General features: G+C 36.6%; 1 protein-coding gene across 1 annotated transcript; it reads left to right on the top strand.

Moving 5' to 3' along the window:
* Window positions 1–84,992: 84,992 nt before the first annotated feature.
* Window positions 84,993–251,492, top strand: LOC135232241 (diacylglycerol kinase beta-like). The gene is made up of 3 exons (XM_064290030.1): window positions 84,993–85,278; window positions 92,879–93,074; window positions 251,049–251,492. Exons 1-3 carry the CDS (start codon window positions 85,189–85,191, stop codon window positions 251,171–251,173), a joined length of 411 nt encoding a protein of 136 aa, XP_064146100.1. The 5' UTR covers window positions 84,993–85,188; the 3' UTR covers window positions 251,174–251,492.
* Window positions 251,493–288,358: the final 36,866 nt, after the last annotated feature.

Here is a 288,358-nt window from a genome sequence, read left to right as displayed (position 1 = left end):
ATGAATGCTGTGAGTGGGAATTCACTTGATGGGAAATGGGTGTTAGTTCTGTACTGGTATGTAATTGCTGTTTTAATTTAGAATTCACTAATGATATATGATGTTGAACACCTTTTTGTATGCTTATTTGAATGTCTTTTCATAGGCTATTTGCCTCATCTTCTTTGGTGAGGTATCCATTCAGGTGTTTTGTACACTTTTTAACTGGATTTTTCATTTTCTTATTGTTGAGTTTTAAGTATCCTTTGTATATTTTGCATGTAAGATCTTTATCGATATGTTTTTTGCAAATATTTTTCCCCAGTCTGTGACTTGTTTTTTCATTCTCTTAATGGTGTCGTTAGCATAGCAGAAGCTTTTAATCCTAATGAATCATTTAACTTTTTAAATAACTTCTCCTTTTCTGAATTTTAGTCTAACTTTATATGGAATCAGAATGTCATAAGTTAAATTTTGAAAAGCTATTGCTAAGTCTCTCAAAATTATTTTCAAGCCAATTTTATGAATTACTTAGTGGTAATTACAGAGTTAAATAATAACTTTTATGTGTACCTAGATTAATTGGCTTTTCTATACTAATTATGGGTTGGTTGATATTTGAGCATCTATTTGGTAAGGACTAAAATGTAAGAGGTATGAAGCCATTTGAAACTCCTTAAATGTCAGATAATTTTATTAGATTTATGTAGTTAATGTTCTGTTGCTGATTTCCAAATGTAAATAACAGTATTCTCTTTGACAATTATTTTAAAGATAGGCCGTTTTTCACCTTACATTTCAGAGTTAACTAGCAAAGTATGTAGTAAGTTTAAAGACTGTTCCTAAAAGGGCAAAGTTATATTCTGAATTTGAAAAAAATGCAGAGCAATTCTGTTGTTCTGTACTGCTTAGCAATCTGACCATCTCACTGGCTAGTTGTTCGTCTATAATCTTAGTCCGGCTATTCTTTTTGTGTTAGCACATTTAATTTAAAAAGATCATAATGGCTTTATTCTAGAGAGTAGAACTTGATCATTAAAGACTATAAATTATTTCCCTACTCTGCTACTGATTAGTTGTAAGATAGTGTGTCAGTCATTGCATTCTTTAGAGCCTAGTTTCTCATCAAAAACATGCATGGACTTCATAGAGTTATTTTGAGAATTTAATGAGACAATGCATATAAAGAACTTAACGCTATACAGGCACATAGAAAGTACTCAATAAAGGGCGCTTGCTATTGTGACTCCTTGTATTATTGTTATTACCTAATTATCATTATTATTTATTAGTAGTAGTAGTAAATTTAAAGAATCTATTCTATCTGCAGCATTTTTAATGATCTAACCTCATTGCGTGATAGACCATAGGATTAAGTACTAAAAAAATGCCTTTATGTGGAGAACTTTTCAGCAGTCAAAATTAAAAAGAAAAAAAAAAAATCCTGTGAGAGAAATAGAATGTTAAGATTACATTATCAAATGAAATACAACAAAGGCATTTCCTTTACTAGAGGTGTTTGATATTTGAAATTAATAAAACATGGTAGGTCTTTGTTTTCTTTTGGTACTGTTTATGAATAACTGTGGAAAAATTGTATGGTCTTTTATCTGAAAAAAATGCCTGTGGATTTCAAGCTTTCCTGATTGTAAAGAAGTCATCCAAAGACACCCTACGTATTTCTTATCAAGCCTCACTATTTCTTTAATTCAATAGAAGCATTTTGGTTGCACACAGTTTTTACAAGAGAAATTCACAACAGTAACAACACAACAACAAACTTCAGAAGGATAAACATGAGATTTTTCCCGTTGAAGGGGATCGGCCCCTCTCCTGACTTTTTAGAGACGTCAGAGCCCTGGTGGCACAGTGGTTAAGAACTTGGCTGCTAACCAAAAGGTCTTGGGGGTTCGAACTCACCAGCCACTCCACAGGAGAAAGTTGTTCCAGTCCGCTTCATTAAAGATTTCAGCCTTGGAAACCCTATGGGGCAGTTCTACTCTGTTCTGTAGGTTCGACTTAATGGTAATGAGTTTTAAGCAAATTCTAAAGCTCAGCGATACTTCATTGACAGTAGATTAATCATATTTAAAAACAATTGAAAGGATACTGGATTTCATTGTATATTTCCATTTAGGTTAATGGAACTGAATAAGGTAATATGATTCAGCAAATTGATAAAGGAGATTAGTTGTCACAAGTGCATTTTTAAAAATAGGTAAACACAATATGTCAATATTTTTATATATACATTCTATAAATATGCTTATTACTTTCCCAGGAGGCTGCAATAGCTGTTTTTGCATGCCAAGGAGTGCCTGAAGTGAATTTTTATGGCCCAGTTATAAACTTTTAAAAGAAGAGTTTATAATGGAAACACAGCGAGACATTTAATATCGGCACTGAAATAGGCACTGTTGAGACCCATATTTGTTTGAAAATAGTAACAGCAGTTCAAGCTTCTCCCAGAGGTATATGTCTAAGTGTGTCTAATTAGAGCAGTGCTCTTTGTGCCTATTCAATGTTGATACTAAATATTGTTTTCCATTACACCATATTCTTATTTTAGAGCTTTTAAAATGTACTCTACCCAATAAAATATCTGTGGAAATTACATTTTGAGATTGAGTGAAATGTTTTCCATTGATAAAGGTTGAAAGGCAAAATGTTTCCTTCTTTTTTAAACAAAAATTGTAGAGGCAGTAGACCAAAGACATCTGAATAACTTACTTTAGAACAAATATTATCTACTTTATCTGGCTAAAAAAAAGAATAATAACAGTAATTCATATACTAGGTAATTGCAGTTTAATAAACACTTATAAAATAAATTATTTAATTTAAGCCTGAGCAAAATCCTGTGAGATGTGATATCTTTATTATCACTTTATTGACTTATTTATTTATTGACAGAAGATGAAAAGTTAACAGCTAGTAAGTGGGAGATACAGGTGATTTGAAACCATTTGAGCATCAAAGCCTCTGTTTTTTAGAGTGCCATTCACTTTTCCAAGATACTAGATGGTGTTTTGATAAGTAAACAGGTCAATTCCATTAAAATATTTTAACAATTAAAATCAGCATATACCTTTGTAAAGGATGAGCAATTTGTTTCCGTCCCATCAACCAGATAAAGATTTAGTTTTTTAATAATTGAGTCGAAATACGTCATTATGTATAGTTGAAAACTTAGATTTTACGTTTAAGGTAAATAAACCTGTTGTAGTCCATATCTTTAATGATTTCCAAGAGAACTGAGATGCCCACATTTATATCATGGATGGAGTAGAAGATTAAGGAGAGTAGCAATTACTTTCACCTTCAAATCTGTGATGGTTCATGTTTCAGTTCAGATGTACAAAGGAAAACTAGATTCTGAAAGGTATATGGATATAAATGGAATTGCTGTTGTTAGGTTCCGACTCATAGTGACCCTGTGTACTACAGAAGGAAACACTGCCCAGTCCTGCGCCACGCTCACAATCGGTATGCTTAAGCCTATTGTTGCAGCCACCGTGTCAATCCATCTTGTTGAGGGTCTTCCTCTTTTTTGCTGACCCTGTATTTCACCAAGCATGATGTTCTTCTCCAGGGACTGATCCTCTTGACAACATGTCCAAAGTATGTAAGATGAAGTCTCGCCATCCTTGCTTCTAAGGAGAATTCTGGAATAGAGACCACAAAAATCCACTTACTTACTTTATAGTAGTAATATTTTACCCGATTTTTCTCTGAAGTGCTTTTCTAGAAGTTATATTGGCAAACTAACTGAAACAGAAAATCATCTTGCAGATTTTCTCTAAAAGATGGAACATCAATGAGAAAAGGTTTCCTCAGAAGATTCAAAATGTATTTTTGAATCATGTCACAATGAAAATATTGCCATCTGAATTCATCTTGTAGATAGATATTTGATTATATTATCTATCTACAAATAGATAATACTTGATTTTTTTTTCCATAAAATCATTTTCAGGAACTATAGTCTTATTAGAATATTAAGCTTTTTAACACCAGTTTCCTATGCCTGGGCTGATTTGAGTTAGAATTCTTAAAATATATTTAAATAAGTAATAATATTGATATGTGCCCCTTGTTTCAGGCTAGACATATTCAAAGCTTGAAATATACATGTCAATTAAAAGAGCTGCAATAAAAAAATTGACATTGTTTAAGAAGTTGGGTTTTTTCCCCTTGTGAGTCGATGCCTGTTAAGCTCTTTGGCCTTTGACAACCTAAGAACCAAAGTGAGGAGTATGGGACCTCTGGAGATATTGTGCACATCTCACAAAACAAGGCCAATGATTTGGTATTTAACACTCAATTTTAATGTAATTGATAACTTGATAGTGAATTTCATTTTTATAGTTAATTGGGAGCCAGAAGCAGTGTAAATCTAGTGAGATTGTTCGCCATTTTCCTGCTACTAGTTCCAGTCAGTGTAGCTGGAACTATATATATGTATATATAAGTATATATGTGTGTAGATATGTATGTATATATGCATTCCTATATATTTATTTATTTTTAAATGAAGCTTCTTTATTTTGAATAATTCCAACACAGCCCCAAACATGTTCACCAGAAAATACAGTCCAATTTCAAAAAGAAATGGACATTTAAACGTCATCATTTTATATGATATATATCATGTATTCTTTAAATTATACACTTATTTTAACACATGTACTTCTAGAAGCACATCTTTTAACTTGTAAACTTATTCTCTACTAAATTCTACTGTGTTTTTCTGTTTGTTTTTGCTTTTTTGTCTAAACAGAGGTCACAACACAAAGTCTCGAAAAGGTTAGCTGCCTTCTTCAGAGAACTGGAATTTTATGTAGCTGTTAAAAATTATGTGCACAAGAGATAGGATTTTAATGGGTAAATTACACAGAGAATAATGTCAAATGGTTCAGCTTATCAGAAATGTTAAGTGCCCTTCACACCTCTCTGAGGCTGGAGAATGTCATTTCACACCCCTGCCAACCTATTTAGAATTAAGTCAAGGAATGTGTGGAGTTTTTTTTTTTTTTCTTTCCCTCATTTAAACAGAGACCTACAATAAAAAGTTCTAATAATATCATGCCATACAGATACTTAAGGTTATATCAATATATATTTTTTTCTTGTAACATATGGTTCCTCTTCTGTTGGTTTATAGAAGGCAATGTTGTAAGAGACTTACAGATACTGTAGAGAAACTCTTTAATTACACCTGTTAAAGAAACTAAAATTCAGATTAATTAAATGATCTATCCAAAGTAACCGCCTTTTTACTGGTAGAGACAAGGTGCCTGGTTCCTGACTTGTAGGGTGGGCTGCTTTCAACTGTACTGTGCAATCCCCAGAGCAATTTGTATGTTATATAATATTGAAATGTCCTTTATATGAAAGATTTTTTTTTCTCTTTTATTTTTCATTGTTCAAATAAGCTTTTAAATCTTCCTAAACCCTGCTCAGTCCTGGTTGCAGAGTGAAAACTTTGTGTAACCACTCTAGATTCCTTATGCTCACTTATTTCCAAACTGTCCCATCACAGTCAGTCTCTCATGATGAGCTTCACTTTCTAAGCTCTTGACATCTGGAAAGGATACACTTCTCTCCCTAATTTTTTTACTTTACCTATACAGAGAGAGAAAATGCACTTTTTTTACTAGTATGTATTCACTCTTTCTTGGATTATCTGAGGAAGACTATAGCTCTGTAAGCTTAAAGGATGTAAGAGTCTGTCTTAGTCATCTAGTGCTACCATAACAGAAATACAAGTGGATGCCTTTAACAAAGAAAAATTTCTTTTCTCACAGTCTAGTAGGTTACATGTCCAGATTCAGGGTGTTGGGTCCAGGGGAAGGCTTTCTCTCTCTGTCAGCTCTGGAGGAAGGTCCTTGTGCTCAATCTTCCCCTGGTCGAGGAGCTTCTCAGGTATAGGGATTCCGTGCCCAAAGGACGCGCTCTGCTCCTGGTGCTGCTTTCTTAGTGGCATGAGGTTCCGAACTCTCTGCTTGCTTCCCTTTCCTTTTACCTCTTGAGAGATAAAAGGTAGTGCAGGCCACACCCCAGGAAAACTCCCTTTATCTTGGATCAGGGAGGTGACCTGAGTAAGGGTAGTATTAGGATCCCATCCTAATCCTCTCAACATAAAATTACAGTCACAAAATGGAGGACAACCACACATGGCCTAACCAAGTTGATACACAGATTTTTGGGGGGACATAATTCAATCCATAACAGAGTCATTAAAAACACTGTGCGTATTGTTGAAAATAAAGTAGTAGAGTTTTTTTTTTTAATTGAATAGCACAGGTTGATGTAGATTTAACCTTTAAGACCAAATCTCTTTTGTTAATGTACTCAAATCTCTCCCATTTAAAAACAAACAAATCAGTCCCTGGGTGGCATAAATGGTTAAGTGTTGAACTATCAGCCAAAAGGTTGGCAGTCTGAACTACCCAGAGATGCCTTGGAAGATAGGCCTGGTGATCTGCTCCTGAAAGGTCAAAGCCTTGAAAACCCTATGGAGCAGTTCTGCTAGGTACACTGGGGTCACCAGGAATCAGAATTGACTTGAGGGCAACTAACAACAACCAGCACCACTGGCCAAATGTGGAACAATTGAAATATCAAAATAAAAAAACATGGCAACTAAAGGCAATGTGTGATCTTGGAATGAATCCTGGACCAAATAAATAAATAAATCATAGTTTCTTTTGGCTTGTTTATGCCATTCTAGTTAATATTCTTTATTGTTCCTCCTCTGTGGCCAAAACACTTTTGGTATATTCTGTTTGCTCCTTTCATTACTCAAGTCTGATCCCATCTTGGCTATGCATTCGTCACTCTTGCTATGAACATCAACGACACCCACCCCACGTTATTCAATGGTACTTTAACTCCACCTCACGTGAGCTCTTTGCAGGATTCGATACAGTTGGATATATCTTCTTGAACACTTTTTTTTTTTACATGGCCTCTGTGCTACCGTATCTCTGACCACTCCCACTCTATCTCTTCTTCAGCTTTAAAAACCCCAAAAACCAAACCCACTGCCATTGAGTCGATTCAGACTCATAGCAACCCTATAGGACAGAGTAGAACTGCCCCATAGAGGTTCCAAGGAGTGCTTGGCAGATTCAAACTGCCGACCCTTTGGTTAGCAGCCATAGCACTTAACCACTACGCTACCGGGGCTTCCTCTTCAGCTTTATCGTACTTTGTTTGGTCAACAGTGGTTGGAATGCCTAGAGATTTGTTACTAGGCCCTTTAACCTTTAGCTTTATTGACCACGTAAGTGACTCTGAAACTTTATGTGCAATTCAGACCTTTCCTCTGAGACCCAAGTCCATTTACCAGCTACCTCATTGACATCTCCTCCTGAATGTTTTGAAGTTAACTCAAGACCAGTAAACTTAAACCTGAATTTGTGATCTTCCTTTCTTTCAAACTTGATGCTGTCCAACATTTCTTGTTCTACATTATTCATCGAATTATGCAATTTAGGACCTGAGATGCCACCCTCATTGGCTTCTTCTCCCTCAGTAATCACTAATATTGATCCCTTTATGTGACTGGCCCTGTGCTGAGTGCTTAAATGACTTGTTTTTGTTTTAATTCTCATAACAACATGAGGCAGATTTTATTTTATTTCCATTTTACATTCTCCATATCCAATTAATCTCTAAATCATGTTAGTTTTGCCTCCTAAATAGACCCTGGATCCATCATTTCATTCCATCTCTACCAACTCCATCCTAGTCCAGGCTCCTGTCATCTCTCTCTTGCATTACTAAAAACGCTTCACAGCTCTCGTCTCTGACTTTTGTTCTCCTTGAATCTGTAGCCAGAATAATGTCTTCCTAACACAGCTCTGATCATTTCACCTATACAACCACCTCCTTAAAACTGCTCAATAAAGCCTTATGCAATCTGCCACCCACCTGATTCTCCAGGCTAACATATTAAAGCCACACCAAATTATTTTACTTCGTCCCACTAAAGGGCTAAGCTAAGACTCATGGAGGTGAAGTAAGTTGATGAAGTTTATATGCCAAGCGAGTGGCAGTCCAACAATTTGCCCCCAAGCATGTCTGATTACAAAAATACTTGTTAAATCATAGATTATACTCATTTTAATATTTTTGATGGTTTTTGTCAAATGACCTTCTTATAGTAATCTGTACTTCTGTATGCAGGTATTTTTCCATCATTGGGTATTATTATTATTTTTAACTACCATTCAAAGATATAAGAACTCATTTGTTAATAATTTTTATATATTGAATACATGTCAGTTTTGATATATTATATTTTTTTATTTGTCTGATTTTATCTTTTAGTCATTTTTCTATTGGAATAAAGTTTTTGTACAATTGATCCATCATAGTTCTTTATATATTAAGGATATTAACTCTGTACCCCATATATTGCAAATATTTTCTCATATTGTTAATTTCCTTTTAATTTAGAGTATGGTGTATGAGTGGACACTGTGTGTGTACATTTAAGGTTATAGTCATTTTAACCCTTCTACTCAACCAAATTTATTAAAATTCATAAGACTTTACCATATTCTAGATTTTACTTTTAAAAATATTTTAATGATGGATAAAAGTTAAATAATTCTTGAAAGAAATGTGCTTGGAAATATAAAATATAAATATGGTTGGTTATATAAGTGAAAGTAGATGAAATCTATTTTAGATGTGTCTTGCTGAATAAAAATGTCCTAGAGATAGGAATAGCGAAAGGTTTTGGAAATAGAGTGAATGTACACATGAGATGAATTTGGAACAAAATGAATAGATAGTTACGCAGAACCAGACTTTATAAAAATATACAGCTATATTATAAATTTTTAAATATGTTAAAAGCTTCTTTTGAAAGAAGATTGTAAAAGAAAATGAAGTAGATATATTATTGGTATAAACAGGCTTGACATAAATGGTTATAAAAATTGATAGAAGGATATCATGAGAGATTTGAGCGTAAGGTTAATTGTGATATCACCATGCTTTTTTTTTTTTTAAACTTTTTCTTTGTGTATTTTAATGATTGCAATCCGATGACTATTGACTATGGCAGCGATGAAAAAAAAAACAAGATATTTTAAAAATAAAAAGCAAAATTAATCAGTTAACTAGAATAATAAATAAAATCATTGCCATCAAGTTGATTCCTACTTATAACCACACTATAGAATAGAGTAGAACTGCACCGTAGGGTTTTCAAGGTTGTAAATCGTTACAGAAGCCGACTGCCACATCTTTCTGCCATGGAGCAGCTGTTGGTTTCGAACTGCCAAGCTCCCGGTTAGCAGCCGAGAACTTAATCGCTGTGCTACCAGGCCTCCTTCAAACTAGAAGAATCGGATCATGAAATAAGTTAGAAATGGCAATTGTCCCCTGAATTTGAAAGGTTATTCTTAGACCTCAAATGTAATAAATTGTTCAAATGTACCCTGTTTAATCTGAAAATTGGAAACATTGATACTATGTCATTTTTGCTTTGATACAGTGATTAGGCCGTGAACCCTGTGAAAATGAGTGCTTTATCTATAATCTTACCATAGTCCCCATTACTGGAATCACAGTGGTCACCTCCCAGTAATTATATAAATAATTGCTTATTGATTTGAAGTTTCCTTATTTCTGTACCTACTCTACCCAAGATGAATACCCCAAGTACTCCTATAATAATTGACCTGGTTCCCGGTGCTTCTCCTGCTTCTAATACCCAGGCTTATTGTTGCCAAGCTCTCCAAAAGCCCAATCCTAGTTGCTCTGTTAGGCCTTCAGGGCCCCCCCCAGCTGAGTAAATGAACACCAAACCATGCAGCACAGATTTGCTTACTTACTACCATACTTTTTTCTTCATAATTCTTTTTGCTAAAATATGTTCTGCCTTCTTAAATAGAGTATGGGTTACACAGTGTTAACTCATGATGACTACTAATTATTAGTATGCACTCCAGGGTTTTCAAAGGGGTACCTTTCAGAGTTGTTGGACTTTGTGTTATTGTTAGTGATTCCATTGCTTCTAAAGCCTATCAGTGGCAATAGCCATACTTTCCAATAAGAATATGTTATCGTTCACGTACCATTTATACACTACAGAAGAAAATGCAGAAGACAAAGTTAGCATAAAGTCTGCCCCCTCTGAATTTCTTGGTTTGCAGTAGGGGTCAGGGAGTAGCTTTTATTCTTTACTGCCCTATCCAGACCTCTATACTCCGTGGGGTGGCGGGGGTGGGAAAACATGTTTTTGTTTTTGTTTTTTGAAGCTCCATACTTACTTCTGTCTCTACTTGCTGCCTGTGTCTGTTGACCTCCAATTCATTTCCCAATGGTCTTAAAGGACCATTGAAGTGCTTGATTTTTAGCATTTGTCTTCATTCCTGTTGAATATATATATTTGAAATATTTAACCCCTTTATATCCACAGATTTTGCCATATGGTTTTGTAATACTGTACATTGGAAAGGCTATTGTATTTTTCTATTCTAGTCACATGATTTCTTTCAGCCAATGAAATGTTAGCAGATATGGATTGAGTGGAGGCTTTAGTTTCCTTGTGTGTTTTGGCTTTCTTCCTGTGCTCTTGTAACCCACAATAAGAAGAGCATGCCCTCAGGTAGCTGATTCTTAATCAGCCTAGGCTCTAGAATGAATGTACGTAGAGCAGACCTAAATCCTGAAGCCAAGTCCCCAGTCCCAAAACTTGGGGCAGAGTGACCCAGATGAGCCTCAGTCAACTGAACCCACAGACCCATGGTCATGAGGAAAATGTTTGTCATTGTATAGTCATTGAGATTTTTGTAGTTGTTTGTTCTACTGAAAACTGCTTAATACATATAAAAATTAAGTACTTAATACATTTAATGAGTTAACTCTGGATAAATTGCAAATCCAAGTAGGTAGCTTTCTAATTCCCTAAGTTGCAATTCCTCAAACACTTGAATTAAGACTATCATTTCTGCTTCAACTGCTCTCTGTCATATTTATATGCTAGAATTTGTTTTTACCCTTAATCTCTGACATTTACTTCATATTGTTTTAGCTCTCTCCCTCCCACACTCCTTCTAAATCTGCTCTTTAACCTCATGGAGACCTCACACACTTGGCCCTCACGATTTATCCCATAAGTATCAGTTCCTTCTTGAAATAAATTTTCTGCTAAATATAGAATTCGTAGTTAATCATTTGTTTATATCCTCAACCAACCTGTTCCTCTTTCATTTGCTAAGTTTTCTCTGGAAACGCCGAACATAAATCTACCCTACAATTTATCCTCTTCACTTGTACATTCAGACCAGTAATAAAACTTGGAAAAGTGTGTATGATTTGAAATACAAAATGGTATGCAAATATGGTTATATATTATCCAAATTAATTTTTGAAGATGCCACTTATCTTAATAGCAGAAAGTTTAGGATTTTTTAGAGATTTCTTTTATTCAGTACAAAACTCCTAAATTTAGACACCCCAAAGTGGGCCAGTCCATTTTTTCCTAGAAACAGAGGTCACCATTGAAATTTCTTCCTAGTTTCCCATACACAGCCACTTTTCAAGATGTCAACAAGATGTAGAGTTTCTAAGCCACATCTTGACTAAGAGTCCTTCAACTCATAAACTCATAAATCTAAAAAGTATGATTTTCACATTTCCTTGTTTTAGGTGTCAAGCAAAGTTTTTCTTTTTTTTTTTATATATATCCCTCAAAATATAACATTAGTGACTTTATCTCCTTTCTCTGAACAGTGAAGTTACTTGACCAAAGTGTTAAAAAGAGTGACTGTTAATGATTTCAAGGGTTCTATGCTAGCTCTGGACAAGAGTGGGTGGTGCAGTGGTTAAGCGCTTGGCTGCTAACTGAATGGTCGGTGGTTCCAACCCATCAGCTGCTCTGGAGAGAAAGATGTGACAATCTTCTTCTAAGAAGATTATAGCCTTGGAAACCCTATGAGGCAGTTCTGCTGTGTCCTGTAGGGTCCCAATAGGGTTGCTATGGGTTGAAATTGACCCGAGGGCAATGGGTTTGGTTTTTCAGGTGTTAGTTCTGAGCCCACTTGCACTCACATCAATTCCTTTCCCTTTGCTTTCTCTATTGGGTATATGTTGTTAGGCACCTTCTAGTCGATTCTGAATCCTAGCTATACCTTGTGACAGACTAGATTTGCCCTCTAGGGTTTTCTTGGACATAATCATCATGGAAGCAGATCTCCAGGTCTTTCTCTCATGAGCTGCTGGATGAGTTCCAACTGCCAACCTTTCAGTTAGCAGCTGAGTGCTTAACCATTGCACCACCATCCTTCTCCTGGATATATAAGGGGCAGAATTCATAGGCTGCATTGGCCAGGCGATTGTATCATATGCCATCTTATTTGATTTGTCCATTGAGAGTCACTAGTGGGATAATAGAGGAAGGGCTGAAGGAAAAAATAAGAGATCTTTCTCTCTCTCTGAGACAGAATCTCTAGCAGTAGCTGTATCTCCTCATTGACTCCCAATTTCCCTTGAACAGACCAAATAAGATTCTGTCTTCTGCCCTGGTTTCTAGCAATATCCCTTCCTCTGTTTATTTCTCCAGGCTAGAGGTAGTAATGGTTTCCTATTGTTGGTAATTTTAGGTTGCTTCACAATCTCAGTTTGGATTCTGATCTATTTCTGAAAGACACCAAGCTGTTTGTTGCCTCAGTTTCTTTGTCCTTCCTGGGGCCTCTGACTAGAATGGTGGTTTTAAAATCTCTTTACATGGAGAGGTCCTTCTCCTTCAGGTCTCATTTCCAATACCGTCTCCTTGCCAAGTTGTATGTGGCTTCCATTACTCTGTACCACACCTTCCTCTATATTTCTTTCATTGCATGAATCATAATCTACATAGCTCAAACACTTATTGTTTTACTTGTATTTTACACGTCTTTGCTAATTTGATTATAGCTTTTCTATGATAGTTAGAACCTGGTCTGTCTTTTTATCTCCGATCCCCACCACCTACAATGGAACATAATAGACTTTCAATACATTTCTTGATGGAGTCATTGAAAAAATTAATGAAAAAAACCTAATTGTTCTAACTTCCCCAGTATTGTGTAGTATCTTACCCTTCACTTGACCAAGGCAAAGTCATAGAAGCTTAATAGACACATCCAAACTCCCTCAGGGACGGAGTTACTGGGCTGAGGGCTGGGGACCATGGTTTCAGGGACACCTAGCTCAATTGGCATAACATAGTTTATAAAGAAAATGTTCTACATTCGACTGTGACACGTAGCATCTGGGGTCTTAAAAGCCTGTGAGTGACCATCTAAGATATATCTACTGGTCCTGTCCCTGCTGGAGCAAAGGAGAATGAAGAAAACCCAAGACCAAGAGAAAGATTAATCCAAAGGACTAATGGATGACAACTACCTCAGCCTCCACCAGACTGAGCCCAGAACAACTAGATGGTGCCTGGGTGCCACCACTGACTGCTCTGACAGGGATCACAATAGAGGGTTCTGGACAGAGTGGGAGGAAAATGTAGAACAAAATTCAAATTCACAATAAATGAGACCAGACTTACTGGTCTGACAGAGATTGGAGAAACCCCAAGAGTATGGACCCCAGACACACTTTTAACTCAGTACTGAAGTTCACTCTTCAGCCAAAGATTAGACAGGTCTATAAAACAAACAATAACACAACTTAGGAATGTGCTTCGAAGTTCAATCATGTATATGATACAAAATGGGCACACCAGCCCAAAAGCAAAGACAAGAAGACAGGAAGGGACAGGAAAGCTGGATGAATAGAAATGGGGAACCTGAAGTGGAGAAGAGGAGAGTATTGATATACCAGTGTTGCCACCAATGTCACAAAACAATTTGTGTATTAATTATTTAATGAGAAAATAATTTGCTCTGTAAGTTTTCACCTAACACTCACATACACGCACACAGACACACACAAAGAAAACCTAGTTGTGATCTTTAGGAAGCCTATCACATTTAATTCTTACCACAAGCTCATGTCACAGTTACTAATATCATCCAGATTTAACAGTTGAGGAAAGTGACATTTATAGAGGTTAGGTGGCTTGTCATAAGAGTTATTTCAGAAGTCATGAGATTAAGTAACATATTATAGAGCTAATAAATGGTGGAACCTCTATTAAAAACCAGAATTTTGTGATTCCCTTGCTCACATTCTTCACCAAAATTCATATTAAAATGTCATATGAAATAAAGACACTGGCAAGGCCAAGTAGAATATTTTTCCCTCTTTATTTTCTAGCATATATAATGTCTTTGCTGCCCAGATATGCAATGATGAGTAAGATTACCAGTTTTGAGAACTTTGGAATGGAGTAGATTTGAAACGCAGAAATCAAGAGTTTGGGCATAAACATGTTAGATAAGAGATCTAAATGGTGATGTCAAAAACCCTCTGGAGTTTGGGCTTTTAGATGTGTATCAAGTTCCATGTGGTGCTTTCAACCTTGGAGCTATATGAGATTACCTAGAGATTATCCAGAGAGGATGTAGACAAACAGCACTGGACTGAAGTTTGGGCTACACCAACATTTAGTGTCTAAAGTGAGAAGGAAGAAGAAACAAATAGACTGGTATGGAGGAATGAGTAGAGGCAATGGAAAAACGTGGACATGTAGGCTTACAGACAAGTGCAGGAGAGTAACTCCAAAAGAAGGAATTGGGCAATTGCAATAAATTTTTTTGAAAGCAAAGTAAGATTAGGGGAAAACAGGAAAGAGCAATTGTGGTGTAGTGCAGGAGACTGAAGCAAATGGATTGAGTGAGAATGTGGTAGGAAGTAAAGGTAAAAGTATATCAAGTCCATTGTATTGAGATGTTTTGTTAGGAATTGAGGCTGCAGCTCTATTTCCACCATTGAGCTCAGTTTCTGGTATATGGAGACTACTCAGTAAATGTCCATTATACTCAAATAGATTGAATTAGATATCGAGTAATAATTTGATTTGAGGAACAATTTATAGTTGAGTGAGCAGGTGAGTGTACAGTTAATTTGCTGTTAGGGGAATGAACAGTGAGAAATAGTCAGTTTTGGGATTTGCCCTTTTAAGTAATCATTTGGTTTCCAATGAACTAGAAAAGTGTGGATGAAATACCAAGGCTATTTATAAATTAGGAGAAGATAATGATAATATTCTGGTTTCAGAAGCTTGATGGGGAAAGAAGATGTTGCATCTAAAGGAAACAGTGGGGTTAAATGGAGATATCTGAAACATATGTATTATGTATCTCAAAATGTCAGCTTTGAACAGTTTATAATCTACTCCACTCTGTTACTTTTGACCTACTGTCTGCATTTTAGTATGAGAGAAAAGTAAATATCCAGACTTACTAAATCGGTAAGTACAATTTTGCAGGCTACACTATGGATTCTCTTGACCTAAAAGTTGTCCATGTCTTTCTGACATGATAAAATGCATAGATTTTCTGAAAACTTCTTTCTTTAAAGGAACTTTTATTTGTGGTTTCCTAGGAGGTTTTATTCTGGTGACTAAGGAACTGTGATTATTAGATAAGTGGGATATTACCATAATATAACATTAATTTTACTTTGGATAAAAGTAAATAACATAATCAGTAGGTGAATTATGAAAGCTTACATGAGTACCACAGGTGCTGATTTTTGGTGTATTTGTCCTGCCAGATCCCATAGTCCTGTGGGATTTAGTGGTTTCAGTAACAGTATTCATCAAAGGATATTTGAAAAGATAAAGTCAATGTGGTGGTTAAATGAATGCTAAAATAGTCATATGTAAATAGTTTCCAAGGTCTTTACAGGAGAAGTTTGCTTCCTTATTGAAAACTAATAGATACTATGGGATGCTAATTAGGGTTTCCTAAGAGTTCTCCTAAGGAGCTGCACTGGAGTTGATGTGAATTGGCAGAAAGCATCATAAATTGATTTGATCACTAAAAGGTCTTGCATTTGGGGCTTTTTTTTTTTTTAATGGAAAATGGTTCCCCAAAGAAAATATATATCATAGGAGACTGAGAGGAAGAGAAGATAAAGAAAATTGAATGTTCGTCACTGATCAATTATTCAGAATCAATTATGGTTTGCTAAGGAAAGCATGTTGTGCCAAAGCCAAACCAAACTCAAGCAAGTATGAGGATTAGTTACTCTCATACTTGTACAAGGCTAGTGGAAGGGGGAGGTGGTATGTATTGGCAGAAGTTAACTGCTCTCTAGGAGGAGAAAACAAATGTGACACAATGAGAAAGACCATGCTCCAGAATGTCAGGCCTTTTGTTACTGAGGTGGAGATTCTGAATGCAGTTTATGGGAGTGGCATGTAATGTATATAGTTTCTTCCAACAAATTCCTACTATACCTACTTTTGGCCCAGGATTGTCCTATGGATTTTAACGTCTCACATTTTCACTATTATTTTAACACATTGACATGATCATAAATTTCATGTGCTCCTTACAACAGTCTTGTGAGTTAAAGGGGACAGAAATTTTTATTCCAATGACACAGATCATTGAAAGAGTTTTAAATTGCAGTTTGAAGTCCGTATCCAATGGCGTAGTAAATTTTATTAACAGTTAATAAGGAAAATAAAAATTAAACTCAGTGAGAAAAAAATATTCCTGAAATTAAAAGTAGGGTGGGTAAGATGTGGGTAAGATCGTCATCTTTATCATTAAATTTGAATTTTTCTATGGATTAGAAATTATAAACAACTCTCATTTAGCTTGAAATGTTTTCACTTATGGAAATGTTAAGCTGGGATCAAACAGTTTTAATAGGAAGAATGACACTGTTCTTTTGAAGAAATAAGCATTGAGTATCATATAAGAAATGAAATAGATAAATCTATTTCTGTCATATAATCTATAGTCTATATATCTGTATCTAGAGAAAGAGGGAAGGAGGGGAAACAGAAATTAGAAGTCCCTACCAAAGAATATGAAGTACCCTTCCATTTAAGAGAGATTTAAAAGGTAAAAGGTCATGATTTATATTTCTTGAATAGAATATGTGTGTGTGCACATGTGTGCATATGTGTGTGTACAAATTATTTTTTAACTATTAATTATTTATTAAGGAATTAAATATACTATCAGTACTAAAAATCTTCCCCGGCAAGGCAGTATTTCCCTTTCATATTCAGCTGTCATTGAGTGGAAATCTTTGGAGCTGAAAGAGATTGAAGGGTCGCTGTTATTTTTAGAGGGTGAATTGGTTAACTATAATGCTAGAAAGAAACTATTACACCAATTATTTGAAATGTATAAAAAGTGGCCTAATGCAAGTGATTATGTTTGGAGTTAATGAAGCACTGATTCCCCTAACGTAGTTGAGTAAAGGAAAGAAAGATCTTTTGCCAATAAAAATCTCATCAGGTGATGGCCTTGACAGAACATCCCACTATTCCTGTCAGCTAGAGCTGTCATAAACAAACCACTGATGAGACAATGACAATAATTAACACAGTGTAAATGGGATATGGAGCCTCACAGTTATTTTTTCAGCTACAATGAACTGAATGAATGCCAAGCAGTGCACATGGCTTAACATCATAACATGTTTCTCTGTTATTTACTGTGGTTATGTTGGCTCTCTTGTGTTACAAGATATGCTTTCTCAAGCTCATGGGATGGTAGATAAGGAAACTAGAAGCAGGAAATCCAACAACTATGCTGACATTACTCTTAAAGGTTGGGAGTGAAGATGTTGGCTTAATCTGGATTTTGTTAGATAAGACTATGGTAATTTGGCTCTGCACAATGGAAGACATTTTGGATTATGATTGTAACTCCAGGGGCAAATATTATTAAAAAAAAAAAGAAAAGAAATTTGAACCTAAAATTAAAATAATTGGAAGCAATGGATTGATTAGAAATGTTATCACTGGTTGAATCTGATTATCAAGGTCAGAAGAGGTGTCAGGTGCTGCTGCTGAAGCACATCTAGTACAGGCTAGCAAAGTGAACTAGAGAGCAGTCAAGGATACATTGGCACAGTAGTTCCCTGAAACTCCATACACTGCAAATCTCTGGACCCATCACTTCGACGTAACCTACTTACATTCCACTGTATTTTCCAATGTATATCAAAGAGTTCTCCCTCTGTCTTGGCATTGCCGCTCTTCAAGAAGATATTTTTGTAACACATGAATACTTCCTTAAGCCACATTTCACGCTTAATAAATTTCATCTTAACAAGGAACAAACATGGTACGTCTAGACAGATTTTTTTTTTTTCATTTTAGCTTCCCTGCTTGAACTCAAATCAAAGGAAATAGCTGCATTACATAAAATGCATTCACTTGTGGAAATGGAAATGTTTTGATCTCTATTAAATACTGGGGGGAAAAAAGAAGTTTGAATGTACTCTGAAAAGTGGGATTATTTTTACCAGCCTGAATGACAAATCTTTCTGAACAGGCTTTCCAGCAATTAGTCTTGCTCTAGTGCTATTTCTACACTGGCAAGATGAAGTCTGTTACTTGCCAGATCTCTGGAGAATATGGTGCTTTCTGTACATGCACCAGCGTTTGTCCAAATGCCAGAGTATATATGCTTGTACTTGGCCAGTGTAGAAACAGCAGAAGAGGTCTGAGATACTCGAACCTGGATGGGATTTGTTGGGTTATTTCTCTGAGGAATCACTGTTTAACTTCTCTAAGAGTCACAAATTATTAAACATAATGCAAGGAAGTCTGCGGGTTCTTCTGACTATTTACTGAATATGCATTATGTTTGGCATTACTGAGAGTCAAAGGAAGTGAAAACCATGCTCCTGACTCTAAGGGAGATCATAAAAGGTGTTTTCTTCTTAATTTAATTGATGCTTTCTGAAGTTTAATTGAGGAACTTTATATGGCATTTCAGAATGGATTTTTAGAAACTATTTTTTGTACACACTTCGATGTATACTTTCCTAAAAAGTTGTTAAATACTTGTATTGAACTTCCCTTAAAACACTTTGAAAAAAAAAATCCTATTGTTCTTGCCAAAATTCATGGTGGTTTTCATAATAATCTAAAATGTTTCTTAATATTGTTCTTCTGTATCTATCCAATCAAACGGAAATAAAAAATCTGGCAGTATATAAGGATTGTTAAAAAATATAAATTTTTTTAAAAAAAGCTTTCATTTTGTTAGATTCAAAGGCTTCGGAATACTCTGTTAACTGATCTGTCTCTTTTTGAGAAGTTCAAGAGAAATGGCTTTTTCAAGGTACACCCTGTAGAGGTAGACTTTTTTTGCCATTCCAGAAACATAATTTAAATGTTATCCAATAGTCTCTTTCAATTAAATCACAATGACTCTAGTTTTGTTTTTTCTTGGGCCAAAGTCAAAGCTTATTTTTTCATGGAAATAAAAATATAAGATGATCACTGTACATGGTAATCAATTTACTTTTTTTTCTTAAGCATTAGTACTTGGATATAGAATTAATTTAGAAGATTATAATGTGGTTCAATATGGATTTTAAACGTTCATCCATGTTTCTATTTTAGATTTTTTTCCCTCAGGATTGAAGTTACTGTGAAAACTCTAAAGTGTTAATGCAAAAATATTGTCTTGTTTCTGAAATAGTAATGGCGGTGTTAGAGACAGGGATGCTCCCATTCTTGCCAATAAGAAAATGAGGCTTAGAAAAGTTAAGATTTATTCAGATTTGTATGTTTTATATGTTGCAAAGCAAACTAAGGTGCCCATAACTCTTGATCCAAATCTCTTAGTTCACTAAATTCACTAATTTCATAACAATCATTCTTCCTCCTTGTCCATTAAGTGTAAGTAGAATTCCCTAACCTGAAGGATTTTGAAGCCTATCTCATCTCATAGGACTTGCGGAAGTTATACTCAAGTAGTGCCTAGATCAGTTTTCCTAGTATTTGGCTGAACCCACCCCTGACAATCAACTTGAAAACTTTAATGAACTTTCAAAATCATGGAATTCTGCAGGCCAGTATCTTGCCCCTGCGTTTTTTCAGTCAGACATCGTGTGTTAAAATCCTGAGCTCACATTCTTTCATAGTCGACTTCAGATAATAACTGTCAACCACCATTTACACTAATTCCATTCCTGTAATCTGTTTGTTAACCTCTATTTTGGAAGCATCCTCTCTCTGGCTCCTCATAGATAAATTACTACTATATCTTTTTCTTCTGTACATGATTCACTTAGTTGAGAATAGCAAAATGATAATAAAAACAGAGTTCAAAATTTTGCCTTCACATATGTCAATTAGTTTTCATTTTTATAAAAGTAGAATTTTATAGTTTTGCCTCACTGTTCATTTTGAAAATGATAGTGTAAATGTTTAAAAATCATAATATATATTTGTGCTCAAAGCATTCATCGCCAGTTGCTCAGTCTTTTTAGTGAACTATGCTTTTAGGACCATATACAGATCTACTCTTGTTCATTATAAATTGTTTTTTCTATTTTTCTAATTATTCATCCTGTATTCACAAGGGCATATTCAAGGTCTCAACTCAAGGAAGCATAGGAGACTATTTATTGGTAAATGTGGTTTAGCATAATGTTGTGCAATAGATACTATGAAACTTGGCATTTCTTCATTTTGCCCATCTTTAATCTTTTCAACTGGTCCTTATCATTGATCAAAATCATTCAAGAGGATTAGATTAAAGCAGATATTCAGGTAATTGCAGCAGGTGAGCATTTATGGTGCCTATGTCAAACTTCCCCAAGGCATAAAGCATTCTTTGAAGTGATTCCAGTGTTTATATCAATGCTAAGTGTTGCGATTTCAATAAAATTTTAGTATCTAAAATCAGACTTTTGCACTCCCATTCACCCTGAACACACATAAACATAAAATAAGGCCCCTAAATTCCTTGATAGTAAACTCAAACTGATGAGTATACTCAGGAGCAATTAATTTTTCTAAAAGAAGCAAAAGACTCAAAGATCATACTTGATATTAGAAAGAAATCATATAATATATTGACTAGCTTGCAATGCTCATGAAAACCAAGAAGCATGAGAGAAACAAAGAAAAGTGAAAAACGTGTCATGAAAAAGGGGGAACAGAGCAAATATGAGTTCACTGTGCTGTGGTAGTAATGATACAAGTGAATGGTAGGGGTAGAAATAGTTGATAACACTATATAATGCTGAAAAAAAATCAGCAATGAAGAGACACAATAGGAAAAGCAGCTTTGTTGACTAGAAGGACACAGCAGTTCTGGACTCTAACACTCAATGGAAAACATAAATAGAGGTCATCTTTACTACCTTAAAGGAAGGAAAGGAGCAGAGTTCAATAACCACAATGGAGTCTGAAGGCTCACTCAGAGAATATTTCTAATGACTGTGTAATGGAAAAAGGGAAGGGTGTAAATATTCACTGATATCCCTACACCCTGAAAATAGTCTGCCATTTGAAAGTAGGCCAACCGCTGTGGATAAACAGTCTGAGAGAACATCAAACCTTCAGAGCCCAGTGCAGTGGCAAGCCTTATCCCCTATTCAGTCCTATACCAACAAAACTGATGTTTGTAACCTCATTTAGTACAGCACAACTACTAATGCTAATAACATGATGCTCTGTTATCAAGAGTGTTTAAATCATGATCTGTCTACCTATGTTAAATTGCAAGAAAACATAAATTTTACAGAGGCATCCAAACCACCTCAGTTTCTTGTGTAATAAAATAACACACACACATACATAAATAAACCGTCTTATGCAGAATAATTTTTTTTAATGTCTCCATGTAACATAATTTCTGTAATAAAAAGTATGGAAATTAACTGGTAGATAACTTCTCAACTTTAGTTCAGAATTGGAAATTCTCACTCCATTGATTCAGTCAGATGTGGAGAATGGAGTAATATACTGTATAGTCTTTGACTCAGTGAAAAACCTGTGCTCATTAATTTTGTCCTTGATCTTTCAAGTTTTCCTACTGTACGAACTCAATTGATATTTGCATAGCATGACAGCATCAACACTGCAAGAACTGGGTATGGATTGGAGCTTGTTGTCACTGTAGTATGAAATGCAGTCAGAATGTACTTTAAAATATAGTGCTTATAGCATTTTTAAAACAGAATACTGATTCTGTTTAAATATACTGTTTTCTTTGATCTCTATGTGACCAATGTTGTTGAATATCCTGTTTCTTGGAGAAGATCCATTCAGCAAATGAAAGCTCATAGCAGGTCTATGGCAATAGAGCTGTAGGTTCTTCCAACATTGTGGTGAGCTTCAGTATCATTTTTGCATTAAAGTCTACTGAGCAAGGTTTAACATCACAAATAATGACACGAATAATGAATCCAAAATTAATGGTATTGCTGATGGTCAGCCAACATAGCTTTCTATATCTAGAAAGTATAGTCTTTTAATAATTGAGATTAATGGCCCAAATTTTTTTATGTAAGTTTTTAATAATTTAATCACCAGTGCAAAGCTAGACTTCCGTGCACCTTATTTACAAGTTACATTTTTTAAAGTTTTCATCCTTGCCATTGATTGTTTTTTTCAAATAAATATATCTTCAGATACATTTAGAATGCTATTTGAGAGTTCTCCAAATTACCAAGTAGTAGCTTGCACACAAACAAGACTTTGGATCTTTTCATATTTAATTAATGTATTTAAAAAGAGAGTTTTTCCTAACCTATGCACTTCCTCTCTCAGAAAAAGAAGAAAATCACATCCTTACTGACTTGTGAGATTGACCTGCCCTATCATCTTTGATGGCATGGTCACCTAATTACAATCCAGGGCAATAATCTTCAATTCACTTACAGATGGCTCAAAATGAGAACACTTTTATTGAAACAGCTCTTCAAATGTATATTTTATAACCTAGAAATTTCACGTTATTGGAGTGAGATATAAGAGTGACTCATATTGCTTGCAATGAAGTCATCTTAGGAGAAAAAATATTTACCATTTATCTTGGAGATGCCAGGTAATCCAATAGGTTAAGCATAGATGTTGAAGTATTTTATCTTCAATCCACTGAGTTTATTTTATTGTTAATTACATAACTTATATCTCAAAAATTGCATGTTTGGTATTGTACATTTTTATATGTATACAGAAGAGGCATGTATAGTAAGATATTAATTTAGATAAGATAGTTGTTTAAAATTTTTACTTAGCAGGGTGTCAGAATGCTAGAATTATTGTTTAATGCTCATCACTATAGGGTATGAACCCTGTCAATTTATGATAAGCTACTGTTGAAATTTTACCTGGATCCTCCACTCTAAAATGGAATGTTTTTCCTTTTTGCTACATTTCTCCTAGAAACAATGTTAGAATATTGCATAACAGTTTTATCCATCAAAACAAAAAGCACAGTAATAAAACTGTGATGAAATAATTTTTAGCCAATGTTTGCTTTGAATTACAAAAATTATTTTAAGGGTTTTCTAATTTGTGAGAAAGAACAATAGCAAAAGATGGGATGGGAGTGCATAAGAGTATACTAGTGAGAACATTTCATCATTGTATTCATTACTATAAATCAAAGCCACTGTAAGATTTGCCTTTATGTTTTGAAGAACAAGCTTTTTATTGACTGTCTTTCATAATTAATAGCATTTACTCTTTAAATCAAATTAGTCTACTTTTCCTATTAAAGCTTATAGTAGAATCATTTTTTAAAGCACAAAATGACCTTGACAAAAATGAAGGATCAATAATATGTTGATTAGCAGTCCGTTCGTTTTAATAGCAAATACTTCCTTGTCATTAGTTCCTGTTGCAACACTCTCAGAGGTTGTAGTTCATTGCTATCTCCTGGCAGTGGTATTTTCTACATACAGAAAAAGTTGACCCTACTGAACAAAAAATGCAGATGGATTGACTTAGTCATATATATGGATTTTCTTAATACTTCTTTAATCAGCTCATTTTGGGATTCAAGTTTGTGTTACAGGATATCCATCAATTGGGCAGGAAGAAGAGAACAATATACTGTTGAACCTAGCATCCTCAGAATTTCTTGAGTTAGACTTAATCAATGAGGGGTATGGGAGCCATGCTTTATTGCAGAAAAACAAAAGCTTAATGTGATTGAGGTTTCAGAAAATCAAAATATGAACATCAGTAGGGAAATGGATAGCAGGAAGAAAGCGCAGATGTTATAGCAAGTTCTAGGGGGCATTCATGGTTCGATGCGTTGAAAATTGAAGCTAGAAAAAGGTGGTACCTTCCTTGCTGATTTTAGAAACTTTTCTAAGTAATATGACAATGTTTATTAGAAAGGGATCTCCTTTCCATAGGAATTGAGGAAAAACCTGAGCAAAGGAACACAGTATTTCAGCAATAACACAGCTAATAAACAGAAGCCATTAACGGTATACTCTTTATCAATAATGTATGTGAACTAGTTCGTCTAAAATAAATCTAGTCAAAGGAAAAAAAAAAAAAAAAACTTTTGCTTTGGGTAGCCAAAGGGAATAAAGGACAAATGAGATGCAATTAAGCAGAGAACAATTTAGTATAACTTTAATAGCAAAGGCTTTAATGATGCTTTGGTACGGATGAATTTGATTTAGAAATATCTCCCGAGTTAAGTTGTGGAAACCCATCTCTTCAGTCACTTACATTTGGACAGGGCAAAGTTAATATGCTGAATGAGAAAATTGGAACGTTGGAAAGGGACTTAAATGACCTAATTGATCTTCTTTTCCATCACTGATTTGTAGATACCACTATGAATTAAACGAAAAAGGTTAATTTTTTGCTGTATAAGATAAAAATAAATGGAAGGAACTTACAAGTGCTTACATTTTTTTCCTTCCCCATATTGCTGCATCTACAGATAGTATAATCTTCATTTTCCTGTGTCATGAAGCTCATGTTATTTTTAGTCAGGTGGTGCTGAGGGGGTATACAGAATCTTCACGTTATATGAAGGTGTTCGGAGAGTTTGCTTACAGTTTTTCTACACCTAAATAGGAGACATGGAATTTCCAGTCCTGATTTAGAACAGTGAAGTCCTTAGATACTAAAAAAACATTGTCCTTGACTGTTTAGTAAGGAGGGAGTGAAACAATAATAAATGGTGCTAGGAAGGGAGGGAAAGATGAAGCGGCAAAGACGTTTTATTAGCTAAATTAGCACTGTAATTGTGTTTGATCCTTAGAAAGCAGTGTGATATCCTGGAAACAGGGACCAACAAACTTTTTCTGTAAATGGCCAAACCAAAAAACCAAACCCGTTGTCATTGAGTCAATTCCGACTGATGGCAACCGCACATGTTGCAAAATAGAACTGCTCCACAGGATTTTCTTGACTGTAACCTTTACGGAAGCAGACTGGCAGACCTTCCTTTCACAGCACCACTCGGGGGGGTTTGAACTGCCAACCTTTAGGTTATTAGTCAAGTACAAACCATTCGTGCTACCCAGGGAGCCCCCTATAAATGGCCAGTTAGTACATATTCAGGTTGTGCAGTCCAAGAGGCAAAATTAAGGATATTATACAGATGCTTATATAATAAAAGAGAAAATGAATTTCTACCCATTTTTATTGATTAAATTAAAAAATAATAATAATTAGATGTGAATTTTTTCTAATACAGATCTAATGTGGAGAATGGAATTCTCTTTTGGGAAGAAAATTTTAATTGGGGTTCATAGGTAGTGTTCCCTGTCATCAAATTGATTGCAAATGTACAGGCTATGCAAAAATGGGCCAGTTGTGGTCTGTAGGCCATAGTTTGCCCACGCTGTCCCTAGAATATGTTTGACCTAGAGAAGAGCTAGTTTTTTGAATGTTTATCTGCTGTATGAGATAATTTTAGGGGAATTCTTATCCCAAAGTTATCTTGATATATAGAATAAAGGTTTTCTAAATAAAGGAGTCTGGTAGCACAGTGGTTAAGAGCTAGGCTGCTAACTAAAAGGTTGGCAGTTCAAATCCACTAGCCACTCCTCGGAAACACAGAGCAGCTCTACTGCGTTCTATAGGGTCACTATGAGTTGGAATGGACTCAATGGCAATGGGTTTTTGGTTTTGGGTTTTTTTTTTTTTTTTTAGGTAAGCAAATGCAATTGATTAAATATCCTTGATTTTTTCTGGGAGGGGGTTGTAGTTGTATATCAAAGTCACTTTTTAACCATGGAATTTGGAATTTCCAATGGGATTTGACCAAAATTATTTGTTATCAATCACTGTCTACTCTCTGAGTGGTGATGACAGCACTAAATAGGCTTCATCTTGGGAATTAAAGCTTTATTCTGTCAATACCTATGGATACCCTGGTGAGGCCTGTGGATCTACTGATAAAGGGTCTAAGCTTCTGCTGAAAAAACAAAAAAATAATGTTAATTTATATTTGTATATTTATTCATTAATTTGTTCACACATTTTTTTCAACTATCATGTGTTGGATACATAGTACATTCCATTCACTGGTAATTATGAGAATATAGGAATATTTTCATGATTTTTTTCTTAGACAAGTGATTTCATCATATTAATTTGTCAATGAAGTGAACTAGATTCTTTGCTACCATTTTGTGTTAGCGCTGTCATCTATTGATGACAACTCCCTGCTAAAGGCTATAATATTAAAAGATTTTGACTGGAAAATGCAACCCTATTTATGTAGCACTGCATTTCTATATAGATTGGTGTTTTCAAACATCAGAATGTAAAGAAAGAAAATTAAAACAGAGAAAAAATTTGCATGTATTAAAATTTCCAAATCAGCGATTATCAAATGTATAGAATTAAAGTTACTGGACAAGCAATGGAAACACTGGTGGCATAGTGGTTAAGAGCTACAGCTGCTAACTAAAAGGTCAGCAGTTCAAATCCACAAGGCACTCCTTGGAAATCCTATGGAATAGTTCTACTCTGTCCTACAGGGTCGCTATGAGTTGAAATCGACTTGACAGTAGTGGGTTTGGTTTGGTTTTTTGGGCAAGCACTAAATGGTCAAGTAGCCTTGTACTGTCAGACTACATTCTCTCGGGAACCCTGTGACTTTATATAGTAAATATCTATGAGTTATAGTTCTAATACAAATTTTGAACAATCTAAGTAAAATTTTAACAGTGATATTCAAATATAATCAAAGTTTAAAATGAACTCATTTTTGCAAATAATTTCATTATTTGTCTAACTTTCATTTAATATTAGTAGAGCCTCTCAATATTTCCAACTCACTGTAAAAATAATGAGAATATAGTTATCATTCTGTAATCATTTTTTCTTTAAGCTTATGTATACTACTAAAGAATTTAAAGTACATGTTTTAAGTGTCCATATAGTGTCTCTGACAGATAGAGAACAGACCCTTTTCCATTACTTTTTCAGTTACCCTTTTCTATCCTTCTTGCGTCCTGGAGAGTATGAAATGGAGTAGACAGAAAAAGTTGACTTGACTTATTAGAGGCAAGCTAAGAACTTATGCATTCAGGCTATCTTGTGTAGACTTATTCAAAGTACAATAAAAGAAGATAAAATTGTATCTTCCCAAACAAAGTTAATTTTAATTGAATTCTTAAAAGTGATTTTAATGTGGTAGTAATAATTATTAAATTTATTATTTTAATCACAAAAATACCTCTCAGCAAATAGAGATAATAAACTTGTCAAAATGAAGGTAGACTGGTTTTATGTTAATTTTTTTTCCAAGTAACAGATTTTTGAAATAATTAAATATTTTCTGTAATGTAACGTTAAATGGTTTTAAAATTTACTTTCACTTGCAGCTAAAAAAAACTTTCTGGAAATGGAAGAGGTAAATCTTAAAGAAGGAAGCAGCAAAAACCTCTCCATGGAACAAGTTGGTTTGCCTACTCTAACTTAACGTTACTTGATTAATGTACTTTCTTTCCTAAATGAGTATGTTTTGCATACATATTCCATATTCCATCGTCTAAATTCTGCTAGGGTTATTTTATTTAAATAACTATATTTGACCTTATGAATTCTGCTGTGATAATTTCATTTAAATAAAATCAACAAAAAGACACAAAGATTGAATGTATAAAATAGTTCAAAGCTAAATTAATCCTACATTGTAACTTTCCATTGTAAGCCTAAAAACATGGATGGCACTTCAAGGAGAATCTCAGTGTATCATGTTGAAAAGGCAAGTGAAAATTCATTTCCTCAAGGAATTACCTTTTTTCCAGGATTCTCTTTTCCAAAAGCCTCAAGAACCTATTGCCAAGTTATCATTAAAAATTATTAAAATGAAATTAATAAGAATATGAGAGATCGATTCCCACTTGCTGACATGGAGAAGGGGAAGCATTTTGGTTTATGACATCACAGAAGAAGTAAATTCTGACTAGCTTTTACTGTTCATGATCACAATAGTATTTAAATAGAAATATTTGAGAAGGATTAATAGGAAAAATGAAAGATTCTATAGTATGTAGTCTTATGTATATCTCATGGTTTACCTCAGAAATGGGTAAGTAGCATTTGCTTTCTTCAAACAGCAGTAATATATGCCTCATACTCAAATTACTGCCTGTGCCCCCACTTAGAATTTTTAGGTCGTTTGCCAACTAGTTGAACTATGAGTTATAATTTCCGCCCTCACTATGTTGGAAGTGTTTCACTATAAAGGAGGTTGAATGAGATGCCCTCATCCTTTAACTTTAACAAGGGCCGCTGATGGATGTGGTCCATTTAAATGTACAACAGAGGGCTGAACTAGATAACGAACTTATTATCCCTCTCGGAGGATTATAGGTTAGTCCCAAAGGAGTGCAGTAAGCCAGAGCAAATCCATACCTACTGGCTAAACAATAGCCAGAAGGCTGACTAGAAATATTGATTTACTTTCTCTGCCATTTAGGCCTTAATGGCGGAGAAAAGCTGAAGTGCTGTTTACTTTTCTGCCAGAATCGACCAAACAACCAGTCCATTTTTTACAGGTTTTTGATTGATTTCGCTTAGAGGAATTAAGGGTGATTTATTTTTAAGCTGAAAGCAACTCGTAAATATCTTCAACTGCACAGGTTCCCTGAAAGGAAATGTTAAGTGGAAATACTTATTGAGAAAAGACTTTGTTGCAAATCAATGGGAACAGGTACTATGCTTCACTGTGAGCAGTCAGGTGTCAGACACCTTTCCAGAGCCCTGTCAGGACTATAATCTCATCCTTCAGCTACGTTCCTTTTGAAAGCTCTCAAGTTCACCAGGCTTAAATAAATTTGATCGCCTGACTGAATTTCAGCCAGATGCACCCTGCTGACTTTCAAAGGGTCCTAGATGGGACAACATAATGGTGTGCAAGGCTCATATGGAGCATTTCTGATGTTTGATGGGTGAAAACAGTAATTTATCACACAAGTGGCAATTTTCCACAATTCCTCAATCCCACACACAGAACATGTGTAACTCCAACAAAGGAAGAAGCAGACACACAAAAGAGGGCTCATCCCAAATGCTACCATATTAGTCTGACTTTTAAAAATATACCAAATCTTACATTAGTGATTATATTGAAAGATATGCTTCAACAATAAAAAATGATTTGTGATTTACTGTGAAAGCTGGCAAGGTGTGAGGAGACTATAATGAAAGGGCAGTTAGTGTTTTAAATGATCTTTCCAAGAGTGCTTGCCTTCATGCTTAGAATGAGTTAACAAAGGGGTAAAGGACAGCACTTGAAATTCTATATAAAGACTGTTCCATGTCGGCAGGAGAGGGAGAATGGAGTTCAGCATGCCTCTGATTTCATATCTGTGCCCTCTTCTAAGTTGTCACCACCACATCCATCATCTTGTAAATTTTTGAAATGGTGTTGTCTTGGGAGAGTTGTCAGTGTTCTTATTTTTTCTTCACCTTGCTGAAGGAACTTTAAAATTCACAATATTTCCAATAAAAATCAATTTTGAGCCTTTGTCATTCATCCGTTTAAATTATGCTTACAGTTTGAAAAGATATACAATAATTTTTATCTCATACTATTTATTCATACTATTTCCTCCTCCTGACAAAAACAAAGTTTCATATTGTGGAAAATGTAGAAAATATCTAAAATTCTAAATGTCAAAAATTAATTCCCTGAAATCACTTCACCCTGGAATACACACTGTTGTCTTTTTGGTAGTGTTATTTCTTTCAGTCTTTTGTCTTTGCTTAGATATTTATATTTGCTTATTTATTTTTTTCTTAATTTTGGAATAACTGTATATGTATATTGTTTCACTAAGTATTATGTCAGGAACATTTTACCTAATCTGTAAAAGAGAATCCTCCCTTGAATCATAGCACTATCATAGCAGTGGAATATTAAAAAAAGACACTTCTCTAACTGCCAATACCTGTATAACTGTACAATGGGAATGATAGTAGTAACTACCTCATAAGATTTTTGAGAGGACGAAAATGTAAAATAATGTCATAGGAATGATGACCATTCATTTGAATGTTTTATTAAAAGAGAAAGGTCTTACACAAGTCTCTAATGTCTTTTGCTTTCACAATATAAAATTTAGCTTCATGCTTGATTTCTATTTCCTATTATCACTGAAATAGCAAGGACCACTTAGATAAACCATAAAATAGATAAATCATAAAATAGAAGTAATAAATATAAAAACTAATTTTAATAATGTTCATAATCTCTTGGATTTTTTTGCCCCTCCCCCCCCCCTTTTTTTTTGGATCACTTAGAAGAGGCCAAGCCTCTTGAGAGTGGAGCTGTCCTCCATGTGTATGCTGATAAGCCTGAAAGACCACATTTGCTGGAGTTCACCAGAGGGACAGTTAGCTGCAGCTTTGCTGTAATTACTGTAGACCGAGGGCAGCAGTAATTTATGGACTGACAATTTGCACTTACTTTCTCACTTATCTCTTGCTTTACACTAAAATCTGTGCAACTATTTCAGCAACTGGCACATGGTTGTGATATGATCCTTGTGGCAAAAATCACCTTATCACCACAGGCCTTTCTTGATGAATGAGGTTACTTAATTAGAAAGGAATTATAGTTGATGCAAGAGTCATGTATTGGAGCAAAGGGCACAATCGGCCTAGATTCCCCCTAAAAGTATAACCACCTAAGTGTAGAGATGTGTGACAACTCATTTTTCTTCTCATCTTGGGAATTTAAATGGAGATATTTGTTTGGAACAAGTATGAAGCTTAAAGAGATTTTAAAAAGAACAGAATTCTGAATGGAGATATTTGCTAGGAACAAGTATGAAGTTTAAAGAGTTTTTCTTAATTCTGAAAGTGAAATATCTTAGTAAAGAAAACAACAGTTGTTATCATGGAGTTGCACTGGATTTGAAAATGCTACATTAGAACAATGATTATAAAGCCGATACTGCATTACTCCGTTAGGAGCTTCCAGGCCTAAAGCACTAGTTCAGAGCATAATTTCCCACATGTCATGTGGAGCTATAGTTTTGAAATATCTTAAAAGGCTTCATAGTCAAGTAAGTTCAAATAAATGCCACCCCCTTACTCTTAGAAAGTCACAACATTACAGTTTACAGGCTCTGTGTTGTCTTACATCTTACTTTTCACTAACCTGTCCCTGAAATTTAGAATTGCCTTCAATGTGAATGAAAACAACAAGCTCCAGTAATATTAGCAGTACCTGTGACTTTGTCCCCCACCAAAAGTTACAGATATTTTCAAATCACATTACAAGTGTTGCAGCTTTCTTAAAATGTTTATACCCATTACTACGTCAAAATTGAAAACCCTGGTGGCGTAGTGGTTAAGTGCTACAGCTGCTAACCAAAGGGCTGGCAGTTCAAATCCGCCATGCGCTCCTTGGAAACTCTACGGGGCAGTTCTACTCTGTCCTATAGGGTCACTATGAGTCAGAATCGACTCGACCGCACTGGTTCTTTCTTCTTCTTTTTACTTCAAAATTATAGTAGTAATTAGATCCATTACTTGATCTCACTGAATGTGTTAGTAAAGAAATACTCATGTTACTATATTATAAATTTATTTTTATATCTTGATAGTTGTACTTCATTATAAATACTTGCCTTTGAAATTCTATACATTTTATTTTATGTACAGTCATGCATCACATAACGTCCATTCAGGCAACATCCGACTGCATATATGTCCCAAATTCCTTAAGGTTATTTGAGACCCATAAGTCCCAAAAGAGAACGATCCAGACAGCCCTCCCACCCCAGTGGTGTGCTCAGGTGTCTGCAAACAGCAGGCAGGCCCCCTAATGTGGCCAAGAGCAGTGGCTGTGCCACAGGGCTGAGGGGCCCTGGGGTGGCCAGCCATGACCTTCCAGCACAGCAAGGCGGTCTTGGTGGTGTTGAACGTGGGTGGCGCCCAGTACTCGCTGTTCTGGGAGCTGCTGAAGGACTTCCAGCTGCTCCAGGTGATCCAGGTGAGCCAGATGCATGGCTGCCACTGGGAACACCACACATTCAAAGTGCATGATGACTGCAACCGCAAGTGCAGTAGTGCAGGCACTTGGAAGCCTTCAGCTTCATCCTGCTGTACATAATATTGTGTTCACACAATGTCCAAATCACATAATGTCCTTGTTTCACAGAATGAATCAGGGATGTTAGGTGACCCATGACTGTATTTAATATTATTCTGAAAAGAGTTATTTGACTGGCAAAGTGTTCCATCACACAAAAGGCTAAAAAAATTCTGCTACAAACAAATTCACTAAACTGGATCTAATCCAGTAAACTCCTAACTGTTTCCTGAGGAATCTTTATTTTTCGTGCTTATGACCACATTCAAATAAGTCACCTCTGGAACACTGTTTAGAACATTCTGGTAGGGCTTTCTCTCCGTTGACCCTAGTGCATGGTCTCTAGAACTCTACACACAAATGGCTGCCTCAACAGGTTCAACATATCCAGAGTTCACATTTTTTTTTACAAAAGGACTTGTCAGAACCTTTAAAATCCTTGTACACAGTATGGGAATATTATAAGCATCCTCCCCCTTGTCACTTTGATCATGGTGTATTTCAGGAAAAAAAAAAAACAAAGAGCTGCATTTAGCATGACACCCATGTGTGAAAAATTGTGTTGGTGCATAAGTGATTAATGGAAACTTTGGCTCAGTACAGGTAAAAATGTAGTTTTTATTTATATGGGAAAGAAGTAAGATGAGGAATGCAGCAAAGCTTCTACCACTGAGCAGAATATCAAAAATGCTTTACTTTTTGAGGAAATATTACTGCCGAGGGAACGGAGGCTCTCTGGACTCAATGGGCCCTTGTCTTTCTTGGGTTCAGCTCTAACAGGTTTATTTTACTTGTGACAAGTAAAAGGAGTCAGTGGGGGCTAATGCCTCTTCAAAAGACTGACTCGAAAAGGAAAGCAAGGCTAGGGCTTATATGGGTTCAGTGGAGACAATAGAGTAATTGATATTTAGTGGGTTTCTTTCAAGGGGCGAGTACTTCTCAGAATGGTGGTGCATACTAATTAGGTTGTGTGTGCATCTGGAATGCAAGATGGAACCTGCTGATATTCAAGATGGAGTCCTCTCAGCACTAATTTTGTTCCACCAGTACAGTTAACCCTATCTGTCTCAGAAAGTGATACCGTTTTTTGGTTATTGTCAACCACCTGTTGAGTCCCGGTGAGTTTTCTCTTGAAGAGAGGTTTCTCAACCTCAGTACGATTGAAATATTGGACTGCTAGTTTTTTTTTTTGTTGTTGTTGTTGTTGTTGCAGGAGGCTCTCCTGCACATTGTAGGATGTTTAACAATATCCCTGGCCTCTATTCATAAGATGCCAGTATTTCCCCACCCCTCCACCCTCCTAGTGAAGAAATATCAAGGACCTCAGGTTTCAGTATTGATTACACCTCAACACGAAGAAAACAAAAAGCCTCACAACTGGACCAATAAGCAACATCATAGTAAAGAAAAGATTGAAGTTGTCGAGGCTTTCATTTTACTTGGATTCACAGTAAACACCCCTGGAAGCAGCAGTCAAGAAATCAAAAGACGCGTTGCATTGAGCAAATTGGCTGCAAGAGATCTCTTTAAAGTGTGAAAAAGCAAAGATATCATCTTGAAGACTAAGGTGTGTTTGGTCCAAGCCATGGTGTTTTCAGTCGCCTCATATGCATGAGAAACCTGGACAATGTATAGGGAAGACCAATGAAGAATTGATGCCTTTGAATTGTGGTGTTGGTGAAGAGTACTGAATATACCGTGGACTGCCAAAAGAATGAATGACTCTGTCTTGGAAGACATACAATCAGTATGCTCCTTAGAAGCAAAGATGGTGAGACTATGACTCATATACTTTGGATTTGTTTTCAGGAGGGATCATGCTTGGGAAATGGAACTTGGCAAAAAAGAGGAAGATCTTCAACAAAATGGATTGACAACACAGTGCCTGCAACAGTGGGCTCAAGCATAACAATGATTGTGAGGATGGTGCAGGACCAGGCAGTGTTTTATTCTATTGCACATAGAGTCGCTGTGAGTCAGAACCAATTCGACGGCACCTAACAATAACAACAACCATCCTCCTAGAGTTGTGACAACCAAAAACCTCCAGTTAGCGCCAAATGACCCCTGGAGGGCAAACTTACTTCCAGTTGAAAAGGACTGATTTGGAGTAAATGTTTAGTTTGTAAGAGAAAGGAATTTGCCATTCTTTAGAAAAGAATCATAGACAAAAACTGATTAATCTGCCGATATACTTAAATACTATATCTATAAAAGCAATTTTATAGATACTTAAATAATATATCTATAAAAGCAATGGCCCAAACTTTTAAATATGAGGAAAATTATCATTTCCTGTATTTGATTGTGCTTTATACTGAGGGTAGGCAAACTTTTTCTGTAAATGTCCAGAAAGTAAATATTTTAGGTTTGTATGGCAGACACACTGTCTGATAAAACTACTCAATTTGGCCATTGTAGGATGAAAGCAACCATAAACAATATGTAAGCAAATGACAGTGGCTGTGTTCCAATAAAACCTTACCTACAAAAAGAGTAGAAAGCCAGATTTGACTCGTAGACTGTATTTTGTCAACCCTTGCCATAAATATTATTTATTAATTTTATGTCTAAAATAAGGAAAACTTATTTCTAAGATAATAAATGTCATTTTATTTATTGATATACATTTAACTATCATTAAGCCTTGCTATTTTTCAAAATTGGAGTTGTCTCATATCTAAAAGCTACCTTATATAATAGACTAGAAATCCCTTGGCCCATTCCTCAAAGATTTGTTAAAATCTTGGTATCTTGTGCCTGAAATTAGTGTAGAAATAACTAAGTGGGTTTTTACTGAATTGTTAGGCAATGCATATCTCATCTTTAAAAGCCTCTCAGTGCATAATTGATGATTACCAAGGACAGCCACAAAGCACAGTCAATCTTGGTTCTTGTAAACAAACTACATACTTTATTAAAACATCAGTATGAATGTCAATTAGACAGGCTATGTTAAATTGTACCCACCTAATAGCTCTGCTCCCCTTCTTCTTTGGTATTAGAACCCTGATTTTTATTCAGGGTTAAAATTCACTCAGCTAAAAAAAACTACATTCCTCAGCCTCTTGCAATTTTGTGTAACCATGTGACTAAGTTTTGGCTTTTGAGACATGTGCAAAAGTGGTGTGTGAGACCTCAAAGGAGGATACTTAAAGAAAGCTAACTCAGCTGTTTTTGATCTCCTTGGCTTCTTCATTTTTCTGGCCTGGTACATTGATTTGAGGACTACAGCTATAGAAGCCATTTTGGTCCATAAATATAGAAACCACACTTTGAGGGTGGCAGAGGGGAAAGGTAGAAATCTGGGTTCCTGATGACACTGGAAAGCCAAAACATAGGACCACCAACTTCTGACTTCTAAGTGAAAAAAGAGTAAACTCCTGTCTTCTTTAATGTAGTTTTGGAGTTTATGCTCTATGCTGTTAAATGTGATCAGAACTGATTTAATTAGCCATAAGGTTGACACTGATTCTAAATCTCACTTTGTGATCATACAAAACCTTGACTTTCTTAGTGTTGTTTTGGGAACTGGTATACTTCAGACAGTCAAAGCATCAGTCCCAAAAGAGAATGGCTGGGGATAATAAATGACATTTGGGGGCCCTGGGCTTTCCCAAGATGTTCTTCCTGAGAATGAACAAGCAAAATATTACCAAATGGAAAATTAGAACAGGAAAATATTATTCAATTTCTTTCCTTACCAGCACATTTAATCTCATTTTCAAAATCCTAAAGCATTTTTCTTGGCCTTTCCTCAATTTCATTGCACTGTCACTGCCACTGGGCCCCATGGTGCTGCACAGTCCACCATTTAGAATCATCACTGTTGGCCTTTCAAAAACTCAGAGAGATCTGTACTCCCAGCCAAGTTTTCATTTTTACCTTTCAGGCACCTCTGTTACTTCTATTGAACAATTCAAAATATTTGTCTTCCCAAGAGTTGTTATTCTGATTCCCATTATTTCCTTAATAAGCTTTCCTACCTGACCATGCCTACCAGTAGCTATATATACATACTCCTCACTTATCAACTATCTTGTTATATGACAGTTCGAATTTATGACAAAAGTAAAAAATCTGCTGTCCAACCATTGTGCACATTTATGACGTACATTCAGCAGTAACGAATGCCAAGATGCAAGGTGAGAGTAACGCTGACTGTGATGGTAAAGGTTATGTGTCAGTTTGGCTGGGCCATAATTTTCAGTAGTTTGGCAGTTATGTAATGATGTAATTTGGCAGTTATATAACAATGTAACCATCCTCCATTTTGTGATCTGATGTGGTCATCCTCCCTTCTCACATACCACTGATTTTCAGATAATGACCTTGTTTTTGGATTTTAAAGGATTTTAAAAGTTAACCATGTCAATAAGTGAGGAGTAGGTATATAAAAATACCCTTGTGAGTAAGATCATTTCTTTTCCTTCTATAAGGCAACATATACAACATCACCCATTTTAGGTTTTACAAACGTGTGCATGTGTGTGTATAAAACGCTAAAAAGGTAATAGCAATTGGTAATTATAAATGCAAAATAAAATGTATTTTTGAGTGAATAAAGAGGCATCTTTATCTCTATCCATTGGCATTGAATAACCCTTTGGTGGAGAAAGATACCCTCTTTCGAGGACCTGTGTACAAGATTTTGGATAAATAATTCATAGCAGGCATGCTTCCACTTCCTCTTTTCTAAGTGTGCTCTTTCCTACTGCATCCACATGCGGTCCTACCACCTCTTCAGCAGAGCCATCCAAGTAGCTGCTAGCAGCCTTTTGTTGTTAGGTGGCATCAAGTCAATTTTGACCCATAGGAACTCTATGTGATGGAATAAAATTACCCCATAGGTTTTCTAGTACATAACTTTTAGGGAAGCAGAGAGCCAGGTCTTTCTCGTGTGGAGCCACAGGGTGAGTTCAAACTACCAACCTTTTGGTTGACAGTTGAGCACTTAACCATTTCTGTGATCAGGGCTCCTTACTAGCAGCTTATCAGAAGTGAAATTTAAGAAGAAAGCAATTTATAGTTCACCACACATCTGTCAGTTTTTGGTGGCTTGCATGTTGCTGTGATGCTGGAAGCTGTGCCACTTAGTATTTCAAACACCAGCAGGGTCACCCATGGTGGACAGGTCTCAGCAGAACTTCCAGACTAAGGCAGATTAGGAAGAAGGACCTGGAGATCTACTTCTAAAAAAAAATTGGCTAGTGAAAACCTTATGAATAGCAGCAGAACATTGTCTGATATGGTGCCAGAAGATGAGCCCCAAAGGTTGAAAGGCACTCAAAATTATAACTAGGGAAGAGCTTTCTCCTCAAAGTAGAGTAGACCTTAATGACATGGACGGAGTAAAGCTTTCAGGATCTTCATTTGATGTGGCACGACTCAAAATGAGAAGAAAGATCTGCAAACATTCATTAATAATCAGAATGTGGAATATACGAATTACAAACCTAGGAAAATTGGAAATTGTCAGAAGTGAAATGGAACACATAAACATCGATAACCTAGACATAAGTGAGCTGAGCTGGACTAGTATTGGCCATTTTGAATTGCACAGTCATATGTTCTACTATTCCAGGAAAGACAAATCGACAAGGAACAGTGCCACATTCATCATCAAAAAAGAACATTTCAGCGTTTATCCTGAAGTACAACACTGTCAGTGTTAGTATAATATCCATATGCCTACAAGGAAGACCAGTTGATATGATTATTGTTCAAATTTACATGCCAGCCACTAATGCCAAAGATGAAGAAATTAAAGATTTTTACCAACTTCTGCAGTCCAAAATTGATCAAAAATGCAATCAGGATGCATTGGTAATTACTGGTGGTTGGAATGTAAAAGTTAGAAACAAAGAATAAAATTCATTAGTTGGAAAATATAGCATTGGTGGTAGAAATGACATCAGAGATTGCATGATAAAATTTCACAATACCAATGACCTATTCATTGGAAAAACCTTTTTTCAACAATGTAAAGGGTTTTTATACACATGGACCTCACCAGGTGGAATAAACAGGAATGAAATCAACTACATCTGTGAAAAGAGACAATGGAGAAGCTCAATATCATCATTAGGAACAAGGCCAGGGGTCAACTGCAGTATAGACCATCGATTGCTCATATGCAGGTTCAAGTCGAAGCTGAAGAAAACTAGAACAAGTCCACAAGAGCCAAAGTGCAAGCTTGAGTAGATTCCACCAGAATTTAGAGACCATCTCAAGAATAGATTTGACCCACTAAACACTCATGATGAAAGACCAGATGAGTTGTAAGATGACATGATATGTAAAGAAAACAAGAGGTCATTAAAAAGACAAGAAAGAAAGAAAAGACCATAATCGATGTCAGAAGAGATTCTGAAACTTGCTCTGAATGTAGAATAGCTAATGTGAATGGAAGAAATGATGAAGTAAAGAACTAAACAGAAGAATTCAAAAAGTGGCTCAAGAAGACAAGCTAAATTATTATAATGAAATCTGGAAAGACCTGGAGTTAGAAAATCAAAAGTGAAGAACACACTTGGCATTTATCAAGCTGAGAGAACTGAAGAAAAAAATCACGCCTGGTGTTGCAATATTGAAGGATTCTATGGGCAAAATATTGAATAATGCAGGAAGCATCAAAAGAAGATGGAAGGAATACAGAGTTGCTGTACCAAAAAGAATTAGTCATTGTTCAGCCATTTCAGGAGGTAACATATGAGCAAGAACTGATGGCACTGAGGGAAGCAGTCCAAGCCGCACTGAAGGCTTTGGCAAAAACAAGGCTCCAAGGATTTACTGAAAACCAACTGAGATGTTCCACAAAAGGGATGTAACACTGGTGGTTTACACTAGTCTATGCCAGGAAATTTGAAAGACAGCTACCTGGCCAACCGACTGGAAGAGATCCATATTTGTGCCCATTCCAAAAAAGGTGATCCAACCGAATGAGGAAATTATCTAACAATATCATTAATATCACATGCAAGCAAAATTTTTCTGAAGACCACTCAAAAATTGTTGATGTAGCAATACATCAACAGGGAACTGCCAGAAATACAAGCTGAATTCAGAAGAGGACATGGAATTAGGGATATCCTTGCTGATGTCAGGTGGATCTTGGCTGAAAGCAGAGCATACCAGAAAAACAGTTACCTGTATTTTATTGACTAGGCACAGGTATTAGATTGTGTGAACCATAACAAATCATGGATAGTATTGTGAAGAATAGAAATTCCAGTACACTTAATTGTGCTCATGCAGAATCTATGCACAGATTAAAAGGCAGAGCAAGTGAATACTTTGTGATTGAAAATCTAAAAGGTGTGTGTCAGGGTTGTATCATTTCACCATACTTAATCTGTATGCTGAGCAAGGACTATAAGAAGAAGAAATCGGCATCAGGGTTAGAGGAAGACTCATTAACAATATGCGACATGCAGATGACACCACCTTGCTTGGTGAAAGTGAAGAGGACTTGAAGCACTTACTGATGAAGATCAAAGACTACATCCTTCAGTATGGATCACACCTCAACATAAAGAAAACAAAAATCCCCTCAACTGGACCAATAGACTACATCATGAAAAACGAAGAAAAGATTGAAGTCAAAGATTTCATTTTACTTGGATCCACAACCAACGCCCATGGAAGCAGCTGTCAAGAAATCGAAGGACACATTGCATTAGGCAAATCTGCTGCAAAAGACCATTTTAAAGTGTTAAAAAGCAAAGATGTCACTTTGAAGACTAAGATGCACCTGGCTCAAGTCATCGTATTTTCAATAACCTCATATGCATGCAAAAACTGGACAATGAATAAGGCAGATTGAAGAAAAATTGATGCACTCGAATTATGGTTTTGGTGAAGTATATTGAATATACCACGGACTTCCAGAAGAATGAACAAATCTGTCTTGGAATAAGTACAATCCGAATGCTTCTTCGAAGTGAGAATGGTAAGACTTCAGCTCACTTACTTATTATCAGGAAGGACTGGTCCCTGGAGAAGGACATCTTGCTTGGTAAAGTACAGGGTAATCGACAAAGAGGAAGACACTCAAGAAGATGGATTTGACACAATGACTACAACAATGGACTCAAACATAGCAATGATCATGAGGATGGCACAGAACTGGTCAGTATTTTGTTCTGTTGGACGTAGGGTTTCTAGGACTTGGAACCGACTCGAAGGCACCTAACAACATCAAGCTAAATTGTTTTATGTAAATAAATGGTGAAGAAAGATGACCAAATTAGAATCCATGTGAAATGGGGATGTATGGATCCGACAGGCATAATTGCCTAAATAAAATTATTTTACTACAAAGAGTTTGCAGAAGCAAGAACCAGAGCTGCGAATTGCTGGGATTGGGTGCTATTACACTTTATGCACAGATGAAAACCATGGGAAACAGCATCATCACTTCCTCTGAGACTAATATAATTTAGAATAAGCTTTGTGATTAGGCCTTGGCTAGAAACAGGAGGAAATTGGGAAGGTTACCCATTTCCCGAATGTGAGAAAAGCATTCATGATATCGCTGTGTGACTAAAGTGTCAATCTACTAGTAAAATCGTGCTACTCCTGTAATTTCCATTTTCTCATCTCTGAAATGTGCACCGTATAGGAATTGTCCCTACCTCAAAGGGTTTTTTTTTTCCCCCCAAAGGCTTATTATCTGAGTTAAATAAAATAGTTCATGCAAGGCTCTTTGTATCGTATTTGTTATATAGAAATCACTCAATAAATATTAGTCATTAGGATTATTTATCTTCAGGACTCCCCTGAGATTTGCAGCACCTGAATGAAAAGTAGGACTTGAGATCCATATGCCACATATCTAAATATTTAGAAGTTTTAAATCAATCTAACCAACTTGCTTACTGATTATAAATAAAATATATTCTATCTGATTAGCTCTGCATAATGACATAGAAGGCCAGGTTCCAACTCCTGGTGTTTCTCACCTTGAGATGATAGTACATAGAGAATAAGGCCCTGCAGTCAGCTCTCAGCCAGTGGCTTCCTCCCTTCTTTTCTTACCTCTATCATGTACTATGAAGAGCCTCACCTTCAGGGCACACCAGTGTGCACACATCTCCTGTACATAGCAGCCCTAACTTAGCCAACCTTGGGCCTCAGGACATATACACTAGCACTTTTCTGTACTCAGGGAAGCCGACTGTGTTAAACTCTGCAAGTGAGCTTGTGTCCATCTGGTCAGGATCTCGGTGGCAGGAGGCCCAATGACTCTTGGCCCCACAGACTCCTTATTCTGGGCTGGACGAAATATCATGACTAGGGGAGGACTTGCACAAGGCTCTGCAGTGTACAAGCCCAGTGCAGGGATCTCTTTCTCCCAAGGCATAAAGACTACTATAATTTACCCTAAAATGGATAAGTTTACAATTCATTTTTAGGGATAAAAATGAAAGACTGGCTTGGAGGGGACAGGAAAGTTAGTAATAGGGAACCCAAGGGTACTAACCTTTAATGAGAAGCTAGTATGTTCTGTAAACCTTCATCTAAAGTACAATAGAAGAAAAAAAAAAAAAGACGGACCTGCTACTATTTTATTTGGAATGTTCATTATTTTAAAAACATTTGAAGATAAACCTCAAATGTTGTATTTTCCCATTTTTTTTCAGCCACCACCATGTCTATATTCCATGTTTACTGCTTCTGTTGTCATAAACTTAGCAACTTACAACAGAACAAATTTGTTTCTCACAGTTTCTTTAGATCAGAATTCTTGGTGGACTTGGTTGTTTTCTTGGTTCTGGGTTCCCCAAGCTAGAAATCAAGGTGTTGGCTAGCTGGAATGTCCTCCCAAACTCATTCAGGTGTTAGTAGAATCTACTTCAGGTCGGCTTGTCGTACTGCGGGGGCTTGTGTGTTGCTGTGATGCTGGAAGGTATGCCACCAGTATTCAGATACCAGCAAGGTCATCCACAGAGAATAGGTTTCAGCTGAGCTTCCAGACTAAGACAGACTAGGAAGAAGGACCCAGCAATCTACTTCTGAAAAGCATTAGGCAGTGAAAACCTTATGAATATTAGCAGAACATTGTCTGATATAGTTCTGGAAGATGAGCCCCCCAGGTTGGAAGGCACTCAAAAGATGACTGGGGAAGAGCTGCCTCCTCAAAGTAGAGTCGACCTTAATGACTTGGATGGAGTAAAGCTTTCAGGACCTTCATTTGGTGATGTGGCAGGACTCAAAATGAGAAGAAACAGCTGCAAACCTCCATTAATAATCGGAACCTGGAATGTATGAAGTATGAATCTTGGAAAATTAGGAACCATCAAAAATGAAATGGAATGCATAAACATCGATATCGTAGGCATTAGTGAGCTGAAATGGACTGGTACTGGCCATTTTGAATTGGACAATCATATAGTCTACTATGCTGGGAATGACAACTTGAAGAGGGATGGTTTTGCATTCATCCTCAAAAAGAACGTTTCGAGGTATATCGTGAAGTACAGTGCTGTCAGTGATAGGATACTATCCATATGCCTACAGGGAAGACCACTTAATACGACTATTATTCATATTTACATAACAAACGCTAGGGCCAAGGATGAAAAAACAGAAGATTTTTTACCAGTTGCTTCAGTCTAAAATTGATCAAACAGCCAATCAAGATGCACTGACAATTACTGGTGATTGGAATGCGGAAGTTGGAAACAAAGAAGAAGGCTCAGTAGTTGGAATATATGGCCTTTGTGATAGAAACAATGCCGGAGATCGAATGATAGAATTTTGTAAGACCAACGACTTCTTCATTGCAAATACCTTCTTACACCAACATAAACAGCGACTATACATATGGACCTCGCCAGATGGAACACACAGAAATCAAACTGACTACATTTGTGGGAAAAAAAAAAAAAATTTGTGGAAAGGCGATAGAAAAGCTCAATATCATCAGTCAGAATGAGGCCAGGGGCCGACTGTGGAAAAGACTATCAATTGCTCATATGCAAGTTCAAGCTGAAACTGAAAAAAATCAAGAGCCAAAATATGACCTTGAGTACATCCCACCTGAATTTAGAGACCATCTGAAGAATAGATTTGACTCATTGAATTCTAGTGACCGAAGACCAGACGAGTTGTGGAATGACGTCAAGGACATCATACATGAAGAAAGCAAGAGGTCGTTGAAAAGACAGGAAAGAAAGAAAAGACCAAGATGGATGTCAGAGGAGACTCCAAAACTTGCTTTTCAACATCGAATAGCTAAAGCAAAAGGAAGAATTGATAAAGTAAAAGGACTGAACAGAAGATTTCAAAGGGTGGCTCGAGAAGACAAAGTAAAGTATTATAATGACGTGTAAAGAGCTGGAGATGAAAAACCAAAAGGCAAGAACACTCTTGGCATTTCTCAAGCTGAAAGAACTGAAGAAAAAATTCAAGCCCCAAGTTGCAATAGTGAAGGATTCTATAGGGAAAATATTAAACGATGCAGGAAGCATCAAAAGAAGATGGAAAGAATATACGGAGTCATTGTACCAAAATGAATTAGTTGATGTTCATGAATTTCAAGAGGTGGCATATGATCAGGGACTGATGGTACTGAAGGAAGAAGTCCAAGCTGCTCTGAAGGCATTGGAGAAAAACAAGGCTCCAGGAATTGATGAATTATCAATTGAGATGTTTCAACAAACAGATGCAGTGCTGGAGGTGCTCACTCGTCTATGCTGGGAAATATGGAAGACAGCTTCCTGGCCAACTGACTGGAAAAGTTCCATATTTATGCCTATTCCCAATAAAGGTGATCCAACCGAATGTGGAAATTATAAAACAGTATCATTAATATCACACGCAAGCAAAATTTTGCTGAAGATCATTCAAAAATGGCTGCAACAGTATATTGACATGGAACTGCCAAAAATTCAGGCTGGTTTCAGAAGAAAACGGGGAACCAAGGATATCACTGCTGATGTCAGATGGATTCTGCTGAAAGCAGAGAATACCACAAGGATCTTTACCAGTGTTTTATTGACTATCCAAAGGCATTCGACTGTGTGGATCATAACAAATTATGGATAACATTGCAAAGAATGGGAATTCCAGGACACTTAATTGTGCTCATGAGGAACCTTTACATAGATGAAGAGGCAGTTGTTCTGACAGAATAAGGGGATACTGCATGGTTTAAAGTCAGGAAAGGTGTGCATCAGGGTTGTATTCTTTCACCATACCTATTCAATCTGTATGCTGAGCAAATAATCCGAGATGCTGGACTATATGAAGAAGAACCAGCTATCAGGATTGAAGGAAGACCCATTAACAATCTGATTTATGCAGATGACACAACCTTGCTTTCTGAAAGTGAAGAGGACTTGAAGCACTTACTAATGAAGATCAAAGACCACAGCGTTCAGTATGGATTGCACCTCAACATAAAACAAAAATCCTCATAACTGGACCAATGAGCAACATCATGATAAACGGAGAAAAGATTGAGTTGTCAAGGATTTCATTTTACTTAGATCCACAATCAACAGCCATGGAAGCAGCAGTCAAGAAATGAGAAGACGCATTGCATTGGGTAAATCTGCTGCAGAGGACCTCTTTAAGTGTTGAAGAGCAAAGATGTCACCTTGAAGACTAAGGTGCACCTGACACAAGCCATGGTATTTTCAATGGCATCATCTGCGTGTGAAAGCTGGACAATGAGTAAGGAAGACCAAAGAATTGATGCCTTTGAATTGTGATGTTGGCGAAGAATATTGAATATACCATCGACTGTCGACTCGACGGCACTGGGGGGTTTTTGGGCCAAAAGAACAAACAAATCTGACTTAGAAGAAGTACAACCAGAATGCTCCTTAGAAACAAGGATGGCGAGATTGTGTCTTACATACTTTGGACGTGTTGTCAAGAGGGATCAGCCCCTGGAGAAGGACATCATGCTGGGCAGAGTACAGAGTCAGCAGAGAAGAGGAAGACCCTCAATGAGGTGGATTGACAGAGTGGCTGCAACAATGAGCTCAAGCATAACAAGGATTGTAAGGATGGCTCAGGACCAGGCAGTGTTTCGTTCTGTTGTGCATAGGGTTGCTATGAGTCGGAACCTACTCAACGGCACCTAACAACAACAACAATTTCAGGTGGTTATAGGTATTTTTTTATAGGTATAGGGACCGCTTTCCTTGTTGGAAACACTGATGGCATAGCTGTTAAGAGCTACAGCTACCAACCTAAAGGTAAGCAGTTTGAATCCACCAGGCGCTCCTTGGAAACCGTATGGGGAAGTTCTTCTCTGTCACTATAGTGTCCTATAGTATAAGTTAGAATCAACTCAACGGCAGCAGGTTTGGTTTTTTTTGTTGTTGTTGTTTTCCTTGCTGAGTGTAATGGATTGAATTGTGTCCCCCAAAAATATGTGTCGTCTTAGTCAGGCCATGTGGTGTTGTCCTCCATTTTGTGATTTTAATTTTATGTTAAAGAGGATTAGGTGGGATTTTAACACCACCCTTACCCAGGTCACATCCCTGATCCAATGTAAAGGGAGTTTCCCTGGGGTGGGCCTGTACCACCTTTTATCTCTCAAGTGATAAAAGGAAAGGAGAGGAAGCAGAGAGCTGGGGACCTCACACCACCAAGAAACTAGCACCGAGAGCAGGGCACATCCTTTGGATATGGGGTCCCTGTGCCTGCGAAGCTCCTCGACCAGGGGAAGATTGATAACAAGGAATTTTCCTCCAGAGCCGACAGAGAAAGCCTTCCCCTGGAGCTGACACCCTGAATTTGGACTTGTAACCTACTAGACTGTGAGAGAATAAATTTCTCTTTGTTAAAGTCATCCACTTGTGGTATTTTTGTTATAGCCAACCAACCAAACCAACCCAGTGCCATTGACTCGATTCCAACCCACAGCAACCCTATAGGACAAAGTAGAACTGCCCCATAGAGTTTCCAAGGAGCACCTGGTGGATTCGAACTGCCAACCCTTTGATTAGCAGCCGTAGCACTTAACCACTATGCCACCAGGGTTTCCGATATTGTTATATTTGTTATAGCAGCACTAAATAACTAAGACACTGGGGAAACTCTGGTGACATAGTGGTTAAGTGCTATGGCTGCTATGTTGGCAGTTCAAATTCACCAAGTGCTCCTTGGAAACTCTTTGGGGCCAGTTCTACTCTGTTTTATAAGGTGGCTATGAGTTGGGGTCTACTGGACAGCAGCAGTACTTTTTTTTTTTTTTTTTTCCCTTCCTGGATGTTGGCTGGAAGTTGTCTTTAGTTCCTAGAGGCCTCTTTCTGGTCCTTGAATGCTTGCCCCTCCATCTCAGAGCCAACAACAATATGTCAAATGGTTCTCATATTTGGAATCTCTCTGACTTCTCCTTCTGCTCTAGCCTGGGAAAGTTCTGTGCTTTTAAGATCTCATGTGATTAGATAATCTCTCTATTTAAAGTTCCTAACCTTAATTATATCTTGAAAGCCCCTTTTGTCGTGTAACATATCCTATTCAGAAATTTTGGGGATTGGGTCTCGATAGCCATTAAGCCTACCACAATGTAAATAGAATTAAAATGCAATCCATTAAAATGCTTTGATTGCTAAGCAAATGAGGCTTTCAGAAAAAATTTGAAATCAATGTATGATTAAAAAGATGAGTATTCCTTATTTTTGAATTTGAGTTTTCTAAAAATCATAAAATATTTAAAATTTAAAAGACTATATTGAGATCATTAACCATATAATTATACATTTAGATGATGTGTAGAGCTGATAAGAAGGCACAAACAGTTTCACTCAACTACTAACCTACAAGTTGGCAGTACAAACCCAGCAAGTGGTGCAAAGGAAGAAAGTCTTGGTGACTTGCTTCCTTAAAAATTACAGCCAACCCTGACAGGGAACACAACAGAGAACCCCTGAGGGAGCAGGAGAGCAGTGGGATGCAGACCCCAAATTCTCATGAGACCAGACTTAATGGTCTGACTGAGACTGGAAGGACCCCAGTGGTCATGGCCCCCAGACCTTCTGTTGGCCCAGGACAGGAACCATTCCCGAAGCCAAGTCTTCATACATGGATTGGACTGGACAGTGGGTTGGAGAGGGACGTTGGTGAGGAGTGAGCTTCTTGGATCAGGTGGACACTTGAGACTATGTTGGCAGCTCCTGCCTGGAGGGAAGATGAGAGGGTGGAGGGGGTTAGAAACTGGTGAAATGGACATGAAAAGAGAGAGTGGAGGGAGAGAGCGGGCTGTCTCATTAGGGGGAGAGTAATTGGGAGTGTGTAGCAAGGTGTATATGGGTTTTTGTGTGAGAGACTGACTTGATTTGTAAACTTTCACTTAAAGCACAATAAAAATTATATATATATAAAAAAATACAGCCAAGAAAACCCTATGGAGCAGTTTTATTCTTTAGCACATGGGGTCATCATGAGTCGGAACTGACTAAACAGCAACAGGTTTTTCTTTTGGTAGAGCTGATAAATAGCCTCATTAAACACTTAAGCCAGTACAAATTAAAACAATATGAGGAATATTTATTATATAGTCTAATAGTAACTCATGCCAAAAATAATCTGTATGATTATTTGCCAATATGTTTATATCACACTGGTATTGTTTACAGGATTTTGTATTGAGAAGAATTTCATTTTCCTTAGAATATTTTTTACAATAATCACTTTAGAATAATAATTGATCATTTGATTTTTATCCACTTTCCCTCACCTATCCTTCACAAATTCTCTTCATTTTCCAGTTATTGTTGTTAAGTGCCATCGAGCTGGTTCCAACTCATAGTGACCCTATGTACAACAGAGCGAAACACTGCCTGGTCCTGTGCCATCCTCACAATCTTTGCTATGCTTGAGCCCCCTGTTGCAGCCACTGTGTCAATCCATCTCCTTGAAGGTCTACCTCTTTTTTCAATGACCTTCTACTTTACCAGTCATAATGTCCTTCTCCGGGGACTGGTCCATCCTGACAACATATCCAAAGTACATGAGACAAAGTTTCACCCTCCTTGCTTCAAAGAATCATTTTGGCTATATTTTGTCCAAGACAGATTTGTTCATTCTTCTGGCAATCCGGGATATATTCAATATTCTTCACCAACACCATAATTCAAAGGCATCAATTCTTCTTAGGTCTTCCTTATTAATTGTCCAGTGTTCCCATGCCAATGTGGCGATTGAAAATACCATAGCTTGGGTCAGCCACACCTTGGTCCTCAAAAAGACATCTTTGCTTTTTAACACTTTAAAGTGCTCTTTTGCAGCAGATTTTCCCAAAGCAATATGTTGTTTGGTTTCTTGACTGCTGCTTCCATGGCCACTGATTGTGGATCCAAGTAAAATGAATATCTTGACAGCTTTAATATTTTCTCCATGTATCATGATGTTGCCTATTGGTCCAAATTAAGCATAAAAAAAACTCCTTTTAATCTGAAACAAGGACTCTTTTTTGTTTAATCTCAAAATGTAGTGCTTTATTTTGAGATTAAACAAAAAAGAGTCCTTGTTTCAGATTAAAAGGAGTTTTTTAATGTAAAGATTTTTTAAAAGTCTTTTAGGGCTGGGCTATGAAAGCTGTTTTAATCACTGAAAGAAAATTTCTGCCAGATTTGAATGTAGCAACGTGTATAACACGTATTGAATCACATCAATGAGAATATGACTATAACAAGTGAGAGCTTGAATATATATGGTTTCCACCGTTGCTTTAGCTGAACTTTGCAATCACCAAAACAAATGTCTGCCAGAAGGCTCACAATGAATTTAGACCATGAATCATTGTATTAAAAGCAATTGCTTAAAGCCAGCTGAAGTCATCAACAAGAATGATACTCAACACCAATCAGGACGCTCCCCACTGTCTTTCTTCCTTCTTTGAATCAGCAAATTTCTCAAGCACAGAAAAGAAACAGAAATGGGGGAGGGAGTAATCACTCTATGATTACTGTAAGCTACCTAATGTTGGATTTCATTGTAGAATTTCTAGTAGCAGTGGTGCGTGAACTGGAAAGTTGGTTCAACAAAAATGATTTTGTACGTGGTTAAGGACTTAGAGTTGATGAAAAGAAATGGGAGCTCTTATTTAGAGAGGGTTTCAAAACAAACACTCTGAATTTAGCATAATGAGTTAAGAAAATGAAGCCAGAGAAATGAATTTGATTTACAAATAACAAATTTAGAAAATGAAGAAATCTGGTGTAATGGGAAAAGTCTTAAAATGTGTATGTGGCATAATTGTCTACAGTACTCTCAAAAAAGGATGTTGGCAAAAACTGAAAAAAATAATTTTTTTTTCCTCAGATGACATTTCCCCCATCTCATTGTGGCTTACCTTATTTTTAATCAAAATGTTCTAGTATCCTTCCAAATCAGTTTTGCTAACAACCACTTATACTTCAGCAAAATTTGTAAACATTTATAATGAAAAAATACACAAACATATTTTTTCACCTTTTAACTCTATTTCCATAATCGCCTAGTGAAAAGGAGGGGTGAAGAAAATGAGTAGGTAAATGATTTTGAGTCCACAGCTTATTTAAAATAACGGCTCTTTTTGTTCCCTTTGAGTTTTTAAGTTTTCTGTTACATGTCCTAATTCACGTATCCCTCTAAATCTATGAGTGTTTTATACAGGAATATACGTTGGTTGAGGTATTTGATGTTAGCTTCTAATGGAAATAGCCAATGTACCTAGGATTTAAAAAAAAAAAAAAAAAAAACCTGTTGCTGTCGAGTCAATTCTGATTTATAGCAACCCTATAGGACACAGTAGAACTGCCCTATAGGGTTTCCAAGGACTGGGTGGTGGATTCGAACTACCAACTTTTTGGTTAGTAGCCATAGCTCTTAACCACTGCACTACCAGGGCTTCATCTAGGATTAAAAAAAAAAAAAAAGGTATTAGATAATTGTCCACCTTCTACAAATACTGATTACATCATTCTTTTTTTTTTTTTTTATAACTTTTATTAAGCTTCAAGTGAACGTTTACAAATCCAATCAGTCTGTCACATATAAGTTTACATACATCTCACTCCCTACTCCCACTTGCTCTCCTCCTCTTGAGTCAGCCCTTTCAGTCTCTCCTTTCTTGACAATTTTGCCGGCTTCCCTCTCTCTCTATCCTCCCATCCCCCCTCCAGACAAGAGTTGCCAACACAATCTCGAGTGTCCACCTGATATCATTAGCTCACTCTTCATCAGCGTCTCTCTCCCACCCGCTAACCAGTCCCTTTCATTTCTGATGAGTTGTCTTCGGGGATGGTTCCTGTCCTGTGTCAACTGAAGGTCTGGGGAGCATGGCCGTCGGGATTCCTCCTGTCTCAGTCAGACCATTAAGTTTGGTCTTTTTATGAGAATTTGGGGTCTGCATCCCACTGATCTCCGGCTCCCTCAGGGGTCCTCTGCTGTGCTCCCTGTCAGGGCAGTCATCGATTGTGGCCGGGCACCAACTAGTTCTTCTGGTCTCAGGATGACGTAGGTCTCTGGTTCATGTGGCCCTTTCTGTCTCTTGGGCTCTTAGTTGTCGTGTGGCCTTGGTGTTCTTCATTTTCCTTTGCTCCAGATGGGTTGAGACAAATTGATGCATCTTAGATGGCCGCTACTTAGCATTTAAGACCCCAGATGCCACATTTCAAAGTGGGATGCAGAATGATTTCATAATAGAATTATTTTGCCAATTGACATAGAAGTCCCCGAAAACCATGTTCCCCAGACCCCCGCACTTGCTCCGCTGACCTTTGAAGCATTCATTATATCCCGGAAACTTCTTTGCTTTTGGTCCAGTCCAATTGAGCTGACCTTCCTTGTATTGAGTGTTGTCTTTCCTTTCACCTAAAGCAGTTCTTATCTACTGATTAATCAATAAAAAACCCTCACCCACCCTCCCTCCCTCCCCCCCTCGTAACCACAAAAGTATGTGTTCTTCTCAGGTTTACTATTTCTCAAGATCTTATAGTAGTGGTCTTATACAATATTTGTCCTTTTGCCTCTGACTAATTTCGCTCAGCATAATGCCTTCCAGGTTCCTCCATGTTATGAAATGTTTCACAGATTCGTCACTGTTCTTTATCGATGCGTAGTATTCCATTGTGTGAATATACCACAATTTATTTACCCATTCATCCGTAGATGGACACCTTGGTTGCTTCCAACTTTTTGCTATTGTAAACTGAGCTGCAATAAACATGGGTGTGCATATATCTGTTTGTATGAAGGCTCTTGCATCTCTAGGGTATATTCCTAGGAGTGGGATTTCTGGGTTGTATGGTAGTTCTATTTCTAACTGTTTAAGATAACGCCAGATGGATTTCCAAAGTGGTTGTACCATTTTACATTCCCACCAGCAGTGTATGAGAGTTCCAATCTCTCCGCAGCCTCTCCAACATTTATTCTTTTGTGTTTTTTGGATTAATGCCAGCCTTGCTGGTGTGAGATGGAATCTCATCGTAGTTTTAATTTGCATTTCTCTAATGGCTAATGATCGAGAGCATTTTCTCATGTATCTGTTGGCTGCCTGAATATCTTCTTTAGTGAAATGTGTGTTCATATCCTTTGCCCACTTCTTGATTGGGTTGTTTGTCTTTTTGTGGTTGAGTTTTGACAGAATCATGTAGATTTTAGAGATCAGGCGCTGGTCGGAGATGTCATAGCTGAAAATTCTTTCCCAGTCTGTAGGTGGTCTTTTTACTCTTTTGGAGAAGTCTTTAGATGAGCATAGGTGTTTGATTTTTAGGAGCTCCCAGTTATCGGGTTTCTCTTCATCATTTTTGGTAATGTTTTGTATTCTGTTTATACCTTGTATTAGGGCTCCTAGGGTTGTCCCAATTTTTTCTTCCATGATCTTTATCGTTTTAGTCTTTATGTTTAGGTCTTTGATCCACTTGGAGTTAGTTTTTGTGCATGGTGTGAGGTATGGGTCCTGTTTCATTTTTTTTCAAATGGATATCCAGTTATGCCAGCACCATTTGTTAAAAAGGCTATCTTTTCCCCAGTTAATTGACACTGGTCCTTTGTCAAATATCAGCTGCTCATACGTGGATGGATCTATGTCTGGGTTCTCAATTCTGTTCCATTGGTCTATGTGTCTGTTGTTGTACCAATACCAGGCTATTTTGACTACTGTGGCTGTATAGTAGGTTCTGAAGTCAGGTAGGGTGAGGCCTCCCACTTTCTTCTTCTTTTTCAGTAGTGCTTTGCTTATCCGGGGCTTCTTTCCCTTCCATATGAAATTGGTGATTTGTTTCTCTATCCCCTTAAAATATGACATTGGAATTTGGATCGGAAGTGCATTAAATGTATAGATGGCTTTTGGTAGAATAGACATTTTTACTATGTTAAGTCTTCCTATCCATTAGCAAGGTATGTTTTTCCACTTAAGTATGTCCTTTTGAATTTCTTGTAGTAGAGCTTTGTAGTTTTCTTTGTATAGGTCTTTTACATCCTTGGTAAGATTTATTCCTAAGTATCTTATCTTCTTGGGGGCTACTGTGAATGGTATTGATTTGGTTATTTCCTCTTTGGTGTTCTTTTTGTTGATGTAGAGGAATCCAAGTGATTTTTGTATGTTTATTTTATAACCTGAGACTCTGCCAAACTCTTCTATTAGTTTCAGTAGTTTTCTGGAGGATTCCTTAGGGTTTTCTGTGTATATAATCATGTCATCTGCAAATAGTGATAACTTTACTTCTTCCTTGCCAATCCGGATACCTTTTATTTCTTTGTCTAGCCTAATTGCCCTGGCTAAGACTTCCAACACGATGTTGAATAAGAGCGGTGATAAAGGGCATCCTTGTCTGGTTTCCGTTCTCAAGGGAAATGCTTTCAGGTTCTCTCCATTTAGAGTGATATTGGCTGTTGGCTTTGCATAGATGCCCTTTATTATGTTGAGGAATTTTCCTTCAATTCCTATTTTGGTAAGAGTTTTTATCATAAATGGGTGTTGGACTTTGTCAAATGCCTTTTCTGCATCAATTGATAAGATCATGTGGTTTTTGTCTTTTGTTTTATTTATGTGATGGATTACATTAATGGTTTTTCTGATATTAAACCAGCCTTGCATACCTGGTATAAATCCCACTTGATCAGGGTGAATTATTTTTTTGATGTGTTGTTGGATTCTATTGGCTAGAATTTTGTTGAGGATTTTTGCATCTATGTTCACGAGGGATATAGGTCTATAATCTTCTTTTTTTGTAATGTCTTTATTTGGTTTTGGTATCAAGGAGATGGTGGCTTCATAGAATGAGTTGGTTAGTATTCCGTCATTTTCTATGCTTTGGAATACCTTTAGTAGTAGTGGTGTTAACTCTTCTCTGAAAGTTTGGTAGAACTCTGCAGTGAAGCCGTCCGGGCCAGGGCTTTTTTTTGTTGGGAGTTTTTTGATTACCGTTTCAATCTCTTTTTTTTGTTATGGGTCTATTTAGTTGTTCTACTTCTGAATGTGTTAGTTTAGGTAGGTAGTGTTTTTCCAAGAATTCATCCATTTCTTCTAGGTTTTCAAATTTGTTACAGTTTTTAGAGTACAATTTTTCATAATAATCTGAAATGATTCTTTTAATTTCATTTGGTTCTATTGTGATGTGGTCCTTCTCATTTCTTATTCGGGTTATTTGTTTCCTTTCCTGTATTTCTTTAGTCAGTCTAGCCAATGGTTTATCAATTTTGTTCATTTTTTCAAAGAACCAGCTTTTGGCTTTGTTAATTCTTTCAATTGTTTTTCTGTTCTCTAATTCATTTCGTTCAGCTCTAATTTTTATTATTTGTTTTCTTTTGGTGCCTGATGGATTCTTTTGTTGCTCAGTTTCTATTTGTTCAAGTTGTAGGGACAGTTCTCTGATTTTGGCTCTTTCTTCTTTTTGTATGTGTGCATTTATTGATATAAATTGGCCTCTGAGCACTGCTTTTGCTGTGTCCCAGAAGTTTTGATAGGAAGAATTTTCATTCTCGTTGCTTTCTATGAATTTCCTTATTCCCTCCTTGATGTCTTCTATAACCCAGTCTTTTTTCAGGAGGGTATTGTTCATTTTCCAAGTATTTGATTTCTTTTCCCTAGTTTTTCTGTTATTGATCTCTAGTTTTATTGCCTTGTGGTCTGAGAAGGTGCTTTGTAATATTTCGATGTTTTGGACTCTGCAAAGGTTTGTTTTATGACCTAATATGTGGTCTATTCTAGAGAATGTTCCATGTGCGCTAGAAAAAAAAGTATATTTTGCAGCAGTTGGGTGGAGAGTTCTGTATAAGTCAATGAGGTCAAGTTGATTGATTGTTGTAATTAGATCTTCCGTGTCTCTATTGAGCTTCTTACTGGATGTCCTGTCCTTCTCCGAAAGTGGTGTGTTAAAGTCTCCTACTATAATTGTGGAGGTATCTATCTCGCTTTTCAATTCTGTTAAAATTTGATTTATGTATCTTGCAGCCCTGTCATTGGGTGCATAAATATTTAATATGGTTATGTCTTCCTGATCAATTGTCCCTTTTATCATTATATAGTGTCCTTCTTTATCCTTTGTGGCGGATTTAAGTCTAAAGTCTATTTTGTCAGAAATTAATATTGCTACTCCTCTTCTTTTTTGCTTATTGTTTGCTTGATATACTTTTTTCCATCCTTTGAGTTTTAGTTTGTTTGTGTCTCTAAGTCTAAGGTGTGTCTCTTGTAGGCAGCATATAGATGGATCGTGTTTCTTTATCCAGTCCGTGACTCTCTGTCTCTTTATTGGTGCATTTAGTCCATTTACATTCAGGGTAATTATAGATAAATAAGTTTTTAGTGCTATCATTTTGATGCCTTTTTATGTGTGTTGTTGACAATTTCATTTGTCCACATACTTTTTTGTGCTGAGGCGTTTTTCTTAGTAAATTGTGAGATCCTCATTTTCATAGTGCTTGACTTTATGTTAGTTGAGTTGTTACGTTTTTCTTGGTTTTTATCTTGAGTTATAGAGTTGTTATACCTTTTTGTGGTTACCTTATTATTTACCCCTATTTTTCTAAGTAAAAACCTAACTTGTATTGTTCTATATCGCCTTGTATCACTCTCCATCTGGCAGTTCAATGCCTCCTGTATTTAGTCCCTCTTTTTGATTATTGTGATCTTTTACCTATTGACTTCCATGATTCCCTGTTATGTGTATTTTTTTTTTTTAATTAATCTTAATTTGTTTGTTTTTGTGATTTCCCTATTTGAGTTGATATCAGGACGTTCTGTTTTGTGACCTTGTGTTGTGCTGATATCTGATATTATTGGTTCTCTGACCAAACAATATCCTTTAGTATTTCTTGTAGCTTTGGTTTGGTTTTTGCAAATTCTCTAAACTTGTGTTTATCTGTAAATATCTTAATTTCTCCTTCATATTTCAGAGAGAGTTTTGCTGGATATATGATCCTTGGCTGGCAGTTTTTCTCCTTCAGTGTTCTGTATATGTCGTCCCATTCCCTTCTTGCCTGCATGGTTTCTGCTGAGTAGTCAGAACATATTCTTATTGATTCTCCCTTGAAGGAAACCTTTCTTTTCTCCCTGGCTGCTTTTAAAATTTTCTGTTTATCTTTGGTTTTGGTTAGTTTGATGATAATATGTCTTGGTGTTTTTCTTTTTGGATCAATCTTAAATGGGGTTCGATGAGCATCTTAGATAGATATCCTTTCGTCTTTCATAATGTCAGGGAAGTTTTCTGTCAGGAGTTCTTCAACTATTTTCTCTGTGTTTTCTGTCCCCCCTCCCTGTTCTGGGACTCCAATCACCCGCAGATTATCCTTCTTGATAGAGTCCCACATAATTCTTAGGGTTTCTTCATTTTTTTTAATTCTTTTATCTGATTTTTTTTCAGCTATGTTGGAGTTGATTCCCTGGTCCTCCAGATGTCCCAGTCTGCATTCTAATTGCTCGAGTCTGCTCCTCTGACTTCCTATTGCGTTGTCTAATTCTGTAATTTTATTGTTAATCTTTTGGATTTCTACATGTTGTCTCTCTATGGATTCTTGCAACTTATTAATTTTTCCAGTATGTTCTTGAATAATCTTTTTGAGTTCTTCAACAGTTTTATCAGTATGTTCCTTGGCTTTTTCTGCAGTTATCCTAATTTCATTTGTGATATCATTAAGCATTCTGTAAATTAGTTTTTTATATTCTGTATCTGATAATTCCAAGATTGTATCTTCATTTGGGAAAGATTTTGATTCTTTTGTTTGGGGGGTTGGAGAAGCTGTCATGGTCTGCTTCTTTAAGTGGTTTGATATGGATTGTTGTCTCCGAGCCATCACTGGGAAACTAGTTTTTCCAGAAAATCCACTAAAAAAAAAATGCAGTCAGATCCCTATCAGAGTTCTCCCTCTGGCTCAGGCTATTCAGATGTTAATGAAGCCGCCTGGGGAGGGTGGGGGAGGGAACAGAGAGATAGGAGAGTAGCACCTCAGAATATAGCCAGAGTTGCTTGTCTTGCTTGGAATGGCTATTATATCTGAGATTCCCGCGGGCGCGTCGCCTATGTGTGCTGGCTGTGTGGAGATTGCCCCCGGGGGCTCTGGCCCCCTGGAGTCACAGTCAGATCCTCCGCTTCCAGCCCCACGCCCAGCGTCAAGGCTCCCCTACTGGGACGGTGCACTCTCGACTCCAAAATCAGTCGCTGCCTCCCGGGGACTTCTCGTCCCTCCAGCCACGTGGCCGTGCCGCCTCCGAGAACCAGTTGGGCCTCCTCCCGGGGTTAGTTCAGATGGGTGGAGCAGCTCCCCATGCTCGTGCCGTGACCGAGTGTCCCGGCTGGGACGCTGTTCTCCCCGCTCCAATACCAGTCGCTGTCTCCCGGGGACTTCTCCTACCGGCTGCGTCCCACGCTGCCCGCGGGACCTGGCTGGTCCCCTTCCCGGGGTTAGTTCAGGGGGGTGGAGCAACTCTCTGTGTTTATGCTGTACCTGCGTCCAGTCCAAATCCCTGCAGGACAGTTCCCCCGCTCGGACGTTGCTCTTTCTGCTCCAAGACCAGTCTCTGCCTCCCGGGGACTTCTCCTACCGGCTGCGTCCCACTCCGCCTGTGGAACCGGCTGGTCCCCCTCCTGGGGTTAGTTCAGGGGGGTGTAGCAGCTCTCTGTGCTTGTACCGTACCTGACTGGTACGCTGGCTCCAGGCTCTGGAAACAATTGCTGCTTCCCCGTATTAGTTCGTTCTCCATCTCTAAATCTGTGTTTGTTGTTCAGGGTTCGTAGATTGTTATGTATGTGATCGATTCACTTGTTTTTCCGTGTCTTTGTTGTAAGAGGGATCCGAGGTAGCGTCTGCCTAGTCTGCCATCTTGGCTCCGCCTCTCTGATTACATCATTCTTGAGGACGTATTTGACTTTTTGAATTATTGACGATAACCTCTACCATTCAGAAATTTTTAGAATAATTTTATATTTAAAGAAAGAATTGAAAAGATAATACAGGTAATTCCTTTTCTTTAAACCTGTCTCCCAGTTTCCCCTAAGGTTAATATCTTACACTAATAAGTTTGTTAAAACTGAAAAATTAACATTCAAACCACACACATTAGTATGTTTTATTGACTTTATGTATATGGATAAATAATTCAAATAGCATTCTCTCCTCCCCTGGAAAAGACTGAACCTCCAAAGAGTGAGAGAATCAATGTTCATAAAGAGGTCAGCTTCAAAATTAGTAGGGCTCCAAGAGCCTAGAATTAAATTCATTTGTCTTCTATTATTTTCTGTTTCCAGTAGCACCCTTTTCACCTGTGCGGCCAGAAAATTTACACAATTTTGGCTGGGCCGTCCTGGTGAAATCTAAACTAGCTAAAGGAGCCCAGGGATTCAGGAGAGTAACACAGCCAATGTATGGTACATGACTAGCAATGAGGAAAGAAAGCTTCATCATTCCCACAGACAACTTGGGGTCCTGGCTAGCTATATGGCTGTCTTGATATAACTGTTTTAATATGCATCCTTTTTTTGACTGCATTTATCACCAAGGCATAAGTACATATCACAAGCTTTTATTAAAATCACTTGAGTCAAGTGTTTTCATGCTTGGCCTAGAAAGATAGGAATGTTCACTGAGGGCTTTTAAAACAGAAGACAAAAGCAAGGCCTGCAAAGAAAGTCCATACTTTAAATCATAAAGCAAATCAAAAAAGTTTAACAAGAGTACCATCAATGCAATTCTTCATTTTAAATTAAATCATGGGAATAAAACAATTTTCCTTTTTCCTTCTCTCTTAAGAGCTTAGTACATTATAATAGATATGACATTGAGTGATTGCTAAATTAATGAAACCATTGTTAGAGTTCTCTACAAGTTTAGAGAGAGATTTATAAAAGGTACATTTGGCTGACTGGCTGCTTAGCCCTATTTTTTGTCCATTTTAAGCTTTGAAACAGCCTAATCAGGAAACAATTCTGCACAATGGGCCAAAGGATAAAATCCCTTGAGATAGAGCATAAAACGTCATGGGACAAAATCTTCTCAAATTTAGGGATTCGCATGATTCAGAACACTTTTTCCGTAACTCAGGTGTTCTAACATCCTATTATTTGAACTCGCAAAATGCAGAGACAATCGTTGACTTACACTTGCCAGAAATTGGCTGAAGTTAAAAAGTCCACAATGCAACCTTGTGCCATGGGTCTCTGGGAAAACTTCCTCGTGATTTTGGGGGCTCGTGGGGAGCCCCAAACTCCCAGCCATTAGCAAAATCTCTCTTCTAAACTGTCGTTTATAGAAAGCTTGCTTCTGCTTCTAGAAGCAAGATTATAATTTCATTCTTTGGTCAACCCCTCACAATCCGCCAGCATGGAAATATTTGGATGCTCCTTAGTCACCTTAGAAAAGTTATTTAGCACAAAAGCATTCACAAATTGGCTTTACATAGGTTAGTATTCAAACAAACAATGCACGTGCTGCTGCAGAAAGGGCAGGTATTAGACAGAGTCACTGTTTTATAATTCTATCCCCTGAAGTTTAGAGCACTGTAACAATGGTTTCATTAATTTGCAAATCATTCAATGTCATCTCTGCTATAAGTAGCAGCCTTTTAATGAATTCAGGAAAAGGAAAATTGTTTCTTTGATTTAATTTAAAATGAAAAATCACATAGTGACTTTGTTAATTTTTTGTACACAGACAGTAAAATTTTCATCTGATGAGCAGGCAGAATTTTGCAGCCACTCTGTTTTGGCCCTCCTTCTCTTCCCACCTTCATAGTCCTGTAGCATGGGGGCATTCTCCCTGTGTCTCAGCCACCTCAGGTACTGCACTGCTCCTCTTCAGCCCATGTTCCTTCTGAGATCCCATGGGAATGCTTGCTCTGTACTTCTGCTCAGACCTACCTTGTAAAGATGCTGCCTTTAGGAATCTTTTAAAAAAAAAAAAAAAATTTAAATAGAATAAAAGAGACCTAGGGTTCCCTACCTATGAGTGCCAAGGGCCAATAACCCTGGCCAGAGAAAGGCATTTGTCTTGTGTAGAGGCAGAAGGATGACCTAAATGACCTATTCAGGTCTCTTCCCACCATCTTTTTGTCCGTGGTCACCCCACTTACTTTATGGTTACGTGCTAGCCAGCAGCATTTGTGTTGTTGGATGGTCACTGTCTATGACCCTGGACTAGTGTGCTTTTATCTGGCCTCAGTCTGTCTACTAGTCATCCAGCACCTCTGTGGGTCTCTTGCCATGGAGTAAGGATTTCCAGACTTGGGCTTACAGAACCATCTGAATCATAATTCTTATTAAATACAGAAAGTCTCCTAAGTATTGTCAAAATAAAAAGTGGAAAAAGAGAGGCTTCCATTTCAAAACTGAGGCTACCCTCAAAATTCTAATCTGGCTTTCCGAGTTCAAGGACAGATCCCTCCTAGTCTGAACTCCTCACAGCTCATATGCCAGAGTGATGGACCAGAATGATCCCAGCCAGTGTGTGCTAGTTGTGAGTCAGCATCCGGCCAACCTATCCCTAAAGGAGGGGTGGAGCTGTGTCCTTTCATGCCTGAGGACCCAGTGTCACTATGCAGGGCATACATGTTTGGCACAGAAAGTCATCTCAGATTTATCGTACTAAATGTAACAAATTACTTTTTAGGTCCTGAAGTTTATAATAAAATTACTTTACCTTCCCTGATCACCCAAACTTGATGTTTTAATTGTGCTTTCTTTTTGACATTTGTTTTATTTTCTTTTAAATTAAACCTTCCCCATTAAAAAAAAAAAAAAAAAAAAACACTGCCATTGAGTCCATTCTGACTCGCAGTGACTCTTTAGGACAGAGTAAAGCTGTCCCATGGGGTTTCCAAGGCTGTAAATCTTTATGAAAGTAGACTGCCACATCTTTCTCCCGAGGAGCAGCTGGTGGATTCAAACCGTTGATCATTTGGTTAGCAGATAAGTGCTGTAACCATTGTGCCAACAGGGCTCCTTCTCCCTAAAGTAATACTCTTTAAAAGGTGGTCAAAAAAAAACCTGAAAGTATATTTGTGTCTGTTACAGCTCTATGATGCAATGTAGCTTTATGTTCTGAGTTTAGTGCCCCATTTTGGAAGTGATGTTTTTAAGGGTTTGGTGCATCTTGGTTGATAACTAGAGATGAGGGAAAAAATGGTATTAGTGAAGTAAAGAACTCCCCCCCGCCAAAAAAAAGGTTTTTTTTTTTTTTCCCATCTTATATAAAATTATTTTTGTGATGATAGTATACATCTGTTTCTATAATTTTTGAAGCAAGTAGGGAGAAAATATATTTAAAATACAGCATGGAAGGTTTAGGTTAGTTATCCAAATTAAAGATGATTTTTTAAGAAATATGAAGGGTTACCCTGGTACAGTATTGTAGCAAATTACTTTGACATTTCATGAAATATCCTCTTGACTCACCTCTGATTTCAGCTGCAGCTACTGTGGACATTCCATGGCAGCTCAGGCTCACCTCAAGTTGGCAGTCTTCCATCAAAAGAACAAGCTGGATATCTACCTTCTTCTGCCTCAGTGCCTTTTCTTACACCATAAGGCACCTGCTTAGCTGGCTCACAAACAGCCATAAAGCACCTACTGGACTGGTTGAGAATGGAGGACTCCCGGAACTATTGCTCTAAGATACTCTTCAAACCTTGAACCAAAACTAACTCCTGAGGTCACCTTGGAGCTAAATAACAAATTGACCCAAAAATAATGAATATTATCCATAAGTACTGTGCTTCTTTAAAAAATCACCTATATGAGACCAAATGGTCAACAATTACTTTCAAACAAAGATGGGAAAATAAGGGGGCAGGGAAACTAGATTAATGGAAAGGGAACACCAGAACAGAAATAATGAGAATGTTCCTGCATTGTGCAGAATGCAACCAATGTCACAGAACAACTTGTATAGAAATTTTTGAATGGGAACCTAAACTGCTGTGTAAACCTTCACTGAAAAGACATTTATTATTATTATTTTTAAAGAACAGCCCTAAATCAGAGGAGATTACCACCCCCCCACCCCCACCCCCCACCAAGGAGGAAGCCCTTAAATATAAAAAAATAAATAAATAAGGACAGAAAATTCTGGAAGGCATTAAGCTTCTCAGAAGGTTTCTCAGAAGTCCCTGCAGAACACAGTCCCATCGTCCCCAGAAGTTGCCTTAATAATATCCTTTAATTGACTTTTCCTTCTGCTCTGCTTCTTGCTTCCTAATCCTTGACTTCTACTTCCTGAGATCACTTCCCAAATAAACCACCTGTGTCAGGCTCACATTTTAACTAAGAAAGTAGAAGTTATGGACCACCCTGGGTAGAGCATAGAGTGAACATGAGAAGTGGCTTGGTAAGCACTGAATTTTCTCTGTCTAGTAAAAGATAGGTACTGAATATCTAATTCTGAATTGCCTATATTTTTGGTTTAAATTTTCCACTCTTGGATACAACACATTTTATACTGAGAGAGTAAAGAATAAGTAATTGTCTTTTTTTTTTTTTTTTCCTTTCAGTAGAATAAGCCATATGTGTGTGTATAAAATTTTTGGACATTTTATTTTTTTTATTAAATTATAGTGTACCCTGAAAGTGTTTAACAATTATTTACCTCTCAAAACTTTTTTCTTGAGATGGTATATTGTGATCTATTAAAATTTTTTTTTAATAATAATTTTCCAAATTAATGCACATCTTTATTCTAGATAGAGCGTAATATTTTGGTAATTGTAAAAAAAAAAAAAAAGTGGCTAGATATCATATAAGGACAAATTGGTTTTTTGATTAATTCATTCAGCAAATGTTTATTGAGTGCCTAATAAATACTGGGCACTCTATTAAGTGCTGGTGATACAATGGTGAGACACTGCTATATCCTCATAGAGACTGAGTAGAAAAAAGTAGATTTGAAAAAATAGTCACACAAATGAATAAATAATTACAAATTGTGATCGATGTTACTGTATTTGGCCCAATTTACTTCATTAGGTTCATCTCTCTCATTTGTATCATTAATTGCTTAAGCACCACTGGCTGTTATTAGCAGAAAGATAATAATATCTCCAGGGTGCACACTCACCTTCTGCATAACCTACCAATGAAATGAGGCCTTCGCTTACCCGGCTACTTACAAAGACTTCAGGGTTATCAAACCCCTGGGTTTCAAGGAATAAAAATCTTATATTACATCCCCATACTCTTCAAGTGTCCACAGAATACAACCAGCATGCTATGTCGGCTATTCTAAAAGCACTCCTAATGCCAAGTGGCACACATTTGGAGGGCACCAGCTCTTTCCTCACTTTACATTTTAAAATCAGAGCTGTTGGTGCCCAGAAGGCTATCCTTTTAGCAAGTCTTCTGTTCATTATTATGCTGAAGGTGTCTTAGCATACCAAATATGTGTCGTGTACCAAGCCTGAGACATATCTCTTTAGAACAGGGCTTTGGTGGGGAGAGAGATGGAGACAGGATTGTAAAACATCCACATAGTCACAAAGGAAAAGTGAAGGACATGATGCTTTCTAATAAGAGTTGATTTCCTTTAGGAGAGTCCTTTAGGGCTAAAGATGAGTAGGGATTTTCTAGGGGAAGTATGAGAAAGGAAGACTTCTAAAAAAAATCATGTGTGAAGTACTTTGCAATTGGGGACAATTTGTTCCCCACTTCCAGCCCCAAGGGACATTTGGTGATATCCAGAGATATTATTGGTGAGGAATATTTAATATACCATTGACTGCCAGAAGAATGAACAAGACTGTGTTGAAAGAAGTACAGCCACAGCGCTCCTTAGAAGTGAGGATGGCAAGACTTCGTCTCGCCTACTTTGGACAAGTTATCAGGAGAGCCCAGTCCCTGAAGGAGGACATCATGCTTGGGAAAGTAGAGGGTCATCTGCTTCCATAAAGCCAAGAAAATTCTATGGAGCTGTTCTACTCTGTAAGATATGGAGTCACCATAAGTCAGAACTGACTTGATGGCAACGGATATTTTTGTTTGTTTTTCTGTTAAGACAAGAAGAATCTAGATCATATAGGTCTATATGGGTTTAATTAGATGGATACTAAATTCAAACAAAGTCACCGAAGAATTTTAAAAAGTGTGAGGGCTGCAGCAGGGCTGGGGTCTGGGACATGGGGGAGGGCAGACAAGTGGAGTTGGCACTCTCTGACTTACATTTGGAAAAGATTATTTTAATGGTAATTTCAGCATAGGCACATTCTAAAGAGATGTGCTACAGCTGAGCAAATTTGAGGACTTAAAACACACTACTGCATCGAGGTATAAAAAACCTGATGGTGGAGAGTGGACGGCTTTTGAAAAGGATGGCTCTGCAGGCAGATATGCTGTCAGGTTCACTTCACTCCTCCCAGTTGGGCAAGCTCTTGCCAAGCCCTCCAAACCCAAAGTCAAGACAGAAGGTTGAAGGATCTTATATATGTCCACTGCATTCGCAGGATACCGTTTGTGACTCACACCTGAGGGATGTAAAGGCATCTCTTTCATTTAGATGAAGTGGCTATTGCCAGCAGAGTAGAGGACTGCAGTTTGGGGCAATATTGTGCTCCTCGAGTTTGCCAGGGCTAAACATGCATCATGATGGGAGGATGTGTGAACTCTGAGGGAGAGAAACAGAGAGAGAGAGGCAAAACAAACGTGAGTTGCTTTAGAGCTGCTTTAGATCCTTCTGAAAGGCCAATGGGACCTCAGCAGAAGGAAATGGAAACTAGATTGGCAGATGACAAGGGAATGTGGGGGAGGTCACAGTGGCCAGCTGAAGTGGCAACACATTTGATCATGTCAAGGGACCTTGGTTGAGATATCCTCAATATTGGGAAGCATGGTAGAGGCTAGTGTAGGAGGTATCTCTGAAGAATGAAAGTAAGGGTCCCAGAGAAAAGTCAATTTTAAAAATATGGAAAAACTAGAAAGTACTATTGGAAGTTTTTCTTCATGGGTTCAAACCAAGTAAGAACTATCCTACTCCTCATGCCTCTTCTGCCCACCCCTTACTCCAACCTGGGAGGGTTTAAAGAATATGCAATTCAAGGTGAGAGGGGAAGAGAAGAAGTCCTATGTGAGAAATGAGTGAAGAAGCGAGCCTTTGCCCCTGTTTCTCTTTTGCAGTCTTTCTTCTTGCAGCAGCTCTGAGCTATGGTAGGGAAGAAGACTTGACTTTAAATCAGATTAGTAATTTTGATGAACTAACATTTTAATTACTGAATTGAGACTACATTTTGGTGAAAGGACTAAATCTACAGAATAAGTTTAATGACGTAAATAAATTTTAAAAATTATTTGCTTCACAAAACATTCCTGCATTAATTTTTATTCAGTTTAACAGTTACTACGTCACAAATTGAAAAAAAAAAAACACGGCTCCTTTTTGCAGAATGACTTAAGAGTAAAGCAATATGTTTGGGAAGACACATTAGAACGTTTTTTAACATGACATGAAGGGCTAAGCCAAGGTAATAAATGACCCCAAAATAACAGTGACTTCAAACCACAAAGGGTTATTTTCTATCAAGTTCCATGTCCTTTGCAAAAGAAGCAGTGAAGCTTTCTTGATTCAGTCAAGGACTCAAGTTTACTTGGATAGTCGGGCTGCTAACTTGAATCTTGCCATTCAGTATGCAAGAAGACAATTCCAAAGGATCTCACTTTACGATTAAATGTTCCAGCTCTGAAATGACCTACATCATGTTCACTAATATTTTGCTGATCAGAACTAAGCACATGACCTGACCCCGTCCAACCATAAAGGGGCCAGGGGGTCTAATCCAACCCATCTTCCACGAAGGAGAAGAACAGAAATATCTGTCAAATTACATTGATGGAGTAGTCAAACCCAGCGATGATAATACTTGGACTAGAGTAGTAGAAGAAGATATAGATTAAAAAAAAAAAAAAGGGCAGATTCAAAAGATGTACTTGAATGAATTCTTAAACAACAACAACCCTATGGGGCTGTTCTACTTTGTCCTGTAGGGCCACCCGTGAGTTGGAATCAACTCAATGGGAACATTTTTTTAAATTTTATCATTTATATATGAATATGTAAATTTAATATAATTTATATTCAGTACCTATTAATTGCTCTAGGAAATCATCATTACTTGTAATACTTTTTCTTATGTAAGTCCTTCATAATGGTAAAGGTTTCACAAAACTAATAGAAGCCAAGTCACAAGGATGCAAAGATACTTTTGATAGCAGTTCTTTGGCATGTGTTTCTTTGACTTATCTGCCACTTGTTACTACAAGTTATGATTTACTTGTATAACAAGCTGTATCACAAACAGTATGTTCCTTCATATTTTGTCTTTAAAGAATTGTCAAAATTCTTTAACACAATAAGGTTTATAATTATGAAATTATGCTCTCTATTCTAGAGGAAATTTTTGAAGCACACTTGAAGTTCTATTCTATACTAGCATCTATTTCTAATAATAATTTATTATTTTAACATTCTTAATAATAATGTTAAAAGCCATAAAATTCCATCTCAGTTGAGATTATTTATTGAATCCAGAATACCTGGGATTTGGCTTCAGGTACAGTAGTTTGTGTTATGAGACAGAAGTTGGTCAGTTCTTTGCCATGTATTAAGATAAATGAAAGAGAAGAAAGGATAAAAGTAAAAGTAAAAAGATGTAGGATAGATATGACAATGTTCTTCTCCCTAACAACAAATTAGGCTCTAACAGGTCAAATGACAACTTATTTGGGATATTAAAAAAAAAAAAAAAAAAAAAACAGTGAGGTAATTTTGCTGGAGCAGAAGTATGGACTAGCTAGCTTCTAAGGATTAAAGCCCACTCATCATCAAATATAAGCACCTCTAATTTTGTGAATTCTTATTAGCATAATGTATTAGTTTCCTAAGGCTACCCTAACAAAATCCCATAAACTGGGTGACTTATAAAAACAGAGAGTTATTATCTCACAGCTCTGGAGGCTAGTAGTCTGAATTCAGAGTGTCAGCAGGGTCGTTTTCTCTCCAGAGTCTTTAGGGTATAATCCTTCTTGTCTCTCCCAGCTTCTGGTAGTCCCAGACATTCCTTGGTTTACAGCTGCAGCATAAACCCATCATTATATGGCCAATTTCTGTGTATGTTTGTGTCTGTGTCTCTTCTCATTTTTAATAAGGACACCACTGAGAATGGATTAGGACCCACCCTACTCTGGTATGACATCATGTTAACTGATAACATCTTCAAAAACCCTATTTCCAAACAAGGTTATATTCCCAACCACCCCAGTGCCATTGAGTCGATTCTGACTCATAGCGACCCGATAGGACAGAGTAGAACTGCCCCATAGAGTTTCTGAGGAGTGCCTGGCAGATTAGAACTGCCGATCCTTGGGTACCAAAAACCAAAACCCACTGCCATCAGTTTGATTCTGACTCCTAGGTACAGGGGTTAGGAAATCAACGTATCTTTTGGGTAACACAATTCAATCCATACATATAGCATGGCAGTATGTGAATATATTTCTGTGTATCATGCCCCTAAATATCTATTAAATGATGACATTCGTCTCTGTTCTTAGTTTTAAATAAAAAGAATCATCATTTTGTTTTATGTGGCTTTTATACAGATATACAAGACATGGTTTGAAAATTATATTTGTGACCCAGCACAATAAATGCTAGTATCAAATAACTTCAAATAAGAAATCAAAAATTTACATCCCAGGTCTGTAATTTACAATGCAAATGCCTAAAGTCTTTGTTAATTCCCAAGTTTTCAAATGCCACTACAGTCAGGACTTTTAACCTGGACTTACATAGTCCTGGAAATGGAGTCCCAGTGTAGATGAAGTAAATGGTTAAGTGCAAAATGTTGGCCATCTCAGTCTACCCAAGAATGTCTAAGAAGAAGAGTCTAGTGATTCTACTTATGAAAAATCAGTCATTTAAAACCCTACAGAGCACAGTTCTTCTCTGACACACATGGGGTACCTTAGGTCCTAATCGATGGCAACTGTTTCCTTTTTTTTTTTTTTTAAACACTATAAATAGGTTTCAGGAAGATTGAAATTTCAAAACCCCTGTGTATATGTGGTTTATATTTCAGGGAAGAAGATTCATGATTCTCACTACATTCTCAAAGTACCTATGGCCCAGAGAAAGTTAAGAACCATTGTTGTAAATATTCGCCTCGTGTAATTCATAAAGCTATTTACAGACTAAGAAGCATCATTTAACATTTCCACTGTCCTTTCACTAATATTGATTCCACCACTTTTTACAAAAGTGAAGGAAAAGCCTTTTTAGCACTTCACTGGGATTCTGCATATACAACAAGTGGAGAATGATCACACAAAGTTTAGCTGGGGATGCTGGAGAATTTCTCTTGTCTCAAGTGTTAATAAAGATCTCATACCCCATCTTTACATGTGTTTTCAGATCTTGCTTTTGTATTATTGCAATTGTTAAATATATTTAATAATCATGGGAATAGGAAAGCTCTATCTTTAATGCCAGCTGAGTCAATCTTTTGTCAACTCAGATTTAATTTTTTTTTTTTTTTGTGACACAGAATTTGTCTTTTATACTGAGATTCTGTGATGTTCCTTTTGCCTCTACCTCTATCTTGCTTCCTATTGCCCATATCACCCCAACAATGATTGAGCAAGCCATGAACTTGGAGATTATGACTGAGAGGCAAAATAATCTTAGAAGATATAATCATGATGATTGGATCTCAGTAGACTTGGGACTAATCTCATGTCTGACACTAATTCTATACAATTTAGTCCTGGTTTCCTTATCAACTGTCAGGGATGAAAATGTTCAAGACCTTTCTGTACTGAAAGCAGGATTCCAGAATCAATCATTTTATTCTCATCACTAATCCTTCAAATATAAGTACAAAGCAGTATGGAGGAGATGAAAATAAAATTGGTGTGGACAGCCCCTACCTTCAAGATGTTGATAGTCTAGGAGGAGATTTAAAGCCATAAATGGTCACTGTAATACATATTTGAAAGTGCTATTTCAAAAGAAAGATACAGATTCGATGTTTACAGCTAGTGCCATAAAGTGGTATTAGGACTACCAAATATATTCATTTATGTGATACATTTGCAGATGGTGACCTTCTATATGATAATCTTGGTGCATTTCCTTAGAAAACTCTGTTTTCCTGAGGTCTGTTGTTCCACGACTTTTGGTTCTTGAGATTTATGCTCCTGTGCAGTCTGGGCCTGAGCTTCATTAGCACCTGATTTACCATGAGTGCAGATGGTTATTGGAAATAAAAAGTCAGCCATTTCCTATGATTAAATCTCTCATGGGCGGCATCTCCCCCTTAGCTATTTCCTTACTATTGCATGTGATTCATTCTGAAGCAGAACAGTGATTATTATATGATTGTTAAATCTAAAGTGGAAAGAAAAGTAGAATATTAGAAAAAGTCTAGTAGCTTATTAATATATATTATGTGCTACAATGAAAATGATTTTACCTAAGTATTAGCAAGATGATAGATTTATGGATGATGAGAGAAAATTACTCTATTGTGATGATTGAATATAACAAAAAGAATTCAGATTTTTTTTTTTTTTTTGCATGCCTTACATTAAGGGGTTATTGCTTAAATCCATAATCCCCAAAATGCCTCCTCACCCTGGTTACCTGCCAGTAATTCTCTACAGTAATTTTATTGTGAGTCCAGAGAAAGGGAATTCCTTGAAATGTTCATTGCTTTGTCTATATTTTTTGAGCTTGGAGGAAAGCAAGACTGTTTTCAGCAAAAATATCTCACTAGTTTTATCTTGATGCTTTTCTTTTACATGAACAATAAGCATTTGAGAAATTTTATCAATACTTCCTAATATTAAACTGAATTGATAAACTTGATAACCACATAGTACAGAGTCAAGCCATAACAGGAACTTGTTGCTTTGCCTGGTTATTACCGTATTTAACCACCCTATCATTTAACATTTTGTCCCCCAAAGTATCTGTCAACTTGGCTAGATCATGATTCCAAGTATTGTATGATTGTCTACCATTTTGTCATCTGATGTCATTCCCTATATGTTGTAAACCCTGTCACTATGATGTTAATGAGAGGATTAGCTGCAGTTATATTGATGAGATCTGCAAGATTAGTGTCTTAAGCCAATCTCTTTTGAGATATAAAAGAGAGAAGCAAGCAGAGAGACATGGGGGCCTCATACCACCAAGAAAGTAGCACTGGGAGCAGAGTGTGTCCTATGTTCCCGGGGTTCCTATGCAGAGAAGCTCCTAGTCCAGGGGAAGATTGATTGATGGTAAGGACCTTCCTCCACAGCCGACAGAGAAAGCCTTCCCTGGAGCTAATGCCCTGAATTTGGACTTCTAGCCTACTAGCCTGTGAAAGGCTGAACTTCTGTTTCTTAAAGCCATTCACTTGTAGTATTTTGTTACAGCAGCACTAGATAACTAAGACACATTTCTTATACACAAAAGCATAGTTGTTCAGTTGAAAGGCAAATACAACCATAACCGCCGAAGTCCATTTTTCTCTAAATTTGTTATTATTAAATGTATTTGTAGTTGATTACTTAGTTTCTACTCTGAGGATTTGTTTATGCAAGATTTTTCACAATAAAGTTTAAACCAAGCTTCTGCAAATTTTTTTAAAAACGTGTATGTTTTGTTGCCTTTCCCTGAATGCTCGCGCAGCAAATAATTGCATCAAAAAGATAAATTGTACCTATTAAAAGATGCTTACACGTCATATGTATATGTAAAAACCCATTGCCATCAAGTCGATTCCAACTCATAGCAACCCTTTAGGACAGAGTAGAACTGCCCCATAGAGCTTTCAAGGAGTGCCTGGTGGATTCAAACTGCCAACCTTTTGGTTAGCAGCCATGGCACTTAACCACTTTGCCACCAGGGTTTCCATATATCTATCTATATGTATATATACACACACATACATATGTTTATGCATACTTTTTTTCTGTATATCCACTGCAACTAACAGTATCCACCATAACACAAATATGCTCTATAGCTAAATGCCTGGTCCTAACCTACCAACATAATCTTATCTCACAATGATCTAATACCACCTCTCTTTATCCTAGGCTCTGTGGCCTTCTTCCCATTGGTTTTAGGTATTTGCTCCTTTCTACCACAGGGCTTTTGTGCTTACAAGCAACTAAGCCAAAAGTGGACTTCCCTTCTAGTAATTATAAATTGCCATGAGATATTTTACTTTTCCTCCTTTCATGTATTGCCATGTTAATTTCACAATATTTGTGTATTTGAGAAATTACTGTCTCTCCCACTATACTGTAAGGCAGAGAACTATGAGCAGAGCTACAATGACTTTTTTATATGTTGTGCTGAACATAATGTCTGGCACATAAGTTTTTGTATCAGTTATCTATTTGTATAGAATGTACCACACCAAAACTTAATGGCTTTAGACAATTGTTGTTAGTTGCCGTTGAGTCTATTCGGACTCGTAATGACCACTTTTGTGCAGAGGAGAACTGTGCTCTGTAAGGTTTTCAAGGCTGTGACCTTCTGAAAGCAGATTCGTAGGTCTGTCTTCTGAGGGGTCCCTTGGTGTGTTAGAACCACCAACCTTTTGGCTAGTAGTCAACCGCTTAACTGTTTGCGCCCCCCAGGGATGCCTTTAGACAGTATTGTTGTTAAGTGCCATAGAATCGTTCTGACTCATAGTGAACCTATGTACGATAGAAAAAACGCTGCCCAGTCCTGCACCATCCTCATAATAGTTGCTATGCTCGAGCCCATTGTTGGAGCCATATATTATTTCTCACATCTCTATCTAGTGGCTGTGCATTTTTTATGCGGATCTCCTTTACAGCTGCAGAAAGCTGGTGGATGAGCTGGGGGCTGGGCTCTGCTAGGCCTCTGGAACTCTTCCTCCACATAGTTTTTCATCCTGAGCTTCTTCACTACATGAAAGTCTCAGTACAGTGTTGTAGTAGGGTGAAACTAGCACTTACAAGCCCCTAGACACTAGGCTCCAGAACTCCCACAACATCACATCTATTAAATTATATTTGTTAGAGCAAGTCACAAGGCTAGCCCAAATTCATGGAGGTGGAGAAGGAGATTAACCTTTGAAAGGAAGAAAAGGCATAGTCCTATTGCAAAGGAAGTGAATACTGCAATAGGAAGAATTAGTGTCAATTAAGCAATCTATAATTGTGTTCATTAATACCTTAATTAATTAATTATGCACATAATAGTAATTTAACTTAAATGACCAGCCCGGGAATTGACTGAATTAACTGTTTTATGTTTTGTTCTATTTTTGTTTTGGGTTTTTATTTTATATTCACTCTGCGTAGGAGTGAGGGGAGCCCTGGTGGTGCAGTGGTTAAGAGTTATGGCTGCTAACCAAAAGGTCAGCAGTTGGAATCCACCAACCGCTCCTTGGAAACCCTATGTGACAGTTCTACTCTGTCTGAAGGGTCGCCAAGAGTTGAAATCGACTCTACAACAACGGGCTTTCATGTTGGTAGGGATGAGGAGAGGAGAGACTGGTTATTTAACCTCAAGTGATAACAGGCAATCTAACTGTGCAATTAGAAAATAATGGCTAAGAGCAATAGGAGAGCAAGGACTTTATCTGTTTTAATCTCTGATGAATTTCCAGCAACTACAACACTAATGGGTGCTCAGTAATATATGTTGAGTGAGTATATGAGCAAAAATAATACACGTTATTTCCCTTGGTCTTCCCTTTCGTGTTCCTAAGGCCCTGTCTCAAATTTTGAAATTCCTAATTTTTAGGGAAATATCAGAATGAATAATAGAGGTCCTGCTGAGTATGTGGGTCCATGAAGACATAATAAACTGGGACAATATTTAGGGACAAATATTTTATGAATATTTGACCACTCACTAAAAAGAGCCTCCAGGAGATTTTGTTTACTTATCGATAGGCAAAAAATGACAATGAGATATTCTCTCCAGTCCCTATAACCCGTCAATATAAATTGATGTATGTCCAGAATAGGAAACACCTCTAAATGAGGTATTAACCTAAATGAGTGACAATAAATACCCCATAATATTCAAAATGTTATGACTTCCAATACTGCATCAAAGTTCAGGTTTCAGTAACACCTTTGTGGACAAGAATCTCACTTTGTTTACTCCCAAAATTGAAAAATACAATTTCTTTTTTTTTTTTAATCCTGGAAATCAATGCAATGTGTCATTAGTGTTTTAATGTAGAAAAAAAATGGTGATTTGGTGATTTGACAGTAATGGAGATTGAAAACAGTTTTATCTTAAAAAATTATTTCTAATTGGAATTCATCTCCATGTATTATTTACTTATTTGGGTATAATTTCAAATAGGAGAAAATAGTATATGGGCCAGGCATATTTTAAGAATAAAACAGACAATATTAGGGAGAAAAAGAGAGAAAATGTTTTCTTCACATCTATCTTAGAATTATCCAATGTGTATTTGAGTGTACCTGCACTATGATTAATCTCCAAGTGATAACACCTACATCTGTCAATTAGTTTATGTACACATCTTCCTGAATATTTTATGTAAATTACCGCATCTTGATGGAAACAGAAAGAGATCTTGATATTTCAAGAAGTCATCTAGGTCCCGCAAGGTATAAATCAGTGACAAAAAATTCAATCCAAATAATAATAGACTTGCTGATTCATATCTTAGACTATATAATTCTTCATCTTGATTAAAAATATCAATATTTTGCAACATATTTCAGGTCGTCTGATTCCTATCTCATCATTTTTATGCAAGATAATTATTGTGTTTGTAAAGCCACTCTTTTGTAGCATTGCAAAAAAAAAAGAATTGTCTAATTTTTTTTTAGCCTTTGTATGAGAGAGATTTTAAGGTGAACAGCATTTTTGAAATGCAAAGTTGTACCTCTTGTTACAGAATTGGAAAAGGACCGCTGATGTGTGAAGCAAAGCAAAAGGTAAAATGCCTAACTAAATTTCAGAGATTACAAACAAGTTTTATTAGTTTTTTTTTTTTTTAAGTTGTGAAGCTGTGGTAGTCTTCACAGTGTATAAGCAAAGAAAATAATGTGTGAAGGAGCAAGAGAGGTGTAATTTTTTTCTTTGTTTTTTGCAAGTTTTACAAAATATAGCATCTAAAAAATTGGTTGGGAAAAACATTAAAATGTAGAAGGGTAAACTGTGTTCTAATGATACATAATTATTGATTTCAACAGTTATTCTGTGATATTAAGAATACTAATAGAAAAAGCATTAATTGGCCTTTTAATGTTGAAATAAATGTTTTTTTCAAAAATACATGTATAACCTCTGTTTTCACATTTTGGATTCTTCATATTGCATTTCGAAGCTGCCTTGCTTAGTGATTTCGGGTGTCATTCATATTCTAATATGTAAAACAAAATGTTATTAAGCAGGGTTATTTCGTTTAATGATATGAGGCAGCTTCTAGTACTGGCTGGGTGTGTAAATCAGAAAAGACAGCCAGAGCTGTGTTTTACTAAGAGGCCTATTGAAACATATACATTTAATTAACTTCCCTGAAACTTAGTAGGTGTTCCTTAAATATCTATTGTACTGTATTGAAGTTAAAATAACTTTATGTTCATGTACCTGATGGTTAAGTCATTGATTGGCTTAGTATATTCAGTAAAAGCAAATAAATAGCAGCTAGAGAAAGGAAACCAAGAAAGTCAATTGGTGAATGTAGCAAGCAATTTTCCCAAAATCTACTTCAAAATATTCAATTAGTATTATACAGCTAGTTGTTCCTGCTGCCTAGGAAGACTGGCTGGGCTTTTTAGCAGGACATCTCTGTGGGCAATATTTTGTTGTGTGATCATAACCCAGGGTCTTGTCCTCATCTTGGTATATGTGGAAACACAATTGTATCACTGCCCCCAGAAGCTATCAAACACTCAGTGACTTGTTCATTTTTAAAAACCCAGTGCCATCGAGTCGATTCCGACTCATAGCCACCCTATAGGACAGAGTAGAACTGCCCCATAGAATTTCCAAGGAGCACCTGGCAGATTAGAACTGCTGACCCTCTGGTTAGCAGCCGTAGCACTTAGCCACTATGCCACCAGGGTTTCCTGTTCAATTTTAGCAAGTATAAAATTTATGTGCCAATTAAAATTGGGCACACAGCAAAATCAAGGTAAAAATGAATGTTTGAACACGTGTGGATGGGTACAGACACAATGAGAAAGAATGTTAACAAGTTGTGATAAATGTAACTAATGTCAATGAACAATTTGTTTGGAAATGATCAAATGAGAACCTAACTTACTGAGTAAACTGTCACCAAAAACTCTTAATTAAGAGAAAAAAAAATTAAGTGGCGTGGAGGTTGTGGTAATTTCTTTAAGGGTTTAGAATATAAAATTCCACATTCCAAGACATCAAGTACTTGGTATCAAAAATCATGGAAAGCTGATGTAGTTTCTAGATTGCTTGGCAACTACGGATTTAGTGAAAGAAGGGTGATGAGTTGAGGCACTCTATAACCTAGAGTCTTTGAAAGCCCTGGCCAGTTTTCTTCCTTAAGGAAGTCTGGATATTTCCTTGTTACCCTCTTAGAGCATCATGTACACCTTTTTTTTTTTTTTTTTGAGCACTTATCACAACTGGTATTAAATAATTTATCTTTCCCAAACTAGAATATAAGTTTTATGAAAGCAGAGACCACTTCTGTCCTGTGGATAAATGTAGTCCCAGTTCCCACAGTGCACTCTCCGGAGCAGGTGCTCAACAGTAGACTAGATCAATTCCTATTCCACCACAACGCCGAGAATGCTAGCTTTCCCTGATAGACAGAGTCAGGTCTGGAGATGTGCTGACTCATTCCTGCATGGTAGTGCCTTCCCTTTGTGTTTTTAAGCTTACTGAATTGCATTTTTGTGTGGGTGAATACATTGTATTTATGAATATGATAACACATTTAAATGAATTAGAGCTTTCTCTTATATTGAGTCATACTTGCCTTAATTGTGTTTCATTCTAAATTTGGGCTATATTTTTCTTAAGCATTTAAACTAGTTGCAGTCGAGTCAATTCCAACTTAATCGAGACCCCATGTGTGTCAGAATAAAACTGTACTCCATAGAGTTTCCAATGGCTGATTTTTCTGTAAGTAGATCGCCAGGCCATTCTTCAGAGTTGCCTCTGGGAGGACCGAAACCTCTAACTTTTCAGTTAGCAGCCAAGCACATTATCCATTTGCACCACCCAGAGATTCCTAGTTAGACATAACCCATTAAAAACCAAACCTGTTGGCTTTGAGTCAATTCTGACTCATAGCAACACTATAGGACAGAGTAGAACTGCCCCATAGGTTTAATCTTTATAGAAGCACACTGCCACATCTTTCTCCCAAGGAGCGGCTGGTGGGTTTGAATCACCGACATTTAAGTTAGCAATGAGCACTTTAACCACTGCACCACCAGGGTTCTAGTTAAACGTACAATCCCTTAAATATTTATGCAGGGAACCTCAGACATCATGGACCATTTTATTAATCCAAATATTACATGGTGATTCTAAGTTGTTTGATAATTGAGGGGTGAATGTGAGAAGGATGACCTTATGAGCTGCTTATTAGTCCATACAGATTTTAAATGACTATGAAAAAAGAATCAGATGTAAATTGGGGTGTTTGGTGATTTCTATTCAAGATTATTTCGAGCATATAAGAAGTAATTCTTAGAAAACTCTGGAGTATCACCAGTCAGGTGAGGAAACCATATGCAGTGATATTTGCACATCTAGTTTCAAGGTAATCACGAGGAGTTATGGTGAACAGAAACTCTCCATCTGAACATTTTATTCTAGTCCCCAATGAATTTTACCTCTAGAAAAATAGGGTAATATGACAAATTTATCACCTCATTTAGGTCTCTAAAATATCTCTTTGATAAAAGTGTATGTGAAAATTCCTTTACAGATTATAATAGGTTATGACGAGTATGTTTTTGGAAGCAAATAACAAAAATATACAAACTAAACAATAGGAGTCTATTGATAAATCTCAAATAAGTAGAAATTCAGAAACAGACTGTTTCAGGGTTGGCTGATTAGGCAGTTCGACTTTGTCAGGTATCTGGGCCACAGTTCCTGTATTTCCCTTGATTTTCCCTTCATGGTGTCAAGGTGTTTGTCCATCTCTAGTTATCGTATTCTTCCTTGACAACATGCAAAAACAGGAAATTAGCTTTGACTTTGTATGTGTCTGTCTATCAGGAACGAAAATCTTTCCTAGAAGCCACAATAACCTTCCCTTGGGCCCTATTTGTCAGCTCTAAACTACATTGTCATCTTTATTTGACTCTTTTCTGAAGAGAAAGATAAAAAGCAATTTTAAAATAAAAATGTAAACAGCAGTGGCATATATAATGATGACCCATCATTATAGACATTTTCCTTATAACTTAGAAAAAACCTTCTAGGTAATGATGCATACATTTTTGCATTTGATGAGACATTATAGAAAAAAGCCAATTATTTCTTGAATTATATTTTCAACTTCCCATGAGACGTTGGGAGAATCACTTCTAAACCTCAGTGGGCTCACCTGTGACAATGCTGTGCTGAATAGCAAAAGAAATTATTACTATGATAAATTTTATTTATTGTTGTTATCGTTAGGTGCCATTGAGTCAGTTCCAACTCATAGTGACCTTACATACAACAGAACGAGACACTGCCCAGTCTTGTGCCATTCTCATAATCATTGCTATGTTTGAGCCCATTCTTGCAGCAACAGTGTCAGTCCATGTCGCTGAGGGTCTTCCTCTTTTTCTCTGACACTCTGCCAAGAATGATGTCCTTCTCCAGGGACTGGTCCCTCCTAAGAACGTATCCAAGGCACATGACACAAAGTCTTGCCATCATCGCTTCTAAGGAGCACTCTGGCTGTATTTTTCCCAAGACAGATTTGTTCATTCTTCTAGCAACCTATAGTATATTCTATTCTTTGCCAGCACCGCAATTCAAAGGCATTATGTCTTCTTTGGTATTGCTTAGTCATTGTCCAGCTATTGCATGCATATAAGGCCATTGAAAATACCATGGCTTGGGTCAGGCAAACCTTAGTCCTCAAAGTAACATCTTTGCTTTTTAACACTTTAAAGAGGTCTTTTTCAGCAGATTTGCTCAGTGCAATACATCATTTGATTTCTTTACTGCTGCTTCCGTGGACATTGATTGTGGATGCAAGTAAAACGAAATCCTTGACAACTTCAATATTTTCTGCATTTACAATGATGTTGCTTATCGGTCTAGTTGTGAAGATTTTTGTTTTCTTCCTGTCGAGGTGTAATCCATGCTGAAGTCTGTAGTCTTTGATCTTCAGCAGTAAGTGCTGCAAGTCCTCTTCACTTTCAGCAAGCAAGGTAGTGTCATCTGCATAACACAGGTTGTTAATGAGTCTTCCTCCAATCCTGATGCCACATTCTTCTTCATATCGTCCAGCTTCTCTGATTATTTGCTCAATATACAGATTGAATAAGTATGGTGAAAGAGTACAGCCCTGATGTGCACCTTTCTTGATTTTAAACAATGCAAGACCAATGAACTATTCATTGTAAATACCATTTATCAACAACATAAACGGCCTCTATACATGTGGACTTCATCAGATGGAATACACAGGAATCACACCGACTTTATTTGTGGAAAGAGATGATGAAGAAGCTCAGTATCATCACTCAGAGAAAGGCCAGAGACCAACTGTGGAATAGACCATAAATTGCTCATAAGCAAATTTAAGTTGAAGCTGAATAAAATTAAAACAAGTTCACAAGAGCCAAAGCACAACATTGATTATATCCCATCTGAATTTAGAGACTATCTCAAGAATAGATTTGATGCGTTGAACACGAATGTCTGAAGTCCAAGCAAGTTGTGGAATGACATCGAGGACATCATGCATGAAGAAAACAAAAAGTCATTAAAAAAACAAGAAAGAAAAGACAAAAAAGGATGTCAGACAAGACTCTGAAATTTCTTCTTGAACATAGAGTAACTAAAGCAAATGGAAAAAAAATTATAATTTTCTTAGGGAAACATTTTTATTATTATGAAATATTTATTTTAATATTCAAAATCTAGTTATTGTAAATCATTTCATTCTAAACATACTTGGTCATTGTTTAAATCTTTTAGCAGTTTAATTTGGCATCTCATGTAATTATTAATATATCACTGTTCTTTGGGAACTTGCTATACCTGTTTAGTGAGTACTCTGTGATGTGGCATCACTGCTTTTATACTCTTCCATTTTAACTCCTTTATATATACCTTCAATACGCAATAAAAAATAGAGGAAAACAGAGCGCTGGGGAACAAAAGAATTAATTAGTGCTATGACTGAAAATTGTTATATACACAATAATTCTTACACACTTTTTTTTCTTTTTGAAAGACAATTGTTTAAACAGTTGGAAAAATGCACTAAAATAATCTTTTGGATGCATCCTTTTTCATATATTTACATATGAGAAACTTTCTTTACTCTTGTAAAAGTAATTTGGGTTAAAAATTGCATTTCTAGAATATTCATCTTTTTTTTACAAACTAAAATGGAGTATTATATGATTCTGTGTGAGGTTTCTATAGCTTGTTTCAATCTCCTTGGGACTTAAACACATCTTATGAATGAGTATTATATACAAGCATTTATATATGTCTTCATTTATTTATATCTTTCCCCATTGTTTGAGAACATGAAAAATATTTGCTTCCTTTGAAGTAAATATAAAACGTCTCCACTGTAGTCATCGTTTCTTCCTTATGAAATAATATTATCAACGTTATTCTATCACTATGAGAAAAGTGTAAATTATTGTGGAAAGAAAAATGGGTTTGAGGGTTTAAATAAAATGTAGTTCTTTCTAGGGGCCCTGGTGGCACAGAGATTAAGCCCTCGGCTGCTAACCGAAAGGTTGGCAGTTTGAACCCACCAGCTACTGTGTGTGAGAAAAGACATGGCAGTCTGCTTCCGTAAAGATTTACTGCCTTGGAAACTCTACGGGGCAGTTCTACTCTGTCCTATAGAGTCACTATGAGTCGGAATCAGCTTGATGGCAATGGGTTGGGTAGTTGTTTTTACAATTTTGAAAAATGATATTCTATACCATTATGTGCTATATGGTCACTTTCACTACCAGTATGTTCTATGAATAGCAATTACCATGAAATTGTAGTTTCAAGTTTCTACAAGCAAATATATTTTTTTCTTATATACTTAAATATTTGGTACTATAGTTTTTATAAATTGGGGTAAAAGTTCCCATTCATTTCACTTTTCTTACTTTGAGCAACCTTTTTCATAACCATTTATGAAATGAATTTGTAGTTGCCAACCGAAACAAAAATTCAATTGCTGATTTCATTTGAGTTGAGTCCGGACTTGGTTGCTACTAGCTTCCTATTACTGTAGCCCATACGGGTGGCATTTAGTTTTCACAGGAGACTTCAAGAGATGATTAAAATAAATACATGAAGTACAACTATCCTTCACCTTTCCCCCTATGCTGACGTGTTGTTGCACTGACAAGGCCCTCCTGCCCTGCCAACCTTCTACTTGCTGGCAGCCACCTGACGAGATTCCTTCTTGAGCGGCTGCTCTCTAAAAAATCTCAGGCGATGTTTATTCACTGGTGAACTCAAGTCCCACTGGGGCCCTTCCATTTGACTTGTGATGTATTTGAAAAGTAATACCTCACTATGTTTAGGAATAAATGAGTAAACCCTATAACCAATGTTTAGTGTAATGTTTCTTGGCAATGAAAAACATAAAGCTGAATTGATTCTGCGATATAAACATACCATTTTAAATACTTATACTGTTACTTACTATAAGTCAATAGTGCCTCAACTCCCATCACCAACATTACTGGCCCAGTCCAGAAATTCTAATATGCTTCTACGGTATGTCATTGAATTGTGAGATTGAATTATACTATTAAAATAAACTTATTGCATTATTAGAAACTTTATTCTCCATGAGAAAATTATTTTAAAACAAGATTTGAAATAACTGTTGAAGTATTTTATATAACAGGACCAAAATGAAAGGAAATGAATGAGAAACATTGGATTTTTTAATATTCTTTATATGTTAAAAAAAAAAAAAGTATTGATTTTAATTACATTTTAAGTAAGACTTGACGACAATGGGTTTGGTTTCTGTTTTTTTAACCTCACTTAGAGCATAATGGTTTTGCTTTCATCTGAACAGCAAAGATCAAAAGAGTATGTTATCCATCAACATAGACTTACTTGGTTAAAGATGTTTGGAAAGGCATACAAGGGTCTAGCAGAGTTCTTTTCAGTTTTATATATATATTAAATTATCTCCCTGTATCTCCTATATCCCCACTAGGTACGTAACAAAAAATAAAAGAAATGCACCTAAAAACTGACCTTTAGTTTAAGAGTAATTTCACCGAATTATAATTTTTCTCTTCATGACTTGTGAGCTTTCTACAGTAAGATAAAATGAGGCAATTTCACCTCCCTCTTTATGTTTATCTTCCTTAGAAACAAGCATCATATCTAATTAGGTTCTTTTGTATTCTTTTTGAGAATTACACAGCCTCTTCAGGTTTTGTCTGTTTTGTTTTATCTTTGCTTCATTAACATTACTTAGCAGACAAAAGCCAAAAAAAAAAAAAGAAAACATTTAAGCCAAGAAAAATTTCAAGGGTAATACATTGGTTAGGAATTAAATCACAAGCTAAGAACTTAGAGAACTAAATATTAACTAAATTTCGTAATGACAAGAAGGATTTTTCCTTGAACAAAATCTCTGATACTTCACATTTCTCTGAGGATGTGTAAAGAAGCAAAATTACCGTCAGTTGGAAAACGTCTGGTGAAGGGGAGGTACTTTCTTCATCTTTACCTGATCATCTGGTAGCCAAGCAGTTGGAATATTAAACTGAAGGCTGTAGCTTTACAATTAAATTCATTGAAATAGAGTTTAATATATGAATGACTTCAAATTATAATTTAATAGAGAACATTTTATGAAATTTGTAGAATGTTTGTCAGCAAACCTAGAATCACAAAACCTGTCAAAGAATGCAATCAATTTGATTTTGGTGTAAACAATTGACAGAGGGTTCAATGTTCAGGTACCTTGTCTTTAAGGACCAAAGCTGTGCAGTTGGCTGACAAATTTAAGTTTGAATTATTTGGATCGTTCTCTAATGTGAACCATAAAAAATAAATAGCATACATGTTTAAATGTGCTTTTTTTGCATTTCTACAACCTAAAAACCATTTTAGTTTAAGAAATAAAATTTAACAGCCTTTAATTTGTCATGTGGAATCTGATTCTATGTGCTTTTTATTACCACCATATATTTATCTAAGTGAAACATAAAATGGTTGTAATAATAGAGAATTGAAAGTAGCTTTTGCACATGAATGCTAACTAATACGGTGAGTTAGGCTGAATGTAAATTGTCAGAATTTCTGTTTCTTGTGATACGTTTGCTAAAATGAGATATTTTAGTTAACTGTTCTAAGTGCCTCATCATTCTAATTAAGCTGTAAAGACCACTATGTACAGAATGAAAAAAAAAAAATAGGAAATAATTTCACATGTAATCGAAAGCCTCGTATATTTAATTTTCAAACTGTAAGAGAATATGTATTGGATCACAGCACAAGTCAAACTGTAAGCCCATATCCCTTCTTCTTTTTGCAGGGGTAACACTCTGATACTCCCTTGTATTTATTCAAATGTGCCCAAAGTATGGCAAAAATTGGCATAATCTAACATCATCAGTTCATATTATTTCTACCTCAGTTACCTCTTGTCTCTATCTTCTCTTTTCCATTTGTCTTGCCACTTGATTTTGACATTAAATTATATTTCATTTGAACTATTCCAAAAGCCACGTTTCTCTTGACAACACCAGCATTACAATGTTCCAGTCCATGTTTTTCATTTCTGTAAGACTTATTTTCCTATTAAACAAAACTGGCAGTATAAACTTCTGTCAGCTTCCTATTAATCTGTAAGACTACCAATCCCTTAACCTGGCATACACATTTCCAACGCAGACCCTACCTCACTCCAGTGAATGCCCAGAACTGGTGTCTTCTTCTCTATTTGCTTCTACCACTTGTCTGTTAAAATGTCACCTTCTCATGTAAAGCTTTCTGGATACCCCAAGGCAAAATTACTTGATTCACTGAGGTGTGTTCCCATAATACATTGTTCATATTCCATTTAGAGAATTAATTTTATTATCATTATTTTTTCGGCCCATAATTTTACAACTTTCAGAGCTCCTTGAGGATGCAGATAATTGCATTCATATTTGTATCTGTAGAGATTAACACAATGCCCTCCTATACCATATGGAAATGAATAGTCTCACTAAACATTTGTCTAATGAAGGAGTGAAACCAAAAAGTTTTGGAGAAAATGCCAACATAAAAATGTTATCAGAAAACCTTATAAACATAGCAAAAAAGTTACAAGCAGTCATAAAAAAATATATTGTTCTAAGGCTATCTTGGGGACACCTCATACAGATCAATATTTTCTTCTCAATCTATTGACTGACATATTTTTCATCAGAATGTACTTCCATTTTTCCACTGAGTACCAAAAGGAGAACATTTTCTTACATAATTTCAGCCAGTAGGAAAAGTTGTAAAACACAACTATTCCCTAAAGTAGGTATTTGCATTAATTTAACATTGACGAGTATACAGACATAGACCCAAAGAACCTGGTGTTAAATATTTAACTCTGCTCTATCTACCTAATTATCACCTATCATTTGCTATTCACATATATGAAATAAAGCCATAAACCAAGGAAAAGTATTTTCTAGAACAGAATAAGAGATGCATGGAGCTGGATTCCTTCAAAATTACACTGGTCTTCAGATTACTGACTTGAATATGATTGATACAAGAAGGGTTAGTGAAAATTTTATAAAGAAATAAAACCTTGTGTAAGGCTAAATATTACTAAATATGTAGAGGTAGGTAATATAAGATTATTTCTGTTTTGTAATTTAATATCAGAGAACTTATTCAACACAGCATAATAATACGTATAGATCCCATGTCATTTTCTATAAGTAATAACAGGTTTGAATTAAGTAGTAATGTCCTTGCCAAATGTATTTTAATTGTAGAATTCTTTCATTCTAATGTAGAAGAGATATCAGTATTTATAAGTCAAACAATAATTTGATGAGAGAAGTATATTTGAATGCAATGACAAAAATTTCTGTTTTGCCTTTATGTGTGAAAATATATGTCATTTTGCCTGTATTTTCTCCTAATTGAAGGCATGATACCTTATCTTAATTATGATTAATTAAAACTGCATTTTTTCTATGAGAATGAATTTTTAAATCCGATAATTGATAATATAAAATAATCACCCTTATAAAATTGCAAGTAATGATCATAAGCTTAATTACTTGGTATAAAGAGTCAAAGATTGGGTCACTGGAGAAAATAAATGTTAAATATTTTACTCAGATCAAGTGGTTAAATCTTTTAAACTATATTTTTCCTTCTCTTTTGTTATATATATGTATATATATATATATATAATATTATTCCTTTCTTAGTTTTTGCATGCTGTAATTCATATTGGTCATATGACATAAGACAATGTCTTTAAAAAAAAAAACAACTATCCCAAAGTTATTGAATTTTAGCTTTATGGATAGCCATTTCTTTTTTTCTTTTTTGGTATGCTACCTGACCATGCCAATTTCTAATGAATACATAAAACCCATTGTCGTTGAATTAATTCCAAATCATAGTGACCCGGTAGGACAGAGGAGAACTGCTCCATGGGGTTTCCAAGGAGAGGCTGGTGAATTCAAACTGCCAACCTTTGGTTAGCAGCCGAGCTCTTAACCACTGTGTCACCATAAACCTGTTGCCCTCGAGTCGATTTCTAAAATTTTAGCATTTTTGAATTTTTTTTCTCAGGAAAACCGCAGGTTTTTTGTTTTTTTTTTAATGATTACAGAGTTATGGTTATAGTTCTAAAATCAAGCTGTTTAAGAGCAATCTAAGAATAATAATCGGTATAACTATTTTCAAAAATCTGAGCAACTAATAGAAAGAAAAATCAAAGTTATGCTTTAGTCCATGTGAACAGCACATTCCTTGAATCCCCTCAGGAGCTATCATACAATTTGACACCAACATTTAAGCTCTGAAAATTGTTATCATTTATTACATTCTGGGTGTCACATGTTCTCCAACCTTTCCAATTTCTTATAATACAAAACAGGGTTAGCCAATTTTAAAATTAAAAAAAAAAAATGCTTCTGTTATTGATAATTGCCTAAGCTGTTTCTTCCTTTCCTTCTTCAGAATGAAGAACAAATTTTGGTATTTTGAGTTTGGCACGTCTGAGACTTTCTCAGCCACCTGCAAGAAGCTACATGAATCTGTAGAAATAGAAGTAAGAACAATGAATTTTCTTTCCTAATACCATGAAAGGCTCAAGTTTGGTTAAAATGTTTGCACTGTAGCCACAGAATGAATTATATTGGGAGCAATCCACATAGCTTTACTGAAGATTCTGAAATATCATTTCTGTCACTTAGTGGGAATATAACACGATCTAAAATTACTAGTATAAATTTAAGTTTTGGTATGAGTTGTTTTAATACAGAATAAAAGAATTGAGAGGTGGAACACAACTTTAAAAGTCAATGGAGAAGTTACTGAATACAGTGTGGATAGAAAAATGTAAGATAAAAGAAAATAGTTGAAAAGAGAGGGAAAAAGTTACAAGATACATAAAAATGTATTATTTTCAGGTCTCAATATTTTATAACCTTTAAAACACAGTTCACAAAAATTGTACTTTCTTTCTTGAATAAAGGTTAAAAAATACACTTTTCCATTTCATTCCCATTCATTAACTCGGTTTTCTCAGTTCCCAAGGTTGCCATTTCCCCATTACATTTGCAGAAAGTGGAAAGGCCAAGAAAGAGAGCAAAGATAGCAAGATAAGACACATTTTAAAAAGATTTGTAGTGAATAGGTCTACCCCAAAAATGTAGACATTGCAGAACTCAAGATTTTAGAGACAGGCTATGAAGGAAAATGACTTAGCTATATTGAGAGATTTTAGGGGTTAAAGAAAAAAGAAAAGTTATATTTTGACAAGTTTAAAGACAAAACCAAAGGGACAGAATTGTGAAACAACATGAACACTTAATGACGAGCTGATATGAATTGAAAAATATTGGCTTCAACACTTTTTACCTTAAAAATAAATGCTTAAATGATCTCCTGACACTTATACCATTAGTGGCATAGGTAATAAGCTTGGTTAATAGAAGAAGTTATGGCCCACGTAGGCTCATAATGGCCTGCCTAGTCATCCTAACATTCTAATTTACTGTTATGATATAATATCAAAGTATCAAAAGTTAAGCTACTTTGCAATGTAGCATTTTTGCACCTTTTTTTCTCAACAGAATTGGTGAATAAGTTTAAGTATTAGGAGTATATTTAACACTTGTGGAATGGGGGAAACTCTTCATAACTAGATAAGATTATAATCATGAAAAGGTTAATGATCACAGAAGGTGAAGGATTTGTATTCAACGTCAACATGGACCGTGGTTACTATTGATGATATGGGTATAGATAGATATATACATACATATATGTGTGTCACACACATACACACATGTTTATAACATCTACAATTCTCTCTTACTTTCAAAAATCATTTTTAAAGATGCTTTAATAGTAGATTTAAAAAATTTCTCAAGCCAAAGTGAAAACAACTGAAAAAGATGGCTTCTGGTTGAATTTGAGCAGATATTGAAGCCGCCTACATTAAACTCCCCTCTGTTTACCTTGTATTACACCTGAGCACACAGTGAAAAACCATTGAAATACAGAATAATATTATATAAATTCAAAGTAGCAAATGTTCAAGAAAATATTGAGAGATACATTTGAAAGCAATGAAGCATTTATAGAGCAAGAGACACTTGGATAAAAATAATTGTGGAAAATATTATAAATAATAATAAATTTCAATGGATTTGTCCACAGAGCCTGAAATCTTACCAAAAAAAAAAAAAAAAACTATTTATAATGCTCCCTAAGAAATCTGGGCAACTAGAACTGAGTTCTTTTTCTGAGGTCATGTTTCTACACGTCCTCCAAGTCGGGTTTCCCAGCTCTGCACGTACTGGCTTATTCTGAGACCATGCAACAGCATTTCTGAATCAGAGCCAGAGCTGTGCACTTCCCATCTTTTGTTGCATATCTGGAAATACTGTTATAATTTTTTCTTGATTCTAAAACTTGTGTGTGTGTTTATGGATGGTAATGTAAAATCTGTCTCTCTGTTTACTTTTTAATGAATCCAGTCAATCATATTAGCAGAATACGCCTTTCTACCCTCAAGGTTACTTCATAATTAAATATAAGAAAAACAGCAACTTAGAAATTTGATTCTGTTTGCTGTTGCTTCCTATTTGCCTGAGAATTATACCAACTATGATTTGAGAAATATGTAACAGATAACAAGAAACAAGAGAACCTTAAGTAATGGATATAAGTTTTATGGGCAGCTTCTTCCAAAACAAAACGTTTGGTTTGTGTCCCTTTATTTCTTCTTCCTTCATGTAGGGAGCTCCTTCCAAGGGGTGGATACTTGGGAAGATATACATTTCATATAGTTAATAATAATAACCACTAAGGTTTATCTCTTACTAACAATGCCTCATGCTTGGTGCTAAGCAATGTGCACACATGGTCTGATTTAGTCTTCATCAAAGCCCTGTGAATTAAAGAGATATTTATATCTTCATTGTAGATGTGAATACTTTCTTTAATAATGTAAGAGAAATAAAAATTGTTTTGCTGACAAAATATTTAAATCTAAGGAAACGTATCAAGTAGAAATAGATATAGAAATGGATTCAGAGAGAGATCCAGAAAATGTATAATTTAAGAATTTCCAGTTGTTGTCTAACTTTATTATTAAAGGTAAAGAAATAAAGAAACAAAAATAAAAAGCTTTAATAGCACAAGAAAATACTTAAAAAAACAAAGTTAGTATGAAAATATTTGAAAGGATGGATGTGTTAAGAATCTCAGGTCATGTTCTGAGGCCGAAGCTTTAAAGAATTTTTATTCTGCTCTACACAGCAGACAAAGTTAATGAAAGAATAAGAAAGGCCATTCTTCAGGTATACCAGCCTGTTGGATGTCTGTTAGACTGGGAAGAGTGGTGTTTTTAAAGCCAAGAATGTCCATCCCAAAATACTGAGCTCTGTTTTCATGATTAAGTTCTTCTGTAAAGCTAAATCATCTACAGAATTAGCGAAAGTAAGTTGAGCATCAGGAGCACAAAATAGATTAGCAGGATTCAAAAGACAAGATTCTTCCCAATAACCTGGAAAGCAGACAACTCTTAAAAGCAATAGGGCAGGGTTTCCCAGCTTAGTCTGTGCTCCAACCGTTAGGTTCAGATCACCCTGGATGCTCATTCAGTATGGCTTGGGAGGATCTTCGTGTTTAGTCGTGTTGTTGTTAGTTACTATCAAGTCAGCTCTCACTCATGGTGACCCCATGTGTGCAGAGTAGAAATTCTCCACTGAGTTTTCAAGGCTGTGACCTTTCAGAAGAAGATTGCTAGGCCTGCCTTCCAAGGAGCCTCTGGGTGAGTTCGAACTGCCAACCTTTCGGTTAATAGTCTAGTGCTTACCTGTTTGTGCCACCCAGGGCCTCCTTCACTTAGTCTTAGAACTACCAAAACATAATCTTGGGGTAAGGGAGTGAAACTTGTTAATATACACTCTTAAAAAGTTTCCTGGGTAATTTTTATATGTAGTGAAATTCAAGAAGCAAGGAGTCAGGTATAAGTGTGGATTTCAACAAAGTGGGCTAAAGGAAATGAAAGTTGGAAGCATAAAGTCTAAAATGAAGAGCAATTCCTTATTCCAAGAAAGAAGGAAAGTGGTGGAGGTTGGGAGGGGTACATGTGTGCATATTGTTGGCACTTCATTAAGATAAATACGTCATGCTTTTTCTTAATGAGAGGAATAGAGAGTAAATGAGACAGATAAAAGGAGAAGTAAATGACCAAAGGATCAAAATTCTCTGCTGTGCTTACTGGAAGTTATTTTTAGTAAGATAACTTTTGGTAAGGATTCCAATATTCCAGCAATAATTTCTAGCTTTCATAGAATCTGCTAAAAAAAAAAAGGAATACACTGTATAAAACTGTACTCATTTGCTGCTAGTGTTTATGTCTGGTGCTGGATACCTTGAGCCAGTAATATTATTATTGTTACCAATATGTTCAACAACTGTGTGTGTACACAATCTACGCAGTACCTATCTTGAGGTTTTGTTTTTTTTTTTTTTTTTTGGTGAGATTTGTTTCAGTCTTCCTCTTGACTACCTATTATCTTCATTCCACTCTGAAGAATTACTTGTGATTATCCACAATCAGTATTATCATTCCCATCACTGGACTGCCAGCTAATGCCAAAATAACTTACCAGACATGTCCTGATCCCTGTATTACATTGTGATTTATAGTCAAATGTATAAAATGCATTTCAAAATATGTGGAGCTTAACCACAGGGAGAATATGGAGTACCAAAGCTTTCAAATATCAGAACACATATAGTTAAGTATATTATGTATGTGTGTCTGCTTTAATTTTGCAGATGTGCTGTTGTAGTTTTCTGCAAATGCATACGTAATTTTGTCTCATGTAAAAACTCTTCAAAAAGCAGACTTAGAGAAGTCATTTGTCATTGTACTCCATGCTCTTTTATACACTGAACAAAATGATGCTTTATGTTTCATTAAGTGAAATTATGAATAATTTTTATCTGACCTAACCATAGAGTCAGATGCACTCTGGAAAAAAAAAACAAAAACAAAACTCTACAGTTATCATTTGTTGTATCTCATCAAATTTATTATCCCTACATACTTCTCTCCAACAATCTTCATGTCTTAAATTTTCCTGCCAATTTGCATGTTAACTGTATATGAAACACTAAATTCACATTAAAAAAAAAAAAAAAACAACTTGTCTTTAGCAACTCTGTATAATATGGCCCAGGGCACATTTGTAAACTAATATCAAAATACATAGGACAGAAAATTAGGTAAATTTGTCTTTGCAAGAAGATCTATTTGAAAACTGAAAAGAATGGACAAGAGCATTACAGCATGGCACTCTACAGATAGCTCCTGTGGTACTGTATGTTAACGACCTCTTTTCTACATAATAAAAATATTCAGGATTTATTGACTAACTGAGGCTGTTAGCTTTTAAGCTTTTATATTCTTTTCCTCTGTAACTACCTTTTTAAAAATCATAAATCTTCAAAGCGGATGAAAATATTATCTGACACAGTACTATAACTTGTTTATATTTCATAGCTTTCACCTCAGCTTTTATTTCCATGCACTCAACTGGTGTGCTACAATTCCTGGCCTCCATCAGAACTAGCACTGAAATTTTCCAGACTAATGAACATCAGGCTAAAGCAAACAGAGGAAGGTAGCCTGGGGTCAAGAACTAGTGGAAACAAATCATTAATAAATAGCAATTTATTTAAGTACATTGTCCTGCTCTCACAGGAACTGCCATGTTCTTCTTCAGCCCTTGTTCTTCGTGATTCCTTAATTTTTTTTTTTCACTTCTCAGAGAGCTACTTACTGTTTCCTTAAAACTACACATGACAAGACTCTGAAGAGTGAAAACATGAATAATAGTATACACTGACGTTTTTCAATTGTCACATGTAACTCCGCTCCTTCAATTAAAAAAAAAAAAAGCTATTTGCAACATGCCCTCTTTTCTACCGATGAACAAAGGAATACTCCTTCACTAATTCTGCAAGTAACTTGTCACAGTGGGGATCTAAGGCCTAGTCAAATAATTGTCTTAGTGTACTACCTGCTGTGTTCAATATTGAGTGAAAATGGAAGCCAGGCCCTGGCTCCAGCTTATTTCACAATTCTTCTGTTATTTAAATGATTTTAGTCAGTTTGGGGAAGCCAGACCTTTATAAATTAACAGCAGGGAAATACCAAAGGTGTCAGATTGCATATTTATCATCTTTTTCGTGTAATACTTAAATATGTATTAAGAAGTGACTGACATAAATTAGGCAGATTTCAGAAGCCACAGGCCGTGGCTTGTAGAGGACCCCCTTCTGTTTGACATTTCATCCTTGTCAAAGATCAAATTATTTTAATTTAGGCTGCAAATTATAAGGAATGAAGACTTCTTTGTGGGAATTCCCTGTGGTAATCTGACTTTTGTTGTTACTGCTGCTTGTCAGTGTGCAAAAGATATAATATGCATGCAAATAAGGTTAAAAAATATGTACTATCTAATTATCCAGCCAGTACATTCCACTTGAAGACAGTGGGAGGCCTGACACACAGTATGTGTTTGATTCATTGAGGCCTGCAGGGTATTTACACAAGATTACTTTTAATTATGAAATTAATATCTGTTTATCTAGAATGTATAGTGGTAAGTGAGTATACACATGAGCAGAATTCTTTAGTAAAAAGAAAATCATCTTAATTTAATACATAAAAAGGAGGAAAAATAACTTGCCTGTGAAAAAAAGACATCATCAAGACCTTGGTTTCACCCTCTTTGAAACAAATTGAATGAAAACTTGGCACTTTCTCTTGCATTTGTTTCTACCACTGCCAAGCAGGCTCAAGATGTTTTGCTTTATTTCACAGTTTGTTTTTTTTTTTTTTTTTGGTGAACATGATTCAGTGTGATGAGAATGTGGAAAAGAGAGTTTTTCATCATTTTGGTTGAACATTATCTCTTCTCAATCCCAAAATCATGATTTTCATGAGAAAGAGTATGATGTAGTGAACATCAGTAAGCTTTCTGCAATAAGACAAGGCAAATGAAACAATCACACTGTAGGTACATGTCAAGCTATGAAATGCACATCCCCAGCAGAGTTCTTTGTCAAACAAAAGGGTTAATGTTCAAATCACTTTTCATATTGACTTATCATTGGAAATGGGAAAACAATTTCTGGGATGTATTTATTATAAGTGTCATCTTAGAAAGTGTGAAATAGATGAATAGATAAAATTCCAAAATTATGTAGTAGCTTTGCCACTCGTCACACACATCCATCAGTGGAGATAAACAGTAAATTCAAAAAAAATAAAAAGTTGACCACTCTGAATACAACAACCTGTCGTCAGCAAGCTCGATAATTCTTAATAATCAAAAGAGTGTCTGTCCCCATGCAAAAAAAAAAAAAATGTGGCTGAATAATTATTTTCACTTTTCAACCTATTTTTACAGCAGCTATGAAGTAATGATGGGTTGGAAATTCCTTTTACTCTTACTCTTGCCATTCCCCTCACCCAGCCTGCCTTCTCCACATTTGTTTAGGCCACTAAGCCTCTCACTGCCTTTGACACCCCGCTTAGAGCTTTTATCTTCCAAGAAACCACCCTGGGTTATGTTCATGTGATTCAAATTTCTTTGACTTGCTGTTTACTACTGTTATCTTTTTTTTCCCCCAAAAAAGTCTCTTAAGCCTTTTCTCTGCCCTAAAAATGAGACCAGGAATCATGAATTCTGTTTATTTACTTTCCCCAAATAGTGCTTTATAGTGTATCCTACAAATAGGATTCAAGCATTAAAATTTCTGCCTGAAAATTGACCAAACTCCCCAGAATCAACCTTTTTGTATCACATTAGAACTTTGCAGCTGGTTGTCTATGCAGACACTGGCCTGAGTCTCTCTAACAGTTTTCTGTAAGTGAAGACAGAGGTGATTTAATCGGATCATTTTTAAGGACTATTAATGACAACTGGCTAATGTTAATGGCTGCTTTATCTTTGATATTGACATTTAAGGTAGCCAATTAAGTGTTCTTGACAGGTTTATTCAGAAATGACAGGATTTAGATTTAAAAGCTCTTATTAAAAGTTAAGGAAATACAAAAATTAAGGAAAGAAAGAAAATACCTTCCTGTTTCTGCTTTTTTTCTTTTCACTGATCAGTGCGATGGAGTACAGATAGATTTAATAAACATCTCTCTGGAAGGAATTGCTATTTTGAACATACCGAGCATGCATGGAGGATCCAATCTTTGGGGAGAGTCTAAGAAAAGAAGAAGCCATCGCCGAATAGAAAAAAAAGGGTCTGACAAAAGGACCACGCTCACAGATGCCAAAGAGTTGAAGTTTGCAAGTCAAGGTAAGTTTTCTAAAATTAAAGATTTTTCCATTGCACTATAAAAGTCAATATATCTTTGCAGTTGTATTGTTTATATTATCCAATTATCCTGTGTGATTAAATTGTATCATAATACATTCTAAAATCGTGTATAAACTGGCTATATTTATTGTGGATTTTTTTTTTTTCCTATTCTACTTTGTCTATAGCTCTTACCTCAGTAAATAAAATACATGTGGATATTTATTGGATAGTAAAATAGTATATATTGTAGATTAAGATCTTCCTCTTATTGTACACAGTCTCCATCTAGAATGAGCTTGTCTTGTTCAGGATGTTTGAGCTGTTTTAACAAGGGCCTTATAAAGGCTTTTCTAAGGTTTGCTGCAAGAGATTTTGTTCTTGCCTATCTTACATTAAGCTATACCACGTATAGTACCATATTTAGATATCCCTGAGCCTTGGTGGTGCAGTGAAGAGCTACAACTGGTAACCAAAAAGTTGGGAGCTCCAATCTACTAGCCGCTCCTTGGAAATCCTGTGGGGCACTTCTACTCTGTCCTATAGGGTCACTATGAGTCCGAATCGACTCAGTGGCAGTGGGTTTGGTTTTTTTTGTTGTTGTTGTTCTTGTTTGTTTTTGGTTTCAGATATCTAAGAATATATTTTGGCTACCAGTTGCTATTTTTCTAGAAAGCTAATAACAAGTAAGAGAACTGGGAAACAGAGCAAAGGCCTCACAAAGCAGGATTAAGTAGCTTTGAATCAAGGCACTATCTTCTTTACCATTTTCTAGTCCAAAAGTATTTTGCATCAGAATCTTAAATTTCATTGAAATATAGTTCATGTTTCATCTATGACACCAAAGTCTTGTTGATAGATTTGTATAAAGATTTCAAAGTTGTAGTATCCTAATAATTGATCATACTCCGATAATTTACCTATATTGTGGTATAACATTTTTTTTACCTTTTGAAGTTTACCTAATACTGCTGATGGCATTAAGGGAGCCAAGAAAACATATTGGTTCAGCTAAGTATAGCAAGGGGACAATTCAAAGAGGTTGCAGCCTTATGAGTCCATTAAAACATAATAGTAATAAAATATGAACATGGTAGAGGGACTTGATAATGGTGGGCATATAGCTTATGTTTGGGAGTCTTCAAATACCTAAGTTTCAGCAGCAGGCAGTGACTGCTATTACATAGAATTTGGTGACCATAATGGTGACAAAGATTGATGGAGAAAGTGGTAGGCATCCCCTTGAATTTAGTACAGCCTGCCAACAACAGGAGGTTTTGATGCTCCTTAAATATGTAGGTGATCCTAAAGAAGTTGTGTAATTTAATACAAGCAAGCTTCTGCCAAATCAATTAAAATGTTTTATACTCATGAATGGAATGTAACTGTATGAAAACCTAGAGGAAAATAATTTTTTGAAGATAAAATATATAGAAAAGAAAGAATAGTTTTGTGCTAGATGAAATTATAAATGAGATGAAAAATTATAGCTATTAATAATATAATATATAATATAATAATTAGCATCCAGGAGTTATTTATATCACTATAGTATTTATTTTATTTAAATTTGAATGTAAGGAACAAAGATTTCTAAGAGGAGTAGTAAAAAAAATTCTAAGTATTTATATTAGTTCAAGGATCATACTAAGGCCAAACTTAAAAGTCTTTCTTCTGAATATATATATACTATGTATTTTGTTATATATGTACTCATTGTCTCCTTCCCAGCAAATATTTTTTACTGTGTATATATACAAAATAATTTCCAGGTTTATTTTTTTATTTGATTCCAACATCTCAATACTTGGCGTTTCCTTTACATGTAGAACAAGTTTCCAGATATTTATCCGAAATCGTTCTCAATGGCTGAGCTGCCAACTACATTCACGTTCTGGGCTGTTTGAAAATCTATAAGACATGTGGTTATGTTGCTCCAAGACAAGTGTCTGTAGAATGTTTCACTTCATTTTAAAACAGAGAGCTACCACAGACATACCGTTTGCCTGGCCTCACTCACCAACTTTGTATGCTTTTCTCAGGAATGCACGTTTGGGATACAGCACAGACAAATCAGCTACAGGTGTTATCACAGACTGTCAGTGCCTATAACTGTAGAGAAAGCTCTCTCTTGCCATTCTGTCTTCTAGCTTTCTATCTGAAACTCTCAGAATCATGTTCTCATAAGTAAAGGGAAAGGAGGAAGTAGAGGCATGCAGGCTTTGTTGCTTAGGAATACATTTGTTTTCAGTACACAGATGAGGAAAACAGCAGAACTCAGCTTTTGAAGGTCATAGTATGACCAAGAGCAGAAGCTCTTTATGACTGATTAGGCTCAACGTTTTGTTCTCTTTTTTAACCGACTACACTTACAGTTTTGATTTAGTTTTATTTCAAGATGATTATGACCTTAACAATAAACGTAACCTTGTGAGCTTTGTGTGAAAAAACACACTACTATGTATAATTTTTTTTTATGTATTCGACAGTGTTTCCTTTTTATTAATCTTATCAAGTAATTTTTAAAAAAATGTATGTATTTTGCAATAGAAGAAACAAAGCTATTTCAAAATGCTTCTGTCTTTATTTCATGTTTATTTCTGTTAACTCTTAAATCTGATACTTACTATAGTCAGATATAAAATTTGCTATTTAAGACATCTGTCTGTGTCCCTTTCTTAAATGGCAATATCTTCTTTTACTTGATTTTGTTTTCAATTTCTTTACCTCAAAACAATGATAGTATTAAGTGTGAGGGTCAGTCACTATTATAAATCTAAATTTATTTTCAGCTTTTCACAAACTAATTAGAAGCACTGACTTCTAATATAACTCTAGTCCAACAAGGTTTTTTGCTTTTTGTTTGTTTTTAATCTATATTGAAGTTAGTATATTCCACTATTAAAGAAAAATCAGGAAAAAAATGAAAAATTTAATAATGTGACTTTCCTTTTTCAGAAAAAAATTTTTTTAAATAGTAACTAACAACTTTTTTCATATGCTTCTCTAAAAAATTACCAAAAGTTTAAATTAAACTATTACAGTGTAAGATGGAAACATATTTCTATAAACTTTAGAAAATTTTTTTTTTCTGGTAAGCATATATAACTACATTCATGTCTTAGACACAATTTATTTTTATTTAATAAACATAGTCAAATTAGGAAAAAATGTTTACATTTTTGTTTTGAATTTAAGAACTGACATACATCAAAAGATACAAGATCCAATTTAGAGCATTAAATTCTCATTTATAATATGCAGTACATGATGTGGGACTCCTGCACACTTTGTTGGCTTTCAGCCTTCGAGGTCACTCACAGCTTAAGATCCAGATCACCCTTAATTAATAAATTCATTCTTTGGGAATTTACTGTTAATTCAGAACCGACAAAAATTATAAGTAATTCATTTGAATAAATGATCGTTCCAGCAAAATACTCTAAAAATGGTTGGATGCAGCTCTGAAGTATGTTCACACTCACTCACCTAATTCAGAAGACATATTCTTTGTGTTGTTTCATTATAAACACATCTGAGTGTGTTATGTATATATAAACATAGTCTTTAAGCGAAATTGTAAAGTCGGCCAAGTTTCTTTTCATGCTTTTAGCCTCCTTAATATTCAATCATCTTTCCCATTTCCTTCAGTTTCCAAGTTCATCTTTGCCTCCCCCCCTTCTGAATTAAATCTAAACCTCAGAAAGATGTCTAATAAATTCATTCACGTTAATGTATAAATGACTGATTGCAGATGAAAGTAGAGGTATTTGCATTTTAAAAGAAATAAAGGCCTTCAGCTAAAACATTATTTTTCAAATCCTGTTCCACTGAGTTATAACTGCAATCCTTCAGCGGTAGTTCAGTAAAAACTTGGCTCAGTTTCCTTATTGCCATGTACTTAAACAATTAGAAAAAAAAAAAAAGCTATACTAAAAGCACAGACTAAATTGTGCACTATAAAAATATTTTACACTGTTAACGATTCTCAAATCATCAATTTGTGTTACCAAAGTAAATGTATCTGTGCATATTTAATGAGGAAAATAGCACAAAAGGTATATAACCACAACAGCACATGTGACCTATGCACAATTAAAAGGCTGCCAAACTCAGGTGACTTTGTTTGGCACAAGCACCAAACATTGCATAAAAATCAACGAAAGTGCCTGTTTTCCTGTGTATACTTTTACCAAAAATACAGTAAAATATTTTTCAAAAATCAATGAAAGTAAAAACAAGGTGACAATACTAATACATTCCATAAAATGTAAATCATGTTTTAGAAATACTTCAATCATAAAGGAGTTGCATTAGTTAAAATATCTCTAAAGGATATGCTTGTATCAGTTTATATATTAATTTCACCTTTATCAGAGATGGATTGTGTTGTAAATATGCTCACAACTGCAGCCAAAGATCAAGCAATGAAATTGACTTAACCTATCAGCTAAATATGCAGAAGAAAATAACTTCAAAAAATTGAAACTTTGAGTGAATATCTGACAGAGATAGCAAGTGATGTTATATATATATTTTTTTTGGTAGAGTTGAAAAAATTATGCTAAAAAACATGTTTGAAAAATAATTTTTTTAACCAAATAGTAAGAACTTCTTGAGGAATGTGAGCAGTTTTTAGTTATTCTAATTGATGTAACTTTGTTGATACAAGCCTATTATTCCGTCTTCCAGTACTGGAATCAGAATAGTTTGAGACTGACAAATGAGATGTAGAAAGTTGGTACCTTTTGACATTACATATTTTTCTTGATCAGAATATTCTCAACACCACAGAACCAAAACAAAATGCAGAAATCAATAAAAAAAAAAAAATGGGATGGTTAAGACATTGCAGCTGCCTTCATCAAAATAGCTCCATTACTCTCATAGATTGACTATATTGAAAGTGTTAGCAATTTGAATCTCTAATGTAAATTTATACAAATAAAATATTGATTCAATTTTTACTTACTGGTTTTTAAATATTGCTTTATTTGCAAACAAACGAACAGTAAGTTTACTGCTTAAAAAAGTTTGAAAACCACTGAGCAAAAATAATTATATTCAAACCAGAGAGTTTCAAGCACTTCCCAAAAGGGAGGTAATGCTCGGTACAGCTAAACTTCCTGTTTGAAACCTCATTAAGTAGGTGACTGTCTGTGCCACATATGGATACAATTAGCCAGGTGTCAGTCATACAAACGTTTATTTTAAAAACTAATTAACATGTTATATTGTCCCACCCACCAGGATATTTTAATTGATTTGGTTCACATTTACCAATACTTATTCTTTTATGTGGGCAGAATTTCCCAAAGTGCAGCATGTACTACATTAATGGAAAAGAAGATCATTTAGGTGATACGTGGATAAATATTTTGAAGTTTAATAGTTATGTATTTTTTATTATAGTCGTATTCTATTTATGACAAGGCATGCTGGTTTGCTGGGTTTTTATTTATAGTAGTAATTCAGTTTTTTTTTTTTAAATAAATCCATTTAAGTAAAAATAGAGTAAAAAGAATAAATAATGCAGGAAGTACATAGATACAGCAAATATTGTGAAGGTAGTACAAGAATGACTAAAGCTTAGAAAACTGCACTAGGGTAGTGGTTGTAGTTTATCACCTCATGTCTTAATATCACCACCTCATATCATTTGCATAGCCCCATGTGTGAATGTTGTTGTTAGTTGCCGTGAATCGATTCTGACTCATGGCAACCCCATTTGTTACAGTACTACACCATAGGGTTTTTTTGGCTGTAATCTTAACAGAAGCAGATTGCCAGGGCTTTCTTCGGCAGAACTGTTATATGGGTTCAAACCGCTAATCTTTAGGCTACCAGTCAAGCACGAACTATTTATGCCACCTAGGGACCATTGTGAATGAATATTTGCTGTAAGTGTTATTTAGACTCTTCATCATCTTCTTGCATAAAAAATACTATACCACAGTTCCTCCTGAACATGGTTATCTGTATAGTTCATGTGCAGTATGTCCTCCCAACCCAACCTATTGTCTCTGTGCAGCATACTTAGAGAAGACCATGCCCTTGAAGATTCAGATGGGTAAGACTGTGCATCTGGTTGGCTGTCAAGAAGTCCCCACATTAAGTGACTTTATTATTATTCTAAACTCCCAGATAGTAAGAAGAAAAAAGATACGGCATCCAAACCATTTTGACCAAAGAAAATAAATGAGATGATATCTGTGAAAGCTTGGCAAAACTTGAATTTATTTTGTCTCTGAATATATATAAGGTTACTGGCTTCAGTGTCTCCATCTTAAAAATGGAAATGGTAAATTCTGGAAGACTTTTGATTAACCTATGTGCACTGTACATGGTATTGCCCATAAAATTGCATAAACAACATTTAAGTCATAAGATTCTGAAACTCGCTGTACCTTCTAAAAGTTATACATATTTAATTTGATAATAATGGGCATTTGTCATTATTACCAATTTTTCTAAGCATTTTGTGGGTTATTTAGGGTAATTTAGAAGGCAGTGTTTTAAATTGTCTAAATATAACTGCAACGTTCATTTTAGAGCTGTAGATGATGTCTTCGGCATTCAAACACTGGCAAGCAGAACAATTTCCAAGCATTTAAATTCATCTATTAAATCAATTAAATTTAGAAACAAGAGAATGACTTCATACAGCATTATTATACCTAGATGTTAAATTGTTGAAAAAGATCATGGCATTTGAGATGTTGCCTTTCACACAAAAAAGCATATATTAATATCATGATAATTTCATTAGGTGAAATAGATCCAAACATTTGCTACCTAATAACCTTTAAGGGGATGTCTCAAAGAGTTTCTAATTGTATGTTGATAAACTATCTCCTTTGAAACTTTCCAGCAATGGGTGATGTAAATAATAGCACATTTTTAATAAAGTCATTGAAATTTGAAAATTGCTCTTTGCAATTTAAGATTGCATTATATGCCTAGGTATCTTTATGTGACCGTTCTCTGATATTTTTCACAAAGTGCATGCCATCAAAGCTTATAAAATAGAAACAAAAAAATAAAGAATGTTAGAGTTATTTCTTACATAAAATATGTAAAATTAGAAATGTACTTTCAAATATAAGACCACTTATCGAGGGCACTGGTTTTTTTTTTTTTTTTTTTTTAGTCAAAGTAACCTTCTCTTTGGTCTGGTTGTCGTATAAAAGCGTGTACATTATTAAGAAGCATTTATAAAGTTTCTATTTGACATAGCACTATAAAAACTGCGGAGAAACTGCTAGTCTCCTAAACATTTGAAAAACAGAATCTAGAAATATGAATAAATGTGTATTTTAGGAACTGAAACTCTAGATGACAATCATTAGACTATCATTCCATCCCTTCTGGATCTATATAAACTACCTCTTTCTGTAGCTGTCATCATTGCCCTTCTTTCCCTGTTTAACAGTCAAATTTTCAAAACCTGACATGCAGTGTAAGTCTAGATACAACCTCACTCATGTGAATCCCTTAATGGCAGAATTGGTAAAGCAGCAAAATTATTTTGGGTTGAATATAACAGTTAAATACTCATTTAAATAGAAAGTGATATTTTCTAATGCATAAAGTGAGATCATTGTCTTTAAGGATTCATTCCTGGATCCAAATTGAAATTAGAGAAAATCCAAAGAACAGGTATATAGGAATGACAGTGTTCTCACATAATGACTCTGGGGAAAGTTGACAAAAATAAGTTTTTAGTAGCAGTTGCACGTTGGAAGACGTATGAATTGGCGATCAGTGTAACAGGGATAAGAGGAAGAAGGAAAGACATTTGTTAACCTGAAGGTTTTAATTAGGCTCAGGCTGTTATCTTACCTGTCTTCTGAGATGAAATACCTTCTTTGTTTTACAAATGCTAAATGCTGTCCTGGGGCCCTTCTACATTCTAGCTATTGATTTTAATTGTAACTGCAGAGAAAGATGAGAAATGTGAATGCTTTAAATGGTCATTTTCTATAAGATATTGATGTCTGTTATCGGTGATAAAATTATCAGCTTCTGTGTTTCTGTGATACATGTATCTAATGCTGAAAGTAATGGCAGCTCATCTACACAAGCTAAGGCTGTGTGATAATTTTAAGTAAATTTAGTGTATGCGATTGTAGAAATAGAAAAGAGATTTCCAGGTTAAATAAATATTGTGTGAATATATAAGCCTCAACTAAATAAGTAACACTCTTAGAACATGATTTCAAATGTTAGTCACATAAAGTTTCCAAATACGGGACCATCTATAGAAAAGTTTGCTAAATATAAAGCCCTGTATTTGCAGATGATGAACTACGGTTCATCTAATAGATGTCTCCTGAGAAAATTGCAATGATTTTTTTCTCATAATTAGGACATAGAACAATAAAGTAAGGAGGATTATTAAAAGTTGAAAACACAAAAGAACTATTTGACATTAACTACAAAACTTGTTAAACATAGTCCTAGTTCTGGTTTTGCCTGCATTAGTATTAAAACTCACATTTTCTTTCCCATTGTGATAGAAAATAATGACCAAGAAAAACTATAACCTAAATGAGAATGAAACTTCAATTGTGCCATCTTGAGGGGTATCTCACTTAGAAATTTAGTCACAACAAGGTGTATGTTGGACTTTTGTTTTACTTTTCTTCATATGTATACATATTTTTTTTTTTTTCTTCTGGCTACCTTGATGAATGTGATGAGGTAGCCATCGTCTAACACCTGGCTCTTCTTGCAAACATCCATCTAACTACTGAGAGGTACTGGGGTGTCTGGTAGAGAGCAAAGCAACCTGTTGCTTGAAACATTCAAACCCCACCATCTATTCAGTAGCTCTCAACTGCGTGAATTTGAGTCAATCAAAGTAACTAACCACTGGAATTCTGTTGCCATGAATTTTGTTTCCGTGAATCTAGCATTTTATTATCTAGAATTAATTAATATATAAACTGGACAGTGTCCAGCCCACTGTTTTTGAGGAAATCAGTAGAGATTCATACAAATCACTAATCCCCACATCCCTGCCTCCCTCACTGAATAAGCATTCTTCCAGCTTAATAAAAATAGTTCCATTGCTCTTCCTTTGACGAACTGTGAATTTATAAATTCAGTGTTTTTTGTGTCTGTTTTAGGTTATGTCTGTTGGCTGCTGTCACCTATTAATCAGGTTAAACTAAATATTGAAGCCTGGATATTATAAGGTGAGAGCCATTTGAAATAAAACTAAAAAAAACTCCTCCGTGGATAAACATGACTAATTTAAATGAGCCCTGGGGAGCTTTTTGGGGAAAGTTCAAATGCCTGATGAATGCCTCCCTGTTATTCTAATTATCCCATTATATGGCACAAAATAACAATCTCATTTCATCCTTTTCTATTTACAAAGCCACTCCCATTATCATTATATTTTACCTGTTCAAGACCTGAAAGATTGCTCCTCGTCGAGAGATTCATTAGAAGAGAATAATTACATTATATTTCACAGATTGGCAGAAAGAAAATGTATCTTTGAACAATTCCATTTCCCTGAACAGTTGTTCATTTTAGGTGGAAGACAGGTCCATTAAGTACCTTCTACCCGTTTTAAACATGTCAAAGCTAACTGTTAATATTGAAATTAGTAATTTTGTTCTGATTTAACAAAACAATCAGTTGCTCTTTGTAGATCTCAGTTTCTATGCTGAAACACAAATACAGCAAATAGTATTTTCACCAAATAATATTGAGTAAGAAAAAGTATTTAAAATGCTTCTTGTGCACAAAGATTTAATTCAAGTCTTTTCTGAGAATTAAAGGACTTCACATACTGACTTTTTCTTGCTGATGCTTGAGAGTATATAGTTCTAAATCCAAAAACTACATAAAATGTATTTTCTTGCTAAGTCCCTGGCATTCAAATTTTCAGAGTATCTTGTTAGAAAAATAGTAAAGAGATAGAAAATCAACCAATATAAAAGATTATTCCATTTTTAGATTTATTGAAAGAGAGGTTCATGGGATTTGTGATTAAAGGTCTTTTCAAAATAAAAGGGAGTCGTGCACAAAAAGGTGTGACTTCAAAAGAAAATAGGTCTGAGACATGTCACTTCATATTTGAACTTATTAGTGCTGTGAAACAAACTATCCATGATCACATGAAAGTGGATACCTTAACTCTTATTCTAAATCTCTCTGGTAACTAATTGCTTGAGCAATAACAATATGATAGATTAATCACTGTGGTTTTGCCAGACTTTATATACGTAATGACCAGCGCTTTCTTCCCAAGAGTCATATTGTAGCCCTCTCTTCACAACATCACTCCGGCCAGTCCACAAAGACTGAAGTAAGTACAAGACACCTAGTGAGCTTGTTGTTGTTGTTAGTTTCCAGCAAGTCAATTCTGACTCATGGTAACCTCTTGTGTTACAGAGTAGAGAAGTGTTCCTTAGGGTTTTCTTGACTGTAATCTTAAAGGAAGCAGATCCCTAGGCCTTTTCTTCCTTGATACCGCTAGATGGGTTCAAACTGCCAACCTTTAGATTAACAGTGGAGCACAAACTGTGCCACCCAGGAACCTTCTAGTGAGCCTAGTGAGAAGCAAAGGGTCAATATATACATTTACTTTATTTTAAAAAGCTGTTATTTGAATTTAAAAAGACAGTAATTGCATCAAATTTGAATAACAATTTGAAACGTGTGTAGGATTTGAAGAGACCTCAGAGATTCATGATGAATTAACTTGTATGTCTCATTTTAAAAGTATGTAACAAAAAATGTTGACATATTAACAGTAGTATTTTGAGTTGAAGGTTGAATCTGAGGTTTTGTACGTTTTTGGAATTTCATATTACAGTGAACCTGTGAGAAGCAGAACTTGACAGGACTGCCTTATTTTTCCAGGTCTAGCAAGTTTTCTGCCTCTGACAGGATGCAGTCTTACCACTTTTCTCTCTCTCATTTTAGTGGAAAATATTTGAGTTTTTCTTCTCTGACAGGTTTCTGCCGTATGCAGATTCCAGCTTTCACAGGTTTTACTATATTTTAAAATTATTCGTTAATATATTTTCTGCCCTTTTTTGTGGATCCCTGGGGGTGCAGTGTTTAAGAGCTTGGGTTGACAGTGTAAATCCGCCAGCCGCTCCTTGGAAACATGTGGTGCAGTACCACCCTGTCCTGTAGGGTCACTGTAGGTTGGAGTCAACTCAACAACAGTGGGTTTGGTTGGGGTTTTTGTCCTTTTTGTTACTAACACATGTTTCTTCCCCAGAGTTTGTATATGCTGTTTATGTCAATTGCTTTGTGAAGATAGATTATTTTAAATTTTATTGCTTTTTTGGTTTTCATTTTTGCTGTTTGGTTTCTGAATATTTTAGATGCGTTATTTTTGCAAACATTGCTTTTAATCCAAATGTTCACACAAAAGTCAGCAATTAACAAGAGGCTACAGCAGGGGTTTCGTCCCCGAGGTGGGGATGAATGTGCTGTTCGTGGAGGACGCTGAAATGTAACTGCCTTTGCAAGTCAAGAAGCCAAAACATTGCAATCAAACAAGAATGAAATAGATGCATTAGTTTAGGCATAAAAGAATTAAACTAAAAAAAAAAAAAATTGGATAGACTTTAATAAATAAGTTTATTACAGTACCAGTGTGTACTCAGGTAAAATGCCTCAGGTTATGTATGTGTGAGAAAATATGCGTGTTCATGTGTGTCTGTGTGGGTATTGACATATGTGTTGACTTTGGTTTATGAGAGAAGTCTAATGGATATAAACCACGCCAAACCTGTTCCCGTCAAGGTCGTTCTGACTCATAGCACCCCCATAGGACAAAGTAGAACTGCCCCATAGGGTTTCCAAGGAGCAGCTGGTGGATTTGAATGCCTACCTTTTGGTTAACAGCCGAACTCTTAACCACTATGCCACCAGGGCTCACTAATGGATATGCAGATATCAAAATAAAGCACTTGGACACAAGTTATTTTAAAAGTCCTAATTAGAAAGCCAGGCAACTCAACCATTGCTTTAGGAGAAAGTCAGAAGAATTTTATTTTTGTTTTAATTGAGGAAGGAGAGACTCAGAGAGAATAAGCCTTTAAAAAACAAAATACTGCCCCAGTTATCCCAAGGGGGAAAAAGGGAGGGCAGGGAGGGCAGTGAAAAAGGATAAAGAAGGGAATTATTATTTTCCTGTCTTCACTTTCTTTTCTTCCACTATATATCATCCTTTGAAAATTTTTTTTCTTCAGATGTTGTCACTCTCCTCCAGATAAGAAGGCCCATTCTGTAGTGACCCATGCCACAGTAGCTAACAATTCATTCTCTTGTCTGGCACTTGTAGCATGTTTACACCTACTTATGAATCGGAAGACTGTACCTTCTGAAGGTCAGTTGGAAAAATTTTTTTCCGTACTGTATTGACTTTTCTTCCTTTTTTGGTTTTAAGTCTTCCTATGAGGTGTGTGATAAAAAAAAAAAAAAAAAAAAAAAGAAGTTAGCATATTCCATAGGCAAGTAAAAAATAAAGGAATAAATTAATATCATGCTGATAGTTTATCTTTCACAGAATTACCTTCTCAACCCAAGATGTCTGCCTCCTACTTTCTTTCTTTTCAAATCTTTTGCCTGATAGGAAAGAAGTTTGAAATGGACATTGAAGGTCAATGAATTTCTTACAGATAAGCTTTTGTCTATAATTTGCTAGACCATAATTACATAGCTATAAGTTGTAGATAAAAAGATAAAGAAATTTGTGACGTCAAATCAGTTATTAACTTGGCCACGATTGTTTTATAACATGTATGATCTGTATCTACAGGGTTGCTATGAGTCAGAATTGACTGGACAGCAATGGGTTTTTTTTTTTTTTTTTTTAATGGGATAAACACTGTCCTGATTTGTCTACCTCACAGAGTGATTTGTGTATCTCAGTACATTATAAACAATGATTTACTAACAGAAATGTAAGATGGTCTTAGTATTATTATTACATAAACTTGTAATACTATCCTTCTAGAATATGTGAAGCACTTTCAACTTTCGACCCACATTTGTGAGAGAGGTTGTCTTAGTTATCTAGTGCTGCTATAACAGAAATACCACAAGTGGATAGCTTTAACAAAGAGAAGTTTATTTTCCCACAGTAAAGTAGGCTAAAAGTCCAAATTCAGAGTGTCAGCTCCAGGGGAAGGCTTTCTATCTCTGTCAGCCTTCTCATCAATCTTCCCCCAGAGTAGGAGCTTTTCTGCACAGGGACCCTGGATCCAAAGGATGCGCTCTGCTCCTGGCATGGCTTTCTTGGTGGTATGATGTCCCCCTGTCTCTCTGCTGTCTTCTTTTGTATTTCAAGAGATTGCCTCAAGACACAATCCAGTCTTGTAGACTGAGTCCTGCCTCACTAACACAACTGCCGCCCATCCTCCCTCATTAAAATCATACAGGCAGGATTCACAACGTATAGGAAAATCACACAATGCTGGGAATCATGGCCCAGCCAAATTGATACGCACATTTTTGGGGGATGACGTAATGCAATCCATGACACAGATGGCAGAGGTTGAAGGTGATTCTCCAACTATTGAAGCAAAGCTAACTAGCCATTCTAGGAGGTAATCTTGGCACAACAGATTTATATAAAATATAGAATCAGTACTTCACATTATTAGAACAGTCTCCTTTTCTGAAAAACTATATTAGGATTAAAATAGTGGAGTTCTCAAGACTTGAAATCTTTGAAATGAAATCTGTGGAGGACTAAGGAATTCTGAGTCTCTTTTGAATTATAATAGTCACTTATTCTAATTTCTCAAGAAAGGGATAATTCCTATTAGAATATTTGTACTAATAAAAACTTATTAGAATCCAGTCAACTCTTTTCCTCTGTTGAAGTAATGGAAATATCTTGTTTAGGCAGTTATTTTCATTTGTGCCTTTCTTCCTCATAGAGAAATCGTGTAATATAATGCTTGTTTTCTGCACACCCTTTGGTTACACTCCTCTGTCTCCTGTGTTTCATACAAAAATGGTGGTGGCTACAGTACTGATTCTCTGACAGCCGCTTAAGTAAATCGCTCATAACCACTCCCACTGATTCAGCAGCAGAGACCAAGTTACCTCAGTGACCTGTTCAGGTGATACCTGCTGCTCTTAAATTTTTGTTTCCCTCCTGGCAGTGCAATACATTGCTGGTAATTCACAGACAAGTTTATAAAAGCCCTCTCTGTACAGGAAAGCACAAGCTGCCTAACAAATTAACGACATTGTGAGGTGCCGCCTGCTGGGGTGAAAATAAATTGTAAGAGAGAACAGGGGCAGTTAATGGGCCCTAGCTATGCTGCAAAACTCTTCAAACTGGTGCTGACTGTGTGCCAATGACTGTGAACAAGATTTATGGCACTTTAACGTAGACTCAGTAAGAGTGAAAAGGTTGAGGAAGTTCTAGCAACTCTTACTAGGCAACAGGGTTACTGTGTCAACACAGGTCACGCACAACTCACAGTGAAACTTTTCATGGTCATAAGACTGAATCTATATTTTGTTGTTCTTGCATGTGTTGTTGTATTGATGATGATAATGCTGCTATTTTTCTAGAAATGATCAGTGACTTAACAGATTATGATTTCATTAACACTTTTTTTTTTTCCTCAGTCTAATTGTTAGCTTGATTAACTGATGGTTTCTGTCTTCATCAGGAATTGTGTAGGATGGACAGAATTTTAAACTGCATGAAACTAGCTCAGCTCTTGAGTTGAGCTTGATTGCCCTTGCGCTAACTCTATATTTTATAAGCCTAGTTGATAAGTCCCCCACGTGTCTGTCAGTTTGTCATACTATGAGGGCTTGTGTGTTGCCATGATGCTGGAAGCTTTGCCACTGGTATTCAGATACTAGCAGGGTCACCCATGGATGACAGGTTTCAGCTGAGCTTCCAGACTAAGACACACTAGGAAAAAGGACCCGGCAGTCTACTTCTGAAAAGTATTAAAAACCTTATGAATAGCAGCAGAACATTGTCTGATATAGTGCTGGAAGATGAGCCCCCCAGGTTGGAAGGCACTCAAAAGATGACTGGGGAAGAGCTGCCTCCTCAAAGTAGAGTCGACCTTAATGATGTGGATGGAGTAAAGCTTTTGGGACCTTCATTTGATGATGTGGCAGGACTCAAAATGAGAAGAAACAGCTGCAAACCTCCATTAATAATCGGAACCTGGAACGTATGAAGTACGAATCTTGGAAAATTAGAAATCATCAAAAATGAAATGGAACACATAAACATCAATATCCTAGGCATTAGTGAACTGAAATGGGCTGGTATTGGCCATTTTGAATCAGACAATCATATAGTCTACTATGCTGGGAAGGACAACTTGAAGAGGAATAGTGTTGCATTCATCGTCAAAAAGAACATTTCAACATCTATCGTGAAGTACAATGCTGTCAGTAATAGGATAATATCCATACACCTACAAGGAATACCAGATAGTATGACTATTATTCAAATTTACACACCAACCACTAGGGCCAAGCATGAAGAAATAGAAGATTTTTTTTATCAGCTGCTGCAGTCTAAAATTGACCAAACATGCAATCAAGATTCACTGATAATTACTGGTGATTTTAATGCAAAAGTTGGAAACAAAGAAGAAGGATCAGTAGTTGGAAAATATGGCCTTGGTGATAGAAAAAATGCTGGAGACCGAATGATGGAATTCTGTATAACCAACAACTTCTTCATTGGAAATACCTTCTTTCACCAACAAAAACGACGACTATATTATACACATGGACCCCACCAGATGGAACACACAGAAATCAAATTGACTACATCTGTGAAAGGAGATGATTGAAAAGCTCAATACCATCAGTGAACAAGGCCAGGGGCTGACTGTGGAACAGACCATCAATTGCTTATATGAAAGTTCAAGCTGAAACTGAAGAAAATCAGAGCAAGTTCACGAGAGCCAAAATATGACCTTGACTATATCCCACCTGAATTTAGAGACCATCTGAAGAAGAGATTTGACCCATTGAACACTGGTGACCAAAGACCAGATGAGTTGTAGAATAACATAAAGGACATCATACATGAAGAAGGCAAGAGGTCATTGAAAAGAGAGGAAAGAAAGAAAAGACCAAGATGGATGTCGGAGGAGATTCTGAACTTGCTCTCGAATGTTGAGCAGCTAAAGCAAAAGGAAAAATTGATGAAGTAAAAGAACTGAACAGAAGATTTCACAGGGCAGCTCGAGAAGACAAAGTATTTTAATGACCTGTGCAAAGAGCTGGAAATGGAAAACCAAAAGGGAATAACATGCTCAGTGTTTCTCAACCTGAAAGAACTGAACAAAAAATTCAAGCCTCGAGTTGCAATAGTGAAGGATTCTATGGGGAAAATATTAAATGACACAGGAAACATCAAAAAAAGATGGGGGAATACACAGAGTCATTATACCAAAAAGAATTAGTCTATATTCAACCATTTCAAGAGGTAGCATATGATCAGGAACCAACTGTACTGAAGGAAGACGTCCAAGTTGCTCTGAAGGCACTGGTGAAAAACAAGGCTCCAGGAATTGATGGAATATCAAATGAAATGTTTCAGCAAACGGATACAGCATTGGAGGTGCTCACTCGTCTATGCCAGGAAATGTGGAAGACAGCTTCCTGGCCAACTGACTGGAAAAGATCCATATTTATGCCTATTCCCAAGAAAGGTGATCCAACTGAGTGTGGAAATTATAGAACAATACCATTAATATCACACGCAAGCAAATTTTGCTGAAGATCATTCAAAAATGGCTGTAGGAGTATATCGACAGGGAACTGCCAGAAATTCAGGCCGGTTTCAGAAGAGGATGTGGAACCAGGGATATCATTGCTGCTGTCAGATGGATCCTGGCTGAAAGCAGAGAATACCAGAAGGATGTTCACCTGTGTTTTATTGACTATGCAAAGGCAAATTATGGATAACACTGAGAAGAATGGGAATTCCAGAACACTTAATTGTGCCCGTGAGGAGCCTTTATATAGATCAAGAGGCAGTTGTTCAGGCAGAACAAGGGCATGCTGATTGGTTTAAAGACAGGAAAGGTATGTGCCAGGGTTCCATTCTTTCACCATACCTATTCAATCCGTATGCTGAGCAAATAATACTAGAAGCTGGACTATACGAAGAAGAACGGGCATCAGGATTGGAGGAAGACTTATTAACAACCTGTGTTATGCAGATGACACAACTTTGCTTGCTGAAAGTGGAAAGGACTTGAAGCACTTACTAATGAAGATCAAAGACCACAGCCTTCAGTATGGATTGCACCTCAACATAAAGAAAAAAATCCTCACAACTGGTCCAGTGAGCAACATCATGACAAACGGAGAAAAGATTGAAGTTGTCAAGGGTTTCATTTTACTTTGATCCACAATCAACAGCCATGGAAGCAGCAGTCAAGAAATCAAAAGACACATTGCATTGGTTAAATCTGCTGCAAAGGACCTCTTTAAAGTGTGGAAGAGCAAAGATGTCACCTTGAAGACTAAGGTGCACCTGATCCAAGCCATGATATTTTCAATCGCATCATATGCATGTGAAAGCTGGACAATGAATAAGGAAGACTGAAGAAGAATTGATGCCTTTGAATTGTGGTGTTGGCCAAGAATATTGAATATACCACGGACTGCCAGAAGAAAGAATAGATCTGTCTTGGAAGAAGTACAACCAGAATGTTTCTTATAGGCAAGGATGATGAGACTGCGTCTTACATACTTTGGACATGCTGTCAGGAGGGATCAGTCTCTGGAGAAGGACATCATGCTTGGCAAAGTACAGGGTCAGTGGAAAAGAGGAAGACCCTCAATGAGGTGGATCGACACAGTGGCTGCAACAATGGGCTCAAGCACAACAATGATTGTAAGGTTGGTTCAGGACTGGGCAGTGTTTCGTTCTGTTGTGCACAGGATCGCTATGAGTCGGAACCGACTTGATGGCACCTAACAACAACAACAACAAGTTGATAAGTTTTTAAAAACCATTTTATAATGGGCTATACATATTTTAATGGAGAGATAACTAGTAACAATCATGTTAAAACCAGAAATGCCAGTACCATAAGCCGTTTGTCCAATACCTTAATACATGCACAGCCAATCTGATTTTTGACCACTTCTTCTTACCCTCCTCCTCAGGCCAAATTGGCTTTTTTAGTGTCACTTTTTTTTTCTATACACCATGCTGCTCCCTGGAAACCCTATGGAACAGTTTTACTCTGTCCTCTAGGGTTGCTGTGAGTTGGGATCGACTCAACGGCAATGGGTTTTTTTGTTTTGGTATACACCAAGCATGATACCATCTCGGAGGCTTTGCCTTGATGTCTTTGTGCATGTCTTTGGATGTACATTTATATACCTTTCTTGGATCTATACCGAAAGGTTGGTTGTTCAAACCCACTCAGAGACACCTTGAAATCCAGGTCACGACTTTGAAAACCCTATGAATTGCAGTTCTGCTCTGCGCATATGTGGTTGCCATGAATTGGAATTTACTGGATGGCAACTAACAAGAACAACAGGATATGTACAGGTTCAACTTAAGTAGACACTCCCCAAAATGGTTGTACTGATTTGCTGTCCAACCAGCAGTGCATGAGAATTCCATTTGCTCTATATAACCACCAGCCCTTTCTGCAGTCTTTTTAAATTGAACCCTGTGATTTATTGTGTTTCAAGTATGTATTTTACTGATGACTAATGTGGAGGACCCCTGCTGGCAGAACTCAGGTGCTAACCAAAATGTTGGCAGTTCGAATCCACCAGCCTCTCCTTGGAAACCCTAGAGGACAGTTCTACTCTGCCCTATAGGGTTGCTATGAGTAGGAATAGACTTAATGGCAACAGGTGTGGTGTGGTTTTTAATGATGTAGAATACTTTGTGTGTGTGTGTGTGTGTGTATGTGTTTATTTTCCAGGCTATTTGGGTATCCCCTTTTGTGAAATGTATAAGCCTTTTGTCCATTTTTTTTGTTAGTTTTATTTTTTAATACTTGAAAGAACTGGAGTTATGTTTTGGTTCCATGTATCGTACATATATTCTCTGCCTTTCTAATTTGCCTCTTTACCTTCTTAATTATAATGTCTTTTGTAAAAAAGAACATCTTAAATTTACTGAAGCTCAATATATTAATTTACTTTATCATTACCGCTTTTTTAGCTTGTGGTTAGTGTGTTTCTATCCTTTTAAAATTGCTAATTGTAATAATAGTGTGGGGACGGTGTTTGACCTCCCCTAGCTTCACAAGGGGGAAGGAAAATCAAGATCAACAGCCCAAGACTGATTTCTATGAGGCTGTGGTCAGCCATGCAACTTCTCTCCACCATCTTTACCAATTCTGACACCAACCATCCCTCTTACAACACTTTTTACTTCTCTGCTGTGTTCAATAATTCATTACAACGACCACACAGAACTCACAGACAATACTAACGATTATGGGGTTTATTAGGGAAATAATATGTTATAATTCAGGCTCAGGAATGCTCAGGATACAGTTCTTCCATCAGGACAGCTTCTTTCCAGCCTTAGCTCGCAGGCATGCCTCTCCCTGGCCCTAGGCCTCTGCCGAAAGGCTCTCAGCTTTCTTGCTGCATAAGCTGGGAAGCCCACTGTACGGTCTCTCCTATGTTCTCTCCTGCCACCACTTCTCTGCCACTGCTTCTTGCCGTCTTCAAGGTTACATCTCCCTTTCTGTCTTCTGGGTTCAGGAGATTCTCAATGCAGGGATCCCGGGCCCAAAGGATGTGCTCTCTGCTCCTGGCTGGTCTTGGTGGTGGTAGGATCTTCTCTTCTGGCATCTGGGTTGGCTCATTTCAAGCCCAGCAGGATAGCAAAAGTGGCCAATCCCTATGGTGGGCCACAATTACCCTGTCACAGAGTCCCGCCCAAACACTTGGGTGGGAGTTAGGAGACATGGTTAGAAAGGCCACACAAAAGTGATCCATTGCACTGCACTTGTTATTTTCTAGAGCCTTTATGTGTTTAACTTTAGCATTTAGGTGAAACTGATTTTGTGTCAGTTTTAAGGTCCAGGCCAAGAATAATTTCTATTTTTTTTTTTTTTTATATATCATTAGCTAATTGTCACTGCACTATTTATTGAAAAGTCTTCTTCCCCACTAGTGAGTGGTATAATCATCTTAATTCAAGTGTCCATTTATGTGTTGATTTATTTCTGGACTCCATATTACACACTAGGAGTCACTATACTTTTTCTGTAAAGTGTTAGATCATAAATATTTTAAGATTTGTGTGGCCAGATGCTCTCTGGTTCACCTACTCAGCTCTGCCATAGTACTGTGAAAGTAGCCAAAAAAATGTATTAATAAATGGGCATTGCTTTGTTCCAATAATACTTACAAAAACAGCAGGAAAGATTTGACACAGGAACCATAGTTTGCTGACACCTGTTCTGCGCTGCCTGCAATACCTACAATAGACACTAATCTATCAAACACTATGCTAAAGCTACCCTAATGAATGTTTTATTCTTTGAGAACATACTGTTGCAATTTCTTACACATTTTAAAACTAGCTTGTTAATATCAGCCCCCCAAAATAATAATAATAACTGCAGAGACGTTGATTAAATAGTTTTAATCAATTTAGTGAGAATTGAAATATTTACAGTCTGAAATATTTACTCTTAATTTATGAACATGGTATATCTTTCCATTTAGATTTTTTTAGTATCTTATAATAATACTTGTTTTCTCTGTAGTGTTCATATTCCTAAATATGTGATCCTTTTTTGATGTCATTCTAAATACTATCTTTTTTAACATTTACTTTCTAATTGTTTTTTGCTGTTACATAGAAATACAAAACGTACCAGTTATAATAGTGTACCAAGCAGATTATTTTGGATTTTCAGTGTATGTAATCATTTCATCTATGAGTAAAGACAATTTTATTTCTTCTTTTTTTTTTAATCCTTACACCTTTTCATGTTCCTTTCTTATGTATCTGGTTCCTACAATACAATGCTGAATGTGAGTGGTGATAGTGGACGTGGTTGACCAGTTCTCGATAATAGGTGTAGGGTAAAGATTTCAATATCTTACTGTTTATATGATGTTTGCTATATACTTTTATACATACAGCTTATCAAATCAAATATTATACCTTTTATCCCAAGTATGCTAAGAGTTTTATTATAAATGAGTGTTGGATTTGATCAGATTCTTATTTGGCATCTATTGAAAAAATAATGTGAATTTTCTCCTTTATTCCGTGCATGTGGTGAATTATATCCCTTAATTTTCAAATTTTAAAGCAAACTTGTGCTCCTTAGATTAATCTAGTTAGCATAGTAGATTGTCTTCTTTATAAACCACTGAGTTCAATTTACTAGTATTAGATTTAGAATTTTGCATCAAATTCATGACCTCTTAAAATAGTCTTAATCTGTTCTCTGAAGACACGTAAACTCGAAGTTTTCTTTATGGGAAGGTGAAAAAATTCATTTTTTTAAAAAAAACAGATAAAACACTATATAGATTCTCCACAGTTCCTCTATGTCAGTTTTGATAAGTTTTATATCTGTTTGTAGAATTCGTCCATATCTTCTGTTTTCAAATCTTTTGCCATAAGATCTTTTAAATATTCTCTTATTTTTTTAATATCTATATTTTCTTAAGTTATGCACATTTTCATTCCTTATACTTGTAATATATTTTTCTTCTATTTTCTAAAGATTACACTCCATGTTTGCTCCTCTGAACTTCCTGCTCCTTGCAATAATTGTCCTCACCTTTCTTCTGGCCATGAAGTGCCACCCCTTGATACCTATTATTTAGGGATTTTGTCATTCTCATTTTTGTTTCAGGAATCACAGAATCAATGAATTTCATCTTCTACCATCAGTTTCGTCCTACAAAGGATAGAAGTCAGCGAGCCTCTCAATGATACTGATGCCCCTCTACATAGCACATTTTTTGCTGTTTGGTAGGTGGAGGATCCTTTGATCCAACCTGGTGGTGCAGTTGTTAAGTACTCAGCTGCTAACTGGAAGGTTGGCAGTTCAACCCACCAGCCACTCTGTGGGAGAAAGAGGTGAAAGTCAGCTTCTGTAAATATTTAAAACCACAACCAAACCCATTGCCATCAAGTCTATTCTGAAAGCAGATTGCCACATCTTTCTCCCAGAGACCAGGCTGGTAGGTTCAAACAATCTACCTTTCTGTTGGCAGCCATGCATTTAACCACTGTGCCATAAGGGCTCCTTGGTAAATATTTACAACCTTGGAAACCCTATAGGACAGTTCTACTCTGTCCTATACAGTAGCTATGAGTTGGAACCTGGCTATGAGTTGGAATCGACTCCACGGCAATGAGTTTTGTCTGTATTCCACCTCCACCACTTGATCTTTAAGTAGGAGCATTGGGGGCATTATCTTGTAAAAAGAGAGGGTAGACTATTTCCCCAATCCCAGAGAGAATCTAGAAGTTCTAGTTTCTGAATTGCATCTATCCGGATATTGATGTCACAACCATAAGAGCCATGATCTTGGCACAAAAGAACTAACTTCTTTGATTTTTTTTTTTCTTTTTATTTCAGTTTTTACACATTTGTGCTTGGTGTCTTGGTACCTCAATTCTTTTTTTTCAGTGAATACTAAATATCATATATTAGAAGTTATAGATATAATTTGAGGATGATGTTGTCTTTCTCCAAAGAGATAATTGAGCTGAGAACAAAACGCCTTAATCAAATCCGATGTTGAGATATTGTAAGTTGTGATTCAGTCTTTATGAGGGCTGTTTTATTTCTGGCTTACTCTTATTCCTTGCGTGCAGGCCTTCAGGATTCCGGACTCATAGACTGGAGTGTTCACCAATGTTATATCCCCATTGTCCCACTCTGAACTCTAACAATTGTTTTCTCAGTCTCATGAGACTGTGTAAATCTCTAATTTTATCTTATCCTGTCATTGCTAATAAATTGCAGATGTCACTGTGAGTCAGAATTGACTCCACCGCAATGGGTTTGGTTTGGTTTTCTCAGTGGTTAAGCACTCCTCTGCTAACCAAAAGTTTGGGGGTTTGGACTCATCTAGTGGGTCCATATGAGAAAGATGTTGTGGTCTGCTTCTGTAAAGATGACAGCCAAGAAAACCGTATGGGGGCAGTTCTACTCTGTCACATGGGGTCAATCTAAGTCAGAAATTGACTCGACATTACCAGACAACAACAGGAGGAAAAGTAGGGTGAAATTTTAGGCTAATTTCTCTGCACTTCTCTTTTCTCTAGGACTTCGGCACCTTAAGTTCTTGCTCCCTTCATTTTCTCACATCCAACAAACAGCTTTTCTAGGTGTTCTTGGCAGAATGATTGATCTGAAAAAAAACTAATCCACCATACCCAGAAGAGGAAGTCCTCATTATAATTATCTTTTACTATCCCTATAAAATTTTTTTTTATAGTATTTCATTTATTTCATATTGAATCCAACAGAGGTGTATAAAACACAGAGATGAAATGTTTTTAAGGATAAAAAAAATCATTACTTTTTCTAATTACTGTGTTCATCTGGCCAACCAAGTAGCGTCCTATGACTTTGAAAAGTAAAAAGGAATAACAAGTGTTCCAAAAAGCATGGCATGGAAATGATAGCGGTGATGTTGACTTGTGAGCATTTTATATAATTTCTCAGACAACTGATAAAAAAATTCAGATGTGAGGTAGTTAATATTGTTTGAGGATTCCTTAGCTATAGTGAAAAAGACACACACACACACACACAAAAATCCCTATCATGGTCACACTATCTCCAAATCTATGCACCAAAAATAAACAAAAATTAAAAATTTTATATAAGTAGTCTGGATAAGCCCATGGGATAATTAGTTATTAGATGTTTGAAGCTTATGGTTATGATTGTTTAGATCATGTTTGTGGAAGGTAATTGGGAACTCCTTAAGGGATCAACAGAGTTTGAGGATACAAAATGTTAAATGTCTTCAAATATTCAGAATAAAAAAATTAAAGTTATAATTGTTAATTTCTATGGTGAAGTTAATGTAGACTCAATTGCAAGAAATACTTTTACCAAAATATCAGAACTGTGGAAAGCATAAAACTTCAAAAGACTATGGAGAATGACACATTAAAAAAAAAAATTTTAAAAACCAACGTTGCCAAAAAAACTTGTTCATAAACCTAAAGATGTTTTTTAAATACTGCACAGAAAATGTCAGAACTATTTGGTACTTATATTCTGTGAGTTATGAAAAAAATATGAAAAAATGCGCATTTGAAATTTATTGGAATGAATTTATTGGGTTATAATTGTGATTTAGGAGTTTTGGAAGGGATAATAATACCTCTATTCCTAAAATCCACAGGAATTTTTTTTAAAAAACCCTCACAAATTCTGTAAAACACGGTGGTTTTTGTGGTAGCAGGAAACTTTCCCTGGGCCTTCTCATCCTGAGTGACTCCCACCTCATTTCATATGCTCATCATTTTTATCCATGAGAGAAAAAATAAACCTAATAAAATTTTCATGGATTGGTTATTGCTATGTTAACCTCAAAGGAAGAACACTAGCATGCGAGAGGCCTGTATTATATGCCAGGCAGTGGGTATTTGCTTTCACATAGAGCCATTTAAAAAATACCCAGATTTACAGAATGGAAGAAAATATTTCATAACCATATATCTGATTTGGGTTTAATATCGAGAATATATAAAGGAGCCCTACAATTCAGCAACAACAAACTCAAACAAACAAATAATCCAATTAAACAACTCAACAAACAACTCAATGAAGACATGGGCAAAGGACTCGAATAGACATTTCACCAAACACCATGTACACATGGTCAATAAGCACATGAAAAGATGATCAACATCATTAGTCATTAAAAAACCAAACTCAGTGCCGTCGAGTCGATTCCGACTCATAGCGACCCTATAGGACAGAGTAGAACTGCCCCATAGAGTTTCCAAGGAGTACCTGGCGGATTCGAACTGTGACCCTTTGGTTAGCAGCCGTAGCACTTGACCACTACGCCACCAGCGTTTCTCATTAGTCATTAAAAGTCATTAGGGAAGTGCAAATTAAAACCACAGTGAGATATCTCACTCAACACCCACCTGGGTGGCTATTATCAGAAAAAAAGGAAACTAACAAGTGTGTTTTCAGTCATACACTTTTCATACTATTTTCAATTTCCATTGCATTTTCGATCAACTCATATGCATTCAAAAGCTGGACAATGAATGAGGAAGACAGAAGAAGAACTGATGCCTTTGAATTATTGTGTTGGTGAAGAATATCAAATACTGAATATTGAATACTGCCAGAAAAAGGAAGAAATATGCCTTGGAAGAAGTATAACCAGAATGCTCCTTAGAAGTGAGGATGTTGAGACTTTGTCTCACGTATTTTAGCATGTTATCAGGAGGGACATGATGCTTGGTAAAGTAGAGGGTCGGTGAAAAAGAGAGACCTTCAATGAGATGGATTGACACATTGGCTGCAACAGTGGGCTCATATATAGCAATGATTGTGAGAATGGAGAAGCATGGGGCAGTATATTTTTCTGTTGTACATGGGGTTCCTTTTGAGCAGGAACTGACTCAGTGGAACCTAACAACAACAACAAAAACAGGTATTAGCAAGGCTGTGAGACAGGTAGAAGCTGTGCTTCACATGGTCCATTAGTCCTTTGGACTGATATTTTCATTGCATCTTTGATTTTCTTCATTCTCCTTTGCTCCAAATGTGGTGGGACCAATAGCAGCTTCCTAGACACATCTAAACACCTTGAGGGACTGAGTTACCGGGGCTGAGTAACAGTTCATAAAGAAAATATTCTACATCCTACTTGGGTAGCATCTAGGGTTGTAAAAGCTCACTAGCGGCCATCTAAAATACATCTTTTGGGTCTTCCTCTTTTTCACTGACTCTGTATACCAAGCATCATATTCTACTCCAGGGCCTGGACCCTCCTGATAACATGTCCAAAGTATGTGAGACCAAGTCTCACCATCTTTGCTTCAAGGAGCATTGTGGCTCTACTTCTTCCAAGACAAACTTGTTCATTCTTCTGGCAATCCATAGTATGTTTGAAAATTTTTGCCAACACCATAACTGAAATGCATCATTTCTTCATCTGTCTTCCTTATACGTTGTCCAGCTTTTGCATGCATATGAGGTGATTGAAAATACCATTGCTTGGGTCAGGCGCACCTTAGTCCTCAAAGTGACATTTTTGCTTTTAGGCTCTTTAAAGAGGTTTTTTGCAGCAATTTGCCCAAGGCAATATAATACATCATTTGATTTCTGGACTGCTGCTTCCATGGGTATTGATTGTGGATCTAAATAAAATGAATGTAGTTAATGTGACTTAATTGTAACTTAAAAATGTTTTAAATGGCAAATGCTTTGTTATATATATACTACCAAATTTTTTTTTTTTAAAGAAATACTCCAATTGTTTGAGTCCTACAATGTGCTACCCCTGAAGATACTTGGTAATAGGGCTGCTAATAGAACTCTGCCAATAGGACTCTGCCTCTAGCTAATTATTTCAGTGCTAACAACAATCCTGCAAAGGAGTAATATTTTGATGTTTTTAAAGTTGAAAAAACTCAGAGCAGTTATCTCAAATGCTAGAATAAGACCATCAAGAGTCTACTTGTGAAACTGAGGAAAATTGTTACATATTTTTAGTTTATTCTATAAAGAAGATCTCATTCTGCTCTTACATAGTCTCTAAGTACTTTCTTCCCTGAAATTTCCCGTCAAGTTTAGTAGTCCCTTGTCTGTTTCTCATGTCCCCTAATGTAGCCCCTGCATTTCACCTTTATCTACCCTAAGACATGTAGTTTCACACTTGTTTCTAGGTTTATCCCGTGCTGTTTGACTAATATTTAATATCTGTGACTCTAACGAATCCCATATCCCTACCCACTTATATAACATTAAAAAAGATGCTTATGCCTCAGAATTACTTTCCCTAATGGCTACAAAATTTTGCAGAGATAATTATGATCAAAAAATTATATTCATGATGTGGCTATCATTTTGAGCATATATTTTTTACCATTTAATGTTATGTTAATATTTTTTTTATTATTATTAGAAATATCTTGTAAGAAAAATGTTTAAACCCTTTAATTTAGTAATCCTTATTAAAGAAATCTGTTATAAGTTTTTGGGTTTGCAGCCCTAGCACTTAACCACTACACCACCAACAGGGGCAGTTCTACTCTGTCTTATAGGGTCACTATGAGTCGGAATCGACCCGACAGCACTGGGTTTTTTAGCACTGGGTGATTATAAGTTTAAAAAAAAATGGAAATGACTTATGTACAAATATATTCTTTGCAGAAAGTGAAATAATCCAAATTTAAGGGTGTTAAATTATCATGGCATAGTCATATTCTGGAGTATTATTCAGACATTAAAATCATAGATTAAAATTTTAATAACTTTTGAGAAAGTTTATTACATGGTGTTGCATGAATAAAGCCTGGCATAAGGCTACATAAACAATAAGTTTATTTTTAATACATGCCTGTGCATTAAGTCTGTATAAAAGAAAAGTGACTGTGCTCAATAAGTCATTATAAACCAAAAAACAACAATGAAAAACAAACCTGTTACCACTGAGTCGATTCCAACTTATAGTGACCCTACAGGACAGTGTAGAACTGCCCTATAGGTTTTCCAAGGAGTGACTGGTAGATTTTGAATTGTCAACCTTTTGTTTAGCAGCCATAGCTCTTAACCACTGTGCCACCAGGACTCCAAATGGGATTATAGATTATTTTAAATTTTACGTTATTTTTATTTTTACATCATTGTATAAATTAGTGTTATTTTTAAAATTAGGAAAAGATGTTATTTCAAGCTTTGCGTTAAAAATTCCTACTAATATTTGTCCCTAAGGTATTATGCCAGCAAGATCCTTAGATAATTTAATTGATACAGAGGAGCTGAGGTGAAAGAATCTTCCACATAATTTTAAAAAGTCAACATGGAATATTTGAACCATTTAGAACAAAGTTAAGGAGATCATGTAAAATTTTGAGTAAGATATATTTTTAAAAGAAAAACAAAGTCAGTAGTACAATACAATATTCAGGGAAAGGCCCAACGGATATGATTTGCAATGCATAAATAAAACAAATTACTTGCTTTGAATCTGCCGACATATTAATTTTGTACATATGTAACTACTGATATTGAAATTTTTTCTACACAGATTAATCCACTTTTAAATTGGCATTCTATACTGTACTTGGTAAAGATTCTTATTTTATTTGTACACATATGCCCACATTTCTTTAATTCTAAGAAAAGTCCTAGCTGTTCTTTTCCTGTATGCATATAATAGCAGCCAACTGCTCATCTTTCATTTAGAACATCCCCTAGTCTTTAACCTTTACTGTTATTTGACTATATTCAATTAATATGCCCAGTCATACATTAGAGATATGTTAAAACTAGAATTAAATGTCTTGGATGAAAGCTTGTAACACCACTTCATTTTCCATGGAAGACTTTAATTAATCGAAGTCTGGAAATGTTAAATGACTATAAGCATTTTCTATACTATTAAAATTCTTCTGTTTTAGAAATTAGAAAGAGGTAGACTCTGAGGTAATGGCAATAATTGTTAGATATTGGATTCCTACTGTGCTCCAGATATAGAATTATGTATATCACTCATTTATTTATCTATTTTCCACTACTATGATTGTATGAACATTATGTGCCAAGCAATGTGATAGATTCAAGTGGGAATAAAGGTGAAAAAGAAAATTAAACCAGTGATTATAATAAAGCATGGTTAGTGCTATGATTGAGAAGTACCTGGTAATATAGAAACACATACTAGAGGCACCAAGTCTTGTTGAGATTTTGAAAGAGAATACATGATATTACACTGTGACTTGAAGAACAAGAATGGAATAAGTAAGCAGAGAGGGAGAGGGATGTTCCCATTATTGCAGGTTCCTGGTAGTACCAGAAGCTCAAAGAACGAATGATATGTTAGTATGAAATCAGAATGGAAGGATGTAATTATTTGCCTGATTACTTGGCTTTTCTTTCTTTCTTTCCTTCTAAACTGTAAGCACCAGGAGGGTAGAGACATGTCCATTTTTTCGTTTCCTGTTCTATTCCCAGGATTGAGTTTAGGTCCAGGAACATGACAGTAACCCAATAAGTATTTGTAGGAAAAAGGGGGGGTGGGGAGGAGGATGACTGGAAAGACATAAAGCTGAGGGCAAACTTTGTACATTTTTTATGTAAATGAGCCAGACATGACCTGTGTGAATTGGCCCCAGTTTGCTTATTCCTTCATAACCATCTGAGGTCTGTTAGCCCAAAAACCTGCCAGCACCAAACTCAATTTTTAACAATTTGGTTCTTTTAAAGTAGTCTGAACAAGCAGATTTTTAGCCATTTAGACTCTTCCTGCTTTATATACCCCCATGAAACTGCACCCAACGTCTGGTGAGGCTAGGTAAGGTAAAATTATGTAGTTATAAGAACCCTAAACTCTTGCTCCCCTTTGGAGTTCTCTGACCCAGAAGCTCTCCACCTTGCTGCAGAAAAACATCGTCTAGGCGTACCTAAGTTCCCCACTTTTTCTCCCTTCTACCCTGGAGTTTCTCTTGCTCTCTTCCTTTTCTGATAGCTCCCTCTGCCACTTTTTGGGGGCTTCCTGCTGTAGGGGATCATGCCCTACATGTGACTGACAATGCATGGGCCCTAATTAAATAGCTTTTTGTGCAACACTGCTGTATCCTGGTCATATCTTTTTCCCATGATCAGCCTCAAACTCCCTCGAACTCATTTTAGTAACGCAGGGATACTGTACCACAATACTGGTCTTCATAAAACCAACCTTTTACAGGCAAGAAAGCTGAGTCATAGAGTTTAAAAATCTTGCTTAAACTCATAGAGTTGGTGTGTGGTGAACTGAGGATAAGAACTTAATTCTCTCCGTAGCCTATGTGATTTCCAATACAGCATGATGATTCTTAAAGGAAAAATTGTTGGTCCAGTTCTGAAGCACGGAGTCAAAAGATCCAGAGGACATTTCAATTCTCTACCAACTGGCATATCCAAGAATTCAGAGAAAAAAAAATTTTCACTTGGTGGAAACCAAAATATGAACATGGAACAATCATTTAAGCTAATATCAGGTATCTATTTTTATTGTTGTTAATATTGGCCAATAGAGAACAATCAGTGTTCAAAACCTAAGCCACTCTTCCGAGTTTTATCAATAGCTCCTTCTTAACAGTCAAATGTAGAATCATTTATCCCTTTTTAAAGTCATCTTGTTTTTCGCTAATTTTTTTAATTTTGTTTCCTTCTTACTCACTTTTATTTCAATTTTATGCATTATTAAGCCTTTTGCTGATTCTAGTCCATTAAACTTACTTATCTTGCTTTATTCACAACATCAAGTACAATAGCAAAAAGGAAGTATTTGACTCAATGCCACTGAAATAAAACTTAATGATTCCAAACAATTATGTGGCCACTTTAGAATGAATTGAAATATCCTACTTCAGCCTCACTACTGGCTCTAGGGAAAACAGAGAAAAAGAGAGAGAGAGAAAAGTCATTCAGATTTCAGACTAACTAGATGAATAAATCTAATCTTCAAAATCAAGTTGTAGAATTAAACTAGATTTCATCTAAGTTGTTTCTTGTTTGTTTCTGGCCCCTGAAAATTTATCTGCTGGCACTCTTTGCTATTTTCATGCAAAATGATATTAATTATTTGGATAAAAGTTTATATGTATGCCTCTGGAAAAATAAAGTCAAATGGGTCGGCAGTCTATTCATCTCATCTGTTAAGAACTGGTCAAGCTATGGCAATTACTGTACAGCCTTCTGCTTTCTGATGTTTTCTCTTGTAAAATGAGAAACCAGAATGACTATAGTGATTGGTACTAAGATCATGGGCAAATCAGGGGCTTGAAATTATACAGTGCAGTGTTTTGGACTACTTTCAGAAAGACCTCCTTATCTCTGAGTTTAGTGGCGATTGTGATCTGATGGATCACAAACCACTAAGCCTATAAATAAATGCTGTCGTTAACATGTTAAGAATGTTTTGATTTCCAGTTTTTGAACAGCATTCCCAACACATATCCACATACATGAGAGCTCATTCTTTAAAATCAGTTCATTCTAATCATGACTGACTTATTCTCCTCCACATCAACCGCAAACCTAACTACCAGAGACTAGAAATGAAGGGAGAATCTCAAATGTTATTTTTATGAAATATGTATGTATTTTGAATGAGTTAAAAACCAGAGATAATAGTAATAATATGTGGAAAGTAACTCCCAAACAAAATGCTGCCTCTGTTACTGAAATAGCTCTGTAATATTGCCAAAACAAAATCAACATCAATAATGTAAATTCTTCAATAATTTCTTTAGACTTAAAATAGGTTTACGGTAGCATAAGTGGCCAAATTTTTACTTTAGTGAGTGGTTGAAAAGTCTTACAAAATTTCCATTAAAATTCACAGACTATTGAAATAAACATCTTGTTTCTCAGTTTAAAAAGTGAAAATCAAAGGACAGCTTGCTACTGGGACACTTAATTGCCAGTGCATACCTACCAAGAGAAATGTCTGTGAACTGGGTACTGACTAGCAATTGAAAAGAAAACAGTCTCTCCAGACTCTAATGTAAAAAACTACACCAGCAATTTCTTTTCCAAAGCTCTTCTCATTACCTGGCCTTCTGAGGTAGAAAACTGGATGTAAGTGAATGCTATGAGGCTAAGCACAAAGTGGGCTGTGGAATGTTGTGTATTATGACAAGAAAATCTAGAAATATTGCAGAAATCATGATGCTTTTAATGGTGCAATAAAAAAAAACTATAAAACACTGCACTATAAAAATAAGCTGTCTACGTTAACTGGATGTAATAATGCCAAATGTAGAACACTGACACCCTATGTCGGTCTCAAAAAAAATAAAATAAAAAGATAATTCACCTGAAAGGTAGTAATTTTAACTTGAAGGAGAAACACAAACCTTAGCATGAAGAATTACAGGGTTTTTTTTTTTTGTTTTTTGTTTTTTTTTTAAATATTTCCAACCTCCTTCTTTGCTCGAGATGTATGTGTTTGGGGCTGGGGTAATGGTGGTGGTGGAGGTGATGTTAAGTCTTACAAAGAGATGTCCATGTAGAACAGCAATAGGTAACATTAAACACCACCAACCATTTATCAGTCTGTCATACGGTGATGACTTGCATATTGCTGTGATGCTGGAAGCTATGCCATCAGTATTTCAAATACCAGCGAGATATCTCATAGTGGACAGATTTCAGAGGAATTTCCAGACTAAGACTGCAAAGAAAGTCCTGGAAACCTACTTTCAAAATATTATCCAGTTGAAAACTCTGTGGATCACAACAAAATAATTCTGATATAGTGCTGAAAGATGAGCACTCTAAGCTGGGCAACACTAAAAATACACAGTGGCTGCAACAATGGTCTTGAACATACCGATGATAGTGAAGATGGCACAAGACTAGGCAATTTTTCATTCTGTTGAACACAGGGTTGCTATGAGTAGGAGCTGACTCAATGGCAACCAACAACAACATTAAATAAATAAATAAATAAATAAAATGAAAAAGATCTAGAAGTCCATTTCCCACCCTAGGGTTTCTGTAAAAAAAATTGTTATCTGTGTACGTGGTAGTTTTCTTCTCCTAATCTTTGATAGGCTTTTCGATCCTTGGGTGATTTCCACGGTGGCAAAAGAAGTGTTTGCAAATGAAGCAAATGACAACCCTGCTGTGAGCACTGGGCCCCCTGCACTGTGAAGGCTCCTATGCTACATCACTGTTCATAAGGAAAGAAAATACAAAGTGTTTACCTGGAGCCAGTGTAAGCCCATAAGTGGCAGTTGACCTTTGGCATTTCTGTCCTTGCTCTGACTGACTCACTTTGATGCTTGTCAATTAATAGAGCACCCCCCTTATTCACTGTGTGTATTTCAACTCAGAAGCACAATACAGCTGAATCAAGACCAGCTTTGGTTCTAAGCAAAGAAACATAAAAAAAAAATGAAGTGGGAAAGTAAATGAGTGCTCACATATTAAATATGGCAAATAAGTTATGTTATTTAATGAAGCAGAAAAAGACACAATGCCAAAAGGCCTGATAATCAACAGGAGAAAATTAGTTTCTCACATCAACACTAAATACTGGTTAATTATTATGAAAAGTTGAGTGTGGTTTTATGTAAAACATTCTCCTTTAAAAATATTTACCATGGGGGGAAATGCTCTCCATGGTTACAACTACCATCGCAAAGTCATAACATACAAAGGCAAGTTCCTTAAAAGACATGCAATTCCCAAATAAAAAAGAAATACAATAGTAATAAACTTTTTCATTACTACCTAAAGTAAGGCATTTCCTTCCCTTGTTTTGTAATTACCTCAGAAAGAAATACTTTACTCAGCTCTGTCCAAAAAAAAGTGTCATTTTGAAAATTGGAGCTGCACACATATGAAAATTGATTTAAGATATTGCCGGATAGTTGGGGTAAATATCTTTATTGTCTAGCAGCATGATCACGATAATCAAATTACAAGGAAAGATCTCGTGCTACTTCTACCAACAATAGTATAATGACTAATCTTCAGAAATCACAGCATTTCTTCTCAAAATAATTTTTCTTGGCCCCAGATTCATTCAATGATGAGAATAAAGACCAAAATTGTGCCTACGCTCGTATATCTTACAGTATAGTGAAGTGACAAACAAGGAAAAAATAAAAGATACACACAAAAATATTACAAACTGAATGTCGTAGTATGGAGCTTTCCACCGTAAAGGAAATAAACAAGGTGAGAGAGAGTAAGTGGTGAGGTGGCTTTGTTTTAGAATGACTGGTCAAAAAATTCATCTCTGAGAAAGCGACAATGAATTTGGGGCTGAAGGACCAGGAAACAGTTAATAGGACAAGCCAATAAAATTGTGTTGCAGTAAGAGGAAAGCTCAAATGCAAATGCTCTGAAGCGGGTAGGATTTTTGTCTACACTAGAGTGTGCCAAGAGTGAAATGATCAGGGCAGGAAAAGCTGTTTCCAAATGAGAATGAGGAAATGGCGGCAGATGTGCAGTACAGAGCAGCATGATCTAATTTACACCTTAATATTCTTATTGTAAAATATAGCACACATGTGCACAATAGTCAAAACAAAAACATACACTTAATGATTTATCACAAAGTGACCACTTGTGTAGACACCACCCAAAAATAGAACATTGGCAATATCCCATCTCACTTCCTTATGCCCCCTCCCTAATTACAAGCCTCTTCCCTCCACCAGAGGGATTATTATCCTCACTTTTATTATAAATGCTTCCTTGATTTCCCATATCATTTTAGCACCTAAGAATGCATTCCTAAACACTATAGTTTCTTGAATAATTTATTTTATTTGTTATTGTTTTTTTGAAAATATGCACAGCAGAACATACACCAATTCAACAGTTTTTATGTAAACAGTTCAGTGATTATATTCTTCAAGTTGCGCGAACATTCTCACCATCCTTTTCTGAATTGTTCCTCCTTCGTTTTATAAACTCACTGTCTTCTAAGCTCCCTATCTATCCTTTCAAATTGCTGTTGTCAATTTGATTCCATATAGGTAGTTCGTTAAAAGAGTACAATGCTCAAGACAGACATTCTCTACTGATTAAGCTAAACTATTGTTTGGTTTAAAGAAGAGTTCAGGAGATATTTCTGGTTAAGTTTCAATGTTTAAGATTATCTCAGAATAATAGTTTCAGAGGTTTATCTAGCCTCAGTGTCTCCAGAAAATCTGGATTCCATGAGAATTTGAAATTCTTTTCCAATTTTTCCCCCTTTCGATCATGATTCTTCTGTAGAATTTTTGATCAAAATATTCAGCAACAGTAGCCAGGCACCATCTTGTCCTTCCGGTCTCATAGCAATTGTTCATAGAGACAATTAGCCACACATTCCATGTGTACATTGCAATAAATAAAATAATTTAGTATCTATTCTTTTTATTTGGGTTCCTTATTCAATATTATGGTTTTTTAAAAATTCATCCATTTTGTGGTTGTTAGCTTTAGTTTGTTCATATTTATATCTTGTATAGTATTACAGAGAGAGAAAATCAAAGCTGAGTTGCAGTCCCTGTGAAAGCCTGCCTAATTCTGGTTTTACTCTCATTGCTGGAGTACCTGGGGTCCTCATGACAAAGGGTATTTACAAAGCCACCTACTTTGATAGATCCTGGACTCAGTACCATAATCATCCTATCAGCCACCATTCCTGGAATGAATAATTGACTCAGGGCAAAAGCACCCCACCTCCTTAGATTCAATCCTAAGCCAGATGGTGAACCAGTTTCTTTACTCCTATTAGTTTTGTAACTCTTCAAACAGATGTGCATATACACATACATATATATATGTACATGTCTGTATACTCATACATACATGCACGTGTGTATACTCATATATGTATGCATAAACCAAACCCATTGCCATCAAGTTGATTCTGATTCACAGTGATCCTATAGGACAGAGTAGAACTGCCCCATAGCATTTCCAAGGAGCAGCTACTGGATTTGAACTGCTGACCTTTTGGTTAGCAGCCAAGTTCTTAACCACTGCACCACCAGGGCTCCCAAGTATGTATATTATATACCCAACCATAAAATCTGCCCCAATCGGTTAAGACTGATCCAAATTACCTATTTCTCATTATAATCAGTTTCCTAAATTATCTTTTTTTAAAAGACTAATCTGACTGCTTTGAGAAAAATGGATTTTGGGCATTAGAGTTGAAGACAGGATGCAAATTTGATCAATACTGCTGTTGTCCATGCATGTCTTTGAATATGATAGCTGTCAAAAGAGGTTTTTTTTTTTTTTTTTTTTTTTCTTTTAGGTAGAAATCTCAGGACTACCAATGAGAAGGATACTCAGGATGTGAAAAATAGAGGAGTGAGGGAGGTGTATACTTGTGATCAAGTATTCCTATTATTATGTATCCTAGTCAAATGAGTTTTTTTTTTTCCCTTTGGAGATATTGTTTAACATTTGATTTTAAAATATACCTTAAGATTTTAGGTTTTTCAAATAAATTTGTAAGATGATGGATGTCTTAAAACAAATAAAATGTCAAATACCACAAATAGATAAACTAAAGGAAAAGTACAATCTTTTATTTTGAAAACCTTGGCTATTAAAATCATATCAAATATATACAAATATATTGCAGGCTGCGTGTGCCATATGAAGCTCTGATGCCTAATATTGTAGGAAAGCTAAAATCCAATCAAATCTGCATCCAGTTAAAGGATTTCCTCAAGAAAACCCATCTGGCTCAAAACAAATGTCATCTTTGACTGATAAACCAATGTCTAATGAATTCTGTGCTGAGTGAGTCATTGAATTCAACAACCATTTGCTCTAGTTGAAATGAGGTACCTTAAAGTTCATTGTTGATGATAGAAAGAAGGCTATTCAAAACCAGGAAACTGAAAAAGATTGTAGCCATAGAGGAGACATTTTATGAGTTATGCATTTGTTAAAACTGGTTTATGAATATCCTTTAGAATGTCAATATGCTTAAGATTAAAATCAAGAATGGCAAGTCTAAGAAAAAAAAGGATCAATGTGGGAGAGGAATATAAAGTTTATAGAATATTATAGATTTAACTGAAAGTATTCAGAGATTTACAGAATCATTAACTTCATCAAATAGGCTTTAATTATTAATTACTAATAAAAAAGTGATCTTTTTATGGAGAATTTTTAAATGCAGAGTAATCAATACACTGAGCGATTATAACAGTATGTATGTATCAATATATTGGTATATACGTATCAATCCATAAATCATATTATGTAATATAAGATTGATGAAAGATTAATGATTAGAGGAGAAGAAAGAGAAATAAGAATGAGGTGTACTTTGATATTATATGGCAACATTTAAAATAGAAGGGTAAGATCTAAAATAGAAAACAATCATTGAGTTAATCTTTTAGTAAGTATTTATATCACATAGTATTTGAGATTTTTGGCGGAGGCCATTGTAGGGTTTTAAGCTGGAGAGTTTTAAAAGTAAACTCCATGTGCTAAATGGAGGAGGGTTGTAGGCATGCCTGGAGATTACCATCTAGAAAGAGTATGTGGATAAAAAGGAGAAGAAAAGCCAGGAAGAGACTTAGAACAGATATAGGAAAAATACTGGATGTAAAACAGTATGTTATTTTCGGGTGGTGAATACAAATGAGTTATGTGTTTTCTTGTTTACTTTTTCTCTCTGCTTTACAAGTATATTGAGCACATTTTACATGGTTATTAGGAAAAAATATCAACAAATGGTATCTCTTATGGAGAATAAATCAGACACTTATGTAAGACGTTATTTCCTACTCTGTGAAGAGAGAAGGCGGCGTTGGGTTACCCACGAAAGGAATGGAATATAGAAAGGAGATGTGGCACTTGGGAGAAAATCATGGGAAGATTTCATAGGTTAGCCTACTTGCCTTCATCTACGCAGGTACAAATAGAAGCTGTGAACTGAGGTATTTTTGCCATGTACCTGCAAACTTAGGTAAACTGTTTTTCTTGACATGATTTCTGAAGAGGTTTCCTGTTTTTATATTACTAATACTGAATTTATAAAAGAAGTTCTATTTCCAGATTATTCATTCATTTGTGAAGCATAATATGCACATTAAACTAATAATATATATTCAATAGATAGTAAAATCTCTAAATGAAGTATAAAAGAATCATGTTTTAAACATTAAGCAAAGGTCATGATAACATGTCCAGTAATACTGAAGTTCTTCCTGTTTTTTCTCTCCCCTTTCCAAAGGAAGATTTGCACATGATCATTTGAGTTTTCTCAGTGTCTGATCTGGCCTTTCAAAAAGCCCCAAGTACACTGGATAACTCACTTTTGATCTGGCATTTTACATCATGTAGAGTTTTTTTTAGAGATGGCCTAGAGTGATGTCAGTAGTGGTCAAAACTCTACTTAACCATCTGTTCTTTTTTTAATAAAGTAGTAACCACTGGCAAAACCTGTACCTTTGAGAAACCTGATTTTAAAAACAAGCTTCTTATTTCATGATTTGAAATCAGAGAGCAGGTAAGCAAAGACATTCTCTAAGTGCAGACAGGTTAAATGGTTTTCTTGGGGTAGCAGCACAATTCATCCATAAATAAGACCACCCCAGGATTTGAATTAGAATGAGACATTTAATAAAATGTAGTCTTGCCTGCTGGTTTAAGAATTGATACTTCTGAAAAGGGAATGGTATAGATCTGCCTAAAAATTGGTTTTCTATTTGGGAGTTCAAAAGCATGGCTAAAATATGCCTTCTGTTTTGTGACAATTTATAAAAAAACAAATAAGTAGGTTTGAATTGTAGTCAATACAACATATAAATATGAGAAAATACAGTTCAGCTGACACAGAAAGGGAGTATTGCTGAAACAGTTTTCACAGCTTGAATACACTTAAAATACTGTGAGAAAGGCAGCCTCGCCACGTTGTGAATTCTGAGCCAGTGCTGACAGTGCAGCGCCATTTTGGGAAGGAAGACCCAGCAGGAGGGAGAAAAGACAACAAAAATAAATCATGTTGTAGCCACCATAGATGAAAAAGCAGAGAATAAGGAAAACTTCTTGAAGATAGGCTCTTGAATTTAAACATTGTATTAATATATCTTCAACAATAATTTTACAATTACTTCTTTGAACCCAGTAATGTTGGACCAAATGACCTTTCCCATACAGGACAGCAAAATTGTCATATTTTCCACTGCTTTTGATAGCAGTGACATTTGTACTTCAGAGACTGTACCTCTTTTGTGAAGAAATTGAAAAGTAGGTAAATTGTAGAAGCTACTAACAATTTCCAGAAGTTACCCTATCTGAAACTCCTGAGATAAGCTCCTGGACCTCAAAGCCAGTATTTGTTTTGTTGTCTAAAATGACAATGTGGTTTGCTGCTTAGATAAGCAAAATATTTAGGGTAACAAGACCCTTGTTGCCTAGTTATAGAGTTTCATTAGTAATGGTAGAATTTTCTGCTTACATTATATAATTTATCCAGATGTATTCCTGGTATTTACTATAAAAACAATTCATAAAATTTTTCTGAGAATAGAATTTAAAAATTCAGACTTTTATTTGGGTCTCAAAGTTTTCACACAGAGAAAGTTTCCATTAATATGAAAATGCTACTGAGAAACAGTTTAAAACTAGGCCTTCAGGACCCTAAAAACTGTGGATTCCTTAAAGGACAAAATAATTCACTACAAGGAGGTCTCAAGATTCCTGAACCAAATCAAACTTCAAATTACCAAAATCTGAGAAGAAACATTAGAACCCATCTGACTTGAAGCAGTACTATTCCGTGACTGACTGCTTGAGACATGAATGAAATTCTTCCCTATACCCTGTCCAGTCATGATAAACGGAGAAACAATTGAAGTTGTCAAGGATTTCATTTTACTTGGATCCACAAATCTCAACACCCATGGAAGAAGCAGTCAGTAAATCAAAGGAAACATTGCGTTGGGCAAATCTGCTGCAAAAAACCTCTTTAAAGTGTTAAAAAACAAAGATGTCACTTCAAGGACTAAGGTGCACCTGACCCAAGCCATGGTATTTTCAAATTGCCTCATATGCATGGGAACACTGGACAATGGATAAGGAAAACAGAAGAAGAATTGATGCCTTTGAATTGTGGTATTAGTGAAGAATATTGAATATACCATGGACTGCCAGAACAAACAAATCTATCTTGGAAGAAGTACAGCCAGAATGCTCCTTGGAAGTAAAGATGGCAAGACTTTGTCTCACATAATCTGGACGTGTTATCAGTAGGGACCAGTCCCCTGAGAAGGACAACAAAAAAGAGAAAGACCCTTAATGACATGGATTGACACAGAGGCTGCAACAATGGACTCAAGCATAACTACAACTGTAAGGATGGCACAAGATTGGGCAGTGTTTCGTTCTGTCCCACATAGGGTTGCTATAAGTCGGAATCAACTCGACAGCACCTGACGACAACTACCCTGGCCAGAAATAAAGAAATACTTTGAATTTATAATTTAGGAAATAATGTTTCATTTCCCTATGGTCAACATTGAACAGCATTTGCCTACTTTTAAACAACGTGATATTTTAGCACTTCCTTTCTAATACTGTAGGGGTTGCACAATTTATCTGCTTCTTTGTGATCATTTTGCTTGATGATGAAATGATGGTTTGGTCCAAGTGTCTATTAGTGTAACATCGCCCACTTAAGTCCACAGTAGCAGGCAGTTCCTCCTCCTTACTCACGGAACATATGTTGCCTGATGCTACCTGTGGTACCTGTGGTAGACTATTATTCTTCACAAATACTTGCTCCTGATAGGAGAAAGGGTTACATTTCCTCACACAGCCTATTGACATCCATTGTGCTGTGAGACATGCTTTGCCTGTTGGTATGTGAGCAGATGTGATCAGTGTCTCTTCTGGGCAGAAGCTTTAAGAGCCAACGAGTAGTCTCTCTGTGTCCTTTTATCTCTCTGTCACAACATTCAGTAGCGTCCTAGTTAGAGGAGGCTCTTTCCGCCTGGATCTGAAAGAAGGAAGCATTCATTAGAGTCATAGCTGACCCCTGATGGACATGTATCATAAGTAAAAACAAACTTTATTCAAGTAAGCCAAGATGTTGGGGTTGTCTGTACCAAAGGATACTCAGGGCTTTCTTTAATAACAATGGTTTCTCACAGCTTCAAGGCTTTCAGGCCATGCCTAAGGTAAAAGTCACCCTGCACTAGATGTTCAATTGGAGAAGACCAAATAAGTAACTTTGTATTGGTACACCTCTGGATTTCAATTTCATGTCTTTGCTGATAAGGACTAAGATTGGATTTTCACTCTTCCATTTTCCAAAACCGTTTCTAGGCATTATATGCACTGAGTATCTGAGGCTGATTGGAATAAAGCATATGGTTTTTCCCTGGAGCCAGTGTTGGGTTTTGGGGTCAGGCCAGGGTCTCTCTTTTCTGCAGCGTGCCTGTAAGCATGGGCGGAAAGGTGGCTTCAAACCTTTCAAGCTGGCAGTTCCATGTTGTTTGTGATCTATGTTAAAAAAAAAAAAAAAAAAAAGTCCTGGCTTTGCGTGGTAATTAATTACAGAAGTGCCACATACACTTTGGACTGAGATGTAGCATTTGATTTTACATATTTCTTGAACATCAATTAATGACCATGCAGTCCCAGTTGACAACCTTGGTGTAACAAACATAAAGGACAGAAAAATGCAGCATGATTTTCTTTATTAATAATGATATCAGACTTGCAAAGTCCCACTTTTTACAGGATATTTGCTTACAGGTGGCTGAAGACATATTTCTCTAACTATGCCATTCATATAGAATTGCTTTTATTAACTTTTGGGGAACATTTTCTTATTTATTTTTCCTTTAGTTTTATTTTTAAAGTATAGTGCTATGAAAAGAAAAGGATTTTTAAAAACTGAAATAAGACAGTGATTAATTAATGATATTATCCTTCTTTGTTATGCTGCTATGACTTAGACATTTGTAATTGATTACTCTTTCAAATCATTTATGACAAAAATATTTACTGATTAAATGTGTCTTATTAGACCATCTCAGTCATCTTCAGATGTATAAATGTTATAAAGTACTTATTTTTAAAAGGAATTTAATAGTGTATAATATAAATGCACGCTCATGTGAATACATTAGTCTTTTTCAGAAAGCACCGATATTTGTAAAATGCATTCAATTATATCACTTTATTATTTGTTCATTTATTTTTTACTGGAAACTCTTTGCTGCAGTTCTCCAATTAGGGTCATGAGTCACTGTGTTTGTCCCATTATTAATGTTCTCACTCCTCCTTCCCAAGTTAGTAAAAATTAGATGGCTTCTTCAAGTATGAGTCTCTATTACAACATTTTGAAACAATTTGCAAAATATCTTCAATCAACATTTAAATCAATCGATTGCCTCAAATCTATAGTCATTTTTAAAGCCTGATTCTATAATAAACAATGTGTCTTGGGAAAATTAGGAGAAATCTGTTCTTACATTCTGAAGAACTATGCCAAAGAACAGCATGCTACCATCAGTATTCCAAAACTCTGTCACTGTCACATCTTTCTTTATCGCTGTATGTGCTAAGGGCTAAGTTTTGGCTGAAACCCAGCCCATGTGGATGCTGTTGCAAGATTTCCATTTGGGAGCATCGGTGCATATGGGTGTGGGCTGTTCTTTCTGGTAGCAGAACCAGACTGACCCGCTGCAACACGTCAAGGAACCTCCTGTTTGGATGAGTCTGTCTGTGGGGAGGTTTCCAGCTGGTCTATTTGCTATACATTTGGATGCTTTCATGTAAACAATGAAAACATTGAGGGAATTGCCCATGGAGTCTGACTGTCAACCAAAGGCTGACTTTGACTACTCTACAAGGATAAAATGATGGAGGTAAAGAAAGGAAAAAGAAGGGACATGAATAAAATGCATGGCTAAAAGTAAAACAAATGTAGGGGGAGAAAATGGCAAAGGATAAATAGATGAGGGTAACTCTTAAAAATGTAAGGAGCAAATTATTTTTGACTCTTCCGTTGGTCAGAAGTAAATGACAGCAATTATCAGTTAAGCCTAGGTAATACATATAAAAAACCCTAAACCTAGTGCGGTTGAGTCAGTCCTGACTCATAGCGACCCTGTAGGACAGAGTAGAACTGCCCCATAGAGTTTCCAAGGAGCGCCTGGCGGATAATATATATATAAGGATATAAATATATACTTGCAATCGACACCTGAGTGGGTTCTTTTCAAATTAGGTGGGTGAATAATTTGAAAACAGATAGTGGTGATGGTTGCACATCATAATGAGTATAATTAATGCTACTGAATTGTATGTGTTAAGAATGTTGAAAAAGCAAATGTTTTGTGTTATATATAATATTTACCATAATTAAAAAATTATTAGGAATTTGAATTCAATTGAAATTCCTTTTCAGGCCACATCAGTCTAGGGCTCTAATGGTTAAAATAAATAAAGAAAGAAAAGAACCTCAGAGATAGCCCTCATTAACAAAATATCGAAAATTCAATAATGCTCAAATCTGCCTCATCAGTTCAGAAAAACCAAAGTATCATATTTTATATACTTATAAGCATAATCTTCCTGGCTCCCACATGGTACATGTCATTTCTACTCTCACTACTACACTTCCTAATTTAAAAAGGTGTTTCACTTTAAAGCTTTGATCCAAGTCTGGCAGTTGTCGATGTATTCCTTTTGAAGATCTAATACCACATTACCACAGACGCTTACCATGTATTTGCAATGACTCAGTTTCATTATCAGTCACGTAGCTCCTGTAAGAGAAGTGGGTAAAAGATAACTACAGGAGGATGAGTGGGTATTAATTTAAACAAGTCTTTATTTTGAATCTACCCAGTGTTCACCATGGTGACAGATCTTTGGAACAACTTTGAAGTTCTTAGAAATTTTCCATTAGAAGTTTTGAATATAAGAAAAAGTAACATCACAAACCCCACTTCACTGAGTTAAAACTAGCCTTAACAGAACAGCATGGAAATGTATAACTCTAGAACCCACTAAAACACTTTAAAAGGACAAGTGGTGGAGGGACCAATAAAGTCTCTAAGCCTGCAGTTTGTTTTTGTCTTTGTTTTTTGTCAGAGATAGTCAACATACTCAATGCTTTACTTTTTTTCTATGCCGTATTTGGATTTTAGAACCTACAAGGTCTGAGTAATACATTCTATCATAATAAGAAGTTAATAAATCTGTATTTCTAACGGGAAAAATATTATTAAATGATTTTAAAATCATAGTCTCAAAATTTTAATGCTGATAGATATTGTAGAGATCACGTGGTTCTACTTTCCCCACCTCCTCCACACACCAAAAATAAACAGGTTTCTTTAATGTCCATATGTGTATTTATCACTTTATATAAGAAAGTGTGACAAATATGAAAAGTAATACGTGCCCATAAGTGGCTAATATGTTAGTTGCAGGTGAAAAAAAATTTATAATGTTGGTGCCCATTGAAACATTTTTCTAAAATTGTCTTATGTTTTTGGCACAAATTGTATAATTCTAATAATACCAAAATATGTTAAGTTATAATATGCTTAAGTATTTATAACTGCAGTTATTGAATCACAGTCTGGAATCTCAAAAATCATCCAGACATTCAATTTTCAGTGAACTTATGAGTTTCCTATCCAGAAAGATCTGAAAAATACGTCTTTTACAACATATTTAAAACTCTGTAAAAAGGAGAATTTAGGGCAATGAAAAGTGGAAGTAACATGGTCAGTTGTAAGTTAACAAGTAAAAGTTTCCGACATATGGACATTTACCTAATTTTTGAACGACGATAGTCACCCAGCTTTCTGAAATCTAATTCCAAATTTTGATCACTTTCTTATCCTTTAGTGTAAGACATACTGGTGCCAAAGAAATGCTTTCTTTTATTCTGTCAATATTCAAAACCTAAAAAAAAAAAAAAAAAACAAACCAAACCCAGTGCCATCGAGTTGATTCCAACTCGTAGTGACCCTATAGAGACCTTATAGGACAGAGTAGAACTGTCCCATAGAGTTTCCAAGGAGCACCTGGTGGATTCAAACTGCCAACCCTTTGGTTAGCAGCCATAGCACTTAACCACTACGCCACCAAGGTTTCCAAAACCTGGATGCTATTAAGTTCATATTGTCACCATGCCAACATGTGAAGCTATATTGTCTCTTAAGTTATCAGTTGTGTGCACTCTGCCCTTCCAAAGGATGTGCCCTCAGTGCTCAGTGAGATGCATGTTTCAGATGGATAGGAAGTGATACCACATAGCCCTGGGCAAGGCTGGCTCATGGGCATTGTGTTTTATATGAGGTAGACTTCGTGAAGGACTTCCCACAGCACTTGTAGAGAATGTTCAACTGTATACTGGCACTAATTATAAATAATGATTTCTGACATTGCAAACTTTGTGGATCAATAGACAAGGAGGTCTCCAGCATCTAATTCCTGTCAACTTCTAAAGGAAGTTAAAAAACAACAACAGCAAACTCATGCCAACCCACTGGTGCATGTAATTTCTAGTAATACAGAAATGGTAGTTCTAAACATAGGTCTCATCTTTTTTTTTTTTTTTTAACACAAAGAAGATGTGATATTTAAGTATTTGAAACCACTTTAAAAATCCTGCTGACTGCTATTAAGGCTATTAGAATCAAGGGTTTCTCAAACATGCCAAATGTGGATTTATCTCATAAGTGTGTTCTTTGTTTCTTTAAATTATTTATACAGCATCTTCCCACATATACACATGTACCCTCAAAATATATGTATCATAATAGATTTCAAAATTAAAAAACATTTCATATCTGCACTTTGGTACGTATTGATGTCCAATCAATAGGCAATATGAATTATCAGATGCAGTTTATCACAACCATTAATGGCCCCAGATCAGTTCAAACCTTGTCCACGAGGTGATCCTTTTGCCGTTCATGTGAAAATAACATTTTTCCTGGCATCTGATAAACCATGGTGTATCTAATTTTAATTTTGCTTCTTATTTGGTTCTGTGAACTCAAATTGCCTTCTAGAAAGATGAAGAGGCTATGCAGCTGAAAAACCCAGTGGAAAGGCCATTTTCTCTGTGAGAAAAGTCTCTATGACACATTTACTTAGTATGTCCCTCCCACCACGTTGCTTCAAAAGCACTTGGTAGTTGCTGTGTTGTAGAAGTAATTGTGGTGCCATCAATACCTTGCCTTCTGGACAAGCTAGGAAATTTTATGTCTTGTTCAACTTTTTTTGCACCCATACAATGGCAGGTACATTTTATAAGCTCAGTTAGTGCACAGTGCACATATGTAGTCTATATTATATATATATATAAAATTTTATTGAATGTGAAATAAAAATGGTCTCTACAAGTCCAGAGTGAGAAAGTATGGCATATGGTTAGGTAATGTTTAGAAGCAGACCTTTCCAATTCATTTCTTTTAATAATATCTTTTTTAAAATTTTAAAGTATTCTGCTCCTTCATCAATAAAATGGAGATGACAGTAGTATTTATATCATATGATTGTTGTAAGTATAAACAGAGATAATTCATGGGAGAGATTTTAGCAAAGTAGCCAACATGTAATAGTTTCTAACTGTTAATTATTATTTTTATCATCTTGTAAAGCACTAAATAGAAAATAAAACCATTCATAGTATTACCATCTAGGCATAATTCCTCTAGCATTTTAATATATGTTTTCCAGTAATGTTTCTAATATGTATGTGATATATATACAGCACAAAGTTGGAATCCTGCTGTGTATATAAAATTGTATAACTAAAATTTTCACTTAAAATATACCCTGAACATTTCCCTCGAGCCATAATTATATTTTTTAAAGATAGGACTGGAATGGCATCATAATATTCTATCATGTAGATATACTGTAATTTATTTATCTAGTATTTTGTCACCCCTTAGCTTTATTAACTAAAAAACAACCTTTGGGAAAAAAGTAGACTATCAAGAAATAGTTCCACTATTAAAAGATGCTGGTTTGAGGAGAGTAGCTATGATGTAAGAAAAGATGTAGTTCTGCAGTTGAAAAACAGTGATAAATAGGCTTCCTTCCCTTGAGCAAAAGTAATCAGGAGATTCTGTGGCATAATTGATCAGACAAATTTCTATCACTAAGTAGTGAGGCCACGATTCTTAGCAAGGACAGATTACATATAACTGTGCTACTTTAACAAACAGTACAATTTCAACTATTAACATCTCAGTGATATGAACTTTATAGCATCAAATGTTTGAATATTAGAAAACAGCAAATCCGTCTCCGTGTACTATCAAATCTAGCACTATAGCATATGAGGCTAGCAAGTAAAATCGTGAACAGGATTTCAAAACTTCTTGCATTTATTTTTGTATGAATAAAGAAATCTGTATTAAGAATGTGAATAGTCTTCTAATATAAACAGACATTTACAAAATGACAGCGTATTTTGTTACTTACAATTTGCATTGTCCCAGAATTTGATTGGCCTCATCATCATACTGTGGCAATTATAAACTAGCTTTGGAGATGTGTTTCCAAATTTCTGGAATTATTCTAATTGGTTACTGGCAAGGCATTATTGACATTGTGTAATTGTTAAGCCTGAGTTATTAAGAATTGCTAGTTGAATTTGTTAAGAGACACTGTTTTAGCTACTTCTTGCCTTCTGCCAAAGGTCAAAGAAAGAAGCACGTGCATTCCAGCAGGCAGAGACCTTGTGGGAATTGAAACCGTCAAAAGTTCCACTCGTGGGCACCATTTGACCCATTCTATACATGCTCCAATTTAGTGTTTGCTAAACGTTGCTTTCTTCTCTCTGAATGAAAAACATTTAGAGAAAATGGGGAAAGATTTAAGTATAAGCCTGACTCAGCTGGAGAAGTAGGCTCATGTTGAATTGTGACTGAGGACCTTGTGTTCTATTGCTGGGAAAAACACTAATAATCAAATATTATTTCAATATGTTTTCATACAAAGATTTTTTTTATTGAGTGAAAACTCTATGTCAGAGCCTGTGGTAGAAGTTGAGAAAATATAGATGCATGATATATGGTACCTGTCTTAAGAAGCTCACAGCCTACCTGAAAAGATATATACATTTAAAAATGGAACAAAACTACAATATGATATAGGTGAAATAAAGTTAATTATATTGAAAGCAATGGTGACATAAAAAGCACTAATTGCCTCTGCCCAAAGGTGGACAAGGGATGTTTCAGAAGTGGCAATTTTTAATCTGAATTTTTAAAAAATGAAGATGAATTCATCTAGACTTACAGAGAAGGCCATTTAAAGCAGAAGAAACTGCACTTGTAAAACACATGCACAAAGGTAGCAACAGCACAGAGCGAGGCGCTCTAAATCTGGTATTAGTGAAGAAAGGTACTAAGGGATAAAGATGATGTAAAGGCAGGTAGAAAGGAGTCAGTTCATAAAGGGCCTGTTATGCCACACTGACAAATTTGAATTTTGGGTAGCTAGAAATCACTGAAGGCTTTTAGTAGGGAGTGACTAGAGGAGATGTGCTTGAGTAAGAAAATTCGGGCCAGAAGTGTGAAAGCAATATTAGATGTTGTCAAGAGAGAAAGTAGGATAAAATTTAGAGGATCTTGCCAAACACAGAACTATCATTGCATGGCAGTTTCAGGGACTCTCCTGGATTTAATACCAAAAGTCAAAGCAAGGATGTGATGGATGGGAATGCCCTAGAATGTCATATTCGTATTCTAGAGCAGGCAGTCAGAGTCCACATAGTTAGTCACAGATCTTGATTGTTCTTGTAAATCATGAAACTCTCATATTAGCCAAAGCCCCTCCAAAGAGCATTGCTTTCTCGAATTAAGGAAGACGTATGTCTTAGCCCTACCACCCCAAGCCCCTCAGAAACAGCAGTGTTCCTGGGGCCTAAGATAGTCTTCTAGAAAACAATGAAATATAAATATATTCCCAGTAATTTAAATCTCCCTGAAAAATCATATGTAAAGTGAAATTTTAAAATAATTCTGGATATCATCATATGGATTATATATGAGTGCAATGAGAAATTGTTAATATTCAGCTATATCTTTTACACACACATACACATACTTCAGTAAGTATTGGTAAGAATTAAGTGACTGAATAAAAAAAACCAAAATTAGTCATGTAATAGTAACAACTGAGTGGTAACATCTTTCAATGGTTGAAGAAAATGCCTTTTCAAAAAAAAAGAGAAATGAGCTTAGATAGTGGATGTAACCACAACATTTGCCTGTAGAATTATCACTCAGTTAAAATCTGTTATCTGAATAATATCACATTATGCTAACCAGAACAGACGCTGTGAGTCAAAACCAACTTAACGGCCCCTGACAACAGCAATAACCAGAACAATAAGATTCCAAATCATTTCCAAACCCAGCACTCCCACCTTCGTTGTCAGCACAGCACTGTGATAAATTAGAGTGCCCTCAGTGTTTTGTGGAGCCCTGGTAGCCAAGTAGTTAAGACCTCAGTCTACTAATCAAAAGGTCAGCGGTGTGAATCCACCAGCCACTCCTTGGAAACCCCGTGGGGCAGTTCTACTCTTTCCTTTAGGGTCACTATGAGTCCACATAGGCTTGGCAGCACACAACAACAACAGTGCTTCATGTAGTCATATGGGCTATGAATATAAAGTGATAAACCTGAGTCCATAAACTACACATGGACATCAGTTTCATATCCTTATTTTATTGTTACATCTGAAATGAGGTTGCCAAATACGTCATCACGTATCCTGCTGGAAATTGTTGTGTCCCTTCCTATAAATTTAGAATGAATAGTGGGACAAACATGTTGGGTTACACATTATCTTCATTTCCTGGTTCTTGTGTATCAGATATCCTGACTATTATCAGAAACATCCTTTCATTCAAGTATTCCATCTACCCCCCCAAAAATTTCCCTATTCTCATTACTAAAATCTAGTAATAACTTTATATCCTCCACATCTACCCCCAAGAATAAGTTCCCTGTTCGCATTACTAAAATCTAATGATAACTTTATATCCTCCTTTCTCTTTTGAATATTTGATTAATAGGAAAAGTTTTGCGACTGGAATCTATCTTTCTTTTAAAGGTGTTAGGGCAATAGCCGTTTCTGCAAGGAAAGGTGAAGTTATTAAATAATTATAAGTCCACAATATGTACTGTAAACATCTGGTTCTCATGGGATTGATTTTGTTATATGGAGACACTAATGGGCCTGAGAGAAAATGTTTTCAGTCATGGATGGTGACAATAGATATAGTTAAGAAGAATCTAACCATATGACAGATAAAGATAACTACTGTGCAATATGATCTTCAAGTAATTGCTTGTATTGCTTCTTCAAAGGCATAACTCTCAGCAGAAAAATGGTTGCAATTTTTTTTTTTCTGAAATAAATCTTTAAGTGTTCTTTTATATAGTTTATGATCATCTGGACAGATTTATAAAACTCATTCTTTTTTTTTAATATATGAGATTTTCCTTCCAACTAATAATTTTACATACGTATAAATGATAAAAATAATGGCTAACATATGTGTTTAATTTTTTGTAATTCAGGAACTTTAGTACTGAGATCCTGTGAACAAATGTGTTGCCAATCTGATTGGGATACTAAAATGTTACTTTCACATACATCTTTTACATTGTTTAATTTAGCAGAGGAAACCCTTGTGGTGTAGTGGTTAAGAACTACAGGTGCTAATCAAGAGGTCGGCAGTTTGAATCCACCAGGTGCTCCTTGGAAACTCAATGTGGCAGTTCTACCCTGTCCTATAGGGTTGCTATGAATCAGAGTTGACTGGATGGCAACAGGTTTTGTTTTTTGTTTTTTGTTTTTAAGTTAGCAGACCATTATACTTCATTTAATTCTCAAAATAAGTACATTGTTATTGTGTACCATTTACATTATTGCTGTTGTTAGGTGCTATCAAGTCAGTTCTGATTCATGGTGACCCTGTGTACAACAGATCAAAACACTGGCTGGTCCCGCGCCATCCTCAAAATCACTGCTATGTTTGAACTCACTGTTGCAGCCACTATGTCAATCCATCTCCTTCAGGGTCTTCCTCTTTTTCACTGACCACCTGCTTTACCCAGCATGATGTCCTTCTCCAGGGACTGATCCCTCCTGATAATATGTCCGAAGTATGTGAGACGAAGTCACATCGTCCTTGCTTCCAAGGAGCATCCTGGCTGTACTTCTTCCAAAATAGATTTATTCATTCTTCTGGCCATCCATGGTATGCTTACTATTCTTTGGCAACACCATAATTCAAAAGCATCAATTCTTTGGTCCCCCTTATTCATTGTCCAGCTTTCACATGTACATGTGGCAATTGAAAATACCATGGCTTGGGTCAGGCACATCTTAGTCCTGAAAGTGACATTTTTGCCTTTTAGCACTTTAAAGAGGCCTTTTGCAGCAGATTTGCCCAATGCAATGGGTCATTTGATTTCTTGACTGCTGCTTCCATTGTGGATCCAAGTAAAATGAAATCATTGACAACTTCAATATTTTCTCCATTTGTCATGATATTGCTTATTAGTCCAGTTGTGAGGATTTTTGTTTTTCTCACAACTTTATATTGAGACATAATCCATACTGAAGGCTGTAGCCTTTAATCTTCATCCATAAAAAAAAAAAAAATTAGGTACTTCAAATCCTCTTCACTTTCAACAAGTAAAGTTGTGTCATCTGCATAACTCAGGTTGTTAATGAGTCTGCCTCCAATCCTGATGCCGCATTCTTCTTCATATAGTCCAGCTTCTCAGATTATTTGCGCATTATTTGTAAAGGGTAATATATAAATGACATAATTCTTTAGCAAGAGTTACTTGGTTTTTAGTTTCACTGCTGCCCAACAAAACAGATCAAATTCGCTCACATATGCACACATAGTACTGTATGCTTATTTACTTGTTTTCCATCAAAGTGTCAAGGAGAGAGAGGCAAAACACCTGCAACTACAGTGCTAAAAACATGGAACGAGTGTTCTTGTGCGCATGATCTTTCAAAAACCGTAACTGGCAAGGGAAAAGAATACCTGTTTTGCTTACTTTATCATCATCGGAAAAATATTTTTCCCTAAATAAGAAATGGAAACTCTGGTGGCGTAGTGGCTAAGTGCTACGGTTGCTAACCAAAGGTTCGGCAGTTCGAATCTGCCAGGCGCTCCTTGGAAACTGTGTGAGGCAGTTCTACTCCATCCTATAGGGTCGCTATGAGTCAGAATCAACTCGAGGGCAGTGGGCTGGGTAAATAAGAAATATAACATTGCTATATTTTGGAAAATCATGTTTGCTTTAATCCCTGTCCCTCTTAGCCCCAACACACACACATATTAAAGAATACCAGTGGAACCAATTTATTGGAAGCTATTTTCTTTTTTTCCTTCTAAGTCCCAACTAAAAGCTTTTCTGTTTGGGGCATTTAATAAGCTGAGAATACCTTTTCTATAGTGTTCCCTTTCAGAGCACGCCTACCATGTGCTCGGCCATTATTTTAGAAAGGTAATGCTTTCCCTTTAAATGATGTGTCCCTTGCCCCTCAAAGCTCTATTGTCTGCCTGGGATCCTCAAATCGGTTGCTTTTAGCACCTGATAAATTAGTAATGGAACAGAATTGGAAGGCTTCGTGGCTCTGTGTGCTGTTACTACATTGTGGCTTGGTGCTAAAATGTATATACCACAGGCTCTGTAGTGAAATGTAACTATTTGACTACTTGGAACAGACTTATTAGAATCACAGAGTTAAATGGATCTTCAAAATTCTTTGGCTTAATCATCTCATGTTTTCAGGTGAGACTGAGGCCTAGGAAGTTTAAAGACTCAAACAAGATCATAAAAACAGTGAACAGCATAGTTCAGACCAGAAATTAATTTCCTAGGGCTGCACAACCACTGTAAATTACTGTATTAATTAGGGCTGCCATGACAAAAAAAATCACACACTGAATGGCTTAAAACAACAGAAATTTATTCAGGCTGGAAGGCTGAAATCAAGGTGTCAGCCAAGCCATGTTTCCTCTGAAGGTTCTAGGGAGAATCTTTCCTTGCTCTTCCAACTTCTGGTGGCTCCAGGCATTTCTTGGGTTGTGGGAACATAACTCCGATCTCTGCCTGCATCTTCATATGGCCTTCTTTTCTGTTTGTGTCTCTCTGGATCCTCTCCTTGTCTTATAAGGACACCAGTCGTTGAATTTAGGACCCATATTAAATCCAAGACAATTTCACCTCAAAATCCTTAACTAATTACATCTGAAAAGATCTTATTTCCAAATAAGGTCGCATTCTGACTGCCCTGACAGGGAACACAACAGAGAACTCCTGAGCGAGCAGGAGAGCAGACCCCAAACTCTCATAAAGAGACCAGACTTAATGGTCTTACTGAGACTAGAAGGACCCCGGTGGTCATAGCCCCCAGACCTTCTGTTGGCCCAGGACAGGAACCATTTCCCAAGCCAACTCTTCAGACATGGATTGGACTGGACAACGGGTTGGAGAGGGATGCTGGTGAGGAGTGTGCTCTTGGATCAGGTGGCCACTTGTGACTGTGTTGGCATCTCCTGCCTAGAGGGGAGATGAGAAGGTAGAGAGGGTTAGAAGCTGGAGAAATGGACATGAAAAGAGAGAGTGGAGGGAGGGACTGGGCCGTCTCATTAGGGGGAGAGTAATTAGGAGTATTTTTTTTTTTTTTTTTTAGCAGGGTATATATAGGTTTTTATGTGAGAGACTGACTCGATTTATAAACTTTCACTTAAAGCACAATAAAAATTATAAAAAAAAAAAAACATAAAGTCACATTCTGAATTTCCAGGTAGATATGTACTTTGGGGGGGACACTATTCAACCCACTAAAACTACATATTCTACTTCCCATGTTCTCTGTCTTTGAGTAGACATTCAGATTTCTCTTCAAATATTAGGGAAAATGAGTTTAAATTTGGCCACCTACTTTTTTGAAAAAATTTATAAGAGCCTTATAAAAATATTTTAAATAATTTGAGAACACTTTTTAAAAGTTTTTGTTCAGTCATCAATTCCTAAGTTAGTGACGTTGTATTAAAATCATTTTATATTAGCTGAAACAGTTAACATTTCATCAGTTCTGTGGGGTAGTTCCAAAACCAAAACCCATCGCCACTGAGTCATTCTGACCCATAGCGATCCTGGAGGACAGGGTAGAACTGCCCCGTAGGGTTTCCAAGGAGCAGCTGGTGGATTTGAACTGCTGCCTTAACTTCTGCACCACCAGGGCTCCATGAGGTAGTTAAGCAGGTATTATTTTCTCTGACTTACCTAGTTGTAATCGGAACCCAAATAGCTTTATGTTTAAGTTCTGTCTCTATTTTTTAATCACCTTCTGCGTCGTATTCATCTAATTACATACCTAACCCCTCCCACCCCACTAACTACTAAAAGCATTTGAAGGCACCTTCTTAAGTATCTTGCAGTGCCTCACAGGTTCTAGCACAGGGCTTCACAGGAAACAGGCCTTCAGTATGTCTGTTCAGTAAATGATCAAATGAATTTCTCTTTGACAGATGAAAAAACAAGCACGTCAACAAATTTTTGCTCTACATTCGGTAGGTAATTAGTAGAAGAGATAGGACTAAAATGTTGTATTCATTTATTCCTCTATTTATTTAACAATATACCACATGGACCAAGACTTGAGTGCCTGCCCTACCTACAGCCCCCTTCTGAGAAGGACAAATTTGCCCACAGTCTTACCTGAAAAGATAGTCTTTGCACTTGTGGTGCCCCCATCCAACTCAGCCAGAGCTCAATGAGTGAAGGGACGGAAAAGACCTTGATCCATATTACACAGGACAGACCATAAGTTGACCAGTAATTTTGAATCAGAAAGGCATGATGTAAAGAAAGACTGAAATGGCCACAATGGACTATATGGCAGCTAAAGTGAGGAAACTGAAACTATGAGGAAGCTTGTAAGGAGGGAGAAAGAGAGGAGAATGCAGCACTTGTGCAGTAATGAATGGAAATGCCATGAGAGACAGAGCATGCAGCCTGTGAGAGAAAATAGCCCAAGCCTGGATCTGCACCATTTTTGAGTTTCACTTTTCTGCTCCTACTACTGTCCACATGCAACTTGAAAATGAACCACCTTTATCGTGAGGTAAATTGAGGAATATTCTTCTATTGTAACAATAAAAACTTTATAATAACAAACTCAGTGAAAAGTATAAGATTGCATGACCCCAGATTCAGAAAGGTCAGTATGTTTCCACTTTGCCATGAGGCCTACGTATTAACTCCCATGTTACGGAGTGTTACAGGAATTTTAGGACAGTTAATTATATATTTGCCACCTGTTTAAAGAATTTGTGTCATAAAGTCTAAAAGGATTTTCTATGTAGCTGATTTTAAGGTTTATTTTGCATTCAAGCCATGCTGTGATATTTCTAGGGAGTGAAAATAAAAATTCCCTAACAAGTAAAATAAAGAAGATAAATGGATTGCATCTAAATAGGAAGTCTCCAAATCCATGAACACCCAAAGCTGGTTGTTTTCATCCTTGCACTATTTCCTATGATCTGTCTAACATCTTGACCTGTAATGCTCCCATGCTGCCAGAATATGAGGTTGCATTTTGATAGGGTATATTTGATACCTGTGAGAATCAGAGGTGGAGTGAAGGAAATGGAAAATTTAAAGAAAGCTCCTGAAAGAATATTGCCTTCAGAAATATTTGCTAATTCTGGCCCATAGCAGTGAAATGTGCACTAGTTATTGTCACCTCTAATTCAAGATCAGGAGCTCTGGTGGCGCAGTGGTTAAGTGTTCGGCTGCTAACCAAAAAAGGTCGACAGTTCGAATCCACCAGCCACTCTTTGGAAACCCTTCGGGGCACTTCTACTCTGTCCTATAGAGTCACTATGAGTCGGAATTGACTCGACGACAATGGATTTGGTTGGTTGGTTCTTTAATTCAGGATCAAGTAAGCCAATGAAGTTGATTCTTAGTAGGTCTTTGAGAATGCCGGTGGTGGATTTAAAAAATATCCAGAAAGTATTAGAGAATCCTCATATTAAAGAGTGGAGCTTAATTTTGCTCCTCGAGTATGTGGAGTGGATTTGGTGGCTCATTTTGAATGAATAAAGTACAAGTGAAGGTGTGTTACTGCAGAGACAAAGTTATAAAAGGCTAGCAGCTTCCTCCTTTTATTTTCTGTCTTAAATTACTCACTCTGGGGGAAACCAGATGCCATGCTGTAAGGACACTTAATAACCCCTAAGAAAGGGTCCACATGGCAAGGAACCAAGGACTTTTGCCAACAGCCCATGAGGAATTGAGACCTCCAGCCAATAGCCATATGAAGGGCATCGGTCTCAGGTAAACCTTCAGATGCTGGTGACAGCTTATCTGGGACTTCACAAGAGGCTCTGAGACAGAATCGTTCTGCTAACCCACTACCAAATTCCTGACCTACAGAAGCTGTGAGATAATATTTTCTGCTTTAAAGTGCGTTTTGAGAGAATTTGTTACCTGCAATATGTAACTAATACACTGTCCTTTCTCCCTACAGAGATAACATTAAAGTGGAAGTTAATGTTCTAATATTCATGTTATTTTTCAATAACTCCTTCCCTATCAAGAAGTGTTGATAAAATAACCTCATTTTCAAAGTGTTTAGTATGTGTTCTAAGTGTGTCATATTTTGCAGGGGTTAAGTGGATTAAAATTTTCAACCAACATAAGATTTACATGATTTTCCTAAAGGAAAGCAAAATTGAATCTCTCCAAAACTAACTTGTAATGGTAGAAATCCCAAATCAAAGATTCTACATCCTCTTAACATATTTCTTTCACTCATTTCTTAAATTGCACTAGTTTCATTTTTAAATCTTAAAAGAAGCCAAATGGAAGAATTTCTTACATGTTTTTACATTGTAATTCTGAGCCTTCTTTGGGCACTTCTTCAAGCTGAATTCTAAATCAATAACCTTGCATATGTTTGAAGTATCTCTGTGTATTCATATACATATATATGAATGCTAAAATGCATATGTTGTTTTCAATTCTATTTTTTGTTTTTATTTATTTATTTATTTATTGCTGTTGTAGATTAATTCCTCCCCAGAAGCAACTGTCCATGGGTGGTGAATGAATTCACTGCTTATCAAGCAGCAGATGATTTAGAATCTAGATTCCTTATAACCTAGTGATTTCAAAGAAACATTTGGAGTGTGCGTGCATGTGTGTGTGTATAATATTAATGTCTAAGACAGATTTTTAAATCTAATAGTCAAATAATTTCACTCAGTGGTTAGATCAGTGGGCTAGTAGCTAGCAGACCTGACTTATCTCCAAAACAAACACAGAAATTAGATAGAGCTTGGCTGGCAAAGCCCTGATTTTTCCCTTTAGCCCTGAAATTACAGAAGTAATAGTTTTAGTATTTCCGTATTTCCTCATGAGTCATTGTCTGATACTTAGATGTTTGCTTGTTGTGGCCTAGTTTGTAGAATTTGTATTTAAAAAAAAAAAAAAAAAATTGATGAAATGGAATCACAAAATGGCATGTCAACAAGTTCTTAGCCAGTCAGTAAAGTGAACCCCTTTTCCTATGTTCTGATTCCTTGTTGCTATGTAAGAAACCACTCCAAGACTTAGTGGCTTAAAACAACAACCATTTATTACAACTCATGCTTTGTGAGTTAGGAATTTGGGTGGGCCTTGGCTGGTGATTCTTGTGCTCCATGTGGTATAACTGGGTCACTGGTGGTGTTTAGCTTGGTATGTAAGAGCAAGGTCAACTGAAAGACTGGGCTCATTTTCCTCTCCATGTACTTCCAGGATCTATCCACGTGGTTTCTCCACCTGGATAGATGGTCTTCTACCTGGGTAGTTGAGCTTCTTACATAGTGGCTCAAGACTCCAAGAGCAAGTATTCCAAGAGGCAGGAGGTAGAAGCTGCAGGCTCTCCTAAGGCCTTAGCCAGAAATTAGCATAGTGTTACTTCTGCCATTTTTTTTAGTTAAAGCAATCACAGAGCTCCTAAGACTTGATAGGAAAAGCATCAAAGAATTTGTGTTATATCGAATCCACCACACACTAGAAGATACAAAGATGCGCACTTATAAAGAGACAAGCTTCATGCACCACAAATATCTCTGAGTGAAATGTGCTTGTTCATCATCAATAGTACAAATGAAATTGGCTTTAAAATAGAAGGTAATGTTCATACAACAAAGAAATTAAAAAAAAAAGTTATAATGAAACACATCAGCTTGTTTAAGTACTGATGCATTTTAATGTGGGTAGTGATCATACCAAAGCAATGGGTTAGAGAATAATTATTTTAAATTATTGAGATTATATTGAAATGAGCTGACTTGTCCATTTAGTTCAACCAGTGGATATTCCTTTGTGCATTAAAAGGCAACTGAACTTTTAAAATAATCAGAAAGTAAATATATATTATAAATTGAGACAGTGTAATGTAGTTTTATTTTGAGTGCTGTTGGATAAATAATGGTAGATATATTTTGGTACATTGGTATTTAGAATCTCAATAGAAATACTTAAAAGGTCAAACACACAAAAGCCTTTTACCTGTAGCAGCAAAAATGACATCACCTCTAGTGTTCTTAGCTATGAATATTTTCAAAGACAGCAATTTATGGATGCTTTTCTAAGAATTAGTCAATATATTAGCTTTCTTTAAAACATACAGCTGTAGCAGCAAACCACATTTGTTTTATTTGGCCTTGCTAATTTTCTCTGAGTTCTAGGAGCTACGGATTTTTGAGATATTTGGCTGAAGCTCAAAATGAAAAAATCATTTTAAAAAATAGAAAAGCATTTCATTCTTTAAAAATGCTAAAAATATATGATGCAAAATGTCATAGTTTGGCTGTAATAGCAAAATTCTTAGAATCAATCAGTCAAAAATAACTGTGTTATTTAAGTGCAATTTGAAGGCATACAAACTAAAAACAGTATTTTAAAACCGTCTATAAGAGTTTGATGCCTTCTCTATACACTGATAGCTATTTGCCTTGTAAAAATAACAATTGAATGAGTACAGAGAGTAAGCTACCATAGAAAAGGTTGCCTTTTATGTAGCACTAACATGCACTTAATAGAATTTATCTATTTAGACTAGAGCTGGGAGAGGAGGGATTACTTCACTAACCATCCAAACTACCAGGTTTTACCACCATTCTCTTTATGTAATCTCCTCACAAATAGCAAGGAAAAAACTAAAACTCACATAAATATCCCAATTTTGGAAATGTTTTATATATGTTTATTTTGCCAGAATAAACACAATATTTGGAGAAAAATACAAAAATAGTTGGGCTGACCATTTTTTATTTTCTACTCATTCATTTAATAATAATAATAAAAAGATAAAGCACTTACTGTGTGCCAGGCATTATTTCTCAAACCTAGGAGTATAGAGAAACAGACATAGGTCTTGTGCTCAATATGCCAACAGTCTACTGGGAAAGATAGACATAAACAGGAAGTTATACCATAGTTTGAAGAAGGATGGGATACCACGGCATCCATAGGTGGAGCATCTAACTCAACCTTGAAGAAGTATAGGAAGATTTTTCAAAATAAGGAAAAGAAGACATATAGGAATTAACCTGGCCAAGGAAAGGATGTGGAAGGCATAATGGAAAGAAGGAAATGTGAAAATGTCCAGAGGTTAGAAACATGTTAGGTGGAACAGTTAGCTCAATATGGGGTGGGGGGGGCAATAAGGGGGAGTGAGATTTAAGGAATAGGATGAATAACATCTGAACTGAGATTACTAAGCAAAATAAAAAGGATGGAAGAGAAAGGGAAACATTCCAGACATGGAGAAATGTTCCTGAGTCCAAAAGGGACATGCTAATCCGTAGGATCAGAGGTAAACAGAGCCAGGTCATGAAGGTCCCCATATGAAGTTTTAATTCTCAGTGGTGTTCTTTGAAGGCTTTTAAACAGAAAAGTGATATGACCAGATTTGTGTTTAGAATGATGTCTGGATTGGAGAAAATAGATCGCAGACAGGAAGATCAGGGTGGTTTAGCATAAATTTGAGTGAGGGATGCAGACCTGACAAAGGAAGTGCCCAACAAGCCAAGAACATTGTTGTTCAATTGGAAAGAAAATATTCCCTTTCCAGGAAAACTTCAGTTCAAATAAACCTCCTTCCTACCTTCTTTTGCTGAATAACTTAGCTCAGTCTGACAGGAGGGTGTGATTAAAATTTTCTAAAGTAATGCTCTGGCAGAATAGATGGATTGGGGTATTTTCCCTGAGCTCTCCACCAATCTTAATAGGTTAGAAGCAAAAAGAACAGGGAGAGAGGGTCAAAAAAATTAATATAACTGTTCTTTTTTTTACTTCTTCAAAAATAGACTTAAGATTCAAAGAGATAAATCTGGGAGAAATATTACAAGTGTTCTTCAAGACAGTAAATTCTAAGACAGGTTGAGGTAAACAGAATCAAATGATTAGTACGCAGAGCTAAGGGGTAGAGTGTTTTAGTGATTTCTTTGGGCCCAGCCCATTGTTGTTGTTGTGCACCATTCAGCCAATTCTGACTCATAGTGACCCAATAGGACAGAGTAAAACTGCCCCGTACGGTTTCCTAGGCTATAATCTTTATGGGAGCTGACTGCCAGGTCTTTTCTGCTGGAGCAGCTTGTGGGTTGGAACTGCCAACCTTTCAGTTAGCAGCTGCGCCCTTAACCATTGTGCCAATAGCTCTCCTTGGGCTGAGCCTAACAACAACAACAAAAAATCCAAACCCGTTGCCATCAAGTTGACTCCAGCTCATAGTGACCCTATAGGATGTAGTAGAATGGCTTCATAGGGTTTCCAAGAGGTGGCTGGTGGATTTGAACTGCTGACCTTTTGGTTAGCAACCAAGCTCTTAATCACTGTGCCACTATGGCTCTGGTTCGAGCCTAAACTAAACCTATAGCTGTTGAGTGCATTCTGACTCATAGGACAGAGCAGAATTGCCCCATAGGGTTTCCAAGAAGCAGCTGGTGGATTTGAACTACTGACATTTTGGTGAGCAGCCATAGCTCTTAACTACTCTGCCACCAGGCCTCTAGGTGAAACCAAATAACTGTGAAGAGAGAAGTTTTTACTAGAATGCATTCACACATTTATGTATTTACCGTAAATTTAATGATAAAATATCAAGCAGGGGCCTAGCTATGAAAAATAGTGCTTTTTTTTTTATGGCAATTAGTTTGAAATTGCTGAATGATCTCTCACGGCTGGCGATGGAAGCTGTGATGACCAACAGAAACTGCTCATTAGCGCCTCTCCGCAAGCAGTGCCCAGGACATGCGCCCTACCTGCCATACCTTACTTATGCCTCTGCTATCAAAAACTGGTGTTCTAGGCACCCGTGTTTCACTTATCATAAAGTAAGAAAGACAAAAATAACCTGTTGACTATTATTCTCTGTGGTTGGTGGTACGGCAGAAAGAAGCTCAAGTTACTCTGGGAACTATGGGAACATGTAATAGGGTTGTCTTACATGGATGGAGTAAAAGTACAGGAAGGGAGGAGACTAGAGAAAATAGATGTGAGATTAAATTGACCTCAGGCCAGAGGATAAGAATATTCGAACCTTACTCTTGAATACCCTCTCCACGGTGGGAGGCCTCGCAGACTAAAATAAGCACACAGGATGGAGTAGAGGAAAGGAATACATATCACCAGCAAAAGGAAGAAGGTGGACTGTATGTTATAGTGGACTCCTTTGCTCAGGCAAGATTGGCTAAAGATAAGCAAGTTTTTTCTGCTTTTCTCCCAGTTAGAAATTAGTCATTTCAATTCTAAGAAAGCTATCAATTTCTAGTTAGTAGAAGAAGAGAAAGTGTGAGTTCTAGGGTTCCACCCCTAAAAAACAAGACTGAAGCAGAATATCAGGGGAAAGGACACTCTGTCCGCAGCAGTAAAAGGTTAGTAAAGTGTCATTTGTCTGCATTAGGGACAGTTTCCCTGATTTTTGTTAATATTATGCATATATTTGTGACTAATGAGACCGCTAGTTCAGTCCTTCAAAGCTTTTGTTAATGTCTCATTAGTGTTGCCTCTGAAGTCTTTGAGATGAATCATTAGCTAATTTTACTCCAAAGTTGTAGACTACTGTAGACGAGTTCATACTCTACTCTGTTTCTAATCTGTGTCCATCCAGACACACAGAATATGGTTATACATCCTATAAAAATAATATATCAACAAGTAGAGCCCCATTATCATGTGATTGCCTTCATTCCGCAGTGAAACTCACAGATCTATAAAATACAACTGTTTTTCCTTAACAAATGTATTTATTTCTGCTCACATTCTGTTATATACTTTATGGGGGGGGACCCCATTTGTTCAAATTGCCTTCACTTTCAAAAGTAACATCTCAAACACTCCTGTCTTGCAAACTTTAGCAATTTTTAATGGTTGCACTTTGAATAACAAAGCACCTTTCCCCCTCATTTCTCCATCTTCTGTATTTACAAACCCTATAGTTAAGTGCTTGGCTGATAACTTCTGATAAGGTTAGAAGTTCAAATCCACTAGCTGTTCCTTGGAAACCCTATGAGACAATTCTACTCTGTCCTATAGAGTCGCTATGAGTCAGAATTGACTGGGCAGCAATAGATTTTATGAGTCACTATGAGCCAAAGTTGACTTGACGGGAAACAACAACAACATGCTTCCTTTATACACTTGAATTTTTGATACCACTGTGTTGTTGCAAATGTGAACCCTTTAGGACATAGTATCCTCTATCCATTGTGAGCCAAGTAACTCATTGTCTCATGAATGGCTTTAACAGACAGAAGTTTATTCTCTCACAGTCTAGTAGGCTAGAAGTCCAAATTCAGGGTGTCAGCTCCAGGGGAATGTTTCCTCTGTTGGCTCTGGAGGAAGATTTCTTGTCATCAGTCTTCCCCTAGACTAGGAGCTTCTCCATGCAGGAAGCATGGGTCCAAAGGACACGTTCTGCTCCCAGTGCTGCTTTCTTGGTGATATGAGGGCCCCACTCTCTGCTTGCTTCCCTTTCCTTTTATATCTTGTAGGATAAGAGGTGATGCAGGCCACACTCCAGGGAAGTTCCCTTTACATTGGATCAGGAATGTGACCTTAGTAAGTGTGTTACAATCCCACCCTAATCCTCTTTAACATAAAATTATAATCACAAAATGGAGGACAACCACACAATATTGGGCCTAACCAAGTTGACCAATATTTTGGGGGGACACAATTCAATCCATGACATTCCACCCTTAAAACAAACACATTCCACCCTTAAAAAAAAAATTCATGTACTTGCTACATGTAAGACACATTCACCCCATCATATCATAGCAAAAGTATCAAGTCAACTCCAAGTCCAAAATCCAAAAAATTCATCTTCATCTGTGAAATCTAGAATACAAGTTATCTGCTTCCAAAGCATAATGGCAGAACAGACACAAATAAGACATTTCCATTACAAAGAAGGCATAACAAGCACCAAGCAAGTCAGCAAAACACATTATGTTAGCCCTCAAGGTTTTGCAAATAATCCTGTGTTCCCTGAGGCAATTTACACATGGCCCTGCCCTCCAGACTCTAGGTATTGGCCATACTGTCCAGATTCTGAGAGGAGGCCTCATGGTTCTGGCTTCAGCTACACCTTCCAGGCACACTGGGACAGCAATTCTGTTCCCTCAGCTTTAGGCCACCTTTCTCCTAGCCTGAGTTTCAACTCCAACCTTAGAAACACCAAAGGTCCCTTTCCTTTCATTTCTTGAAAGATAAAAGGTGGTGCGGGCCACACTCCAGGAAAACTCCCTTCACATTGGATTAGGAATATGACTTTAGGAAAGGTGTTACAATCCCACCTTAATCCTTTTGAACATACAATTACAATCACAAAAGGGAGGACAACTACACAATACTGGGAATCATGACCTAACCAAGTTGACACAAATTTTGGGGGGAACACAATTCAACCCATGACACCTGTGTTTATATTAAACATATTTCAAGCAAAGGACATGCCATATATTTTCCTCCACTTTCATCTCCTGCCTTTTTCTCTAGTTCCCCAACTTCTTAAGACTCTTAGAGCACTGAACCTTAAATCAACATTTATGCAACATGAACTTGTTGATGCTGACCTGTGCTCACTTTGGAGTTTCTCAAACCTGTGGGCCCTTTTTCCTGTACTCAGATGAAAGCCATCATTTATGTATCATCACAAAAATAAAAAAGAGAACATAAGGCAGACAATTCTTTACCAATATCTATCCCTAACCATTTACTGAAATATCTCCCTCACCTAATTACTGGCAATTCAAGGTGAATCTATCCTGGTCATGAAGAACTTTGTGAAACTAGCTGTTAGACGTCCTGAATAAGCCTCAAAAATAGAAATGAATTCCCTCTGTAACCAGACTTCAAACCATAGAGGTCTCTCCCATTACAGAAGTTTTGTTATCTCCACAAAGCCTTTGTTCCTGAGACACCAGGGCTAGGTACGTATACTCATCCTTCCTACAGACAATTTGCTAAATTTTAGGAAGAGATAATCTTTATTTCTTGGAGGCTTGGATCTCATGTTTCCATGTAGACCTCCAGTGTGTTAAGTTGTATATGAAATAGTGGATTCCTTTGGTTTAAGATACAAATACTGTAAAAAAGAAAAAAATGTTGCCAAGGGGGAAAAGGAAACGCAAGAAGCAACTCCCAGAAAACTGGAGGCCCCAAATTAGGCAGACCTTGTCTCTAGTTCTATGAACCCATAATATTCTTAAAATTGATCAGTTCTTGACCTTGATTCTAAATTATATTTGGGAGCAAGAAAGAGCCTTGAGCTTCTAATAGTGGCCAACATACATCAGGAAGATTTTTCTGAGTAGATTACGTCTGAGCTGGTATCAAATAAATAAGTAGGATTTTTCCAGGCAAGAGATAAGAGCAGCATGTGCAAAGACCCAGAGGCAAGTAGAAGCTTCAGGAAACACAATTTTTTAATATGATTTTAGAAAGAGTTGTAGATGTTAGTACTTGAAGTTCCATCCCAACATCGTGTAAACATAAAAATAATTTGAAGAGGGACACAGGCATAGTGTATTAGAAATATTAGTCTGGAAGAAGACTGTAAGATAAAAAGAAAAAAAAGATGATAATCGTAATACTATATGCTGTTGTATGGTTTCAAATTCACTTATAATTTAGTAAGGTGTATAGAAAACATACAGCTTATTTTATTAATAATTGATATAGCCTAATTAACTACCAGGAAACCCTGGTGGTGTAGTGGTTAAATGCTACGGCTACTAACCAAAGGGACGGCAGTTCGAATCTGCCAGGCACTTCTTTGAAACTCTGTGGGAGCAGTTCTACTCTGTCCTATAGGATCGCGATGAGTTGGAATCGACTCGACAGCACTGGGTTTGCTTTTTTTTTTTTTTTCCTTTTTAAATTAACTTCCTACTTCTGAGAAGCAGGCAAGAAAAGCAAAGTATATGTCTATCTAGTTTAAAACTTGATTTTTTGAGACACTTAAAAAATCTCTTTACATAATGCTTAGTTTTTTTTAACCACTACGCCACCAGGGTTTTTACACATACTCTTTTTAGGAGAAAATATATAGCCTCTTGGAGTCCTTAGCCATCTTCCCCTCTCCTTAGATTTCTTTCAAGATGCCATCTGGATATATAATGGGAGGGTTATGGTTATCAGCTTCTGCAGCCTGAATTTGATCAAACATGCAATCAAGATGCGTTGATAATTACTGGCGATTGGAATGTGAAAGTTGGAAACAAAGAAGGAGGATCAGCAGTTGGAAAATATGGCCTTGGTGATAGACACAATGCCAGAGATCAAATGACAGAATTTTGCAAGACCAATGACTTCTTCATTGCGAATACCTTCTTTCACCAACATAAACGGTGGCTATACACATGGACCTCTCCAGATGGAACACACGGAAATCAAATCGACTACATCTGTGGAAGGAGATGATGGAAAAGCTCAATATCATCAGTCAGAACAAGGCCAGGGGATGACTGTGGAATAGACCATCAATTGCTCGTATGCAAGTTTAAGCTGAAACTGAAGAAAATCAGAGCAACTCCACAGGAGCCAAAATATAACCTTGAATATATCCCACCTGAATTTAAAGACCATCTAAAGAATAGATTTGATGCATTGAACACTAGAGATAGAAGACCAGATGAATTGTGGAATGACGTCAAGGACATCATCCATGAAGAAAGCAAGAGATCATTGAAAAGACAGGAAAGAAAGAAAAGACCAACATGGATGTCAGAGGAGACTCTGAAACTTGTTCTCGAACCTCGAGCAGCTAAAACAAAAGGAAGAATTGAGGAGGTAAAAGAACTGAACAGAAAATTTCAAAGGGTGTCTCAAGAGGACAAAGTAAAGTATTATAATGACACATGCAAAGAGCTGGAAATGGAAAACCAAAAGGGAAGAACATGCTCAGTGTTTCTCAAGCTGAAAGAACTGAAGAGAAAATTGAAGCCTTGAGTTGCAGTAGTGAAGGATTCTACATGGAAAATATTGGATGACACAGGAAGCATCAAAGGAAGATGGAAGGAATACACAGAGTCATTATATCAAAAAGAATTAGTCAATATTCAACCATTTCAAGAGGTGGCATATGATCAGGAACTGATGGTACTGAAGGAAGAAGTCCAAGCTGCTCTGAAGGCATTGGAGAAAAACAAGGCTCCAGGAATTGGCGGAATATCAATTGAGATGTTTCAACAAACAGATGCAGTGCTGGAGGTGCTCACTCGTCTATGCCAAGAAATATGGAAGACAGCTTCCTGGCCAGCTGACTGGAAGAGATCCATATTTATGCCTATTCCCAAAAAAAAAGGTGATCTAACTGAATGTGGAAATTATAGAACAATATCATTAATATCACAGGGAAGCAAAATTTTGCTGAAGATCATCCAAAAACAGCTGCAGCGGTATATTGACACAGAACTATTAGAAATTCAAGCCAGACCCAGAAGAGGACGTGGAACCAGGGATATCATTGCTGTTGTCAGATGGATCCTGGCTGAAAGCAGAGAATACCAGAAGGATGTTTAGCTGTGTTTTATTGATTATGCAAAGGCATTTGACTGTGTGGATCATAACAAATTATGGATAACATTGCAAATAATGGGAATTCCAGAACACTTAATTGTGCTCATGAGGAACCTTTACATAGATCAAGAGGCAGTTGTTCAGACAGAACAAGGGGATACTGATTGGTTTAAAGTCAGGAAAGGTGTGTATCAGGGTTGTATTCTTTTACCATACCAATTCAATTTGTGTGCTGAGCAAATAATCCGAGAAGCTGGACTATATGAAAAAGAACCAGCTATCAGGATTAGAGAAAGACTCATTAACAACCTGCTTTATGCCAATGACACAACCTTGCTTGCTGAAAGTGAAGAGGACTTGAAGCACTTACTAATGAAGATCAAAGACCACAGCGTTCAGTATGGATTGCACCTCAACATAAAGAAAACAAAAATCCTCACAACTGGACCAATGAGCAACATCATGATAAATGGAGAAAAGATTGAAGTTGTCAAGGATTTCATTTTACTTGGATCTGCAATCAACAGCCATGGAAGCAGCAGTCAAGAAACCAAAAGACGCATTGCATTGGGTAAATCTGCTGCAAAGGACCTCTTCAAAGTGTTGAAGAGCAAAGATGTCACCTTGAAGACTAAGGTGCACCTGACCCAAGCCATGGTATTTTCAATCGCATCATATGCATGTGAAAACTGAACAATGAATAAGAAAGTCCGAAGAAGAATTGATGCCTTTGAATTGTGGTATTGGCGAAGAATATTGAATATACCATGGACTGCCAAAAGAATGAACAAATCTGTCTTAGAAGAAGTACAGCCAGGGTGCTCCTTAGAAGCAGGGTTGGCAAGACTGCGTCTTACATACTTTGGACATGTTGTCAGCAGGCATCAGCCCATGGAGAAGAATATCATGCTTGGCAGAATACAGGGTCAGTGGAAAAGAGGAAGACGCTCAATGAGGTGGACTGACACAGGGGCTGCAACAATGAACTCAAGAATAACAATGATTGTAAGGATGGCTCAGGACCGGGCAGTGTTTCGTTCTGTTGTGCATAGGGTCACTATGAGTTGGAATGGACTCGATGATACCCAACAACAACAGCATGGCCTAAACCACCTCAAATCTTAATTGTTGGATGAGGTGTCTTTCGGCTACTTTGGTTTCCAGAGTAATGGCCTTTGTCTAGTGCATTGCTGCTTGTCCAGCTTGTGTTCTGGCTGCATCCTGATTCCAGGGTAGCATGATTTAATTTGGTGAAGCTGGTTTGGCTGGAACTCTGAGGGCCTACTATTCCATATCCACTCCCTGTCTGGATGTTGTTCTTCACCTTTTTGGCCTGGCCTTTGTAATAGCCCTGTGGCAGACTCCTAACTTTGAGCCCAGAACTCTTCCAAGCCACTCTTCAAGGGGTTGTAAGTACATCTGGGTTGCATCCATGATGCCACAAGGTAAATGAGGGGGCCCAACAATGGTAAATTCTTTCTATGTAATGCCATTGGACTAGGGAGTTTCCTTTACTAGGTGGAAAATTCAACGGATGTATCATCATCTGGGGAGCTCTTGCTCCACAGAAATTGGCCTCTGCCTTCACTTATATCTTCTCCTTATCTAAGTTCAGAGGTGATAATTCTATGCTGCTAATTATCACCACACTACCTGGAATTTATGCAAAACTTACTGTAGTGTTTAAATTACATTTCACTGAGCATAAACTTATTCTTGTGTTTTGTTCTTAAATTGCTTAATTGCAGGACTTTTACAAGGAAGAATTTATTTCTTCATCGTGTTTTTAGGACATTTACTGTTGATTGCTTTTCTAGAAAAAAGATAGAATGCAATTTTTTTGGAATACTGTGCCTGGTGGACAGATAACCAGACTGATGGATAGGAATATTGGATCCTGGTATATAAAATTCAAAAATACCACCAACTGATTTTATCTATTTTTATTTTAAAAACATCCAAAATTATATTCTATATTTTATTCTAAAACTTAAAACAGCTATATAAAATATGTTGAGTTTCTTATACATATTTTAAGAAAGTGGACAGTGCACAATCTTATTTTGTATTTGGTCATGTACATGCCATCTATTGAATTGGTTATGGATCAATTATGTCTAAGTAGATTGTCTGTTTTTGCCCTAATTGAATATATCACTAAACAAGCAAATGTATCAATTCACCTATAGGTGTTTTTGTTGAATACATGTGTCTGAAACTTCTGTCCATCATGCTTCACCATAAGATATATGATATCTAAATTTTACAAAGAGAGAAGATTACATTTGCTTGGAATTATTTATTCTGCCATTTAGATATTTCTGCATAGAAATATGAAGAGGCTAATTCTACACAATATTAAAATTGTTCCTTTAAAACCAATAAACACTAATAGTTTTATTTCTATAATATCAAAATATTTATATTCTGACTTTTTTCCATTGAAATAGCAGTTTTTAGTCACTATAATATTTGTCCAAATTATTTTGGCAGTGGACAATTTAACATGTAGAAGAAGAGAATAAAAATAATGGTCTGCATAATTCAAACCAGTTATAATACTGTTAAAAACATCTGGCAATTCGCCAGTTCATTTCTTTAATTTTCTTCTATTCTGCACATGTAAATACAGCCATTATAAAGAGGCTTTGTCATTTATTTAGTTAATTTGATCAAGTAAGCCAGTAGCTACGCTTAGTAAATAAATTCCCAGGCTGCTGCTGCCTTTTTTTTAATGGTTTTCTTTGACTTTTTGATTGCATTAAATGTATAATTGATACTCTTCCACTTTACTCTGAACTGTGTAGACAAAATTTAAGTATAACCTTACCGGAGTTAAATGTTAACATTTTAGTTAGCAGCAAGGTTCACTGAAAGGTAAATGCTACTGTAATTCCATGGTATTAAGTGGATACACTTAGGCCAAAGAGTTGCTAAAATTAACTACCTTTAATAAGCTGAAGTCTCACTGTTAATTATAGTGGTTGAAAGTTCCCAACCTAACTGATGTAGCCGGAAATGAAAACTACAGAAGCTGACTTCTTAGTTGCAATAATGCCTATTGTGTTAATGATGAATAATGTCTAATATTTCTTATAAAATGACGAATATCATGAAAACAACAGCCTCATTTAGCTCCGAGCTTACTGGCTGGTCCCGCTGGAGTATCACCAGCAGGGTTTAATTTTAAACTTGCTAGCACAAAAATAGTAACTGGAAAGCAATTTGTTTCACTTTTTTCTTAGTAAAATTGTGATGGAAAACTGTTCACCTGGGAAAATCCAAATTCATATCATAAACATAATGCTGCTTATAAGGAGTACTAATGATATACTTTATGAATTTTAATTTCTGTTTGGAAGTCAGCAAGTGTGCATTCTATAAATGTAAACCATCTGTTGGCACCTTCTAAAAGACTAGATTTCAGTCCATCCCAACATGAATTATTTATTTTGATGGATTTCTTTCCTAAGCAAATTTAAGGGTGTGTGTGTGTGTGTGTGTGTGGAGGTGTGTGTTTTAATCTGTTTTTAATCTGCAATAAAGTTTCAAAGTCAGAACATGCATAATTGCAAACCTAGAAGATAAAAGTGCTCAGCAATTTGAAATGTGTGCATTTTGCAAAATAAGATGCTCGTGTAATTAAGAAGTATCGATTAACATTGGATCAAAGATGAAAAGAGAATGAAAGTAAAATTTTAAAAAGACTGTAATTTTAAGGTTTCAGTGACATATCAGAAATTTCTGTCGCTCAACAAGAGAAATTTATAGCTGCCCATTGAGGATTACACCTGATCCATAGTTATTAGAAAACTAACTACAGTGACAATAAACATTTTGAATATATTGACTTCACTAATGAATAAAAGCAACAGATTTAATGAGGGTTAACTTAACACACACTGTTATAGTCACACCACTGTATTTTTATACTTGTTGATAAATGTATAAAATTGGTCCTTACATGTCAAAGATTACTGCACATGGTTTCACTTTCGTCTTTTATATTTGCATTTAACTTTTGTCTTTCTATGAAATTTTTCAATACGTAGAACGGAGACAGTGAGTGCATATTAGTGAAAATGTATTCTACTCCAGGGAGAAAAAGGATGGATGCCCAAAGGATTTTTTTAAAACCATGTTGTGTAGGGAATAAAGCAGAATTAAAAAAAAAAAAAAAGTTGTTCTATGTTGAATAGTTGCTTTGAACCTTTGGAACAAGCTTCATAGGCAGATCCGTCAGAAGTCTGCATTAAAAACCAGAGTAGGCTTTAAGAATCAGTTTTCCTGCTTCCCTAAAAAAATTAAAAAAGAAAAGAAGTACTTCCCAATAATAATTTAAAAGCTGGAGATTTTCCCAGGGCTAAACACTTTTTTTTTTTTCAATCCTTAGTTGAAGAAACACGCATCCTAGAACTAGCCCCCCCCCCCCGCCCTTTTTATATGGTCACTATTACATTTTGCAGCATGGGCAAATTAGATGAACTGTGAAAAGTCTGTTCCTCTGCACCGAAGACCAAGTTCCTGTTGTACATAGACTCGATTGTGCTTATGTGTATTTCCATAACACTTGTTGCCATTGGAGAGCTACAGCTGCCATTGCCATCTCTGGGGTTGTTCCCTCCCACCCCTTTCAAGCTTCAGCAATTTTTGTTCTCTTTCATTCAGGCAAATTTGAACTGATGAAATGTTTTTAAATTATGCAAGGAAGCTGTAGGACAAAGTAACAGAGAATGTCCTGCCTGCATTTCACCCTCATTTTGGCTGTCTATAACCTTTATCTGGAGTCTTTGAATATTAGCTTTAGTTATTCCTCTAGGCAACAAATCTAAACTATTTAATCCAGACTATTCACTGAATTTTTGACTGTGAATATATATATATATATAGAATGCACCAGCTGTTCCTCTACTTATCCAACACACCTTCTTCCAATTCAGTTCTCCCTTCCTCTAACACAGTCTTCTTGGTGTCCTTTAGTAATTATTTGCAAATGTGTATACTGAGTAAACGATATCACAAAATCCTATTGGTTTACCAAAAAGAGAATTTTAAGGATTTTATTAAGCCTTTCACAGCTAAAAGAAAGTTCATTTACTCTGATGTATGGCAATTGTACTCATTATAGTCCTTTCATAATTCAGTTGGTCATCCCGCTTACAGACTCTTCCAAATAAAGAATGCTAGTATTTTGTGTTGACGTCATTTAAAATGTGTTTTCCAATTTAATAAAAATATTACATCTGTGTTTTTGTTAAAGATGGAAATTATTAGTGCAGTTTTAAAAAAAAAGAAAACCAAACATTGCCCCCCAGTCTATTCCAACTTATAGGAACCCTATAGGACAGAGCAGAACTGCCCCACAGAGTTTCCAAGGAGTGGCTGGTGGATTCAAACTGCTGACATTTTGGTTAGCAACCGCAGCTCACCGCAGTTCTTAAACACTGCAGCACCAGAGCTCCTCCATGTAGTTAGGGAACAGATAGCTGAAAGCCTAGGCCCAATATGAGTTACTGTCATTATTTGATAAGAAGAGATACCAAAACCAAACCAAACCTAATGCCACGGAATCAATTCTGACTGACGGCAACCCCATAGGACAGAGTAGAACTGCTTTATAAGGTTTCCCAGGAGTGGCTGGTGAGTTCTGACCTTTTTGTTAACAGTAGAATGCTTAGCCACTGTGCAACCAGGGCTCTGAGGGATATATATGGAGAAGAAGGAAGAGCTACATGATCTTGACTCCTTATCACCTTTCCCTCACTGTTTTTTGTTTGTTTGTTTTTGGTAATATTTTTCATGATGCTTACTGTTACGGCTTGAATTATGTCCTCCCAAAAATGTGTGCATTAACTTGGTTAGGCCATGTGTGGTTGTCTTCCATTTTGTGATTTTCCTATGTGTTATAAATCATAACCTCTGCCTGTGGTTAAAAAAGATTAGGGTGGGATGTAATACCTTGCTCAGGCTACATCCCTGATCCAATGTAAAGGGAGTTTCCCTGGGGTGTGGCTTGCACCACCTCTTATCTCTCAAGAGATTAAAAATAAAGGGAAGCAAGTAGAAAGTTGGGGACCTCATACTACCAAGAAAGCAGCACTAGGAGCAGAGTGCTTCCTTCAGACCTGAGGTTCCTGTGCTGACATGCTCCCAGACCAAGGGAAGACTGATACATCACAAGGACCTTCCTCCAGAGCCAATAGAGAGAGAAGGCCTTCCCCTGGAGCTGACACCCAAAGTTTGGACTTGTAGCCTACTTAACTGTGAGAGAATAAACTTCTCTTTATTAAAGCCATCCGCTTCTGGTATTTCTGTTAAAGCAACACTAGATGACTAAGACAGTTACTTTGTCCATTTTACCTCAATGTATATTGGAATCTGTCCAGGTCTATTTATGTGTATTTTCATTATTCTATTCTTCATCACCATCCTAATAAAAATCACTGTTCTCTGTTCTCTCTTAAATAAACTAATCAAGAGCCTCCAATTTGTCTCCCAACATCCACTCCAGCCATAGTCCCATCACTTACACTACAACAGCCAGAGTAATCTTTTAAAATGCAGAAAGGAGATCATTCCATTTTCCCACTCAAGATATTTTCTTTATAAAATATAAAAAGTCACACTTCAGTATCCATAAATTTGGGAGATTTAAAATACCAAAATGAAATTAGGAAAATATTTACAATGGAATTAAATTTAAAATGCTATACATAAAATTTGAGGAACACAGTTTGCTTTAGTCACCTAGTGCTGCTGTAACAGAAATACCACAAGTGGATGGCTTTAACAAAGAGAAGTTTATTTTCTCATAGTAAAGTAGGCTAAAAGTCCAAATTCAGGGTATCAACTCCAGGGGAAGGCTTTCTTTCTCTGCTGGCTCTGGAGGAAGGTCTTTCTCACCATTCCTCCCCTAGACAGGAGCTCCTCTGTGCAGGAACCCTGGGTCTAAAGGACATGCTCTGCTCCCAGTGCTTCTTTCTTGGTGGTATGAGCTCCCCAACTCTCTGTTTGCTTCCCTTTATTTTTAATCTCTTGAAAGATAAAAGGTGGTACACGCCGCACCCCAGGGAAACTCCCTTTACATTGGATCAAGGAAGTGACCTGAGTAAGGTGGTGTTACAATCCCACCCTAATCCTCTCAACATAAAATTACAATCACAAAATGGAGGATGGCCACACAATACTGAAAATCATGTGTAACCAAGTTGATACACACATTTTTGGGGTTACATAAGTCCATCTGTGACACAGCTAAGGTAGTGTTTAGAGGGAAATGATTAGCTATAATGGAAATACTAGAAAAGAAGATAAAAAGATAGCCTAAATATTAATGAGCTAGGTAAGCAACTCAGAAAGTTAGGGAAGTGGCAGAATAAGTTCTTTAAAAAAAAAAAAAAATTGAAAGGGAGTAAATAATAGAAAAGGGTAAAAAGTAATTGAATAGAAAACAAAGATTCAATAGATAAGCAAATAAAACCTCGTTCATCGAAAGTCTAAAGAAAAGGTAAAATTTATGCAAATTTAGAAGTAATGATCAGTAAGGAACAAGGAGAATCATAAATAGCTGTATCATAAAGAGATAGAACTGAAGAATTCCTGGAATATAGAGTTGTTCCACAAGCCTCAGAAAAATTAAGGAGAAAGAGACTAAAATATGTTCATTAGGTTCTCACATTTAGGAGGGCTTCCTTGATCTTTGCTGGGACAGGTACAAAGAGGTGGGAGCATATGGTCAAAGCCTGGTTGCAGTTTATTGAAGAGTGAGTGGCGGGTGAGGAAGTACAGAGGACTATGTTAATAGCTTGGCTGTAAAGAGAAGAGAAAAAAAAAAAACAGCTGGGAAGAGAATAGAATAAATATGAAGGGCTTTTTTTTTTTTTTTTACAAACCATAGAAATGGAGTAAGTAGAGAGAGGTACGTTTAGGAACTAAGAGTAGGTATAAAAATAAAACCAACTCATTGCCATCAAGTCGATTCCAACTCATAGCTACCCTATAGGACAGAGTAGAACTGCCCCTTAAAAGTTTCCAAGGAATACCTGGTGGATTTGAACTGCTGACTTTTTTGGTTAGCAGCCGTAGCTCTTAACCACTACTCCACCGGGGCTTCCTGAGTAGGTACACATAGTATTATTTTGTGTGTATGAAAGTCTTTGTCAACGACCTTACTTTAGCATTGTTCTCCACTCTTACCTTTACAACAGCGTAGAGGTCACCATGTACGACTTCTGGAATGCTGTTTTACAGTTCTCAGAGAAGATTTCAATTTTTTTTTCTTTCTCCTTACTTAATTAGAGACCCAGGGAGATGCTTCAAATAGAATGAAATGTCTTTAATCGAATTCTGTGTCTTGGCCTTTATCATCATAAGAGTATACACATATTGACTCTGCTGATTGCATTATGTGTAGTAGCAATGGGAGGGTGATTAATATTAAAATATTTTAATAATTAAAACCATTCTAATTAAATTATTTTATTTTTTCCAGAGCTTAAAACAGGAATGTTTTCATTTTTGTTGCAACGTTTACATCTTTCTTTCAACATGACTTTTCAGTTTGTTGATTGCAAATAATTTTTACGCAGGAAACAGGCAACAGTTTTAAGATGAGGTTAATTTAATTGGTTTGATACTACACCTAGACTTCATCACATTGTCCTCCATATCTGTCTTTTCATTTGTAACCCTCTTTCCTTCCATAACTCATTCTTTACCTGGAAAATCTGTATATATTTCATGTTGATATAATGAATTCCATGTGGGGTTTCGTTCAGCTTCAGTTGCCTGCCCTGCCAAATAGAAATGAAAAGCCCAGTTGTTGATACTTCTTGATGCTAAGGAACATTGTTCACTCTAGGTAAATCAGTAATATTTCTAAATACTCATGCAAGAAAGAATTATTTACAAACTATTGGAGATGGGCTTAAAACCCAAAAGTAGCAGCTGGTGGATTCGAACTGTAACCTTTTAGTTAGCATTCAAGCTCTTAACCACTGCGCCAGCAGGGCGCCAGAGAAATGGGGTAAGGAAGGGAAAAAACCTCATTGGGATTCAATTCCTCATTTCTTGTCCTATTTTCAGGGTAAATATGATCACGTACTGTTGTGTTTGCTCTGGAGAAAAAGCAATGAAAGAAATTAAAAAAAAAATTTGAACATATAGAAAAGTTTTCTAAATATCCAGAAGTAACGTAATAATTGAAAAATAAAATACCATGTGTGTGTGTAGTGTTGATGAAACATAAAGAGAAGTGCTTTCTTATATATTGTGTTATAACAGGTTAAAAAAAGGAGCCCTGGTGGTACAGTATTTAAGCACTAAACTGCTAATACAAAGTTTGGTGGTTCGAACCCACAGACCAAAGATGTGGAAGCCTGCTTCTGTAAACACTTACAGCTTTGGAAACCCTATGGGTCAGTTCTACTCTGTCCTATAGGGTCACTATGAGTCAGAATTCACTCAATGGCAAGGGGGAACAGGTTACAATAGAAGACCAGGTATTATTATTCTCATTTTTGTGGATATGAGGAAGCAGTGTGATTCAGAAATGTTGAATGATGTAACCAACATGAGATATAGTGTAAAATGGGTTTAATTTTAAAACACGTAACATAAAGTTATTACCAAGATTAGATGTAAAGTACTTAGTAGAGCAGCATCTGTCAAATATAATCACCCCCATAAATATGAACCTTTATACTTAGATTTTTTTTTTTTTTTTACACTATGCAGTTATTAAAAAAAAAAAAATCAGTGTCATGGATCTCTGGGCTGATAGAATCTACACGAATATGGCAGAAAATCAAGCTAGGAATCATTCCTTAACGATGCTTATTTCTTTCTATATAAGAAACCTGTTTACAACCAAAGTGACAGTTCTTATCTACAATGAGAAATAATTGTTAGATAAATATATTTTTCACTTTGATCTACCCAGTACATTCTCTTCATGAAGGCATGCTAACTTGTCCTTTAGCTAAAATATCTTGAGGCAATGTTATCCATTACACTATTAGTCTTGCCAAGGAAATCACAGTGTTTGAATGTTTGGAGAACACTTGCACAGGCTCCTCGCTTCCTGGCCGGCACCTACTCTGTGATCCTCCTTCTTCTATGCTTACCTGATATAGCCAACTCCTTTCTTTTGGTTTTTCAGGTAGTATTTTTTTTTTTTTCCCAATTGGGCAATTTGTTAATTAAACATAGTTTCTATGTTTCTGCTTAATCAGTTAAAATCTAATTCATACCTTCCTTACCTGACATTATCCCTAGGTAATCACAATTAGTTTGAAGATTTCACAAATTTTTCAGTAGGATATTTAGTGTAGCACAGCAGATAGTCTTCTATTATTCCCAAAGAAGTCTACCATTTTCTCTCTGTCTCTGTGTGTGTGTGTATATGTGTGCATGTTACACTCAAATAAATAAATATGAAGGGTAACTTAGTTTCAAATTTGGGAGGGACTTTTCTAAGATATACACACGAATGGAAATAAGCCTTATTATTCTTTCTGATCAAAAATTACTTCAAGTATCCCTCTCTCTCTTTCTACATACACTTAGTATGATACAAAGAGTAAAAGTAATGAGTCTACTGGAGTAATAAAACTGGCTAGAACTTAGTAACATTTTGCTTGGTGTTATGGGAAAAAAAAAGAAGTTTGTAAAGACTTTTAACAAGAGCAATAGTGGTTGATAAATTCCATCTGATTTCCCTCCCTCTAGTTTTTTTTTTTTTTCTTTTTAAACATTCTGTTCATTATTCAAGATTCTGTCCATGTGCTATGTCCTTTTTATGCCTTCTCCAATCATTCGTGATAGAAATCATCTCCTTTACCTTATTTGATATTAAGCACCTGACAGGTAGATCTCTCTCTCTCTCTCTTTTTCTCTGTGTGTGTGTCTTCCTTCTCAGAATCTTCCATAATACCTAATGCATACAGAAGGAAAATATCAATTATGGAATTTTAGATTTAGAGGTTGAGGTCTTCATTTCATAAAGTTACTTGACCAATATCAAACAGCAAAGATGGAACTAGAAATCAGATATGGATTCCAGTTTAGTTTAAATTATAGCAATGCCTGTAGAAATAAATAGGACAAAGTGAGTGCCATTTTGAAGGAAGAATTGACAATTTGTGGACTAATTTGAAGAAGATATTACAATCAATGATGACTGAGCTCTCAGCCTTATTGGGAACATAGTGGTAATATTAAGAAGGGAGATTTTTACTTATCAGATGCAGTATACTAAGGAAATAATCCAACTTGAATATTTTTGTCTCTGAATGAAATATTTGAAAAGCAGCGTGCTTTGATATACTAATGCTTCAAAAGAGATTTCTGAACACATTTGTTTGGAAAAATAAAATGTCATAACAAATCTGTGGCTTTTCTCATTTCAAATTGAGTCTTAGGTGGATGAAATTTTGGTGATTTTAACATAAGACCTTGACTTTTAAAGCTAATCAGGATATTTGAATTAGTTACTCAATATTAAAAGCCAATATAATAGCACCCTTCTGGTTCTAGGAATGTTAAAACATCTCGGTGTTGCTTGTTTCTTGCCACCAATTGCCATCACTTATTCACCTTCTGTGATTTGGTTCCCCTTTGAAGGAAAAGGGGAGTTCAGTTGCATTCAAACTATTAAGAGGCTTCCAGACCTTTGGAGCCACAAATGCATAACACTCTGTTTAGCACCAACTTTGTTTGCCAAACTTTACTAGGCATGGGGTATAGCTTTGGCAACATTTAGGCAACATCAGAGCTATAAGCAAATTTCCCCTTAAATCTGTCCTGCTCTGTTTTATTTTGTCTCTCTTCCTACTTCTCTTTTTGTCTAAGAAAAGGTGAGTTACCTGAAAATAGGCTAACTGTTTTTGCTCATGGACTTTCTCATTTATTTACATTTAATTACTGAAACTATTTTTTTTCAAAACGATTATTCTGTTCCTACAATCCTCTCTATCAGATCTTTTTCCCATCTCTAATCTTCAGATTGTCATCTCTATTAACAAGTGTGCATATGCTTCCTATTTACATAAAGTCCAAATTCAAAACATTTGCTGTGTTTCAGAAAGCTTTATACACTTATTAAAAAAAGCTTTCATATATTTGGATGTGGTTCTTGTATATTTACTGCTGCTGACACTTCTATTGAATTGAGAAGCCCTAACATCATCTTTAGTTATTATTATTGACTTGGAGGTTATAAAGGGTATAGTCGAATTTAAGAACTATGACCTTACTCTGAGATCACCAATTAAATTTTATGACTTACCTTATGAAAAGCTAGAGTCAAGAATGGGACAGAATAAATTTTTCTTCCTTCAGGTTGTAATATAATTTATGAACAACCGTGAGGATTTGCTCCAAGTATTTCCACATTGTAAGATACAGCTTTGAAGGGTCTGTTGGCATTACTGGATGAATTCTGACCTAGATTCCAGAGAGAATCAGGCCTCGTGGCTCTCCTTTCCTTCTCAGACAAACAGTAATCTGATTCTCAAGTACAGGAAACTGTCATGATGCATGACCTCTACTGTGAGTGATATAAGCTAAGCCAAAGCAGAGACAGAATTACCTCTTACCTCGAGGAAAGTCACACTTGAGGTCACTTTCAGGACAATGTAAGGACAGCTGCCCTACTGCTTCTTTGGCCTGTTAGGCCTTTCTCTTTGGCTGATTTATCCATCCTAGCATACACACTGCTCCAGTAATTCAAAGAGAACTCATCTTACACTGGATGAGATCAAGACTGGTAAGCACCAGAGACTGGTTTTTGTGAAGGAAAATTATGTCAGCCTGCCGGCAGGTCAGGGACTGAGAAAATCAAATGAAATCTGCTTCAGTTTTCCGATTCATCAGGTATCACCTGCATAATAAATATGGACCAAAGAATGTCGATTTCCTTCACACTGGCCTTTTTCTGTAAGTGTATTGAAACATATAAATTGCTGCAGGTCGGTAATCTAATGCAGTTTTTCCTGTTATCCCCGTCAGTTATATAGTGAAACCTGTGAAAGCCAGAACTCAACGGGACTGCCTTGTTTTTCTGGGTCTCACAAGTTTACACCTTTGACAGGGTGTAGTCTTATCACTTTTCTATTGCTCCTTTTAGTGGAAAATATTTGAGTTTTCCTGCTGTAACAGACTTCTACCTTACACAGGTTCCAGCTTTCACAGGTTTTATGGTATATACATTGCATGGAAAAATAATTTATTGTAAGATATTTTCTTTATACTTCATTTATTAATTTGCCATGATTTTATAATATTTGTAAATTGTTTGTTGTTCTTAATATTTTCCCCTACACTTTATACATCATATCCTGGATGTTGCTATTCATTCTGTTAAAAATAAATAAATAAATGTTCTCGTGGTATGTTTACAAGTTCCCTGGAGTTCAGGCCAATCAGATTACATGGTCATTTTACTCTGCCTTCCTATTTTCAGATAAAAGCCAAAGAGATGTAACAAAACCTTTTCAAATTCAGTTAAATAATAAATAAAAAAAGAACCTTTTTAATTTCACAATTTCTCATTAAATGCTTCTAAACTGGTTAAGTCTGCTTATTTCTTAAGGACAATTTTTTTTGTATACATGAGTGCTATAGAACGTTACTTATATGTCATTGTTCATACAGTAGGATTTGTGTTCAGGAACACACCATTCACATATTTCATTTTATTATAGTAGGGTATATGTGGAGCCTCATTTACGTGGTCAAAACAACTCAGAATTTTTATATAGAATTATGGGTAGCCATAAGAGAAAATGCTGAAGTAAAAATCTTAGGTAGAATAAATCGTATGTTTGAACTACTAAATAAAGATTGGGCTGCTGTTTTTTTCCCCCCCATATGACAAGCCATTATCTGATATACAATATGTATAAGGCTTATTAATATAATAATTTGTTATAATAATAATTAAAATATGTGATTATTAGATGCCCATAGGGCTAGATTAAAAGAAGAAAACCCACACATTATTTAATTCTCTGAAAGGCTAAGTTTAGGTCAGAGTACAATTAAAGTCACTTGCAGATCATTTCTTGTGTGCCTATGAGCTTCCTAGGCACTAAAACCAACATCCATTGCCATCGAGTTGATTCCAATACATAGGACAGGGTAGAACTGCCCCAGAGGGTTTCCAAAGAGTTGTTGGTAGATTCAAACTGCCAACCTTTTGGTTAGCAGCCATAGCACTTAACCACTGCACCACCAGGGCTCCTTCCAAGCACTAGTAGGCATTTAAAAGTGGGAGTTAAAAAAAAGGACAAAGGCCTCATGGGCATTAAGGCACATACGTGACTGACACTACTTAGACCCTCCCAAAAAGGCTTGTGAAATTAGTGACCTACAGATTATATTAATTTAATAAGGAATTTTCAGAAATTTCGTAGCTCATTAAATTTTTGTTTTTTTGTTTTTAATAATAACATCTATCAATCTTCCTAAACTCCTTTTCTTAAGAGGCCTCTTAACTTATTAAGAGTTGATTACTCGGTGACTCTGAAAGGTAACAGTGAAGAGCAAGATGTTAGAGCAGAGCAGCAGTGTTTTCTAGCCATTTGCTTTCCTCTCTGTATTGCTATAAATAAGTAGGAAACCCAAATCGCAGAAGCCAAGCTCTTTCATTGAAAATCTTTCCTTTTGGGGAGGGAACAAAAGGTTAGGGAACATGTTCTGACATTTCTGATTGAAGGGATTGAAAGAGGAAGATAGTTTATTTTTTCTTAGGAGTCTTCTTGCTCCACAGTGACAGCGCTGACTGGAAGTAAGCATAAAGCTTGTTTTCCTAGAATGCTCCTGGATGCGGTTGTCCAGAAGAAAAATCATTTTGTCGTTTATAACTTAGTGGGAGCTTAACGCCTCCAAAACTGATAGCTTTAAAAATAATTAAGTGGTTGTTTAAACATTGACACTTCTTGGTCCTTTTGAGTGCAACCCTTTCTTACATGTAAGAGTGAACTAGAATGGATCGTTAAAATTCTATAATTTTTGTCACAGGTATGACATAATTACCAAAGAAAATTTATTTTCAGCAGAACCCACACTTTGGACAATTACTTTGTTGTTCTTTTACAATAGCAGGATGTGGAAATAAATTAACAGCGAGTGTTAATCATGAAATATCTTTAACAGAAAAGTGTTGCTTGGGTAATGGGCACGTATGTATGTATTAGCAACATGTAATTAAAAAAGAGGGAGATAGAACATACGTGAACCACTACTTTCTGACCTTCTCCACTTACTCATTTTTTTCCTTTCCATTAATATTTCAAACAAAACTTATAAATGGCTATCAGTGAGGTAATAAAACCCATTGCCATCCAGTCAATTCCAACTCATAGCAGCCCTATAGGACAGAGTAGAACTGCCCCATAGGATTTCCAAGAAGTGCCTGATATATTCAAACTGCCAACGTTTTGGTTAGCAGCTGAACTCTCAACCACTGTACCACCAGGGTTTCCAGTAAGGTAATAGGATCAGATTTTTTACGTCATATCTGCATATCAACAAATAGACCTATAAAGATCTATAAGTAGTGATGTAGTAAAATAGATATACCTCTATCAATTAAAAAAAAAATTTATTTTTCTATCAATTTGTCTTTAAACTTCGATCCTGTATTAACTCCCTTTACCAATTATACTCCAATCCCATAATAATCATGCTAGCTGGAGGTAGAGTCTCATCATTACTGACCCGAACTCAGCATTATTTTGAAAATCATAATCCATTTTAATGTCATCCAGTGGAGGTCTTTGACATTTAATGAAAGAATTAGTGCTATTCTAAGAAGTACTTTAGGCTTTCTGAAATGTGGAATATTTTGCATCACTTAGAAATCCCTGCCCTAGTTAGAACCAATGTCATTTTCAATATTTTAATCCCTTGAATTGGTTTTATGTATTGTTATAGATTGAATTGTTTCCCCCAAAAACTATGTTTTATAAATCCTGCTATACCTGTTATAAGCCCATTTGGGAATAAGGTTGTCTCTGTTATGTTAATGAGGCAGTGTTAGTGTAGGGCGTGTATTAAATCAATCTCTTTTGAGATATAAAAGAGCAAATTATACAAGCAGCAAAAAAGCACAAATGAGGGAAGATAGGTGCCATGCCATATGAGATCACCAAAGAATCAAGAAACAGAAGCTCAAAAGAGACAAGGACCTTCCCCCAGAACCAAAAGAAAGAGAAGGCCTTCTTCTAGAGCTGGTACCTTGAATTCAGACTTCTAGCCTCCTAAACTTTAAAAAAAATAAATTTCTGTTTATTAAAGCCACTCACTTGTGGTATTTCTGTTATAGCAGCACTAGATAACTAACACATGTACCTCTAAACTTTTTGCTGGAAATAATCTAATAATTACACTTTGAGTCCAACTTGGCATGCTGAACCAGACACTTAAGAAATAATATAGATGGGGGAGACTCAGTTTCCCTGGGTGGCACAAATGGCTAAACACTTAACTAGTAAATAAATGTTGGTTCAAACCCAACCAGAGGTAACTAGACAGGAAGGCCTGGTGATCTGCTTCCAAAAGGTCACAGGCTAGAAAACCATCTGAAGCTCAGCTCTACACTGCAATACATGGGTTTCTCCATCAGTCGGAATCAACTTGATAGCACCGTTTTTTTGTTTTGTTTTAAGTCATTATACACAGTTGGGACTATTATTCTGGTGTTCATGGCAGGCATTCAGAGAGTCCATGAATTTCCTGAAATAGAAAGCAGTGATGAAAAATATTGAATGCACCACAGACTGCCCGAAGAATGAACAAATTTATCTTGGAAGAAGCATAGCCACAAAGCTTCTTAGAAGCGAGTGTGGGAAAACTTCATCTCTCTTACTTTGGACACATTATCGGGAAGGACCAATCCTTAGAGAAAAACAACTTCGGACACGTTATCAGGAAGGACCAATCCTTAGAGAAAAACATCATGCTTGGTAAAGCAAAGCAAGAGATGAATTGATACAGTGGCTGCAACAATGTGTTCAAACATAGCAATGATTATTCTGTTGTAGATAGGGTCACTCTGAGTTGGAACTGAAGCTATTGCACCTAACGACAATTGTTTGTAGAGTCTTATTGGATTAGGAAGCACAAAAATGGTTTCAAGTCATAGACAGACCTATGATCTAAAATCCACAAATTATATCTTAGGTCCACAAGAAGTTGGGGGAACTCTATATTGTAAGGATTCTTTTAGTCTAGGCTCAAAGATCCATTGACTTTTGACCTGAGCATACCATTTAGCCTAGTTACTCTGTTTTGCATCCTTAAAATGAAGATGCTAGTTATCTACCTAGGAAGATCAGAGGATATAATGAAAGAGTAAACACTTAATAAAATTTTGAGGTGCTATTTTTTTTATATAAATGTAGGGAATTGCTATGACTGTGTTGCTTGAATTTTTGCTATTAAAATATACAGTCTACAGAAAATTGCAGAAAGCAAGCCTGCCATGTAAAGATCAAACAGTAGTGAGCTGTTTTAGACAATACTTTTTAATTCCATTTTCTCACATTTTCAAATTCATCATACCTAGGAGCTTTAAACTTTTCCTGATTACAGTTTAACATTTTTTTTTAAACTTTTTGAAATCAGCAGTAACGTTGCTAGAGCTGTAAAAACATGATGTTCCAACTGCACTTTTTTATAAGCTTTGTACCCTTTTCTTGGTTTTATTGCCAAAACAACCCATGGAAACAAAAGATACAGAAAAGATATGAAAGGAAGTAACGACTGCTGAGCAGTTATCCTGTAGATGAATAATAGACAAGTACATAAACAGATGCAAGCCTAACACGGATGCAAAATGAATGAGAGGAAACAAACGGCAAAAGCAGTTACAAAGTTAGGCATTGGGAGTGAGCATTCATCTATCTTCCTTGGAAGGTGTACGGTTGCTGACAAAACAAAATGTCTCTTCACTGTAATATAATCATTGCTTTAGAAGTCTCTATATCCTCTGACAAGTAAAAAAAGAAAAAAAAATGTAATTCCTAAGCCAAAGCATGCTAACTTCCTTAGGCTGTATTCTATAATGTTCAAAAAGCATTTGAAAATTAATTCCCAAGTACACACAGATAAAATACGTAGGACATCAACTAAAATCTTCAAATCGTACCCAACTACTGCTTGGATGAATGTTCCTACTACAAATGACCTGCCTTGGTTCACTTCATTCATCCAATCTACTATTTAATTTTTTTTGTGAATCTGTATAATTCTGTCTTTATGCAAAGTAGTAATAGTTATAATGACTATGCTGAGTGCCTACTATGCACTATGCATACTATATACATATGGCTTTTCTCCTTTGCATGAATCCTACATGAACTAAAATTCAAATAGCATTTTTAAAAATTATCTGAAAAAGTTGTAAAATATCAGAAAAATAAAATATACATATTTTACATGTAAGTAAGACAATATTTTCTCACATTAATGGCTATTTCGTAGCTATGCAGGCACATTAGTGGATTGAGCATACAACCTCAAAGAATAAGTCCCTCATTTATTAGCAGTTTCACAGCTGGACACTTGAAAGTGAAAAAAAGACAATACATAAATTATAAGGCAGTCAGAAGTTATAGGAGAAAAGAGAGGAAACAAGAAGAAAAGAGAGAGATGAAGGGAAGGAAGGAGAGAAAAAGGAAGAAACGAAGATGCGAATAAGATGAACATGCCATTCCTGTTCCATGTTGCTTGTCCCGGAGGAGTGGCCAATTTCAATTTTACCTGTATATGTATATGTATATATATGCATAATATATGTATAATACACATTATATGTGTATGTTTGTAGATAGATCAGATAGCTATTTTAAACAGAGAAACAAGATATTATAAATATTTAATGCAGAAATGTGTTTGGCAAGAGTAATGCCTGACTATGGAATTTTACCTGTGGCTTTAAATATGAACGTTATTTACAAAAAAAGAATAAATGAAATAGTTTCTCTATACCACAAAAAAATCGCTAGGGTTAGTAATCCAGATTGATTTATTGGTCTTCCACCTCATTGGCAAGAAATTAAGAAGATGGAGGGTAACTATTACATTAAGCCTTAGGAAAGGGGCGGCGGGGGAAATGTGTCCATAAGATAAAAAGCACCTAATGTAACGTTCTGAAAATGTGTTTAGTAGTCCACACACTTACTTTCACTACATATATTTTCTTATTTAATTTCCATTTGTTTGAGATTTGATCGAACTATTAGTATTGCTGGTATAAGCATAGAATTGATTAAGTATATTGTTATTGGTTGATAAATCATTGGTACTTATCTCAGGAAAGAGAAATTTGGAATTAAATTACTTCTTTTTCACATATAATTCATAGTTGGGAATGTTTTAATTAGTTTGGTTTTTAGAAAATGTTGTGAACTTTGTTCTGATTCTTTCAGATTAGGATTATTCATCATTTCTAAAATAATTTGACCAAAATTACAGGACTGTGTTACATCTATCAGCTGCTGTGTTACATCTATCAGCTGTACAAAATTTGATTCTCAATGAACATTTAAAATTACCCGTTTATCAAAATATATACTGTTTCATATCTTTTTTTGTTTGTTTTCCTTCCTCAGTATTATTATGTTAAATTATGTTTTCTGGAGGAGGTTAATATTGAAAGGGTCTCTAGTTCCTCTTAGCTTTGTTATTATTCTTTCTTTTTTTGCAGAAATACTAACTTATTGGTTTTTTCTTCCCTTGCTTGAATTCAATACAGTATTTTTACACAAATAAAGATTACTTTCTACGTTTGTTTGCTGATCATGCCCCCCACCCCACGGGAAGTATTTTCATAAGTGCCTCTATGTCAATGTTTTTTACATGTTGCTGTAAAAAAATTAGCATAGCACACTTGAAAATACCTGGGAGGGTGTGGTTGGCAAACAAAAGTAGAAGGCATATGTTATTTGCATAAAAATATGGTACTTTCCTATCCTATGAAAATTGTTCATCCCTACCTGAGAAGTGATAAGATATCTGTACTGAGTAGTTACTTGTTCTAATGCTTGGTCAAATTGTACCAATTGCAATGCATTTAAAATAATGATTTTGAAGCATTGTTGGCTCTTTCAAATAATTCTTGTAATTTGAAAGTTCTATAACTGCAAAATTGCTACATCACTCATAAGCTTTTTTAAATCAGGATTAATGCTCCTATTTTGCAGTAACCTTTTAGAAAAATTTGACTGCACTGGGTCTGGGTAAGCAAATCACCTCATTTTTTATTCCCTTCATTTCAAAACTCTATCTGAATTAGTAGGAGCATAATTGTGTTTGTGAGTGTGTGTGTTATGTACTGTGTCTGTTGTACATATATGTATACATGCAGAATGTAAGCACTCCAGAAATGTGGTTTGCTAATTAGACGTTTTATGTTGCCACAAAATTCTATAGCTTCACGTAACAGCCAAATTAGCTTCAGAAAGCTAAACATTAATACAATGTCTTTTAAGTATGCAAGAATACATTATGTTTTTTAAAGAAGAAACTAAAGCAGAGCTAAATAATTAGGCAGCATTTCAAATACCCTTAACTTTTTAGGGGTGCTTTACTTCACATGTTTCCTGAGTGTACTTTTAACAAATATTATATACAACAGGCAAAATGATTTTTATTAATAAAATTGTATTTAAAGAATTACACAATCTACTAATTTTCAAGTATCAAATATTAGCACTCTACTTCACTGATAAAACCTCTGATAAAACTGATTTTCACTCCTGTATTCTGAAATAGGGTCCCATTTCTGATATCCTTCTCTGTTGTACTGAATGACAGTTTAGTTTCTTAATATCAAATTCTTTTGCCTGTTCCAAGCAAAACAGATGGTTAAGATAATTATGATTGAAATGGCATGCTGAGAAAACTGTTGAGAGACCATTCCATTCTTGTGCCTTTCCTTTTTCCTCTTTCTGAATGCAGTGGAAAACAGTGTGGGGCAATGAAAAAGCCATGTAAGTCAAAAAAAAGTTGATTTGTAGCTTTGGCTTTGTAGAGATGACTTGCGTGTCTGGGATCAAGTTAGTTAACCTCTCTGGGTCTCAATTTTCTCTTCTGTAAAATCAAGAGGAGGAGCTAGTTTACCCTAGTGGCCCTTCCAGCACTTAAGCAGAACCTCAGCATCCTCCTGGGAAAGGCTTCCCAGAAGAGGATGAGGAGAAGTCAGCCCAAGAGGGAGAAGAAGAGAGGACTCCTGCAAAATTTGAGCCCAAGTTACTTTTTTGTTGACCAAAAGCATTTTTATGCAAAAGGCATTTCAAATGAGTTTAAAACAGAGAGCAGAAATGAATCTGAAATGCCTAACGTATGCTTTTTCAGCACTTTCTAGCAATTATGACAATTTAGGTGGTTATGTAAATTACACAATTCTTGTAAAATGACATAATTATGAAATGTTGGGGCAGAAACAGAAAAGGATTACATTGCTTTAAAGTGAAAACTGCAATGATGTAAGATGAGGAATATACCCCCTCCATCACCTTTTCTAAGTCGCTTGGGATTTTAGTGTGTTGTCAGTGGAAAAACATCAATATGAAGTAGCTTTCAAAGGGCATATGTGTTGTGAAAAACTGGATACAGTGGTACAATATTGGGAGAGCCTTTCGGATGGCTGTTTTATCATTTGGAGTCTACTTATTAAAACCTATCTTTACATGAATAATCTATTCACATAAAACTATTTTCAACAACTTATTTGGCATTTGGAGTGTTTAAACCATTGGAAAAATAGTTGTAACAAGCATTTTTATTGAGTATTGTGTGGTTCATGTTTTCAAGAAGGAAAGGAATATTTTACTGAGGAAGATATTGCTAATATAGAGCACAGAAATTTAAAAACCGCAAACATGTATATATACGTATATATATATATATACACTCAGTTGATCTTCATTATTTATGGATTTCATATTTAAAAATTTACCTACTCACTAAAATTTATTTGTAACCCCAAAATCAATGCTCCTGGCACTTTGGCAGTTATTTGCAGACAGCTCACGGAACAGCGGAAAATTTAAGCTGCCCAATGCACACATTCCTACCTGAGGCCGAGCAAGGTGACATTCTGCATTCTTGTTTCAGCTCTCATACTATAATAAAGTGTCCTTCTTGTGGTCGATAGAGTGCCACATTTTTGTGTTTGACTGGCAAGAGTAGTGCTGAAGTGCTGTCCAGTGTTCCTAAATGCAAGTATGCTGTGATGTGCCTTTCAAGAGAAAATACATGTATTAGATAAACATCCAGGCATAAATTATAATGCTATTGGCTGTATGTTCACTGTTAATGAATCAACAATATATATTAAATAAGGTCTCTTTAAACAGAAACACACATAAAACAAAGTTATGTATTGTTCTGTTAAGAACGTTGTGGCCAGAGGCTCACAGGAATCGAAACCTGTATTTCCCCCAGAGCACTGGTTCAGTGTCTCTAATTCAGTGTTCATGATGACTTTATAGAATGAAACTCCCAATGAGAGTTTCTATTTGTAAACTTCAGAAAATCACATTATATGGGATTAAGTCTATGATTTTTTTTTCTTTTAACTTGTATGTAGTCAATATCTAATCATGGTTTCCCTAATCAGTAAGCAATCATAAGGGTGTCTGTAACTGTGTTTGTAGGGAGAATAGAAGTTTTTTTTTAATGTGTTGTTTTGAATTTAAAAGCTCATCACAGTGTTCCCTACTTTTTCTCCATGGTGTAGTTTTATCCCGAGGAGGAGCACTTTACCAGAGACCTGTGGCTCAGAACTGCTGTTACCTGCTCACTTGCCAAATGCCTCCTGGCAAAGGATACTATGACGATACCATGCCTTTCAGGCATTTTTATTTTTTTCATTCAGTTTACTATGTTGTTGTTGTTAGATACCCTCAAGTCGATTCTAATTTAGGATAACTCAAAGTTTTACAGAATAGAACTGCTCCATAGGGTTTTCTTGGCTGTATTCCTTACAGAAGCAGACCGCTAGGCCTTCTTTCTGTGGAGTTGATGGAAGGGTTCAAACTGCCAACCTTTGGGTTAGCAACCAATCACAAACCACGTGTGCCACCCAGCCTCCTTGGATTTACTGCAGGTGCCCTTTTCTCCCTGAGGTTCACGGTTAAAGTTGCATCATGTTGGGGTGGATTGCTCCAAGCTTTAATCTGCTGGGTGTAATTGTGACATGAGTAGTGATAACCAGAAACTTTGTTTCTAGCTTTCATTTCATTCCTGCAGAGAAGAGGTCTCTTTCATCTGCCATCTGTCTACTCAACCCACTTTCCTTAAACTCTAGGCCCCCTACCTTGACAGTTGGTACTTGGTGATGCATATAATTTTCTTCTGGGACTGCAGATAATAGTCTCCTTGGAACCATCAGCCTCCCCTTCCCCTTGAAGCTTGTCCTTAATATACTTAGATAATGACTTCATCTTGAAGCAATTTATAGAGAAGAATAGAATGCTTACTTCTGTGGATATAAATGCATTCCTGCTTTATAATCCACCTCAGGGATTCAGTCACAACATATCTAAGAGAAGAGTTATTACAATGTGGGGGGGTGGGGAGGGGGCTTCAATGAGGGAGGATTTGCCCCAATCCCATCCTCTTAAACTTGCTAAAACAACATAAGGAGCAAGTGAGATTATTTATGATCTTGAATTTGCATCTCAGACTGGTGATCAGTGAATCCTAGGGCTCAAGAGAACATCAAAAAGGAAAGGTGGAGCCTCAAATTATGGGCAAAAACAAAGGGTATGGCATCAAATCTTGCTTTATAAATACCAAATATGAACATCCTCCCTTGGCGAAGATGTAAAGTAAAAAGGAAAAGAGAGACAGAAAGACTTTTACATTGCCCTTCTCTCAGAGCTACTTTAGAATTGTCTTACAAAATTGATTTCCCACTATTTCCTTTCTATGTCCCTTTCTTCGTTCTTTGGCTGCACATAGCTTAAGGCAAGCTTTTTTTTAATACATAAGCTTGCATTGTCTTGAGCCCCCCTCGTGTGCTCCCCTCTGTCTTCCAACTCTAGCCAAGACACCTCAAGAGAACACTCTTCCTTTTTGCATCTATTAAGGCAAAATAACAACCATGGATAATGTGCTTGAGTAGTCGTTGTGAGCAAGGACAAAATGCTACTTTAAAGTACCCAGCAGAATCTTCCCGGTGCTCTGGATGTAGTCTTGATCTTAAAGTTGTTGGAGCTTGGAAACTGGCATGTTAAGGCTTGTGAGGAATTTTTGCTTGTAGGGTGGATCCTGGAATTTGTCCTTAAGGCATGCACACCCTTATTCTGGGAGTTGGCAACTTTACTGAGAACTTTAGTCCTACAAATACCTTCCACTCCTTTAAGATAAATCCTGAACCAGTGAAATAGACAATTTATACCAAATATTGTGTTCTATTTAGTAATGTATTATGATGCTTCCTTAGCAGGACTACAACATTAAAATATTAGTTTTTTTTTTTTTTTCTGCTTTACAAAGTAGTAAATTGAAGTAGTTTTGCTTTTGTGCATATTACCTGCTTGGAGGGGAAGTCTGACAGGCAGATTTTGAGAAACATTCTGTCCATTCTGATTCCTTTGCTTTTGTCTCCAGGGTGGGATGGGATTTTTCCCCTGAAGTAAATGTGTGGTCACACTGATAATCATTCTGGATTGAGGAAAAATAATAAGTCTGTCTTGGACTCCTGAGGGTATTAAGCTATTTTTATTTTTTTTCTCTCAAATTTTCCCTGGACTGTGAGGGGAAGAAATTTTGAGCAATCATCTGTCTACAGAATACACATGGTTCCTAAAATACTGCTACGTTAAAGGATGGAGGATAAAGGTTCAGTCAGTAGGTGTCCCCAGGAAGGCAAGACTAATGAATTCCAGAGGCAAAATTATCTGATATCCACCTTTAATCTTTTACTTTTCTTCATTTGGAGTCCTTTCCTGGTGTAAATCGTTAACATACCCTGTTGCTAACCGAAAGGTAGTAGGTTCAAGTCCACTCAGCGGCAACTCAGAAGAAAGGCCTTGTGATCTACTTGTAAAAAAATCAACCATTGAAAACCCGGTAGAGCACAGCTCTACTCAGACACACACAGGGTCTCCATGAGTCAGAATCAACTTGAGGGCAATGGATTTGAATTCACCTTCTTCGTTTAATTTGGGGGTTTTATTACTCTTAATTTGTTACTGAGTTTTATCAAATATGAGAGGGGAGTTAAGGGAGGGGCAGAGAGATGAAGGAGGAGGATAGCAACTGGAGAAGTGATCTGAAATGGCTGGACTGGGCCAGCAGAAAAGCCTGGGCTGTGATCCATAGGACACAACCACCTGGCAGTTTTTTGTGGCATCAAGTCCTTCCTACAAATTCTCACAAGTAATAACATAGGAAAACTTGATAAAACACAACAACTTTCCCCAAACCCACATGATGGGGTTTAGACTAACTTAACAACTCAAGACACGATTGGTAACCTTAGTATGTTTGAGTAACATTAGTGATACACCTCTAACAAGGAAATGGATATCTGAATTTGAAATGAAATCTAAAAAAAATACAGAAGCAATGTATCAAACTCTGAAACATTTAAAAAGTGATCAGAAGTCTCCCTTACATCCACCTCAAACACTTTCCAAAGCTCTGAATTAAATATAAAGTTTTTTTTTCTAAATTTTGTCATTCAATTTTAAGAATGTTAGATTTGAATTATTCGCATTTTAATTATCTTCTATTTTTATCACAAGTATTTTTTTTATTCATTTAATTATATCACTAATACAACATTTTACAATAGTTTTAATCATTATTTATCTTATGGAGTAACCTAGGAAACTAAACGTTATTTTAAGAATTTCAGTGGAAGACAGGAAACCCTGGTGGTATAGTGGTTAGGAGCCATGGCTGCTAACCAAAAGATGGGCAGTTCGAATCCACCAGGTGCTCCTTGGAAACCTCATGGGGTAGTTGTACTGTGTCCTATAAAACCTATAGGGTTGCTATAAGTCAGAATCAGCTCAACAGCATTGGTTTGGGTGTGGTTTGGATACGAAGAAAACATTTAGTTTCCCAAAGAACTAAATCAGTAAAACAATTTTTTTTTTTAGTTTGAAAGAAGCATTTTCGAAAACACATTATTGATAAGTTTTATAATTCTAACAATACGTACTCTTCCCTTAGAAATGTCAAAACTGCATATCAAGTAGATGTATATAACTCAAACTCATTGCCATCGAGTCTATTCCAACTCATAGCGACCCTTTAGAACATATATATATATTTTTCCCCCTATTTGAAAGTCAGTACATGTGAATGTGTTTATTCACAATCATAATATAGTGAAACTGCAGTCATTGTCATGGAATAAAACCTAGTAATTGTTTGTAAACAATATTTTTTTATGGATGACAGGAAATTACCAAGAGATTGTATGTATGTAAACACACATACACATGCACACACACACACGACAAAATTTACTTAATGTTACAATATGGTAAATGATTATTCTGCATAAGTTATTTAATGATTTTCTAGTTATATATAAATACTTCTTCAATATACCAATAGTTTATCCATTTATTGTGTATAGTTTTTCTCTTATAAAATATTATCAGAAAATATAACACCAATTGATTAGGCATTAAAAACTGGATTCTAGCCTGAGTTAGTTCAATTTCTCAACCAACAATATACAACAGATTCTTGGCCCTTGTGAGGTTCAGTATAATAGTGAAAATGCAGATAATTATATTTTAATGACAGAGTAATTATTTAGTTGTTGTGAAGAACTGACTTAACGGCATCCGACAACAACAAATACGTATATATATATGGAGCTCTGGTGCGTCAATGGTTCAGAGCTATGGCTGCTAACCAAAATGTCAGCAGTTCAAATTCATCAGCTGCTCCTTGGAAACCCTATGGGGCACTTCTACTCTGTCCTATAGGTTTGCTGTGAGTCAGACTCAACTTAATGGCAACGAGTTTGTTTGTTTGTTTTGGCTTTGTATATATATGTATATATTAGCCCTGCATGCTACATGTTGGGGACATATAGTGTGGTAGGAGAGGAAAGAAGACTATCTTGAGATACTTAGCCTTATCAGGAAAGGTAGAGAAGGTTGATTTTAATACAGAGGTGGTTCTTTAGAGAAACTGAAAGAAGGAAAACCAACTTCGAAGAGAATAAAAATAGATAAGATTGGAAGAGGTGATCTACTGATCTCATAGGTGTGTTCTGAAGTTTAAGTTAACAATTTCAGTATAATGACCTCTTTCCCCCCAAAATGTATTAAGTGACTACTAGGTCATAAGTAGTATTATTTTGGCATTCTGGCTTTAAGAAAATACGCATTTATCAATTTATGTAAAGTCACATTTTCTAGTAAGAGAAATCATATGGAATAAATTTGAATTGTGTCATACTTGAAAAAAAAAAGTGTGCCTTTACTAAGTGAGAGGATGAAAAGGAAGCATCTTATACAATGCTTCAGTTTATTGCACATATTGCTTCTTTTTTGAGGATCTCTTGGTTAAGTAATTACTCTGCCCTAATGAGTTTTTTCCCCTGGTCTATTTTAAGTTCAGCCAAAGTACAAGATAACCATGAGCTATGTGAGTGAAAAAGTAGTGCAGAAAATAGTGCAGCAAGAATGAATACTCCAAAGACCAACTGCCTTTCATTCTTCCTCCAGCAGTCATTTCACTCTGAAGTCATTTTTTGTCTTTAGGCATGGAAAAACAAGCCTTCATTACATTGCACTTTATAGGCAAACTCTATTTATTTACTTTCAAATTATTGTTTATTACATATAAACTTGTTGCCATTACTCAATTTATTTTTTTTTTGTTTGTGAAAATGATTTAGTTATCTTTCTTGAAATGGAATACATCATTTTCCCTGTCACAATTAATGCGAACTCTTTTAAATTAACGACTTTTCACTTACAGACAGATTTTTCAAAAATGAGTGATAGTCATCAAGGGAGAGATAGAAATAGGAATATTTGTAGTAATTGAAAAAATATATTGCTAGAGTAAACCTGATTGTTAAATTCTCTTGCTTTCCTATTATGGTATAAATGTTGCAGAGAAAGAAAAAAGAAATTTTATGTATATATATATATATATATATGTGTATGTGTGTGTGTAAACTGTGTGGGGCAGTTCTACCCTGTCCTGTAAGGTCACTATGCATTGGAATTGACTCGAAGGCAACGGGTTAGGTTTTTTTGCTTTGATATGTACACAAGTACGTATATATTATCAGTAATAATAAAATTATAGGAACAATAATGTACAATGGTTATAGTTGGAAAACAGCTCTCATAAACAATAAATCTGCCAATATTCATACATAATTACATTTATTTAGGATAACATCAAATTTGTTCTATCCTTCTTTTGTGAAATATACAGTCTACTGTTATACTTTTACACATACATAGCTTGTTTTCTTCCTCTGTAAAATGTAGGAATTAGCCTATATTATTTCTAAGGTGTTTTTCAAATCTGAATTACTATGCTAAAATATACATTTAAGTGTATATTTATATATGTGTGAGTATATATATATAGATATGTATATGATATTGGAAGCACCTGATCATTTTCTTAATGAAATTTATATGACCAAATTTATTATGAATAATCCTAAATGTATGTTGTCTTCTTAATCGATTAGCATCCTTAGGAAAAGATTTTAAACTCACACACACAGGCACACAAAGAAAAAAAAAGCCCTGTTGCCAGGTAGGTTTAAGTAATGAGTATTGAAACAGAAGAGATTAAGTTTTTAAAAAATGTCTCACATTCACTGTGGTGGCAGTGGCCGAATATCTGTAAATCTTGCTGTTTCTTTTTCTCTTATAATTTCTCTGATTGACACAAGGGACAAAATCACTGGCCACTTTCACATATGCTGAAATTCGTTTGTCATGGCGAAGCCAGCTTTCTTTGCAGGTAGACTCTCTGGGTGACTGTCATCATGATGCACCTAGTGATGTACTGTGCATGGGTTTATATATAAGCACAGCTACAGACACAGACCTGAAGATGTTTTCAGATTACTGATATTGGATTTAGAGTCTTTTCTAAAATCAAACTAGAGTCTTTGGTTTTACAAAAACAATAATGAGGTGAAACTCCCAAGGGGAACAGACAGGCCACCAAAGAAGGCTTGTTGCTGTTGTTGTTAGGTGCCTTCGAGTCAGTTCCGGCTCATAGTGACCCTATGTACCACAGAACGAAACACTGCCCGGTCCTGCGCCATCCTTACAATCCTTGTTATGCTTCAGCCCATTGTTGCAGCAACTTTGTCAATCTATCTTGTTGAAGGTTTTCCTCTTTTCTTCTGACCCCGTACTTTATCAAGCACGATGTGCTTTTCCAGGGACTGAGCCCTCCTGACAACATGTCCAAATTAGGTAAGACTCAGCCTCGCCATCCTTGCCTCTAAGGAGCATTCTGGTTGTACTTCTTCCAAGACAGATTTGTTCATTCTTTTGGCAGTCCATGGTATATTCAATATTCTTCACCAACACCACAATTCAAAGGTGTCATTTCTTCTTCGGTCTTCCTTATTCAATGTCCAGCTTTCACATGCATATGATACAATTGAAAATACCATGGCTTGAGTCAGGCACACCCTAGTCTTCAAGGTGACACCTTTGCTTTTCAACACAGCAAAGAATTCCTTTGCAGCAGATTCACCCAAAGCAATGCATCTTTTGATTTCTCGACTGCTGCTTCCATCGGTGTTGATTGTGGATCCAAGTAAAATGAAATCCTTGACAACTTCAATCTTTTCTCCGTTTATCATGATATGGTTTATTGGTCCAGTCCTGAGGGTTTTTGTTTTCTTTATGTTGAGGTGGAGTCCATACTGAAGGCCGTAGTCTTTGATCTTCATTAGTAAGTGCTTCAAGTCCTCTTCATTTTCAGCAAGCAAGGTTGTGTCATCTGCATAATGCAGGTTGTTAATGAGTCTTCCTCCAATCCTGATGCCCCGTTCTTCTTCATATAGTCCAGCTTCTCAGATTATCTGCTCAGCATATGGATTTAATAGATATAGTGAAAGGATACAACCCTGTCGCACACCTTTCCTGACTTTAAACCACTCAGTATCCCCTTGTTCTGTCTGAACAACTGCCTCTTGATCTATGTACAGGTTCCTAATGTGCCCAATTAAGTGTTCTGGAATTTTCATTATTCTCAGTGTTATCCCATAATTTGTTATGATCCACGCAGTCGAATGCCTTTGCATAGTCAGCAAAACACAGGTAAACATCCCTTCTGGTATTCTCTGCTTTCAGCGAGGATCCATCTGACATCAGCTGTGATATCCCTGGTTCCAAGTCCTCTTCTGAATCTGATCTGAGTTTCTGGCAGTTCCCTGTTGATTTACTGCCGCAGCCACTTTTTAATGATCTTCAGCAAAATTTTGCTTGCCTATGATAAAAAAAAAATTTTTTTATTAATTAAATTAATATCATTTAAGATATTAATGATATTGTTCAATAATTCCTGCATTTGGTTGGATCACCTTTCTTGGGAATAGGCATTAATATGAATCTCTTCAGTCGGCTGTCCAGGTAGCTATCTTCCAAATTTCCTGTTAGAGACGAGTGAGCACTTCCAGTGCTACATCAGTTTGTTGAAACATCTCAGTTGATATTCTGTCGATTTCTGGAGCTTTGTTTTTCACCAATGTCTTCAGTGCAGCTTGGACTTCTTCCTTCAGTACCATTGGTTCCCGATCATATGCCACCTCTTGAAATGGTTGAACATCGACTAATTCTTTTCAGTATAATGACTCTGTGTATTCTTCCATCTTCTTTTGATGCTTCCTGCATTAATATTTCCCCCATAGAATCCTTCGGTATTGCAACTCGAGGCTTAAATTTTCCCTTCAGTTCTTTCAGCTTGAGAAACGCCAAGTGTGTTATTCTTTTTTGATTTTCTATCTCCAGCTCTTTGCACTTGTTATTGTAATACTTTGTCTTCTTGAGCTGGCTGTTGAAATCTTCTGTTCAGTTCTTTTACTTCGTCATTTCTTCCTTTTGCTTTAGCTGCTCAAAGTTCAAGAGCAAGTTTGAGTCTCCTCTGACATCCGTCTTGGTCTTTTCTTTCTTTCCGGTCTTTTCAATGACCTCTTGCTTTTTCCACGTATGTTGTCCTTGATGTTATTCCACAACTCATCTGGCTGTCGGTCATTAGTGTTCAATGCATCAAATCTATTCTTGAGATGGTCTCTAAATTCATGTGGGGTATACTCAAGGTAGTATTTTGGCTCTTGTGGACTTGCTCCGATTTTCTTCAGCTTTAACTTGAACTTGCATATGAGCAGTTGACGGTCTGTTCCACATCGACCCCGGCCTTGTTCTCACTGATGATATTGAGCTTTTGCATCATCTCTTTCCATAGATGTAGTCGATTTGATTCCTGTGTATTCCATCTGGTGAGGTTCATATGTGTAGTCACCGTTTATGTTAGTGAAAAAAGGTATTTGCAATGAAGTCGTTGGTCTTGCAAAATTCTATCATTTGCTCTCCAGCATTGTTTCTATCACCAAGGCCATATGCTCCAACTATTGTTCCTTCTTCTTTGTTTCCAACTTTTGCATTCCAATCACCAGTAATTATCAATGCATCCTGGTTGCATGTTTGATCAATTTCAGACTGCAGAAGCTGATAAAAATCTTAAATTTCTTCATCTTTAGCCTTAGTGATTGGTGTGTAAATTTGAATAATAGTCGTATTAACTGATCTTTTTGTAGGTGTGTGGTTATTATCCTATCACTGACAGCATGATACTTCAGGATAGATCTTGAAATGTTCTTTTTGACGATGAAGGCAACACCATTCCTCTTCAAGTTGTCATTCTTGGCATAGTAGACTATATGATTGTCCAATTCAAAATGGCCAATACTGGACCATTTGAGCTCATAATGCCCAGGATATCCATGTTTATGTGTTCCATTTCATTTCTGATGATTTCAAATTTTCCTAGATTCATGCTTCCTACATTCCAGGTTCCGATTATTAATGGATGTTTGCAGCTGTTTCTTCTCATTTTGGTCGTGCCACATCAGCAAATGAAGGTCCCGAAAGCTTTACTCTATCTGTGTCATTGAGGTTGACTCTACTTTGAGGAGGCAGCTCTTTCCCAGTCATCTTTTGAGTGCCTTCCAGTCTTGGGTGCTCATCTTCCGGCCCTATATAGGACAATGTTCTACTTCTATTCATAAAGTTTTCACTGGCTAATTATTTTCAGAAGCAGACTGCCAGTTTCTTCTTCCTAGACTTAGTTTGGAAGCTCAGCTGAAACCTGTCCTCCATGGGTGACCCTGCTGTTATGTGAATACTGGTGGCATCACAGCAACATTCAAGCCCCTACAGTATGACAAACTGGCAGACAGGTGGGGGAAAGAAGGCTAGATTATTGAATTAATAATGGATACTTTTTCTGAATTAATTTAGCACATGCCCAGTGGTGAGTGGCTCATGTGCCAGAACCCATCCAACAAGTTAGCCTTTGTCCTTCAGTGTTGTCAGCCTTTTGCTTTATTTTCTTCAGATTGAGGAAATAATGAATCAATAGCACCAAAAGCAGCTGTTTCTGTTCTGTGGTCTACATGTCAAACAGGCATCATTTGTAAAAATAAATAAAATTACAAAAAACTAATCCTGTCCTCAAAGCCAGAAATTTTCTATGAGGCTGAAACTAAGTTCTCGGAGCCCAGAGAATAAGAATGGTTAAGCCACCCTGTACAGTAGCTAGTTCATCATAGACAATGGCTTAACAAATGCTGTCTTAATTTATAATATTCTCGACAGAAACAACTTAACTTAAAAAAAAAACAAATTTACTTAACTATTTCCTCTTGTGTTTTCCGATGACATGTATGCGTCATCCAGAATTCTGAAGACAGATTAGATCATATACACAAAAGTAAGTCAAACTTTAGCAAAACTTCAAGTTTTAAGTTTCCCGTTGCTTTTTCTACTATTTTTTTGTTGTTAATGAAATGATGTATAAATATTATATCATCATTATGTGTGAAATGTATATACAGTTATATATACTTGTTCCATGATTTTAGTATCGGCTGTTTTTCTTTAATTATAGTCTACCATAAAGAATTAGATCAATAAGCAAGAGAGCTTACTGTCTTCCCTGTCTCATTTTCCCCTTCACTCCTTCCTGTGTAATTTTATCAAGATAGAACCCAGTAAGACTTAGTTAATCCATATTTGAAATGCAAATTCAGTTGACTCATATTTCCTGATGAATTGACCTTAGCAAATCCTTTTAGTTACTTTTATTATGATCTTTTTTTTTTCTTTTTTTTCTTTTACACTGGCTAATTTTGTTTGGCTATTTGCTCATAGATCTCTAGTAGCCTGTACGTTTGGGAAATATTTTAAAACTCAGAAACTTAACCACTTTGAATTTTTGAGTGAATTTTTTTTTAAAAAAAAGGTAACTTTCCAAAGGGCCAATGAGATTGAGGTAACTAGATATTTTCTCAGGCCCTGTGTAATGGATTGAATTGTGTCCACCAAAAATATGTATCAGTTTGGTTAGGCCATGTGTAGTTGTCCTCCATTTTATGGTTTTCCTACGTGCTATAAATCATAATTTCTGCCTGGGGTTGAAAGGATTACTCAGGTCACCTCCTTGATTCAAAAGGGAGTTTCCCTGGGATGTGGCCTGCACTACCTTTTATCTCTCAAAAGATAAAAGGAAAGGGAAGCAAGCAGAGAGTTGAGGACTTCATATCACCAAGAAAGCAGCAGCAGGAGCAGAGTGCATCCTTTGGACACAGGGTCCCTGCACCTGAGAAGTTCCTCAACCAGTCGAAGACTGAGGATAAAAACCTTCTTCCAGAGCCAACAGAGGGAGAAAGCCTTCCCCTGGAGCCAATGCCCTGAATTAGGACTTGTAACCTATTAGACTGTGAGAAAATAAATTTCTCTTTGTTAAAGCCATTCACTTGTGGTATTTCTGTTATGGCAGCACTAGATGACTAACACATCCTGCCAAGTGAGATTTTCTGAACAAAAGCTCATTAGGATTGTGAAAGAAGCACAGTAGGATCCAAAGTGCATTGGAACAAGACTTAGGCAACCTGTATTCTAACCTGGACTTCTCACTAACTAGCTGTGGGCATTTAGATCTGTTACATAACCTTAATGGACGTCAGTTTTCTTGTCTTTCAAATGAGATTTTTTTTTTTTTTTAACCAGGTGACATATTAGCTACTAGCTTTAAAAGCTTATTATTCTAAGTAAATGTTAAAATGGGAGAACTTAGTTATATCCAACAGTAATCATAAACATGGATTCTAACACAACATCTTATTTTTCACATAAATGATTCACTTCATGTATTATAAATAATGCAGAACTGAATATTGATAAATATTTGATAATTATCTGGATAATCCTGCCAACATAGTTGTGGTGAGTTAAGTGATTCAGTTTGACATGTGTATATATTAATGATGATTATAAAATTCTTTATCATTTGCTATATGGAGTATGAATCTGTACTCTTTCTTCAAGGAAAATAGTCATGAGGCTAAAATTTAAAATGTGAGTAACAAAACCACAAGGAAAAAAAGACAAAATAAGTAAATGGGGCCCCATAAAAATGAAAAACTTTGTTCATCAAAAGACTATACCAAAAAAGTGAAAAAATATACCACATACTGGGAGAATATCTTCAGAAACCAGATATCCAACAATAATCTAATAAGCAAAATAAACAACTTAAGAACAAAAAGACAAATAGCCTAATATAAAATGGGCAAAAGACTTGAACAGATATCTCATCAAAGAGGACATTTGAATGGCCACCAAACACATGAAAAGATGCTCAGTGTCATTAAAAAAAAAAAAAAAGTGTCATTAGCCATCAAAAAAATGTGAATCAAAACCACAATAAGATTCCATTTCACTCCAACTAGGTGGTGCAGTGGTTAAGAGCTCGGTTGGCCACTAATCAAAAGATCGGCAGTTAGAACTCACCAGCCACTCCTTGGAAACTCTATCAGGCAGTTCTACTCCGCCCTATACTGTCGCTATGAGTCAAAATCAACTCAGTGGAAACAGGTAGGATGGCTAAGATTAAAAAAAAACAGAAAATTAACAAATGTTGGTGAGGATGTGGGGAAACTAGAATGCTTATCCATTGCTGGTGGAAATGCAAAATGGTACAGCCATTGTGGAAAACAATGTGGCTGTTCCTCAAAAAACAAAAATAGAACATATGACCCAGCAATTCCACTCCTAGGTATACAGTCAAAAGACTTGAAAACAGAGACTTGTATACCAGTGTTCATTGCAGCACTATTCACAACAGCCAAAAGGTGAAAACAACCTAAACACACATCAACGGATGAATGAATAAACAAAATGTGGTACATACATACAATGGAATACTACTCAACCAGCAGGAAAAATGAAGTCTTGGTACATGCTACAATATGGATGGAGCTGGAACACCTTATACTGAGTGAAATAAGCCAATCACATAAGGACGAATATTGTATGATCTCACTTATATAAAAAGACAAGAAAAGGCAACTGTATAGAGAACAAAGTTTATTAGCTGTTACCAGAAGCGGGAGGGAGGGAGGAAAAGGAAGGTATTAACAGTGATGGAAATATCACATTGATTAAGGGTAAGAATGCACAACTGATTATTTAATTGCTGTCAATAAGTTGTACACCTGTAAAAAGCTGAACTGACAAAAGTTGTGTGATAGATATATTTACAATGACAAAAAAAAAAGAGTGGCTGCTGAGGCTGCTTATGTACAACCAAAAACTTCATGAGATTTGGTTTCTTGGTTTGGAGGTTTAGGGTCATGGTTTCATGGGACATCCCAGTTAATTGACCTGATAACATGTTTAGTGCTTCTGTTCTACCTTCTAGTTCAAGAGTAGTGCCTGGGGTCTTAAAAGCTTTCAGGTGGCCATCCAAGGCACAACAGTTGGTCTCTAGTCACCTGAAACAACAGAAGAAGGAGAGTGGGGAATAGGGAGAGGATAAGGAATGTGTGGCTAATTGCCTCCATGAACATCTGCCTCCCTTACCATGAGACCAGAAGACTGGATGGTACCCAGCTACCATCACGGAACATTTTCATCAGGAATTCCATAGAAGAATCCTGATCAAATGTGGAAAAAATGCAGAACACAATTTAAATTTCTCATGGACTCCAGGCTTCCTGGAGCCATGAAGGTTGAATGAACTGCTGAAATTATTGCCCTGAGAAAATCTTTAAACCTTAAACCAGAAATATCCCCTGAAGTCTTCTTAAAACCAAACAATAGTTTAGCTTAACTAGTAAAAAATGCCAGATGGTGTTTCATAATAGGTCAGAAATAATGAAAGAATCTGGCTTTAAATCTAAGAATCAACATGAAAAATGGGTAAATAGGGACTACATATTTATAATAGCATTTTTTCCCTGAAATTTAACCATTCATAATAATTTTTGATATGCTTGTGTCTGTGTGTTGATTTATTTATACTTGTTTCAATTCTACTATACCTTCTGAACGATTGTTTATGATGTGATTGGACATTTTCTCAATCCTTGTATCTCTATAGCCAAGTAAAAATTTGAACTGAAACTAAGTAACTATTCTAAAATTACAAAATCAATGACTCAAGAGGAGGAAAAAATTAATAGAAATTCTGTAAAATATGGACAGGAGTAATAATTTTCTAATTTATTTTATATAAATTAATTATAAGATTAAAAGGCACGAACTCTTCTGCTTAAGAAGAAAAAAATCCCTTTATGTAAAAATAACACATTTCACAAGCATAAGCCTGGCTGACCGTATTTAGAGACTAAATTTAGGTCTTTTTTTTTATTGCAAGGAAAACTGTGGTGTTATTTAATCCACTCATTTTAATTATTGTCTTGATTTCTAACTATTGCTTTCTCTTAATAGATAATGTGATCATCTATATCAATAGCTAAATTTATATTTTAAAAAAATCCATCACAATTTTCTACTGGTCATTCTCTTTTTAATGTCTATATATGATAATTATTTGGCTCCGTAGTCTGGACTGCATCTCAGCTAGATAAAAGAAGACAAAAAATTCAAGCAATATATGTGGATGGATCATGTAAATCCAGTCACCTACCCCCACCACCATTAAAAAAAAAGAAGAAGACAGATTTCCACTTCTGGCAGTACAGTATGATGAGTTCCAGTGAAACTGGTGAAAATTTAAACACACACATACACACAAACATTTAAAGTGTCTGGAAATTGTCCTAAAGGCATACAGCAAATGAAGAAATATTTATTCAAGAAAATCTACTAAAACTCTGTAAGAACAGTGAGTGTCTGTGGTACTTAAACCAAGATCCAAGCCTTCCCTCATCCCTCAAAGCTCAACAAGATAGAAACTGCAGTCCAGGCAGGTGTAAGCAAGATTACAATATGCCTTCTCTTTCCAACTCCTAGTTGGAAGGTTATCTTCACAGGAAGAGAAGAGTGTCAGGATTTCTCATTCTGCTACTGAGAACTTTGCTCCTAAAATGAGAGTATCACTCAAAGAAAAGCATGTCATTGTCCCAACCCCAGCACCAGGGCTGTGGCTCAGAGATTTTGCCCTGAGAAGAAGGCCCTAAATGAGAAAGCTCTGACTCTCCTTCCAAGGGGAACTAACTTCATTTACAATAGGTGTGGAGAAGTTCAAGCCTAAAGGAGTTCTCTAAGACAGTGGAGGCTGTGGTAAAAGCAAACAGGAGGAAATTAGTCATTCATTAGCAATATAGGCTAAGCTGTAGGCCAACTACATTACTGAAGAGAGCCAGAGAAAGATAAAGTTGGGAAGCAACCACCGACTTTAGGAACTATCCCTTCAAAAGATCTCAAATTTGTTTGGCTCAGTCTGTGGAGCAGTTTATGCTCCAGGACATATATGAAAAACTTACAGCAGACCTTATACTGAATGGTGAAAGACTGGATGCTTTATCTTTAATACCATAAAAAGACATGAGTGTCTACTCTTACCACTTCTTTTCAACATTGTAATAGAGGTTCTAGCCAGGGCAGTTAGGCAAGAATAAGAAATAAAAGTTATCCAGCTTGGAAAAGAAGTTGAACAATCTCTATTTGCAGATGACATGATCTTGTATATTAGAAAACTCTAAAGAATCTATTAAAATTAGTAAATGATTTCAGCAGATTTGCAGGGTACAAGATTAACATAAAAAATCAATTGTATTTCTACATAGTTGCAATTAGTAATCCAAAAATTAAATTTAGAAAAAAAATCATTTGTAATATCATTCAAAAAAGAATAAAATACTTAGAAATAAATTTAATAAAACAAGTGCAAAACTTATACTCTGAAAAATACAAAACATTGTTGAAAGACATTTAAAAAGATCTCAATAACAGAAAAATATCTTATTTTCATGGATTGAAGGACTTAATGTTGTTAAAATGGCAATTTTCCCCAAATTATCTTCAGATTCAACATAATCCCTATCAGAATCCCAGCTGGTGTCTTTGTAGAAATTGACAAGCTGATTCTGAAATTCCTATTGCATTGCAAGGGACCGATGACAGCCAAAACAATCTTGAAAATGAAGGACAAAGTTGGAGGATCTGGTCTTCTAAATTTCATAATTTGCTACAAAGCAACAGTAATCAAGACTGTATGGTACTGGTCTAAGTATAGACATACAGATCAATGAAACAGAATTGAGAATCCAGAAAAAAAGCCATGTTTCTATGGTTGACTTATTTTTAATGAGGATGCTAAGACCATTCAATGATGCAAGGACGACTAGATAGCTGTACGCAAAGGAATGAAGTTGGACCCTTATCTCACACTACATACATAAGGAAACAGTGTCTAAAGGGTATGGGTTTTCTTCTTGAGGTGTTAAAAATGCTCTAAAACATACTATGGTGATAGGTGCACATAACTGTAAATACACTAGAAAAACACTGAATTATACACTTTAAATGAGTAGTATGTGAATTATATCTCAATAAAGCTGTTTAAAATGTCTCTGTCTTGTAATGTTGGTTCATCTTCTTCCTCAAAGAATAGTTCGGTTTAAAAAAAAAGAAACATAAATGGACAAAAAGTATGACCAGTTTTCACTTATCTTCCTTCAAGCTATTTCTTATTTACTGTGGGCAAGAGCCACTTCCAAAGTAGATCAGGTCTTCATTCCCATTAACATTTGGCCTTTCGTCAATTCATAGCATAAAAAGAGTTTTTGTTGGCAAACATCTTAGACCACCAACAAATTCACCTACACGGTTGAGCAACTTTCACTGTGGTTTTCACTAGTTTCTTATCATAATGTTATTCTTATTTAACTATTGAGTGCTTTTGCAAGATGGTTTTACTATTGAGACATATAGATATCTTGATCAAGATTTATAACTTTTTTTAAAACTATGACTTTGTAAATATGACTTTGTAATGGCTAAGTTAGGCTAGAGCTCAAATTTATTATCTATTTGGAAGATTTCAAATCCCTTCTTCATTTCCTGAATAAACCATTGCATTTCTTATTCTGTTCACTATTTTAAACACATTAATATTAATACTTCATATTGAAAATGAGTATTCTTAGTGCTCAAATTCAACATGATCTAAACTCTTTGATGATTGCAGACTTATGAACACGTAACTCTGTCTAGTAGGTATATCTGTGAGTCTCTATGAATTCAACCTACCAAATAAAACTTATCTTCCTTAAAGGTCAAATAAAATCTAGCATTTCCTTATTAGTCATAGTCTCAACAGAAAATGGAATAAACATTCCAATTAGGATAACTTGAGGAAGGTTTATTTATAAATGAATTTATTGCATAGGTCTGAGCAGGACTATGGAGTCAGATGCAATAGATATCACCACCTAGATCTCAATGGATGAAGGGAGGAAAAGGTAAAACGAAAGTGGGAAAAAAAAAAAAAAAAAGAATCGTAGACAGTTTGTTGCCTTGAGAGGTGCATATTTTTTCTGTCAAGGGCCAATCTACAAAGCAAGCCTCACATATGCAGAACATATTCATACAAGTCTATATGTTAATGAATGATTTTTTTTTTTCTTGCATCTCTCTTGCTTTTAGCTTGTTTTGAGGTCTATTCTGTTCCTTTTTTAAATACTTTAAATAGGGATTTCAGAATTTCCAATACGACTGGTTTCTGTAGAATTTTATATGAACTTGGCATGGTTAATTATTTCAGAAGTTGACAATAGTCACACAATTTTGGAATAGTTCAGAGTGCTGACTCAAGATCAACAACCAAGAATGTTTTTTCTAAGTTTAAATAAAAAACGAAAAAAGGAAAAAAGAAAAATTTAGACAGATTGAAACTGGAGCACTAACTTTGGAGATTTGGCATCTAGAAAAGATTCACGTATCAAGGCAGTAAACAAGAATCCAGACATTCAATTCATTTAAAGGTAGAGAAAATTAGTGGAGAGTTGTTACCAAAAATTATTATTATTAAATTTAATATTTATAATGAAATTATTATTACTAAAACTATTATTACTATTATTACCAAAAAGGTGATATTAGTTAAAAAACGAATTATTCTCATTTTGTAAAAATTTAACATCCAAGTAGTACTTTAGAATCCTTCTATATATCTTTTAGAAATATAACGCACTTTGGATTTAGTCGTAAGAAGCCTAAGAGTTCGTCTAGCCCTTTCTCTTGTCATTCGATGTAAAAACTTGGATACAAAGAATAAAGGGATTTTCTCAATTAGTCCAAGTACTTATTCAGTGGGCGAGATGAAATAAGAAGCTAGGTTAGTGGCTTATAAAAACTTTTTTAAAACGATGCATTTGTATGGTGTTATTAAATATAATATAAAACCTGTTGCCCTCAGGTCGATTCTGACTCCTAGCAACCCTACAGGACAGAGCAGAACTACCCTATAGGGTTTCCAAGGAATGGCTGGTGAATTCGAACTGCCAACCTTTTGATTAGCAGCCATAGCTATTAACCACTGTGCCACCAGGGCTCCTACAAACACTAATAAAATGTATACAAAATATAGATTTTGTATATATTTTACAAAAAATAATTCATAATTCCATCTTTCAAACATAACCATAACCAATATTTTGCTACAAATTCTTTTGTTTTTTGAATACACACAACGCCTCCCACCCACACACACATACATACTCATTGACAAAAATGGTATCTTACTATATGTACTGTCATAACTACCTTTTTCATTCTACAATTTGGGTTTATAATAGTAATTCAAACTTTAGTCATTACTCAATAAATGTAATAATAACACACTTCTTATGGTCTTGAGAAGTCCAAAACAAATCTTGACTTTGGCTGAGATTTGAGGAGTATCCACCCATGTTTACCACTGTCATTTTATTTTTTCTAAACATTCATTACCTCCAACTTCTGTCCAGATTGAAAATTTAAAGGAAAAATAAAATTATGTTCCTTTATTGCTCTTTCTCATCATAGCATATTTTTCATTTACTTTATAGAATAATTTATAATTTTTAATTATGTATTTTAGTTTTTGTTTTAAATCTCTTACCCTCATTAGATTATAAATTTTATTAAGACAGGAATAGCTGTTTGCTTTCAATTCATTAAATTCCTAGCACAAGGTTTGACACAGTAAGAACTTGGTAGCTATTTGTGAGTGAATCTGCAAATTAATCTGCTTAAAGAAATAATATTCCAGTCATATATACACAGTGGCACACATACAGAGGGAAACAGTCTTAGCATTTTATAAATAAATATGCTTGAAAATGTTTGGCTTTTGTGAATAAAATGTATGTATTTCAATTTTTTTTTTCCCCCATGTACATATGATTTCAATGCATAAAGATACAATATAGGTTACCGAGTAAGAACTCAAATCCAAAATCAGAATGCCTGATTGAAAATTCTCGCTCTGCCATTAATTAATTAGGACAGTTTACTTCACCTCTCTGTGTTTCAATTTCCTTACCTGTAAAATTGTGATAATGCTGGTATTCACCTTACTGGATTATTTGAAAATTAAATGAGATAAACATATAAAACACTTACTATACTAACTGCATTTGTTAAGAGCTCAAAAAATATTAGCAAATATTATTATTGTAATGTTATTTTTGTTATTTAAGGTTCATCTACATGCATAGGCCTTTATGAAATTTGAGAGAGAGAGAATGTGCATATTTTTAAAGAAGGAAGGAGAATGATTAATATGTATGCTTACTGTGGGGCTTTGCACTTCGCTAGGCACTTTAAATACGACATCCCTACTCTACTCTTGAGGAAAATGTGGCTCAACATTTTTCAGTTTCTCCACATTTTTCATTAGCCACTTTGTCACAATGAATTTCTATGCTCTGGCTTTCTCCCTTCTGGAATTGTCTATACTTGGCACATTCTTCCATATATTCAGAGATGAACAAAGTGGAAAAGTAAGGAGTACTTGGAAAGGGTAAAATGGAGAGAGGGTGAAAGAGTGAGAGTGAGAAAGAAGCATGTACAATTTCACTATATTGGCATCAGAGAAATTCTAGAATAAAGCATATTACAGAGTATGTTATTTTTTAACTGACATACAAAACTATTTCATATATTTGAAATTTAACTGACACATACCTGAATACTTAAAAGGATAGAAAAAATATCTGGATGGATATATACCAAATTCATACTTGATATCACTTTTGGGTAGTGAAAGAGGTCGATAAGGATTGGGAGAGATGGCCAGAGGACATTGTTGCTGCCTTTGATGAAGGGTGAAGGGCATTTTCATGTGTTAATGTTTAATGTTTTAAAGTTAATTGGCAAACCTCCAGACAGATTTGGGAAAGGCAGAAGTGTCAAAGACAATTGAAGCTATCTGGGTTAATCATTTAGGTAGGTATTCATGAAATTTGGAGAACTGGGGACTTTAGAAAAGGAATAGGTATGTTGAAGGGGATGGGAATGATGAGTTAACTTTGGGAAGTATGACGCTTGAAGCATTTATGAGACATTTAAATTCAAATGTCGAGCCAACAGTGCGATGTTAGGGTCTGAATTTTAGAAGACAAAACCCAAAAAACCCAGTGATTTGTGTGTCTTATGCAAAATGGTGTCAATTGAAGCCAAAAAAAAAAAAAAGTGAATGAGAATTCCCAGAGAAAGCGTATAGTGAAAAGAGGACCTGGAAAACGATCTGAGGAATATCAACGTTTAATTGTTAAAAGGAGGAAAAGAAGAAGGCAAAGGAGACTAGGAAAAAATAGCTGAAGCACACAAATGAATGTCATAGAGCAGAGGCTAAAGAGAGAGACTGTATGAAGAAATAGTTGTCATGTATGTCAAATGCTACAGAAAAAAATCTATTAGGATGATGGAGTCCTTTAATTTTAGTAGAAGGGAGGGACATGACTTACAAAGTTAATGTGACAAATCTTATTGGAATGTTGGGGGAGGGAGCGGACCAACATGAATGGTTTGAGAAGGAAGTGGTAGAGGAACAAGGTAACTTTGTAAAGATGTTTTGTTTTCAAAGAGATGAGCACTCGTGAGGGTAATAAATCTAGAAAGGCTTTATTTTAATCAGAAAGTCCTGAGCTCGTTAAAATTCTGATGGAAACTGTTTAACGGATAGGGACAGTGCTTGAGAAATCACAGAAAGGTTGGGATATGAAACAGTAGGAGATGGTTTGCCTTATAAAAATGTTAGGTGCTGTCAAGTCTCTTCTGACTCCTAGTAACCCTATGTATAACATAAGGAAACACTCCCCGGTCCTGCACCATCCTCACAATCCTTGCTATGTTTGAGCCCATTGTTGCAGCCACTGTGTCAGTCCATCTCCTTGAAGGTCTTCCTCTTTACCAAGCATGATGCCCTTCTTCAGGGACTAGTCTCCCCTGATAACCTGTCCAAAGCATGTGAGATGGACTCTCGCCGTCCTTGCTTCCAAGAGGCATTGTGGCTATACTTCTTTCAAGACAGATTTGTTCATTCTTCTGGCCAAAAAAGAACCCCATTGTTGTTGGGTGGATTCCAACTCATAGAGGTGACCCTATAGGACAGAGTAGAACAACCTCATAGGGTTTCCAAGTAGTGGCTGTTGGATTTGAACTGCCAATCTTTTTGTTAGCAGCTGAATGCTTAACCACTGCACCACCAGGGCAGTCCATGTTATATTCAGTATTCTTTGCCAACACTATAATTCAAAGGCATCAGTCCTTTGGTTTCCTTTATTCATTGTCCATCTTTGACATGCATATGAGGCAATTGGAAATACCATGGCTTGGCTCAGATGCACCTTAGTTTTCAAAGTGACATCTTTGCTTTTTAAAGAGATCTTTTGCATCAGATTTGCCCAATGCAATACGTAATTTGATTTCTTGACTGCTGCTTTCATGGGTATTGATTGTGGATTCAAGTAAAGTGAAATCCTTGACAACTTCATCTTTTCTCTTTTTATCATGATGTTACTTATTGGTCCAGTTGTGAGGATTATTGTTTTCTTTATGTTCCTGAATAATCCATACTGAAGGTTATAGTAAGTGCTTCAAATCCTCTTCACTTTCAGCAAGCAAGGTTGTGTTATCTGCATATCACAGGTTGTTAATAAGCCTTCCTCCAATACTGATGACATGTTCTTCTCCATATAGTCCAGCTTCTCAGGTTATTTGCTCAGCATAGAGATTAAATATGGTGAAAGGATAAAACCCTGACGCACATCCTTCCTCACTTTAAACCACACAGTATCTCTTTGTTCTGTCCGAATGACTGCCTCTTGATCTATGTACAGGTTCTCCATGAGCACAATTAAGTGTTCTAGAATTCTGTTATATAGAGGCCACAAATCTACTGTATCATTAAGGAAGGAGGAAAGGGTGAATGCTGGTTTGTATAGGTTCTAAAATGGTGGAATATTGAAGCAGTTAACATCTGCAGACTTCTAGTTTCTCTGTAGTAGGTGACCTGGCCATCTTGTGAGGACGAGGGGGATTTGGAGATACAAGGAGAGGGACATAATCTTTGTGTAGAATGAGTTGTTAGGTATGTGAGGCTTCATGTTGTGGACACTGCTGGATAGATTATCTCCATCATTCCCATTCTACCACATTTGTTCATTCTAACAATCAGATTTATGTTGGGCATTAGATGGAAACAACTAATGTTAAAACTCTGTTATGATTCTGGCAACACACTAAAATTTTGTTATGATCCTGGCAATAATATTTAGAAACATAATTTTAAACCAAAGAGTTAAGCTACTTTCAAGATTAGATGCATGGATATGTATCTGAGTAAGCTGAAAGGACAAAGCAGCCATCACCCTGAAGCGTTATCTGCTAATCAGTGTCATGGTATTGGCTAGCTGCCCTTGGACCTGAAAAGAATTCCTGTTTGCCTTTGTGTTGTATTAAAGAGTCAGACATTTGCTCCCAGTAATAGAGGGATTGCTACTTCTTGTTTGGCCATTGCACAACCAGATGTATCATATAAATACTCTAATGGGTAGTAGTGGACTAGGAACAGAGGGGATAATCTGATGCAGGCAGATGCTAGCAGTCAATATTACTCAAGCTGTATTGAAATTTCCTTTGCACCTGGCACTGGAGGTGTGAGCCATGCCAGTTCATTCCCCCCAACACAGATGTTCTTGTTGTACCACTTTGTATGTATAACATTTAGGTTTCTGTTCAGCTTTGCCATAGTACACATAAATACTGTAATCCAAAGACCACCCATTTATTAGTGCACCTGCATCTTCAACCAGATTTCTTTCATTCTTTTCAATGAATGCTTAACATTATTTTTAAAAAGAGACTGCCATAGGGTGAACAACCTTTTCTTTCTGCCAGATAGCTTAACAAAATGATGATCATGATGATAAAAATAACAATACCAGAGCCTAAAAAAAAATCTAGAATTGAACTGTGTTTAAGGCATATTTTATTAATTTTTGTTTTATTTCTTTATTTTTTGTTAGTGAATAAGATAAATTTTATCGAATTTTTTCCCCCTAAAGCTAAATTCTCCTGTTTCCCTTCAAATGGAAGATGAGTAGAGCTGACCTTTTAAGGGGCAGATTTTGCTGTATGTGAACCTCTGAAGCCCCCCCTTTAAATTGATAGGAGTGGAGCTCTGTGCAGCTGAAGACTGTATATGACCTCCTAAATACGGGATAAAAAAAAACCTTTGGAAGGAGTCAAGATCATTACTGTAGAGAATAGCCTTGCGTAGTTGCTGTCGTACTGAAGTGAGGAAAGGGCATCACAGTGTTTTGATCTTGTTTTTAAAAATTGCGAGCACTTTCTGTATCTTCCCAAATACCGAATTTAGCCATAGATCTCTCTATGAAAAGGAATTTCAATGCTACTTAATTTTGGTTTGGGGGGAAGATGGAACTGCCTTTCATTATTCATTTGAAGCAAATAAATGTTTAAATATGAGCTACGTTTTAAAAATTGATGAGTGGGGATGGTTAAGTTTTTTTTTTTTTTTGCTTTGTTTTGTTTTGTTTGCATCAGTAGTAGTAGTTACTTAGGCTTCTACACTTGCCCTCAATATGTAAAAAAAAAAAATTTTTTTTTTTTTCAATATGTAAGGACGGCTTAATTCAATGCTCAGCATAGAGCCATAGTTGTATCCTGTTTGAGACTTTATATGTACCCACAGGGAAAAGATAAGCAATGTACTCTATAATATCAGTATCACTCCAATAATTTGGTAATTCATTCTGTAGATCACATAGGCTACCAAGAAGCCAGCTAATTAAGGGATGGAGTGGAAAAAAGAAAAGAATCTAAAAGGGAGAATTAAGAAGCAAAAAGAATAAATGAAAAAATAAACTAGCCATATCATGGAGGCTGTGAATGTCCTTTTATTTCTTTCTGACATCTCTTCCAGTACTAGTATAGAACTAAACAAACACTAGCAGTGTTGGTGAATATTTAGAGAATTAAGAGCTAGCTGTACAGTCTATCTAGTACTCTTGTGTTCCAAAATTAAAAACGTAAAGCTAGAATAGAGGAAAAAATGAAAAAAAAAAGACCCAGTACAAGCCAACTTTCTTAAATATCCTGAGGTGAATACTATTTCATTTAAAACTATTTTGTTCAATACAGAAATACCGGCATCTGTGTACATACAGACACAAAGAAACATCGGTTCATAGAGGAAAGAGGAAAGGAGAAGGTGAGAAACTGGGGCTGTTTGAAAATTGCTTGCATCCAGTCAAAGGGAGGAGAACTGTTTGAAGTAGAACTTGAACATCCATTAATCGTTCTTGCCTTCTACTTCAATCATGAAGATTAAATAGAATATGCTTCTTTATCCTAAACTAGTCTTCGTTCTCTTCAAGTTTTTAGGGCTTTCTAATACTGCACTCCCACCAGCAGTCCAAGAATCCAGAGTACGTGCACTCACTATTCCTATTCTCTTCTTGGAATACTCTACAAGTTCAGCTAAATGTTTTTATTGCTAAAGATATTAACAGCAACTACTGAGTGACTTACCTGTGCCAAGCACTGTGCTAAGTACATTGAATGTAATCTTTCACATGGTATTTGTATTTCATTTTCAAATGAAAGGGCAGGTACTTGCAAAGATTAAATAATTTTTCAAGGTCACACAATTAGTAACTGAAAGAGCCACAATCTGTATCTAGAACTCTTATATTAAAAAGCTTGCATGCTTAATCATTATAAAGCTTTATTGAGAATTCATCAAACCAAAACCCAAACCCATTGCCTTCTATTTGCTTCCAACTCATAGAACCCTGGTATTTTACAAACAAAATTCTAAGAATGTAATCAAGGGTCAAAGGAGCTCTGGTGGTACAATGGTTAAGTTCTTGATTGCTATCCAGAAAGGTCAGTGGTCCAAACCCACCAGCGGTTCTGTTGGAGAAAAGATCTGGCGATCTGCTACTGTAAAGATTTCAGCCTAGGAAACTCTATGAAGCAGTTCTACTCTGTCCTATAGGATCACAATGAGTTGGAATCAACTCAACAGCACACAGCAAAGACAACAATCAAGGATCGCGTGAGAAATTATATTAATGAGTGACACTTCAGTTCTGAGGTTAATTTTTTTAAAAATACATACTTTTAATTTCTTTGGGGAAATAGTATTGAAATTTATTGCTTTCTCCTCATTTGTTCCAAATTTGTTTTCTCATTCTCACAGTTCCAATACCCTCATTCACAAGTTTAATAAAAGAGCAGGACTAAAAAGTTTGCCAATTCAGGATAAAAATGGTAGTTTTACTTGGACACGTTATTCAGCCAGGATTTCTACTTGCAAATTACTGGATCCATATCTTTGTTTAAGGGGAAAAGCAATTAATTTATGAGATTAGTAGCTCCAGAGCATCTCTAAGGGATAGAGAATTAGGCTTAAAAGCCATGCACCCAGGAACCATATACAGGGTACATCATCTGACTTTTTTACACAGGAAATCTTACTGTCTCTGCTTCTGAGTATGAGGGCCACAACTCACCAAACAGATTCTGGACACAAGATGCTATCACTAGGAATTGAGACACTGCTCCCTCAGCATACAAAATGTCTTCATGCCATGCTTCCTTGCCAGAATCATTTCTGCCGGCACCTCCTTCTTCCACTCACTGTGTTCCAAGCTTAAGTGTCACACTGGTGCACCTGCTTGGCAAAATATAAGTCACATACTGATGGAACACACGCTAATGGTTCACACACAGATGGATCATATTCTGACAGATCACACCTCTTGTGTCACAGGCTGATGGATCACACACTATTGGATCACACCCTGATAGATCATATGCTGTAGCTCACATGCTAATGGAGCACATGCTGATAGATAACACGCTGATGGATCATACATGTTGGATCACGCACTAATGGATCACACAGCATTGGAAATGTTCTAATGGGTCACATGCTAATAGATTACATGCTGATGGATCGCACTCTGATGAATCACTTGCTGTAAGATCACATGCTGGTGGTCACACACAATGGCCCCAAAGAAGGCAGGGGGAATGAGCTTGTACCCTTAGCTAAGGGTAGAATTCATAATCCTGAAACATAGAGAGGTTGCTTAAAAAATTTTGGACAATAAGAAAGTATAACAAATGTACCCATCACCCAATAAAATAATAAGAGAAAAAGTTAATTAGAAGTTATTTTAAATATCTATAACTTCCATCTCACATTTTTCTACCCTAATATGTATCATATCTGCCTTTCCTTTGACTGAACAAGGCAGTTCCTAGTAACTGATGTAAATTGTACTTTACTATCATTGCCTTAAATAATAAAACTTCTTTAGCTGCATAAGGAATCCTCCTATCAATATAATTGCATAATTGCAGCAGTAAATAAACTTTATTTGATATACAATTTACATGTACCTTAGAGTTTGCTGAACTTTAGCACATAACATTTTACTTGATTCTTGCGGTAATACAATGAGACAGACAGGATAGATAACATTATTCTTACTTTATAGACAAAGAAACTGGAGTTTAGAGGCCTTATGGGGTTTCTCAATGCCAAAGAAATCCAATTGTCATCCCACTGCTTAAAACATATAAATAGGGCCAACAGCTTTCCACAAACATCCAAACTCTTGAATATGTCTTATATGATCTTGCTTCATTCACTTGCTTGCATTTTTTAGCTTAATCTACCTCTTCCCTCATGCCCCCAAAATCCCGTGCTGCAGCCATCTTGGACTATTTTTAGGTCTTTTTAAGCACCAGGCTGTATTTCACCTTTTGGTGTGTCTTTGTACATCCTATTGCTCCGTCTGAAACCACTACAGCCTGCTTGCTCACCTGGTTGTGCCTCATATTCTTCAGGTAATTGGTTACCCATGATTTCCTCTGTGAATTCTTTCCTCATGGTGAGTTAATTTCCTCATTTACAAACTATTTAGCATCTGAATTTAGCCCTGTCATAACCTCCATCACTTTTTTTCAATTGGTGTTTGACTTAAAAAACATGTTTTTTTGAGGATTCAACATACCACCACCCCTCTTTATTAGCCTATTACCTCTGCGAGGACACACATGATATCTGTCTAACTCATCACAGTATTGCCAAATATTTATGGAGTATATAGCTGGTAGCTGGCACAAACTTTTTTTTTTCCTTGTGCATGTGCATTATTACATTAATCATTAATGGGTTACTGTCATATATCAGGAAACCCTGGTGGCATAGTGGTTAAGTGCTATGGCTGCTAACCAAAGGGTTGGCAGTTCGAATCCACCAGGCGCTCCTTGGAAACTCTGTGGGGCAGTACTATTCTGTCCTATAGGGTTGCTATAAGTCAGAATCTACTTGATGGCACTGCGTTTGGTTGGGTTTTGGTAATATATCAGAAGAGATCTCACTCAAAGTCTAGAGCTTTTCCATAGAGAGAAAAAGAGAGGGAGTAAGGGAGAAAGGAACAGAGAGAGAGAGGGAGGGAGGGAGGGAAGGAAAGAGGAGGGGAAGGAGGGAGGGAGGCAGAGAGAATGTCTTTGTGGCGCACTGGTTAAGCACTCAACTGCTAACCAAAAGGTCAGCAGTTCAAACCCACCAGCTGCTCCATGGGAAAAAAGACTTGGCAATCTGCTTCCATAAAGATTATAGGCTAGGAAACCCTATGAGGCAGCTCTACTCTGTCATATAGGCTTGTTATTAGGCAAAATTGATTCAGTGGCACACAACAAAAATATATATGTGTGTATATATCAGGCAGGTTCTTTCCCACTTTCTGGCCCCAGTGCCTTTGGAAGAGTACAATATAGAAACAGTTAGGAGTCTAAACTCAGAAGACAAAAACATAAATGCCTGGAGAGGCCAGAAGTGAAGAACCCTGGGTGGAGGCTTGGGTAAATTGGCATGGTACGCCTCAATTGCAAGACAGCCACATTGACCCAGTGCTGTGAATTCTCCAATCTTTCAAAAGTCTTGGAATCAGAGATTTATGTGGAATCTCCTTATTTTTAAAAATGTTAGCAACAATTAAAAAATTAGAACATAGTATGATATGGGACAAACAATTCTGTTGAACAGACTCAGCCCCCTGTCCACCAAATTGTGACCTCTGTTCCCTGAAGTGTTGATATGAGATGTCCCAAGGAGAGAGATGCTTTTGGAGGTAAAGAGAAAAGATTCAGTTGGGCCAGGCAGGGTAGAAAGTTACCAAGGGTGGATCCCAAGAAGGATGGAGAGCCACAGCCTGTAAGTGTGCTAAGGAGGCAGCAAGACTTCAGATGGAGGATCTGTGGATACATCTAGGAAGGCAGACCCCCAGGACCAACCCATCCAGTTTTCTCTATCCCACATGCATTATGGCATTCAAATGCAACCTCAGAGGACGTAAATAACAGTGGCAGCATGATACGCTGGGAATGAAATCCTGTTTCCAAAGCTTGTTGCCTATTATAACAGCTGTTGAGGAGAAATTGGTCCCTACGATATCTGAGATAAGATTTGCTGATAGGATGGAGTGATAGGAACATGGAGTCAGAATTAAGTTGATTAACTGGAAATAAAAATATTTATCTTAATCCCCTAAGGCTGTGGACTTACACACACACATATAGTCATACTGAAAGCTTATTAAAGTACTTAAAGCTTTTCCAAATAAACAAATTCCTTAATTTCAAAGAACTGAATAAAAAAATAATCGCCAGAATTCATGGTAATAACATTGTTTTCTCCTTGGATTGATCCTCATGAGCATACCTCACCCTCCCATAGCCATAACCCTGCTTTTATCATCTCTTTTTGTGTGGGAAATAATTGCTGCCCTGTGGTTTCAACACAGGTTTTGACTATTTTATAACATTCCAAAAACACTCTAAACTTCCTTTTTAGCTAGTTGACTGAGAATTTGAACCTTTTAGTTCTCATGAGCAAAGAGCCAATGATTTTTATGAGACAATTTAGACAATTATTAGACAATTTAACTCCACCAAATCATAAACCCTATATTTGCTCAGCAGTTTTATATTTAAACTGTGTGTGGAGAGGTGGCCTCATCTAATGACTAGAAGTAGGGTCAGTGACTTAAACAGAAACCTCAGGCTGATGATTTTCTCACTCAGATTTATCTGTATAGACACAGATATAGACACACTTGGAAGGTTCAGCTGACCAAAGCTACCAGTAGAAGTATGTAGAAGAGCCATAAGTCGGAACAATTGAGCTTTGAGTCAGAATTGAACATGGCCACGTACATAAGTTCTCAACATGTTTTCCACGTGTTTATATTTCCTCTGTGATAGCATAGCATTTTGAAATTTTTGGACAAAAATATTATCCTCTTTTTGAAGTATGTGACTTAATATAAATGGATGCCCCTCCATGAATGTTAATTATGTTGAGAAAACAATAATGGACAGTTATTTTTTAAAAATATAATTACATCAGCTTCCCCCACCCCCATTTAGGAATGTGTTTGTTGGTAAGTGGCATTTCCAGCTTTATATTTTCTCAAATAAATGTCACTAGTATGATGAAGGGATAATTATTCTCTAGTTCTCTGAGGGAATAGAATATAGGGATGACTCTTAATTACCTTTCATGGATGCTACTTAAGTGTCTGGGTGGTGCAAATGGTTAAGCACTGAGCTACTAACTGAAAGGTTGGTGGTTGAAATCCACCCAGAGGTGCCTCAGAAAAAAGGCCTGGAGACCTGACTCACATGGAATCACCATGAGTTGAAATCAATTCTATGACAATAGGTTTGGTTTTTGGATGGGTGTTATTTGACCAGAAGCTTCAGATTGCCTAAATATCGCAGATTGTCAACTGGCGTCAAGTTCTTTTCTGCTCCACACTTATACTGAAATAGGTAGACTGGACATTCTTCCAATGGTCACTAAAATATACCTCATGAAAACAGAGATGAAGCACTATAAAGCACTTTGATTTCCACTATCCCATTCGAATAAACTTCTTCACATTTCCTACAGTCTCATGATATTTTCCAGGACCCTAGTGTTTACAATTATGTAGGAAGTGCTCTGTAAAACTCAAGGAGGTTGCATTCACTTAGACTAGGATGTGAACATGACCTCTAGAATTATGCAGCATGTAACCTGCACAGCTGTATGCACTTGCCTGCAGATTGGCCTCCAGGATCAGAGGCACTTCATTTAATTTTTGGGGGGGGCTGGGGGTGTTATATAGCCTAGGTGGCTACCTCTTATTTAAATGTTTCAGTGCTAAATATTTTAGTTTATGCACGTGCACCTTTTCTCAACTTTGGTGAATCTTTGCTTTCCTTAGAATTTATTCATCCGCAGAAGAGAGGAGTAAGAGAATGAAGAGAAAACAAAATACGTATCTATCTCTAAGTAATATCCTTACTTTCTAATTCATCATTTGCTCTTCACCCCTATTTATTATTAGCTAATTTTTTTTTTAATGCAACTATGATTGTAAAGGTAAATAATGTGAGTTTATGTGTGTGTCCTTTTCATTTGGGTACAGAAAAACCTTAAGAGTATTGAAAGAATAAAAAAGTTGGAACTTTTTTTTTTTTTTTTGCTACTGTGCTTTCTGAAACTGGCCCCAAGCAGAGATTATTCGCACATCTGTTGATTTTTTTTTCACGTTGCACACATTTGCACCTTTTTTTAAATGTTGACTGAATCGCTTAATTGTAGACAAGCGTTCATTTTAATGTAAATCTTACAGTATTACATGAGTGAATGTATGAAAATAGCTTGGAACAGTTTAAATTGGGCAAAATTCTGCTTTGATCATAATGTGCCTCTTCAGCATTAAAATAAACTTGCAACATATGCTGAAAAGCATGTGTAATAACTAACTGCCTCTTTCATGGTGACTTATCTGGAAAAAATAAATCATCACTTAATAGAATTCAAAATTCACAAAATACTTCCAACAACTAAAATGTGATGATATGATTAGTCTCTTACCCTGACAGATAAGTACCTGGCTATTTCTAATTCAAAGAATGAATTTTTAAGTTTTAAAACTGGTATCAACATGTAATTATTTCTTGAAATATTGGAAAATCCAAAACATTTAAAAAAAACAAAACCAAACCTGTTGCCATTGAATGGATTTCAACTCATAGCAACCCTACAGGACAGAGCAGAACTGCCCCATAGGGTTTCCAAGGTGTGGTTAGTGGATTCAAACTGACAACGTTTTGGTTAACAGCTATAGCTCTTAACCACTACACCACCAGGGCTCCACAAAGCATTTAGTAGGCAGTTAATTAAGAGTCTACTATATTGTTACAGACTTATTCCCGCCTTATTTATGCTATTTAAGAGATGACAGAGAATGTGATTTTGATCTTTGCAACAGTCAGTTGAAAAAAATAAAGTTATCAGTATTCTTGAATCATGGTGAGGATTGAGAAGAAATGGTAATGACAAAGGAGTTTCCGACGAATAGGTTAGAAAGATATCGGATAAAAATTAACAACAGATTTTGCTTTAGAAAAGTACCTTGATAAGGTATTACTAATTAATGACAGATCTCCAAGGAATCTTGCCAGCAAAGATGTGCAAAGAGGAACTGTGATAGCGTAGGAAGAACCTGAGACACTAGCTGTATAACTGTGTGCAAATCGTTTATCTTCTCTGTCTTCTTTTAGCCAGTCTGTAAAATTGTATCTGTAAAGAATACTTTTGATTGCAAAAAAAAAAAATCTAACTAACAATGTCTTAGGTATAATATTTTTGTACTGTGAGTACACTAGAGCCCTGGTGGCACAGTGATTAAGCATTTAGCTGTGAACCAAGGTCAGCAGTTTGAATCCACCAGCCGCTCCTTGGAAAGCCTATGGGGCAGTTCTACTCTGTCTTATAGTGTTGCTGTCAGAATAGACTTGACAGCAGCAGGTTTGTTAGTTTGTTTTTTTATGAGTGCATTAAATCATGAAAAAACCTGGGAAACTAAGTAAATTATACAAATATGAGAAATAATTACTACATAAAAGATAATCCCTCAATGTTTACCTTTAATGGAAAGAAATACATTTGTCACTTCAAAAAGTTTCTTCTGAAATCATAAACATTCCCCACCTCCATCCCCACCCCCAGCTAGTATTCATTGTAAAACAATGTGAAGGTGAAACTCCCTTTCTCTAAGAGACACTTAGAGAAGACTGTCAGGAAAGGTTCAAGTGTACTCAATACAGTACATTATTATTAATTCAACATATGCTTATTGATTGCTACCCTGTGCCAGGTTTTGCATTTGGGGATCCAAAAACAAAGCAACACAATATATAATTCTCACTCTAAAAAATTTTCAGTTAATTTGGAAATAGTATTCACATTTGCAGGTACATTTTCTCCAACCAGTCCTATCTGTGGAGTTTCAGAGAACTCCCTGTGAATGTCCCACAAAGCCCAATATCAGCATATTCTAGACCAAACTTAGCATGTTTTCCACTTCACCACTTATTTTTACCTGACATTCCTCATCTAGGTTGGTGGCATTACTATCAGCTTGTCCCACAAACCAGAACCTGGTCATTGTCCTTTGATTTCTGACACTCCTTACCGTTTGGTCCATGGTGCTATCAGTTCTACCTCAAAAAAGAACTTTCCCTTTCATGTACATAGTGTCAGGCTTACCTTAGGTTCTTGTTATCTCTCACCTGGATGATTTTAGTGCTTCCCTAATTGATCACCCTGCTTCTTCTTTTCCTTATAATTCATCTTCCATAGGACTGCCTCACTGATCTTTCTAAAATGCAATGTAATCATTTCTCTGCTTAGCTTAGAAATCTTAACTGGCCCCCAGTCAACTCAGGCAAGGTTTATAAGGCCCTTCATGACTGTTATGGGTTGAATTGTGTCCCCCAAAAGTGTGTAAACTTGGCAAGGTCATGATTCCCTGTCTTGTGTGATTGTCTACCATTTTGTCATCTGATGTGACTTTTCTATGTGTTGTAAATGCTGCCTCTGTGATATAAATGAGGTAGGATTAGAGGTAGTTAATGAGGCAGAGCTCAATCTACAAGATTAGGTTGCATCCTGAGTCAATTTTGAGATAAAATAGAGAAGCGAGCAGAAAGACAGGGGGACCTCATGCCACCAAAAATGAATAACCAGGAGGGAAGAGTGTCTCTTGGATTTAGGGTCCCTGTGCTCAGAAACCCCTGGGCCAGAGGAAGACTGATGACAAGGACCGTCCCCCAGAGCCAACAGAGAAACCGTTCCCCTGGAGCTGGTACCATGAATTCGGACTTCTAGCCTCCTAAACTGTGAGAGAATAAATTTCTCTTTGTTAAAGCCACCCACTTGCAGCATTTCTGTTATAGCAGCACTAGATAACTAAGACGATGACTAATTTCTTACTACGTCATTTTTCACAACTCATCCTTTTGCCACTTGTAATCCAGGAAAATGCATATTTTTATAATTAAAATCACGTGCAATATAATTTTAAATGTCATTGTATTCCCATACACACTTTTATCATCCTGGAATATCTTCACCCAGCCCAACATCAGGAAACCGTAGTTTACGTTTAATATCATCAGTTCCTGAAAAGCTTCCCTTAACCTCCTCTCATTCCAACTTTCTCCACTCACATCCACCATCCATAGAGTTAAAACCCTTTCCATTTTTCACAATATGTATTTCAAATATTGTAGCACTAACCATAAAAAACCATAGTGCATTATAATTTTTTTTTAATACATGTCAGCTCTTTTGAGGAGACTAATCTCCTTGAGGTTAAGAATTGTATGTTTATTCATACCCAACTCTGTAAAAATGACGTGGTGGTGGTGTCTGACCTTCTCTAGCATCACTAAAAAAAAAAAAAAAAATTTTATTTATTTTATTTATTTTTTTTTTAGGGGGAGGAAAATCAAGATCAACAGCCCAAGGCTGATTCCTATGAGGTGGAGGTCAGACATGCCCCCACCCTCCAAACTTTTTACCAATTCTGACACCAACAGCCCCTCCCACAGTACTCTCTATTTCCCTGCTGAGCTATTAATAATTCATTGCAGTAGCCACACAGAACTCACAGACAATACTCATGATTAAGGGGTTCATTAGGGAAGTAACAGGTTACAGTTCAGATTCAGGAACACTCAGGATACAGTTCTTCAATCAGGACAGCCTCTTCTCAGCCATACCTGCAGGCACGTCTCTCTCCAGCCTTTCTGCCTGGCCGCTACCCTGGTTGGGCAAGTGTTACAGAGCTCTTTAGCTCTACCGATAAGTGCCCAGAGGCATCCCACTCCACCAATAAGCCTCGCCAGAAGGCATTCAGCTCTACCTCCATGGGTTGACAAACCTAGCTCCACCAAGTACCCAGAAGCACCCTACTCTGCCAGCAAGGCTTGTGCCCCAGTACACTCAGGTTTCTTGCTCTGTGGGTTGGGAAGCCCACCATGCTGTCTCCTGCTGGTGTTCTGCCTCTACTGCTGCCGTTTCTCTGCCACCACTTCTCTGCCTCCACTTCTCACCGTCTTTGACATTACAGCTTTCTCTCTTGGTCTCCTAGTTCCAGAAGCTTCTCAATGCAGGGATCCTGGGTCCAAAGGACGTGCTGTACTCCTGGCTCTTCTTTCTTGGTGGTGGTGTGATCCTCCCTTTCCCACTTCTGTGATGGCTCATTTTAAGCCTAGCAGGATTATAAAACTGATTGGCCCCATTGCTTGGGTTCCATGCACCTTATTTGCATGGTTCCACCCCCACAAGTTTAGCTGTGTTTTATTGATTATGCAAAGGCATTCGACTGTGTGGAACATAACAAATTATGGATAACACTGCGAAGAATGGGAATTCCAGAACACTTAATTGTGCTCATTGGGAACCTGTACATAGATCAAGAGGCAGTTGTTGAGACAGAACAACGGATATTGAGTGGTTTAAAGTCAGGAAAGGTGTGCGTCAGGGTGTGTCCTTTCACCATACCCATTCAACCTGTATGCTGAGCAAATAATCTGAGAAACTGGACTACATGAAGAAGAATGGGGCATCAGGATTGTAGGAAGACTCATTAACAACCTGTGTTATGCAGATGACACTTTTCTTACTGAAAGTGAAGAGGACTTGAAGACCAAAGACCACAGCCTTCAGTATAGATTACACCTCAACATAAAACGAAAATTCTCACAACTGGACCAATAAGCAGCATCATGATAAACAGAGAAAAGTTTGAAGTTGTCAAGGATTTCATTTTCCTTGGATCCGTGGTCAACACCCATGGAAGCAGCAGTCAAGAAATCAAAAGGTGCGTTGCACTGGGCAAATCTACGAAAAACCTCTTTAAAGTGTTGAAAAACAAAGATGTCACCTTGAAGACTAAGGTGCGCCTGACCTAAGCCATGGTATTTTCTATCACATCATATGCATGTGAAAGCTGGACAATGAATAAGGAAGGCCAAAGAAGAATTGACGCCTTTGAATTCCGCTGTTGGTGAAAAGCATTGAATATAACATGGGCTGCTAAAACCAAAAGCCAAACCAAACCCACTGCCGTTGAGTCGATTCTGACTCATAAAAAACAAAAAAAAAAATTTTTGTTTTTGTTTTTGTTTTTGTTTTTTATGAGTCAGATAGCAACCCTAAAAGAACAAACAAATCTGTCTTGGAAGAAGTACAGCAAGAATGCCCCTAGAAGCAAGGATGTCGAGACCTCATCTTACATACTTTGGACAAGTTGTCAGGAGGGATCAGTCCCTGGAGAAGGACATCATGCTTGGCAAAGTACAGGGTCAGCAAAAAAGAAGAAGGCCCTCAGTGAGGTGGACTGACCCAGTGGCTGCAACACTGGGCTCAAGCATAACAAGAATTGTAAGGATGGCGCAGGACCAGGCAGTGTTTCATTCTGTTGTGCAGAGTCTGTGTAAGTCGGAACTGACTCGACGGCACCTAACAACAACAACCCCCTCAAGGGTGCCATGTACCTTATTTACATTATTAGCAAGCTATCCAATCCACTTGGTGGACCACAAACCCCTCATTTGCATAGTCCCACCCGGACAGTTGGTGGGAGTTACTAAGACTATGGCTAAAAATCCCATATTGAGTAATTCACTGCACCTCAGTCTCCATTACCTTCCAGAATGCCTGGCATATGTAGACCTGCTGAGCATCTATTGGTGCTCAGTAACATTGCCAGATGAAATGAATGAATAGTAAACACATGAATGTTATGTAGTATTATGAAACAAAGATATTATGATGAACAAAATAGATATGAGGATCAAAATTTAAGCTAGGAAAATTTTTTTTTATAATTTTTATTGTGCTTTAAGTGAAAGTTTACAAATCAAGTCAGTCTCGCACACACACAAAAAAAACCCATATACACCTTGCTACACACTCTCAATTACTCTTCTGGGGTTTAATGAGACAGACCGTTCTCTCCCTCCACTCTCTCTTTTCATGTCCATTTCACCAGCTTCCAACCCCCTCCAACCTCTCATCTCCCCTCCAGGCAGGGGATGCCAACATAGTCTCAGGTGTCCCCCTGATCCAAGAAGCTCACTCCTCACCAGCATCCCTCTCCAACTCATTGTCCAGTCCAATCCATGTCTGAAGAGTTGGCTTCGGGAATGGTTCCTGTCCTGGGCCAACAGAAGGTCTGGGGGCCATGACCACCGGGGTCCTTCTGGTCTCAGTCAGACCATTAAGTGTGGTCTTTTTATGAGAATTTGGGGTCTGCATCCCACTGCTCTCCTGCTCCCTCAGGGGTTCTCTGTTGTGTTCCCTGTCAGGGCAGTCATCAGTTGTAGCCAGGCACCATCGAGTTCTTCTGGTCTCAGGATGATGTAGTCTCTGGTTCATGCGGCCCTTTCTGTCTCATGGGCTCGTAATCGCCTTGTGTCTTTGATGTTCTTCATTCTCTTTTTATCCAGGTGGGTTGAGACCAAGTGATGCATCTTAGATGGCTGCTTACTAGCATTTAAGACCCCAGACGCCACTCTTCAGAGTGGGATGCAGAGAGTTTTCTTAATAGATTTTATTATGCCAATTGATTTAGACATCCCCTGAAACCATGGTCCCCAGTCCCCTGCCCCTGCTACGCTGCCCTTCGAAGCATTCAGTTTATTCAGGAAACTTCTTTGCTTTTGGTTTAGTCCAGTTGTGCTGACCTCCCCTGTATTATGTGCTGTCTTTGGCTTCACCTAAAGTACTTCTTATCTACTATCTAATTAGTGAATGCCCCTCTCCCAACCTCTCTCAGTCCCCTCTCTCGTAACCACAAAAGAATGTTTTCTTCTCAGTTTAAATTGTTTCTCAAGTTCTTATAATACTGGCGTTATACAATATTTGTATTAGCTTTGTAATACTTGCAAAACTGACTAATTTCACTCAGCATAATGCCTTCCAGGTTCCTCCATGTTATGAAATGTTTCACAGATTCCTCACTGTTCTTTATCAATGTATAGTATTCCATTGTGTGAATATACCATAATTTATTTATCCATTCATCCGTTGATGGGCACCTTGGCTGCTTCCATCTTTTTGCTATTGTAAACAGTGCTGCAGTAACCACGGGTGTGCATATATCTGTTCATGTAAAGGCTCTTATTTCTCTAAGATACATTCCAAGGAGTGAGACTGCTGGATCATATTGTAGTTCTACTCCTAGCTTTTTAAGGAAGCACCAAATCAATTTCCAAAGTGGTTGTACCATTTGACATTTCCACTAGCAGTTCCAATCTCTCCACGGCCTCTCCAACATTTACTATTTTGTGTTTTTTGGATTAATACCAGCCTTGTTGGAGTGAGATGAAATCTCATTGTATTTTTGATCTGCAGTTCTGTAATGGCTAATGATCGTGAACATTTGCTCATGTATCTGTTAGCTACATGAATGTCTTCTTTGCTGAAGTGTCTATTCATATCTTTTGCCCATTTTTTAATTGGGTTATTTGTCTTTTTGCAGTTGAGTTTTTGCAGTATCATGTAGATTTTAGAGATCAGGCACTGACCAGAAATGTCATAGCTAAAAACTTTTTCCCAGTCTGGAGGTAGTCTTTTTACTCTTTTGATGAAGTCTTTGGATGAGCATAGGCGTTCGATTTTTAGTAGCTCCCAGGTATCTAGTTTTCCTTCTGCATTCTTAATAATGTTTTGTATACTGTTTATGCCATGTATTAGGTCTTCTAACATTTTCCCTATTTTTTCTTCCAGGATCTTTATTGTTTAGATTTTATATTTAGGTCTTTGATACATTTTGGGTTAGTTTTTGTGCATGGAGTGAGGTATGGGTCTTGTTTCATTGTTTTGCAGATGGATATCCAGTTATGCCAGCACCATTTGTTAAAAAGACTGTCTTTTCCCATTTAACTGTTTTGGGGCCTTTGCCAAATATCAACTGCTCATATGTGGATGCATTTATGTCTGGATTCTCAATTCCGTTCCATTAGCCCATCTATCTGTTGTTGTACCAGTACCAGGCTGTTTTGACTACTGTGGCAGTATAATAGGTTCTAAAATCAGGTAAAGTAAGGCCTCCCACTTTGTCCTTTTTCAGTAACGCCTTATTTATCCGGGGCCTCTTTCCCCTCCATGTGAAGTTGGTGATTTATTTCTCCATCTCATTAAAGAATGTCACCGGGATTTGGATCCGAATTGCATTAAATGTGTAGATCACTTTTGGTTGAATAGACATTTTTATACTGTTCAGTCTTCCTATCCATGAGCAAGGTATGTTTTTCCACTTAAGTAAGTCTCTTTTGGTTTCTTGCAGAAGTGTACTGTAGATTTTTTTATATAAGTCTTTTACATCTCTGGTATGATTTATTCCTAAGTATTTTATCTTCTTGGGGGCTACTATAAATGGCATTGATTTGGTGATTTCCTTTTCGATGTTCTTTTTGTTGTCGTAGAGGAACCCAACAGATTTTTGTACGTTTATTTTGTATCCCGATACTCTGCTGAACTCTTCTATTAGTTTCAGTAGTTTTCTGGAGGATTCCTTAGGGTTTTCTGTGTATAAGATCATGTCATCTGCAAATAGAGATACTTTGACTTCTTCCTTGCCAATCTGGAGGCCCTTTATTTCTTATCTGCCCTAATGGCTCTGGCTAGGACCTCCAACACAATGTTGAATAAGAGCGGTGATAGAGGGCATCCTTGCCTGGTTCCTGATCTCAATGGGAATGCTTTCGGGCTCTCTCCATTTAGGGTGATGTTGGGTGTTGGCTTTGTATAAATGCCCTTTATTATGTTGAGGAATTGTCCTTCTATTTCTATTTTGCTGAGAGTTGTTATCATGAATGAGTGCTGAACTTTGTCAAATGCCTTTTTTGCATCAATTGATAAAATCATGTGATTCTTGTCTTTAATTTATGTGGTGGATTACATTAATTGTTTTTAATGTTGACCTATATCCCTGCATACCTGGTATGAATCCCACTTGGTCATGGTGAATTATTTTTTTGATATGTTGTTGAATTCTATTGGCTAGAATTTTGTTGAGGATTTTTGCATCTATATTCATAAGGGATATAGGTCTATAATTTTCTTTTCTTGTGGTGTCTTTACCTGGTTTTGGTATCACGGATATGGTGACTTCATACAATGAGCCTGGAAGTATTCCATCCTTTTCTATGCTCTGAAATACCTTTAGTAGTAGTGGTGTTAACTCTTCTCCAAAAGTTTGGTAGAACTCTGCAGTGAAGCCCTCCGGACCAGGGCTTTTTTTTGTTGGAAGTTTTTTGATTACCTTTTCAATCTCTTCCTTTGTTATGGGTTCTTTAGTTGTTCTACCTCTGTTTGTGTTAGTTTAGGTAGGTAGTGTGTTTCTAGGAATTCATCCATTTCTTCTAGGTTTTCAAATTTGAGTACAGTTTTTCTCAGTAATCTGATATGATTCTTTTAATTTCAGTTGGGTCTGTTGTAATATTGCCCATCTCATTTCTTATTCGGGGTATTTGCTTCCTCTCTTGTTTTTCTTTTCTCAGTTTCGCCAGAGGTTTGTCAATTTTTTCAAAAAACCAGCTTTTGGTCTTGTTAAATCTTTCAATTGTTTTTCTGTTTTCTATTTCATTTAATTCAGCTCTAATTTTTATTATTTGTTTTCTTCTGGTGCCTGTGGGTTTCTTTTGTTGCTCTCTATTTGTTCAAGTTGTAGGGATAATTCTTTGATTTTGCCCCTTTCTTCTTTTTGCATGTGTGCATTTATTGATATAAATTGGCCTCTGAGCACCACTTTTGCTGTGTCCCAAAGGTTCTGATAGGAAGTGTTTTCATTCTCATTGGATTCTCTGAATTTCTTTATTCCATCCTTAATGTCGTCTAGAATCCAGTCTTTTTTGAGCAGGGTATTGTTCAGTTTCCAAGTGTTTGATTTCTTTTCCCTGCTTTTCCTGTTATTGATTTCCACTTTGATGGCCTTATGGTCAGAGAAGATGCTTTGTAATATTTCAGTGTTTTGGATTCTGCTAAGGCTTGCTTTATGACCTAATATGTGGTCTAGTCTAGAAAATGTTCCATGTGCACTAGAAAAGAAAGTATACTTGGTTGCTTTTGGGTGGAGTGTTCTGTATATATCTCCGAGGTCAAGTTGGTTGATTGTGGCATTTAGATCTTCCGTGTCTTTATTGAGCTTCTTTCTGAATGTCTTGTCCTTCACTGAAAGTGGTGTGTTGAAGTCTCCTACTATTATTGTGGAGCTGCCTATCTCACTTTTCAAAGCTGATAGAGTTTGTTTTATGTATCTTGCAGCCCTGTCATTGGGTGCATAAACTTTTAATATGGTTATATTTTCTTGGTGTATTGTCCCTTTAATCATTATATAGTGTCCTTCCTTATCCATTATGATGGATTTAACTTTAAAGTCTATTTTGTCAGAAATTAATATTGCCACTCCTGCTCTTTTTTGATTGTTGTTTGCTTGATATATTTTTTTCCATCCTTTGAGTTTTAGCTTGTTTGTGTCTTTAAGTCTAAGGTGTGTCTCTTGTAGGCAGCACATAGATGGATCTTGTTTTTTAACCCATTCCGCCACTCTCTGTCTCTTTACTGGTACATTTAGTCCATTTACATTCAGGGTAATTATGGATAGGTATGAATTATGGATAGGTATGAATAGGTATGAATTATGGATAGGTAGGAATTTAGTGGAAACCCTGGTGGCGTAATGGCTAAGTGCTATGGCTGCTAACCAAATGGTCGGCTGTTTAAGTCCACCAGGCGCTCCTAGGAAACCCTATGGGGCGTTGCGTAGGGTCGCTATGAGTCGGAAATTTAGTGCTATCATTTTGATGTCTTGTTTTGTGTATTGTTGACAGTTTCTTTTTCCCCACTTAATTTTATGTGCTGAGTAGATTACTTTTATATGTTGTCCTTTCCTCATATTTGTTGTTGTTAATTTTGTTTCTGCTGAGTCTTTATTTTTCCCTCGTATTTTATTTTGATGAGTAGGATAGTTTGTCTCCTTTGTGGTTACCTTATTATTTACCGCATTTGTCTAAAGTTAAAACTAACTTTTATTTCTTTATATTGCCGTATATCCTCTCCATATGAAAGTAGTTTGATTATATTTCTGAGTCCCTCTTTATTATTCTAATGTTGTCTTCTTTTATATAATAACATCGCTCTTACCCTGTTTTGAGCTTTTTTTTTTTTTTTAAATAATCTTGCTTTGTTTTCTTGGATTTTCCTGTCTGGGTTGACTTCCGGTTGCTCTGCCCAGTGTTCTAGTTTTGGGTTGATACCTGACATGATTGATTTTCTAACCAAAGAACTCCCTTTAGTATTTCTTGTAGTCTTGGTTTGGTTTTTATGAATTCCCTCAACTTGTGTTTATCTGGAAATGTCTTAATTTCACCTTCATATCTAAGAGACAGTTTTGATGGATATATGATTCTTGCCAGGCAATTTTTTTCCTTCAATTTTTTGAATATGTCATCCCATTGTCTTCTTGCCTGCATGGTTTCTGCCAAGTAGTCCAAGCTTATTCTTATTGGCTCTCCTTTGTAGATAACATTTCGTTTACCCCTCGCTGCTCTTATAATTCTCTCTTTATGTTTGGTTTTGGCAAGTTTGATTATAATAAGTCTTTGTGACTTTCTTTTAACATCTACCTTATGTGGAGTTCGATGAGCATCTTGGATAGATATCTTCTCATCTTTCACAATATCAGGGAAGTTTTCTGCCAACAAATCTTCAACAATTCTTTCTGTATTTTCTGTTATCCCTCCTTGTTCTGGTACTCCACTCACTCGTAGTTTATTTCTCTTGATATAGTCCCACATGATACTTAAAGTTTCTTAATTTTTTTTAATTCTTTTATCTGTTATTTCTTCAAATATATTAGTGCCAAGTGATTTATCTTTGAGTTCAGAAATTCTAGCTTCTACTTGCTCAATTCTGCTCTTCTTTCTATTGAGTTGTCTAATTCTGTAATTTTACTTTTAATCTTCTGAATTTCTGATTGCTGTCTGTCTATGGATTTTTCCAGCTTATTAAACTTTTCATTATGTTCCTGAATTATCTTTCTAGTTTCTTCAATTGCTTTATCTGTGTGTATTTGGCTTGTTCTGTGTATTGCTTCATTTCCTTCCTGATGTCTTGAAGGGTTCTGTATATTAAACTTTTGTATTCTGTATCTGGTAATTCCAGGAATGCACTTTCATCTAGAAGATCCCTGTACTCTTTGTTTTGAGAGCCTGTTGAGGTGATCATGGTCTATTTCTTTATGTGGCTTGATATTGACTGTTGTCTCTGAGCCATCTATGTTATTGTATTAGTTTATGCTTGCTTACTGTGTCGTAGCTGCTTGCTTTGTTTTGTTTTGGTATACCTCTATGGGTTGCTTGAGTGAGCTAGCTTGATTATTTTTGCCTTTGGAGCTCTGACGTCCTGTCCCCAGATGGCTAGATCTGTTATCAGGTATATCAGTCTAGGAGTCCATTCAGTTTTCTTGTATGAATTCAGCTCCAGTTTCCAGGCAGCTGATCATTAAGTGTGTGGTACAGGCTCTGTCCTACAGTCTTAGAGGTGCAGGGGTGATTGACATATATACCGGTATCTGATTGCAGCAGGGGTCAGGCTCTGAACAAGGCAGGGGGCTGAGAACTGACCCCCAAGTGTCCCTGAGGAAAATGTGTCCCTGTTCCCTAAAGTGTGCAGGTGGGTGGGTTCTGCAGACAGACCATGAGCACCCAAAGTTTTTGGTTGTGAGGACTGGGAGGTACCAGTTATCTTTGGACCCCTGTCACGGGTCACTGGGTGACCTGAATGGAGCTAGCAGTTCTTAGGTCCCTGATGTGGGTAGGTGAGGACTGTGTTTAATAGGCAAAGCAGTGGCAAATGTCAAACACCCACCTCTCCACCGTACAGCTGAAACAGTTGGAATTTGCCAACAAGGGCCTATTATCCCAATGTAGGCCCACACAGGTCCATGCAGAAGGGAAAGGTGCTCACGGTCCATGGACTGTTTATGCCTGGATAGGAGCAGCTTCTGTCCTGAGCTGCTCCAGTTAACGTAGCTAGCAAATTATCTTTTCACCCATTTGCAAATTTTTTCCTTCCCCAGGCTGGAAGGATGGCTCTAGGTGCTCAGCAGGGCCTATCTCAGGCCCAGGGATTCAACTGCTGAAGCCGGCTTAGGGGTGGCGTGGTAAGATATACGCAAATACTTAGCTTTTGCCGAGAGTGCCATTCTCATGTTCTTGAGGTGTGAGTAAGCTGTGTGGCTGGCTGCTTCTCCCTGAGGAAAATGCGGCCGAACACTAGTACCAACCTGCCACCGCCGCCGCTCTGGGAATGGTGCCTGAGGGCTCCCCGTGATTCAGGTCCGGTAACTCCCCTCCGCTTCTGAATGGTCTCTTCCTCCTCTTGCCCCTCATTTCATTGTCTAAGCTTGCCTTTGACGCTCAGGGCTCCCGGCTTGTCACAAATATACTTGTTTCACTTGTTTTTTGGGGTCTTTGTTGTAAAGAGGGCTTGCTGGAAACATCTGTCTATTCTGCCGTCTTGGCTCCACTGGAAAATAAATATTTTTGACAAAATTTCAAGTAAAATGAGACAATTCCAAAATCATGATACCTATGTCACAATGGGAAATATTTTTGTGGGCAGTGTTGGAACATAATCAGAATGGGAGTAATCATCATGCTCAATAATGAGGAACTGTCTTGTTGTCCATGAGGCAAAGATATGACCAAAGAGATATATATTATTTTTTAACTGCTAGGCTTTGCTTCTTGGATGCCCCATTATGTGAATCTTTGATTCTCTGATGTCTTCCTCATTGTGTATGTTGAGAGCCAAAAGAGTCATAAAGGTGTGTTTTTTTATAATGTTTAGTGGAGGATAGGGACATAAAAGAAAGATTTATGTAAAAGCTATTACTGAATTGAGCCTTAAAAGACTAACAGAGTTTAAATAGGAGATAGATGAAAAGCTTTCTAAATTATTGGGGACCAGAGCAGTGGCAATCAGGCCTATTTAGAAGACAGGGAATTGTATTTTAGTCTAGGTCTGAGAATTCTCATAGAGAAATGTTAGAAATAAAGTTAATATTGTGGATAGTTGGATGCCAAGATTCTTGTTGTTTAAGAAATATGAATCAATTAAAGATGTCAGTGAAGGAGAATGACACCTTCAAAGCACATTGAGGACTACAAACCTGGCGGTAATAAGAACCTGAAGTATGTCACTTACAAGGTATTCACCTGCAAGTGATAGAGACTCAACTGGCCAAACAAAACCAATTTTTTTTAATGTTGAAATTTAAAATTGTTTTAAAAGACAGAAAGTGGATATATTTGCTCATGTGTCTGAAAAATGCATGACTAGATTCAGGCATGACTGAACCCAAGTACTCAAAGCATTTAGTAATCAAAAAGGGTCCTTCCACAATGTGGCAAATTAGCTTCCAGAAGCACAAACATATGCCTACTTCTGAACCTAGATTAAAATGTAAACTTCTTTCCAATTACTACAGCAAGAGTCCCTCTTTATATCTTACTTACCACTATATGCTCAGCACCTAGCCTAGCAACTGATATGTATATATGATTTTAATATTTTTCTTTATTTTTTTTGTTTTGACATTTTTTTGTTTTTGTAATTTCTGAGATTATTATAAGCGTGTGCTAGAGAACAAATGTCCAGTTTTGTAATACTGCTTTCCAGAGAGCTAAGAAATTATATACTTTGTCATTGCTACTACTTTTGCTTCAATGACATGGTGAAATATTTGTATTAATTTAATACTATAATAAAGAGCTACATTACAGTGGACAGTCACCAGTTATAGTGCAGCCTTGTTCTACCTAACGCTTCAATCTTACTTAACTTTTGATTCTTCTACACCTTATACCCAGAACACCTGAGTATCATCTCTTTGTTATCATTGCTTATAGAAAAAAGCTAGTCTGGGTCTTATTTCTGTCCCTAGGATAATAAGCCCAATCCAGTCCTACACTGCCTGCAGAGTGCTGACCTAGTTGATGTATCATCTTTTCATTACATGGCAGAAAAACTCATATTCTAGTCTACTCTTTAGGTGTCCAGTCTAATTGCATTTTACATTTATCTGACCCAAATGCTTTCTTAAATTCTACATTTTTTTATCTTTTGTTCTTGTATTCCTTTGTTCTATTCATTCTGACTGCACTCCCACCCCACTTCAATATCTGTAGTCACATGTCTTGCATCTGAGCCACACCACCCTCAACTGGTTTACCTCCAATATTTTTCTAACGGCTCTTGTGAAAACATTGGTCTCTCAATAGTGAAACATTCACAGATCTAACAATTACATCACTTCTGCCTGAAGCATCTTTAGTCTGGCGGAGAGAAAAAGGACATGAACAAGAAAATTACTGAGACTGACTGAAACAAGGAATTTAGTCACAGAAGTTAAGGTGACCATTCCACTTTTAGAAAGAAGGTAACTGTCCCAAAGATATTGAGTGACTTGCCTGAGATAACACTTGTAGCTAAAGCAGAAGTCAGGAGTAGAAATTAGAACTTCTAAATTATGTCAGTTAGTCCCTGAGTGGTACAAACGGTTAAGCACTCAACTACTAGCAGAAATGTTGGCAGTTTGAACCCATCCAGAGGCACCTCGGAGGACAGGCCTGGGTATCTGCTTCTAAAATATCATAGCCTTGGAAACCCTATGGAGCAGTTTTGTTCTGGACACATGGGGTTGCCATGATTTAGTAATCAGAAAGTGTCCTCCCATGATGTAGCAAATTGGCTTCCAGAAGCAGAGACTTATACCTAGTTCTGAACCTACGGTAAAATGTGAGCTTCTACTTTCCAATTACTGCAGCAAGAGTCCCTCTTTATATCTTGCTTACCACTATATACTCAACTCTACAACAATCAGCAACAACAAGTTGGACCTGCTCTTTAGCATCTTCACCAAATGTTAAATTATTAAAATATTTCCATACAATCAGCCTACTTTTAACCCTTTCCTTTGGCCTCCCAGACTTGTCCAAATCCAGCAACTAAAGGGTCAGTTGATGGCATATTAAAGACTTCTGGGAATCTGTTTCCCAGCAATAGCTCGAGTCCACTCTGATTAGCCAAATCTCCTTCTGTTTATAAAATGTTTCTATTATCACCCCTATTTCAATATTGTAATAGTGACTTTTGCATATGGCCAGGGGAATGTAAATAACCAATTTATTTTTTAATCCCTTTGGTAGCTGATCTTCAATGCATATTTTGATGATAGATCATTGTCTGTGCATGTTAAGATAGGCGAACATATCTTCTTATTCCTTTTTTTTTTTTTGGAGATGACAAGCAAGAGCTATAACACTAAATTATGGCTAGTTGTGCTCCGTAGCACTGGGAAGGACAATTGAGCCAAATGTATTTCAGAGCTTTTGAGAAATAAAAACATTTTATGTTTTTATATAATACTTTCATTATTCTTTTTTTTTTTTTTAATAGCAGGCAGTTTTAAACCAGAAACAACCCAAATGTTTACCAGTAGGTGAATGGACAATCTGTGGTACATTCATACAGTAGGAAGGAACTACTGATACATGCAAAAATGTGGCAGAACCTCAAAAACATTTCTCTTAGTGAGAAGAAACATTAAATATTGTATTAAGCAAGCTCATCAGTTGATATATAGGGGAATAGGGTCCTGGATAATTAGGTGGCAAAAACTCATGATAAGCTAATGGTAAAACAGAAACTAGAACCAAATTTCACTAATCTAATGCCCTGCATATTTCTGCTTTTTTTAAAAAAACTTATTCAAAGCAAAAGTTAATAAAAGTACAGTCCTCTGTTGATACCTTGAATTGCTAAAATAGTCTCATATGTTGGGAGCTAGGCATTAATAAGAGAAAAATGGGTGTTATTGTCTCAGTCACAACATTAGAGTAAGTGATGTAGAAGCTAGGAGCCCTTGTGGCACGGTGGTTAAATACTCGGCTGCTAGCTGAAAGGTCAGCGGTTGGAACCCACCAGTCACTCCATGGGAGAGAGATGTGGCAGCCTGCTTCCATAAAAATTACAGCCTTGGAGACAGTTCTACTCTGTCCTGTAGGGTTGCTAAGAGGTGGAATCGACTTAAGCAAGAGCAACAGTTAATGTAGAAGCTGGTAAACTGTTTTCAATAAGAAAACATTTATATGCAAATTTATTTTACTAGCAACTCAAATTTGTTTGACCCTCTAGGCCAGCCTGTTTACTGTTTCCAGAAGCTAAAATGTGGTAGGGGTCAGATACATGGAGGAATCAGCACAGAAATTTATTTAAATAGATATTTTCTAAACAACAACAACAAAAAAAAACAAATCCGTTGCCATCTAGTTGATTCCTACTTATAGCAACCCTATAGGACAGAGTAGAACTGCCCCGTAGGGTTTCCAAGTAGCTGCTGGTGGATTCTAACTGCCAACCTTTTGGTTAGCAGCCTGGGCTCTTAACCACTGTGCCACTGGGGGGTCCAGATATTTATTAAGCACCTGTTACTTGCCAGGCACTCTGCTAAGACATTAAACAAATAAAACATAAACAACACCGTCCCTAGCCTCAGCAAACCAACGGTCTGCTGTACTACATGGGGTAAAGTAAGTGCAAACTGACTAAAGCGTCTGAACAGTATTGCATTCACTAGCTCCATAAAAGGCACAAACAAGCTGCAAAGTGAAAGAGGTGACAGCTGGCTCAGAGGAAGGGGTTGAAGATCAGGAAAGCCATCAGGAAGGAGCAGCATTAGAGAAGGGGGATCCTCGAAGATCTTGATAGTTTGTAGAATTTCAAATGCTCTCTTGCTCATGAAGATGTCAGAGGAGGGAAATGAAAGAAGGGAAGTACTGGGATTGAGAAATAATTCTCCCATTGCTGCACAACCAGAGGAATTTACTACTTTTTTTTTTTTAAGACTGTCATTTCAAGGCTATTTGTATAGTGATTACCCTCAGAAAGTAGAGATGGTATCTCCTCAAGAACAAAGGTCAGGTCGCTTACTGTTCAATACAAAAATGAAGTATTCCTCTGGGAGAAAGGCCAGGCAGGCTTATTGCTCATTATAAAGATCCAGGTTCCCTAATCTTAGGGTTCCTTTTCTATAACACATAACACGCCATGTGCAGATATCACCAGGACTTCCTTGTTTCACCCTATGGGAATTGTGACACAATTGCTGATACCCTGGCTATTGCTATTGCTGTGAGTAATAAAGTCCTTGGTCTCTGACCAAAGAGTCTCAAGTCTTCTGCTAGCCTCCATGGAACTGTGGAGGCTAATATGTTAGCTTGCAAGAAAGAATATCTCACATACTTCATGATGGCTGGGATACATTTCCTTAATATGAATCTAAACTTTTTTTAATATAATTTTATTCATTTTGTTGTTGAGAATATACACAGCAAAACCTACACCAATTCAACAGTTTCTACGTATACCATTTAGTGACATTTATTACATACGTTCTTCCAGTTGTGTAACCGTTCTCGCCCTCCTTTTCTGAGTTATTCCTCCCACATTGACATAAATTCACTGCCCCCTAAGGATCCTATCTAAACTTTTGAGCTGCTGTTGTCAATTTGATCCCAAATAGGTAGTTCATAAAAAAAGGATAATGCTCGACGCCGACATTTTTATTACTAGTTATAAGCTAAACTATGGTTTTAAGAAGACTTCAGGGAATATTTTTGGTTTAAAGTTTAAAGATTATCTCAGGGCAATAATTTCAGCAGTTCATCCAACCTCCATGCCTCCAGGAAGCCTGGAGTCCATGAGAATTTGAAATTGGGTTCTTCATTTTCTTTCTTTAAATCAGGATTCTTCTATGGAATCCCTGATCAAAATGTTCAGTAATTGCAGACTGGCACCCTACAGTTCTTCTGGTCTCAAAGCAAAGGTACCAGTTGTTCACGGAGGCAGTTAGCCACCCATTCCATATCCTCCTTCTTTTCCTGGCTCTTTTCTTCCTTTCTTGTTCCAGGTAAATAAAGATCAATTGTTGTCCCTTGAAAGGCCACATGCAAGCTTTTAAAACCCCAGGCACTACACATCAAACTAGGAGGTAGAACAGAAGCACTAAACATATTATTAGGCCAATTAGCTCAGATATCCCATGAAACCATGACTCTAACCTTCCAAACCGAGAAACCAAATCCCATGAGATTTTCGGTTGTCCTTAAGCAGCTTCAGTAGCTACTTTATTTTTTTTTTGGTAAGTTTATCTACCACACAACTTTTGCCAGTTCAAATTTCACAGGTGTACAACTTCTTGACAGCAATTACAATAATCAGCTGTGCAACCCTACCCTTGATCAGCACAATATTTCCATGACCCTTAAAGTCCCCTTCCCCCCTCCCTCCTGACCATGGTAAACACTAATAAACATTGTTGTCTATACATTTGCCTTTTCTTCTCTTTTTATGTAAGTGAGGTCATATAATATTTGTCCTTTTGTAATTGACTTATTTTACTCAGTATAATTTCTTCCAGCTCCATGCATATTGTAGCATGTATCACGACTTCATTTCTCCTACTGGATGAGCAGTATTCCGCTGCATGTGTGTACCACATTTTGTTTATCCATTCGTCTGCTGATGGGCCTTTAGGTAGTTTCCACCTTTTAGCTATTGTGAAGAGTGCTGCCGTGAACATGGATGTACAAGACTGCATTTGAGTCTGTGCATTCTAGTCTTTTGAGTATCGTATTTTACACAAATGATGTGTGCTGTCTGTGTTTGCTGGCCACAGCCTTCCCCCGTGATGTATTTTCATAAATGTGCTATGCTAATTCTTTTAAAAGCAACAAGTGGAAGAGGATTGGCATGGTAGCACTTGTGAGGGTGCCTCTCAGGAGAGGGCATGGCCGTCAAATAAACACAAAGGACACATGTTATTTGTGTAAAATATGGCATATGCATAGGAGTAGAATTACTAGTTCTATTTTTAGTTTTTTAATGAACTTCCACACTATTTTTCACAATGGCTATACCATTTTGCATTCCTACCAGCACTGGATAAGTGTTCCAATTTCCCCATATCCTAACCAACATTTATTATTTTGTTCTTGTTTTTCATTTTTAATCTTAATCATTCTAGTGGGACTGAAATGGTATCTCATTGGGATTCTGATTTGCATTTCTCTAATGGCTCATGATGCTGAGCATCTTTCATGTGTTTGGTGGCCATTTGAATGCCGTCTTTTGTGAACTGTCTATTCAAGTCCCTTGCCCATTTTATGATTGGGTTATTTGCCCAATTGTTACTAAGTTGTCTGAGTTTTATATATATATATTGGTTATTAGATTTTTGCCAGATAACTGGTTTCTAAAAATATTCCCCCAGTTGGTAGCTTATCTTTTCACTTATTTGGTAGTTTTTTGATGAAGAAAAGTTTTTAATTTTTATGAGGTCCCACCTATTCATTTCATACTTTACTGTTCATGATTTTGTTATTATATTAAATAATCAATTGTTGAAAGCTATGCCTGAGAGCATTGCCCCTGCTTTTTCTTCTAAGAATTTTTGGTTTTAGTTTGAACATTTAGTTCCTGAATCCATTTTGAATTTGTTTTTGTGTATAGCGTGAGGCATGGATCCTGTCTCATTTTTCCGCATGTGGAAATCCAATTTTTCCCACACCATTTTCTGAAGAGACTCTTCTTTCCCATCAAACGGACTTAGCACTCTTGTCAAAAATCTATGGGTTTATTCCTGGACTATCAATTCTATTCCATTGGTCTATGTGTCTATCGTTATACCAGTCTCAGGCTGTTTTGATTACTTAGCTGTACAATATGTTTTAAAATCAGGAAATGTGAATCTCCTACTTTGTTCTTCTCTTTCAACATTGCTTTAGCTATTTGGAGTCTCTTGCCATTCCGTATAAAATTGAGGATTTGTTTTTCTATTTTTGTACAGAAGGTGGTTGAAATTTTGATTGTATCTACAGATTGCTTTGAGTAGTGTTGACATCTTAACAATATTAAATCATCCAGTCCATGAACATGGAACATCTTTCCATTTATTTAAGTCTTCTTTAATCTCTTTCAGAAGTGTATCGTAGTTTTCACTGTGTAAGTCCTCCCTGTCCCTGTTAGATTTATTACTAGGTTTTTTGTTCTCTTAGATGCTATTGTAAGTGGAATTATTTCCTTAATTTCCCTCTCAGATTTCTCATTCTGATGTACAGAATTCCAGCCAATTTTTGTTTGTTGACCTTATACTCTGCAACTTTCCTAAGTTCCTCTGTTAGATATAGAAGTTTTCTTGTGGACTTTCTGAGATTTTCTGAATACAGGATCATATCATCTGTGAATAGAGATGATTTTACTTCTTTTCCAATCTGTATGCCTTTTATTTATTTATTTTCTTGTCTTATTTCTCTAGCTAGGACTTCTAATACAATTTTGAATAGAAGTGTTGACAGCGGATGCCCTTGACTTGTTCGTTGTTTCAAGGGAAAAGCTCTCAGTCTTACTGTTGGCTTTCAATATATGTCTTAAATCATGTTAAGGAATTTCCTTTCTATTCCAACCTTCTTTAGGATTTTCATCAAGAAAGAGTGTTGAATTTTATCAAATACTTTCTCTGCATCCATAAAGATTATCGTATGGTTCTTTTCCTTTGTTCTATTGATGTGGTGTATTACGGTGATTAATTTTCTAATGTTGAACCTATATTCCTTGAATAAATCTCACTTGGTCATGGTCTATGACTATTTTAATATACTATTGGATTCTGTTCCCTAGTATTTTGTTGAGGGTTTTTACATCTATGTTTATAGGAGATATTGGCCTGTATTTTTCTTTTCTCACAGTGCTTTTATCTTGTTTATGTATTAGGGTTATGTTTGATTCATAGAATGAATTAGGAAGTATTCCTTCCTTCTCTATCTTTTGGAAGAGTTTAAACAGTATTGGTATCAATTCTTCTCTAAATGTTTTGTAGAATTCCCCAGTGAAGCCGTCTGTTTGGGGACTTTTTGTTGTTGTTTCTGGGAGGTTTTTGATCACTGATTCAATTTCTCCACTTATGGGTCTGTTGAGACTTTCTGTTTCTATTTCCTTTTGAGTCAGTTTGGGTAGGTTGTGTGCATCAAAAAATTTGTTCGCTTCGTCTAGGTTATCCCGTTTGTTGCTGTACAGTATCATAATTCTTTTTATTTCTATTGGGCCAATTGTGATGTCTCTTATTTTTGTTTTTTACATCTCTTCTCTTTTTTCTTTGTCAGGCTAGCTAAAGGTTTGCCAATTTTATTGGTCTTTTCAAACAACCAACTTCTGTTTTTATTGATTCTTTCTATAGGTTTTCTGTTTTCAATTTTGTTTCTGCTCTGACCTTTGTTATTTCCTTTCTTCTGTTATGTTTAAGCTTAGTTTTCTGTCCTCTTCTTGGAGTTGTCTAGTTAGGCTATGAATTTGAGATATTTCTCCTTTTTTCACATCGACATTTATTGATATGTTTCCCTCTGAGTACTGTCTTTGCTGCATTCCATAATTTTGGTATGTTGTGGTTTCATTTTCATTTGACTTTAAGAATTTGACTGTTTTAATTTCTTCCTTGTCCAATTGGTAATTTAATAGTGTATTGTCTAATTCCGTATGTTTTTGTATTTTCCAGGTTTTTTTTTTTCTGTTACTGATTTGTAGCATCTCTCCATTGCCATCAGTGAAAACACATTGAATTATTTCAATCTTTTAAAATTTATCAAGACTTGCTTTGTAAACCACAGACACAAGGAAAATATTAGTCCAAAGGACTAATAGACCACATGAACCACAACCTCCACCACCCTAAGCCCAGAAGAAATAGATGGTGCTCCTCTACCACCAACGACAGCTGTGACAGGAATCACAATAGAGGGTCCCAAGCAGAATGGGAGAAAAATGTAGAACAAAATTCAAATTCACAAAAAAAGACCAGACTTACTAATCTGATGGTGACTGGAGGAACCCTCAAGACTGGCCCTTGGACACCCTGCTAACTCAGAACTGAAGTCATTTCCAAAGTCCACCTTTCAGCCAAAGATTAGACAGGCTCATAAAACAATAACACAGGTGAGGAATGTGTTTCTTAGTTCAATCAAGTATAAAAGATCAAATGGGCAACAACTGCCCAAAAGTAAAAGTGAGAAGGCAGGAAGGGACAGGAAAACTAGATGAATAGACACTGAGAACCCAGGGTAGAAAAGGAAACAGGAAGAGTGCTGACACATTGAGGGGATTGCAATTAATGTCACAAAATAATTTGTGTATAAAATTATTGAATGAAAAACTAATTTGTGCTGTGAACTTTCACCTAAAACACAATAAAATTAAAAAATAAAAAAAAGACTTGCTTTGTGATCTGAAATGTGATCTGTCCTGGAGAATGATCTATGTGCTTTGGAGTAGAACGTACATTATGCTGTTTTTGGCTGGAGTGTTCTCCGTATGTTTGTTAAGTCTAGTTAGTTTATAATGTCATTCAGGTCCCGTTTCCTTGTTGATCTTCTTACTAGATGTTCTGTCCAATGTTGAGAGTGACGTATTGAAGTCTCCAGCTATTACTGTAGCACTATGTATTTCTCCCTTCAATTATTTCAGTGGTTGCTTTGTATATTTAGATGCTCTGGTGTTTGGTCTATATGTATTTATGATTGTTAAATCTTGATTCATTGACCCTTTTATCACTATATAGTGTCCATCTTTATCTCTTCTAACTTGTCTTAAAGTCTACTTTGTCTGATATTAATATTGTCTCCCCAGCTCTCTTTTTGTTATTATTTGCATGGAATGTTTTTTTTCCTTCCTTTCACTTTCAACCTTTTATGTCTTTGGTTTAAAGTGTGTCTTATAAACAGCATATAGTTGTATCATGTTTTTTGTTCCTTTTGTTTTATACATTCTGCTACTCTCTGCCTTTTTATTGGAGCATTTAGTCCATTTACCTTCACTGTGGTTTCTGATAAGAAGTGACTTACTTCTGCCAGTTTGTTATTTATTTTTTCTGCATCTTAAGCCTTCTTTATCTTTGTCCTTAACTACTGCTTGCTTTTATATTTTGTTGGTTTATTGTAGTGAGTCTTTTTGGTTTCCTTCTCCTTTCCTTTTGTGTATGTTCTCTCTCTCTATGTGTCTGTATACATATATATAAGTGGTTTTAAAAAAAAAATGAGTATTACATTTAAGAGTTTGTATTTATAACATTTAAGGTAAGTTGATACCGTCATAACTTCAGTAACATACAAGAAATTTTATATCTATACTATTCCTTCCCCCCTTTGTTATTGTTGTCTGTAATTACATCTTTATATTTCGTGTGCCCTGCAACATACTTTTATCCTTGCTTTTTATATATTTGTTATAAAGAGACAAGAAGGACAAAACACTTAGAATTATCAAGCATGAATACCTTATTACTAGCCCTAATACTTGACCATGCATTTCCTTTTATTAGGGATCTTTCTTTTTATGTATAGCTTTGAATTATTTTCTAGTGTCTTTCCCCCTCTATCTACAGAACTCCCATTAATATTTTTTGTAGGCTGTTGGATGTGAACTCTCTCAACTTCTGTTTATCTGGGAGTGTTTTAATTTCACCCTCGTTCTTGAAGGATAGTTTTGCCAGGTGTAGAATTCTTGGTTGACATTTTTTTTTTCTTTCTTTCAGCACTTTATCATTCCATTGCCTTCTGGCCTCCAACGTTTCTGAGGAGAAATTAGCATCTAATCTTACAAGGGATGTTTTATGTGCCTGTTTGCTTCTCTCTCACTGCTTTCAGAATTCTCTCTTTATCTTTACTTTTTCCAAACCTAACTATAATGTGTCTTGGTGTAGATCTTTTTGGGTTTCTCTTGGTTAAGGTTCTTTGAGCTTCTTGGATTTGTAGATTCATGCCCTTCATTAGATTGGGGAAATTATCTGTCATTATTTCTTCAAATATTCTTTCTGTTCCTTTCTCTTTCATCTCCTTCTGGAATTCCCGTGATGCATATATTAGGTCTTCTGTTGTTTTCTCATAATTCCATTGAACTGTGCTCAGCGTACTTGAGCCTTCGTTCTTGTTGCACTTCAGTGTCTGTAATTTTAATTACCTTATCCTTCAATTTGCTGATTCTTTCTTCTGCCTGATTAAATCTGTTGCTAAATCCTTCTAGTGTGTTTTTTATTTCAGTTTTTGTCCCTTTAAGTTGCAATATCTCATTTTTTTTAGATCCTCATTGTTTTGTTCATTATTTTCCTTATTTCTTTTATCTCTTTGTCTGTTTTCCTAGTTTTTTAAATTATATTTAGTGTTGTTGTATAAAATTCTTTCTTTTTTCATAATGCAGTCATCCCTTTGTCATGTTTATTTGAGTGTGCTATTATTTTTTTGTGTGCCTTTTGATTTTTTGTTGGTGCATTGGAGTTTTTGAGAGTGTTAACTTTCTCAGTTTTCCCCAGTATTTGGTGTTTTTGGCCATGCTACTTTCTGCAAAATACTCTTTGCTTGCCATTTCCTCTCCCTCTCTGTGATAGCTCCTTCTCCTTCTCTGGTTTAATTAGGATTCAAAAGTTCCAGATCTCAGTTTTCAACTTTCACTCAGGTGAGATAGCATGTAATAATCAATCTGCCACCAGAGGACACAGTCCTCTCCCTCTCTCTCTCTCTCATTCTCTGGTTAATACTTTCTTCCCTTCTCTGTTTCTCCAGCTGTGTTTTTAGTCAAAAAATCCACACCCAGTTCGCCCCCTTCGGGGCCAGGTGTTGCCTTCCTGTTCTGCACAAGGCTGCCTTCCCTATCTGTGGGGGCAACTTATATGTGAGCTGGCATTCAGAGGAAATGCAGGAGAAGGAGGTGTTGGCACTTCCCAGAAGGACCTCCAAGAAATCTGTGTTGTTGGTTTCAGATCCCAATAGTCCCATGGTGGTTGGGGAGCAGTTTCCACTTAGGTGACCCACCTCCGGACTCCACTGTAGGAAACCTTCTGTGGGAGTTCATATCGGTCCAGCATCTGACAGTTACCAACTGGGGGAGGGGTTTTCACACTCTGAATGGACCCCTGCCTTGTTGCTATCAGAGAGCCCCCTGCCCATCCTGTAGTATGTTGGCTGTGGGTGTAGCTTCCACTAATGATGTCTGCTACCTAGCACACAGCAGCTTCAGTCAGCAGTCCTCAGTGCCAGCTGGAAGTGGAAGTAGACAGACTCAAACTGATCCCCGGGGAGGTCTGTCCTGTTGGTTTCAGATGCCTGAGCTATGGGATTAACAGAGACACAGGTAAAGTGCTGACTCTGGGAACAGACTCCACTGCAGAAGCCTTCTGTAGCAATTCATAGCTGGCTTGCAGGTCACAGTGTCCTGGTGGAGGGGTTGTCACACTCCAAATGGACCCCCAGGAAGGTCTGCCTTATTGCTATCAGAGTCTGCCCACCCCTTAGTATGTTGGCTGTGGGTGTAGCCTCCACTAAAGATGCCTGCTTCCTAGCACACAGCAACCTCAGTCAGCAGTCCTCACCGATTGACAAAAAGGGGGAGCAGACACACCTGACCTGACTCCCCGAGAGGTCTGTCCTGTTGTTTTCAGAGGCCCGAGCTATAGGATGTGCAGACAGGCAGGCAGTGTTGACTATGAGAGCAGACTCCACTGCACAGGCCCTCTGTAGCAATTCACAGCAGGCTTGCGGCCAACAGTGGCCAGTAGGGGAGGTGCTGCCACACTCCAAATGGACCCCAGGGTAAGTCTGCCTTGTTGATTTTAGAGCAGAAACTTGGAATTCTGTCCCTTTGCACAAGCAGGGGCTATGGTGGTAGGGAAGCAGGCTCCTTTTCTGTGGTCACTCCCCCAGACCACAGCAGTTGGTGGTCCGCATGGCTAGGGGGTGAGGCAGGGATGGTGGGAGAAGCAATTTTTCCACTGTGTGCCACTTGTTGATTGGTTGCCTATTTGTAGTTTCCTGCTGCTTTTCTCTGCTCCCTAGTTCAGTCTCTCAAAGCCAGGCACCATTTCCTTGTTGTATTTCTTGTTGTGTTTGTGGGAGAGGGTCAGAACAATGATCTGTTTATGCTGCCATCTTCCAGCATCTCTGAATCTAAACTTTTTCACCACCCTATGTGCTTTCAGCGTCCATCTAACCTAGATCTTCTCTCTAGACCCCTACTTTCTAATTCTTTCTCACTGTCCTCATTCCCTGACTTCAAAAATTCCTTCTTTTTGTCAAAGATCCATGCAGAACAGATTCTTTTCACTTGCAAATCAAATTGACCTGTCTTTATTAATCCATTTACTCCCAAATGCTAGTTTAAATTTTCTGTTGAGCCTAAGTGGAAAAAGGAAAGAACTGAGTATATGTGGTGCTCAGCTCTGAGACTCAACTAAATAACTCAATTCTTTGACCCTATCCCCACTCACTTTGAGGCAAAAGATGAATGTATCAGTCCAAAATAAGTCCCTAGACTCATTTTCTTGAACAGATTGGTCTATTTCACAGCCAGTGACCTTAGTTAGGTGGCCTACATCAGAGAGAAGCTGTGATTCCATTCGTAGCATTTGCTCACTAATACCTATCTCTTCACTGGATGGATGTCTGTGAGTTGGTCAAACAAAAACCACTAGTAGATATTCTTTGAAATGTGTATCTCAGTTTTAAAATTGCTATTTAAGGAACAGACCTTTCTAACAATATTTTTCCAGTGAAGTTGATATTCTACATATTTACCTAAGAGAAACAAAAGTAATAGGGATTTTCTGCATGTGGGCTTTAAACTATCTGTTAAAAGTGGCGATCAGTCCAAGCACATTAAAATTCTATTTTCCTTTACAAGTGTTTGCTGCAGATGACCCCCACTGATCTTAAATATATTTCTGTATCTGTAACTGAATAGAGGTTTTCCGTACAGCATGTTCTAATGGCACTCTGGCCTTTAGCCAAAAAGGCACTGAATAAGGCTATTTTTAAAATACAGAAACTGGGAACAGCTGCAGCAATCAAATTTGATAAAAACAGAGAGGAACTTTGCTTTTTTTTATGGTTTGTCCAAGTTTAGCCTTCTTTCATAGAACTGCTTTTGTTCTGTTGTATGGAGGACTACAAGACCAGTACAGTGAAGCCCTTTTAAAAAAACAACTTTTAAAGAGTCCAGCTAAATAAAATTTTTTTTTCTTTGCACCAAGAGTATCAATGCAATAGTATTTTAAACTGTTAAAAGGATACATCTCTTATAAGAGGAGGTAAGGGAAGAATGAGTTGCATTAGCAAAGTTTGTACTATAAAAGACATTTTGGCTTCCCCTACTTCCAAAGCAACTCTTTAAAAACAGAGGTAAAGCCTTTAGTTTCACAGTGGGGGAAATCTGGAAGTTTGCACTTGAACTTCCCTTATATTCTCAAGTGTTGTTAGGGAGCAGGGTACTTTGAATGTCTCATTTTTACTTTCTACATTCCTGTTAGTCATGTTTCTGTATTTTCTAAAAGCTAGATTAGTATCAATGCAGTGTTTTTGTAAAAATAAATTGACATGCTTTTAAAGTATAAAGGACAAGTTTTCCACAGAGATCTTTTGTACTTGTATGAACCCCCTCAACATGTCTATACACAAGGGCTTATTCTCTATTTTTTTTAATTCAAGTTCTTTGGAAACTTGTCAGTAGATGATTAATGAGTCATAAGGTGCATAAATACCAAAAATCTCATATACATTAATAATTTGCGAGTTCTCTCTCCTACCTGATTTCATGTGTGGAATGGATTTGTCTGCTAACTTCATAATTGGCACGACAAAGGATATTGTATTTCTTGTAAGTATTTACAAATGGGGTTAATCTGAAAACCTTTCCAAATAAAACTATTTATGTCAACATTAATTCAATTTGGTAATCCAAGACAGTAATATAATTTTTTTTTTTTGGTACCCATGAAGTCATGAAATAAAATTATCTTTTTGCATAAAAGAGAAATTAAAAGAAAGAATATACACAAAATTGAAGAACTCAGGTGTATGGTAAGCAATGCTAACTCCCTGACAGAAAGCCCATTAGATTTGATGGTCCATCTGTCCACAATCTGTTACAAGCTATATTAAAATGAAAACCCAAATTAAGCAGAATCTTCCATGACTCTAATAATTCTTTCCCAGAGGCATTGATGAGTCAAGAACTGTTCATCTTTAAACTGTGAGGCAATGATGCTATCAAGTGTGTTGTTAGGGCTTGAGACCGTAACAGTTCCTGTCTCAGTTCATGAGAGGAGACTGCTCAGTCGTGCGTAACAGCAAAACTTCTTAAACATGTGCACTGTTCTAGGCAGAAACTATGACATTCCTGTTGTGCAGTGCCATGAAGTTAGCAGATTTTCAAGGGTTCTCTAGCAAGACACTAGATTTCAGGATATAATCTTATATTTTATCCACCAAAAAATTACAAATGAAGGTTGTTGGGATTTAATTCTGTGTACTCATATAGCCTCTTCTGTCTGAAGACAAACCACCAGAGGAGGGAGATTTACCTTTAACCAGCAGAGTTGTTATGTAAATGGTCTGAGAAAGTGCAATAACCTCAAATAGGATAGAGCCTGTCAATGTCTTGCTAGGAGTGTAATATTTATATATAACACCAAGATAAAATGGATCTCAAAACCAGCTCCATTATACATGAAAATTTTTGATGTAATTCGCTCTTCTACATCGTTATGCTTTGTCCTTATTTTACTTTTCGGTATTAAGTTTATAAGTGAGTTTCAAATGTATTGCCATATTCTGAACATTTCATCATTTTTCACATTTCTTTGAAAGTAAAATAAACCATTAAAATATCTCATTATATTCTATAGCATACTTTAGGAAAATAAATTATTTTAGTAGTGCTTCCAGAAATTTAATGTAAAGACTACAGAAAACCCAAACCTGTTGCCCTCGAGTGGATTCTGACTCATAGCGACCATATAAGACAGAGTAGAACTGCTCCATAGGGTTTCCAAGGAGCGGCTGGTAGATTCGAATTGCCGACCTTTTGGTTAGCAGCCAAACTCTTAACCACTGTACCACCAGATGTAAAGTAATATTGGCACTGTATCCTACAAAATTGGATTTTCTTTTTTTAATTGCTGGGACTGATTAATTCTTAGGAGAAAAAGCGTCGGGCCTCTGTCTCCCTGGTAACTTTATCCCCTTAGCAGGCATGAGTGTTAGGACACAGGGTGCCCCTCCAAAAGCTATTCAGAATTTGCTGACATCAGCCTTCCTTCATGAGCACTTGCTTTGTTTAGTGATGATGCAAATATGAGGAGGCACGTGAAGTAGCTTGGTTTATGGAAGAGGGCAGGGGAGGCATGGTGCTATGAAAACATTCCCACATGCACTAATGGCTCATTCACACAGAAAACAAGCAAGAGCCTTCAGTCCCTCCACAAAGCTTAATGAGAACAAACTGACTCAAGAACCCAGAAGCAGCAGTGTTCATATTCACTCTTAGCTTGTGCTCATAGTCTCTTCATTTACATTTACTGATAATAATATGTGTTGCCAGTTGCAGCAATGGATTGCTGTGGGGAATCTTTAAACTTGTTCTCTATGGGCCACATGAATGAAATGTTTATGATTTCTTGGGTTGTGTGTCCTGGGATGAAGATCACTTTTCAAGTATGCCATTACAAAGTGATTTGCAGGTCCTGGACTGCTTTGGGCGTGGTAGGGAGGTTGCTGACAATATGCCATACTTTGATGTCTGTTCCTTCTTTTCTTTGGATCCATTTAGAGAAGTTCAGAATTTTAGAATCAAAATACATAAAAGATCCTGAAAGATGATCCTAAAAGATGATGAAATTCATTTCTTAAAAGCCATTTTTAAAGTTAAGTGTGTGATTCCACCAATAAACATATAATATGTGTGAGTGTGTGTGTCCGAACACACACACACGCACACACACATACATAGTTGTTAGCTGCCATCTAGTTGGCCCCCACCTCATGGAGAACACATGGTGCAATGGGAGTTGACCATTGGAATCCATATGGATTTCATTGGCTGGATTTTCAAAAGTAGATCACCAGGCCTTACTTCCTAGTCTTCTTAGTCTGGAAGTTCTTCTGAAGCCTGTTCAGCATCAAAGCAACACACAAGCCTTCACTGACAGACTGGTGGTGGCTGCTCATGAACTGCATTCTGGAAATCAGATCGGACTCTTCCGTATGGGGGGTGAGAGTTCTACCACTGAACCACCACTGCCCCATATGTGGTGGTCCGGTAGTAGAATTCTCACCTTACACACAGAAGACCTGTGTGTATGTTTATTATTTCTGTGTATGTATCTTAACAACTCCTCATTTATCAGATTTCAAGAAATAATGTGATATTTTGCAATGTTGTTTTCCAAATAACTCCAGCTTATCTATTTATGTACCAGACTTTAATCTTTTTAGTTTCTATATTTTAACATTTTCAATGGAAATCTTTCTAGAAAGTATTTTTCATTTCCTGGTCTTTTTATAGAGATTCTTCAGAGCATAATTCACACATGACCTTGAGTAGTCACTATGAATGGGAGTTTTAATATTTTGTTTTAATGTGGTAATAACACTTAAAACTATTGAGAGGTAGGATTGTTAGTGGCACAATTTTGATGTGTTATATATCTTTGTAGTATTTTTTTTTTCTCTCTTTTCCATCACCGTTAACATCTAATTTGTTAGTTCTTACGATTGTGAGTAGGTACGGTAACATAGGTTTCAGAGTCCAGCATGCCTGGTTGGAAAACCAGATTTTCTATTATATGTGAGTCCTTGAACAAGTTACATAGTTTGCTCATCAATAAAATGAGAAGAATAATACCAGCCTGAAAGGACTCTTGGAAGTCTTAAATGGAAAAGTGCTTGTAAATCCCCTAGCAGCATGCTAGCATATAGTAGACAAGCAGGATACATCAGCCTTCCCCATTTTCTTTCTTCCTTGTTAGTACATCTACAATCATGTAATGTATTCCCTGAAGGTGCTAAGAGCCTGCTTTTATGCTTATATACATGTACTGTGAAGCACGCAGTCCATATCAATAAATTATTGCTTCAGTCCCTTCCACCCACGCCTTTTTCTAATTTGCATCTTATAATTTATGGAGGTCAGGGAAAACAGCTAATTATGTTTGTGAGAAGAACATCTAAGTTAAGAATCAATGGGCAATGGATGGACAAGTTGACAGAGACTATTAGAAGTAAAATTTATTCTTCCTAGTGTATTGATATTATATCTACCTTGGCTTTCTAAAATTTCTTTTTTTTTTTTCTGGATCCTTAGACTTGTTTCAAACAGTTGTTAGATTAAATGAAGCGTTACTGCAAAACACAAAATCTACGCTTAGAAGGTAGAACTCTCATTGTGCCAAAATAAGGGCATAATAGATAATGATATAATTAGCAATTTATGGTGATTTGCAAAATGCCGCTGCTGAGTCAATGAGCGTAGCACAGCACATGGTCTCCCACGGTGTTGCAGCCTGTTGCTGGACAGTGGGCACAAAGAGGTAGTCTCTGCCCCGTGCCGCCCTTCCCTCCCCCCACCTTCAGTACACACTACATTCTACCCACACAGTCTGTGTAAGGCATCCTCTCCTGTTCCCTCACATATGGCAGTATGAAACAATTACATAATGAAACATATTATCAGGGCATATCTGTCAAAAATGAAGAGACTAAGCTATGAATAAATATTACCCACTTATTAGCTATGCAGTTCCTGTGTTTTCTCATCTCTACTGTGCCCCTGACATTCTGATTTTACATTCATACCCCTGACTACTTGTGTAACAAAATAATGCAACACTAGCAATGCTTGGGAGAAGGTATACAAAATCAAAGGCAAATTAAACTCTAAAAGCAGGGTTTCTTATCATTTTGCCTTCTTTGGCAGTCTGATGAAATCTACTGACTTCTCAGAATAATGTTTTAAAATTCATAAAATAAAGCATAGAGTAACAAAGGAAACTAATTACAATGAAATGTTAAAATTTTGATTTAATAATATATGTGCTTTGTTAACAAATTAACTTTAAAAATCTTGCAGAGGGTCAACAATTATTAAAATTTCCAAGTCATAATGAGCATAAGTAGCATTTTGAAATATTGTGACAACTATAATGTGATCTGGAAATATTTGTGGTATCTACCAGTGACAAAATCACACATATTGCTTCTTCAACTGTGGTTTCTTGCCTAAATTTATCATAGAAGCAAGTGCTTAATTTCAATTAGATCTTAGTGAAAATAAAGATGATTTTTCCCCATTTAGATTTGCAGATTCTGTGTTAAGAAGTCTGCTCTAATGTGACCCAACACTATTTCATTGAGTTTCTTCCCTCTGAAGTACATCTCGTAGACTTTCTGTTTTAAATATGAAAATATCTAAACTGGCAAATTCTTTTGCCTCTGTTACCCCTATAGAGATATTTGGAAAGACATATGAACTTTTCCAGAAAAGTACCTTCTTTTCCCCTTCAAATATATATCTCATAACCAGGAAGTTTAACCAAGGCAATACCCTTATTGGAGAGACACACACACACCCCAATGTCAGGATTTCTCAGGGTAGGCAGATGACTCACAGGTAGAGCCAACTCCCAAATGGATAGCCAGTGTCTGGTTGCAATTTTTTCTTTCTAACTATAGGGTCACCACGAGCCAGAATCAACACAATGGCAGTGGATTTATCTATGACCCTACTTTTTCTCAAACTCAAGGAAAGCAGCCAGAACACCAATGGCCGAATGTAATGTTACACGTCAAGCTGCTGTCGTTTCATTTGTAATAAAATTATTTGGAAACATGGATATTTTGTGATTAATAGCAAATTGATTGTGACATACGTCACAGCTCATGAGTGTGCTGAGATTCCATGGTTGAGAACAGCTGTTCTATGCACGGATACACACGCTGCCGAACTAGTAGAAGGACGATGATGCCATTTAGTACTTTATAGGGGCAGAACTGAAGTGAAAACCTCAGTGGCCTGAGAGAGTTCAGCTTTCTCTTAAGCACAGGTTGGCAAACTTTTTCTCTAAAGGTTCACACAGTAATATTGTAGGTTCCGTGAGCCAGAAGGTCTCAGTCACGATTATTCAATGCTGCCATTGTAATACCAAACAGGCATGGACAATACAGAAACAAGTAAGCCTGGGTGAGCCCTAATACAGCTAAATTTATGGACACTGAAATTTGAATTTCATGTAATTTTCAGATGTCCCAAACTATTCTTCGTTTTATCTTCCTGAACTATTTAAAAATGTAAAAATCATTATTATCTTGCATGCCATACAAGGAAAAAAAAAAAGACCAAGAGTCAGATTTGGCTCCTGGGCCAACTCTGGGTGGTAGTTTGCTATTTTTTTTTACTCTTAAATATGAAATGAACAGTCAGGTAACAAACAAATTAAGTAAGTTAATCTGGTTGTTTATGACATTGGAGAAGAACTGCAGTGAATATAAATTTTAGCTAGAATGTGAGGAAGCCTGATGTTTAGAAACAAAGAATTCAAAATTATAAAGATAGAAACTACCTTTTGCTGAAATCAATCAGGACACTGATCTAAAAGGTAACATGTTGGAAGCATCAATTGTATACTGTAATTTTATACATATCATGCTAGATCAAAAAAATGTGAAAGTGTTATGAAAGCAACTTTATGCCACACGAATTCTGAGTTTCTTTTTGTTTTGTTTTTCCTGAACACTTTACTAGAAGGAACATGGTATATAGCTTTTCCAGAGTTTGTAAACATTCCACTATGCCTATACAATTCTTTGTGTTAGGAAGAGCATGAGTTGGGAAAGTCCAGGTCTTCTAAATCCATAACAACATCTTCATTACTCTTATTAACTGTAGAATTGACTTTGGGGGCATTTTTGCAGGGAGAAAAACAAAGACAAACTAAAAGAAAGAAGAAAATCAGAAGGAGGGTGGTAGACAGTAGCAATATGCTGTGGGTGTAGACAATTCTCTGTGATTCATGGGAAAGTTAAGGCTCACAGATTAGCTCTGTTGTGAGAAAGTGTTTCATTTCTTGTAGAATAGTTCCTATCAACCAGCCTCAGACAATTGCAAATCAGCAAGGAATTTCACATATTTAGAAATCAGGCAGTTCACAATATGTAATACTAAATGTGAGCTCCATTTCTCTGCTTGTTGTTGTTTTTGTTGTTGCTGTTTTATAAATATCACCAGGCACACATCTGGGGTTTTAGTGCTTGCCACAATGTAGTTCTCTGGTTGACATATATCTAAGAAATGAGTATATTAACACCCAGGCTATAGAGCCAAGCACATTTTAGTGCAGGCTACAGCTGAAAGAATATGTTTCCATTCCTTGTCCATCTGTTCTTGGCAACATAAATTTAAACTAGAAAGACAGAATAAGTTTTACAAGAAATAAATCTAAATAGGGTTTAATACAGTGATGTGAAAGCTCTAAGTTATTATGACTTGTTAACACTTGATTTTGTAGCTAGAAGGTAGTTTTTATTCAGGGTAATCTCTTAATGTAGCTATACTTTAAAGTTAAAAACATAGTAGCTTTTTATAGTTCACCTAAAAAAAATGTATGTCTTGGTCACACATTCTATTCTAAGGTCTTATATCAAATTTGAGAATGATCACGGGCCTAACAAACTTTGAAATTTCAAAGTGCTATTTGCCACACAACTGAACTACTCTGAAATTGAATCGTTGTATTTGAACTCCTGATAAAATGGATTCATTTGTGAGGAATGAAGGCTTTCCCTACAAAATGGATTCCACACAAACCACATTTGCTTGTTTTTCTATAATAGCTATGAGCAGCTATTATATAGTTTTCTCCTAAAATCATCACACCCTCTGCTCTCTACCTTCACCTCCAGGTTTTTTTGCTACTAATACAATTTTAAACTATTCATTTACATTTTAAAATACTTCGGAATACATGCGGATGTTAAAATAGTCAAGGACCACACTGGTGCGCCTAGACTGCTGCCTCCAAGTCAAGGGTCTGGGCATTCTGAGCTAAATCTGTAAAAACATGGGCTCTTGCTGTGTTGAGGGGCTGGACTCTGTGGAAATTTATTCACATGAGTACAACCCTCTGCTCTGGCTAAGTGAAATCCTTCAGGCTGGAAGGAGACCTTGGAGATCAAACAATCTCATCTCCCTTTCAATGTAACAAAATTTTCTATATTTTTTAAAAGTCTCTCTTTTTCACATGGGCTAATTTATCGAATATAGCATAGTGGTGATGAATCCAAGTGGCTGGGTTCAAATATTGGCTCTGTCACCTACTAGGTATGTGAATATGAATAAATCAGTTAACTTCTCTAATTTTCAGCTTCTCTAGGAGGGTGATAATAATTGTCTTAAGTTGGTTTCGAGGCTCAGCAAATGAGACAATACATAAAAAGCAACTAGTTCAGTTACATGCACTTAATAAACACTCAGCAAAAGTTTCCTATTACTATTAGACCCTTTCTACTCTCTTCTGTTAAAAAAAAAAAAAATGATTGCACTGTACTAATTACTTCTGCACACATTAGGTCGCCATGAGTCAGGATGACTTGATGGCAGCTCACAATAACAGCAACAAGCATATTCCTTAACATAAAACCTTTCAACATAATAGTATTGTTTCTTGAACTGCTGTACAAAGTTACCTATGACTGAGGACAAGTCACTCAACGGTTTAAGGCCCCAGTCTTCTTATATATAAAATGAGAAGTTTCAACTTGATGATCTCTAAGATCCCATGTTCCAGTAATTTAACAAAATCATGTTTGACAGCATATCCTCATACTTTATTTATAGTGTTAAAATGCATACTTGCTGCCAAACTGTCTGATGTGGGATGTATAAACGTTCCATATATACATGTGGAATAACATTAAGTTTGTGTTGATGTCAAAAACTACTGGTAGATTTTTTGGCATTATTTGGCTCGGAATCTGTTCTTCCCATTTTGTTTTAGAATAAGCTGACAGCAAATTGTTTTCTATAGAACCTCAAGGTTTAGTTAAACTGAGAGTTTCAGAAATAAGAACATCATTTCATTACTTCTGGTTTCTGAGACGGAGAAGCTTTCTTTTGTGGAGTGACTTTGTTTTTTTATCTCAAAACTATCTAATGACATTAAAATTGTGGACATACGCATACACAGTGTAACTAAGACAGGGAACAGAGGGCCCCCCAAATCTGCAAAATACAGGAAATGGGCCGGGGTAGAGAAACAAAGCCATTCCTCCGAACAATGGGGTAGGGTATCAGAAAATAGCCTGCAAACTTCTTTAAAGTTGTCTTTCAGAAGCAACAAGAAAACCAGCCCCAGGGACATGTGCAGAACATCCACCTGTGACTGCTGTGTGACCTCCCACCAGGGGCAGTGAGGGGCTACAGTAGCAGCCTAGAGACTGTGCAGGTGCAGAACCCCATAATAAGCCCTGCTACGAATCCCAGAGGCTTCTGGGACAGGAGCCATCTTGGAAAGCTGCTGCACCCGCACCGTAGTTAACATAACCCCTCCCTTGCCTGTGAAAAAACATGAATCTTTTCCCGCCCAAGAACTTTTAAAAACCCTGGCGGGTCTTTTGTTCTGAGAGACGGGGCAAGGGTTACTCCAGGCCCTTCTCATCTCCACTTGCAAGCCTCTTTAATAAAGGTTTGCTTGTGTGGAAAACTCTACATGCCTTACCTGCTCATTCTTGACCAGTGAGAGGCAAGAACCTTATTCGGTTCCGGTAACATAACCTACAAGGCATCTGCTTCCTTTCAGACCTGAGTGACCAGCTGTTGGAGGTGGTTGGCCTGGAAGGAGCCATGGAGATGGGGCAGATATACACTGGTCTAAAAAGTGCTGGACGGCGGCTGGCTCAATGCTCCTCTGTGGTCATCAGGTAGATTTTTCTTTATAACTGTGGAAGGGGTTTGACATGGCATAAGACAAATTAATTAAAAATTATGGAAGGCTCTGATTGTGACATGGGTCTTTTCTTGTACCTCAGATGATCAATAATTAATACTGACATATTCAAAAAGAATGGAAGTAGGAAAATTTTACAAATTACTGGTTAGCTATTACCTATGAGGTTCATTGGAATTCAGTTCTCCCTTGCTGGTTTCCACCGATGCAACAATTGTAATGGAAGCTCTGGTGGCATAGTGGATAAGTACTATGGCTGCTAACCAAAAGGTTGGCAGTTCAAATCCACCAGGCACTCCTGGGAAACTCCATGGAGCAGTTCTACTCTGTCCTATAGGGTCACTATGAGTCAGAAAAATTTCACCCCCTAAATTGATTCACAAGGTCCCTGGATGCTCTAAACAGTTTGTTCTCAACTACTGACCTAATGGTTGGTGGTTCAAACCCATGCAGCAATGGGTACAGAAGGAAGGCCTGGTGATCTGCCACTGTAAAGATTTCAGCCAAGAAAATCCTATATAGCAGTTCTGCTCTGTAACACATGGAGTTGCCAGTAGTCAAAATTGACTTGGCAGCAATGGGTTTGGTTGATTTGGCTAAACTGGTTCACACTCAGCTTAGTTCACTACAGCCCCAAAGTATCTACTGGGCAAATTACCCAATGATCATGGTTGAGGCACCATTAAATTATTTCATGGACTAATCTACAACATTGTTTATACAAAATTGGGTAACGGATAATTATAAAGTTAAATTATGTATGTGGTTTAAATTGAAGCCTTTTCAATATATATTTTCCAAAATTTCATCTATACAAAAAAAAGTTCTATTTTGACCCTAAAGTGAAACCAGGAATCATGCCACAGACTTGACATGAAGCTGACAGGGAGTTATTTATATGATGTATAAAAAAAAATAGATGCTGGAAAATCTGAGACAACAAACGTCTTTTCTCCAGTTTTGCAATATAGGGGCATGAAAACAAGGAGGCTCGTAGCTGTAGGAATTCTGATTGTGTTGTTAACCATATGCCCTGATATCTTTTAGGATATTCATTAATAATTGAGGTGAAGACCCTTTCAGAAGAGAGGCCTTTCAAGTCCAGCTATTACCAAATTTTCATTCTGTGATTTTATCATTGTCTATCATGCATACGATCTTTTGTATAAATTATTTACATTATATTAACAATGACATATTTTTCTCCAGGACTAGCAAATCTCTGCCAATGCAGATTGATGGGGAACCATGGATGCAGACCCCATGCACAGTGAGTACAGAGTAGTGGAACTGCTGTCACTTTCATTTTCACTTTCCAGATATCACATAGTCTTATAAATAAATAATCACAAGAGTGGACATACTTTCATCAAATAAATTTGAAATGATTCTTCCAGAGTATCTAATCTTTTTTACTTCACTTTTTTAGGACCTACCACCAAATCCTTTTTTTTTTTCTCTTGTATATATATGACATTCAGGTTTTAGGCATTATATGCCCTTAACAATGGTTTTGCTCCTTTCCAAAGTTGCATTAGCCTAAGGATAACCTTAGCTCCAATAACAAACTCTGTAGCTAAACAAAATACTCATAAAGTTTCTCTTAAACTTTCCTGTAATTATTTCATAACACCTTATGAGAAAATCATTTATGGGACCTTCAGACATAAGTTTTCTTGAATTGATTACTCATCTGTTCTTTTGTCTCCATTCAAGAATCTGAAGACGTTCTTTTCCATAGAAAAACTCTCCTTTTACTTCTTATCATAGTTGTTTTCCATATAATGAGATATTATTTGTTCAGTTAGGCATTTTGACCAAAACAAAAATAAGATTCTAATATCATTGCATACTGAATATTTTATTGGATGGCAAATACATGCCAGATACTGCTCTTGGCACAGGGAATAAAAGAGTAAACAAGATCAACATTATCACTGCCTTCAAGAAACTCACATTCTGATAATAAACCCATTGCCGTCGAGTCGATTCCAACTCATAGCGACCCTATAGGACAGAGTAGAACTGCCCCGTAGAGTTTCCAAGGAGCATCTGGTAATAGGCCTGGTAATAAGAGAAGGTAGCTGGACAGATAGACAGACAGTTACATAGGTAACAAATACAACTTCAGATTAGTAATGTTATGGAAAAATAAGATGAAATGATGAAGAGTAACTGCATGGAGTGAGAAGGATCATATTTTAGATAGGAAGATCTAGGACCCTCTTTAAAAAGGATATAGCCAAAAGCTCAGTGGGTTAAGAGAACAGTAGGAGGACAGCATGACCAAAGCTTTTTGAGTTAGGGGAGAGTGGTAAGAAGTGAAGTAGAAGAGTTAAACATGGGACAGATCATGCAGAACAAATGATGTAAAGAGTTAGTATTTGATTCTAAGTGCAATAGTGGGCTATTAAAGGCTTGCAAGCATCATCTTATTTACGTTTTTTTAAAGTCCACTTTGGCTGCCAGGTAAAGAATGGATTGTACTGGGTAGCAGCTGGAAGACAAGGTCTATCACAGTAGGTTGGGCTTGGACAAAAATGATGGCAGAGTAGGAGAAAGTAAGTGGATGAAATTGAACTACATTCTGGAGAAATAACAGGCAGCATTTGTCAATGAGTTTATTCGGATGAATCTATGTTACTTCCTTACTGAGAATGATGGTGCCATTTACTGAAATTGGGAGTGGAAGGGGAGTTCCTAATCTTATGCAAGCATTGTGCTAAGCGCTTATACAGGGAAAGCTGTGAGAGCCAAAACTCAGTGAGACTGTTGTTTCTCCAAGACTCCCAAGATTCCTACGTCTTACCACTTTCTGGTTCTTGTTGTAGTGGGAAGTATTTGAGTTTTCCTTCTCTGACAGGTTTCTGCCTTACAAAGTTTCCAGCTTCTGCAGGCTTTACCGTATTGCATACATGTATTCATTAAATGCATCTAACACCAGCAATGCTGTCCCTCATTTCACGTCCTTTTTTGAATCCAGCATGAATTTCTGGCAGTTTCTTGTCAGTGTACTGTCGCAACCATTTTTTTATTATCTTCAGTAAAATTTTACTTGTGTGTGATATTAATGATATTGTTTGATAATTTCGACATTCTGTTGGAAAAGGCAGGATCTCTTCCAGTCAATTGGCCAGGTAGTTGGCTTCCAAATCTCTTGGCAAGAGGTAAGTGAGCACCTCCAGCATTGCATCCATTTGTTGAAACATCTCAATTGGTATTCTGTCAATTCCTAGAGCCTTGTTTCTTGCCAATGCCTTTAGTGCAGCTTGGACTTCTTCCTTAAGAACTGTTAATTCTTGATCATATGCAACCTTCTGAAGTGGTTGAACATTGACCAATTATTTTTGGTATAGTGACTCTGTATTCTTTCCTTCTTCTTTTGATGCTTCCTGCTTCATTCAATATTTTGCCTGTGGATGCCTTCAAACTTGCAACTTGAGGCTTGAATTTTTCCTTCAGTTCTTTCAGCTTGAGAAATGCCAAGTGTATTCTTCCCTTTTGGTTTCTAACTCCAGGTGTTTGCATATTTCATTGTAACACTTTATCTTCTTGAGCCACCCTTTGAGATCTGTTCAGCTCTTTTATTTCATCATTTCTTCCATTAGCTTTAGCTACTCTATGTTCGAGAACAAGTTTCAGAGGCTCATCTGACATCCATATTGGTCTTTTCTTTCTTTCCTGTCTCTTTAATGACCTTTTGCTTTCTTCACATATGATGTCCTTAATGTCATGCCACAACTCATCTAGGTCTTTGGTCATTAGCATTCAATGCATCAAATCTATTCTTGAGATAGTCTCCAAATTCAGGTAGAATATACTAAAGGTCGTATTTTGGCTCTCATGAACTTGTTTTAATTTTCTTCAGTTTCAACTGGAACTTGCATATGAGCAAGTCCTGCAGCTGGTCTTGTTTTGACTGATGATGTTGAGCTTCTCCATTGTCTCTTTCCATAGGTATAGTTGATTTGATCCCTGTGTTTTCCATCTGATAAGGTTCATGTGTATAGTCACCATTTATGTTGTTGAAAAAAGGTATTTGCAGTGAATAAGTTAGTCTTAAAAAATTCTGTCATGCTATCTCTGGTATTGTTTCTATCATCAAGGCCATATTTTCCAACTACCAATTCTTCTTTGTTTCCAACTTTCTCATTCCAATCGCCAGTAATTGTCAATGCATCTTGGTTGCATGTTTGATCAATTTCCAACTGCAGAAGTTGGTAAACATCTTCATTTTCCTCATATTTGGGATTAGTGGTTGGTGTGTGAATTTGAATAACAGCAGTATTAACTGGTCTTGGATCTTGGCTGAAATCAAAGAATACCAGAAAGATGTTTACCTGCATTTTATTGACTATGTAAAGGGATTTGGCTGTGTGGATCATAACACATTATAGATAGCATTGTGATGAATAGATTTCCAGAACACTTAATTGTGTTCGTGCGGAACCTGTGCGTAGATGAAGAGGCAGTTGTTAAAACAGGATACCGTGTGGTTTAAAATCAGGAAAGGTGTGTGTCAGGTTGTATCTTTTTACCATACTTATTCAATCTGTATGCTGAGTAAATAATCTGAGAAGCTGGGCTACATGAAGAAGAACATGGCATCAGAATTGGAAGACAACTCATTAACAACCTGAGATATGCAGATGACACAGCACTGATTGCTGGAAGTGAAGAGGACTTGAAGCACTTACTGATGAAGATCGAAGACTACAGACTTCAGTATGGATTACATCTCAACATAAAACAAAAATCCTCACAATTGGACCAATAAGCAACATCATGATAAATGGAGAAAAGATTGAAGTTGTCAAGGATTTTGTTCTGTTGGATCCACAATCAATGCGCATGGAAGCAGCAGTCAAGAAATCAAATGACATATTGCATTGGGCAAATCTGCTGCAAACGACTCCTTTAAAGTGTTAAAAAACAAAGATGTCGCTTTGAGAATTCAGATGCACCTGACCCATGCCATGATATTTTCAATTGCCTTGTATGCATGAGAAAGCTGGACAATGATTAAGGAAGACCAAAGAATTGATGCATTTGAATTATGGTGTTGGCGAAGAATGCACTCAGAAGAACTAACAAGCCTGTCTTGGGAAGTACAGCCGGAGTGTTCCTTGGAAGCAAGGATGGCAAGACTTATCCTCATATTTGGACATGTTATCAGAAGGGATCAGTCACTGGAGAAGGACATCATGCTTTGTAAGGCAGAAGGTCAGTGAAAAAGAGGAAGACACTCAATGAGATGAATTGCCACAGTGGCTGCAACAATGGGTTCAAACATAGTAATGATTGAGAGGATGGCACAGGACTGGTCAGTGTTTCATTTTGTTGAACACAGGGTCACTATGAGTCAGAAGTGACTCAGTGTCACCCAACAATGATAAATCCATTAAAAATTCACAACACTCTAATGGATATCAATTATTTTTTATATGGAAAAAATTGAGGTTTTGGGAGATTAAATAACTTTCTCAAAGTCAGGTAGTTAGCAGATATGGGACTTAAGCCCAGTGCTCCTTGATTCGAAAGCCCATCCTCTCAACAACTACTTTAAATGGCTTTAGCTATAGATCCCAAACAGCGCAGCTTAGCATGTAAGAGGGAATTTTTAATTTTACCTTTCCAAAGGTTTTACTATGCAGCTATTTTTTCAATCTTTGTGTACAGTAAACAAACATGATTTTATTTTTCATTCTGACATTTTTTTTTAACTATCTGAACCCTGAGTTTGTGAAATCCATTTTTTTCTGAAATTAAGAAACATGCCTAAGAACTTTTTAGACTTAAAACTTCCTCTGTCTTCTGCTATTTCTAGAGTTGGTTCCAAGTGTACTTTTAAAAAAGTTCTTTTCCTCCCTTTACTAGCATGTATACATTTACATCTTGTCATTTATTCTTTAGTCTCCAAATGACAGCTTCTAAATTCATATTTATATTCACACGGACATTTAAGATATTGTTGGTGGTAGTGGTGCTGGCAGTGGTGGTGGACGTGGTGCTGATGGTGGTAGTGTTTGTGGTGGTAATAGTGACTGTGGTGGTGATGGCAGTGATAGTGATGCTGCTGTGGTGGTGGTGATGATTACCATGGTGGTAGAGGTGATGGTACCCCTGATGGTGGTGGAAGTGATGATGGTAGTGGGGGTGATAATAGTGAGGGTGCTTATGTTTGGTGATGGTGGCATAATAGTGGTGGCGAAACTTCTGGTCACAGTGTGGTAGAATTTGTATTGATGCTAGTGCTGATGACAGAAATTGTGGTAATGATATGATGGTGGAAATGGTGGTGGTACCATTGGAGAAGGTGGCGAAGGTAGATATGATAATGGTGGTGATGATGCTGGTGCTAGCGGTAATGATGGTTTTGATAATGATGGTGGTACAGATGGTGGTGTAAGTGATGATGGTAGTCATAGTAATGATGATGGTGGTCCAGATGCAGGATGGTAGTGGGGTGATGGTACTGGTACTTTTGTCTTTAATGAAAGATAATTTTCATGAGCTGTGGTCAAAACAGAATAAGTGAAAAAGACAAAACACTTTCCTTCAGTACCCTTTATACTCCTTTGGAGCCTTCTTAGGAAGAAGAAGGGGAGGTTAGTCCCTGTGTTGTGTTTTGAATCAAGAAGTAACTTCAGGAGGCAAAGGCTAAATAACATGCCTAATTCTACACAGCTAGCAAGTGATAAAGCAGAAATTCAAATTCAGACAGCCTGGTTCCGGAGTCGGCACTCTTCCTCTCTGCTGTGTATCATGAATCTCAACATGAAAAGGCCTCAGGGAGTGCTGACAATCACCTTCCAGAGTGTGACCTTTGGGAAATCATTTACTTCTTTCTTAGCTTTAAAAAACGTTTATGTCTTTTGAAATTTATTCACATTTTAAAAAAATAACTTTAGCTTATTTCACATAAACACTTTGAAAAACACTTCTTTTAACTTTTCTTTCAGTTATTAATAGCATATTCATTACACCTATTAATTATCATAATCTATACAATGGTTAAACAAATATTAATTTCAGACTGCAGCAGCTGATAAAAGTCTTTTATGTCTTCATCTTTGGCCCTTGTGGTTGGTGCGTAAATTTGAATAATAGCCACATTAACTGGTCTTCCTTGTAGGTGTGTGGATATTATCCTATCACTGACAGCATTGTACTTCAAGATACATCTTGAAACATTCTTTTCGATGATGACTGCAACACCATTCCTCTTCGAGTTGTCATTCCCAGCATAGTAGACCATATGATTGTCCGATTCAAAATGGCCAATAATTTCAGCTCACTTAATGCCTAGGATATCCATGTTTATGTGTTCCATTTCATTTTTGATGATTTCCAATTTTCCTAGATTCATACTTCTTACATTCCAGGTTCCTATTATTAATGGGTGTTTGCAGCTGTTTCTTCACATTTTGAGTCATGCCACATCTGCAAATAAAGGTCCTGAAAGCTTTACTCCATCCATGTCATTAAGGTCGACTCTACTTTGAGGAGGCAGCTCTTCCCCAGTCATCTTTTGAGTGCCTTCCAACCTGGGAGGCTCATCTTCCAGCACTATATCAGACAATGTTCTGCTGCTATTCATAAGGTTTTCACTGGCTAATGCTTTTCAGAAATAGACTGCCTGGTCCTTCTTCCTACTCTGTCTTAGTCTGGAAACTCAGCTGAAACCTGTCCTCCATGGGTGACCCTGCTGGTATCTGAATACCAGTGGCATAGCTTCCAGCATCACAGCAACACACAAACCCCCACAGTGCAACAAACTGACAGACACATGGACATCTGTGGAAAGAGATGATGGAAAAGCTCAATATAATCAGTCAGAACAAGGCCAAGGGCCGACTGTGGCACAGAGCATCAATTGCTCATATGCAAGTTCAAGCTGAAACTGAAGAAAATCAGAGCAAGTCCACGAGAGCCAAAATATGACCTTGAGTATATCCCACCTGAATTTAGAGGCCATCTGAAGAGTACATTTGATGCATTGAACACTAGTGACCAAAGACCAGACGAGTTGTGGAATGACATCAAGGACACCATAGATAAAGAAAGCAAGAGGTCCTTGAAAAGACAGGAAAGAAAGAAAAGACCAAGATGGATGTCGGAGGAGACTCTGAAACTTGCTCTCAAATGTCAAGCAGCTAAAGCAAAAGGAAGAATTGATGAAGTAAAAGAACTGAACAAAAGATTTCAAAGGGCAGCTCGAGAAGACAAAGTGAAGTATTACAATGACATGTGCAAAGAGTTGGAGATGGAAAACCAAAAGGGAAGAACACTCTTGGCGTTTCTCAAGCTGAAAGAACTGAAAAAAAATTCAAGGCTCGAGCTGCAATAGTGAAAGATTCCATGGGGAAAATATTAAACAATTCAGGAAGCATCAAAAGAAGATGCAAGGAATACACAGAGTTATTATATCAAAAAGAATTAGTCGATATTAACCATTTCAAGAGGTGGCATATGATCAGGAAACAGTGGTACTGAAGGAAGAAGTCCAAGCTGCTCTGAAGGCATTGGTGAAAAACAAGGCTCCAGGAATTGATGGAATATCAACTGAGATGTTTCAACAAACAGATGCAGCACTGGAGGTGCTCACTCGTCTATGCCAAGAAATATGGAAGACAGCTTCCTGGCCAACTGACTGGAAGAGATCTATATTTATGCCTATTCCCAAGAAACGTGATCCAACTGAATGTGGAAATTATAGAACAATATCATTAATATCACACAGAAGCAAAATTTTGCTGAAGATCGTTCAAAAACGGCTGTAGCAGTATATCGACAGGGAACTGCCAGAAATTCAGGCTGGTTTCAGAAGAGGATGTGGAACCAGGGATATCATTGCTGCTGTCAGATGGATCCTGGCTGAAAGCAGAGAATACCAGAAGGATGTTTACCTGTGTTTTATTGACTATGCAAAGGCATTCGACTCTGTGGATCATAACAAACTATGGATAACACTGCGAAAATGGAAATTCCAGAACACTTAATTGTGTTCATGAGGGACCTTTACATAGATCAAGAGGTGGTTGTTCAGACAGAACAAGGGGATTCTGATTGGTTTAAAGTCAGGAAAGGTGTGCATCAGGGTCGTATTCTTTCACTATACCTATTCAATCTGTATGCTGAGCAAGTAAATAATCCGAGAAGCTGGACTATATGAAGAAGAATGGGGCATCAGGATTGGAGGAAGACTCATTAACAACCTGCATTATGCAGATGACACAACCTTGCTTGCTGAAAGTGAAGAGGACTGGAAGCACTTAGTAATGAAGATCAAAGACCACAGCCTTCGGTATGGATTGCACCTCAACATAAAGAAAACAAAAATCCTCACAACTGGGCCAATGAGCAACATCATGATAAACAGAGAAAAGATTGAAGTTGTCAAGGATTTCATTTTACTTGGATCCACAATCAACAGCCATGGAAGCAGCAGTCAAGAAATCAAAAGACACATTGCATTGGGTAAATCTGCTGCAAAGGACCTCTTCAAAGTGTTGAAGAGCAAAGATGTCACCCTGAAGACTAAGGTGCACCTGACCCAAGCCATGGTATTTTCAATCACAGCATATGCATGTGAAAGCTGGACAATGAATAAGGAAGACTGAAGAAGAATTGATGCTTCTGAATTGTGGTGTTGGTGAAGAATATTGAATATACCATGGACTGCCAAAAGAACGAACAAATCTGTTTTAGAAGAAATACAGCCAGGATGCTCCTTAGAGGCAAGGATGGCAAGAGTACGTCTTACATACTTTGGACATGTTGTCAGGAGGGAACAGTCCCTGGAGAAGGACATCATGCTTGGCAGAGTGCAGGGTCAGCAGAAAAGAGGAAGGCCCTCAACGAGGTGGATTGACACAGTGGCTGCAACAATGAGCTCAAGCATAACAACGATTTGAAGGATGGCTCAGGACTGGGCAGTGTTTCGTTCTGTTGTGCCTAGGGTCGCTATGAATCGGAACTGACTCCACAGCACCTAACAACAATGACAACATACAATGGTTAAATTCATAACAATTTTATGTAGTTTGTATTTAATTGTATCTCCTTGTACATTCATTTATTGTTTAAACCATTTATTGCAGACTACCCTGGGCCAAGAACTGTACTAGACTCTGGCTTGCTATCATTATTTCAAATTCTGGCATACTGCACTTTTCCTAGAACCACGTGGAGTTCTGAACTTTAAATTTTACTTTAACTGAAGAGAATATTTAGTATTCATAGCATTGGTATGGATTAAGTATAGAATGTTCTTTGCTTCAATTGAATAACACAGTGTTTTTCTTACAGAACATAAGAATTGGTAGAATGTTAAAATCCCCTGAATTTAAATATCCTTAAGCTGATATTCAATTTATGAAGGAATTGCTCTAGATATAATTTTAGAGTGGAGCAGAAGGTCTTTTTTTTTTTAATTTTGTGGTGCTTTAGCTGAAAGTTTGCAGTGCAAATTAGTTTCACATTCAAAAATTTATACAGGAATTAGTTTATGACAATGTTTGCAATTCCCTCAATGTGTCAGCATTCTTCCCCTTTTTACCCCGGTTCCCCATGTCCTTTCATTCACATATTCTGTCCCTTCCTGCATTCTCATTTTTGTTTTTGGGGAGGTGGTACCCATTTGGTCTCGTATAGTTGATTGAACTAAGAAGCACATTTATCACATGTGTTACCATTTCTATTATACGTCTGTCTGATTTTTGGCTGATAGATTTTTTTTTTTGTAGATGGTCTTTGGGAGTGGCTTCAGTTCTGAGCTAGCAGGGAGTCTGGTGGCCATAGTCTTAGGCATTCCTTCAGTCTCTGTCAGACCAGGAAGTCTGGTCTTTTTTTGTGAATTTGAATTTTGTTATACATTTTTCTCCCACCCTGTCTGAGTGGTCAGTATTGGTAGCAAGACACCATCTAGTTCTTCTTGACTCAGGCTGGTAGAGTCTGTAGTTCATATGGTCCACTAGTCCTTTGGACCAATATTTTCATTGTGTCTTTTGTTTTCTTCATTCTCCTTTACTTCAGACTGGATGGGACCAATAGATGAATCTTATATGGCTGTTCACAAGCTTTTAAGACCCCAGGTGCTACTCACCAAAGTAGGATGTAGAACACTTTCTGTATGAACTATGTTATGACCATTGACCTGGATGTTCTCCAAAACTAGGGTCCCCAACCCTCAGCCCCAATAACTTGGCCCCTCAAGATGTTTAAATATGTCTAGGAAGTGTCTGTGACTTTGCCTTGCTCACGTTATGCTGAATTCCCCTATATTTTGTGTTGTCTTTCCCTTCAACAAAGTTAACACTTGTCTACTACCTAGTTAGTGATTTCCCTTTCCCAGCTGTCCCCTCCCTCATAACCACCTGTTATGGATTGAATTGTGTCCCCCCAAAAATGTGTGTTAACTTGGCTAGGCCATGATTTCCAGTATTGTGTAGTTGTCCCCCATTTTGTGATATGATGTAATTACCTATGTGTTGTAAATACTAACCTCTACGATGTTAATAAGGCAGGATTAGAGGCAGTTCCATTAATGAGGCAGGACACATGGTACAGAATTAGATTGTATCTTGAGTCAATCTCTTTTGAGATATAAAAGAGAGAAGTGAACAGAGAGGAAAGGAACCTTATTACCACCAAGCAAGAAGAGCTAGGAGCCAAGTGCATCTTCTGGGCCTAGGACCCCTGCACTGAGAAGCTCCTAGACCAGGGGAAGATTGATGACAAGGACCTTCCCCCAGAGCCAACAGAGAGAGAGAAAGCCTTATCCCAGAACTGGCACCCTGATTTTAATCTTCTAGCCTCCTAATCTGGAGCCCTCATGGTGCAGTGGTTAAGAGCTACAGCCTCCTAAAGTGAGAGAGAATAAATTTCTATTTGCCAAAACCACTCACTTGTGGTATTTATGTTATAGCAATATTAGATAACTAAGACAGGATTTGGTACCAAGAGTTAGGTGCTGCTCTAACAGATACCGAAAATGTGGAAGCAGATTTGAAACTGTGAATGAGTAGGGGCTGGATGAGTTTTAAATTGCCTAATAGTAAAGCCTAGATTGCCTTGAAGAGACTATTGGTGGAATTATGGACAGCAAAGACAATTCTGGTGAGGGCTCAGAAGGAAGTGAGGAGAGCTGTAATGCTGGAGATAGCACTGACGGCAAGAAGCAGCAGCAGAGAAATGGCAACAGAAGAACCAGGAGACTGGCTTGAGACAGTGAGGGAGCAAGAGAGCTGAGTGCCTTTTGGCCAAGGTTTACTGGCAGAGTGGGGTGCCTCCAAGCACTTACCAATAGAGCAAAAGAGCTTTGGTACACTTGCCTGAGCAAGGCTGAGGCTAAGCCGCCCAAGAGGCCCAAGGGGTAAGGGGCTGAGAGGCCAAGGAACCAGGATGCAAAAGCTAAAGAGACAAGGAGCATGGGAAGCAGAGTTGCTTCAGTCTCAGAAGGTAGGTCCACAGCCTTTAAGTTCTCAAAATGTGACATGACAGCCTGGTGGGTCTCAAAGGATAGGGGCACAGTCTCCTAGGTTTCATAGAGTCAAATCCTCACCAACTCAGTTCTGGAGTGTGGAATTGGATTTCATGAGTGCCAGCAGCCTGTGACCGGATCCACTGCTCAAAGCTGAGGGAGTGGGGCTATCATGCCCAAGGGGCAGAAGAACAGGGCCTCCAGGGGCCGAGGGGGAAGGGTTGCCACTGAGATGAACTAGGAGAATGAGGCCGCACTATGCTGAGGAAGCAGAATTGCCCTTCCGGTGGGCCTGGAAAGGCAGAGCTGAAGCCTAGGGCCAAGGGCCTCCACACAGATTCAGGAGAGTTGTATGGCTAACACTCAGGGTCTAGGGGGCAGGGCCATTGCCTAAATGATCTCAGAGAACAGGGGTTTATTTCCAAGCCTTGAAAGCAAATGTAATGTGTTCTGCTAGGTTTTGGATTTCCTCAGTGCCTGTTATCCCTTCTTTCCCTCCAATTCTCTCATTTGTAATGGAAATGTCTACCTTGTGCCCGTTCCATCACTGTAATTTGGAAACAACTAACTGGTATTCTACATTTCACAGATGAAGAGGAATTTTTGGAATTTGGCCTTGGAGTTGATTTAAGACTTTTGCTATGATGTGATAGGGTGAATGTGCTTTACATATGGCAAGGACATGAATTTGGGGAGGCCAAAGGGTGGAAATGTTATGGATTGAATTGTAACGCCCAAAAATGTGTGTCAATTTTGCTAGGCCATGATTCCCAGTATTGCATTGTTGTCCACCATTCTGTGATCTGATGTAATTACATATGTGTTATAAATCCTACCTCTATGTTATTAACGAGGCAGGATTAGAGGCAGTTATGTTAACTAGGCAGGACTCAATCTATGGAGTTAGGTTGTATCTTCAGTCAATCTCTTTTGAGATCTAAAAGAGAGAAGCAAGCAGAGAGGAGAGGGAACTCATTATGACCAAGCAAGAAGAGCAGGAGCAGGAGCAGAGCACATCCTTTGGACTCAGGGTCCCTGTACTGAGAAGCTACTAGACCAGGGGGAGATTGATGACAAGGACCTATCCCAAGAGCTGACAGAAAGATAAAGCCATTCCCTAGAGCCGGCACCCTGATTTTGGACTTCTAGCCTCCTAAACTGTGAAAGAATAAATTTGTTTGCCAAAGCCATCCGCTTGTCATATTTCTGGTATAGCAGCACTAGATAACTAAAACACTGTGAAAGATTGTTTTTCTTTGTGTGTAAACCTTTTCTTGAGATTTTATAATAGTTGTCTAATACAATTTTTGCCCTTGTATGATTGACTTTTTTCATTCAGCATACTGCCCTCCTAATTCATCCATGTTGTGAGATGTTTCACAGATTCATCATTGTTCTTTATTTTTGCATAGTATTCCACTGTGTGCATGTACCATAATTTGTTTATCCATTCATCTATTGATGGGTACTTAGATTATTTCCATCTTTTTGCTATTATGAATAATGCTGCAGCGAACATGGTGTGCATATGTCTATTCCTGTGACAGCTCTTATTTCTCTGCGATACATTCCCAGGAGTGGAATTGCTGGATCAGTTTTTTTTTTTTTTTTTTTTTGGTTTTCGGTGTGGTATTTCTGTTTCTAGCTTTTTAAGGAGGCACAATATCATTTTCCATAGCGGTTATACCATTTTACATTCCCACCAGCAGTTCATAAGAGTTCCAATCTCCCTGCAACCTCTACAACATTAGTGATTTTCTGTTTTTTTTTTTTTTTTTATCAGTGCCAGTAATGTTGAGGTGAGATGATATCCCGTTGTACCTTTTTTTTTTTTTTTTCACAATTAATTCATTTAAAGTGTACAATTCAGTAGTTTTTAGTACATTTACTGGATTGGACAACGTCACCACAATCAATTTTAGAACACTTTCATCATCCCAAAAAGAAACTGAACCTGTTAACAGTCATTTTCCAAGGCAACAACAAATCTATTTTCTGTCCCTGTAAACTCATTGCTGTCAAGTTGATTCTGACTTCGATCTCTATAGATTTGCCCATTCTGGACATTTCTTTTAAATGAGACTATATAATATGTGGTCTATTGTGGCTGGCTTCTTTCACTTAACATAATGTTTTCGAGGTTTATTCCTGTTGCAGCATGTATCAGTACTTCATTCCTTTTTATTCCCAAATAATATTCCATTGTATGGATATAAACTCATTGCCATCAAGTCAATTCCAATTTATAGTGACCCTGTAGGACAGAGTAGAACTGCCCCATATAGTTTCCAAGGCTGTAATCTTTACAGAAGCAGACTGCCACATCTTTCTCGATGTCATTTTATTTTTTATTTGCATTTCCCTAATGGCTAATAATCATGAGCATTTCCTCATGTGTCTGTTCGCCACCTCAATGTCTTCTTTGGTGAAGCATCTGTTCATAACCTTTGCCTATTTATTTTTTTAATTTTTATTGTGCTTTAAGTGAAAGTTTGTAAATCAAGTCAGTCTCTCATACAAAAATTTATATACACCTTGCTATATACCCCTAATTGCTCTCTCCCTAATGAGACAGCACACTCCTTCCCTCCACTCTCTCTTTTCGTGTCCATTTGTCCAGCTTCTGACCCCCTCTGCCCTCTCATCTCTTCTCCAGACAGGAGCTGCCCACATAGTCTCATGTGTCTACTTGATCCAAGAAGCTCACTCTTCACCACTATCATTTTCTATCCCATAGTCCAGTCCAATCCCTGTCTGAAGAGTTGGCTCTGGGAATGGTTCCTGTCTTGGGCTAACAGAAGATCTGGGGACCATGACCTCCGGGCTCCTTCTAGTCTCAGTCAGACCATTAAGTGTGGTCTTTTTATGAGAATTTGGGATCTGCATCCCACTGCTCTCCTGCGCCCTCAGGGGTTCTCTGTTGTGTTCCCTGTCAGGGCAGTCATCGGTTGTAGCCAGGCACCATCTAGTTCTTCTGGTCTCAGGCTAATGTAGTCTCTGGATTATGTGGCCCTTTCTGTCTCTTGGGCTCATAATTACCTTGTATCTTTGGTGTCCTTCATTCTCCTTTGTTCCAGGTGGGTTAAGACAAGTTGATGCATCCTAGATGGCCACTTGCTAATGTTTAAGACCCCAGACACCACTCTCCAAAGTGGGATGTAGAATGTTTTCTTAATAGATTTTATTATGCCAGTTGACTTAGATGTCCCCTGAATCCATGGTCCCCAAACCCCTGCCCCTGTTACTCTGGCTTCGAAGCATTCAGTTTATTCAGGAAACTTCTTTGTTTTGGTTTGGTCCAGTTGTGCTGACCTCTCCTATATTGTGTGTTGTCTTTCCCTTCACCTAAAATAGTTCTTATCTACTATTTAATTAGTGAAAACCCCTCTCCCTCCCTCCCTCAATCCCCACTTTCATAACCATCAAAGAATATTGTCTTCTCTGTTTAAAGTAATTTTTGAGTTCTTATAAGAGTGGTCTCATATAATATTTGTCCTTTTGCAACTGACTCATTTCACTCAGCATAATGCCTTCCAGATTCCTCCATGTTATGAAATGTTTCATGGATTCATCATTGTTCTTTATTTATGCATAGTATTCCATTGCATGAATATACCATAATTTATTTATCCATTCATCCTTTGATGGGCACCTTGGTTGCTTCCATCTTTTTGCTATTGTAAACAGTGCTGCAGAGAACATGGATGTGCATATATCTGTTCGTATAAAGGCTCTTATTTCTCTAGGATATATTCCAAGGAGTGGGATTGCTGGATCATATGGTAGTTCTATTCTAGTTTTTTAAGGAAATGCCAAATCAATTTCCAAAGTGGTTGTACCATTTTACATTCCCACCAGCTGTGTATAAGTGTTCCAGTCTCTCTACTACCTCCCCAACATTTATTATTTTGCGTTCTTTACATTAATTTTGCCCATTTTTTAATTGGATTATTTGTCTTTTTGTGCTGAGGTGTTGAAGTATTTTATAGATTTTAGAGATGAAACCTTTGTCAGATATGTCATAGACAAATCCCACCTTTATTGGGCATAAGTGTTCAATTTTTAGGCACTCCCAGTTATCTAGTTTCTCTTCTGGTGTTTGTGCACTGTTAGTTATGATTTGTATTGTATTTATGTCATGTATTAGGGCCCCTATCATTGTCCCTATTTTTTCTTCCCTGATCTCTATTATTTTAGGTTTTATATTCAGGTCTTTGATCCATTTGGAGTTAGTTTTTGTTTATGGTATGAGGTGTGGGTCCGGTTTCATTTTTTTTTTAGAGATGGACATCCAGTTTTCCTAGCACGATTTGTTAAAAAGAGTGTCTTTTCCTCATTTAATGGACTTTGATCCTTTGTCAAAGATCAGATGATAATAGGTGGATGGATTTAAGTCTGGGTTCTCAATTCTGTTCCTTTGATCTATGTGTCTGTTGTTGTACCAGTACCAGGCTATTTGACAACTATGGCTGTATAGTAGGTCCTGAGATCAGGTAGTGTGAAACCTCCAACTTTGTTCTTTGTCTTCAATACTGCTTTGCTTATCCAGGGCTTCTTTCCTTACCATATAAAGCTGGTGATTAGTTTTTCCTTCTCATTGAAGAATGCTGTTGGTATTTGAACTAGGATTGGATTTTGTCAGTAGATCACTTTGGGAAGAATTGACATTTGCACAATGTTGGGTCTTCCTATCCATGAGCATGGTATGTTTTCCCATTTATGAAGGTCTCAAATCTCTGTTGTTGTTGTTTAAGTGAAATATATAAAATAGAGAGGCAGACAATAAACCTAACCTTATTACTGAATCAATCAATCAATATGTATTTAAAAATGAAAGTAATATTTATTTACAGATTTTATCAACCCTAACAATTCAAATATCAGGATAAATAAAAGCCAAAGAGCTTAAAACTGACTCTTCCAATACGACCTTTTAAATTCTCCGCTATAAATCAGTCAATGAAATCTAAAGTACCTCTGTGTTTACAGTTTTGTAATAGTCACTGACTTATCAGAGAATGTTTTTTTGGACATATAACTATAAGCCATGTTTATAAGCATATCACCATATAAGAAAACCAGAAAGATGTTTACTTGTGTTTTATTGACTGTACAAAGGCATGTTGCTGTGCGGAGAATGGGAATTCCAGAACACTTAATTGTGCTCATGCAGAACCTGTACATAGACCAAGAGGCAGTTGTTTGAACAGAACAGGGGTATACTGCAGGGTTTAAAATCAGAAAGGGTGTGCATCAGGGTTGTATTCTTTCACCATACTTATTCAGTCTGTATGCTGAGCAAATAATTCGAGAAGCTGGACTATATGAAGAAAAACTCACATTAGGACTGGATGAAGACTCATGAACAACCTACGTTATGCAGATGACACAACCTTGCTTGCTGAAAGTAGAGAACTTGAAGCACTTACTGATGAAAGTCAAAGACTACAGCTTTCAGTGTGGATTACACCTCAACAAAAAATAAACAAAATTCCTCACAACTGGACCAATAAGCAATGTCATGATAAATAACAAATAGGTTGATGTTGTCAAGGATTTCATTTTACATGAATCCAAAATTAAAGCCCATGGAAGCAGCAGTCAAGAAATCAAATGATGTATTGATTGCATTGGGCAAATCTGCTACAAAAAGACCTCTGTAAAATGTTGAAAAGCACAGATGTCACTTTAAGGGCTAAGGTGTGCCTGACCCAAGCCGTGTTATTTTCAATCACTTCACATACCCTCAAAAGCTAGACAATGAACAAGAAAAACCAAAGAATTAAAGCCTTTGAATTATAGCATTGGCAAAGAATATCAAATATGCCATGGACTGCCAAAAGAATGAACAAATCTATCTTGGGAGAAGTACAGCCAGAGTGCTCCATGGAAGCAAAGATGGTGAGACTTCATCTCACATATTTTGGATGTGTCATGAGGAGGGGCCCATCCTGGAGAAGGACATCATGTTTGGTAAAGCAGACCATCAGCCAAAAAGAGGAAGACCCTCAATGGTGGCTGCAGCAATGGGCTCAAACATACCAATGATTGTGAGGATGATACAGGACCGGACAGTGTTTTGTTCTGTTTCTATATGTTTGTATATAGGGTCACTATAAATCGGAACTGATTCGAGGGCACCTAACAACAACAACAAAAGCATGTCAAGCTAAAGACAATATTAATTATAGAAGAACATGTGTTAAAATAGTTCTAGAGGAGCCTCTGTTTAGGTTTGACTCCAGACCCTTACTGTTTACTACTTTTTGCCTTTGCTCCTCATTCGCCCACCTTTTCTCCTGAGCATATAGAGCATACTGATTCTGTTGGAAATATATTCCTATAATGAGTAGAAGAGAGAGCAACCAAGGGGGCAGGGAATGGTAGGACATTGGAGGACATGGACTGGGTCATATTCATTTTATATCTGCACACGTAGATGTTCTCGCTACCACACACACACACAGACACATACACACACACACACACACACACACACCCCTTTTCATTACAAGTGATGGCTACCTAGTAAAGTCTTAAGTAAGGATCAATCATGGAAAGCCTCAGGAACCTCAAACTCAATGTAACCAAAATGGACTTATCATCCACCTCCACCCACACGCCTTCTACCCCCTTCCCACACATTGATCTCTTCTTAAATCCTAGCTCTGCTGCTCCTCCCTATACCACATTGAGTTAGTGGAACCATTATGTACCCATTGTTTCCTAAGCTAGAAACCTGAGAGTTGCCCTGTACTTCTCTCCATACCCACAAATCCAATTTTCATGTCCACTTAATGATATGACATATTTCTGAAATCATTCCCTTTCTTTCCATCCCTTGATTGCCCTAAATCTGTTTGATTTCTCTCTCACTCCTGGAAATAATCACAGCAATCGTTTTCCATTTCATTCTTGTTCCATTTTTAAAACCCATCATCCACATTGCCTCCAGAATTATCACTATAAAATATTAATCCTACCATGACATTCTTTAAAATTCTTTAATTACTTTCTATTTGATAACATAAACTTAAGATTCAGGCTGCCTATTTCGACAACGTCATTACTTCTTTTTCATGTTTGCATGTATTTTTCTCTTCTCCAAACAAACTTTACCAGTTATTTAGTTGAGTAACACAGCTCTTCCTTTGAGGTTCATTTCATGCTGCCCCTCTTCCATAAAGACTCCCCTGAGCACCACCCCTTCCACTCTCCAGCCCCAGCTAGCCTAAAAACTCAGCCTTAGTGCTTCATATCTCTGAAAGGGCTAACCACTTTGCATTGAAATTAATAGTTTATATGTCTCCTTGGTAGACATAAGCTTTTTGAGGTCATGCACCATGGTTTTGGTCACCTTTGTACCCCCAGAGCCTAGCATTGTGCCTCACACATAATTAGGCTGCCAATACCTAGTGCATTTTTAAATTCATGAACTTCTCAATTACTTCTGGGGTAGTATAACATTTTAAAAAATCTTTTCTACTAAATCTTTCCCTGAACATACTGTAGCTTGGCTAGCAATTCATTCACATATTTTTCATATATAAATACATGTAGAAGTTATTTTGAGTTCTCTTTATTCATTATATTCTCAAGGCAAAGAATTTGAATGTATCAGAGAAAAAGTACTTTCTCAATCTCAAAAGGTTAAATCCTTCTGTTTTCTGGTACAGTTAAAGTTCTTTGGGCTCCTTCCCTCTGCATTATCAATTATGTATTCATTTTACACATTATGTTGACTGAATATTGCATTCTGTTAATACTTTGAAATATTAATCACCATTAGTTATTACTTGTGATACTCTTATAAGGAGTGATGCCAGAGGTCTCATTGCAATACCATCACCCAGGGTGCTTTGTCTATGGTTAAAACAGAGATGATTGCTGAAATTTTCTTCCATATGGTGGAGATTAGGAAGAAAGTCATGAACAGAGTATAAGCTAAACGGTAAAATGATGAGAGCAAAGCATGAAGCCTCATCAAAATGATAGCTGAACTCAAGGCAAATTCTTGAAAGCATTTTTTAATGCCTTTTTTATAAGACTCTGAACCTACTTTCCCTCTCTCAGATGCCAGTGTTATAGACCTTCAACTCTTTACTCATCCCTGACCTGGTCCTCAGTCAATCCTTGTTAAACCTGGCTATTAAATTTGATCCCTGGTATTACTGATGTGAATACTTGGTTATCTAGTTCCGTAAGGGCAATTGCTGTTGCCCCAATTTCCAATGTGTAGACCATTCTAACTTGGAAACTAGTTCCCTTTTTTTTTTTTTTTTTTTTAGCACCTGTTTAATTAGAACATCAGCTACTTGCCCTGGCTCTTGCTTTCACCCTGTACTAGGAAGATTAGATCTGTTTCCCATTGCCCTAGTCACTGCAGTAATCTGGAGTTTATCTTCATTTTGACATTTGTTTTCACAAAGAGAATATATCCAGTACAACTTTAAAGCACAATTCTTTAGAAAGAGAGAAAAATATTCTGTGGTCTATTTAATTTTTGTTTTTGTATTTGATATTTGAATTATAAAAAAATAATAGTAATTTTAAGGTACAGGTTTAATTCTTAATCACATGCAAAATACATATTAATCTCAGGCCAGTAAGTTAGAAAATGAAAGATTTTATAAACTTTTCCCTTTATTGAGTACTTACCGTATACCAGTTTCTGTTCTATGTGTTCATATTCATTATTTCTTTAATCCTCACAAGTCCTAAGAAGTCAGTAAATTTATTATAATGCCTCTATCATAGATTAAAAGAAAGAAAAACTAAAGCCAGAGAAGTTAAGCGACTTTTCCAAGGCTTCCCAGTGAATGGTAGAAGCAGGTTGTTGGACTATAATCTCTAATGCCTATCTCTTAACCACGATGCTTTGCTCTTACTCAGTCACTCTGCTGGACCTTAATGCATCTCTAATATTATAATCAGTTATGTCTATCATTCATAACAGAATTCAATCCTTTTTTTAGTTCATTTATATTTTGCTGCAATATTTATGTTTTGCTTCCCAGTGTAAACAAATGTGGTGGATCAAAGATATCCATCGCATTCCTGCCAAAATTACCACTGAACCACACAGCTATGATCATTTTATTCCCTTGACCTCAAAGTCCGGTGCTACTCATTTCTCACAGAATAAAGTTCAGAATCCTTGTCATGTCTTTTAGTTATTCTCCCAAGACTGGCACCAGCCTTCCATGATTCATAGGGAACACTTCGAGAGCCTTTCTGCTCATATAGCTTCCTTTTTTGCCTAAAATTCCCATTCTCTAACACATGGTTAAGAATTTGACTCATTCAAAAGGAAGTTTTTGGTAAAGAATGTGACAAATATAATTTTGCAACAACCACCACAAATATGTGTGTGATTATACAAATATGTATATAGGCATATAAGTATATGAGTACACATGTGTGCACAGAGCCCTGGTGGTGCAGTAGTTAAGAGCTTAGGCTGCTAACCAAATAGTCAACAGTTCAGACCCACCAGCCACTCCTTCAAAACCCTATGGGGACAGGATAGGTATGTGTACATACTGGTATGTGTGCTCATGTAAGTATATTAATAGATATAATAATATATAATACACATACAATAAATCACATAGAAGAAACAGGTAAGAATACTTCTTTCACATAACCAAAGACTTCAGGAAATTGGTTTTCTAGGCTTGAAGACTTAGGACCACAGCCTCGTGGGACAACTTAGGTAATTGTCAAAACATAGTTCATAAAGTGTAGGTTCTACATCCCAGTGTGGTGAATAATGTCTGGGGTCTTAAAAGCTTACAAGCAGCCATTTAAGATACAACTATTAGTCTCTACTCATCTGCAAGAGAAAGAAGGAAACCAAAGACTCCGAGAAAAAGTAGTCTATAAGACTAATAGTTGACATGAACCACTGTCTCATCTAGCCTGAGATCACAAGAACTTGATGGTGCCTGGCTATCACTAACAACCGTTTTGATCAGGACCACAATACATGGATCCTTATAGATTGGGAGGGAAACCCTGGCAGCATAGTGGTTAAGCACTACAACTTCTAACCAAAAGGTTGGCAGTTCAAATCCACCAGGTGCTCCTTGGAAACCCTATGGGGCAGTTCTACTCGGTCCTACAGTGTCGCTATCAGTCAGAATTGACTTGATGGCAACGGGTTTTTGGTTTTATAGATTGGGAGAGAAATATGGAACAGAATTCAAATTCTTAAAAAGTGCAGGTTCACCGGACTGGTTCAGACTAGAGGACTCCCTGAAACTATCGCCCTGAGATATGCATTAAACCTTAAACCGAAACTATCCCTTGAGGTTACCTTTCAACTAAATAGCATATTGGCTCATAAAATAAAAAATATCACCCATGAATACTGAGCTTCTCTCAGAAAAATCATCTGTAGGAGACCAAATGGTCAAAAATTACTCTAAATTGAAGATGAGACAGCAAGGGGGCAAGAAAACAAGAATACTGGAAATGGTACAAACAGAATGGAGTAATGAGAGAAATGACACATTGTGGAAAACTTAACCAATGTCACTGAATAATTTATGTAGAAATTGTTAAATAGGAACCTAATTTGCTGTGTAAACTTTTACCTTAAACACAATAAAATATGAACTAAAAAAAAAAAAAAAAGAAATAGACTCATTGGTCTGATCTCCAGGCAGTCTCACAGCAAATATGTGGCTTTTTCCAATAATTTTCTAGGACCCATGACATGCATTTCTCAAATTTAATTGTACCTAAGGTTTTTTTTTTAAGGCTTATTATTTTCATGCACTAATTTTTTTCCCTTTAGTGCCTGAATTATCTATGTTGTTGGGATATATGCATTTTTTTTTTATTTCTGTGAAACATATATACACACAAAAAAAATACACCCATTCAACAATTTTTACGTGTATGACTCATTGATAATGGTTACATCACGTTGTGTCACCGTTCCCACGCCTCTGCCCATATTGGTTTACCACTGCTAACTTAGATTCTCTGCCGCTTAAAGTTTTCATCTGTAGTTGAGAGTTATTGTTGTCATTTTGATCTCATATAGGTAATTGTTTAAAATGGTGCAATGTTCAAGGCAAACATTAATTATTGAGCTAAACTGTTGTTTAGCTTAAAGATAACTTCATGGAATAGTTTCAGTTCAAGGTTTAGAAGTTGTTTCCAGGCAATAGATTTGTGGGTTCCTCCAGTCTCAATGTTCTGCTGCGATTCATAAGGTTTTCACTGGCCAATTATTTTCAGAAGTAGACTGCTGGGTCCTTCTTCCTAGTCTGTCCTAGTCTGGAAAAAGTCCTTTGTCTTGGAAGAAGTACAACCAGAATGCTCCTTAGAAGCAAGGATGGTGAGACTTCATCTCACATACTTTGGTCTTGTTATCAGGAGGGGGTCAGTCACTGGAGAAGGACATAATGTTTGGTAAAGTAGAGGGTCAGCAAAAAAGAGGAAGACCTTCAATGAGACCGATTGACCCAGTGGCTGCAATAATGGGCACAAGCATAGCAACAATTGTGAGGATGGCATAGGATTGGACAGCATTTCATTCTGTTGTGCATGGGGTCATTATGAGTCGGGATCAACTCTACGGCACCTAACAACCAGTCTCAGTGTATTCAGTAAGGCTTGTTTCCAATAAGAATATGAAGTTCCATTTGCTATTTTTCCTCCTTTTGATCAAGATCCATCTATTAGGTCCCTGATCAAAGCATTCAGTAATGGCATCCAGTCTCCATCCATTTCTTCTGTTCTCATGGCAAGGGAGGTAGTAGTTCATGGAGGCAGTTAGACCTGCAGATCATTTTCTTCCTCTATTTCTGATTCTCCTTCTTCCTGTGTTTCCCCGGGCGAATAGAGACCAATTGTAGCTTGAATGGTTGTTTGCAAGCTTTTAAGACTGCAGGTACCACTCACTGAACTAGGAGGTAAAGAAGAAACTCTGAAAACAAGCATTAGGCCAATTGACCAGAGAGACTCATGAAGCCATTACCCTAAACCTTTAAACCAAGAAAACTAATCCTATACAGTGTTTATTTGTACCTAAGTAGTATCAACAGCTGGAATATTTACTTCAAAATCTTTCTGGAATTCTATGGGATGTAAAAGCACACATAGTAAAAAAAAAAAAAAATGAGATCTGTTCCTTTATACCAAACATTGAAGAAATTTCTCCAAGATCCCCTTTCCTGCTCCTCTGACTCAAAAACCAAGGTTTTAGTTTTCCCTGCTTTGCTATGCACTTCTTCCCATAACATTTATCTCGGGGGTCTAGTGGTAGGGGATAAAAAAAAAAAAAAATAGTGGTAGGGGATAGGGAGAGAAAAAGGCAGCAGAGATTCCCTCCATACGTTTTGGATCATTGTTCCTCTATTCAGAGAGAAGGATGCTCCTTCTTTGGAGTTTTAGGCACCAGCCACAACCATGTAATTACCAGGGGGTTGGAGGAGGAGATACTATTAAAAAAACAAACAGGCAGACAAAAAAAAGGAACGCCCACAGGATACTTCTCCCTCTTTCTCGACCTGTAGGAACCCCTTTTCCTACTCCTTGGAGCAGAAAGACAGGGTTTCACTTGGAGCTCTCTGTGCCTGGTATACCCCTTTCAAGACCGAATTATTTTCTTCTTAGAATTTCTTGTCGATACTATGTGTTTTCACTAATGGAAGGCATGCTGATTAAAGGGCCAATTTAGAATTTTTATTATGAGTTATGAGTTTTGATACCCATTATCCTGGATCTCATGTGTCCCAGTTCACGCTGACTGTCATAAATTCTGCCAACATGAGTCAATCACATTTTTTTTTTAATTTCCTGAAAACTTGCAAAGCATGAGGTAAAACATGAAGGCACAATGACTACACATACCTTTTTTCTAGTCTCCTTCTTAGCCTTTATATTTTTTTTCATGAACTTTTCAAAACATGGTACAATGCATTCTTCCTTACTGCAAAAGCAATACTTATAGCCCAAATAAATAAAGCCAAGGATTTTTTTTTTTAATTCCAGGAAAATTAACACTACAATGAATTCTTTATTAATGCAAAAGCAGTACTTACAGGCCTAATAAACAAAGCTAAATGCATTTGAATCTCAGGAAAATTACCACTACTATGTATTCTTCATTTTAACAAAGAAAGCACCAACAGCTAAGAAACGAAACAGCTGCCCTGGGATACTGCAGAACTGCTCACAGCGGTGCATTCCACCTGCACATAAGGAAGCAATAATTGGGCCCTAAGACTGAATGCAGGGTAAGAAATAAACTTATAGGAGTTCAAGTCTCTCGAAAACTATCACTGCAATGCATTATTCCTTATCACAAAGGCATTATTTACTGTTCAGATGCTGGAAAACTAGGGAGCCAATAACACCTGATTATAATGAATGACTTCAGGAAAAAAAAATGGCCACTATGACAGTATGAAGACTGGAAATAGCATATTCTCACAATAAGTACATTTTCACCAGAACATGATAACTGGCAAACATAGTGAGGAGGCTTATCTCACAGAAATAAAGGCAAATCTGTCAAAAGTTTAGAAAAGTCACAATCCAAGAGGCATCACCCAAGACAATGTTCAATCTACACAAAAATGAGGCTCCAACTCAGGGTTCTTGAGTTTCACACATTTCAAAAGTCTCCTACCTTGAGGCGAAATGTATTAAAAGTGAACTACCTCTTTTCCAAAGAACTCCAGAGGCATGAAAAGTGGTTGGGATACCTTATGTCCCATGGGTCATGAAAGGGATACAGATCTATGCCTTGGGTCACCTTTTAGTCCACGCCAGGAAATATTGGGCGGGGGTGGGGGGGTGGTGTTGAGGATACAGACAGGAAACTCACCACTAATTCAAACCCATATCATGTTCTGGTTTCCTTCCCCAGTCTGCCTGCTATTGTTTACTTCTCAGCATCCCCAGATAGCTGTTCCATGTGTTCTGTCTAGGGCTTTTAGTTTCATTCATTGGAGGAGACAGGATAGAGTGTGCTTACTCCATCTTGACTAGAACTAGAAACCCACCTCCCCTTAGAGATCTTTGTTTATAGCAATTTGAAAATTTGGCTAAATTATTGCCATCAGTTTTGCATATTATTATTCAGAAGTACCTGGAGATTTTATCACAGTGTATTTTCCATCTTCTTATCTCTTACAAAAATACTAAATAAGTCTAATGTATGCTGTAAACCTTGAATCTTGTCTTCTCCTTTTTGAGAAAACTCTACAGGTTTATTTATTTTTCCATTCTTGGGTCCTACATTTAAACAGTTTGAGACAGCACCTACCTACAGAGAGAAAATAATTGAGAAAAAAGCATAGCTCTTCTACTCACTGGAAGGATAAAATTAATGTTTTAGGTATTTTTTCTAGGCCAGCAATGCTGTGTATGACCATATAGGATATGTTTTGTTAGATTAGTTTGTATGCAAACATATTTTAAGATTGTTGCAAGTAAGTTGTCTGGTATTATGGACAACTTTTAAACTGTGGAGATGAAGTTAGGTGAATGTTCAAGGTCATGAAGCAAACAGTTATAAGACTGGGACTGTTCCTAACATGTTTTTCAATTCCCAAACCTATTAAAACCTGTCATTAAACTTATTTGCCTAAGGATAAAAGGTTCAGGAGGAGAATACGCAATGTTACTGAAGTTTTCTGACATGCACAGTGATGACCAAAGGAGCACAGCCAGTCCAATGAGACTTCATTACTTGGGCATAGGACATTGACACTTGAGAAGTAAAATGAGCTGCTTTTAGAAGAGAAAATTTTAATGATCACTTCCACCCACTTGAAATGGGTAAAATTGAATACCATGAAAATATCCTTTTTACTTGGGAATACTATTTAAATGAGTATTTCATATAATATTATATTGTATTAAAAAATATAATGTTATTTGTTAAATTGCTTTTCATCAGTTTATGTGTTTATACCTGTCTTACCAGAAAAACCAAAACAATTGCTGTTGATTCAATTGTGACAGGGTAGAACTGCCCCATAGGGTTTCCAAGTAGCAGCTGATGGATTCAAACTGCCAACCTTTTGGTTAACAGCTGAGCTTTTAACCACTATGCCACCAGGGCTTCATATATGTCTTGATTATTAGTTAAAGATACAATAAATATCTTTGAAAGTCAACTTGAGGACTGTTGTTGTTGTTAGGTGCTGTCGAATCAACTCCAACAAGAAGGAAATGTTGCCAGGTCCTGCAGCGTCCTCATGTTTGAGCTCATTGTTGCAGCCGCTGTGTCAATGCATCTTATTGAGAGTCTCCATCATTTTTTCAGACTCTCTACCAAACATGATGCCTTTCTCCAGTGATTGGTCTCTTCTGATGACATGACCAAAGTAAATGAGGCAAAGTCTCACCATTCTCGCTTCTAAGAAGTAATCCAGCCGTACTTCCTCCAAGGCAGATTTGTTCACTCTTCTGGCAGTCCACCAACTACTCAATATTCTTCACCAAGACCATAACTCAAATGCATCAACCCTTGTTTGCTCTTTCTTTTTCATTGTCCAGCTTTTACATGCGTATGAGGCAATTGAAAAAATAGACAGCATGGCTTGGGTCAGGTGCAACTTAGTCCTCAAAGTGTCATCTTAGCTTTTTAACACTTTCATGAAGTTTTTTACAGCAGATGTGCCCAATGCAACACACATCTTTTGATTTTTTGACTGCTGCTTCCATGGGTGTTGATTGTGGACTCAAGTACAATGAAGTCTTTGACAACTTCAGTTTTTTTCACCATTTATCATGATGTTTATTGATCCACTTGTAAGATTTTTCATTTTCCTTATGTTCAAGTGTAATCCATACTGAAAGCTATAGTCTTTGACCTTTATCAGTAAGTACTTCAAGTCGTCTTCACTTTCAGCAAGCTAGGTTGTGTCATCTGCGTATCTCTGTTTGTTAATTAGTCTTCCTCCAGTCTTGATGCCATCCTCTTCGTCGTATAGCCCAGCTACTCTGATTATCTGATCAGCATATAGGTTGAATAAAGTGAAAGGATACAACCCTGCTGTACACCTTTTCCAATTTTAAACCATGCAGAACTGAACGCCTTGTTCTGTTCTAATGACTGCCTCTTGGTATTCTCTGATTTCAGCCCTGATCCGTTGACGTGATATCCCTCATTCCATGACATGATATCCTTCATTCCACATCCTTTCCTACATCTTGTGTGAACTTTGGGCAGCCATATTTGAATTTCTGTCAGCAAAATTTTGCTAGCATGTGGTATTAATGATATTGTTCAATAATTTCTGCATTCTTTTTAATGGCTTTTCTTTGGAATGGGCACAAATTTGGATCTCTTCCAGTTCGTTGGCCAGGTAGCTGTCTTCCAAATTTCTTACATAAACAACCAAGTGCTTCCAGTGTTGCATCTATTTGTTGAAGCACCTCAACTGATATTCATCAATTCCTGGAAGCTTGTTTTACCCCAATGCCTTCAGTGCAGCTTGGACTTCATCCTAGAGTACCATTGATTCTTGTTCATATGTTAATTCTTGAAATGCCTGAATGCTGACCAATTATTTTTTGGTATAGTGACTCTGTGTATTCCTTCCATCTTCTTTTGATGTTTTCTGTGTCATTCGATTTTTTGTCCATTAAATCCTTCAGTATTGCAACTCAAGGCCTGAATTTTCTCTTCAGTTCTCTCAGTTTGAGAAATGCCAATTGTATTCTTCCCTTTGGTTTTCTAACTCCAAGTCTTTGCACATTATATTTTCTGATGAGAGATTACTAAAGTTTAAATGTAACAGTACATAGGAAAAGATTTATGAGGAGAATGGAGTAAATTTGAGAAGTAGGAAAATAGAATTTGCTTATCTCTTTATGGTAGTATGTAGTTCTCCTTATATCTACTGCATAAATTAATTGATCACAGGTCTAGGAACTGAAAAAACACATTAGATGTTTTATAGTCTTACCACTCTTATTACAAAATCTCAGTCAAGTCATTAAAACTTCTGCTTCTCAGCTTTTTATTTGAAACTCATTCTAGGTTTTACCATTTTAAAAGTTATTTTGAGCAAGTTGGCATCTACAACTGAAGTAGTCAAGATTTTTCTAGCACTTTAGTAGAAATTCAGTATAGTCTGAGATTTAAAATATTTTTCACTCTTTGATAGCAGTGGTTTGTATGGCACTCCTGTAAGGATCAAGGGGAAAAACTGCTTAGGGACATTACTATGCCAAGTATATCCCAATGGGTAAAAAACAGGAATGAAGGTCAGAGTCTGAGGGCTCGGCCTTGTTAGATCAGTGACTTCTGGGCTTCAGAGAGTTATTTAATTCCCTTGAAAGTGTTTCTTTATTCCTAAAACCAGCTACATGCAAATCACAAAGAAGTATTGAAGGGTTGTTGAAAATTGCTACATATCACATTTAGCACAGTAAGAAAGCATTAGCCATTTTTAACTATTATGTATTGTTATATTTGTACCCTTTCCTGTCAAGTGGATTCCAACTCAAAGCAACTCTATAGGAGAGAGTAGAACTGCCCCATAGGGCTTCCAATGCTGTAAATCTTTATGGAAGCAGACCAGCGCATCTTTCTCCCAAGGAGCAGCTGACCTTTTGGTTAGCAGCTGAGTGCTTAACCACTGCGCCACCAGGGCTCCTTGTTTTTCTTCTTTTTCATTATGTAGGCTAACTTTCCTATAATCCTGACCCATACAGGGGAAAAAAGTTAAGCCAATGTTAGTTTATGGTGGAACAAAATTTGACATCTTTTTGAGATTTGGCCAACTTATTACAGAAAATGTAGCAATGGACTTTTATTGTTTTCCCATCATCATTTACAGATAAACTCATGTTGGCAAAGGACATCATTTCAACATAATATTTATCATCCTTAACAATTAACTAAAAATTCCATTAAAATGGTGTCATCAGGCTTAACTAACACTTAATCTCCCAAGACTGTTTCATTAAATTGATTAATTTTAAATATTATGAAATAATTTTAATACACCAGGTTGGATTCCTAGAAATTAGTCTTGTTTTGGAAATTTTATAAGGATATTATTTTCTCAGTTAAAGTCACGCAGTTATTGTAATTTAACACTTGCTAACTTGGTAGACACACCATCTTTAAAGAATATTAAGCTGCTCTAATGGCTTACTTTAGAATGGGAGGGAGAAGCAGACAAGAGAACATGTGTATTTTCAGTGATGAAGAAAAAGAGTAACCCATAAATTATCACTGGGAAAATGCATTACAGATAGGTGCAGATAATGAAAATTTCACTGATGTGCCTATCAATTGCATTTTGTCTCATATTTAAATACAGAATAAATGTAATTCTTAAAGAAGGAAATACCATAGTTTGTTATGTAATGTTTTTAAATCTTGATATTTTGAGTAATAGAAAATATTACTAACAGTTCTCTGCCATCTTAAAACATATTTAAATAAGCAGACTCCTGTTTTCGTAAGTATATTTTTCAAGGCACAAGTGGTAGTGAGGTTCCAAAAGCAGTCAAATAAAACATAAAATAAAAGTATCTTCGAGTCTTCATCAGTAGTGGGTTTTGCATAAATTTGCATTTCTAAGTCTTTATTTTTTCAAAGACTGGCATCTTAGTGTTTAGTTGGGCGTTATTTCGTGTGTTCCCCCGTTACTTATGCATTAATTAGTTTTGTTTACCTGTGCATAATTTTCCTAATTTCACAACAGTTATTGTTTTTGTAATTGACAATGCAATTTACTGCATGTGTGCTTTCTGGCTCCCAAACAAGACTGTTAAGGTGTAAAGCACCTATGTCTTCATTTCAGATTGTTAAGAAAAAGATTGGTTGTGACTAATTTCCAATTAATTTGTGGTGGTTACAGGGGAACAAAACAATTGCACCTACTAATTAAAATTTAAAATATTCTAAAGTGTCATCTTTAGGTGTCTGTGGAATATGTAATTTCCATTTTGGTTCATTGCTGGATCTGTAACACCTCTGACTTGACAACGCTATTAATTTAAAGGCTCAGTAATACCTATTAGTACAAAACATGAAAAAAAATTCCATTAATCATTCATTTTAATTTTGCAGCTCTGTCATTTTCTCAGTATGTTTTAAAATTATGATGACACCATAATGTGCACAAATCGACCTGGATGAAGGGGAAATGGATCACACTACTTAGAAAAGATACTGAAGTACATTATTAGAGCTTAATTAATGCCAAACTGATTAGATTTGATTGCATTTTGCGCAAAAATATTTTAAAGAATTTTTCCTCACCGTATTATGTTTAAAAAGTCATTCTAAACACTTTGTTTACAATTAGACTTACATTTTTATGGCTCTTCACTTTAATACATTCTATTTAAATATTGTCGCTTAAACCTAAATTGGTCTTTTATTCTATATTTTGAAAGCTAAATTAATATACTCATTAGTTTCAGTTTAGAAAAATTCATTTCGTTTTAGTGAAAAGATAAGTCTCTCTCATATTTAGGTTCTTTATGGGAATGATGAGCTCAAATGGAGTCCCTGGGTGGTGCAGTTAACAACCGCTCGGCTGCTATCCGAATGGTTGGAGGTTCAAGTCCACCCAAAGTTGCCTTCGAGGAAAGGCCTGGCTACCTATTTCTAAAATATCAGTCATTGAAAACCTTACAGAACACATGAGGCACAGTCAACTTGATGGCAATCGATTTGTTTTGTTTCTTATTTTTTATACCTCCAAGCAGGGCACAAGATCCAAAAATCATGTAAGAGCAAAAATTGAGTTGAGAAATGTGCCCAGTGTTATCTCTTATACATTTATATTGACACGATCCAAGACTATTAAATATGCTAAAAGTGACAAATTGAATGCATCTAATAAAAACTTGGCATTAGCTTCCTAGAAGCGCTGCATTTCTGTTTAGTTCAAAACTGAACATCTTCCTGTAGAATAGGTAAAATCAGGAGTAGTCTTCTTTCTGATGATCATCACTGGCCCAATATGCAGATATGATTTCTTTCCTTTCAGGGCAGTTAGCAGGCTCTCTTGTAGATACGAACCGTAGAATAAGATGGCCTGAACCTGATTTTTCTCCTTGCATTTGCCTTGTGGCATCATTTCACCAACCCTTCATTTCCTCTGATGTGGCGTGTTAAAATTAGAGAACATAACAAATATATCCTAAGCTCTTCTTCAGAAGGAACATGTATTGTTGAAAGTTTTAAAGAGTTACACCTGTTATCCACTAACACCAGGGAACAGGGTCCAATGATCCGTATCTTCCTGGGATGAGTTACCAATTTCGAAGAAAAGTTTGAATCTTAAAAATCCTAAATAATATTTAATGTTATATTACTTTTTATTTCCTTGAATATTCAGAACACAGTTCTTTATGTATCTGGAAAAATTTTAAAGAATTTAGTTTAGCACATTACTTTGTTGTATCCAAGCATGACAGTGCAGTGGGGTGAACAAAATGCATATTATGGAACATGATCCTCAAATCAATAAATAAAAATTAAGAAGTGGCTATAGCTAGTTCATTTAAACCACATCAAGATTACGAGAGGTTCATTTGTTCATTCCTTCACAGAATTCATATCAAATTCCTGTCTTATGAAGGTGTGGATGTTTTTGCTCCAAAATGCTACAATGGAGAGAAAACAATAAAACAAACAACAAGCTCAGTGAAGATTTACATTAGTAAAATATCACACAAATGTCAAATTCCAATAATGATGTGAGGCCTGTGAATGAAAGGTTCATGGTACATACAAGGATCTGAAAGAAGACACGATAGATGGAGCACAAAAGAAGAGAAATGTGGGGCAAGGCAGGCAAGGTGGTGGGGACCAGAGCCCACAGGACCCGTAGGCCCACAGGAAGAGGGATTATCCTCTTTAGTTTAAGAGTCACGTGGAACTAAAGAGAGGTTTAAGCAAGTGATGTGACCAGATTTATGCAGTGACAAGATCATTCTGGGCAAAGAATGGATTTGAGGGTGCTGGGGAGTAGGAAAATAGTGACCAGTTAGGGCATTTCTGCAATTTTTCAGGCCTTAGGATGGTGGTAGTAGACATACAAAAAAAAAAAAAATTAAGAACTGTAGAAAATATCTGAGAGAAAAGAATGACAAGTCTTAATAATAACCTGGCTATGGGAGTTAAGGAGAAGAAGGTGTCACGGTTGATTCACATGTCTGGTTTGAGCAACTGAATAAAGGGTGGCACAACTCCCTGAAATAGAAAAGTCTAGAAACTAATCAAGGTATTTTGCCATTACTGCAATGCGAGTTCAACTAAATTTTGTCCAATAACCAATGTCCTAGGCACATTGTTATAAATAAATAAATAATTTTTTTTTTTTTCATTTTACCATGAGATGACAATTTTTGTGGGTAGGATGTCAAAATGTTTACTGGATTACCATGAGAGAGTTTAACATTGAGGGGAGAGTGCTTAAGATCAGTACTATGATGCCCCAAATAACCCAGGATATGGCTGAGTATAGTAACAAGCCCACCCTCTCTGAGGGCTAGTAAATGCCCCATGTTGATTTTTTTTTTTTTTTAATTGATTCTTTCCTATTGCTAAAAGTGGAACCTGGCATGTGACTGGAATGCTACCAGGTGATCTGGAATGCTCAGAGAAAAGGCAAATGCCCATGATATGCCATCTCCCAATGCCACTGTTCCAGTTAAGAGAGGGGTTAGCAAAATGTGTTTTCCATTTGATTGAAAATACTACACTAAAACTAATAATAGGTAACATTTATTATGCCCATGTAAGCTGTGCACAGTCTCATTTGGTGCTTCCAGTGGTCCTGCAAAGTAGGTGTTTTTGTTATCCATCTTTAGCAAATAGAGATTCAGGCTCAAAAATGTGAGAACTGTTGCTAGGGTCACACAGCTGGAAGTGGCCATGCCAGGACCCAAACCTTGCCTCACGCTCCCAGTGACCATGTCCTTAAATCATATATTCAATGGGAATGCCATAGAAAAAAGTGTATATAAAATAGTATTCATCAAGAAAAATAGAACCACAAGTTGCAAATATTTACTGCCTGTTTTGTTTTGTTTTCTATGTGACCAAAGATTTGGAAAGGCTCTAAGAAAGGATAAACAGTTACTGGGTTGAAATTGTAGGTATAATTTCTCTGTTAAAAAAAAAAAATATGTAAATAATAAGAATAGATTTAAAAAGCCTTTGACCCTCCCTGACAACAAACTTAGAACCGTAAAAATATTTTGGAAGAGAGAGCACACTTTATATCTTAAAGAGATTTCAAATGCAGGTGTGAATATTTCTCCTGCAATGTGGCCAAATAGCCCATCACTTTTAGGAAAAGCTTCTCTTTCCTCGTTACTATATGTGTTTAAAATTCCCATGGATTTAATCAGTAAGTAAATCTCTCAAAGCCATTTTTAAAGATTTTGTTTTAACTCTTCACAGTGATTTCTCTGAATTTGATATTAGATCAAAGACTTTAACACTAAATTTGAAAATTGCTCTCATCCCAGAAAATAATGGCTAGAATCATAAAGAAGCTGGCAGAGTGATTTTAGAAAATTGTTATGTTTCATTGCTTTGCTGTTTTGGCAGTTATGGACCTGAAAAATTTAGCACGCCCTTTATTCCTGCTGTCATGTGGCTGAGCTACAAGTCTGAATTCAAAATGGTTTCCATTATTGGAAGGAGACAATCTTATTCCAGAATCAAGCTAGGTAACTTTTAATGTTCTAGATAATTGCTAAATTAAGCCCACCCAAGGATTTTTTTAAGACATTTATTTCTTGTTCTGAAAACCCTATTCATTTTTAAAGTAACTGAAAAAATAACAAACTTTTAAAGAGAGGAAGCAGGGAAAGAAAATGTTGGCCAGATACAGGAAGAATGTTTAAAAAAGGAAATGCTCCCTAGGTACTTTCTAAGAACCACAATAACATTAAGCCCAGCCTTTTGCAAAACAATAAGAATCAATTGAAAGATTATGCATTTTAGCCAAATTTAATCAGTTGGTACATTGCCAAAATTAGTATATATTCTAATTCAGAATTTTCAGAGATCGAACTCTGAATGGTGGTACTCAGTATAACAACGATATGCTACATGAATTGGTTTTCAGACTCATTAAATCATTATTTTAAATTGAATGTGTTTCTTCCTCCAAAAAGTCAGGTCTAATAAGTTCTTTATCTAAATTATAGATATAATATTTTGGTACTTGACTATAATCACATCAAGGGTGAGCAAATTATGGCCTGTGGGCCAAATCTAGCTAGCTGCTTGTTTTTGTATAGCCACAGAGCCAAGAATGGTTCTTGTATATTTTAATGGCTGAAAAAAAATAAAAATGATAATATTTTATAACATCTGAAAATTATATGAAATGCAAAGTTTAGTGCTCATAAAGTTTTATTAAAACACTGCCATGGCCGTTCATTTATGTACTGTCTGACTGCTTCTGCATGACAAAGGAAGAGTTGAGTAGTTTTAACAGAGACCACACATCCTCTAAAGCTTAAAATATTTACCATCTAGCACTTTACTGAAAAAGCTTGCTTGCTGATCCTGAATTACGTGAACATCTACTTAAATATCCTGCAAGACATAACTCTCAAATATAATGATCTCTATGTTTGGAATTACTTTAAACAATTTAGTAACTTGCATCACTTCCATGCAAATCATTGTGACAAACTGAAGCATATCTAGCCAAGATTCATATAATTTGAAGTTCACACCCTAATTAATTGAAGAGGAATAGGGTGTACTAAAGACTGACTGGAAATGTCTATATGATGGCATTTCTATCTAGTTTGTCTTCTACGTCTCTGACTACTAGTACTTATATTCCTCCACTGGCTACCATTGTCCTGTCCTACTTTTAAATGTCCTTGTTCCCAGCTTCCCAGTTTAATGTCTATTATTTGTATTTGTCACACTGTGCTTCAGGAATCTCGTCTCCATGAATAGTATTATACATTCATCATACCCAAATCTATTTTGATACCAGTTCTCCTTTTTTGAACACCAGAACCATACATCCAAAAGACACACTGGATATCTCCTTTAGATTGTCACACTCATTACTAATCTCACCAACTTCCTGGTTCCCACCCTGCCAAAAATGCTTCTTTTTCTATAAGGAGCATCACCACACACACAGCAACCAAAGCCAAAAGCATGGAAACCATACTAGAATCTACCCCTTTTTCAATACCCCACATATCTAATCTGCTACCATGTTTTGTAGATTGTGCCTTCTCATTATCTCTCAAATCTGCTCCCTACTCTCCTCCCATTGTTGCTGCCTTAATTAAAATTCCATTTCACTTTTTTTTTTTCTGGATTACTACATCCCACCTGATCTGTTTTGTCTCTAGTATGGCATCTATCCCCTTAGCTCTGCTGCCAGAGAGATGTTACAAAAACCTTTGAGGCTTAATTATGTTGCTGTCCTAAATGATCTCAATGGAATTGTTCTGTGTTCCTACTGAGCCCTGAAGGTATCGATACCACAATGCACATCACATTCTACTACTGACTATATGTTATCATCATTAGACTACAAGCACTTCAAGTAGGTAAAAACAAAACAAAAAATAAATCTATTCAACTTGGAAACTCCAGTACTATGCTGAAGTAAACTGGTGCCAAGTAGATTAACAGTAAAGACAATTAAAGTTGCTATGGGTCGGAATTGACTCAATGGCAACG

This window comes from Loxodonta africana, chromosome 8, assembly GCF_030014295.1.
Source record: "Loxodonta africana isolate mLoxAfr1 chromosome 8, mLoxAfr1.hap2, whole genome shotgun sequence".
NCBI lineage: Eukaryota > Metazoa > Chordata > Mammalia > Proboscidea > Elephantidae > Loxodonta > Loxodonta africana.
This window is presented reverse-complemented; position numbering and strand designations above follow the sequence as displayed.

Excerpts from the sequence above, each read along its gene's own strand:
- LOC135232241 (XM_064290030.1), top strand. The coding sequence starts at position 85,189 with ATGAAGAACAAATTTTGGTATTTTGAGTTTGGCACGTCTGAGACTTTC. Across the intron at positions 85,279-92,878 it reads ATGAATCTGTAGAAATAGAA|TGCGATGGAGTACAGATAGA; the intron begins GTAAGAACAATG and ends TTCACTGATCAG. Across the intron at positions 93,075-251,048 it reads GTTGAAGTTTGCAAGTCAAG|ACCTGAGTGACCAGCTGTTG; the intron begins GTAAGTTTTCTA and ends GCTTCCTTTCAG.